Source organism: Pagrus major, chromosome 19 (genome assembly GCF_040436345.1).
Source record: "Pagrus major chromosome 19, Pma_NU_1.0".
NCBI classification, from domain to species: Eukaryota; Metazoa; Chordata; class Actinopteri; order Spariformes; family Sparidae; genus Pagrus; species Pagrus major.
The window spans coordinates 13,705,474-13,993,831 of NC_133233.1; the positions used below are offsets into that span (position 1 = coordinate 13,705,474).

Here is a 288,358-nt window from a genome sequence, read left to right on the forward strand (position 1 = left end):
AAAATCTATTCAAACATAATGGAAACAGCAATGTAAAGCTTAATAAAAAAAACGCTGAAACACACATTCGACATTCGAATAATTATTGTTGTTTTAACAATCTTAATTAAACATCTTTAATGAATGTGTTAAACAGCGGATGAAAATAGCCAAAAGATTATTGATTTACAGAACACAAACATATGTAAGTATGTTCCTCTCTTTTGTTGACAGGATTGGAATTAAAATGTTTCATACGTACTCTGCGCCATTTTAAATGCTGCAGCTAAGTAAGTAAGTGATGATTAAAATATGATTAATGCTTTTTAAATTACATTTATTTCTTTCCATTTTTGTAATTATTGTGACATAGAATGACAGAGGAAGGGCAAAGTACATTGATAACAGCCATTAAAGGGCAATTTGTCTATTGTGAAACCACAGACTTGTACTGCCATCTAGTGGTTACAAGAGGAAGTGGATGGATGGAGTGATGGGTGAACGGATGCATGGATGGATGGAGGATGGAGAAGTTATTTGACGGATGGATGACCAGAAAAGGGGATATAACTGTTTTCAAAGTAGGTCCACTTTTTGTTGATTTTAAACAATTTCTAAAATGATAAAAAAAACGTATATATGCCAAAAGGAAGTTCACTGCCCTAATCACTTAATTTAGGAAGTTCACACATTTTATCATCAGGTGAGTGAAGAGTAAATTGTGTTTAGAAGTGTCTCATAACCAGTAAGAGCCACATTTTTGGGTATTTATATACTTATAAAAATCTTTTGCACCAATACTTAAAGGTGCATTATGTAGTTTTGGGGAAGACATTTTAATCAGAATAGAAATATCTTCATTGACTGATTTTTATGCCCAATCAAACTGAATAAACAAACCTTAAAGGACAACACAATTTCATACTGTTTTACTTTGTTTATATTTGGCGGACCCTGCCACCTTTCTAGTTCAAACAGTGTTCTGGGGACCTTATTTTCCTCTGAGAACAGCTTGTTTATTCAGTTACGGAAAAAATATACATTCTTGAGTTTGTATCATTACCTCAACAATATTATAAATATTAAAATTCTGAGTTTGAATTTCTTCTCCGAAACTACATAGGGCCCCTTTAAAATAAAAAAAGTGAGAAAAGAAGAAAATGGGATCATTTTGAATACTACACCCTTAATCAACAAGTCAAATATGCAACTATATATATAAAGACAAAAAAAATGTCATATTCCTGCCCATCCTTTGCTCCTCCATCCCTCTATCTCTTCATCCTTCTCCCCCTCGTCGTCCTCCTCAGGTGGAGCGAGCGTCATACTGGTGTGTAATAGGGTGCTGTCAGTGTGGGCAGCGGCGAGGTGTGGGGAGGAGAGCGGTGCGTCTCAGATGAGATATGTGACTGGCATGCTAACACACAGTTTTATCAGAGGAAAAAGAAAGAGACAGGGCCCCCACATCTCTCCACTATAGGCCTTTGATTAAAGCTCCCTGGGTACACACGCATGCACACACTTCCAAAAAACACACATACAGGAGTGTACACACATGCACCTGCACAGATTATAAATAAATGGCAAGTTGGAGCACACACACACATACAGTATATATGCATACACACATCCTCCCGTTGTGGGTGGTGTTGTTTTGACCTAAGCCAGGTAGCTTGTCCATTATGGAGTTGATAGTAGGATTTGGCCATGTTGATTCTAGACAGCATCATCTCCTCTGCCATAAATAACCTGAGTGTTTTTTCTGAGTCACACAACAATATACAGAGAATAACAGCTCTTAGCTTTATCCCCCGGTCTCATCCACTGCACACAAACACTCACGCATACACATAAACCCCAAGAAAATGATTGTGTGTGGACAGACATGAACAAAATGACAGATTTAAAAGTACAGTTGGCCCCGGCACAGCTCAGTTTCACCTTAAATTATCGTTTTACATTCTAGTTTGGCCGCAGGGTTTGTCTCAAAGTGTGTTTTCTCACATGGACGACGGGGGAAACTAGTTTGATTTTAGATGAGCAGCATCACTTGCCAATGCAGTCTCAATAGCTTGCCAATAAAGCTTTGAATAGAAACTGTATACCCCTGACCAATGGAACTGTGGGGGAACATGATGACTTCCATGAAGGAAGTAATGGACAAACCACACTCAATATTCTTGCATGTGGGGAAACCATATTGAAATACATTCTGTCAATTTATCATCATCTGTCTGTCTATATTGTTTACCTTTCAGGATCAAATATGAAAAAAAATGTCTATATCCATTTTTTTCCCAAGCATTGTCCACTGAAATGATTTGTTGTGGCTACAGATTAATGTTTGATTGGGAGGAAATGTTCTCCTTTACCATCTCACACTTATTCCTCTTTAGAAAATGAATGAATGAATGCATACTCACTTCACATGGCGTTCTGATACATGCACAGCGTATACAATAAGTGGTCCATTTACATTTAGTACCCTGTTGTATTTTCTCTCTTGACAGCAGGAGGGTGCTACTGCGTCATCACATAATGGGACTTTTGTGAGTTGTTCACTGTGTGTACAACAATCTTAAAGATTTAGTTGATTTGAAAACATTATAATTTATGTGTAAAACCAAAGATAGGCTGTTATCTGAAAATCTACAAAGGTTGTTTATTTTCAAATCAATGATGAGGATCTTTAATTTTAAAAGTGTGTACTCACGTACTGCATTAAAGCACATGTGTATTTCAGTATATGGAGTGAAACTGAAATTCTCTATCAATCTCTGTCAATCACTTAACATGCTCAAATACTATGCAATTTAAAAGAATGTATAAAGGAAAAACAATTGCACATTATGAACTTATTGGGTAACATTTATGTTAACATGACTGTAATTGATTGCATCTGAGTATAAATTGTTGAATTTAATATGATCTGCGAAAAGATAAAGGTAATCAACGAACGGTTGGCCATCCATATTTCCAGTATTTTATGTTTTGATTAAGAAAGGGGCAGTTAATGTAAGTTTACCTTCTTCCTGCACCCGTTTTGTTCATGGAATGTAAGTGCGTTGGGTGAAAGTGTATTACGTGTCTTGTATAATTGTGTAACTGAAATGAGCAAAACAAACCAAATATTTAATCGACTCATTCCAAATGAAACACTTAAGAAATATTCAAGATTTCTTTTTAATCAAAGCAGAAGTGTACACATTATCAGCACAAACCAACATAAAAATACACAGATGATTCAAAAAATACATTGAATAAAGCGAGATCGTTTAAGATGAATTATCCAAATATTTGCTATTTGACTATTTACAGTAACTTATTAAAATATCAAACTTTTTCCACATTTCTTTTTGCATTTAACACAATGTCTTCACAATCTATTTAAGAATGATATTATTTTTATTTTCATGTTGATCATGGCCACAGACTATTGTACCTCGTTAAATTACATTTTAGCTGCTGACTACTATTAAGAACATTCATGTGCCGTGGTGTGAGTTACATGTATTCAAGGCCTTGTATTCAATACAAACCATCGAGTCTTCTTTTATTCACAAATCCAAAAATAGTCACTTCCTTTGTACACTCCGTATTGTATTAAAAAATCCTAAAAATCAGCAACATTTCTGAAGTTCTTTAGAAAACAATTACTGATCTTAGACCAGTTTACAGGTACATTAGGTCCTATTGATGCATACAAAACAGACAATCTAATTTCAGAGTTTCTCTATTTCCGTTGTCTCTGATATTTATCATGAGATGATATTTCATACATTTGCACATAATCACAAATCGACATTTGATGTTCCTTAGTGACAGACTTGCACATAAAGAACGAGAAGGACAGAGACCATTTTCTTCACTTAATGATGCCCAGTCAAGCAAGACATTAGTCCAAAAAATCTACAGCTGAACAAAGCAAAGGTTTAGATGGCATGTTTAAAAAAAAAAAATCTTAAATAAGACTGAATCGCCATAATGTTTAAGAGCTTGTGCCTTATTGGCATGAAATTGTTGTAAAACCTGAGCTGAAAAACAGTATATTAGTTTAAGGTGACCACAAAAATGCACAGCATGTTTTGTTAAACCCTTATTTTGGCATTTCGTTAGTTCAATTTGAAAGTGACATATTGAAGTTTTAAGTGCTGCACATTGCAGCTTTGATGAGCTCTTAGTTATTGCAACCCCACCGAGAGTCAGGGGGGGGGGAAGAAGCAGCAGGATAAAGTCTAACCGCAGACACTGAACAGGGATTGCTAATAACATAACTTGGATGATGAATATGAGACAAGGAAACTGATCCAGTGTCAGCTTCTTTGACACAGCGCAGAGAGAAGTCATGGATCTGTCTGTGAGGAAGGCGAGGGGCTGGCTGGAGGACAAAGAGGCTGGGGAAAGTGTTTGTACTTCTCTGGGGCAGCACCCTGAGGGGGCGATGGGATGGGAGTGTCTGGAGAGGCTGCAGGGACAAAGAGACATTTTATTTAGTCTTTCTTCAAATTGAAATGTTTTGTGTGGAAAAAAAAGTATATATATAGTCTGGAAAATGTATCCACAGTGGCCCACGGGAAATGTTATATCTGCAGCTGCTGCTTTATAGATAGAGTTCCCATCAATCTTGTGTGGCCATTAGGTGGTGTAATATAGCCAAATGCATTTTTTATTTTTAAATGAAAGCATACAATACAGCCAATATTCACCAATTCTTGTAAATGTTAACATTTTATGGTTTCTTTAATATTCAGGATGCCTATTTATTAGTTTAGTTTATGGTAAGTTAATGGAAACACATCTGGCACACAGTTTTGTGACATTTCAACAGAAGAGATAGATTGGACATGCACTTGCCTTTAACATTTCTTACGTGTTTGTGCCGGCCCGACTGAATGCAGTTTGTGTGATTGAATGCATGTCTCACAGTCGTGGAGTATGTGGCTCTTACCTATCAGTGGAGTGTGAGCAACAGGCATGGTGCTGATGACCAGTGTGTGTCCAGTCAAAGGGTCTTGGGCCAGCTGGGTGTGTGCTTGGTGGTGCAGGTGTGTTGGCTCTGACGTAAGGCCTTAACACATAACACATGGACTCAGTGATCAAGCCTATTTAACTCGACTCACGATCTAATATGTCACAAACACAAATAACATTTTGCAAAGATCACATAATTTCATTGTTTGGTTAGCTTGTTTTTTGGTTAAATATATACAGTTTGTCAGCATCGCTATCTTTTAACAGTTGCTTATTCACTTTACTAAATATATAATCATCATAACAATATTTGAATAGCAGTGTTTTTGTTGTGTTAGTTCAACATTGCAGGATGCTGAAAAGTGAAGCACACACAGCTCTTTCTGTACACAGTCTTCTAAGTCAGGGTGTCATATCCTGGAGTTGTTTTTAGCATGTAGGGTGAAAAATGGAAGACATATTTAGAGATGACTTAGTACTTTATTCTCATCTTGTGCTTGAGTTGACTGTCATGGCCCTGCTTAGAATATGTTTGATGCATTCTACCTTTAACTACAGACTCGCTTTTTTATACATATTTATATATGTTTGCACCGAGCGGCATCTCTTGTACCAAGTTGTCTATTTTGGCTTTGCCTAATATACTGTAAATGCAGAGTGATGCTTTCTTTCTGCAAAATCCAAAAAACTTTTTACCCATAGTATATATCCAGGAATACTTTTTCTGAATATGTAGCCGATACTTTTTTTTTACATTGCTTCATTCGTGTACAGGATCTCCACTGGAGCATTTGTTTGTCTTGCTGAAGGTCAACCTATTTTTCTGTCCACAGTTTTACAAGCACAGACGTGGGCCCGGTCTCACCTCCCAGCAGCATCTCGTGCAGCAGGTTGTCTATCTTGGCCAGGCCGCAGAGCTTAATGAACTGGAGCTGTTCGATCATCTGCCAGGTGATGCTCTGCAGGGTGGGCAGCAGTAGTAACAGCTCTCCAAAACGACCCCTGGAGTCATACTGACGGTCATTGATGTAGTCCTCCAGACTCATCTGGACCTGTACACACACAAGGCCAAGTCTCCATTGGTATAAGTTACCTTGCCCTTGTAAGTTCACTGATATGTTATATATTTGTGTAAAAATGCAAAATAGAATGCAAAGTATAATGAATATTGAAAGTAAGGCTGTTCTTTTTTATTGGAAATTATAATAGAGCATAATAGAAAAGAACTGCAGCTCTGCAATAAGCTACAAGGGTCAAATGCTCGACCTACCTGCAGACGCATGGCCTTGATCTTCGATGGGTCCCGTAAAGACTTTGCATCTGCAGATTAGGAGGCAAAGCGTGAAGTGGGGGGTGGATTGAAGAGGGTGGGGGGTGGTTGAAGGACAGGAGGGTGAAGAAAAAAAGAAGAAAGATCAGGGATGGGATTGAGGATATGAGAGGAATTGATGGAATGATTATGGTCAAACTGGGGCATGAAGGCAAAATGAGGGGATTTAGTGAAGGGAGAGTAAAGGGGGGCAGGTAACATAAGATGGGGGCAGGGATGATGGTCACACCAGGCATAGGAGACACTGGGATTGGGATCCAACTCTGAGGGGGAAATGTAACCAGGTGGGTGGGATTGGATGGGAAAAGAGGGATCTGGACAGAAACGATAATGGAAATGGGACAAGGTAATCATTAAGAATTATTTTACAGGCTAGATTTTCAATCTTTTTGCTGGTTTTATGCTCCAATCTTTTCTTGAAATATTAAACAAGAAATTTATGTAATTTAGTTATCTTTTAAAGGAGAGCTATTATGCTCATTTTCAGGTTCATAATTTTATTTTGCGTTGCTACTAGAATCCCTTACTCATCTTTTCATTTACTGTGACAAAAAGATGGAAATTTTAATTACAAATACAGACAATAGTTCTTGAATGAAGAGGCAAGAGCTGGAAAACAGGGCAAGCACTCATCCCCAGGAAGAGTAGAGAGATTTTTTTTTATTACCTGGGTCAAAGAAGACAATGGCCTTGAGCGCCGCATACTCGTTGTCGTCTATCTGAATATCCTGGAAGGGCTGGACCAGCTCGTCCAGCACTCGGTTGGCTACCCGACAGATCTCTGCTTCAGGACTGTTCCTGTGGATCACACAGCCATTACCTGCAGACACAGAGCGTATCAGTCAGCGGTTGTGTTGTAGGGAATCAACAGGAGGCTAGTGTGTCGGTGTGGAAGCGTGAAGGGAATAGTTTTATACTTTTAGCCTTGAGAGAAAGATAAGTTGGATCTTGTAGATTTTTTTCAGGCCTATTTAAGGGTTCCAGTCAAGGTTGTGGTGAAGAGGAGTGGGAGTATGTGTGCTTGCAGTGGACGGATGTGCCTACAGTACGATGTTGCTACATGCCCCAGTAATGAGTAATGCCGTTTACACGAGACACTTTTTGAAGTCACAAAGAAACACAAACCTTTAGTTAATCATTGTCAGCTAACACAACATTTGATCAGTCTTCGCACTTCAGCGCTGACTGCACCACATATAAATAAGATGCCATTCTGTCGGCCAGTTTGTACCTAAAAGCAGGAAGTCCTTGAATGGCATTGACCTTTTGGCGACCCCGAGCAAGAGGTGTTCACCTGCATGAGCCCTGAGCAAGCTCACCTGGAGACAAACACACACGCACAGTTAAACAAATAACAGTGAAGAATGCAACAATGCATCTCCCACACACATCACACAGGGGCCATAATGTACTAGTTGTTTACTATATTCACCTGTGAGTGCATTTGGTTGATTTAAGAGGATCTTTTTCTAACTGAAAGTGCTTTGACCGGGAAAAGCTCTTTGTTAGAGAAGCAAGCACACCCACACAAGCTTAGCACAAGCGATAAACAAGGACGGCAAAAGTACTCATGTCTGAAAGGTGTTGGTTTTAACTTCTAAACATGAGATAAAATATGCGAGAGAATGACGGTATGCAAGCAATAGCCTCATGCATCAGAGCCGTGTTACCTGGTCATCTAGTGGCAGTTCCCCAAAGGCAGGAATATATTTGGCCCATTCCACCAACACCAATAACTGTTGTCTCATAGAATCACAAACATCCCCGACAGAGCCTGACTTCTGCTCTGATATGTCTGAGATTCCAACTGGAGCAGTGATCTGGAGAGACACAGATAATGAGAGTTTTCTTGGTCATAATTCGTAGATTTCCTTGTGCTTTTATAATCAGCTCACATATAACCATCATAGGAAAATAAAGAAAAAACTGTCACCTGTTGGGACAGTGATTCTGCCTGGGCCAAAATAGTGATAGGCGGCAAGTCTTGGGAGTCAGGGATACTTCTTCGGGAGCTGATCCGATCTCTCTCGTTCTGTACAGCTTAAAAAGAACAGACTGTTACTGTGTGTGAAACAGAACGAGCAATAAAAAGGAACAGGAAGAAACTCCCGTTGTTTACTTATTGTAAAAATTAACTAACTTTCAAACAGGCATATGTCCAGTGGTCCTGCTAATATTCAAGTCCTAGTCCTCAAGAATTTGCTCAAGTTTGTCATCATAACTGTTGAGACAGGCACTGGGCCAGTTAATATTTAGGAAAATAACCATACAGGCTGGCATCAGCAAGAGGAGTCAAACGTTAACCAGTTGCGATCCAGAACAACATGTTTGAACAACACATGATTAGGTGTCGTAAAACTTTGTGCCAAGGTTATACCCCTCATAAATACACACACAGAGACTAAGTAATCACTTTTTTTATGGCTGAGCCAGTTTCAACCATCTTGAATTTGCTTACAGATTCTCTGACGACAGCTTTTACCCTCAGTGCCACTACTTAAGTCTATACCTTGTCTTCGTAGGGAAAAAAAAATCAACTACTGACAAACACACCATGACCATCAGGTAGTGTTTGTCCAAAAATACTCATGTAAACTTTAAGTGCAGTTCGAAATGTAAGAATACATTCATGATCATCAAGGTCAGGAGGGAGGTTTCCAAACCTTCTTTCTTCATGCCAGCCCTAAAGCATTTGTTGAGTCTGCAGAAACGACACTGGTTCCTCTTATCTTTATCCACAATGCACTGCCTGCTGAACCTGCATACAACGAACATAAAATGCTATAAGTAACTTAACATAGCATAATATGATGACAGTGTACTGTAACATAATGACATGATGAGTGGGCTAAAAAGTCAGTCATATGTTGGAGTTCTATTTAGATTTCTGCACATGATCAGAAAGATGCACAAGAGCATATTTATATAGCAAGTTTTTTTTCATCTGTATATGTTTTTACTGTCTGTACCTGCAGGTGTAGACATGGCTCTTGCGAATGGAGCGTCTGAAGAAGCCTTTGCAGCCGTCACAGCTGGAGGCTCCGTAGTGTTTCCCTGTGGCTTTGTCTCCGCAGATGGCACAATTAGAGCTGACTCCATCTGGACCGGGCAGGTTCTGCTCTGTCGGCATGCTGTCTGAAACACACGAAAACACTCCTGCAGGTAAATACACATATATGTGTGCAGTTTTGTAAAAAGTAGCCAAACATCATAATTGAGTAAAAGTTCATATATCATGGTAATTAATTACTTTGGTAAACATGAAACTAACCAATGTGAATGGTACTTGAGTCAAAGTCTTAAAGTATCTGATATTAGATGTAAGTGTCATTACCTTACCTTATCAACTTTATTAAGAATAATTATATTTACTTTTATGTACACAAAGGTTGACTAACCCTAATCCTAGCCTGACCCTTTTTTATAATCTGATCGTTGATAAAAAATAATTGATTCAAAAATGTGCTACTTTGACTCCAATGCAGAGCGCGATCTGCAAAGTGAGTAAAAATATGAAATAAATGTAGTGGAAAACAAAAACAGTTGAAAACTTTTTAAAAATTAGACAGAATTGTCAACAGAATGAGAAGAAATAACAGTTTTGACATTGCAAGGCCTGTGTACTGTGCTACAGAGATATCTACTGAAGTTAGCATTCTAACCAGCTAGCTTGTTCTGGTCCTGTGCCTAGATAACTGCAGCTCTACTTAGAAGCAGTTAGCGATTACTCCGGTGATATGCTGCCGCCTGTTTGTGTAAAGTAGCCTATGAATTCAACATGTAGTCAGTTCTTACATACTGCACCTTTAAAGGCACAATATCTGCCTCCAACATGTAGTGGACTGGAAGTATAAATTAGCAGGAAATGGGAGTACTCAAGTAAAATACAAGTGACTCAAAATTGAACTTGAGCAAATGTACTTAGTTACATTCCAACACTGCATATACACACAAGCTCACACATCTGTATTGTACATATATTGTTATAGACACAAATATACTCAACACAACTGTACAGTATTGCAAAGGTAGACCCACTCTACCTCCTGAGCCACATCCCCTTCAATGTGATTCTAGCATCTTACAACTGTAGTTAATGTAATCTGCGTATATTCCACAGTCTAACTGCAGGTTATGTGTACTGCGGTTTGTAACTGCAAAGTCATTTGTGCTGTGTTTGGTTTGCATATTATAGTCGATGCATCTGCAAAACATAAATCAGAATAAAGAACAAATGGAAGTTCAATCATCGGGCATTTAAAATGTTACTGTTGCTGTCTGTATTTTTACTCAATGTCATCAACATTCTCATAATCATCATGATCGTCACCATTATCAGTAGCAGCAGCAGTATCGTCATCATGATCAAAACCATAATCATCATCATTGTCTGCATAGTTATAGTCCTGTCGAACACAAGATCATAGCATGTGTATGTAAAACTCATCAGCACAGGAACATTGACACATACAAACCCCCCCCCCCCCCCCCCCCCCCCAAAAAAAAAAAAAAAAAACATCCAAGGCAAGATGAGTCAATGTTTGACTAACTTTCCGTCTACATGCTGAGGTGACATCAGTGTATCACTGAGCTGCATGCTCGCTCCTCAATAAAATGTCTTTACGATGCATACCTGCAATTCCTGCCCAATCAGTTTTATTAACGATATGATTTCGTGCTTTCACAACCTCGACCCAGCCCTGTTCTTTCCTTCATGACCAGTGAGGTACTCCATGTACATATTCATATACAAGCAACAAACAAGTAGAATTATGTTTCCACTGTCAGTGTAAACAACAACTGGAACCACGCACTATTGGCCAACATTAAAATGTCATGCTGATTCCCTATTCTGCAAATAGCAATTCATTTGCCTTCTGCTTGTCTCACTTCATCAGAATGTTTCTAACTCACTTCCTCAACCAGTTCTGAGGTAGATGTCTCATTCCAAACCTCCCTAACAGACACATCATGTCAATCAAGAGGCCACAGATTAAACAGATACACAATAACCACACAATTTCTTTGTTTCTATGCATCAGTGCTGAGAAAGATGGAGTGTGCATCTGTTTTACCTATCCACTGTCAACACGCATGCAAAAAAACAGATGTTTTCTACTTCAACCAGTGCTGTAAATCCTTTGTTTGTGTGTGCATGTGTGTGTAGGTGGCTACATGCACATGCACTTACCTCCTCCTCCATAGAGCACTTCTGCATTCTCAAAGCCCAGTGTGCTGTACGAGGGATCTAGGCCTTCACAGTAGTTGGCTACTTCCATGTCTAACAGAGATTTACTCTGAGGAGCAGGAGGATACTTCATTCCTGTCTGGGCTTGGTCTGCCTCACACCTTCTTCTCTTCTCTTCTCCCCCCAGTTCACTCTAGTTTTTCTCTTTCTCTATCTCTTTTTCTGCTGGTCTGTACTTCATCTAATTCTTACAGACATGGTAAGAGAGATCCCTAGCATAAAAGATCTATAATCCCATCTGATTGGGTTTGGAAGAAGGAGAGGGGTGGAGCTTTGGCTAAGACTTCTCACCTTATTGCACATTACTTATCTGTCCTTCTCCTTCACACTTATCACAGGGATGGATAGATAGCGGTGAAGGAGATATTTCCCTTCTCCCCCTCTGCCTCTTTTTTTCTTTTACACCTCTTCTTTTTAACAAGGAGACTGATCTCATCACCATTTGGAGGACAGTGTGCTTTTTATGTGCATGTTAGTGTATCTGCATGCATGACAAGGGGTTTATTCTTAAAGGCCGATGTGTTTATGAATGTGCGTGTGTGTGTGTGTGTGTGTGTGTGTGTGTGTGTGTGTGTGTGTGTGTGTGTGTGTGTGTGTGTGTGTGTGTGTGTGTGTGTGTGTGTCCTTCCCAGGCATCCTAATCTAATCAATAGTGGAGTAATAACACCACCACCTCAGCAGATATAATCTATAAAGACACAAAGTGAAGTGGAAAATACTGATAACTTCCACAAACACACTCCAATGCCCTGTTGATACAACATTATTCTACATATTTCTAAATTAACAGGGCATATACAGTAGCCTACTGTAAACAAACCTGTTATTATTTGTATTTTTGGTTAATTCGTGGAATATTTAAAGTGCCCTGTGCCACATTTTTGAATATCTTTTTTGTGCGTTTAATTTTAGTGTTATTGCTGAAGATGAATGAGATTTTTCAGACAGGGTGATACACTTATCTTTGTTCAATTCTTTTAAGAATAATGAGCCAATCTGCTGTGTAGGGGAAATATTTAAACCGCCTGAGGAGCAGCGTGAAGTAGTCGAACAAATTTAGAGCTCTCACACATTTAGCTCTCTGGTTTAGAAGCAGGCCAGATTTCCTGTGAAATGCACGTTGAAGAGAGGCAGGGGATGTCAGCGAAAAGTGAACAGTTGAGCAGTTGTCAGTGAGCCGCCTCCTCTTTCAGGGCAGGAATGCTGTAAACGCTCTATAAACCTGTTAAAATGTCCCAACCCTCCCATCTCACATGGAGAATTTCATTGCACTAAATCTTATTGTGTGGCTTAAAGGTAATCAGTTTGGAGCATTGTGTTAGAGAAGGCTGTAAATGATAAGAGGTTATATTGTGGGAGATTGGATGCCCTACATCAGTCATGAGTGGGCCAGTCAGAAAAGCACCTACAGTAAATTAGCAGGCATGGGGGTCATAATGTAAATCAGAATGCATATTATCACAGATTGCTTACTAGGCATGATGAGAAAGAGCAATTAGTAACCGGTCACAAGGTAATAACAGATATATTAAATAATGGGGGAGGCTGAAATAGAGGGGTGGAGAGACAGCAACAAAAGAAAGAGAGAAGGAAGAGAGAGAGAGAGAGAGAGAGAGAGAGAGAGAGAGAGAGAGAAGTGATAGCGAGATTACATTTTAACCAGGCAGTGAGGTAGGCCTCCTGACTCATCAGGTTTGTGGAGAGTGAATCTTTACAATCACAGAACACACGAAAGGACTGACACAAAGCACTGCAGCATGAGTGTACTTCATTAAACTACGGTTAGAAAGTATAAACCTGGTTTAAATGTATTAAGACAGATCTGTGAATACATAATGCATGTCGGTGCATACTTTTTTAAGAGGCTATCATGTGATAGAGACGGGTTTAAAGGTGCACTATGTAGTTTTGGAAATTCAGAAACTCAGAAAGGTAATATTTAGAATATGAATGAGGTAATAATACAAACTCAAAAATACTTATTATTTCCATCAGTGAATAAAAAAGCTGTTCTCAGAGGATAACAAGGTCCCCAGCTCACTGTTTGAAGCTAGAAAGGTGGCAGGGTCCACCAAATATAAACAAAGTAAAACAGTAAGAAATTGTGTTGTTCTTTAAGGACGGTTTATATATTCAGTTTATTTAGTCATGAAAACAAAGAGAGTTTGTTATTTTGTTTGTTTAAGATTTGATTGATGTTTAAGTTTGATTAAAATGTTGTCCCAAAAACTACATAGTGCACCTTTAACATACACAAAGAAAGCAAGACTTGTTGTACTTAGAGGCATGTACTCAGGTATAGTATCAGATTAAATCCAGTATTCATTAAAGACTGAATGTCATTTTAATCCATAGCTACTGGTTAAAACCAGGCAAGTGTTGAAAAGTAACTGTGTACATTACAGTTCTGAGGTACTTGTACTTGACTTAAGTATTTACCTTTTCTGCAACTTCATACTTCCACACCACTACAAATCAGAGGCAAATATTTAAATACTTACTCCATAACATTTGACAACCATAGTTACTTGTTACTTTGCAGATTTAGTTTAATAATGTCAAATATAATCACCAAATAAATTATTATGTATTATAATAGATTAAAACAACGTAATGTAACTTTTTACCTTAAAATAACAGCTTCAGAATGATTTTCACGGTACAGTGTCTTGTAATAGGGTGGACGGTGTCTCTGTCTCAGCCACTCAGACCCCCTATCACTTGTTTCTGCACTGTGTAACTCCAGTGAGAGGGTAGGATCACAGCATTACATACACGTTTACTTAAAGATACAAGTTTTCAACACATAACACTGTTATGATGTAATGAGTTTTGTTTGTAGTTAGCACCTACATTAACTGTGGGGGGCACCAGATCACACAAAGTGCCTATTTCTACATAATGTTGCTTTAAGATAAAACTCTACCCTGCAGATAAAATATATAAAGTAGTTATTTCAGCTTTACCAGCTACAGCATAAAAGCAATGAACACATTAATGCATCAGTAATTATAATCCATTTATATAATATATATCGTTCAAAAATGTTACCCTCCTGTTAAGTGCAAGGACAACAGGTGTAGGAATACGTTTCTGTTAGTGTAATGATGCTTTGATCTTTTGATTTATTTCCGTCTTGAATCCTTGACAAATCATACCATTATTTATTTGGATCAAGATACAACATTCTAAACACTGGAGTTAGTCAGCTTTGTTCACCACATATACCACGACTAAAACCTGTTTATTTATTATTATTTGGTGCAATCCTGCATCCCAGTAAATATAACAACATCTAAGAACTGTAGGGTAATATTTAAAATAATAAAAGCTGTTATGACTTCTTCAGCTGAAACCCAAGCAGGACATAATTCAGAAACATTGTGTCCGCCCAGCAACCAAAAGCTTTTTGAAGCCATAAAACCCAGTGCTAAGAGGCTATCTCTGTGTGAACTGGCCATAATACTGTCGCCTCTGTTTAGCTTAGAGGTTTTAATAGTCGCAGATGAGCAGCCAGCCAACTGACTCTAGTAAAACACTACTTCCTGATACCTGGCAATAGTAAATAAATAAAAAAATACACACAGTTCAGTTAAATATTATTTACTTTTAGAACTCTATGGAAGGATCAGCTTTTATTTTGACAGGGTAAACATCATTAGCAGCATTTTTGCTGGATCAGTTCTTAAACCAGTGCTATAACTTAAAAAGATCAGTTAAACTAGTCAACAACACTTAACAGCAGACTTAAAAAGTACATGAATGCCCAGCAAAAGACACAAACCCACTTATATCACCACCTAGTAAAAATTCTGGTCAATAACATTCACCCTTCAAAATGGAAATCATTTTATTGTTAAAGATGCCCATTTGTCTTCAAACTGTAAACACTATACACAGGGTGAACCCAGTCAGATGCACAATTTGAGTCAGTCAATACAACAACACACACTGCAGCCTTAAAATCCATCGACAAATCATCTGACAAAATTTCCCCATTGCAGTATTCACAAAGGTAAGTTTACTGTAAGGGCTGTTCTTAAGTTCTTTTAGATTGAATCATATTGTGTAAGTGTTTTTGTCATTGTGGCCACTTGATGCAAATCCAATGTTTGGCTGAGGCTTTGCCAAAGAATTAGATGCCTGGGGGTGAGGAATTTCCTACTACAGTGAATTACAAAAAATAAATCACTTTAAAGTATTTTTATTTGTACTTTCAATGATAGTATCCTATTCTTAGTGCATCTGAGGAGAAAAACACAATTCAACTTTATTACCACCTTCCTTCTTCGCAATATGTTGCTCTGTTACACTGCTCTTGTTACAGATTACGTGCTTGTACAGATGATACGGGTTATCACATGATCTTTACAGCACAGTATGCGTGACAAAGTGAGTCTATCTTATCTCTCAAAATGCTGTCGGACAGAGAGGCAAGAAAGCTATGTCATTAAGTACACTTGACAAAAAACAACACTCGGCCAACCACAAACTGTATATATCCCACAATGTAACAGTACACCAGCTCTGTTCACAGAATTTAAGTATGTGTGAACGGCAATTACCACCAAAATACAAAACCACGTGATTTAGCAGAACTTGTTATCAAACTTCCTCAAGAAACTACTGAAGGTAAGCTTCACTTCCTCCACAAAAGCAACACCATGCCGTAGAATTCTAACAGCTAATGTGGATATTTTGCATTTCAGTGACAAAACACTACACAGGAGGTGTTTGACTTACCTGTGTTTCTGTTTCTGTCTGGGATGTGCATTTATCCACGTGTGCCGTTGTACTCCGGCAGTGAGCAACCCCCTTCAGTGCAACATTGGTCTAAGTGACGCTAAGAAAATGGTAAAGGTGTTCAACGACATTAAAAGAGAAAGGTTGGAGAGCTGAGCAGCCTATAATTCATGGAGCGACACATTGGATGGCGCCACCATAGCCCTGTCATTAGATCGATTTACTAAACAAACTCAAAGTAGGGTGGGGATGTTAAACAGTAACCCAGCGCCATAAAAAACCAAAAGGAAAAGGATCACCAGGTGTGTGTGTTTGTGAGCATGTGTGTGTGTCAGCCAGGGCCTCTAACACCACCTCCGAGGGCAGAAGGTAAGACTTCCAAGAGGGTTGAGGTAATGTTTCACAAAATAATGGTGAAAAAGTAACAATTTTAGACATCTATTTCTCTACTCAACCGTGGAGCTGAACACTACAGCTATGTACACACATGTTGAGTGTTAGCAAACACAGTGAAATATATTTATTCTGCATTTCCACTCACATGTCTTTTACATGAAATCATAGTTTGAATGAAAAATGAGGGGACCTAAAGACCAATGGCACAATCTAGCATTACAGCCTGTGTAGTTTATACAAAAACCAGCAGATGGCAACAGTTCATTCATTTTGAGTTATAAGCAAAAGACAGTTTTGACAAGTCAAATTCAGTATTGTGATCAGTGGAAACACTATTTCTACCACTTTAGTCTGCCAGTTAGGACAAACCTTTAACAAGCACGGTTCAGTTCTAACATCAGATGCCCTTCTTCTCTCTTGCCCCATGTTTTGTCTCTCTCTCTGCACTTTTAATCATCATATTATTGCAATAATTCCCCCAAAAAATAACTTAAAAAAAAAAAAAAAGTAACACAGTTCAATGAATAACACAAAAAAGAAACTGCAGATGACACAACACCGGTAGGATTAATAGAGCAAACATTGCACATTTGACAGAACTTAGATAGGAGCTTTTGGCCAATCTGGTTTTGTTCCCATGGTCTGCCACCGCTCCCTTCCCAGCTGCCCCCCAACACCAGCAACAACCACCACCATTCATTTAAAAAAAAAGTACATCAGATGCTTTGTTTGCTGTCCCAGTTGAAAAGATTATGTACGGCTGTATAAGCCAACAGTCACAGTTATACAGCTGATACTAATGCATCACAACTGCTAAAGAGGGGAAGAGTTGGACTTCCTCCACGCACGAGGAACAAAAACTGAATACTAACGTAATGTCCTTTTTAATTTCTTCCCTTTTATAAGAGACTGCCATGCAAGACCTTTACACTCTGAATGCAACCTGATGGTGCTCAGATTTTGCGCTCTTTGACTCCTTTTCAGTAACTTTTTTAATTCAGTGCTTTAAGATGATTTCTTAATTCAATCTAATCGGTTTTAATAATTGTTATTATATGCTTTTGGATAGTTATGTCCTATCGTCCAACTCTATGAAGATGCACAAAAGCAATTTATAAAACAGTTTAGTAATTGAGTTACAAATTAAAGCACGTAAACGCTCTCACATACATCCTAACACAGCCAAGTCACCAGAATAAAATGTTGGGATTTTACATTTTGGCAAATCACGGATACATTTAAAATTTGTACATGTCATAAAGGTTAAACGTTAATATATTTGTCATTTTACAACACTAGGGTTGCAAAAAAAACTGAGTTTAGGTCCCTTTATGCTACATTAAAGAAACAAAAACAAAACAAACTATTTTAAACAGAGGAGTGGGATGATGAATTGGGGAGTCACACAGTCTGTAGAATGGAGCTGCTTCATAGTCTGGTGGTATGGCAGTGGATACTTCTGTATCTTTTGTCAGATGGCAACAGGGTGAACAGACCGTGGCTGGGGCTGGCATTTGCTTTCAGTATAGGCCCTAACCCTAACACACTATAGCCAGAACATGATCTTTTCCTAACCCTTACCAAGTGAATTTTGGGTTAACCTTACCGGACCATAATCACAGCGTTGTCGCAACATAAAGCTGAACCTAAAGACATGTAAAGTTGCAACATAAAGAAATGTAAAAATTAAATCCGTGGTGTGCAGAAACGTACATTGCCAACATATATTCCAGTGATTTGGGTTTCCTAACAGCTGTTTTCAAACAGCCTTTCCTGGCAAGCACATGTAGCAGGTTCTCCTCCCCAAGAAGGTGAGCATGTCCAAACAGTTAAAAGTGGTCAGGCTCAGAAACACTTCATTGACCATCTCCAATTCTTTAATGTGTTCTAAGTAATGCATCCGGAACAGGTGGTAGGGAATGAAGCAGACCACCATGATGAGGGCAAAGCACAGACTCTTCAGCTGAGCCCCAAAGTCCTGCTGAGAGGTGCATCCCTGGTGGTGCTTCCTGTACAAAATCCTCAGGACATTGGCTTGGAGGGCTGTCAGCACTATCGCCGCCACGATGATTACTGTGCTTACGATGTAGTTGATGACCTTGGCACCAGACTTTATGCTATCGCCAAACTCGAAGCACGTTTCTTGTGTATTTGTGTCATTAGGGGATCCAGTGTTGAAGCTCTTTGCTTCAGAGTCTCTGCCATAGGCAAAAGAGATGATGATAGGGACCGAGATGAGCACAACTATCCACACCGCAGCGCTGACAAGGAGTGCGTGAATTCTCCGGAAGGAGGTCCCCCGCTCAGCTTTGTGGTAGAACGATGACAGGCGCGTGATGAGGATGATCACATAGAAGATAAAAGACATATACATATGGATGTGGATCATGCCGCTGACCACTTTACACCACGCAGTGCCCAGGCTCCAGTCATTAGTGGCGTAATAGTAAATCCTGAATGGCACGGTGAGAAGGAAGACGAAGTGGGTGAAGATGAGGTTGAGTACAGCGATGGAGGTCAGGGATGTCTTGCTGGACTTCATGATGTGCATCATCAGGCTCAGGCTGATAGTACCGCTGAGCAGAACCACAGAGTAGATGACCACAAGGACATTGTCGCACTTAGTATCCCTCTGATGGGATTGTGTGCTTGGGGTTGCCGTGGAGTTCATCTTTGATAGGGAAAGAAAGGGAGGGAGGGCCACATCAGATAAGAGAGTAAAAATGGGAGAAATGGACAGACTGTTTTGAAGAATTTCTATGAAAATATGGAAGAAATACAACAAACTTGTCGTTAGTTGTATTTCTTCCATATTTCTTTCACCATTAGAGTCTTTTTGGGAGAAGTTTTTGCATCTGCTGAATGCAGATTTGCAGATTGTAAAGAACCTTGAGACAAATTAGTAAAACAATGTCAGTAAAAACTGGCTGATTGAACTGTTAGACACGACATCACATTATTACTTTTTTTCCTGCTTTTACTGACACAATATGTTGCTCATATTTGTTCACATAATCCAGGTCAAGAGTATGATTTCAGTCTGACATGCTGTCTTGCATAACATCAACTGGTTACAAGCAGGAAATAGAACTGAAAACAAACTAAAATAAAACATTACAGTATTTTAATGTCATGAATACAGATTACATATTAAAATTCATATAAAACATACAATTTAAAGTTGAATTATTACCAAGAGAACAATAATGCAAAGGAAGCTGCATCATAAAGACAGATTACTAGTAGACTTACCTTTTGGTTGTAAGGAGAACTGGCTGCCGAGTGATCTTGTGTGTGAAAAAGAGGCATTAAAGGACGCTTACGTCCTCTACATCAAACTGTTATGTTCTCACACCGTGCAGGCACGCATGGGAAAAGAAAGGTCTGTGTGTGTGTGTGTGTCCCTCGTTATGGCGTGCATGTGCGCATATGATGCATATATGTGTTTGTGTGTTCAAGTGCGACTGTGTGCCAACTTTGTGCGGAAGTTAAGGCTATGAAAATGAATTGTCTCTGTGTGTCTTGTCAGAAACCACTGTCCAGTTTTGCATACCGTGTGTGTGTGAGTTGTGTGTGTGTGTGTGTGTGTGTGTGTGTGTGTGTGTGTGTGTGTGTGTGTGTGTGTGTGTGTGTGTGTGCTCCACCAGAAGCAGGAGGTGACTGCACACATATATTAGCAAACCACAGAGCCAGTTGCTTCCTCCTTCTGGTCAACCCTCTATGTATGCCTCTTATTTTGTATTTGCATTATCCATCTAAATACAAACTCAGAATGCGATGTACTGTACGTAGAGTGAATGCATTATTGAACTGTTGATTAGGTGAGTAGAGGAAAGTGAAGTGAAGGAAAGTGAAGTGAAGGAAAGTTTGGTGCCTGAGCGCACATGTATTTATGCTTTGGTTTGCCATTAGAGATGACCTACATTTACCCCCTTTGTATTAGGCTAATAGAGAACTAAATAAGTACTGAAGCATGAAGTTTACTGTTGGGTTTGACACCAGCACATATCACAGCATCTGCAGAATACTGATAGATGCAGATGCGCTGCCAACACCTACAGCCACTTCTGCATTTTAGCTTAAAACCCAATAACCAAGTTAGCTATTTCTCATCTCGTCATAGATACAAATAAAATCAGTAACTCTGGTTTGTCCTATAGTTCCTAGAAACATTTTATATGCCAATTAAATCTTAAATCTTTTAAAACGTTACATCAAGATCAGTGAGATTGATACATCAAAGAAGACAACCAATGGCGGTACCGTACATCCAAGTATTGGCTAATTCAAAAAGAGAAGCACTGAAAGAGGATGTGGTAATGCAAGCTGTGATGTTGACATGTGTTCTTCTCACATTCTTATTCATATCTCAGCAAGCACTACCTTTTATGCAAGGCATCTAAAGTCCAGCTTGCAAGTGAAAGGTCCTTTGAGTCTGGAATGGAGGTGAAAATGTATAGACATATTATTTATTACCATGGTCAGAAAGCAGTAATCATCCTGACCACAAAGCAAGGTGGTACCATTTTCTTAAGGTATCAGTAATGGAGATATGAGTTTAGTCAGTACATGCAGCAAACATCAGCCTACTTTAAAGCAACACTAGGTAGTTTTTCGACCCTAAAATAATGATTCTAAACTCAGTTAAGTGGTAGAAAAATGGTTAATAGGATGAATGGTGACGTCTCTGCAGCCTGAGGGGGGTCGCGCCGGCAGAAACCGCACTGTGTAACTTCTCAAAGCGGGTAGGAACCTATCTGACGTAAAGGCGTCTAGTGCGCCCTGCTTTACGGCATACTTCACACGTGTATTTGTCAGCTACTTGGATTTTTCATAAACCAACGCCATGGCCGAGCCAGCTAAAGAAGCCAAGAAGGTATTGTCTGAGGAGGCGAAGAAAAGAAAAAGAGAAAGTGATAGAACACGAGCCCGGACACGGATAAATATTGGACCAGCTTAGCTTACACTCGGTGGCGCGAGCTGAGATAAGAAATGGGTTTCAAGACTGATGGCGACCCAGCCTTGATGCTACTGGATTTGTAAGTCATATATTACATATATACATATTTATTGTCTTACCGACTTTTAGTTTGAGTTGATTTGTTGTTCTGTGGTGTTCATTGGGGCTCTATTTGTCCACAGTTTATGACCGTAATAAAGCCGGGAGATAATCTAATGCTGTCTGTTTCGATAGCTTGCGCGTTTTCATGTATTGACTGTAAACGATGACTAACTTACTAAAACAATATGAACGTCTTGTCTTGAAAAGTTGCAGATTCCTTAGTTCATTGAGAATCAACGTAATTGTTGAACAGTGTGGTCGGGAGGTAACGTTAGGCTATTGTTGTTATCGGTAACGTTAGCATGCTACTTACTGTTGTCGTACCGAGCTGGTTGCAGTTATTACACCAAACACGTCAACTTGCGATTGTATTTAGTAACTCCCGAAAACATAGTTATATTTTCAGACGTTACTAAACACATTCACGCCCATGTGTCATGTTTTGGAAGTAACTTAGTCGATGCAATCGCTATAACCAACTCGGTATGAGAATAATTCTAGCATGCTAATGTGCTGTGCAGCCTATATGCTAACAAACTACCGACTGCTATTTCTGAATCTAGCTTGTTGTTGGCACTCGATTGAGGTTTTTTCAGACGATTGTGACCCACTGCCAGTCGAAGTTTTCCCCTCATGTTGTACGATGTAGGTTCTGCATTGCGGCAGGTTACTACAAACACTCTATTATTTTTTTAGTTATCAAAAACCTTGTCGGTGGACATGTTTCCAAACGAGGCTTCGTGATCGCCAGCTCCGTCAACAAATTCACGTGTATTCATTTTCCCCAGGGATGCTCATACAGCGACAGTATTTACGACACTGGTAACATAACTGCACTTCTCAACCAGCTGGGGGTAGTAATGAGTCCAAACTACCTAGTGTTGCTTTAATAACATATGTGGAATAACAATGTCACACATTAGAAAGGTTTTTTTTTTTGCTTTTATTTTGTTCCCTTTGCTCAGAGAAAACATACTAACCATAGCAGCACATTGTTACACATTCTTAGTTACAGAAATTTAGCAAAGGAGTTTTTCAAATGCAACCACAGTCCTAGTGCTGGCCACTGGGTACCCGTTTTTTCTAAGCCCAGGCCATGGCGATTTCCTGGTGTACAAACACAGCGCACAACAACTGCAATAGTACCTGGTTTAGTTCTGTTAATGCCCACTCCTTCAGTGTTATTGGTACATACGTAGTCACAATAAATAAAAAAACAAACATCCCTTTACGTTACGGATAAGTTTTAGGCAGCTTTACAGGAAATGCTGTCACATACCTAAAGGTGCACTATGTAGAGAGAGAGAGAAAGATCTTCATCGACTGAAATTAAATAAACAAACTCTCTTTGTTTTCATGACTGAATAAACTGAATAAACAAACTGACCTTAAAGGACAACGTAGTCTCATACTGTTTTACTTTGTCTATATTTGGCGGACCCTGCCACCTTTGTAGCTTCAAACAGTGTTCTGGGGACCTTATTTTCCTCTGAGAATTCAAGTAGCCTTAGTCAGTTCATCAATGATTAATGCAAACCAAATGCCATTGAAACAGAGACATGGTGTACAAAAGAATACAGTGCAAAAGTCTTGGGCCACTCTGGAAAATGTCCTATTAAAAGCATTCTTCGACGCAGTAAGAAAAGTCTTGATTACTTTTAAAAATGTATAACTTAAAAAATACTGAGCTCTCTTTCTGAGCAGTTGTTGTCAGAGCATGATTTTGATCTTTTAAACTTGTAGTAATTCTCTTTGGTAAACATTTTCACAGGTAATCATGTGTTAAATTCTTCAAGAAGTTCTGCGAGGAAAAATTAAAGCATCTGACTAATGAAGAAGTATAATTGGTACAAATTATCCCAGTGGTATGAGAGTTATGGACAGTGCTACACAGTAAATTGAGTCCTAAAACAAAACAAACAAACAAGAAAAAGTTAAATAAATATGAAAGATTTAGTTTGGAAACCAGTATGTGTGCACATGTTCATTTAGGGGAAGTGCATCTTGGTTCTCCTCCACAGGATGAGTCTTTGTGAGGTGAAGATGTGCGTTACGACACTGAGCAACATGAGGAAGATGGTCATCGACATCACAATCACATAATGGCTAATGCTGCAAGAGAGAAAGAAGCAAGTTCAGTGTGTTTATGTGTAAAAGTGTGCAATCGAAGTAAAGAAAAGGAGGCACAAGGAAGGAGGAGGGACTGTGTGTGTGTGCGTGCGTGCGTGCGTGCGTGCGTGCGTGCATGTGCGTGAGTCTAGTTATTAATTAAGATTTAAAAACCGTGTGTTTCCTAGTTAACTTACCTTGTGCCAATGTCTAACCAGCTGCCGTAGTCCTGCACCAGAAAGAAAAAGTGCTGAGGAGAGGAAAGAGTGGGTTAAAATTAATCATACAAGGGGAGAGAAGGAACATTCAGTGTATCTTTAACTTTATATTCAACCGGAACCTTTCAAATTAACAGGAAATGCCTTACCAGAGCCATCAAGTCAGAGATGACCAGGACAATGAGGAACAGACTGGAAAAGAAGAATAAGGAAAGCCTTACAAGCAAGATCATTTACATTCAATCATCCACAACTACACATATATGCTCAATGTCTAGTGCGTCAGTAGATTGACATCCTTTTCACACCCTCACTCACAGCCAGCCACAGAAAAAACACTTTATTTTGGTATCCGAGATGACTTGTGGTTGAAGACTTATGTCTAAGCAAATGGCTATATCATTGCAGCCTTCTGTTGGCAAAAGAGCTGATGCATTTGCTCTTGTATCTTATTTTAGCGAGGAATTACCTTCTTGATGAAAGCTGTGTTGCAACTTGGATGGTCTCAAATGTACACATCACTATTATGAATGGAATGATAACCTGTAAGAACAAAAGACGAGACAAGACATTTAAGATTTAATGACCAAGTCCATAGAAATACAGTTCATTGCCGATGTCTGTTATAAGTCATGATTGTATAGCAGTACGTGAAAAAGCAATGTAGGGAATTTGGGTTTAAAAGGCCAGCATGTCAAGAGGGCATGGTTGCAGAGAGTCAGCATACAAGAGGCAGAGGAGAAGCTGGTTAAAACGTATTCCCTGACAGATGTCTTAATAGATTGTGATTAGCCCTTCTATTGAAAAATATTTCTTAAAAGGGTAACTCCATCTTATCTTACACATTAAAGTGGGTTTACAAAAACACACTTTAAACTTTGTCCATAAATAACAGGAAATAACAGACTGCAATGCGAGACCAGTAGACTGCTTCTCACAACCTGGCACCTACATTACCCAATGTGTCAACTTAGCCACTGAGTGGCATCACTAGAGGCAATTTATCAGATGACATGCAACTCCCTCTCAAGCTACAAAAGGTGTTATATTACTTTTTTCCCCACATGTGCAGTTCTACTCCCCAAGACCTGTAAACACACTTTAATATGTAAAATTGGTGGAGTTACCCTTTAGACTGAAAGAAAGCTACGTGAGGGCAAAATACTGTGTACAGACACACAGCATATACCTTAAAAAAACAAATTGTTTAAATATGTTACCTTCCACATCATCAGGCCTCCCATGATGAAGGGGTTGAAGACGGTGAGGAAACAATAAACAGACGCTGGGTCGAAACTAGACAAAAGGAGAAACAGACAACTGAATTAAACACAATATTTAATCATTTACCTCACATAAAGTACAAAGGCATGCATTAAACAAGAAACTGGCTGGTCTAAACTGTATGCCTATGCAGAATTTCCCAGATCTCTTATTTCTGTCCTGTATTCAAATGATTTCTCGCTAACGATTAAAACACACACCAGACAGACACTTTACTCAGGCTGAACCATGTACAGCCACAGTCACCCGCACCCTCCTGCCACCTGTACCTAAACAAAACTTATACCACAAACACAACTTCCTGCCATTTAGACACAATCACACAGAGACAGACAAAGATGTACGTACCTGTTAATGGAAGCTATGTTCCCCGTCCCAAAGAAGGCTGTTATTATAAAAAATACCTGAAGAAAGTGTGCAGTCAAGGAAAGACCTGGGACAATGTGAAGCTTATCAGTTCATAATTTGTAAATAACAATTTGGTCTTTAAAATCTGGCCTGAATGACACCTGCAGACTCCACTGAGACTGAAGCACTGCCTCCAACTAACCGTTGGCAGTTAGGGTCTGTTTGTTGTGGTTAAGCTCATGTCACTGGTGCAAACACTCTCACAGGGATACAAAAAAGTAAGATCTTCTGATATCATCCAGCTTCAGCTGTCGGATCTTGGTGATGTCAATGTTTGCAGAGAAATCAATAGTGGAGAGCTGGAAAGAAACACACACACCGAAGCATGCCAATAGACATGGAGCGTAAGCCCATTCACACACATGATAACAATCAGTGAGTACTGAGACTTTATGTACATTATACTGAGCTTTATGTAAACCTACTTCACAGATTGCAGTATGTTATCATGAGCAGGGATTTCCTTGTTTGTTTTGTTCGAAAAAAATAGATATGTAACAAAAGATCACTTCAGATCAGATACGTAGATACTCCAAAAATAATTTTTATAAAATCTATACAAATATGTGAGAATGTGCTTGTGCAAGATGAAAAGGACTGTTGTTGTAGCAATTATTCATAAAAAAAAAAAATGTAAAAAACTCCACTTAGATATTCCAGCGCTTGTATGACATGGCAAGTAGTGATTTACTGTAGACACAGGCCTACAGTAAAAACACTTGTCAAACTTTTGAAGATTTGCATCTCATTTCCTGTGTGGCGCCTTAATCTAACTTTGGAAACACGCTTAATGGTTCTACCTCTTGTCTGCCAGAGACACCCTGCGCAAGCATGGCTTCCTGTTCAATGTTGATCCACACAAACATCAACCAAGACAACACTGGGGGGAACAAGGCCTCTGACCTGAGTAGGGGGGAAACACACGCATTAAAAATCCAAGTGTGCCGATGAAATTCTACACGAGAGATAATTTGAAGTGTTAGCTCAGCTGCATGATGTGTCTGTAGAGCTGCTAGATTAATCGATTATTTGTCAACTATTAAATTAAATCACCAACTCTTTTGATAATCGCTTAATCAGTTTGTGTAATTTCTTAAGAAATATGAATATGTTCTGGTTCTTTACCCCTCTATGGAAGTAAATTGAATATCTTTTGAGAACGTCATCTTGGACTGATAAACATTTTTCATCATTTTCTGACCAAACGACTAATTGATTAGGAGAGAAAATACTTGACTGATTAATTGACAATGAAAATAATTGTTAGCTGCAGCCCTATGTGAGTAAAATCCAGTCTTACCCAGTGCTGAGCAGCAGGTATGTGGCTGTGAGAGACAGGAAGATGCTGAGGAGTCGGTGGAAAAGACGTGTGGAGCTCAACAATGGAACCAGCATAGAAGATGCTGAGAAAAAAAGAAAAGACAGGAGAGGTGTGGGTCTTGGAACTAGAAAGTTATGTAGTATAGGATGTGAAATTTTCACCAAAACATTCTACTACATCCTAACCCCAAGTTAATGAGATGGGATATAGACATGCCTAATGTGATTATAATCTCCAGGGGAAGTTCTAAGAAATGAAAATGGAAAAATTCCAATAGTCTCGCAATCTCTCATCAGACCGACCTACCTAACGTGGTCCAGCTGACGATCTGATTAAGAAGGGGCAGGCCCTGTTTCTGCTGCAGGCTGGAGTGTGTGAGGGATGGCACGTACGCACACACCGCAACATGGAGCATCTGTTGAGTTTGACAGGTCAGAATTTATTTTTATAAAACACGATGACACAATAACACACACGCACACACAACAGGACATGCACTGTAGTTACCTGGGCGACAAACTGCTGTCTGTCACTAAAGTGCAGTGGTGCTCTCCGTCGTGATGACCACAGGTAACAGGCTGAAGTGAAGAGAGTGAGTAGACCGGCGCAGGTGCTGAGCAAACAAACATCACATGTTACTTTATTATTATAGACATGCTCATGGCATACAGCTTCATTTTTAACATGTATGTTGCATTACAGAAATTGTTAATTAGCCTTTGACTCCTCCATTAATGAAATTTCAAATCAGATTTTTGGAGAATACAGTCAATCATGAGGCTTTCTGGCTGGTTAGTTAAAGGGGAATTACACAGATTTTTACATATCTACATATCATATCTCAGTTTACTCAATGATAGAAAAAGGGGTCTCTCAAGGAAAAATGTTGTTAAAAACTGGTCTTATCATTGCAAAACGATGCAACCCGGTTCAATCTTATTTTATTTTACGTACATATATTATGTGATCTTGCATAAAGTTGCCACATTTTGATATACAATCACCGATATCATATGAATATTGTGACATGGTTTCCAACAACATTGACAATGATTTCTAGAAAAGCAAATTTACCCTTCAGAGATGAAGTTTAACATTTCCTCAACATAGAGTAATAATTGATTTCCTTGTAACTGACTGACCTGCATCTGAAAAGTGTTTTTCCATGGTGGGATGCTGTGGTAAACCTTTCCGATAAACATAAGCAAAAAGAGGAAGCACTCACACCAGATGTATGTTAGGCTCTCTGCCCACAACAGGCATCAGGGGGAAAGCAGCCAGACACAGACAGCCCAGAAACCAGCTCACTGATCGGAACTGCATGGGGACAGACACAATGAGTCCATATTAAGAAGATACTGTATGTGAAACAAACAAGGTGTTTATAGTACCTGATAGTAAACTGTTAAGCAGTGCCAAAACTACTGTTGGGGTTAAAAAATATTTACTTCTTACACAACTAATCACGTGTTTCATTTTTCTTTGTGCTTCAATATTTCGTCCAATCATTTTCTTTATATTATTGTTGTTATCCAAGAAATAAAAGACACGATAGGAAAAGACAATCGGGACAGGGGAGTCTATGTAGCATATAATATGTGACGTGTCAGAACTGGGAAGAATTAAATGTTTAATTGATAACCATTGATTTTATTTATTGGAATACTGTCTAAATAAAATAATAGGATAAATAAGGATAGAATAGGATAAATAAAAGAAAGGATTTGAAACAAAAAAAAATATTTTCTACCTACCTACCTACCTATTTGCTTAATTCTGTTTCATTATCTATTGATCAGTCAGTGGGACTCACAATCAGACTTGATTCTTGATTATAAACTGAATTGTCCATCTGGCAGCTAAAAATCCATCAGTCAAGATCTCTGTGAGCAGTGCTTCTGCGTTTACTCCACCTGGAATGCCCAAACTTCCTGGAGAAACTTCCTTTTCCATAATCCTTTCAGTTGTTGACATTCAAAATATTCAAAATATTCAAATACTTTTTCCTGGTGTGACTGCAGTAGCGATTCTCCGTGATGGGAGTTACCTTGGATTTGCCATAAAGTCCTGACAAGAAGGGCCAGAGAGAGAGGACGGCCAGGCCCACAGTCAGCATGGCGCGATGGAAGAAACTCACCACCTGGGGGCAGCAAAGGTAAACTGTGAGCCCTATAATGCACACTGTGAACAATCTGTAATATGTACTCTATGTGGAGGTCAGCTAAAGTAACACATTTGCCTCTCGTGGTACATTAGAAGACATTAAAGACACCTACCAGGAGCTCGATCCCCAACGCCACCAGCAAAAAATAGCCAAAACATTTCCACAGTGGCAGGGAGGGAGCTGAGCGAATCAAATCTGTCAGAGTTCCAGACCTAAAATTGATCATTAAAGAGCTTATTTGTCCTCCGATAAAAGAGAAAAAACAAAGACCATCCTTTTATCTATTTACAGAGGAGAAGCATGAATGGATCCAACACCACTTCAAAGGATCTAATTAACACCTTGCTGCAGCTGGTCTACGCGTGCATGAACAAGTATGTGTGAGGCAAATTACATCCAATTAAAGCTTCTACATTCAGATTTGTTTGATTTTTATATTCCTCTCATCCCTTTTTTTCTCAAATGTGTGTGTTACTCACTCTTTGAGGACAGAGTACCATACAGGGACAGGCAGCAGGCAGTAAATATAGTAGGTAACGGGGCTTCTTTGGATAAGCAGGAATACAGTGATCGCCGCTGTCACACACATGCACAGCCTCGCCAAGGTATGACTGGGAATCTGCACACACACATACAGGAGGAATACCAAGAATGTAACTTAACGAGACATTCGAGTTTCATAAACTTGTTTAGGTGGAGGGAATCTTTGAAGGTAAAGAAGGAGGGATTATAGTGCACACCCTGACCTGTTTGAGGAGGCTGGGGTGTCTGTCGAGGCTGGCATGAGTCTTGAGTATGACGAGGACTACATATGAGGTCCAGCCTACAAATCCCAGCACCACACTGCAACCCAGGAAGAACCTGTCATAGGTGTGGTAGTAGACCAGGCCCTCCAGAGCATGGGATATCAGAGACCGGCACAGAGAGATCTGACAGGAGACAGACGAGGGGGAGATGGGGAAAGTGGAAAGATGAGTAATAAGCAAGGAATGTAAAGTAACAAACAAGGAAACTTGGAAGGAAAGTGATCATTAAAAAACCCAACAATGCAGATAAAAGTTTGGTGATGTGGACAGCATTTACCACATTTTAGCTGGTTTCATTGAACTGTTTATTCACCCAGAAAATGTAATCCCAGGAACTACTTTTCAAAGAACTAGAAGGTTCATTCAGCCCACAAATGAGTCCACTGACGTATCAAAAAATGACCTAATTTTTCCATTAGTCTATAAACTAATCAACACTCCTTTCCTCTGTAACTCAATGTTGATGAGTCAAAGCGTAACAAAAAACAAACTGGTTTATGGCTGCAGATTTTGAAAAAAATGGCTGACATAAAATGCAACGTGTACTCAACCATTCAGGAAGAATCACATGCAAGCCCCGACCCCAAAGTTCCTACACTTTTGGAAAGTACTACCAGCTGCGACTTTTTAATTTAGACTCTTATTTACGGTGGAAACACAGAGTCCCTCCAAATGTTCCGAGTACAACACAGCATTGGCGTCAGGCATAACAGTGAACTTTCTATTGCAACATCTAATACACAAGATATTATACACCAGTTTATGTTACATAACCACGTTATGTGTTCTTGACTTTAATTCAAATGAGTTTATATACATATAAGCTGCAGACCATCTTTTCCCAAATACTCACAGCATCCCCATACTTCTCCAGCTGAATCAGTATTCTGGCCTTGTGGATGAATTCTGCTTGTTTTGACTCAGTCAGTAATCTGGGAAAACAGTGAGACAGCGCAATGAAGACAGAGTGCGTGAAATTGTATTTAAATGTGGTCTTAACCAAAACAGAGTGCGCCTCATTTGCCTTCATACTGACACAACCACAATGTTATTAACAATGCATTGGCCTGCTTCAGTTTTGCATTGGCCAGCAATAGAATGCCTCAGCAACTTCCACCTGGTTAATGTTCATACTGAAATTATCTCCAAGCCACAGACGTGACATGAATTCAGCATAACATGACTCCTTTCCAAACAATTTGTTTAACTGAACTCTGAACTGAACAAAGAAAAAGTCATCTTAAGATTCACATCACGTTTATTACAAGTCATGAACTCACTAATTGTACTTACTGATATGGGGTGAAGAGAAAAGACAAGGTTGTCTCCTTTTTCTGGGTCATTTTCACCTATAAAAAACAATTACTATAGATTTTTATAACTGAATTATTATATTACAAGACATGTGCAGGAATACAGTCATCTTTAAATAATTTAGAACTCGGTGACAACATGGTGTTTAAAGTTATCATGTTCAAGTAAATGTAATAAATCAAATTAATATAACTGGAGATACATCCGAACATATTAGCATAACTTCAACAATATTGCTACTAGTTTATAACTATTAATAAACGGCATATTTACCAAGTATCAACTATTAGGGTAATGATGAGTAATAGCAGAGCTGAATGCTTCTGTACCTTGAATTGCTCTAGTACTTGAATAGCATTAGCGTACATGCTCTCTGCCTTGAACTGCTCACTGTTATTAAGGTAGAGAAGAGGCAACAAACCCTGAAGAGACAGAAAAACACATTAACACATAAAACTTTGACAATGCAGCAAACACTTACATATGAGTTTGTAAGATAAAATATGTCTCTGGGCTTACAACAGAGTTGACAGGAATGGGCACACCAATGAGAGAAGCCATGAGGGGAGCGATGTCTCCCTAAGGTAAACAATATAAAAAAAGGCTTTACTACCTTTTCTTCTGTTATATGAAATGTACATTTTATGTGCAGTAGTATCAAAAAGTGTCATAGGCCTTACCTGATTGACATCAACTCTACGAAGGTGCTCCAGTTTCCAATCTGAGAGAGAATGTATGCCAATAAACATATAGTGTAAACATTAATAAAATAGAATATTCATGATTTTATTTATAATTAAATATAAAATGTTATTTAAAAAATAATGTATTTCGTAGGAGAACCTGGGTCTTAAACTGAAGCTAAAAAACCTGCTTGGAGATATTAGGGCAAACAGCACAAGTTCAGCACCTTGCAGGTACCCATCGTTGTATGGTTGGGGTTCAGTCACTCTGTGGGCACTTTGAACTCCGGCTCCCCACACCACTAATGGAGTGAGCGTCTCTGAGGGGTGGCCTGCACCGTGTGAACCTGGAGACACACAAGAATACACACACACACACATCAACAGATGATATCAAAGACTCCAGTGAATCCGTAACTGAAGAATATATTTTTTTCAGTTGTAGACAGTAAAAAGACAAATACACTAACAGTCTTACCCCAGTTTGTCATGCCATGATCAGAGGTAAACACATAGGCTGTTCTGCCATCATAACCAAAGAAGTCCTCTACTATAGACACCAGCTCAGCTACACCAGTGTCTACTAGAGCAATATTTTCCAGGTACTCCCTAAAAGACGACAAATACGAGATGAGTGAATGCTACTTTGAAAGAATAAAAAATTCCTTTAATTTTATGTTATGTGAAGTGAAATTCAATTTTATATGAATGGCAAAATAACAAGGACATTCTAATAACATGTCTCTTACTGTGACATTGGTCTGTGAGCATGTCCATTTGTGTCGATGCCCAGCAGATGCAGGAAGAAGACATTCTTATCCTCGAGCAGGCTCTCCCTCAGGCTGGAGTTAGACTTCGCTGACTGAAAGAATGACTAGTGGAGAGAGAACAACACACATAGTTGGATTTATTCAAGGTATCAATGAGCAAAGCTGCACCAATAACACCAATGGAGTCTCCTAGAATAACTTATAAAACATTTTTATGTCCTTATCGTGAGTTATTATCAAAAGATTCATAGCAACATTTATCATTACTAATGCCACTACCATACTTTGACTTGAGTGAACACCCAGCTGTCCAGCCTGGAGGCGTCTGTGGAGGCAAAGTCCTCCTCCTGTGCTGGGTATGTGTGTGTATACACATGGTCACCACTGGCACCTGGAAGAACCACAGCACGGAAGGGGGTTACATTACTTCATTTTAATTTTAAAGCAATGAGGAATAAAAGAAATGTCATGATAAATTATTAAACTTCTGTTATTTAAGTACATACACAACTTACTAAGCTTGAATTTCTTTCTTTCTTTAATTTTTTATACAGTCTTTATCTGTGACCTTTTGCTACTATTGATTAAGTTAGTGGCTCTCATTGTGTTGTTTGTGTGAGTGTGTGTGTATGTGTACCTTTGGCAAACATGGGCAGAATATCAGGGCTGCCCCAGCACCAGGTGTGTCTGCTCTCATTAAACACGGAGTCAAACTCTACAGGATTCTCCTTCCACCCTGATCGCACACACACAGAAAAAAAGGTCAATGCACTTGCTTGTCACACTTGTCACAAACAGACACAAATATCAGTCAACCAACATGCACAGATGCACACCTACCTTTGGCAACAGCGCTGACATCCTCATAGAAGCCGGCGATGAGAGCAACATGACCGGGACGAGACTCAGTGGGCACGCGTGTGTGTGACACGCCCCAGGTACCCCTCTGCTCTATCACACTCCTGATATCAGGAAACACACACAGACGTGCACACAGAAACCCCAGTTACTCAGGAGGAGGATGAAAAAGCATGAGAAAAGTCCCAGTATAAAGCACACATCAGTTTCCCAACCTCAAGTACGGGGCCCTGGATGAGCCGTTGGGCAGGAGTGTGAAGAGACTGTCTGCTCTGAGACCGTCGCCCACCACTAACACTAGTCTGGAGGCAGGGGGTGCCAGCGGTGTGACCTGGGGTGTCATGCCATGGACCAGTGGAGAGGTGAAGTAGATGTCAAAAATAGAGACGAAGAAGACCACATGGACTGTCAGCCCAAACAGGAAGAAGGTGATCATCCTCATTTTGAGTGTCAACACTGAGGCGGGTCTGCAGAGCAACCAGGGAGGGTGGCGATGGGGGAAGGAAGATATAAGAAGAGACCGTAATGAAGACAGAATAAATATCACTAAGGGAAATATGGACAGACTTAAAGTTATGCAGTCTAACATCCTAACTTTTCAGGGTTAGTAGGTTAGTTGAAATAGCAGCAGGCGTCATAAAGGTTTAGTGTAAAACAGAGCAGTTAAGCCAAAGTGTGTGTCATGTAAAGACTGCTTAAGAGCTGGGGTAATCCTTCTGCTCCCATATGCCTTCAACCTTTGTGCAGAAATAACGGCTTTAATGGTTAGATCTGTCCATTTCAGTGGTTCAGTTACCTATGGATGAGTAGTCAGTGAAGCTTGGTGACAAGATGCATCTATGGCCATGCAAAAAGTCTTACCTGCATGTAACGTCAGTGGAATCTGCCCATAAAAACGGGCGACGCTGTCTCTGTATGAATGAACGAGAGAGCAGAACTATCTAACTTTACTACCATTTCACCCATGCACCTGATTTATCTTCCGCTTTATACTCGTAGATGACAGTTATATATCCAGAGAACCCGGCAGAGGACGGCTGTGTTGCACAAAACAAGATCAACGTAATCTTTAAGTGCGTCCTTTTACAAAACCAACTGTCCCTCTGTCTAAGTAGATTAGTACAAGAAATACAGGTACCACGAGCACCCACTTCCTTGTTGTGAAGTGACGTTTGACGTCGACGCGTGTACTTTGCAGTTGAATTGTGGGTACCGTAGTTAAAATATTCATTTCCTAGCGAGCTTTTCTTTAAAAAAGCACCTCTCTCAAAACGCCTTTTAATGGAATTAAGTTCCTTTCGGTTCTCTATCAAATAGTATGTGTAACAGTGCAGCTTCACTGGAAATTATCATTTTCAGCTTGTGTTTCTTTGATAACACATTAGCTAGCATACGCTATCAGCTGTCAAATGTGCCCTGCCCAGTTTTCCTTTCTGTCTCGCCAGTACCCAATCATATTCTGTTATCCCATGAAAGAGGCGGGCTTTGGGGGATAACGTCTCTGACATTTGACCAATCACAGCTTCGCAATCGTTCCCCCTTATCAAAGCCACCTACCAAACCTTAGCTAGGAATCTATTCAGGAAGAAGCGGGTCTGATTAGCTTAGCTAGCTTAGATTGCTAAACATCTTTATAGTGCAAAAATGGCGTCGGTCAACCCGTTTAATCTCAGTGATTCTGAGGAAGAGGCTGAACGGCGCCCCAATGAAACAGTTGACACAGAGAGAAGCCCGAGTGACGGGGCGCCAGGGCCACCGCCGGGCAATCCTTTCTCTCCGCCTGCGGACGCCGAGCCTCCAACGCTCCTGCTGTCTAGCAACCGGACGAGCCCCAGCGGTGAGGGCATCTCGGTCTCGGTCGCGGCCACCTCCGCTATGGCAGGCAGCGCCGAGACACGAGTATCTGTGGATGTTATTGCTGCTCAGCTAATAAGGGACCAATACATCCTCACGGCCCTGGAGTTTCACACCGAACTGTTGGAAGCAGGCAGAGAGCTTCCGCGGCTGAGGGATTATTTCTCCAACCCTGGCAACTTCGAGCGACAGAGCGGCACTCCGCCTGCCAAAGACCAGGTACTCGGACCTGGAGGACCACTGAGTGAGTATGCTCCCGGGGTTAGTCACGTAGCTAGCTGTCAGCTGGCTCTGTCTTTAATGGTGCATCATATTAAGTTAGCCGTGTAGCTAGCTAACGTTAGCTTAAAACATTGGATTTAGAAGCTAATCGATCATGAGATATCCGCTTCCTGCACCTGCTCTCCCGGTCTAGGGCCCGCAGCCAGCAAGCGGGTTTTGTGGGTCAGCTGTGTTTGGTGGCATACAGACTAAAGCATCAGAGGAGTCTGAATAGGGTGAGCTATACCACTATCCAGTTGGATGAGATGGATGCTTGTGTTATTATGACAGACCTGTGGTCTAATGATATTGTCTTGTGTAACTGAGCACTGTAGGAAAATACACCTTCCTCTTTCCTGTTGGCCAAAGAGAGGTCAGAGGTCAGGATCAGCAGACAAGGCGAACAGGAGAAGAAGAGATGGCTCCTATAACCTGCTTTTGCAATGCTGTATTTTACAATGTCATGCCAATTAAGTAATCTTGAATTGGTTGAGAAAGCTATAATTGGTTGCAATTTAGTGTCTTGCTAAAGAAGATTGAGCAAGGCATTACAGACCCGAACTGGGATTAAACCTACATCATCTTGTTTATGAGGACTGTGCCTTATTAGTGGTTTTGTTGCTCTGCACCTGTTGTTTCTACCAGGCCAGGGGAGATAAGATATTACTTTTGTTTACGGGTCAGGGTGCACATCTGTATCGCCCTCATCCACATACATACAGGACCTCTTGTATGGAACAACCTGCAGCATTACATGGTGGCTGAAAAGTCTGGAGCCATAAACAAATGCAAATGCAAATGGTAACCATGGTGACAGCCCAAGCCACAAATAAAAAGAGCCTGCCATAGAGCAGCAGGAGTAGTATTACCATAAATTCTACCTCAACCGTGGCAAAGCATGGGAGGGTTTACATTGAATGGAATATGAGTGGCAAAAATCTTTTCTTGTGGCCCTATTGAACTGAGGTGAAGGGAGCAAATTTATTCACACTTTACACAGACCCATAAGGCACCGTAAAGCTTCCTCTGGTCTAAAAGCAGCAAATTGGATACGATGAAAGAGAGCTAGAATAGGGAAAATGTACCATGAGGATATTTTGACCCACCATGGAGGATTGAGCTCTTCAGAGCCTTGTATGTGACTCGAAAGTGATAACGTGTAATATAAAATGCCCTTGTCTGCACATTTTTTAAATTGGATCCTCTAAATGACTCTGAGGTTTTAATAGACATGACTCAGCTTGGTATTCTCCACTACAGTGATTGGATTGTCAAAGTATATTTATCTTAGATCCAGGAGAGAAAGGATAGCAACGATGTCAGTGACACACCCACCCTATCTTTTGAACAGTCAGAGACATGCAAGCAGGAAGCCCCTGAGGCTGTGAATTGAACTGAGTAAAACCTACATCCCTTGTTCAGTCCCCCATCTCCCCCCCCACCCCCCCCACCCCCCCCACCCCCACCTGCCACCAAAAAATGAAGAATTTGGTATTTTATCATGTTTTACCAAGCAGATGCTCTATGCATCTCGTCGATAATCCAAGTGCCATATCGCACCAGTGGATGTGATTTGCTACTCGTGCTGTAGTTTCAAATTAAGAGAATTCACATTGCTTTCAGTATCTGCTAGATATGGCTCTGGCACGTGCTGTCAGAATCAAGGCAGAGTGGGTTGTGTTTCCTGTCACAGATTTTAGCAGCCGTGCAGCCGGGTCATTTTAGTCATTCATTCGCAGCTTTGCTCCTCATCAATTCCGGGTTTCAAATAAGTGTTTTAGTTTACAAATGACTCAGGGTGTTCAATATGTCATGACAGTGGCATTGCAATTGTAATTTGAACAGATTTGTTTTTTCTGATCAGAAGATTTCCTTTCCCTATTTTAGATATTGTAGAAATGGACAATAATGTATAACTATGACTGAAACTAGTCTGAGGCTAGCTTTAGCAGATAGTAGATGGCAGCTAGTCAGATTCGCTGGAACCCTTGCCTGTCAGAATGAAACCACACCCTCTACAATTAAATACTCAGGTAGACTGACTCTTTATACATAGACCAAAGCAGTAACAATAAAATGTTAGCTATGTGTTGCAAAGGTCTGCTGGTTGCATTATCATACCAACCCTCAAAAGGTTTGGAGCATGGTAACAGGATGAATGTTTTATGATGATGCATGACAGGACATGACAGCTCCCCTGTTGTGACACTGACAGGAAGGTCATGGAGAAACAGTAATATCTGACTTAGCAGCTGATGATGAGAGTAAATGTAATTAAAAATATGAAAGCCTTAACTCCTGATAAGTCAAATCTACCATATGCAGATGGGCAAAATATGAAGCAGTTGACGGGAGATGACAAGAGAGAAAGCGATGGACTCAGCCTGGGGCAATGTCTCTTTTCTTTCCAGCATAATCTGATAGCCATGACCTCATGTGATCACTGGAATGATCTTTTTCCTCATGTTTGCAGGACAAAAGATAGAGTTAAGTATTTGTTGAGGAGGGTGATCAGATGTCTGCTGTCTTCTGTTGTTGACAGAGCAGCTGGCCCTTTAAGCTGCCAATTTCCAATATAATTGTTCAAACAGTGACAACACATTCAGTTGGCTACCTTACTGTTAACAGTGTGATTATTAAGGACTGTACACTGTTAACACCCTAACACCCATGTGCTGTAGTGCTATAAACAATGCTTTAATATAATTTAATACAATTGTTCTCATTAATGTGATCATTATAAATACACAACTGGTGGCTGTTAGCTGGAAGCTGTTAATTGCAGTGAGCGTTTGCATGGATAATGGCTGTGCTACAAGCAGCATCATATTTGCAGCTGTTGCTCTGTGCCATATGACACAGCAAGGCATCTCTCACCAGCTTGCTAATTTGCAGAAAGGAAGCATGAATGAGCCCCTCTCTCTGCCTATCATTGGCTTGTCAGGTATAGTTATTTGGCCATATGATGCGAGGAGCTTTTAAGGTAGCATGGAAGTCACTTAAATTGCCAAGCACGAGGTTGACAGTAAGCTGCCACATTTAAAGAGTTTGTGTGGTTTGCACACATAATACAGGATAAGTGCTTATCATCTCAGGACAACAATCTGAAAGTTAATGTGTAGTTGTAGGCATCTGCTACTTCAAAGCAGCTTCACATGAGAAATTCTAGGTTAGTTTGTTTGTCACCACTATTCATGTGCTCTCTTGTTACAAATTTGAAAATTTGGCACAAAGGCAATCCAGGTCAACCACACACCACATCCCTTACTATACAACATTTACGTTTTTAACACCATTCGACTTTATACGATCAAAATTCAGACATAGTCATTGTCGGGCTGTCCAAACAATCCTACTGTAGCTGGCCCCCAACCTGACTTTTTTTCCTACTTTATAATGTCAATCCATCCTTTCCTCTGTCTGGGGCAGGGAGTTGGTATTGTGTGAGAAGGAGTTTAATGATATTGTCGGAGTGTTGGCGAAGCTCCGTGTAGTTCTGGACCGGCTCCGACTGGGTGCCCGGTCATAACTCCCTGCCTTTCATTAACCTCTGTGTTTGTGCGTGTCTTCATGGATACAGGTGGTTCCACAGTATGTGTGTGTATGTGCATGTGTATATTTCTTAGCAGTGGGCCAACCCAGGACATTGGCTATTATTGTGTGGAACCCTTTCACATTTTTGAATTTGAAACTGAATAAGCATAATGAATATTTTCCATAGATTCTATTATTAATGTTTAGTCACACCAATTTATTACCCATCTACAATTACCTTCATGCATGACATTCATATTTGCAGATATAGATAACAGCCTAGTTCAGTTACACATAGGATATGTGTGATTTTGAATTATACCCATGTTCTGCATTATACAAAGTCTCATTCATTTTTACTTTTTAATATATTTTCATAATTGGGATATTGTGAGACGCGTGCATTCGTGCATCCTTTATGATTCGTGCCCCATTGTTTCATCCCATTTATATTCTCTTAATAGTTGACAGTCTTGCCAAAACATTCCGCCCATTAAAATGATAGCTTGTTCGCGACCTCCTCCTGGCAATCAATCCTGTCTTGTCTGTATTTGTATCAGCTCCTTTTAAACATATCTCTTTGTTCTCAGACTAAACTCTTGCTTCGCTCCCTGTCTCTTGTTAATTTTGCTTTGTTTTGCTACTTGCAAAAGCAGAAAAACTATCCGTCATCATGGTGGTCTTCATTTTCCCTTTTCCCTAAAAAGCTCCCGTTGGCCTCCCAATTGTTTTTGTAAAATTTGTATTTCCATTAAAAACTACCCGAGAGACAATGAGGCTTGATTAATTCAGCAAATAAAGGCCCATTTGGCTTACTGAAGCGTGTCTTGTAAATGTAAGATGGTGACACTCATGCACTCAAGAGCATAGAAAGACACTGTGCATACCCAGCAGCAGGAGTGCAGGGAAGAGGTGTCAGATCGATCACAGTCCAGACAAAACACGCCACAGGCACACAGGCTGAAGGTCAGCCAGGAAGTAATACTTGTTTTTTTTTAAGCAAATTAGACACACACACAAAAGACATCTGTGCATGCACACTCACATGCATGCAAACACATGCACAATAATCCACTGATTCACCAAATAGATTGCAACCACTGACAGCAAACATCCTCACACATGATCAGGAAGTAAGCACAGTTAGAAGCATTCTCCGCAGGAAAGGGGGTTAACGTGATGTCAGCATGACAGAACAATGACACACACCGTTTTACGGTCTATTGTAATATCTAAAGCATTACACACACTCACACACACACTGAAGACAGAGATACTCTTTTGAATTGTTTTGTGTAACCTAAAAGCCAGAGGTCTCGACCTCCAGTGTGTGTCTTTACATAAGGTTAAATACTAAATTAAATACTCACATTCTGCACCAACAATGATTTTATTCTCATCTTAATTACTCACACTCACTGCTCTTTAGCTCTGCAAAGCAAAGCATGCCATGGTCTTAAAGCTAGCCTACACGCCACATTTGGCTTGACCTTCCACTGTATCTGGATATCAGAGAATAAATAGGCCAATCTTGCGCTTGTGTTGCAGTGGAGGAAAACTAACACCATTGGCTAAGCTACGAGGCCAGCCTAGCTCAGTGAAATAGGAGTACAGGTATGCTTATGTATCAGCTTTATCTGTCGTTTGGGTGAACAATACTTTTGGCGTCGCTGTACTCCGATGTATGCCTGTTTGTTTGGAGGTGTTTGTCTGGAAATGGGTGTTTCCATGAAGCAAAGTTAACATTTTGTGATTGATTTGTTTTCCTCCATGTGCAGTGACTCATATGTTTCTTGGCTGAAGTGTAACCTTCCCACACAGGCTTTTAAAGGTCTCTGCTTTTAGCTGAATTTAATAAAGTTTCCATGTGTTTTGTAGAAGTGTGGCCTAGTGTTGACTCAGCATCCTTTTGCTCAAGCCAGTTGTCAGCATGTGTCCAGCCTTTAGCAAAGTACTTGATCCCTACCGCAGCGGGCCTACTGTTGCACAGATGACCTTGTCCTTATAAAGCAACATTTTTCGAGGATCAGTCACATTTTTGAGCACCGTGAGCAGCTTGACAGCAGACAGACCAGCTGTGCGGTTAAGTGATTGTATACTTGTCTCACCGTTGTCTCCATCTCTGTCTCTGTTCAGATCGAGCAGGAAGCATCAGCACCTTGGACTCTCTGGACTTTGCCCGTTACTCAGATGACGGCAACCGAGAGTCGGACGAGCGGGTGGCAGGTAAGATGAACCATACTGTCTGGGCGGATAGCAAGAGAATCCAGCTTACCTTGGCGAAATAAAAGATCCAGAGAATAGACAGTGACATAATCGGAGGGTGGCGTAGAAACAAAGGGAATAACACCTTACTGCTGCATCACAGACGGTGTAATAGTGATCTCTGTGAAATCCATGTCACTACAAAATTAAAATGTTTTAATTCTGATGTTGTCACAGTGGCACCGCTGTCCAAAAGCTGCTTTCATAGTGATGATAAAATAATGAGCAAAAAGTGTCACACAGTTTTCACACTGTCATACGTGCTGTTTCGTTGCCATAGAGTTTTTAAACCATCCAGGTAGAAATGAAGTCAATTAACAGAATACGTATTTCAACCGCTTCCCTGCCTCCTCCCACCAACTGTCACATTGTCGAGTCAGTCTGTGGTTATTTTTGGTAATAGGACCTGTCTCAGCATTGTTTGAAATCACACACCCCCCCTCCCCCCTGCGGCTCTGTCGTGACACACCATTAGATAGTTTGAGCCAAGCACATTAACAGTCGAGTGTGACGTCGGCGGCACCTCATCACAGAACGCTGGTTTTAAGAGCAGTTGCTCCGTTACAAGTAACTCTGTTGGTTCTCAGATGTTGTGCGAGGAGTGTTTTTTACGCTGCTGACTAAAGGGAAAGAAACAGATGAATAAGACTTTACTGCAGAGGGGACAGTGCTGTCATGAAGGGATCATTTATATTATTATGTTACCTTAATCTGCCTCCTGTTTTCATCTTTCTATTTAGTAATCGCCAACATGAAAAAACTTTTTAGCCCTGGACACTATGCATATTACAGTGGTTAACATTATTCATTACCAGCTTTCTGTAGTCATCCACCCATTTGGTCGGTAAGTGTTGAAAAACAACGACGACTGAAAAGTCCCAATCCATAACTGTCAGATGGACACATTGTATGCTTTTTCATTTGTTTCCCTCTGTACTGTAAATGACTGCTAAGCATGAGAATAAGGGTATTTTCCTTTATGATAAAAGCAATGTTGACATGTCATAAATTATAAATATCTAAAGGGTCTAAATGGGGAATTCTAATATTTTTAAACCAAAACCTGTTTACATATTTTGGTGTGTATATAATTCTTCCTTACCAAAAGCTTTGGGATTGGTCCAGTAGATCGCCTCAGCTTGCTCATCGTTCGGGGCTTTTGTCAGACATACTGTACATTAATGCATAGTAAGGGCGCATTGAAAACCATGCAGCAGAGATGTTGGTTCAGTGCTCCAAACTACAAATTCTGCATCTTTTTTATTTAAATGACTATTATTCACACACAGCCCACTCTGCCAAATTGGCACCTTCCCCCTCCTCTCTCCCCTCTTCTTCACCCACCCCCACTCTCATCCCCCCGCCCGTCCTGATGCCTGCCCCCAGCTGTCTGACTCTGGGTTTTCTGGCTTTCTCCTGACGTTGATCAAACCCCAGTGAACTATACTGGACAAGTCACTCCATCCAGACTAGCTTTTTGCTTTTTTTTTTTTTATTTTTTTTTTTTTAAATCTCCCCGTTATTCAGTTTTCCATTTTGTTGCGCTTGCATCCTGTGCACTCTCAATCTGCTGGAAAGATTGGAGATGATGGAGCGAGAGTGAGTGGATTTGGCCCAAAAAAATGAGTTGATGAAATTACCTTTTGCAGAAATATTAATATTCTTAAGTAGTGGAAACTGGAAATTGACAACAGCATTACGGGAAATTATAGAATGTTGCTTGCAATTAATATTGAAGCGACTTTTACCTGCCTTTTGCATTTCCCATGCTGGTATATCAAGTTCTTTAAATAAAACAGAATGAACCACAGTCCTCAATATTAGACGACAGCTTATGGGGTCAACAGGAACAGATCGGATGACAGATTTTCAGTGCACAGCTATGCAACATAGTTTTCCTGCTCCATCGCTTCTTACTTTTTTGCGTGTGTTTTTTTTTTCTCTCTATCTAACGTGTTTAAGAATCTGTGTGTTCTTTTTCTTTATTCAGTGTTAGTTTAGCCTTTGAAATATTAATGTACGAATCAACATTTGAACCCCAAATGTCTGCTGCTTCTGATTATATAAGACGTCAGAAACAGCTTGCTTAGTTATTCTGAATTGTGTTTTTTTCATGAAAACATGTCTAAAACTGTAACCTACCTTGTTCTGAATGACATTGTTGTACATAGTGTAATGGGCTAAACTATTCAGAGGTAAAAACCTGAGCAGTGGCTGTCCTTTGAGTGGCTTGAAACCAGATGATTGAATTGCTTGTTAGTAAGTCATTTGCCTGGAAAAAATCCTTTGTCAGACAGCTCCTAGATTAACAAGGCTACATTTCAGTAGCTTGTATAGATTTGCTCACCAAAGCTACAAATGAAGTAAATTTTTTAAATCAGTGCTATTAATGGGAGGAAAATGAGGGCAGGAAATCCTACCATTGAGTACCAAGTGTCTCAATGCATTACACACACTTGTCATCCAGCCGGCTTTACCATGATCCTCTGCTGCATGTGTTCCTTAGACCCATGATTTGCATGCATCCTTTTTTGTTGTTTTGTTTTATGACTCTTACGATCTTTCGTGTGGTCGTTTTGTTTTTCATGCCCATCTTTGTTTTGTTTGTTTGTTCCCTGTCTTTGGTTGTATGCACTTCCTGTGTGTGCGTGTGTGTGTGTGTTGTCACTTCCTGTCCAGTGCTGGAGTTTGAGCTACGGAAAGCAAAGGAGACCATTCAGGCTCTGCGCGCCAACTTGACTCAGGCAGCAGGTGTGGCGTACTTTTAACTTCTTCTCCACCTGAACCCTCTTTTGTTACAGCTTTTCTGTCTTTTTTTCCCTAAGAGAATTCCTCTAGATGATTAAAGCTCAGCGCCATTTTAAACTCATCTAATATCTTCTCAATTTCTCAGAGAGCGAAGTGCCCTCTCAGGAGAGAAAAAACTTCAAGTCAAGTCCTGAAATTCAGGTGGGGAATCTTTTAAGTGTTTGAAATGAAAAGATATGTGAAATTCTTCCCTCTTCTCAAATGAGTCGAGAGATTAGATGTGTTCCTTTAAACCCCCTGTGATGTTATCACTGCTCGGCCTTGAGTGAATCATTTCACAGCTTCTCTTTGCTCTCTACCTCAGGAGCCTATACGCCCACTGGAGAAAAGAGCCTTAAACTTCCTTGTGAATGAATATTTATTGAAAAATGAATACAAACTCTCATCCATCACCTTCTCTGATGAAAATGATGATCAGGTAAAGATTTTTCTGTGCTGGCACATGTTTTAAAGAATGTCTTAAAGGAATGAACCTTTTTTATCATTTATTTCTGCCTGCTTTTTAATGCAAAGTCTTTTTATCACTAAGGCAGAATAGGAGGTGTCAGACTTGTATGCATGAGGGTACTCATGCATACAAGTCTAAGAGCACTGGTAGGGTCATGTGACCATAAATAAATTCAACAACTCAGATCAGCTGTCCTGTTCTGAGCTTGCATTGTGTTCTGCTTAATCTATGCAGAGAACACCCCCATTACTGCCACACATTAGTATTGTCTTTTTTTGTTTCCAGGACTTTGAGTTGTGGGATGATGTCGGCCTCAACATCCCAAAACCCCCTGACCTGTTGCAGCTCTACAGGAACTGTGGCACCCCCCTCCCTTCTCCTCGGGACACAGCTGATGTGTCAGTAGAGGTGGATTTTGGCGATCTTCCCGGAAACTGCATCGCCCAAGATCCCCCGAAGAAGCCTGACCTCTCACAACAGGTTTGTGTGTGGGTGTGTATGTACATCTATGGGTGTAATTCATCAATGTACAGGTCCTCATCAGCTGTACCTTGAATCTAGGTTGGATTTCTCGCTTTATCTTGAGCATTAAATGAAGTACTGTAGGTCTGCAGAGATGTCCTGGCCTACAAATCTCATTCTCCAGTTGTAGGAAAACATGCTTGTTTGGTAAATCATCCTGATTTTAATAGCTTTTTTTATTGAGATGTACAAATGATCAAATGATCATCACTAATCAAGAATCATATCACATTGTAATATCTGTCAAAATAATCACAATGTGATTTTTTTTTTTTCTCCATATCGTGCAACCCTACTTTTGACTGCATCAAAAGCTATGTGATCAGAAAATTGGATATTCCATTATGAGAGAAATGCAGTCCTTCTTATTTATTTGCATGAGTTATAGTTTCTTAGTAGACAGAGACTAGCTAAAAAGAAAATGCATTCACACATGCTTTTAAGTGAAGGTCAGTTGCTTTTAACTCATCATCCCATTAATAGTGGAGGTGGTCTACAGAACTACAATGATGGTGATGATAAAAATGTAAATTTCCACCTCTACTTTCACATCGTTTCATAAAAAGGGATGTGGAAATGAATGTGGACAAGCTTTCAGTGAGGTCCAAGATATCAACCAAGACTTTTGAACTTTTGGAGCATCTATCTTGAGCTGAGGTAATAAAGTGTCTGTATAATCGTTTTTTCCATCTATAGCAGCAGACAGAAGTTGTCCAAGAGTTGGAGTACCAGATAAGCCTCCTCAACAATGAGAAGCAGAGCCTAGCTGAGCAGATCAAGAAACTGCAGAGGTGAGTGCATGTTTGTGCTCATATATCAGCTGGATGTAGGAATCTATTTATAGCCTGTATTATAATAATGTATATTCTGATTAACAAGTGAATAAGTCAGTATGTAAGACTGGCTGAGAAACTGCCTGCAATGTGGTGCTATATATTATTTATCATATGACCACTGTTGGTATGCTATGATGCTGAAACTATTCCATCTATTCATAGCAGTTACAAGCCTTTACAATAAGAACATTCACCAGGAGACCTGACAAGCATTCATGAAAGTCTAAAAATGTTTCCAGCACTTCAGTCTGCATTATTACCATAACTGTGACCAGAACAGGCCACGAGGTAGAACCAGTATGGAAAGCCAGCTGTTGCATAAAATTACAGAGGAAACTCTGCTTTGATGCATTAGTGAAACTTCTTTTCCTTCCATGTGGAATCTTTAATTGCTACCATCGAGATGTAGACAAATTTACTTTACCACAATCCAAAATTGTTGAGCCATTTTACTGAAGTGTTCCAACAGTACTGATGGTTTGGAGAAGGCTACGTCACTTTAGTATTTTCTGAACGCGTCATCTCCGGTCTCCCCTTTCCCCACCTCGCAGTGAGATTCAGACACTGAAGAGGACTGTCTCCTCCCCACCTCCGGCCACTTTGGACCTGGGCTCCCAGAATGCATCCAACCCCTCCTCCTCCTGCTCCACCACCAACATTTCCTCCACTGACCCTCTCTCTGTGGTATGTGGTCGGTGTCAATATGTAACACACAATTTGTAATTTGTACCGTGTTTTTAGTACTAGTGTCCTGCAATAAAAAAAAAGTGATCCTTTAGGATCATTTAAATTCTTCTAGTGTATATGCAGGTTTCCTGATGTAGTTTTACAGAAGCCATTAAGCCTATAGACTTAATCTAGTCTTCCTCTCAGCCTCCTACAGATAACGGCAAGTATCTGGACATTCGAGGGGGTTCAGAGCCTGAAACAGACCTGGACCCACCCGCTACTCAGAACACATCACATCCCCACCTTCAGTCCCACAACAAGCTTAAGAGTCGGCCTCCCGTCCAGTTTGATCAACCAAACAGGTGAGTGGAAACAGAGACGTGCAGAAAACCTGAATAAATGTAAACTTTCAACTATCAAAACTATCCTAAAAAAATTTGTTTATGCATTGTGCATAGAAAGATATAAATGGACACTAGAAAAAATGATAATTGTTGTGTTAACAATGCTGCATTTATCTGTAAGTAACTTGAATAAGCTCATCTCAGTAGTACTGAAAGTAGCCACTAGATGGAGGTAGTTACCAGTCTATGGGCAACACAACACACCATATTAGGCGAATTACTGCCCTCTTGTGTCAAAATGTAAGTAACTTAATTTCCTCAGAGCATGAAGCGGTCCTTGTGGGAAGTGAACCTTTGACTTTTGACCATGTATAAACACTTCTTACCACCATCCCACCCATGTTGCTTAGTGCACCTACAACTAATAAATGATCTGGTCAATGGAATGCTGTGTTTCCAATATACCCTCATATAAATTTAGATACATTTGCACTTCCAGAAATCAAGTGGCCCATACAGTAAGGCATCATCTGTTTTTGAGCTGGGGCCAGTGCTGCTGTAATGTCCTATAGTCAAACACCATCTATCTTTAGATTTTTTTTTTTTCTTCATTTACTGAAATACACAGCAGTGACATGGGAGAGTGGCAGCACTAAGCTCTCTGGCAGGCTGGCCCGGTCCAGGCCTCAATCATTCAGTGGTCGGGCGATCTCCAGTTGTGGTGCACAGATTAAGCGGTCCAGACTGAAGTGACTGTTTTTGGTCTCTTGTTGTTTGTGGTGTCACAGGAAGTTATCTCCGGCCTTCCTGCAAGCCCTGCTGTCCTTCTGCAGAATGTGCTCCGACAGCCGCCTGGGAGCAGAGGTCAGCGCACATGCTCTATCATGAAGACATAGTAAAAGCTTTACCTTCATGATAACATGAACAATGATAATGTCTCTGATTTCAGGTGTCACGCATAGCAGACAGCGAGGAGAGTGTGATGCTGATGCTGGGCCGCTGCCTCCCTCACATCGTCCCTAATGTCCTCCTTGCTAAACGAGAGGTAACCCCTCTTCTGCTGCTCCTCCTGTTCATCTGCCTCTCCTCACTGTATCCCTCTAATGATTGTCGTCATAATCACAGGCTTCTTCTCTTAGTGTCCAAATAGATACACACACAGCAGCAAGGCGGAGCAGGGTGAACATTTGGGAAGAGATGCGGAGGACACAGTCATCTACAACTAAACTCTGTCCTTACTGACGGGCAGTGAACAGATTCTAAACAACCTGGTTAAATCTGCTATGTGCAGCATAATCGCTTGTCAGCGTGTTTAATCATGAAACTAAAAATGTATGTCGAGATAATGTCAGTATAACATTTTATGCAATGAATGTAGTTGATTTCCATGATCCTTATGAAAAAGTGGATAGTCAAAATCTATCGTGAGATATAGGCTAGATATAAGATTATGATATAATATGTAACATATCCATATTAAAAAGTTGTGTGCTGACATTATCCAAAAATGTTTCCGTTCAAACCCAGAGAAATCTTATTCAGGTTAACGGTGCGTTTAATTTCGTCACCTGTCATTGGTGTCATCTCCCATTTCCCCCTTCTAGTCAGGAAACACCAGACGATACTAAAGAGAGTGAGGAAGGAAGTCATTTAACTAGCTAACTAGCCACTCTATTGTTTACTATTGTCTGAATTGCGTGATGGAACACTATTATTTATATTCATCAACACCGGTGCCAATTTACAAAAAGGAGACAACAACTCCCATGATCCTATGCTACTTCACAACGTCATCTGTTGTTAGTGTTTTGATTCAGAGACCCCATAGTGGCAGAAATTACATACTGTGCTTTTTAGCCTAATGTACTAAAGATGCACATAGCAACTTTATCCTTGTTGTCCTTTGTCAGCCAGTCAAGATGTATGAATTAAGAGCTCATTAAGAGTTTTGCAGTGCTAAACATACAGTAGTCTTCTAATACCAAGCTGACGTGTGTCTATCTATTGATTGGAAATTCCACCTTCTTTGTCTGATGGCATTTGTTGTCACCAGTGTTCATCGTCTTTTGTCCCCCACGCAGTCACGTTTGCTGTCCTTTTTTGCCTTCACTGGTTTTATTTTTTATTCTTCTCTTTTCGTCTCACTCATTCTCTCACTCTCATGCATGCCTCTCTTCTAGAGAATGGTTGCACATCTTTGCCAGGTGAGTCTTTCACGCACTCATCTGCATGGTTCTCACATGACCTGTAGACCAAAAAGTATATTACTATTGCCCAGCTCCTGTTGGCTACAACTGCTGCCATATAAGGTCTGACTTGCTAGAATTATTATTATTTTTTGATTAGCAGTAACTCTGACATCAGAGGATAGTGCTAATTCTTAAGATATCTTGCATTGTTATGAAAGTAAATACAAAAATAGGTTTGTAGCCAAACTATGTATGCAGTAATGGCCTAGGTTATGCAGTTTTAGCCTGAGATGGGTCATGTACTGTGTATATTTACTCTTTTCTCATTGGTTCCTTGTCTGTTTTATTTGCTGCAGCTCTTGAGTTACTTTACATTAATCTGATAACGTTTTCTAGAAGCTTATTTAAAAGTAGTTTTATGCTTTATTCTTATGACTAAATAAATGTTTTTTTAACTTATGATGTCTGCAGCAAGAACCTAATGTAGATCTGCTTTCTTCCCAAAACTGTTGAGGGAAATGTTTGCTTTTGTTTTCCCAAGTCGAATGTTAATTTCTCCTGAGGAGATAAGGGAAAGAGATGTTTTTTCATTGGTTTAGGCATTAACAAGGTATTAATACTTGCAAGCTGCAATGCATACACCTGCACAGGTGTCCTATCTACACATAACTGCTTGCATGCAATTTGTGTCTGTGTGTGTCTTCATGTGTACGCCTGAATTTTGCACACAGATTGTTGAACTTGATAAAACACAGAATGGAGTTTTTGAAAGAGGTAAGTCTGGTTGGAGTAGTTCTCAGTCAGGCTGCTTTGCATATCATTATGGTGATGTTATTCTAATAAAGTCACCACAGTTCTGGAGAACTCAATCTCTTTGCAAGATCAAGATAAACAAGCTGAGAGGAGGTGAGGGTGAAGAATTATAACTGAGGCTCTGGGTCCTTCTTAAGCTGTGTGGACTTTGCACTAGTCCGTTAAGTTCACCGAGCATGACACTGTGTACACACACAGCTGCTCACACCTCCATCTTGCATCTCGAAGCGTTCTAACTGCCACAACCCTGGAGACACACCTTGTTGTTTGAAAGTGACACCCACTTAAGAACAAAAAGCGTTTGATGGTGAAATGATGCATCGAAACTCTGCCTGCCACCTGGCTGTATTATCAGAGACTGTAAATCATTAAACATTATGTTTTTCGTCAATATACAGCGCTGTACTTAATGTGCTGTGCATTTGTTTTATAGCTCTGCATTACTTGAATTTTACTTTTTTTCTGAGATAAAGGCTTAATTTTTGGTAATTTGCTTCAGAACTATTTCCCTTATTCCATTTAATATACAGTAAACGGTTTGTCTAGTTATTTCCAAGAAGCGGTGTCACTACAAAGAGAGTAAATACATGCTTTAATCAATGACTTCCTTTTTCTGCTGGCCAGATTAACTGCTCTTTAACGAACTACTGGCAAACAAACGCTGAAAGTTTTGTCAGGACTGTTTCAAGAGAAAGGATGAAAAGTTAAGGTGTGACTCAAATAACGGCATAAAAACAAAAGGAAAAAGGATCGAAAGGAATAGATCTCTGGTGGAGGGAGGCTTATGCAGCAAGTCAAACCACCAGTCCAAAACCAAGAAGACTCTTCATTTATTATCATAAATGACAGAAAAAAGCTTGAAAAATGACTTAAACCATTAATCGATAATCAAAATAGTTGGTAATTTATTTCCTTCAATTGGTTAATTGTCACAGCTTTAATTTGGATGCAGCTTCTTGCACCTAGTGGTCCTTGGCCTGCAATTTTACAGTAGCTCTGCTCTTTGAAGTAAATCATCTGGCCCCCTGGCCTCTGGGTCCCGGCGTCGTGCTGTCCACTCTACCTGCCCACAATGTTTATCCAGGACTGGTCAGATGTTTAACCTCCTGAAGGAGTCTTCACATCAGAAACACAGGAGTTCACACAGAAATAGAACAGCGTCAGCATGGCTTCTGGCTTTTCTGATGTGTTCTGTTTATGAATTCCTTTATGTGCTTTATCAGGCCAATGCTGCTTAGTCTCCAAAAATGTCTCTTGTGAGGATATATGGTATTTTCAAAAGCCAGGGCAGAAGATTATTGAATTTGACGGTTAAATTGGGCTGAATTTAGTTAATTCGAAGGTTTTTGCAGCATTTTGACGCTTGAACTGTTTTCACCCATACTGAACTCTTCATGTAACCGCTTAAAATGGCCCTCTGATTCTTAAATGCCATAATTTTTACTTTTTAAAAGATAGCCAACATGGCACTGACTTCAGAGGGTTTGTCCAGCGTCGTGCGAGTGACTCATCACAGCCTATCTTTACCCAAGTGTCTCTGTCAGGTCCATGTGTCCATCCAGCGTTGGGGTTTTGCTTGTTCTTCCAGCTCTTGGCAGGAACATATGATATCTTCCTGGAAAAAAAAGCAGAGTTTGTTTGAAAAAAAAACATATTTTTAACTCTGTATGCACTCTCTAATTTGGGTGTGTGTGGCGGGAATTTAGGGCTGACCACAATTTGGCCATGGAGGCCCTGTATCAAGGGCAGCTGAGCTCTCTCCTCTCTGGCTGGAAGGTCTATAAACTCTGTGTGAACTCTGGGATAGAGCTGCGTTGTAGTAGGGGAACTAGTGCAGTAGGTATATGTGTGTGCGTCTATATGCAGCTGTCTCTGGGTGTATGCATGCACTATTTTTCTCCAGTATGTGGTTCTAATTGTATGTGTGTAACTCCAAAGCCAAATGAGTCAAGGTATGACACCAATGAGGTATTGAAGGTAAGCATTTTCCACCGGTGTTGACAGACTCCTGTTGGTTTCAAAGTTGACCCCCCTTTGTTTCCTCTCCATGTGACTTTCCCATTTTCTCTCCTCTTTTTAATAAACACCTTCTCCCCCTTTCCTATCCCCTGTTCTTCATAGACTCTCAGGCCTGCTTGACTGCTACCAACCTCTCCCTGTGTGTTTCAACCTCACCCTCCTTTTGCAGAGTCATCTGAACTGATGCCTCTTCTCTCTGTCTTTTCTTTCTTTGTTTTCTCCTTCAGGAGTTGATCCCACTCATATTGTGCACCGCCTGCCTTCACCCAGAGCCTAAAGAGAGAGACCAGCTCCTCCACATCCTCTTTAATCTAATCAAGAGACCGGATGATGAGCAGAGGTGTGTATGGATTTTTCAGGGCAGATAGCAATTGTTGGGATTAAGGTGACCAATAACAGATATTTTGAACTGATATACATTTGCAGTAAAAGTGTTTTGAATATTCAGTGATGGAATGTAACTAAGTACTGTAGTTAAACGGTATCCAATTTCTCAATTTTACACATTGAAGTGTGTCTACATGAACGTAGTACTACTGCTTATGTGAAAAAGTTGTATGAAGCCTTTTATGGCTCCAGAGGAAGCTGCATGTAATCTAATAAATTGCCTCCAGTGATGTCACTCACCAGCTAAATTGCATTGTGGGTAATGTGTGCCAGGTTTTGAAAAGGAGAAGAATGCATGGAGTAAAACTGGGGTATATCTTCATCTGTTGTATCAATATTATATATTGTTATAGATGCGCAATGCTAAACTAGTGGACTGCTTTTCAAAACCTGGTACCTACATTACCCATGATGCCACTTAGCCACTGAGTGACATTACTGGAGGAAACTTATGAGATAACCTGCATCTTCCTCTGGAGCCACAAAAAAATAACTTTAGTTACTAGTTACTTCGTAGATTCAGATTCAGATTACTTACTGGTGATAAGCTATTACTTGAAATGTGACTAACCAATCGGATAGTGTTGTGGGCGGGACATTTAGTGAGACAGCAGAGAGAGATAGTCAGCTGCATCAGATCCAAAGTAATGCTGTTTCAGATTAATTTATTTTAGCGGCAATCTGACTTTTAAACACATATTTCAATGATTTAACAAAATGCTAACTACCAGATCTGTTAATCCAGCATTGTGTTCTTCTACATCTGTGTGTGTGTTTCCAAAGACAAATGATCTTGACGGGATGTGTCGCGTTTGCGAGGCACGTGGGCCCCACGCGTGTCGAGGCTGAACTACTTCCTCAGTGCTGGGAACAGGTACGGTGCACACTCTGCAGGTGGCCTTTGTTATTGAATATACTGTCACTGATTCTCTATGTTAATACAAACAGTGCTTCGCCTACTCTTGTTTGTTTTTTTTCCCATAAGGCGTCTGTTCTATTTCAGTAAAAGGCTAGAGAAATAGTATCAACCGTGTCTGTTTTTGTTGTTTTCACTTTCTCTCTTGTGTATGTAAAAAGAAAAATAACATCTGTTCTGCAAGAAACACTCAAAGCTCTAATGCACAAAATTTCCGTCCAACGATTTATAAGTGTCCCTGAATTAAAGGTGATATCAGTTTTGTTTTCATTGCCACCTGTTTCACCGCATGCAACACATTTATGGCAACAACAGCTGCCAGCAGTTTGGAGGCTGAGAATCTGACAGAGAGACCAGTAGCGGTTTCCACAGGGTCAGCATGTTGACGATACATGCCTTGTTTTTGTTCCACAGTGGCTGCCCTCCAGTCTACTTCTCGCCTCCTTTCAACTTCTGTTCCATGTGTTTCTTCCAACACTAATTCTCCTCTAAATGTTGTTTTCCTCTTCTGCAGATTAACCACAAATATCCAGAGAGACGATTGTTAGTGGCAGAGTCCTGTGGAGCCTTAGCACCATACCTGCCTGTAAGAACATATTGTTCACACAAAATTAAAAACGGATTTATGTAGAGGTATAAAATATGAATGAGTTCTCCGTCTGTCCCGCTTTCTGCGTCTGCAGAAGGAGATCCGGAGCTCCTTGGTGTTGTCCATGTTGCAGCAGATGCTCGCTGAGGACAAGGCTGACATGGTCAGAGAGGCTGTGGTCAAGAGTCTGGGTATTATCATGGGTTACATAGATGACCCTGATAAGTACTCCCAGGTATGTGTTATACAGCTAACAGATGTGGTATCTGTTTCTAATTATTATTTTTAGTCAGTTTCCTCCTGCTGTCGTGGCTAAATCTCCATGCTCCTCTTTTGTCAATCTTTGTGACTTTGTGTGCTTCTTCCAGGGTTTTGAGCTGATGCTGCTGTCACTCAGTGACCCATCAGAGCGGGTGGTCAGTGCAGTCCACCAGGTCTTCATTCCCGCCTTTGCTGCCTGGACCACAGAGCTGGGCACCCTGCAAACTGCACTAATCCCTTCTCTGTTGGCACGTATAGAGAAACTACTTATGGTAAGTGCATGTTTACATGTTTGTCTTGTCTACTTTGAAAGCTTTTTAAAAGCTAAAAGTAGAAAGAAGAAAAGGAAAACAAAAAGGAGAATTGAAATACAATACAGTTACATGTGCTGTAACTTAATTAATGAGCCTAAAACCCGAGAACCTCGCTCATCCTTTCCCGATTGTAAAAATTGAGTTTGTTGAGCTAAGGACATTCAAATGGTCAGTAAGTTTGAGGAACATAATATTTGTGAATTTGTAAATGTGTGAAAATATATCAACATGCAATGTGAATATATAACAGAAAATGGTTGTTATTGTAAGGAAAACTGTCCCCTGTGTCTACAGCAAGGAGAACATGGTCTGGATGAACACAAGCTACACGTGTTCCTGTCGGCCCTGCAGTCTCTCATCCCTCCTCTGTTTGCTGTGGTGCTGCAGAACGCACCCTTCACCAGCAGAGCCAAACTCCACGGAGACATACCTGCAATAGAGGGTAGGACAACTATACACAAACACAGAAGTCACAAGCAGAAGTAGTTATTCTTAAACCAGAACATTTCCTGAGTTTCTATTCTGTTCCTTTGCGTCCGGTTCTGCAGTGACCCGGTTCCCAAGGCCAGCTTCTCCCCTCCAGGATGTGGCGACCATCATCGGCAGCAGAGAGATGCTGAGTGCCCTGCTGCTACTCTACGACCACCAGCTAGAGCATGAAGGGACCACCGGCTGGGAGAGTCTGCTATGGGTGGTCAACCAACTGTGAGAAATGCAGCAAGCACGCACAATTACACACACAACAGAGCTTTTTACATGGTACCAGAAGTGCATGCACGGACAATCCCACATACACTGATTATCTGTCTGCTCTGTCTCTAGCCTCCCTCAGCTCATAGAGATCGTGGGTCGTATCAATGTGACGTCGTCGACCTGCGTGCACGAGTTCTCTCGCTTCTTCTGGAGGTTCTGTCGCACCTTCGGCAAGATTTTTACCAACACTAAGGTAAAACCATCTCACTCATCAAAATAACCGTCACCGTCTGTAACAATTTGTCAGATATAATGCAAGTGCTAACTACAAACAAAATTCATTATGTCATAACATTGTCATGTCTTGAACACTTGAATCTTGAAGTAAACATGTATGTAACGCTGTGATCCTACCCTCTCACAAGTTACACAGTGCAGAAACAAGTGATAGGGGGTTGGAGTGGCTGAGACACCATTCAGCCTATTACAAGACACTGTACCATCAAAATGATTACAAAGCTGTTATTTTAAGCCAATAATGTTGCTTTAATAGGAGTTAATCCTAAGTCCAAAAGCAGTGGTCGTAACCAATATATTTATATTATATTTTCATCAAAATTCCATCCAAGGTATTGAGCTCTGTACGTAAAATAGTATTTCCCACTAAATGTCAGTGATATTTATGAATGTAGTGATTTTCTTTATCCTCATGACCTTTTCAGGTTAAACCACAGTTCCAAGAGATCCTCCGACTGTCTGAAGAAAACGTCGGTGAGTGCAGATAAAAGCTTCACACGCACATATGTCCATTTGATGTAAGATTTTCTCAGCTCTGAATGTTGGTGGGTGAAGTTCAGACGCAGACTCTGTTGATGTAAACAAGCTATTTGCAGTCAGTAATGGGTGTTCCCCTCGCTCTCTTTTTTTTTTATTCCGGACATGTTTCTGTAGTTAAAAGAAGTGCTTGGTCTCAGCTGGCTGCCAAGTGATTTAGCTTTGGTATTGTGGCATTTATGAAATGTGTTTTGTATTGAGTTTGTGTTTAGGTTGTTGTGACCTTGTAATGCAACGGTCCGTTCACTAGATTTTTGTAAGACCGCAATGCATGTATGCTGTGGACACACTGTTACAGACACAGTCATGAAATGCCTAGCACAATATATAGACTATACCTCACACCATTATGTCCTGTCACATTTTTGGCCCCTAATCCCCCTGTTTTATTGTGTTATTATTTTTTCTGATTGATTGGGCAAAACATGGCATGTCCATTACAGCTGTTGTAGTGTTTAATAGCAGACAATTAAAGCCGGAGATGAGAGGCAGAAGCATCAATAAACTATATTGCAATGCGGCCACAAGAAAGAAACGTTTTGGCTTGATGCAGAAAAATATAAAAACAATTTTTGAAATTTTAATAGCTGCTATTGGATTTTTGATGTTTTCTTTTTGTTTTTCTTATTTTGTTCTGGTTTCATTCCTTTCTTAGATGTTTCAGCAGGGAACGACATTCTCACCAAAGCCACAGTCCCAATCTACGCCACTGGAGTGCTGACTTGTTACAACCAGGTAAATTAATACCAGACCACAGCCAAGTATTGGGTGACTTGAAAACACCTTAAGAAAGCACTGATTCGTCCTAAGAGTCAGAATCATACCTCATGGTGCATTTTGGTGTGTTACACAATAAATCTAAAGAATGTAAATAAGTAAATGATGTCCTATATGTATATATGTGTGTGTATATATATATGTAGATGACATTTTGAGCTCCTATTTTGTTGTCTATGTTACGGTATGTAGAGTAACCCACATTACATTTGTGGTTACTGTTCTTTGTCATGAGGGAAAATCCACTCCAAAACACATCAAGCTGCCACTTGTTTTTGTTTTGATTTTAGTTTCAGAAAATGACATGAGCACTTGCAACACAATGGACAGCACATGCTTCATTTTGTCTTACCTTTCATCACAACATGTCAATCAAACATGCTCAGAGCAATGTTGAAAATGACAAAAGATGTCTGCTGTCCCAAAATACTACGAATCAAAAATGATCTTTAGAAATGTGCACACACTTACATGTATTAAAATATGTTTTTTAAGCTATTTTTTTTTTACTGACATAACATTCTATGATATCGTTATAGGACGAGGATCGCAAGTTGTTGGTGGGTTTCCTGGAGGATGTTATGACAACCCTGTCTTTGTCCCATGCACCTCTTGACAGCCTGAAGGCCTCCTTTGTGGAGCTAGGGTGAGACACACACACACACTCTCCCACATTACTAACAGTCGACTATTATGCTACACTGACCAAGTGTGGACCATTGTTTCTAATTAGACACAGTTACAACAATGGCAAAACAAGATTGATTGATTTTAAATTATGGATTATTTATAGATAATAATATCACGCCATGCGGTAAGTTCTGATCACTCACACATGTGCAGGCCCCTTTCTTGGCTACAATTAAAATTAATTCGCCAGAGGGTTTAAGCCATGATTATAAATTGATTTAAACTTGGACAAACAGTGGACCTCCAAAGTATCCTAAGTCTAATTGATTTGCAGTGCTATTGCATTGTTACGCGTGTCAAAACATTATCCGACAGTTTGAAAGTCAGTTGTTTGTTGACACAGTCATCATAATATTGCCCAGTATTTATGTTATGCTCTCTCTGCAGCGCCAACCCTGTGTACCATGAATTGTTGTTGACTGTTCTGTGGTATGGGGTCGTCCATACATCTGCACTGGTGCGGTGTACTGCTGCACGGATGTTTGAGGTATGGAACACACACACAAACACACACACACACACGGTATGAACTAATCATGGATGTTTAGAGTTAAATTCCACGAAAATATGTCATTTTTTATATAATTTTTCCTGTTCCATTTCAGCAAAACATAAGAAAAATGACTGAATGAATGATACTAGTAGAATACAACATGGCTGCACAATTGAGGATAAATTGGTGATCCATATTAATTTGTGATCATATAATTATCCCGTAAAGCATCTTAATTTCATGATAGACAATACATCCTAAATGAAATTGTACATACTGTACAAAATATGTGCAATTAAATAAATGAATTGTGCAGTCCTACATTATAGATACTACAGTATTTACTGTATGTTTACCTATTTGCTATACATGTGCTAGCTCTGCTTGCTATTGCTGCTGTTTAACATGCATTTCATATTTAGCTACTCTGTTTATGAGTCTGAATAAGGAATACTGTAACTTATCAGTGCCCTGGTTCCAACTGTATGGGGAGACCTTCCTAGAGTTAACATCAGACCTTTCGCTGTGCACTGATCTCAGGCGGACTATGTAAATATCTGCTGCATGTCAGAGAAAGGCTAAAGTCAGCGACCTGAAAGTATAGTGAGAAAACTTTAAACCTGTTCCTTTTCAGTGTTATTGGAAAGTATAATTCAATTAGAAATGTTTTCTCATGAATTTATGAATATATATTTATATATGTTTTACTTTCTTTAGTTTTTCAGGATTTTTGGAAATATAATACTGCTATTATTTTTAATGGGAGATGACTGTTTCCTTGTGACTTTATTCCACTGATTTTCCATTTTGAAGCCAGGTTCCCAAAGCAAAGGTCCTGGCCCTAATGAGAAACAACCATAACAAATCACATCTCTATGTTCTTAGAGATGTGTGCACACTTAAAGGTCAGATGTTGGGATGAGGATCTAGGTATAGCAGTAGAACCGGGCCTATGTTGATCAAACATTGGGGGAGGAGGAGTGGTAGGCGGTTTTCATGTCCCCCCCCCCCCTGTTTTGTGAAGTTCCCCAGCACACCCCACTGTCACCATTCCATAGTGATTAGCTGTTCACCATTGTCAAAACTGTGGGTTGAAGTGTTGTCATCTACCACAGATCCCAGATCAGATCAATTTACTGTCGACAGTTGAAACGAATGGAAGAGTAATCTGACCTGGAGACTGTGGAAAGAGCCCACAGCTTTATGCTCACCATACTGTAAAAGTATTTGTGCAGTTTAGCTATGTTGGCTTTGCCATTTCTCTGCATACCTGCGTGTGCATGTGCGTGTGTTTGCGTGTGTGTGATTGTGTGTATGTGTGTTTGTGTACACACTTGCTTGATACATGCAGTGCCGTTCCGTGCCTTGCAGCTATGGTTCTTGTCATTGTATATCACTTTCTTCCTATCTTTTTTGTGTTTGTTTTTTCTTTTTCCCTCCCCTTTTCTGTTTTGCTTCTTTTGTTTGTTTTTTTCCTTTCTCTCTATCTATTGGCGGTGTTGCTCGCTCTTGTCCCACTGCCCCGCCCACTTCTGTGACATCACGGCTGGCTCTGTCCAATCCGATCAGCTGCTGGTGAAGGGGGTGAATGAGACGCTGGTAGCTCAGAGAGTGGTGCCGGCTCTCATCACACTGTCCTCCGACCCTGAAATGTAAGTGGAACAACAACAACAAACAATAAACCGCGCCGCGTCTCTCTCCCCCCTTCTCTCTGCCGCCGGAGAACTATCACACTGAAACAAGTCTGTGCCTGCCAGGAGCAAATTCAGCACAAAACAAATTCTCAGAACCATATCTTCATTGATCAATCAGTTAATTCATTTGGTATCAATTCAATTATGCACTTTCAGATTTTTTTCTGTTACTCCTCCTGGCATAATTTTCTGTGTGGAGTTGCTCCTGTTCAGGTTTAGGCTGGGCCATGAGGTAGTTCATCAGCATCACCACTGTTAACATTAACACCCTGCATGTTGGCATCATCAATCTGCAACACTATCCCACGCCAGCTCTCGTCACCTCATCAGTCGACAACACTAACCCGTCCAGATTTGTTCGTGTGCATTGCTGCATGCAGCAATAGCACAATCCCTGCATGATCATCTGTAACCCGTTCCCTCCTCCTCTTCCTCCCCACCCCACTCAGTTTTAAGCAGGGTCCCTCCTCCTGACCGACCCATCAGCTTGTGGTTGGTTGTCTTCTTCACCCCGTCTTTCTCGGTTTTATCCTGTCACTCTATTTTTCTCTCTTTCTCTTTGGTATCATTCCCTTCTATCTTCCATCTTTGCCTCTTTCTTTCACCTCTCTGCTCCTACCCTCTATTTTTCCCTCCCCTCCTCCTGTCTCCTCCCACCCCGCCTCTCCCTCTCTCTCATCCTGCTGTGTGGTGGGTTTGCAGTTGGTTCTCCGAGGCATGAGTGAAGCATTAGTTGATCGCCGGGCGGCTCCGGCCCTTATAACTCTGTGCAGTGGGCCTGAATTGTGAGTCAATCGACACACGAAAACCTCTCTGTAAACATTGTCATTTTTGTGGGCTGCATCCTCACAGTGTGAGTCTTCTGGGCTTGAATGGGCACAAAAAATTTTGTGACTGTCCACTGATCTGGAGCCAAAGTGATTTATTTAAATTCTTTTTAACATTCGAAGTTCAATGAATACTAAAATCTCCCCTGGAACCATCTTGTGGCATACGATTGTCCTTTTCATCACGGTATAAACGGGGGACAATCCTCTTAGCCATGCTTTGATAATTATTCACAGATCAGACCTCCTACACGTAAAAGATTTCAGTGTACATCTGGCCTTCATGTCTGTGATTAGAGAAGATGATGGGAAATTAGTGCCGACACTGTTGGTATGCAGCCCTTTTCATTTCATCACTCTGGTTTGAAATACCATGCTAATGGGTACACACAAATTCAACATATATTGATTTCAAAATTGTAACGTATGTTCATTACTTTTTGGAAAATAAATCAATCTTTTGGCATGATATCTTTCACATATTTTGCTGTGTCCATAATCAGCACACTGTAAAGTCAAACTTAAATATATAATGACAAACTGTTTTTTACTCCACCAATTCCAAGATGGCCCATGTGTATCTTTTGGTCTTTCCTGCTCCTACTGACACTGGAATGATTATCTAACATCACCCTAACAGCACCAAATGAATCCTGCTTGTGGCAATATATTACAATCACTCATTATTGTTAGATAATTTTATTATGAATTATGTTTGTTTTTTGTTTTTTTTAATGATGAATTTTGCAATTAAATGATCTTGTTTTAAAACGTAGTAGTGACCTTTATCTCCCCCTTTATCTTCAGGATTTCTAGCTTTTACTGTTACTGTTAGCTCAAGAATGATATAAATACATTAAGTTAAGACATTAAGACATTGATTATAGATGTTATATTGCATATGCCCTGTCAGATATAAACTTACTAGATCAGCAAAGCAGTTAGACGTGGGGTGTTTAAAATAAAGCCCAACTTGCAGCGGTGAGTAAAATATTGACGGTTCGCTTTGACAGTTCATTTTGGTTAAATTTCACAGTCTCTGGTCATGTCATGATTTAGGCATTATGCATCTTAAATTGCCAGTCCATGACGGTAGAGACCACCTCATCAGTCATCACTGTGGTTACTAGCGTGTCATTTCTATGCAATTACTTTATTGGATAAACACTAGAACATGTGTTAGCCACAGTAGTCCTACTTCTTTGTGGTTTTAGCATGAATGTTTACTCTGCATTAGAGATTCCATTGTGGTAATTTCAAAAGTCAATATTTAAAACGGTTGATAGCGTTGTTTGAAAAATCTGAAAATGGGATTAAATAAGAAACCTGATGGGTGACTTCTTACTAATGACATAACCTGAGGCCACGATTCAAGAGATCATATTTAATAAATATTTGCAGATAATATTTGACTCATTCTGATTCTGGCATGAAGAAATTGGAGAACACCTGAAGTGAGAGTGATGCAGTGACTATAAATGGTAAAACTGTTGTCTTGCTCTCCTGCTGCTTTTAGCTCAGTGAGGATATCCACTATCCCTGCCTTTGGTACCATCATGGAGACTGTAACACAAAAAGAGGTAACTGCCAGACTGCACACATGCCTGAAATGCAGACATTGAATGTAATTATTAGATTATTTTTTTTACAAATCATCATTAAACATGTATAAATATACTTTGTCTGTGTCTGTGTGTGTGTGTGTGTGTGTGTGTGTGTGTGTGTGTGTGTGTGTGTGTGTGTGTGTGTGTGTGTGTGTGTGTGTGTGTGTGTGTGTGTGTGTGTGTGTGTGTAGCTGCTGGAGCGTGTAAAAATGCAGCTGGCATCGTTCCTGGAAGATCCTCAGTACCAAGACCAGCACTCGTTGCACATGGAGATCATCAGGACATTTGGAAGGGTCGGACCGAATGCAGAGCCACGCTTTAGAGATGAGTGTACGTAGAGGACACAAATATCGAACGCATTAAAAAACATACCACAAAATCATGTAGAAAAATGTCCAATAGTGAACCAGGGCTTAAGTTCTTGCTCTTCCTCTCATGTGCCCTTCAAGTGCTTTAACTTTTTTTTGCGTTTTTCAACTCCTCTAGTTGTGTTGCCACACCTTCACAAGCTGGCGCTGGGGAACAACAGCCAGGCGGTGGAAAGCAAGAGGATTGACATCGCCACCCAGCTGTTTGAGGCATACAGTGCCCTCTCCTGCTGCTGTATCCTTCCATGTGTCACACTTAGTGGTCAGGGCAAGCTGGGCCATATACTGGATAGTTTGGATTTACCTCATTTAAGAGGACTATAACTACTTCCACTGAACGTGTTACAGTTAGATAACCTTGTGGAACTTGAGGGAAAACGAGTGTGCACACAATTTCCCAGAGGTCAGCTCACTCATATGTTTTTAACTACTTTACCATATGTATTTCCAAAGGATTTACTAGAAAGCTTTGTCAAGGTTGGCTCAGGTCCAGGGTTAGTTGTTGTAACACTGAGTCACCGGGAAGGCTGTTAGAATAACCGGTCAAATGCTAGCTGCACTGGTTACATGTGCCCCTGAATTTGCCTGTTTGACTGTGTGGTACGTATCAGCTTGGCCCCAGTGCCGGAGTGTGTGGTTCAGTGTGTGTGTTGGCACAGTTTGCCTGTCATTTGGCAGGAGGAGAAAGGGAAAATAAGCTGCCTCCATTTCTGGGTTCGAGGTAATTACAGGGTTGGTTAGGCAAAGGAAAGGATGAGAGAGGGAGAAAGAGCGTGAGAGAAGGAGCGGACTGAACATCAGCTCCAATCGTCTAACAGTTTCCAGGAGAGGGCTCACGTTTACATTACCTCTCCTCTGTGTGTTTCATCCTTCTCTCCTGTGATTCTTACGCTTCGTACTATTTTTCCTTTTTCACATTGTTTTTCTCTCTCTTTTCTCTGTTTCTCCTCTGTCAACCTCACCGCACCCGGGTCCAACACACACACACACACACACACGTAGAGGACAGCTGGTCTGAGGTTCATTCCTGTGGATCTTTGTCAGGCTGTGATTTCACAGTGCAGTAGCGTCCAGGAGGTATAGCCCTAACCTCAGAGGCTCTACCTCCCACTTCACTTCTTTCTCTTGTAATCAGTTTGACGAGCTTTGAAATTGCACATTCCCAACTCCACAAATATAGATTCGTGGACTGTGTCGCATATAGCCCCGCTGGCTGTGACAGGTGGACAAAGTACTCTTGTACTGAAAATGTAGGTTTGTGTCAACCTGCTTCAGTTCCTTATAGCAATACTGTTATTTGTAGAATGTTTGTACAGTGAAAAGAAAATATTCAGAAAAAGCAACGTTTTGACATTTTGAATAATCTTGAAGTAAACTCCACCCATCTGGTAATTCCTGGAAGCACTATTCAAATAGTATCTGTAGCTTCTGGGCCTTGAAACATGTATCAGGTAGTGAAAAACAAGATGATCCAGATAGATATGGCAGCTCCAGAAAAAATGAATAATAATAATTGGTATTTTTTCTGACAGGGGCCATCAGCAGTTTAGCTTTGTTAAGCTATATTCAGCTGTTCAGATAAACAGGGTTTTGTGGGGGTTATTTTCACCCACATTTGGCTTTATGAGACCTGTATAGAAACATGGATAGTGCAAAGGTGGTATAGTGATTACCTCTGTATGAATGATGAAACATTAATGAATGGCGCTACATTAGAACAACTAGATTTTTGGGGTTTGTTTGTGGCTCCATGCCAGTGATTGCCTAGCAATGTGTCATTATTTTGAACACGCTTTCTCAGGAACATCTGTAGGGAATATCTCCAAATTTGGCTCAAATGTCCAATTGGACTCAAGGATGAGCTGATTAGAAATTGGGGGTCAAAGGTCAAGATCACTGTGACCCCACGAAACACGCTTTTGAGCATAACCCAAAAGTTAATATGCTAATTATGACAACATTTCACACGTGTGTCATAGGGTAAAATGATAAAGTGATGACATTTTATCTCCAAAAGGTCAACTTCACTGTCACAGCGTAATAATGTAATGCAAAAACACTTTGGCCATTATTCAACGCCATAACTCAGGACCAGAAGGAGAGGTTGTGACCATGTTTCGCATTTTTTCAGATACTGAATTGGTGCCACAATAATCTTGGGTGCTCACCTTAAAACTGTGGTGATTGTGATTGTGAGTGTGAAGCATCCACATTTTAGAGTTTGTAGCTTCTTCGTGTTCTATTAGAATCAGCTTCATCAAGCTCATTGGTCGTGCTGATATGAAGCTTCAGCTGATCTGTACTCCTCAGTAAAAAATAGTCAGCAAAGAACTACACTTAATATCCTCTTATTCAATTCCTTCAAAGTCTTCACGTATATTGTATGAGTAAGGACAGACATGAATATAAACTTTACTGGTGCACAGAGCCATACGACTGGAAGGCAGTCTTTCTATTTTTCAGTTTTTCATTCCAGTCCTTAACTTCCTGTGCAGTCATTTCTGAGGAGGTGATGGTCAACCACTTCCTGCCTGGCCTCAGGTGCCTCCGCGCCGACATGGAACAACTCTCCCCTGAGCACGAGGTCAGGAGACACACAGACATGCACTCACACTCAGGAGGGGGAGGGGGGGGGTGAGGGGGGGGCGGTTTCATTCATATATTCAGACACCGGCTGCATATAGTATCTTGCCTGCATGCTTGTGTAGTGATAGAGCGGTCTGACTCTTGACCTCTTTCTCAGACACACTCATACACGCACCTCCACCATGTTTATTTGTGTCTCAGAATCTCACGTGATGTATTTCATGTGAGCATTTTCCAAAGGTGACTAACGAGCGGCTGACATCCGCTCTGTCTGTAAGGCCTACATACCAGAAGACAGGAATTATTTTCCAAACTGGAACTTTCATGTATTAAAACATACAAATACCGCAAGGTCGTTATTTTATCATGTTGGGACAGAATTAGTTCCACGCCACCTGTTTTGTATCATTCTAGTTGTCATAAGCATGCTGTTTTAATAGTATGTATAGATGACATTGCATTCCTTAAAGAAATCTTTTAGTAAGTTGTAATATTCAGTTGCTTTTTTATGATAAAGACCTTTTTTGTAAATGCAACATGTCAGATTAATCCTTCTCTGTCACATTCTCCACAGGTTATTCTGAGTTCCATGATCAAGGAGTGTGAAATCAAGGTGGAAAACAGAGGCATGGCAGATGCACAAGGGTGAGAGCAAAAGCACAGTAAAACAGTCCCATTCACAGCATCACTTCTTCTGAAATGAATTGCAAAATATTCTTTTTTTATTACATGAGACGCTGCAACAGCAACAAGCGGTATTTAAGGAAAATTTGCAGGAAGAAGAAATAGGCCTACTGTGAGGAGAGGGGTCACTTAACAGCATTGGGACTGGGCCCGTTTTGTGGCTTTATTCCCCGTGGGTAGAGGAGAACATGTAAGAGTGTTGGAACCACACTCATTATGTGGGTATCTTCACAGAGAGAGAGAGCAGAAAATGAGAGGAGTTGTTTTGTTACCGCTCAGAGAGCTGGGACAGCGGCCATACTGTGGGTGTCTTTTAAGAAATGTTTCTCCCATCTTGTTAACATGTGTTTGGGGCTCATTAAAAAGAGAAGTGTGTTTATATGGATGTAAGAAGTGTGTATATGTCTGCTTCGTTCTATGCACATATACTCAGTTTTGGGTGTGTCCCCCCCCCAAAAAACCCTCAGCTGAACTCTGAGGTTAAATTCTCTGTTTGTGCCGAAAGATCTTTGGTTCCTCAGTCATTTAGGTCAGTCGAGTCTTTCTTTGACTTCTCTTACTGTAATTGATAACTTGGATCGTTATTTTCACAGCATGTATCTGCTGAGGGGTTTTGGCCCTGTAGAATGTACATTTTACTCTCTTCCCCCTTCTTTGATTGATTATTTACTTCCCGGTATGAAATAATCTGGAAACCCATGATGTTCTGCGGCTGTCGCAGCTCAGCGAGCAGTCTGTCAGAGCGACTTTCTGAAGTGGCATCATATAACTTTGGTGTAATTATATGTTGCTCTGCATCATTGAGTCTGATGTTAAAGTTTCGATACTCCAGTGTACTACATTTCACATGTGCATGCCCATCTCTATTCATAATTAGAAATGTTTTCATAATACCAGAATTTTAAATTTTTGATATTATTAAACTTTTTCACTGGCCATACATGAGCCGATCTTAACCTGACATGAAAAATGAGACCTTCCCCCTCTCTCTCGGTTGCCTATAAATGCTTGTAGACGATTTGTCTATGTTGTTTAATGCTGCTTGACTGTGGATTTCTTTGTCAAGACTTGCTAACATAAACTAGGGACCGGCTTCCAGCACAACACAGAAGCTCCGCAGAGCCCCTTTAAACAAATAGCTTGTTGTTGTTGTGAGATGATTAGGACAAAGTCAAACCAAGTTTGGATACACATAACGTAATGTTGTTTAACCACAGCTGTTGAGCTTTACAAGGGTAGGTAATCTGAACTAACTGATGCGCAAGCTAGCCAGCTAAAACGTTAGCTGTGCTCTGAGGTAAAAAGCTTGCTATCTTAACATCACAGAAGCTGGTTTAGGAGAAACTTTCTAAGCTAATCAGCAGCATCATAAGCCACTTGGGTTTTGATTAAAGGGTAACTCCACCAATTTTACATATTAAATATTAAAGTGTGTTTACAGGTACTACTACATATGTGAAAAAAGTAGTATAAAGTCTTGTGTAGCACCAGAGGAAGCTGCATGTAAATCGGAAAAATGTCACTCAGTGGCTAATTTGCATTGTGGGTAATGTCGGCGCCAGGTTTTGAAAAGCAGTCGACTGGTCTAGCATTGCACTCCTGATAAATGATGATCAAAATGAATACAGCAGAACCAGAGATATCATCTTTTTTTCCCCCACACATTCTTCTTTCTTTTCAAAACCTGGCGCCTACATTACTCACAATGCAAGTGACATCACTTGAGGCAGTTTATCAGATCACATGCAGCTTCCCCTTGCTTCACAAAAGACTTTACAATACTTTATTCACATATGTAGTTGTATTCCCCAAAACCTGTAAACACCGTTACCCTTTAATGACAATAACTGTGCACTTGTATTAACAGATCTGTAAGTGCCTTTGTTGTTACCATTCTGAAGCACCTTTTGCAAATCTTTTGCCTTTCTTTCTGCATATGCCTCACTCCACCTATTTTCTTTGTCAACTCATGTTAGTTCTGAATAAGTCTATCTTGTTTCTTGAGTAACAGTGACACATCGCTGGCTGACGTCTACTAGTGCTGCTTGCTTGTATTCTGCCTCCAGTCACAAGGTGGGCTAGCTGCTGGAGAGAATACCATAAGAAATCAGTGCATCTTTGGGTTGAAAATCTGATTGTAGATCTTTTATTTTTAATAGCTTCAGTACTTTGGATACTGTCAAATGTATAATAAACCAAGATCACATTGTTTTAAACAGGTGGCATCGGAAAAAGTATCAAAGTATCAATACTTTAGACAACCTTAATACAAAATGAGCTTTCCCATACATGTTGTATGAGTTTGCAGGAAAGTTGAGGTCTTCATACCACAAGGCATCATTCAACTGAGTGAGCTCCCTGATATCCGTTGACTTTAGTTTGGTGTTGCGATACGATGTTTGTCCTTCTGTTGAGCAATGCAGCAGCTTGGCAGAATGTTGTAACTGCTCCTCTGTGTCAGTCTGAATCCCAGCTAACTCAAAAGAGGAACTTATGGAGCCGTTAGACTGTAAAAATCAGGAGGGGGTGGGTTGGCAAACAGCATTTCCCCTCTTGTAAAGCCTAACATAAGCTGGACAATAGATAATGGAGGATTGTAGAGGTTTTTTTTTCTGTTCTTACCTGCTTTTGTTTGCATCTTGTCTTGTCAGTCCATGATGGCCAAATCCAACCACAACATCCTGTTTCTTTCATTTTCTCTGTAGCTCCATGTCCATCGCCTCCAGTTTGGTGGGTGAGGATGCCAAGACCAAGTTCCTGAGCAAGATGGGTCAGCTAACCACCTCTGGCGCGATGCTGGCCAACGTCTTCCAGAGAAAGAAGTGAATCACAGACACTGACTGATCGACCACCGCGACTAACTGATGGGTCCCCCTGCTGTCTTTGGGAGCATTTCATTATACAGGGAAAGGCATTGATTCAGCTTAAAGTAGAAGAAAACCAAGTGCATTGTTGATTCAATTTCAAAGAAATGGAGGTTTGCTGAAGGTTGTGTTGATTTCAGATCTCCAGTGCAGCAGGACTCCATGCACTTTAAAGGTGAACAGCAATGTTTTTTTGCAGTGGAAGCTGAGGTTTTCCCCCTCTGCTTATCTCCTTAATCATGATGAGAGCGTTGTGGAGGACTAGGGATTTGCTTTTATGAATCAGTGTTGTTAACATTGTCATTTCAGAAAGAGGGCATAGAGTGGTGAAGCCGAAACTGGACAGTATTGAGATTCACCCGAAGTGATAACAAGGGACTTGCTTTCTGGAAATTTCTGGACTTGAAAGTATCACAGAATTTAATTCAATTTCAGTGCAGTACTTCTCGTATCAGAAGAGCTTCACACTTCTAAAGAAACAAAAACTCTGAGCACGGCCTGCTGGATTTTTATTTACAATTTTAAACGCCATTACGGAGGGAAGAGTTGTGCGACGAACAGATGCTTTGTGTTGCATTTGTTCTTGAGTAATCGTCCTGAACGACAACAAAATGGCTCTGTTAAGAATGCCTTGTACGGTGTGTCCGTACGGCGCAGAAGTATCGCCTACTTGAAGCTATGAAAAAGAATTGTCTTGCCTTTATTTCTTCAAAGTCTGTCTCTGGTTTTTGTTTTGATAACTTCTATTTTATAACTTATTTATGTCTTAATGAAGAAAAAACCAACCTTATTCGAACTTCCAAAGAAATTTGCACTTCACTTTATTGTTTTGTTCTTTATTATATATATATATATATTTGTTTTAATTCAGAGTCTTATACATAATGAAAATGATCACTACTGGTAATGGATTTTTTTGTTTATCTGTTTGGCGATGTGTAGTTGAAGAGAACACTGGTCATAATTATTCCCTCTCTGTCCGTTGCATCTTGTCTCTGTGTTGCAGTGTCTCTTATAATTGTACTTTTTTTTTCTAAAGTGGGTATTTGGTTCTATTTTTATGTTGTTGTTCTTTTTCAATATGCTCTATGAGAAACGGTAAATAACTGTATCATACACTGAACTGACGAGGATGGTACTCATTATGTATATTTGAAATTGGTGTCATGGTGTAATAAAAGATGGAGTTGTGTACTTAAATGTGCTGGTGGAGGCCTCGCTGAATGTCTTGCGCGTTTTCAGAAGTTATGGCTCCAAGTGTCGACAGGTGTTGGAGGCTGTAAAACAGAGTCATTTCGCAGACAAACACACTCCTCGCGTCCAACCCTTTGATGTGCTCTATTGTCTGCCGGGTACAGCAAACCAAAGTCCATCTTACGGGACATTCCTAACAACTGACCCCAAATAAATACATGCAAGTAAAAGCTCAGATCTGCCGTCAAGATTGCGCTATCTCTTAATCCATGCTATTCAGGGCAAGACTTTAACAGCACAATATATCTTGGTGGCAAGAACATGTGGTTGCAATTTCAATCTTGACAATAACACACGGTTTTTGCACATGTCTGACTGACCTTTAGTGTGATCCTGTACATGTATATGTGTTGAAGGTAGAAATGGGTCAGGCTGGCCCGTAGCGCTGCACTCATTCAGTGGTTGAACATTGCATGAGTTAACACCCCTTGATAAAGAACAGCATTTGCATATTCAGGCTAATATTCAACCACCTTACTGATAAATTGCCAGGTGGTCAAATAATAATACAAGACAGAGGTGGAGCTAGTGTCTGTAGATATGTGTGTGTGTGTGTGTGTGTGTGAAGACAGATGCCTGTTATGTGATTTGCATTCATACGGAGTAGCTTTTGTTCTTTGTGCATCCAACTTGTTGGCTTTTCAGCATAGGTTTTGTGTCACCATGGTAATATGAGTACGTGTGTGTGTGTGTGTGTGTGTGTGTGTGTTTTCCTGAAAAGTCTCTGTCCAGGCAGAAATGGCGTCAGCGGGCAGCCCTAGCTCACATTGGTGACTCACAGATCACATCTGTTTCCAAAGCAAGCAGGAGCAGCACACATCCAACCCTGAAACCACCGGAACATGGTGGCTAAGCCTTAATGTTGTTATTCCACTCTGTTCTCAGTGTATGTGACTGCCATGTGCGTGTTTTTCAGCCCTGCATACTTTTCGGGGGAGACCGTGCCGAACCCTTGAAGCTTCCTCCAAAACCGTGGTACCAAAAACAGGCTGTGGCTGCTTTCTCTCTAAATGGAAACCAATCGGCAGCTTATGGCGTGCGTGTGCATTTTTGTGCATTTGAGCTATCTGGAATGGGTCTCCTCCGTGAACTCTGACTTGTTTTATGTGATGCTAAGCAACATAACCCACATGCTCACGGAGCTACACAGTGCGCTCTGACCCAGGTCACTCCAAGTGTGATGCTTGTAGAGCAGCATGGCTTCTGCCTGCAGTGCATCTACATTTTTACACATTAAAACCAGCGACATTTTAACTTCTGTGTTTGAAGTGAGGCCCAACAGGGGCTCCTCTCTCTGTGTTTCCTGTTTAGATTTGTTGTTAGGGGCTGGCCTCGGTGTGAATATTTTGGGTGCGATCAGAGTCAAGCTGAGGTTTTTGATTGCTAAAAGAGTCCAATCTGGCTCTTTATTGCTACTGTGCGAGCTGCAGAGGCCCCGCCGCAAAACAGCTTCTCTCAGCATGTTTTTACTGGAAGAGGGGGAGAGGGAGGACAGAGCCCATTACCTCCACTGACTTAGCTTAAAACCCTCATTATGTTTCCTCTTTCTCCCACCATAAAACTGTACTACTTTAAAAGTTCTTTATGTCTACTCACCTCGATTGAACATCAGCCACTGTTGATTTTAGTCAGAATTTATGGATATGCATCATAATCCACGCTGAAAAATCTTAAAGGTCTCCTCAACACATGATTTAAGACGCCTATTAAAGACTTTACTTTGACTAATGATTTATTTCTCCCTCCATGTATTTGAATACGCAAATATTTTTAATTTCACTCATTAAACTGCTGGACACTAAGATGTCTCCTACCCCACCATCCATCCTGTCTGGAGGAGCACTGGAGGCTTCAAGTTGCCACATCACACCTGCTGAATATTGTGCCAAGACAGAGAAGCTGGAAGGGACTTAAAGAAGTAGGAAGTGTCATTACATCACGGAATCACGCTTTGGTGCCAGCTGTATTGAAGTCAATGGGAGATGCAGCGAGAAACACGCTAAAACCCAACGTATCGACTTCTTTGGACTGCTGATGAAGAAATGAAGAATTTTTTTTAGGTTCCTTGAGTAGTTGTGATGTCACAAATCATGCTTGTAGGCCTTTAAAAATCAAATTTTAACGAGCACACAAACTTTCCACTTTCAGCAGCTCAATGTGAAAACAACCTTCTCGTGTCAAACCCCACACATATAATTCTACACGGTGACGCTCAAACACTCAACGGTAGGAACAAGAAGAAGACATTTTTGCCTGGAGGGGGGGCAACAATGAGTGCTGCACATAAACACAATGTTGTCTCATTTTTCTTTTTTCCCATCGAGGAATAATTGCATCTCTTTTTTTTCCATTGTTCAACTCTCCTCTGTCGTGCCAATCCGCCCTGTTTTATCCATCCTTGGCCTACACATGCAACTTAATATTTGCATAACTGTCACCTTGAAGAGAACATATTCTCCTCTCGCAGACCTTCCCTCTGATGACTTGCCAAGGTAGGCTGGGTCCATGCAAATTCAGAGGGAAACACACCCAGTACTTTTTCTCTGACTTTCTATCTGCCTTGGCAGCAGAGAAGGGCTGTTTCCTGGAGGCAATCTCTTTTACTGTTTCAAATACATGCCTTTTGTAGACTGCAGGAATGGCCCTGGCAGTTCCAGGACCCACGCTCCAGGAACTAGGCTAGGGCCGCCCACTCACCTCCATGATGAAATGCAGGAAGGCATATCTATGAAAGTGACCACATACTTTGCTTCCAGTGTGAGAGGTCAGATAATTGAATCCATCTCTGTCATGAGGTCATGACTCATCTTGTTTGGATAATCACATGAAAATTCTACTCGACAAACTGTCTGGTTATCACAGAAACATGTTGTGACAGCACACCTCTAATTCCCATTTATAAATCTTCATATTGCCTCACAGACAGGCACACTTTAACTGTCTGAGACACTCATTCATTCAGAGAGGAGGGGGGGGGATCAGAGCAGAGGAGGCAGGAGAGAGAGGTGGGATGAACTTTTTTCTCCACACATGACAACGTGGTAGAGTTCCCTCCCTCCCTCCCTCCCTCCCTCCTTCAGTCAGTCAGTCAGTTTTTACAAGCTGTTGCATGCAGCCCTCTCCACAACGCGTGGGTGAAAGCAGAAGGAAGATGAGAGGAGAAGAGAGGTGGGGAACTGCAGCTGCCTAACCCGGGAATGAAGGCGCAAGAATGCGCTGTGAGACGGTGTGGAGGAACCGCCACAGTTACGCACACAAGAAGAAGTGATTCTCGGTGTTAAGAGTCTTGGCTAAGACAGAAAAGTTTGCCTCAGAAGTAGACTTCACTAAGCTGCAGAGATGAGACCGAACTTTTCTACAAGTTGGATAGTCCGAGGCTGGATAACGTGCGTCCTCGTCGGCTTTTACGCACAGGTAAAACACACATCTGGTGTTAAAACGAGGGTTAAAAATGTACTGATACAATCAATTTAAAAGTCAAACGAGTTGATGATTACTTTGTGATGCTTTGTCAACGGTGCACTACGTTTTAAGGGCTGTCATTGGCAATTTAAAACACTGAGACAGAGAGTCAGGATGGTTTGTTTTTCTTGAGTTGTTGGACAAGAAGATATGTAACTAAAAACCAGAATAAGTGTCATCACATCGGATGATTTGTATGCACGGGTCAGAGAGGAAAGAGAGGGAGGGGTTGCATTTCTTCGCCCGGACACTGACTGGAAACAGTTGTGTTTGGGTCGAGTCCACCTCCCCTGTTCTGACCGCAAAAACGCCGCTGGCAGCTGGATGCAGCTTCTCCCCTCACCAGCGTTCTCTCCTGATTCCAGAGGGGACCGGCGCGGGCCAAACGGCTCATCAGGAAGCTCATTAGCTGCGCCAGAGGAGAGGTTTCCAAAGTGAGGAGCAGGGGGTGCTGCAGGGAGTCGGACTAAAAAAATAAAAGTGTGATTGTTCCATGCTTTACTGTTACTATCACATAAGGCTGTATGTAGTTAAGTACATGCATGACTTTTTTGTGGGAACTTTTTTTTGTGCCAGTGGCATAAATCAAAGACACTGATAAAATCATTATAATAACTACTCTCAGCTGATCCTCTGCCACAGTTTCACTCAAGGAACAAAAAGTGAATGGCCCCTATCATGTTGTCCATGTTTGTTGTTTAGTCCAAGCAGCTAACTCTGTCCAGGTGAGTAGTTTATAAGCTGTGGTTGTAGTGGTGGGACTGCTGGGCACCAGTGATCTATCACTGCCTGTTGCCTGCATTACCGTAAACCAGCATCGTTATGACTTTGACTGGAACAGACGCTCTTTCTTTCTTTCTTCCCTGTTTTTCTTCTCTGCCTCTCCAAAATATGTTGCTATGAGATAATGCTGAGGGAGGGCACTGCATCATGTTGAGATCCAGAGTGGTAATGGCACAGAAGGGGGGAAAAAATAAAAAATGTTTTTCTCAAGTCACATTTGTTTCATGCCTGGAAAACGAGTCACCACGTTGAAGGAAAACAGAAAGTTTTCATGTACGTTTTAAGGTGACACTGCAAACCTTTGGCTTTGGTTTTGTTCTCACCGTGGTCTTGCCATCACTGACTCACAATATCCCGAAAGAATTCCCCTTCATTTTCTTGGTTTTCAACCGCTTCATCCAATCTCTTCCAAATTCATTTCAAACTGTCTGTGCGACATTGTGCAATACAAGATTACTTCAAGATGTTGAGAGCATAAAAAAGTCAGGATGTCATGAACAGGGCTTTGGTGGATTAATTTACTTGCCTCCCCTCATAGCTTCTGAACTTGTTATTGGTCCGCTTCTCTTGCCATCCATGCATTCATGCAGCTGTATCTGTCTGTTATTCACCCATCCATCCACCTACTGTCGGATCAGTGTTGTGTCTACCTCAGTTTGAGCAACAACAGGACATTGCTTCAGGGCTTGCAGATCCAAATTTAATTTGACTGCACAGACAACAGAGACATTATCTTGATAGATGAAGCATGAAGCCATGTATGATTAGATTATGATTGTTTTAAGGCCTTTAGTACGTCTCTAACATACCTCTCTGGCTCAGTTAAAAACAATTAGCACAGATAAGAGATGTCTCAGGACTTCTTTTGCAACCTTTTTGCAGTATCTGCTTTCCTCTGGCATTGAGTCGACTTTCATAGTTTGCAATTGTTTTTGTTCACAGACTGTTGGCTGTCTTTGCTGATTTCCCAGCTCTTCTTCCTCTTTAAGCCACTCTTCCTGTTCCAATTCTAAAATATGTCAGTTCATGTGCACCAGCGGATTTCTTTCCCTGGAAAAACTTACAGCGCTTGTCATTTGATACCAAGTTTGTATTGACTGATAGCGAGAATATCACAATCCCTTTTTTGTAAGATAAGACATTTGGAAAGCTTGCAAATATATGCAAACTGTGTTTTATCTTACTCAAGTTTTTAGTTGCTCATGTGGTTAAAGTTGTGAAAGCACTTATCAGGGAGTGTAATTTTGACAGTTCAAAATGTCCAGATTTGTGCAGGTGTCACTTCAAAGCATTTGGATTTATGGCTTTTAAAGAATTAATCACAGGTGCAAACACTGTACAGAGGTTGGATTGTGCTTTTATAGCACCTTATCACGGATGGCTGAAACCTCTGGAGGCCTAAAAGTCACACCGTGCTTCTCTTGGCTCTGTGCCGGCGGCTGCTGCGGCCGTTATGCAAATTCTCTAGCTTTCTGACAGCAAATGGAATGCACTCTGCCCACACTCACCCTACCAGTAAAGGATTTGTAAAAGGTAAACAAAACCTCTCAGGAAAAGGTGATAATAAAAAAAGGGGGAGCGGTTACTGAATATCACTGGAGCAACAGGAAACTTTATGCCCCTTTTGTCTCCTTTCTCAATTCAATCCATCTGACTATGCCCACACTTCCCTCTCCATTTTCTCTCGAACAGAAGTGTTCATATGAATCCATACAGCAGATAAAGTTAGTTTTGAGGTTGGATGTTCTGACTCGACCGTTATGATAACCTATAATCATATAGGGTGGATCAGCTCTTTTCCTCTTCCTCATATATTTAGTGAGTCAAAACATACTGCCTCACGTTAACTGAGACCCAATGTTTAGATGTGGCGGTAACAAAAATACAATTCCCAGCATTCCTTTGGCTTCCTGCGCACTCTGGCCCAGTTGTCCAGATTGACCGCCACTGGCTCTACAGCTGTGCCTCCACATCTATCTCTAACTACAGTTTGAACTTCTTAGCATGGGAACCTTTCCTACTTCTGCCGCTCCTGTCTGCTGCAGCACATGGTCCTCGTTAGCACTGCGGTGCATGCTATGAGAGCTGTGCATCATTATCCCTCTGGTTAGATTATAAAACAAAGACTGGCTGATGTGTGAGGGGCTGAGTAGAGCTAATTAAATGCTTGGCAGTGTTCATGTTGTAGCCTGAGGCTGGGCAGACACTGAGACTTAACAGAGTTTAAAACGTGGAGGTGTGAGAAAGAAAACAACATGGGAGAAGAGGAGAGGATGTGAAAGACAATAAAAGAGTTATGTGCTGTTATTTTTTTTGTAGAGCCCGACCAATTTTGGGGCCAGTACAGATATTAGGAAGTAAAAAACACTTCTAATATTGATAGGTTATATTTTCATATCGCCACATATCAGACAACGTATACACCAATATATCTGTGGTAGGCCAAAATCGACCAGTAACATCAGTCGGGCTCTATTTTTTTAATTTAAACTAATATTACTGTGCATATTTTTAATCTTATGCCAAGAAAAACAAGAATTCAACGGTTCCTCCAGGTATGTATTTTGGTGAGAAACGGTATTTAAAACAGGAAACCAAAAATTTAAAATATCTGTTGTGAGTTACAGTCAGACAGATGCACTACAGAACAGAAAAGACAGCTGCTGTTAATGAGTACACTGACGTCCAGGATGGATTGGTCACATTTCTTGTAAATGGGCTTGTGCAACAGCATCTTTAATGTAGAAATCACAGCTTTTAGATTTCAACTGTCAGAAGGGCTGAATGACAAAAAGTGGGTGGTTGGTCCGAGGTCAGAGTGCAGGCAGGCCTATAGGTTGTATTTTTCTACATTTATATATAGACACTGTGGCTTTGGCACAGTTTCTGTCATAACAGCCAGATTCTCTAATTCAGCAATGTGGCGAGGAGTTTACCAGCCCCTAATTTGGGGTGGCTGGAGGGTGTGTTCAGTATGTATATATGTGTGTGTGTGTGTGTGTGTGTGTGTGTGTGTGTGTGTGTGTGTGTGTGTGTGTGTGTGTGTGTGTGTGTGTGTGTGTGAGAGTGTGTGTGTGTGTGAGAGAGAGAGAGAGAGAGAGAGAGAGAGAGAGAGAGAGAGAGAGAGAGAGAGAGAGAGGCTTACCTTTGAGGCCTTTTTACTAGAGTTCCCAGTATTTTATAGTTTAAAACACACGCAGATGTTTCATGGTTCACCTCCATGTTTCCTTCTAACGAGAGCTCTGAGGATCCGTGCTAATGCTATGGACTAAAGAAGACCTTTAGAGATGAACTTGGTATTTATCTCATCGCTCACATTTTATTCTCATCAGTTATTGACTGATGATTATCACTCGTGGGGACCAGGAGACTATCTGCAGCAAGGGTTTATACATTTCAAGCTAACTGGAGTTGCACCAGTTCAACTTGGTTCTTCTTACGTAACTGGGTACCATTCAGGTTTGGTTTACTGGTTTGGAGACTGTACAGTCCAGTGCTGTGGTCAGGTGCTTCTGAGAGTGCGGAAAGATTTCCTGGGCATGTCTTGGAAAAGTTTTAATCATCCTCTTCCTCTCATTACTCATCTCAAAATATCACATGTGGATTTGAAAGATAAAGTAAAGAAGGATTGCCATAGAAAACCGACATTCATTAGGGAAAGTTGTAAAGCACTGGTGGAAAATGGATGTTATTGATCAAGGAAGTCTTAATAGAACTCAGTTTAGAAAGAGTGATACTTCTTTTGGCATATTATCTCTTAAATTTGTGTTGTACAACTGACTCGTTCACACAAAATAACAGCAAACTAATTTTATCTCTATCTCTCTATTTCTTAGAATGTGGTCTCCAAATCTCTCCCATGTGATGAAACACATTACGAAATAAACTCCAGATGCTGCAAAAAGTGTGAACCAGGTAATAAAACACACACACACACACACACACACACACACACACACACACACACACACACAGTGACACACACTTATACACCAGAAAGCGGTGTGAACATATTGCATGTTTGGTTTACTCAATGAAAGCAGCATGAATAGATTTCCATTCACGAAGATCCTAAATCAAAAGAAGGATGTTTAAAAAGGGAACATTTGGCTTATAATGGTTCAGAAATACACAACCACACATATACACGCACAATTTACTGTGACATTTGATCCACTAGAAATATCCACTTTGTTAAAAGAGGAAAAGGACTCTAATTTAGTCAATTTCCTTCTTCTTTTCTCTTTTTCCATTAGGTTCTTAGTGGTTACTGTGATTATGCACGGGTTGTTAAATCCATCTGTCTTTCTTCTTACCCCTCCCTCTCTCTCTCTCCCTTTCTATTCTGTTAGGCTTCCGTGTGTATACTCACTGCACTGATTCCCATCCGACTAAATGTATCAAATGTAGTCGTGGTGAATACCAGCCCGGCTGGACTGAAGAGATGCGCTGTATCCAGCAGAAGTTCTGTGACCCAGGTGAGTACCCGGAGCTCGAACAAGGACTTCAAAATCCTGAATAAACATTTAAAGGTTTAGCTACTTATGGCTTAACAATGTAAGTGTTTAAATATGAGATTTTCAATCCCTGTTTACCTACAATGGAGAACAAATACCAAAGATCTTTTAATATAAAGCTCTGTAGTACAACAATAACATACTGCATCAACGATTACCAAGATTAAAGGAGACATCCTGCAGCACTGTGTTCCCCCTCCATCCAAAACACTCTGTTTTAGCTCCTGTCTCTTTAAGGCTCGTCTCCTGAATACCCAGCCTGCTCTGATTGGTCAGCTCACACATGCCTGAGACAGCACCGCTAACAACAACAGAGCAGCTGTGCAAAATCAATTCTTACGAGCGAACCGAGCGCTAGGCATAAATTATTCAAATGTGTGACATGGTGAGGTAGTGTGATGTCACAAAGTCACTTAATTAAAGACTACTGACGAGGCGTTTCAGGAGAAGTGTTTTCTGTGGGAGAGAGCAGCTTCGGTTGGTACGGACTTTGATCTTTTTAACTTTCAAGGTCAAGAACAAGAACCTATAAAACACTGAGGGAAATAAAAAATAAAATGAAAAAGCATAATAGGTCTCCTTGAAGACAACACCTCTGATACAGTCTCAGCGAAAGTTAAACCAGAGTGGTTTGGAAAAGTATTTTATTGTCATGCTTTTGTATTGATTTTGGACTTTTCATTCGAACAAAGCTCTGATCATGACAAAAATGTTTCTGTGTCTCATTTTGAGGAAGGGAAGTGTCTTCCAGGAAAATGTCTCACAGACTGAAAATATGAAAATGTAATTGCATCAATTTGCATTATTATAAGGATAACTCAAATTCTTTGTAACAAAGCCAATTCCTAACTCTACACAAGCCGCAACACAGATAGAGATTCAGCCTGTGGGTTGGGGTTTTAGATGCACCACACATTATCATTCCTTTCAATGATTTGGATCGACCTCTGCATTGAAATGCTCATCGCTCTGACCTGCAGGGAAGGGTTTTATGCCAAGGCCTGAAAACCCAGTGGCAGAGGAGCCGTGCCGCTGTGATGCCGGCCTCCAGTGCTATCCCATCAACTGTGAGTTCTGTGAGAGGATACCCACCTGCAGTGCTGGATATGGACTGGAGATGGACCCTGGTGAGACATACTAGAGTAAAATAAAAATTAAACAATTACAGCGGAGTGTCACTTACATACAAACTACAATGGATGTTGTTAATTGCAGATTCTACCAATGGAAGGAAGATCTGTGTTGAATGTAAGAAAGGCTTCTTCTCTGCGGTCAACAGTGCTGGACAATGCAAACCATGGACTAAGTAAGTGTACATATGAAGACACGCAAGGTTGTTAGCCTGGAATCTTTTAATGTTGTGAGGAGGGAAATGGGTGGTTTGGATAGTTGTTCTCCACCACACCACCAGCCAGCTGTCATGAGTAATACTCACACCACTTCCCCTGAAACCCGGACCAGACACCAGCCTCCACTGCTGGCCGGATCTGTAATGATGATGATGACGATGGAGAGACAGAGAGAGAATTTTGTTTTCCTCGACCATCTGTCTGTCCTTCGTCATTGCAGGTCCATCTGTAAAGTGGGGCGGGTTGGTTGGTAAATTATAGAGAAAGAGAAATAAATAAAAAATAAAACATGCAGTGTGTCAACGTGTACAGATATTCCTCTTTACTCTGTGTTTCTGTGATTTCATCTTCTAGTTGTAAGGCTGAGGGCAGGAGTGAAACACAGCCCGGCAGCGCTCAGGCTGATGCAGTGTGTGGACCATCTGTCTCACCTGGTAAGACACAGCATGGACACATTCACTGCAGGCCACACAAAGCCAATTTAAAGTAGCGGCTGGTGGTCTGATTTATTGTATCTTTGCAAGATATTTGTAATTTTTTTATATCATTAGGCGACATTTATGACTTACAGTAGATGTAGAGTAGAAAAGTAAGCTCTGAACTCCTCTTTCTTACAGGTCCAGCACCCTCCTGGGTTATAGTTTCAGTGCTGTCAGTCATCACCGTTCTGTGTCTCCTCATCCTGCTCCTCTTCTGCTACAAGGACAAACTGAAATTACTCTCTGGTAGGTCTCACAGTCAGCGTGCAAGTCCAAGGCAACATGCACACCACTTATTTTATATCGTTTTGGTGTTTTTGGGAATCAAAACTACTGTAATTATGCTTTTGCAATGCATGGTGGGTAATTATTTTGAATATTACCGTAAGCTGTTGTGAATTTGAATTTTAGCTCAATCTGAAGCAACCATAAAAAAAGTTAAAACTGTAATTAGGGTACAGCGCTATACAGTCATTTAGCAGGAAAAAAACTGTAGTTTTACACAAGGGTTCACATGCTAACATGCTAAAAGGCTAACAGGTCTACAAGGGGTCCAACAAGGTACACATGCTAACAACAAGCAAACATTGTGCACAGGCTAACATGGTATACAGGCTAACATGCTAACATACTAACAAAAGGACTAACAGGCCTACAAGTGGTCCAACAAGTTATACATGCTGACAAGCTAACTGTAAATTTACTGTAAGTATGTATATTTATAACAATTACAGAAGCTTATGACAGTATTGTAATTTAGTTTTACATCAAAGTACTGTAGAAACACTATATATTCCTGTGATTTCCATCTTTATTACTGTGACATAGATAATTACAATATACTACTGTGAATTTACCGCCACTATTAGCCAGTAATTTACTGCAAAATTACAGTAATGATTTTTACAGTGAGGTTCCTTATGAATGTCGACATTTCGGTCTCAAAGTCCTTTTTTAAGACATGAAAAATAAGTGATAGTATTGATAGTATTCAAAGTGTTTACCTGCCTCCTTGTCAATAAGACTTCTGCTCCTGAATTTATTCAGTATTAAGGTACAATAAATTGTTTTTTTTCTAGTGAATCTGCGGTCCTGTGTCCAGAATCTGAAGAGAACTAGGATACAACAGGTAAAGTGCGATTTAAGTGAAAAAGCAATGCAAATACACTAGAAGTAATCCCATAAACCTACTAGATTGATCATGAAATATATGATAGGTTGAAAACATTTGAGCAAATGCTGCCCTTGAGAAATAACAGTTATCGTGTCTTTGTTTCTGCCATTTTAGGAGACCCTGGCCCCTCTTTACCACAGTGGAGCCGGAGGAGGAGGTCCTGGAGGCCCCAAATGTACACCGTGTGAAACGAGTAAACTCATCTGTCAAGCACCACACAGTCCAGCTGATGAGACCACATGTACCTTCCCCATCACTGTTCCCGATGTCAAGGTGTCGCTGCCCCTCACAGATGAAGAAGGGACAAAGGGGAAGACACAGATGGAGGCTCAGAGTGAAGGGTCTGGAGAACCTGAGGAGGTGTCAGAAGATGAAGAGGTCGCGAGTGTGTCTCCTCTTTTGGCAGGTTCTTGTGTGTGCATCATTCCCGTCCGCGAGCCCCTGGAAGTAGGGGAGAATGAGGACTGTAGCCAGGCAGTCAGCCCCGGGACTCCAGGAACCTGCTCGTGTGGAGGGCTTGATGGAGATGAAAGTGGCAAAGAGGAGAAAAGTGAGAGTGTAAGGTCAGACAATGGTGGAGAAAAGGGGAATGGAAATCGAGACAGGATGGTTTCGTCCAAGTGTGAGACAGGTGTTACATCACTTGTCTCTCTTTCTCCTCCACTCCTCCACACCTCCGCTGCAATCCCTCCATCAAGTCCACATCCTGAACTCTGCCTGCCGTTGTCTCAGGCTCAGGTGAGGCCGGAGTTCAAACCTCACCTGACTGACAGGCCACTGGTAAAACAGGAGGAATTATACAGGCTGACGAGCACAGACTCCACCTCAACAGATAATAGTACAACCTTCACGATGACCTCGGTTAGTCCCTTGATGACTTCCTCATCTGTTGAAGATCTCTACCGGGACAAGCCGGCTGAGGCCTCGAGCCCGGAGCAAGGCCAGGGACTTTCCTGGGGGGACAGCAAGGGAAACAAGCTCTCTTCTGTGGAGTCAGGGCTGGAGTGCACACCTGAGAGCCTCCATAGTCAGCTGGCTGAACCAACTCTTACCTCAGGTAGATGAAAACGTAAAAACTCCATGAATTTTAAGATAATTTGTATCGAAGACCATTTCTGCCAGAAAAAAGGATGAAAACGAGGAAATCCAAAAATACTTGTGACAATATTATTTAAAGGTATGAAATGGGAAGTCAAAATTGTGAGATAATGAGTCAGAATTATGACTTTTAAACTTCAAAGAATGACACACAAGGTTTTACCATAGATAGTCACCTTAGTATGACTCGCTAAAAGTCAAAATTACGAGATACAAAGTAAAACTATATATAATAATGATAATGATAATAATTACGGAAGCCCTAAAGGGCCATGCATTCATACATTTTATTTCCTCCGTTTTCCCGTGATAACGAGTTAATTTCATTTGTTTTCTCGAGATCTCAAGTTATTATCTCGAAATAACAACTGCCGTTTTTCCCGAGATAACAAAACTTTGTTTTCCCGAGATAACGATATAATTAATTCGAGATCTCGAGATAATGATTGTGATATGATAGGCCTGAGATTATGGAGACGCCCGGGACCTCGTAGCTGGTCAGCTATGCAGTTAACAACGACATCAGGCTCACTTAGATTGCGCCGCCGATATAGCTGAAGCCTTCAAACCGTCTTTTTAGATCACGTACACTAATGTGTATATTATCTGTAATAGCAAGGCATAATGCTATTTCAGCCTGTGTCAGGCCTTGATTGAAAAGATATGCGATGTGGTGATCGATATGCTCCTGCTCCTCTGACATTGCTACACGGAATGATGTTTCCTGCAATGATTTAATATACTACACTATTGTTTTGTTTTCTCAAGATCTCGAATTAATTATATCGTTATCTCGGGAAAACAAAGTTTCGTTATCTCGAGATCTCGAGAAAATTATCCCATTATCTCGGGAAAACAGCAGTTGTTATTTCGAGATAATAACTCGAGATCTCGAGATAACAAATGAAATTAACTCGTTATCGCAGGAAAACTGAGGAAATAAAATGTATGAATGCATGGCCCTTTAGGGCTTCCGTAAATAATAATAATTATAATAATAATACATTTTTTGACCTCAAGTCATACTTCAAAGTTTTTAAATTTGTCTCACTATCTCAAAATTACGACATAATTTTTCATAATGTCGACTTACAAATCAATATTTTTTTATTATTATTTTATTTTGAAGTTATGACACCTATGATATACGTTTGTTTTTCATTTTGTTTTTGTTTTTCATTTAAAAATAAAAAGTCTGACTTATTGTATATTTATTTTTACTTGGAAAGTCCACCTCATCAGTCCGATTCATCATCTCATAATTTTCACGTTGTATTACCATCATTGTTTTATATTTTTACGATCACAGAACTTTTCCTCTCCATTCATTTGATCTTCCATACATCTGTGGATAGATTCCCAGAGGGTATTTATTGCTGTCTTGGGGCAATACAAAAAATTGCTATGGAGCTGGATATTTCCTGAATCTTTGGTATGACCACTCAACAGTGTCAATTAAAGCTGAATGCACAGCGGTAGTGTGCTACAGGGATAATGGCTCATTACAGAGACTGTGGGAGCACAGTTGTCTTTGCCAGGTGGATTCTGTGTTCTTTGTTTGTGTAGGCAGTCACCACTGTATTGCCACAGGGTCAGAGCCATACGCGATTTGATGGACTACATAGCAGCATTCCCTTTCCGCAAAATAGGTGGGACTAGCCACCAAGAATAACAGAATGAAATATATGTTGGTTTTAATGGAAAGTTTTACTGCCACATGGTTCAACTTCTATTGTTCTCACCAGGAACTTAACACACTGCCAAAGAGAAAAATCTCCGGGAAACGTATTTATTGTGACCCAAACAATGAGCGGTTATGGTGAGTTATAAAAGCAGTATTATCAGAACAGTCTGAGCGGGACAGTGGTTAGCTCAAACTGGGGTATTATTAGGTGAACAAAACTTCTGACACAGGATTGGTTTCAGCATAAGAATAAGAAGTTTGGGTGATTGTTTCCAAGAAATATGTTTTTATTAAAGCCAGAATTGATAGCTGGAGCCCAAATTTTAGGGGGACCACACAGGGAGCAGGAATAAGATACGTGAGTGTTTGAGGAGCTAGTGAACCACCAGAACCGCACTCTAACATAGTGTTGTGTGTTTGTGTGTCAGTGTGAACTGTGCCATCTACAAAGCTCCTGTTTACCCAGAGTTCCAAAGGGTTGCGCAAAGTGACCACAGCTTTAACTGAAGCAAGATGTGCGCGGCTTGAGTAATACTTTTATAACCCTGCCCACCCAACAAAAACACACACACACACGCACACAAACTTGTGAGGCACATTTTTTTTTACTCTCACTGATGACTGGGTACTTTAATTGCACGCCTGCCAGCCTGACACGAACAACATTTCCCATCATGCAGTAATGACAGGGGTTCCCGCACTTGCTATTTATAGGTCAAGCGAGGGTCAGAGGTTTCACCTGTCCACCTGAAATATTTTTAAACCTAAGGTCTCGCACTGAAGCTGTCTAGCATCACGGTAATCCGTTGGCCACTGCAACAGTTTGTTCAAGTAATGACCCTGATATATTTTTCCGGTCAAGGAATTAAAACCCGGCAGCAGTCCAGGTAAAACAAGCACAAGAACTGTGCACAATTGTGGTTTTCAGCTTTAGTCTTCGGTTCAAAACCCCTGTCAGTGGACTGTATTGCTGCAATTGTTTGGGCATCCAGAAAAATCAGCTCAGTATTAAGAAAGGATAAACAGAAGAACCCAAGCAGATTCCATCGAGCTTTGTTTTCAAAGTTGCGGTGAAATGACATACTTGCAAGCTAGACCTCTCAGACTGGTATTCCGGGAAAAGGCTCTCAGCTGGGGAACACAGAGACACACTCTCTGGGAGTGTATGATTGTGTTTGTCTGTCCTTGCAACTTTATAGGGCTATTTGTGCTTTTCACTGTATGTGTGTATGTGTAGGAGTAAAAGTGTCTGCTAGAGCCTGTTTGCTTACACTTACTGTGATCGTGTGCGTGTGCGCGCACACATGTGTGAATAGATGAAGCATGAGCTGTGAGTCACGGAGGGTCGGCCGGTCCTGTCTGCTGGAAAGTCAGACAGGAGGCTGGGTAAAATAGGAACCAGAGGCTTAATGTGGTGAATAGTGGCTTACAGAAGAACAACAGACATTTTTCTTTCATACACGAACAATACATGGATGAAATAATTCTGATGTAGATTTCACATTGTAGATGTACAAGATAAACCATGGAAAGTTCTCCTTTGGTTAGAAAGAGTTGAACAACACTTTTTTAGCATTTATTCAGCCACGACTGTAAAACCGTAAACCCTGACAAATGGCTTGTTTTCAGAGGTCTTGAGTTTCTCACGCTAAAAAGTGCTGGACACTGAAACAAATAAGGCAGAGAGGATATGATATGGCGGTCTATGTAGCTGCGGCCTCTCTGTGGTCTTTCTGCAAGGTCATTACACCCACTGTCCATTTGTCATCTGAGGTTAGCCAAGATATAGTCCCCTCTCTTCACTTGCATCATGGATAGAGGAAGCTCTATTTGCGTGTGTGTAGGGGGAAATTTTGAGGCAGTGTCTCAAACAACCATGCAATATATGTTTATATACATATTTCAACACATTTTACAATGAGGTGTCACTGCACTTGTCATTTCCTGGTTGGAAATGTTGATCCATTTGTCACACCAGCCCACTTGTGGCTAAAAGTGTAGGCATTCTAAGAAAAATGTACATACCAGGTAAATTGTAACCATAAATGGCGTCCCATTTCTTTCCTTGTTGCCACTCATGTGACCTTTCTTTAACTTATCACAATCTTTTCCTTTCAGGTCAGGTGTCCGGGAACCACAACACCACCTTCATCTCTAGCGGTCAGGTGATGAACTTCAGCGGCGATGTCATCGTCGTCTACGTCAGCCAGACGTCTTTAGGCAGCGACGGGACAGGCCAGGACGACGCCTTCGGGAGCCCCGTCCAGGAAGAGGCCAACGAGACAGCCCCGTTTTTCCAGAGCTGCCCGAGGTCTCAAGGGGACTCCGTTTCCCACAGCACCTTGCAAGACGAGACACTGCCAGTCCAGGAAGTGATGGAGAAGCGGCCGCTGCGCAAGTGAAAAGCAACCGATGGCTGTTTATCTGTCAGTGCAATGATCATCTCCATCAGTTAGACGTCACAAAAATGCCCTCTGATCATATCTGTCGTTTTTTTTCTCCACCTGATATATCTTGGCTCCCAATGAAATCACAAATAACAAGAAAATAAAACACATTTTGTCTTCCATACCAGCGTTCCATGAACAATGAAAGGAAGGTTTTTAACTTAATGATGGAATGTAATCTTTCCTATTTTATACATTAGTTACTGAATCTTGTCTCAGGCATCTCTTAAGTGCCTTTTCTTCATTTTCCAGTGGAACGCTGCTGGCTTTTTTGAATGGAAACTCCCTTCATTCCAGACAGTGATGGGGAATTTTGTTGGGAATTGGATGTGGAACGAGAGTTCAGACTGGACGAACTTCATGTTTTTACTATTGTATTAAAACTGCAGCCAGGTATCGATCGAATCTCCCACCATCCATCATTGAATAGTCTGGGTTAATTCTGTACTATCCTGGTTTTTAATCCTTAATTGGACATTTGGATGATTTCATGAGCTCCCTTGCACAACAAAACATCCACTGTGTGGAAATAATTGTGTTTGCTCTCTCAGCTTCAAGCCAAAGTAAATATTTCTATGGTAGAAAAGTTAATCGATTTGCTACATTAAAATCTGGCAGGGTAAATTCAAAGTTTGTTAAAAAATAAAACAATTGTGATGAATTTTAAACATTTCACTGAGTGAATTTCCCTTTCTTGTGGCTTTCAGGGTTTAACAAAAGCTATTTTACAAGGGAGACAATCAGTTTGGGTACGATGCTTGTTTATTCTGTATGTAGACTTTTTTATTCTCTTCTCATTGCACCACGAGTGCAGTTTGTGTCTAAGAAAAAATGCTGTGCATTTGATAAGCTATTTTAATACTGGTTTGTGTTGTTCCACGATGTTTTAATGTGCAAGCCTTAATGAAGAAAGGTTAAATGTCAGCCTGTTTATATTTAGTTTTAATTAATTTTCACAAAGTAGATTGTTTACGTATTGTTTCAGAAGATGCATATGTGATCAATGTTTGTATATATTTCAAAAGGAGCTTGATCTTTCTGTGACAATAAGAATGAATATTCTCTTTGTGTCTTCTCTCAGTTGATTTGTGGATGTGTTGAGCGGAGCCATTAACAGCAGGCAAACACTCACACTCAAGGAGTTAAAAGGGACTGTTCAATTACAACCTCATATGTATGCAGCCTTTCAATAACTATGTACATATCAATCACACAATTGCAATGAATGACTGAAAGAATATTTTGATTAAAATTAAATATGTTTTGCATCTAATCCTTTCAGGGATGGCTGCCATCCTGCATTCTGTGGTTTCTCTATGTCAACTCCGCTATTCTGGGATCGACAAATTACAATGAACTAGTCATTTATCTCCCCAAGATGATCTATAATCTTTGTGAAGCAATGCTAATTACACATGTGGCAAGGCCGCTTTGTCTTGGTCCCTGTGTTGACAGACAGACAGACAGACAGGCAGCCTTTCATCAGGCCTGGGGATGGCGAGCAGCTGTGAGGAGAAACTAATCTAGCAGTCAGACCAGCTAGCGTCACAGCGAGACCACATGAGAGGAGCTGGCAGCACTCATTTAGGCCTGGTTTGGGTCAGCAGGAGTATGTTTATAAATGTGTGTGTGTGTGTGTGTGCATGTGTGTAAGTGTGCATCTTGTCTCAGCTTATTTTATGGTTGTTTGGGAAAACAGGAAGTTATGACTGGCTTTCACATGGTTTACATGAGACTTGGCTGGCCGGGCCAACACAGAACCTGACTGTAGATTGAAATGATTTCGCCCCCCCCCCAACCTTCCACGTGTGACAAAACAGTCTCTCCATTGACTGACGATATGTAGGAAGTTGTGACAGTGCACCCCCTAGTGGTCACTGTACCTGAGGATGGCATTTAAAGACAAGGCATGGCTCTGTTGGTCACATTTTTTATAAGTGGGGCGTTAAAACAAGCTGATGCAAACATATGACCCATTTACCACCACACACTCAATTTTTAAAGGTGCACTATGCAGTTTTGGCAAAGAAATTTTAATCAGACAAACTCTCTTTGTTTACAAACTGACCTTAAAGAACAACGCAGTTCATATTGTTTCACTTTATTGATATTTGGCGGACCCTGCCACCTTTCTAGCTTCAAACAGTGTTCTGGGGACCTGAGTTTGTATTATCACCTCATTAATATTGTAAATATCAAAATTCTGACTTTTAATTTCTTCTCCAAGACTACATAGTGCCCCTTTAAATGATAATAAAATAAAAGGAAAGGAGAGGAGGGGAGTCATTATCACCCCGATCTACAGTTAGGATAACAGTCTTACATGGAGCGAGGTGACAGCTGAGACCTTCCTGTGGAAAGCACCAGAAAATCCACATCGGTGAAATGCTGAAATTACAGTAAGCTCACCTGTGGATCCAGCTTCTCGATTTCACCCGCAGCGACTCTTTTGCACCGACACTTATATATAAGATTAGTTAGATTTTCCCAATAGTCATTTTTTTCTTCATCAGATGCAGTGTCTAGTTACCTCACAGATAATGACTCTGCATGCAGGACATATGAGGAGCTTAGAAATATGATGAATTGCTTAAAATAATTAGAGTAATGTAATGTCCCTTTAAACCTTAAAATGCTGCTTAAAGGTTAAAGGGGCAAATTCAAACTCAGAATTCTAATATTTACAATATTAATGAGGTAATGACTGAATTAACTTTTTCCATAACTGAATAAACAAGCTGTTCTCTGAGGGAAATAAGGTCCCCAGAACACTGCTTGAAGCTGGAAAGGTGGCAGGGTCCGCCACATATAAACAAAGTAAAACAAATTGTGTTGTCCGTCATTGTCAGTTTGTTTATTCAGTTTATTCAGTTGTAAAAACAAAGAGAGTTTGTTTATTTAGTTTGTTTCTGCATAAAAAAATCAGTCAATGAAGATCTAAAAATGTCTTCCCCAAAACTTCACGGTGCACCTTTAATGTATCGACATAAGAAACGAGACACCGATGATTCTCATAATGGTAATTTTGGGGAAGAGGACGGAAAAGCTAGATAAAAAAAGAAAAAAAAAACTGGTGTAAGATACAGTCTGCTCAGTCAATAGTCAGGGTAAATTAAGACAAATAGACAAATAGCTCTCTGTTACTCGGGCTTATGAAGCAGTTCCCTTTTTGAAATTCTGTCCGATGGATTAGTTACAATAACCTTGAACAGAGGAGGGATTTGTATCTAATTATGACTTCCAAGTGCTCTGGAATCATTTCACAAGAAAATCTCTCCATCTGGGTCATTTGTTTGGAGTCTTGAGACATCGGTGGTGAAATAAGGAGCTACTCAAACTTTAGGATATTACAATTTTTGTCATAAAGTAAAGAAATGCAAGCACTCAGGTAAGAAATTCCCTGCATAGAATATCACTGGCTGTAAAAAAAAAAAGAGAAGATAAAAGTAGAATCACCTCTTTTGAAAAATGTTTTTTAACTAGTTCAGTGGAATTTTAGCTGACCGTATTTAAGCCGATGTTGTTTTATCCACCCTGAATTGGATGGAGGTTGTTGCTTCATCTCAGTTTAGACAAACCCTGAAATGTTGAGTGCTTTTTCCAAGTCAGTTCAAAGCCTGTGACGTTTAACTTAACATTTTGATGACTGTGGTTCCTGGCATTCACTGTTTTGCCTCAGGTGGTAAACCTCACCCACCTTGTAATTTAGTTATAGTAAGGTTAAACAAACATGTCACACAAACAGTCATTTATTCCCTTTATTTTTCTTGCAAAGTTTTTTTTTTTTTCTTCCTGTTGACAGTGAAAACTCAATTCCGAGATCCACCTTAATCATTTACAGTATCATCTTCATACCTCACTCTTCAGGTCTCTGTTTCTCCCCAAGTGGTCCTCAGACCTGCATCTGGACGGGAAGACAGCTATAGTAACAGGGGCCAACGTTGGAATAGGCAAAGAGACGGCTAAAGATCTGGCCGGCAGAGGCAAGCAAACAGAGCTAAAGAGAGTTAAATGATGACTTATAGACTCTTTGTATTTTTTTAAATATTCATTCTTGCTCTGGGGCTCAGAGTGCCTGGGTGGAAAACATTTTAAGCTGCAAGAATAACAACTCTAATGAGGTGGCTCAAATATTAAACTGCTGAAATACAAATGTTTAAGCTCAGCAGCACCTTACCTTGCTCAAATTTCAACATGAATCCACATGCACACACACAGTCACCACTAAGAGGTATCAAATTTCCGTAGGCGCACGGGTGATTTTGGCGTGCAGAGACATGGCGAAGGGAGAGCAGGCTGCTCGTGACATCATGAGGGAGGTGAGGGGAGCCAAGGTAGTCGCCAGGCAACTGGATCTGGCTGACACCAAATCGATCTGCCATTTCGCTGAGAATATCTACAACAGTGGGTTGCACGCACACACACACACACACACATATACAGTGTACATTTTTCATGAGGACTGTTATGCAGGTAACATATTTTGTCTTGCAGCTGAGAAGGCTCTTCACTACCTGGTCAACAATGCAGGTGTGGCTATGTGCCCGTATGGAACAACAGTGGATGGATATGAGATGCAGTTTGGAGTCAATCACTTGGGTACGAGATTAAAATATCCAGGAAATACACCAGTTTTGGGGGAGATTGTCCCTGTGTTTAGTTGATTGAATTCTGTGGGCCATGTAATGATTAAAATGAATTTGCAGTTGCCCTCACTACTTTTCATTTCATGGAACATTAGCATGCAACAAATTATCGAGCAGCTGTTTTTTAGTGCCTCTGCTCTCATTGAGCAAATCTCTAGAGCCTTTGTGTTTTTATTAATATATTTCCTTTTGTGTCTCATTTCCTCCTGCTCTAAACTCCCATGTCTTTCCTTCTACTTCCACCCGCTCTCTCCCCCTCCAGGTCATTTCTTCCTGACCTTTCTGTTACTGGACTTGCTGAAGCACTCGGCCCCATCCCGGGTCATCAACTTGTCATCGATGGCTCACGCCCTGGGCAAGATCCAGTTTGATGACCTGAGCAGTGAGAAAGACTACCACCCCATCCGGGCCTACGCGCAAAGCAAGCTGGCCAACATCCTGTTTACCAGAGAGCTGGCCAAAAGGACTGAGGGTAGGGTGTCTGTGTGTGTGTGTGTGTTCATTTACGACACAGTCTATGCATCATGTACTGTATGTTTGTCTTTATGTCTCTTTCTGTGCCTCTTTGTCTCACTCTCTGTGCGTACAAAATCGATCTGCATCTCTTGCCAGTGTGAGAGTCTCATGCCTGAACCACAACTGCTCTGGGCAAGAAGCAGAGCAAGGAGAAACATGTTGGTCGAAAACACTTGACGAATGAATCATTGCTCCACGGATCACACCTTGTTTGCCGTTCTCACCATTAAGATAATTATGTGTCAAGGTTTTATCACGTTGTACCAAACTCTATATGAACTGTGTGCCTATGTAAAAGTTAGGGATGATTGTGCCATGGATCCTGAAAGTGATCTGATGTGTTTTGCATTCTGTAACCAGTGTTTGACTCGAATTAGGTTGCTTTCATGGGTTTTCTTTCTATCAGACTGAACAAAACAATATTAGAAGACAAAATCCGACCTATTTTGAGCGGTTCACATACGCAACTCATTTGAGAGAAAGGTCTGTCCCTAAATACTGTACATCCCTTTGCCTACAGTTCTAGGTGTGATGGCTTACTCTGTGGACCCTGGCTTTGTGAACACTGAAATAACAAGGCACCTGATGCGCCCTATTGGGGAGCTTGTCAAGACCTTCGGTTTTCTGATCAAGAGCCCAGCAGAGGGAGCCCACACCAGCATCTACTGCATCGTCACTCCTGAGAACCAGATGCTCACCGGAGGATACTACAAGTCAGTTTGAAGTGCTGTTGAAGTCTCACAATCAGCTTAAAACTAAAAGACGACTACAGTGTTGCATGTGCAAAAGAACTAACTACTCCATCTTTTTTTTTTTCCCTTACAGGGATTGTGCCATTGCAACGACCTCCAGGGCAGGTCAGGACGACGGCAGCGCCTTAAAGCTGTGGGCTGTGAGCTGCCGCCTGCTCGGCATCCGCTGGAGATAAACGTACACACTTAAACAGGCTCTCCTACACGTGCTATTAAGCCATATTCATGAGCACTACAAATATTATGCTGCTATGTTTAGTGAATGCTTACAATGTCATGTATGTGATAGATTAAAAAAAGTATGTCAATAGGATAAGAATACAATCTACTTGTTGTAGCGTTTGGCTGGTAAAACTCAAGTTTCATGAAATCTGACTTGCAAAAAGGTTGCAGAAAGAAATGGTAATAGATGCAGCTAATAAAATGATCACTGATCTTCCAAACTGCTGATTGTTCTCGTGTGTTTTATTTTTTGATTCACTGAAAAAGCAAGCTGGCATAATCAGCATGAGAGTATTTAAATTGCATTTTCTAATCTTCAGGAAATATATGGCAAGAGTATGTTTTTTGGTAACACTTGGTGCACAAAGGCACAAATCATATACTTAAGTAAAGCTAAGCTAATGCATGACTCATGATGATTAGCTGAATAGCTTCATATTTTTATGTTCTGCTTTCAGAGAGGCTGAGCAAATACACGAGTCTGAAATAATATCTGGAATCCTGCTAATTGGGTTGAATATTAACAGTGTTGTAAAAAGTATCCAAAAGTCTTACTTGAGTAAAAGTAAAGATATCGTGTTAAAATATTACTTTCGTAAAAGTGAAAGCCACCTACATGAATGACACTTAAGTAAAAGTCTCAAGTATCTGATATTAAATGTCCTCAAGTATCAAAAGTACATATAAAAGTAGATTATACTGTATACTATGGGTCGACAGGTTATTGGCCTGGCTGATTTTCAGCATTCGTCAGATTATTGGAATCAGTGTTTTTTATTTATCTGACTGCTGATTACAAAGTAACTAGTAACTAAAGTTATCAAATAAATGTATGTAGCAAGTAAAAAGTACAAAGGTGAGCATAAAGTAGCAGAATATAGAAATACTCGAGTAAAGTAGGCCTACAAGTTCCTCACAATTGTCCTTAAGTGGAGTACTTGAGTAAGTGTACTTAGTTACATCTCATCGCTTACTATAAATACATATCTGAAGAAACTGTGAATTAGCATTTCTTAACTGATGATCTATTGAGTGGAATTCACAACACCTCCTGCATTCATTCATGCACTGAATCATGAGTTCAGCATGACCCTGTGTTTTTCACTCTACAGCTTATTTTGAAGATCCTCCTGACAGGGTGGTTCTGGCAACCTGCTGAAATTTGGACTGGGAGGACCTCAAGTGGCCAGGAAGCAATGTTACAGTATTACCCTGATTCAAGCATGGTGATTATATCACAGCATGATCAAGCACTGCTACTGATGCTGGTAATAATCTGCTACTCCTCTTGTAAGCAGGCTAATTAAACCTTTCACTTCATGTGTACTGTTTCATATCATGCTTTGCATTTCTTACCTCCCACTTGAGTGTCTCCGACAGCAGGAGGCAGCAGGGGAGCAGCCCTCAGAGACTCTGGGAACTTGTGAATCAATTATGCGTCAGCTCGCTCCTGATTGGCCCAGCCGGGATATTGTGATGACAAACGCGGCGGGGTGGGGAAGACATGACAAGCACGAAATCCACTGATGAACTAACTGTTGGCAGGATCGAAGGAGGTGAATTCACTGCTTGCTAAAGTGTGTGGTCACTGTGTTCCTGAGGTGGAGATATCTGACTCTTGGGGGGAGAATGTCCTGCAGGTAAGGCATGAAAACACACACACACACACACACAAGCGGTGGGAAAACGGCAAAGGTTAGGCTGCTGGCTCTGTTAATAACAAGGAATGTTCGAAATGTTTAGGGGGGTGATCACAGCAGGCCCCCCAGATTTGGCAGCAAATCTGTGTAAAAAATGTGTGAGCTGTGTCGATTCAGACCGTTTCTCTTTCCTTGTAGATTTTTAGTTAAGTGGAGTAAATGGAAGAACAGTTGGATTAAGCTGCTGTGAATGTAACAGTGAGTTTAATAGGGAATATGAATACAGTTAATCTATTATATGCACAGGATACAACCATCACTGATGTGTCCTGAAAGGTAACAGATATGTCTTCAATGTGTCTATAAAATTGATGATCCATTTTTCCAAATTTCTTCACTTTTGTGGAAAATTCCTCAAAGGATCACAATGTTCCTGACTTCATGTGTATAAATTGACTTAAGATGTTCCTGGCAGTGAAAGCAGTGGTGATTGGAAATACAGCACTATTCGTGATTTTCTCTCTCCTTTTATTGATGCTTTAATTGTGGTGTGTGTGTTGTTCAGGAGTGTGTGCTGTAACCGCTGGTCATGTGAGGAGAGGTTGGATGGGAAAACGGTCATCATCACCGGAGCCAACACCGGTATTGGAAAAGAAACGGCCAGGGACCTGGCAAGAAGAGGTACCGCTCAGGCTTGTCTGTCTTCTCTCGCCTCTGTATCTATTTCTGTCTCAGCCACATCGACGTGTCTCTGACCAGTGTTCTCACTTTCTTTCTTTCTTTCATTTTCACTCACTTCTAAACTCTACACATTCCCCCGGAGTTAAGTACCTCTAATGAGTGGGTATTAATAGTGATCTTTAAATGTGGCCTCAGAATTAGAATCAGGTTTAATCCTACTTGTTTTGCTTTTCAGTGTGCTTGTAGAGTACGCTTTGGTAGGAATATCACACTTGTATAACCTCGACAAAGCTTAACCTCTTAACATTATCCAAAACCAAGACAAACGGCTGATGGAAAAGAGAGATATGAGGCTATGTTGACCATAAGAGCATCTTGTTTCACACTTTCCAGCTGTCCAAGTGAGGGATAAGTGGCAGTGATGGAAGACAGGCTAGGCATCAGGGGGACAGAGGGAGCATTGTGAGGGTCTGCTCCCCTCGAGAGCCAGACAGGCAACAAAGAGAGATGGGAGGGTGCACCCAGCAGTGCACACACACACAGACAACACACACACACACACACACACACACACACACACACACACACAGTGAGAGTGAGTAACATGAAAACTGGTCCTGCATATGTGATTCAGTTTGTTCATTCGTCTGCGCCTGAAATGCCCAGCATGGCATCTACCTCCGCTTTTTTGAAAAAGTGCCTTTGTGTCACACATGTCAAAAAATGTGCCTTCTTAATCGAAGGGCGATCCAAGAATCTTATTTTTCTCCAACAGATTTTTTTTTTTGTAATAAAATAAATATGAATACAGAAGAATGGAAAAAAAAGGCAGCACAAGAAGAATTATCGCTGCCAGGTGGCCACAATAATACTGTGTTCCTTGCTTCCGGAGAATTCACCGTCAGATTACTGTATCACCTTTCAGTAAATGGGATTATGTAATAACATGATGACAACCTGATTAGATTTGGAAGGATTCATAACAGAAGCTGGTTCCTTGGGGCTTTGTATCGGGAAAACCAAACTGAATCTCAACCTTTTTAATCATTCGGTTATAACATTCACTTGTAGGAGCGTTTCCCATGCTGACAAAGTGAAATGTCACTCATCCATGTCAAGAGACAAAAGCGTGTTTGAAAAATTGAAATAGGGGAGTCTGAATATACAGAATGTGATCAGACTCTGCTTAAGTCATTGCTTTGCCCATATATGTATACTGACATTATTTGTGGATGCACAACACTGTCTAGTCATCTGCTGGATAATCTTTAACTTGACTCAGTGTAACCTTCCATTTGCACTGTTTGTTTGCCATTTTATTTAAGTGAGTGAGCTTCAAGGGAAACGGGAGAACAATTGGGTTTTCCCACATGGGAACAGCAGGGGAGAAACAAAGACACTGTGATGGGATGCAGACGCTACGCTCCAACTGATTAATGGCTCTCCTCTTTCATAATTGCTGGGCACAGCAGTGCGTGTGTGTGTGTGTATGTGTGCGTGTGTGTGGTGGGGGGAGTCGTCTGCCTATTTGTTGTTTGTCTGGGCACGCGTGCACGTTTGCGTACATGACCATGGGTGTGTGAGAGAGAGAGTGTGTGTATGTACGTGTCCTCAAAGCCCCTTTTCCGGGCTCATTAAGGGGAATGCATGGTGGTTTGCGTCAGAGGCGAATGAGAATGACACAGTTGAGAGGGTCTTGTGTTCATGTGAGCGCAGCGGTTGGCTAAATGAGATGGGGAACGAGACTTTAGAGAACATTAGAGAAGGATCAAAAGCACACAGACATTTCGACACTTCGTCTTAATTGACGTAGGTGGCTTTGTACGTCTGCAAACGAGCAAAACTTTTGTAGCTTTGAATTTGGAAACTTTGAAGGATTCAAACCTCCTGTGTGTACAGTATGTTCCTTGATGTATAATTCTCTATAATGGCTGTTTGTTGTCTTTGTCCTGTGAATTTTTTATGAAGTGCATAAGATTTACTTTAAAGCCTCCACTAAAACAAAGGGAGTTCACAGTGCACGTCCATCATTGCATTCTCTATACTCGCTTATTCTTACTCTAGCGAGCACACATTAACAAACTTCACCTGAGCTGTGTGTCTTCAGAATGTAGGAGAAAGATTAGCGTGAAACAGGGGGAAATATGACATAATCACGATTCTTCGGCCCTTGTTTTTCAGGAGCACGCATCGTGATGGCGTGCAGGGACTTGGAGAGGGCAGAGGAGGCACGGACGGAAATTTTGGAAGACACAGGAAATGAGAACCTGGTCATCAGGAAACTGGATCTATCTGACACCAAGTCCATCAGAGCGTTTGCCGAACTCATCAACAAAGGTAGAACCATCACTGTATACACCTATCAGCCACAACAATAAAAGGACTAACAGGTGAGGTGGTTAACATTGATCATCTCGTTAAAATGCAATGTTCTGCTGCAACACAACACAACGCGAAAACTGCTCAGGAATGACACTGAGAAATGTGACAAAGAGGTCAAGGCGTCACTTTGGCCTCCAAAGTCCCCAGATCCCAATCCAATCAACCATCCATGGGATGTGCAAGATCAAATCCCTACCTTCCAACCCACAGGAATTAAAGGCTCGCTGCACATGCCGTGCTGCCAGACACCACATGACACCCCCGGAGTCCCTTGGTCCATGCCTCGACGGGTCAGAGCCAAGTCCGATCCACGTTGAGGCCTTCATTGATCAGACTTGTTTCGGCACGTCCCACGGATGCTCGATCGGATTGGGATCTGAGGAATTTGGAGGCCAGGGTTTTTGCAGTGTGGCAGGGTGCATTACCTTGCTGTGATTGCCATTGCCCTAAGGTGGTATGCTTGGTCTGCAACGGTGTTTGGGTGGGTGGTGCGTGTCAAGCTGCATTTCAATGCCAGGACCCAAGGTTTCCCAGAACATTGTAGCGTTATAAGATGATCAATGCTATTTACCTCACCCATTAGTCCTTTTAATGTCTTGGCTGATCAGTGTATATCTTCACTTATTGTACACAAACTCCCTTTCAATATGTTCCTGAAACAGTGATAGTTACCTTAATGGGGCAGTTTTGGTCAGGAGGCAGTGTGGGTTTTCCATTAGTCGTACAGTTGGGTGTTCAATCCTTGGCACTTCCTGTCCACGTCTCTGAGCTAAACACTGCAGACACAGAAATCCAAATTTTCTTTTTTAATTATTAACACTCCTTTATCTTTTCGTGTTTGTGTGGGATGTTCTTTTCAGAGGAGAAGCAAGTGAATATCCTCATAAACAATGCCGGCATCATGATGTGTCCCTACTCGAAGACTGTTGACGGCTTTGAAATGCAGCTGGGAGTCAATCATTTGGGTGAGTCATACTGGGAGTCGTAGTCTACCTTGATTTGATGTTTCATGTTCACACACATTTTTCAAGAATCTGACAGGCAGTCATAAAATGCAGTGAAGTGGCTTAGTTGGCTGTGATGTTTGTCAGTGAGATAAATAATAGAGGGACTTCAAAGTGTTTTTTTGGACTGCCTCGTCTTGGTAATTGATGTGACACAAACAGATGGCAGTCATATATTTGTGTGATTTAATAACACAATTGCATATTGATAAGGAGGATTTTCGTACTAATAAATGTAAAAATATGTTTTTTTCCACATTAGGTGGTGTCACAAGTGTACAGCACATGTACAACTAAGATGAGCCACAGTTACTGTCAGTGTTTTCCCTTTGTTGGACCATGGTTTCCTTCCAAATGATCTATTCCTCAGTGGTATTTTTGCCACAGGCTGACAGAGAGAAGAACATTCTGTGCTCGAACTCGGTTGCCCACGCACACGCACATGCGAATCCTGTATGCGGGCATGCACATATACATGAATACACACCTCCACATTTGCAAAAACATCCTTTACATGTATGTATGTACTTTAAATAGCGATAAACTCGGGTTAGGTCAACAGTAAAGCAGGAAATAGAGAACAATAGTGAGGAAAGCGAAGATACTCAAACAACAGCACAGATAGCATCGGGTCATGGTGATGTCTCACAGAGTTATCTTTGCAGCAGCTCCAACTGTCACAATGCTCTCTGTAAAGTCCTTTGTGAAAAGTAGCTTATATTGGGTGTTTTATGAGTTGTCTGTCCACATTGTGTTTTTGCCTGGCAGTATAGCTGTCACACTCGTTCCCTTAAATTTAATTGGACGACAACAGAATTAGCGTTTGGCTATGAGAGATAGTATGAAGTATGAATTACAAAGAGACCAAATGTTTCATTGTCCTATTCCTCTTTGTACCCCTTCATTAGATGCACCAACGTATTTCTCCTCCGCTTCATCGCGTGGAGAATTTATATTCTACTACATTCAGTAAAAAGGTTTTAAAGGGACCGTTCACCCCAAAATCAAAAATACATATTTTCCCTAACTTTAATGCTATCTAGATTGTTTTGGTGTGAGTTGCAAAGTTTTGGAGATATCAGTCAGGGAGTGTCTGCATTCTCTCGACAATAATGAAACACTCAAAAAATACATTTTAAAAACTCAACCACAGTGTCTCTACAGAAATCATGACCGAGTTACTCAAGATAATCCACAGACCTTGTTGTGAGAGAGCACCTTGAGGTGTTGAAATCCATCACAGTGAGGTAATGACACTGACAATGTGTGTCCCATAACTTTCCCCAGGTCACTTCCTGTTAACTTACCTGCTGCTTGACCTCATCAAACGTTCAGCTCCTGCCCGTATCGTCGTCGTGGCATCGGTGGCGCACACCTGGACCGGGCTTCGACTGGATGACATCAACAGTGAGAGGAGTTACGATCCCATGAAGGCCTATGGACAGAGCAAACTAGCTAATGTCCTCTTTGCACGCTCGCTTGCCAAACGGTTACAAGGTGAGGTGAGATGGTGATGGACATGTTTTCAAGTCCACACTTGCTTGCGTCAGTGTTGGTCATTATTTAATTGTCTTTTCTCCCTCTGAAGAAGCACGGCAATTACTTACAAATTAGATTTTCACTGGAAGTTTGCCATTTTGTAGTCTCAGTCCATTGTTCTTTTTGTTCCTCTGCTTAATGGCCAAGAACTGAAAGAAATTACTTTAATAGACAACCCTACAGTCTAAGGGTTGATGGCCTGTATCTGGAGAAAAGCTATCAAAACCCTGTCCATCCATTTAACTCAGAAACAACCAGAAGAATTGAAAGGAAAGAACAAAATGAAAATTAAATTAACATTTTTTTAATTTCCCTTTTCTCAGTCACTCATGCAGCTACTGTTTGAAGAAGAAGCATATTTTCACAGAAATATGTCTAATTGTATATAAAGTCATACATCAATACACAGTATGTTTGACTGAATATGTTTTGCAGGCACAGGGGTGAGTGTCTTCTCTCTGCACCCGGGGGTGGTGCAGTCTGACCTGTGGAGGCACCAGCACCAGTGTATCCAGGTGGCTGTGAAGATCTTTAGGATTTTCACCAAGACAACAGTGGAGGGAGCACAGACCACCATCTACTGTGCTGTGGAGCCACAGCTGGATAGCCAGAGTGGAGGCTACTTCAGGTAATCAACAACTGGTTATACAAGACTTCATGCTGCTCAGTATTACTACCTGCTGACTAACAAAAGGCTATAAACGGAATGGAGTTGAAGGTTAACTATTTTTATTCTCAGCACAGTGTGTAATGGCCATTCTCTGTCCTCATGTGTGCTTTAGCGACTGCGCCGCTACAAGGTGCTCAAGGGCTGCTTCTGACGACGACTCAGCCCAAAAACTGTGGGAGATCAGCTGCAACTTGCTCGGCATCACCTGGCAGTGAAGAGCGACAAATAACCTGCGCAGCGAAAGGATTTATAGAGGCATTGATGTTGCTGTTACTGTTGTGAAAAAAGATGTATTTTATTAATCAAAATACAGTGTAGTCCAAATGTCACCTGATCGCAACCAAGAGCTGCTTTATTTTATGAATTATCTAATCGAACACTGCATTTTAGTGAGATTGTATTTTAAAAGATTTAACAAAAGATTGTGTTAAAGAGAAACTGTCTTTTAAACTGTATTTTTGCTAACTGATGTGGGCATTTTAGTCAGTTTTGTATCTCGTGTTCAGATGCTGTTCTGTCTTGTTATCTTGTAAAGACGTTAGCTACTGGAATTTTATTTGGCACTTATGAAGGCAGCCTCCCAACACCCCTCATGACAGTGACATTTGAACGAATTACTGTACTTCAGTGCACACGCAGCATTATGGTTGACAGTTAAAGCATTATAATGAGGTCCTGTCTGCTTTTGGCAGCACTTAAAGTATCACAGTGTACATTTATTGAACAGTACAACATGAGCCACTGGTCTGCTTTTGTTGTATCATTGAACTGTTTCATTGTACAGCCTTCTGTCATGCAAACTTCAGTTTCAGATGACTTACTGTTCTTATATTTAACCTACATTAGGAATGTAATCACAGTATGGTTACAATGTGTCAGCATGCTAAGGCTTTAGAAATGTTTTTGAAGTGGGATTCTGTTAATGTGACAAAATGTACATAATGTAAAAATTAAACCTGTTGGACTGGAAAACATAGTGCAAAGTGCTGCTTGTTTGTGACTTTAACATAAAAGCTACTGTGTATTCATTCTGAGTGGATTCACTACATCTAACTATTTTCCAAGTTGACGTTTCAGATGCAGTAACGTGACACTTGGTTGATTTTTTGGGAGTTAAAAGAGATTAGGTAAGTTTAGTGTAATAACAATGACTGAATTTAGGGTCTTAAAGTCTTACCCAGTGCCACCCAAACATGAGTGAATTTCAGTGTGACTTACTCTATGGTCCCAATAATGAATGAAAAATGGTGAGTAGAAAATAGTGGACCGCAGCACAGTTACCAGACATGAGTATTAGTGTAAGTGTGGCAGTGGCACCACAGAAGCAGTATAATAGAGAACAAAGATCAAGAGAAAATGCCAGGATTCTATTTAGAAACTAAATCTAAATCACATGAGGGAGCATTTAAGACTAAAGGAATGTAACATGAGTAAGAGGAGTGGCTACGAGGAGTCCGGGACCAGTGTTCCCTCAAAGCATTGTATTATTATACACACTCACCAAATAATATCCCAGCAGTCAGCTGTCCTGTTTCCAGAAATGTACTGGAAACTGTTCTTTATTCTAATAACCTGACAATAAAATATTCCTCCTTGCTTCACTAAATTGAATTACATTATACTGTATGTTATTAAAGAAAAGAGTGAGTGTGGATTTTTACTTTTTTTAATGATATTTTTTTACCAAATACAAAAAAGGGAATACTTTTTTGCTTTTACTTTTGAATTGTCATCCCCTATATCACCACTGATACCACAGTTGCCCTGCTGTGACACAAATAAACAGTAGAATGAGCTGTTTGGTTTGCAGTAGCTCAGTCCACAGGCACTTGGCTTGGGGACCGGAGGGTGGCCGGTTCTCAACCAATGAGGGTAGCAACTACCTTGTCGCTCTCACCAAACCCCTTGCTCTAACACCTCTTGATGAATGCATGTGTATAGGTCCACTTTGTGTACCTGTGTACGTAAAAGAAATTACGACGGGGAAAAAAAACAGAATTTCCCTGAAAAGGAATTTTTAAAGTATGTCTTTGTCCTAGTAACATATATTCATTTCTAAGAACAAGAAGAGAAAACAAAGTACCAAATGATTTATTTTGTTTATATTGTATTTACTGTATTTAATCATTTGATAGAGACAGAGCAAGGTAATGAACATCAGTATAAAAAAATACACAATGTTAACATGCTGGATTAAGCAAGAATGCTTATTTACATCCATAGTCCTTCAGGAGGTAACAGAAATAGTAACATTACAAGATGAAAAAAACACATTAATCAATGTCCATTTAAAAGTTTGAGATTCGTTTTAAACATGGGGTATGTAGGGCACTCCCTTATTGCAAGTTGTAGGTAGGATTAAATTACATAGTATAATCTTGATTATTAAACTATGAGATTACACTGAGAAAGTCACAGTAAATAGGATAGTGTTTGCCTTCAGTAGAAATATAATAATATGTGGGAGAATTAAACAGAGGTAAACAGTCAGTAATCTTTTTAGTGTTAAAAATAATTCAGGTTTTGAGTGATTTCTTATTATGCAGCTTAACTAAAAGGAGTCGAAATAAAGCCAGATATAATTAAGGAAGTGAGTTAAATGGGGTTAACCTAAGCTACTATCTGTTTAACCTCCTCACCTGTAGGTGGCGGTGTGGGCAATAATTCAAACTCAAGTAAAAAATGGAAAGAACATCATGCGCATGCGCGTCTAAAGTCTACGTCAGCTCTTCTTCACTAACAAGCTGCCTGAAAGCTACGTGGCCCTCACTCGCTCCTCCGACTGTCCTCTCGTCTGACACGACAGAACCAGGTAAGACACACGCTATTATATTAAACATTACTGTATTTATGTTACATGTGTATAACCCATTAACGGGTGTAAGGCTTTTTTGACTTTTATGTGTTTTATTCAGTCTATTATTTTAGCTAACCTAAGGTTTCATCGACTTCACAGCTTTTCTTACGATAGCGTTAGCTAGCTAGCAAGGATGAGTTTACAAACACAAATGACTTCAAAACAAGGTTAATATTGACAGCGACACTCGTCTTTAATAACACAACTTGACATTTGATGTAAACATAGATTGAGTCAAGTATATTAACGATTTTATAGCTATGGGAGTCGTGAAAGGGTCAGGCTGCTGAAGTCAACGTCAGCACTGAAGCAGTCCAAGCTTCACCACTGATGATGTTTTTGATTCCGTCCGCAGCCTAAGCACCATGGATCAGGTAATGCAGTTTGTTGAGCCCAGCCGGCAGTTCGTCAAAGACTCCATAAGGCTCGTAAAGAGGTGCACAAAACCCGACAGAAAAGGTAGGTTCACACTGTAACTTCCATTTGGCCCAGTCTGTGTTGTGCTCGTAGCTGCGACTGACCTTCTCAGTCCAGCTAAACCCATTTCGCAGAGGCCTGAAATGAGCGATTTTCTTTAATGAGATCATTAGATTTCTGTGTTTTTACACTCATGTTTGCCTTCTTACAGAATTCCAGAAGATTGCCATGGCCACAGCGATCGGGTTTGCCATCATGGGTTTCATCGGTTTCTTCGTCAAACTCATCCACATCCCCATCAACAACATCATTGTGTAAGTAGTGGCCACATATGACTTGTATACATGGTAAACTGTATCATGCAATTGGTCTGATTGGTATTTAAAATCATTTTACAGTTAATGATACCGAAATGTACTCAAGTAGTAATGGCTAAATATTTAAAAGGAACAGTGAAGAAGTGGCCCAAGAGAAGGGGGTTGTCTTGATTAGATGTTTCCCTGCTCTGTCCAGGAAAGTACTGTCTAAACCCTTTCTCCCCGTGTCTCACTGATATCACTGATGACTCCTCAGAGAGAGTTTATCACCTACTTCTTTTTCCTGATCAACTGATCTATTGTCTCTATCTACTCACTGCTTGATAAGTCAAATGCAGGAATTCACTTAAAGGTATTATAATGTCTATAGATCTCTGGTGCCTAATGACATGTTTAATCAGTAATTTACTCTTGATATAAAACAAAATCCCATTCTTTGTATTCTCATGTAAGTGTAGTCTAGCACTGGTCTAAAAAGGAAACTTTATTTTTTAAATACCACTTTACCAGAGCTGGAAGAGGCTCTTTTATCATTTAGATCTCGTGATTGAGTACCTTAATTGTTTTGTTTATATTAATTGTTTTATAAATAGCTTCCCAAAAACCTTGATCCCAAAATGGCAGTATTTATTGAGCCTTCAATTATGTGTTGTGTTATTGTTAAACCCCTGCATTAACGTTTTGCCGACCAAAATGTTAAAACTCTCACCCAGTATTAGGTGTCAAGCAGTCTCTCGTTGACCAGAAAGCACAGACATTTAATAATGACCAAAGTCTTTTAACAAGCTTGTAATTAACATGAGAAACATTAACCGTTCTAAAAAATCCCTGATGAGGGACTGATTAATTTTACTTCATAAATGGTACCATAGCTTTAAGGTACAAAAGTTATTTACCTTTACCACATTTCTTAATAGGCGTTAATACAATGATTATAGTAATTATCATTCGCGTCATGTTTTATCATTACACATAAGATTAGGGGAGAAAAAAACACTCAGACTCATGGTTTTTTATTTTTGTGCACAGTAGGATGTTACATTCAAATGCCATTTTCATCATAGCCAGAATATACAGTATTCCAAAGTGCAGAAGTTGGATTGTCTGTTTTTGAAAGAAAATTGGAAAAACTTTGCAACTAATGTACACAATCATTGTATTTTTTTTGGAGTTGATTTCCTAAAGCAGTGATTCATTTGTTTGCTTGGTCATCACACGTATTGATATTTCTGTTTCGAATGTACCATTTGGACTTTTCCACTCACTAACACTGCCTTTTTTGTTTTTCTTCTAGGGGTGGTTAAATCCTTGTCAAGCAAAACAACAAACTACAACATCCGGGGACAGGAGATGGGCAAGAGGACAAGCGTGATTGGGCTGGTGTGTTTGGGGGACTGAAGGGATGACATTTTTACATTCTGTGCACAACATTTCTATTTCTGTGTAAATAAAACAAATGGAAACCCGTAGATTGATTTGTCCTGTCTATTCACACAGCCTTACTATCACTACAGCATGTAAATGGCTCAGGAGTACTGTATTGAACTCAAGTATCAAGAGGCACATAACACCCAACTTCATAGAACTTACTGTAGAAGTTAATATGGCGGCTACAGGAGGGCAGTGGAACAGGTGCACTGATGTCAAACGCACATACTGTAGGCTGTGATGTAAAACAGCTTACTGCACACACTAACAGGAATATGTGCAGCAGGTATGTTGAATGGTGGAGGTGTCTGTAATTCTCTGCAACAAGCCCTCATTTAAGTTCATATGTAAAAAGCAACCAGTTATTGGTTTGGAGTAAGGCTTAGATTCTATGCATATAAGGTGCATATACAGAAAAGGAGATTAAGTTCTATGTAGTTCATTTTGAATTTAACCCTGTACAGCGAGCAAGCACATGCAAAAATGAGCGAGTGTTAAAAATACAGTTGATAAAAAAATATTCTTGGCAAGGATGGTCACTAAGAAAAACATCTTAAAAAAAACTTAAAATAGTAATCACTTGATTTGGTCAGTTGTGAATTTTCAAATGTTCCTGCCGTATTCACAAAGTCTCCATCGTTATATTACTCTTTGAACACTTAGGTGAGATTTTTGGCCATGTATCATCTAAAAAAAATAAAACCAGCTTGTCATAGCTGTACAAAAGTAGTGACATCTGATTTCTTCTGTGTCATTCCTTATCATTAAGTATCCCCATGGACCAGAGCAGAGGTTGGTCTGTTGTCACGGTTACAGGCTTCCTTGGCTCTCCGGGGGCAACGGGTTCATAGGTGTTGGAGGTGCTCACTAGCTTCCCAAACTGCAGGACCTGGTTATCTGGACAGAGGAGACAAGACATGTAATTAAATGCAGCAGTAATGAGGGCCTACTGAGTGATATTACATGTAATGGCTACTTTAAATAGTCTGGTTCAATTATTCAATGAGTACAAGTAGATGATTAGTTTCCAGCGTGACTAGTGCCGTCTGTACTTTGTGCTGTTTGACTATTAATAATGAAACTGTGTGTTGAGGGCTTGTTAGAGAGTCTACATCAGTTTGTGCCCCTGAATACATGAAGCGAGGCGGTCCATGTGACTTTGCTTCCAGGCCAAACAGAGGTTGCAGCCAAAAACCACACACATTCACAAAGGCTATTATGCTAAAGCCACTGAGCGTACTCTCCACTTTGAGGTTTACTGAAGTGCTAACAAATCCTCTCAAAGGGAACCCTTCAGCTGCCACTAACAGGAAAGGTGACCACTGAGGTGTACGAGTCACTTGAGGCTTTTTGTTTGGCATCCTTTAGAATGACAACAAACAGGGAGTGAAGGAGAATTAACTCTTCAAGGAGATAGCCTTTTAAGAGAGGAAATAATTGAGTCCAGATTCAAGATTTCAACCATCAACCGTATGATAACTGATATTGTAATTTGCCCTGGACATTTCTACTATCAAGCCCTATTAGTCTGCACTCATAATTGTGCACTATGTTTAACAAATTCAAAAGCACCCAAGTGATTTATTGAACCAAACCATTTCGACCTGAAAGGGCACCTGGCCAATACTGACATCAAGTGGTCAAATGAGGAAGCTCAGTAGTATCTGTAGTGAATGGAGCATCAGAATCAACCAGTGACTCCCACTGGTTGATTCTGTGCGAGTGGTGAGACTCAAGTCACAAATCAACTTATCAGGAAGTTCAGGCTTTATATCTGTACAAACTGGTGAAGATAAACCTCGAAACAACTTCACAAATTAGGCTGTAACACTCAGGAAGGTTTGAATTTAGTCATGCACAATAATGACTGACTCTTTAAGGAAAATATCAAACCAGCCACCGTGCTTCAGGCCCAAATGTCAGAAATAAGACTTTGCGTGTCACTTTTTCCATTAACAGTTACATTTATTCACGCAACATTTGCTCTCAATAAGCTGAGCTGACAAACGCCCTGAGAGTGGAGCTGTTGGATCGTGCCTAATGTGAAAAGGGCAAACTCACCTCAGGAGATTTGCACCTGGGGCTCTCTATTATTCATTCACGATTATCTTGTCACTAAGTTTCCTTAAATCTGCAGCAAAAGTTAAAACATTTCGGAATGACTTCTAAGGCTATGGGTCAGGTCAAACATTTTGCAGGAAGTTTTCACCTTTTTATATCTTCTTTTTAGTCTCTATACCTCAACTGACTGAACCCTGGCTGCTGTGAGCACTGACTCCATCTTGATCTAATTATCTGGTTTGCGTTCTTGGTGTCAGTGGGCCATGAGCAGTGTTTGAAAGTGAGTTTGAGGATTAGTGCTCTGAGTGGCACAAACCGCAGTTGTAACCAGGTGGGCTGGATGAGGTTTTGCTTCTACCTGTCAATCATTTCCACCCCATTAATAACTCTTTTACGTTCATTTGTTGGAACAGCGTTGCCATCTGCTCTTCTAATTATAATGTGACCGGATGGATGACTTTAAAAGGGACATTGTAATATTTTACACAGTCAGACGACATGGATAGAAGAGCATGCACTTACTACCATGTTACTGATCAAGTTAATCTGACTGTTGTTGCAGTGCAGTTAAGTTTGACATGTTATTTAGTTAGGTAACAAAATTAAACTGTACTAAACAATTATAGGACAGGTGAACCCTACAATCAACGTTATTGGGCAGCAGAAAAAGTCTCCAATTTACCATAATAAATGCAATGATTTTAGTTTTGCACCATATTCTTTCAGGATATAATAATAAAAATACTTCAAAACAGAAAAAGAAGAAAAAGGTAATCCAGGCACTTCAAATATAAGAAAATGTCACAAATGAAGAAAGTAATATATAAAAAACAACCTTTATAAAAGTGGCTAAGTCATTAAAAAGCCAACATGTTTTGATCGCTAGGTCTTTGTCAGAGCCCTGCACTATAGCCAGGCTTTCTTTGTGTGAGCTGGCTCGACAAAACCTACAGCCTCAGTCAGAGATAACAGGTACCACGACGGTGGTTATCAACTTGCTTTGGTAACTCAGGCTTTCTTCTTCAGGCTCTGTGCGTGTTCCCATAAAGTTGTGTTTGGTACATCATTTGACTTTTCTTCTGCACAAAATGCAAGGAAACGACTACTTCTGATTAAAAATATTACAAAAAAGTAACACTGTTGCTGCAAATAAGGCAGGAAGGCTATCAGAACATTACTCATTGTGTAAATTTGCAAACAGTATTTATTTTACCACCCAGAGTCCTCTTAGTGCCTACGGTTTATTTCTATGTGACAGCTGCACATTAAACAGTAAACTTGATACAGAATATTTAAAGATTATACCCAAGAATTACATTGTGGTCTGACACTGTCATCTAATAAAGGACATGCAGTATTTACTTAGTTACGGCCAAATCAAAGTTACATTTTCTTTATTATCTGTGATGAATACCAATTGACTATAATCATTTTTTAAATCTGCATTCTATTAGCTGTAATGTCGCCTACCAGCATATTTCAGTAAATCAGGACAGAAAACATTCATATGCAAATAAAGGTCACAGGCCAGTGATTGATAAAAGAATACTTTTAATATTCTGCTATTTTATAGAAGGCTTCTTTTATAGCCAGCCTGGATAAATGGGAACACTACAAACCCATTCAGCTGTTCAGTGAGAGCAAGAACAACCTCCCAAATGGAATAAAACAATACTTAGATTTTCTGCAGCACTGATAGTAACGCGATACATACAGTACAGTAGCCTTAGTGCTACTGTAATTGCATGGCTTCATTCAGTGGCATTAATGTAACGTTAAAGCTCAACAAGTATGCATGTATAAAGTGTTCCCTCAGCTGAAAATAAGCATGGTGCTTCTCAAGCGGAACCTCTGAACATAACCTGGTCCTGACCAGGTAATGTCTGCATCTTCAGTTACCATGGTGATCTAGCCAGGTCGAAAGAGGGCCACCTTCGCGACACTGAAAACTGGCTTTAGGCTTAACATACCTCTCTAACCCACCATTCCTGCTTTGTAGTACACCCCTCAGGGCACCAACACTGCTGTGGACCCACCCTGTATTAGCAACAGCCAATGGGATGCAATGACATGACCCAGATAATAACATGACAGGTGAAACAAATTGAAAATAATGAAACAAAATATTATTATTTTGTTGATGTAGCGGTTGCCAGAGGGCCTGCACTGCCTTCTTGTTTTAAGGTCCCGTTTATTTTTTGCATTTTCCAGGAGCACCTGACACATTTTTGATCCACGTTGCATCACATAGAGCAACCGGTCAGCTCTTTTCCTCACACATTAGAGTTACTTTATACACACTTTGAATCAGATCTCCAATGCACTGGTTGAACAAAAGTTTAAAGTAATCATTAAACCGCAAGTCCAGGCACATTTGAATGGACAATTTTCCTCCAGTCTCAGAAGATTGGGTGTCAAGGCAAATGTGGTGCATCATTAGTGTTAAATAGATTAGTCCATTTTTTTGTGGGCTATATAAATGTTGATGAAATGAGATCTAATATTCTGCGCTCAGACCAATGACTCAAAGGTCTTAAAAATGCAACACGACTTCACTGTAGAGAGGTATTCTAAAAGTAGTGCAGATTTTATTCTCCTGTGAAGAATAGGGAGACTAATTAATCATTCAACCAGTCTGAGTAAACACTGCACCTCAAACACCGCACAGTATGTTGCACGCTATTAACCCAAACCAACAACTGATAATTGCATTGCTTCAAAATCTTTTAGAAGAGACAAAACACAGAAGGCATTAAAAAATAAGGATTGTATGAATATGCTAAAATAATTGTGGGGCAATCACTTCATACAAAGGCAAAAATGAACACAAAGGAAAGAAGACAGGAGAGAATGGAGCAAATCATTTGTCCACAGGCGCCTGCACGCACATCAAACACGGACAAAAAATAAAAACCTATTCTGCATCAAAGACTGCCACACAAGCATGGTATTAGACCAGCATGACTCAGAACAGGGAGAAAATAAGCTGTATGTGAAGTTGGGGTACTTAATAATTGAGTGAGCACAGTCACTATGCTATGGGTGTACGAGAATAATGTCCGGCTGTGTTAAAGTGCTGGCCTGAAGTATTCACTCTGCAGGGTAATGTGTTTCTGCCGGGTTCACACCAGCGGCGCCACAAGGGTTACTGAAAGGCTGGAAAAATAGAAGGAACTCGAGGCAGATTTTGTAGCGCTGTGTGTGAGTGGGCATGTATACGTTTATAGTAGGTATGCACAATGTACATCGGCTTGATAAATGATTGGCCCCATACTGGGGAATGTATTATATAAGCCAATGAATAGAGCCACTAATATGAAGCCAAATTGCTTTCATTGACTTAACAAGCGCAGAATGCACACACTCCAATACAGTGGGTGGCGGTATGCACCTGGGTAGAGTCATGCAATGTAGAGTAGAGAACCAAACATGTCGTTGCCAGTGTGGACTGATTTTTACGGTTTCAGAAGAAGAAAACATGATTGAAATTTGCAGTACTTGTTCTGCAAGGTATCCAACAGGAGGGAGAAAGTCTACCAGTTTTAACACAACAAATCTTATTAGAGATGTGGTATATTAAATCATCCATCTTTGCTCACTACATCTGAGCCTTTCTTACCCTCAGGTGTGAATAAACTACAGGTCATGAACATAAAAATGCAAAATTATCAGTTAACTTATCAGTATCAGCCAGGGGACACAGTATTAATTGTAATCAGTTGAAAAAAAAAATCGTTTTGTGCATCCCTACTTTATAGCTCTCTCTGGGAGGATCAAAAAGTCCGCAAAGGCAAATGTAAGAGTAAACATGTTTGTGTGGATTCTCATTAAAAATGTGAATTTTTAAGAACATGAAAACCAATTCTCTCAATCAGCTTCTTCTTATGAGCAATACCGCCGTACATTAATATGCAAATTTCTGCCAAAGTTGGAACAGATTTTTTAAGTTCTGCTTTCCTCTGTCCTCTCCTCACTGCTTCAAAGCAACTGGGCTCCAGTCAGAAAAAAAGGTGATGTCTGTACACTGGGGCTGCAACTACAGATGATTTCTTATCATCGATTAAGCGGCCGACAATGTAAAAAATTGTGAAAAATACCCATCACAATTTCCCAGAGCCCAAAGGGACATCTTTAAAGCGCTTTTGCCCAATCAAACAGTTCTAAACCCAAAGACTCATTTACTTTCATAAATGACAAAGAAAAGCAGCAAATCAGCATTTGAGAAGCCTGAACCAGCAAATGTTTTTGCTTGAAAAATGACCGATGACTGACTGAAATGATTATTAGTTGCAGATTACTTTATAATATCTAATAATAATAATAATAATAATAATAATAATAATAATAGTAAGAATAATAATAATAATAATAATAATAATAATAATAATAATCGTGTACACAAATCGGAATTTAGCAATATTTTCATCAAAATGTGATAACAGTTGATTTTAAGGGGTTTAAGGTTTGGAATGTGGTTACAATACACTCAATATCCCAAATATTCAGTAATTATAATAATGTAATTCTATAATTGAAAAAAGCATATAGCTACTAGCTTTTTTAAATGCATCATTTCAGCTGTGTGCCACAAATATTAGGTTCTGGAGCAGGCTGCCAAGGCTAAATGTATCATAAGATTTCCACCTCAGCACACTGTGATTACATCACAGTCATAAAGAAGGGAACTTTCTTTACGATTTCTTTAAATTGTGGATGTTTTCATGGGTACAACGTAATTGCTGCTGTTATTAAGAAAACCACCACCAGGGGCAGCAGAGCACTACAATAGGAAGCATTAGGAGGCATCATGCTCAACAGGAGGGAATAGTGGCACCTACATTTACTAAGACACATTATCTCTGTCTGCCTCCCTCACACATCCATTTACAAACTTGCACACACATACGCACACACTTGCAGACACACACATATAAACTTGTGGAGAGACACACACACAGCTCTTTACCAAGCACAAAAGGCTTTCAGATGGCTTCATTAGTAATCCCCTCCTCAAAGCTGATACCGATCAATAACGGCCCCCGTTGCAGAGGGGACCGAAATGAGCGTCGCACCCTCCAGTGATAACAATGGAGATGTTTGCTGCCTGTAATTGCATTTCCAGCGCCACAGCCGAAAGGGCCCGTCAGCTGTAAGTAGACCGTATTTACACAACAAATTACCCAGGAGAGAGGGTGGGCGAGGAGAGGAGAGACTAGCAGACACTCACAGTGCAGTGGACAGGTAGAGAGGGGAATTATGGGTGTTAGGGGGCATTTGGGAAAGGGAGAGAGGATAGTGGCTGCTCTATTTTTGCCTCTTGATGTTTGTTTTTTTTTTAAAAATAGGTTCTCGAATGACATGTTAAAGGTGCTTCGGGAAGCCTTTTTTAAACACCGAAGCATTAGTGTCAAATTATGTTTGTGATGTATTAGTGCACTGTAATCACAAATGGGGCCACAGTCAAGATAACTGGTCTCCATCTAAAGCTTCCATTTAGTTGAGAAAATAAGTTTATTTCTCTTGCAAAGGTTATATTGATCTATAAACCTGTGTTTCACATTGCTTTCCTGTACAGGTGTCAATTTTCTAATTTCACTTATCACTTGTAATGAAGGATAATTGTTAATTGACAGGAAAATGTCGCAGATCACACCTTTAAAATAACACTGAGCTACGCACTGTGATCCCAGGTACTCCAACACGAGCGAAAAGATAATTTTCTTTTTCCCATTACATCTGAATGTGTTCAGTGTCAAACACGTGTCCCCCTTTTAACACGACTTGTCATCGAGAGGCAAATTGAACTCATTCATTCAGATGGTGGATCCTCCACTCCTTTAGACCAGTGTGCTATCAAATTTCATCACGCTTCACAGTTCGAGAGAGAAAATCATTTTCTATAAATCATGTTTGTTCAATACTGAGCTGTCCAATTACTAAAATGAGGTGAATGTATGACTGCCTTTTGCACAAATTCGGCTGTTCTATTGCCTCCCTCAGAAAGAAACTGATCGCTGAAATAAACAGACTGTACTGAATCTATGCTTGTTTAAGGCAAGACAGGAGAGTAATAAGAGAACAATATCTGAGATAGTCTGATCAAAGGCCTGTTTCACCTTAAATCCACCAAACAATCTTGGGGAATATATGCTTAATCTTTCATGAACCCGAAATGAATTCATTATAAGCTCATACTTATCTGTGGTTTGCAGATGGATAAGGCCGAGACTACAGATAATGTACAATTTATATTATTCAGCCAAGTTATATCTAACTTTAACAGTACACAAGATAGTCTTCATTACTTACTTAACATTAATTCCCCAAATTGTTTTAGTCTGGAACCTCTCAGTTCCTTTTTGATTTCTTAGGGGCATTATCAGGCACAGAGCAAAATGGTATTAGATAGACATACAATCAATCAGAGCAATGAAGTGTATGACATAATGCTAAGTGACACTTGGAAATTGGGGCAGTGCTTGGCCTCTTTCTGAGCAGGTAAGAAAAGGTGACCTGGTCACAAACTCAAATTACAGCTGAACAGTACACTAAAATGTGTTTCTGAAAACATTTTAGGCAAGAAATAGGCAATGCAGTGACAGAATCCTGATTCATCTTTGTTCAGCACTGCCTAGTTTGACAGTTTGATCTGAGTTTTGTGAGCCTGCTTGGACCTGACGACTAGATGCACCCAGAGCCCTTGAGTAGAGAAAGTCGTGACTACAGAGGTTCAAAATGCTGATCATCACGAGATTCACAGAGACCTCAGATAGTTCCAGTAAATTTTGGTGGGCAATTTGGATATGTGAATTTATACAGACAGAGCAGCGATTTTTGTTAATGAGTAGTCAATAAATGCATAAATGCTCTTCTGCTAAAACTCTGCAAGTACTAGCGGCTTAACTTCTGGGAACTATTGAGATGCTCCACGATCTGCCACTGCTGTGAAATAATGGTCCACTGGAGGGAAAGGATATGACACGACTCTCTCTACTCAAGGGCTCTGGATGCACATTACAACCAATCAGAGAAGCAAAATCTGTGACGTATGACTTTTCAAATGTGGACCAGTGACGCCCCCCTATCATTCACCATATCACCATAGTAGATAAATGGTTGTGTTTGGCTGGTCACAAACCAGGATGGAGTAAAATCTGTCTGACTGGGAAGATGGCCAGATGTATCTGCCAATGTGAACAAAATATTAGCTTGCAGATTAATCTGCTTTCCAGGTTACTGATTTCTACTTCTTCTTTTTAGGGGGGACAACAGTTTACTGGTTGAACCATTCAGAAGCAAAACTACAACAGGGTCTCTTAGAGTTTTGTTTGTACAGTTGATTCAAATACTTTGGAAAGTGAAAATGATCACACTCCATGGACAAAAAAAACTGATATTATATAAAATGTTCAAGTACTTCCAATTTGAGTTGAGGTAATGAACTGCAGCAAACAATGACATGAGATTTTGTATATCAATGAGCTGAAAACTATGGCTGTTTTGTTCCAGATACCATGCACTGTGCATATTATATCAGCCTGTGATTTCAATATACAGCAGTGTCCTTCATTTTCTCTACCTGACACTCTCCTTATATTTAAGGCTATTTATTGGCCATGACATGAGCCAAGCCTTGCACCAGCACTGTTAGCACCATCTGCTGTGCAATGATAGCCGCTTCCATTAAATGTTTATGATGGCACCGCTGGGTTTGTCTAAGAGTGTGAGGTGACAAACACTGTTCCAGCGTAAGTTGACCTTCAGATAAGAAAACCCGGCTCTACTGGGAACGTGGTATCAGTCAGTCGAGAGACAAACAGACAGGAGTGCAAATTATACATTTTGATATTAGAGGGCGATTGCAAGGATATGTCATTGTTCATGTGTTTTTCTAAATGGAGGAGAGGAGTAGATAAATTGATAGGGTTGATGTGTTTGTGAAAATTAATATCCTGTCATGAATACTTGAGTTTACTGTGTGTGTGTGTGCATGCCTGTGTGTGTGTGTTTGTCTACACATAATATTGTAGCTAATGCATATTTGGTCCAAACTCATGTCTGTGTATGTGTGCACTCCTCCTCTGCCTCCTTGCTGGTCCAGCTCCACCGGGGGTACTAGCAGCCGTTCACATCAGGCTGCTCTTCATTCCCCCTCTGCCCCCCGTGTGTGATGTGCACAGCGTCAAAAATCTACAGATCCATAAATAAAACCATAAAACAGCAGTTTTCCCTCCCACTGCCACACTGCACTGCTACAGAATACATACACTTTTCATTTCCCCTCTCTAGGACCTTGGTGAGTGGGACGAAGGAGAGAGGGAGGAAATGAGAAGGAAGAAAGAAGAGTTAGAGAGGGAAGGGCGGGTTTGAAGGGCAGAGAATGGCAGCGTCATTATGTAGAAAGGTGAAGCAGAGGGAGAGAGTGAGAGAGAACGTGTAGAATGTGTAGAAAGGGATATGAAAGAAAAAGCAAAACAGAGAGATAAAAGGGGAATAGATTAATTTCTTTAGACTGAATCCCTGAAAGAACAAGACAAAAACACAAGGTGAGAGGTATTGGCAGAAAAACACAGGCAGCAAAAGAAGGAACGAGATATGAAAAGAAAAGGAGAAGGTCAGGGTGCGTGTTTGCATCACGAGAAACAGAAGGAAAAGGAGAGATCTTACAGTGAAGATGTCTGCCTCTGGCAGGGACACTGGGTAAGACCTCACTGAACCAAGTTTGTCAGACATATCTATTTGTGTGACTACAAGATAAAGTACATTTCTTTACCCACCTTTGAAAACAATCCTTTCCAGTATTTAGAACGCAGTCTGAATACTGAAATCTCAGGCCGCACACACGACTAAAGGCTTCAGCTGCGGTGCTTTATCTCTGCAGCTAAGGCAAAACTTTAAAGGCAGTCCCATCAACATATTCCTGGATTTATTGTTTCTGAATTTATATCAATATGTTTTTTATCCCGCTGTTTCACAGCTACAGAAAATAAATCTGAATGCCTTGTGTATTTTTCTAATAAGGCTGCTGTTTGTTCTTGGAGAGTTTGAACCAGACATCACAGTAAAAAACCTCACTTAAAACGCAACACAAGGAAAATCCCTGCTGCTTTAGTCAATAGAGTATGTATTAGTAATGTCTTTGCAAAGCATGTTTTCCACTTAAATCAAAGAGGCCAGTGGGGAGGCTGTCTATGACCAATTTTCATCGTTGCCTTCACGCGTAGGTCAAAGATCAGGGCCAGTTACAGAAACGTGCCCATGAAGCACGAAAGGTGCTTTAAGGTCTTATTTAACATCATATATGTGACCGACAACGAGTACTGGCTAATGAGGCTACACGCCACTCATACTGCATGTCTGAATCATCAAAATATTGTGCATCTGTATCCTCATGTTCAGAGTGTAACTAAAAATATGGAACATGTTGTGAAGTCCTGATTTAAACACGATCTCATTTGCATGCCGATGTGTTTGTGAAGGCTTACATTTCATAAACAGCATGCTCTCATTAACAGTGAGGGCAAGCTTTCTAATCTTGCCCAAAGTTTACTTTTAATTAAGATTTCTCAATTGCTTCGGCTCTCTGAGAGACTTCACTGCCGAAATCCATCTGTGTTCACGTGTTTGTTTTTTATCAAACTCTGCACCTGTGTTGGATTTGTACGTGTGTGTGTCTGCGAGTCTTATGTCGCACTAGTTTAAGGGCGGATGTGTGCATTCACACACATTCGCTGGCGCCTTGAAATGTTATGCATCTCCCTGTGTCTTTGTGCAGCACTGGGAGAATGAGTATAGAAACCCCATCTGGTGGGTCATTTGAAGGTCTTTTACCATTCTGATGACATTTTACACACTGTGAGTGCAATTACGTGTGTAGTAAGTGTGGTATTTGGTTGGGCTGGAGAAGTGAGAGGGAAAGAAAATGTATGTGGATACATGAATCTACAGATGGAAATGTGTGTGTGTCTGTTTGTCTTAGACTTGAACTAACATGCACATTCTGTTTGCTTGTGTCAGATTGTGTGTTTTAGGAGTGGATCATAGTGATAAAATCTTTTATGATGGTTTATGTAATTTTAGATCGTGATCAGATATGATATAGAACATCTTCTGAAATTAGAAACCACATATAGAGAACCGCAAAATGGACAGGAGGTTAGCTTAAATGACGGCAACGCTTACAGCGGATTTAGTTTTCATCTAGCATTGACAACTTAACAAACTCCATCTACTGGAGAAGATCAAGTGATATAATCAAGAACATCTACTAAAAGAGCCAAAGCCACTAAAAAGCTACTATATAACTTATAATGCAAATATGATGCCAAAACAGCTAGATTCACTGTTCATTTTCAGATCAAACCTAATTTTTGACTGAAATATTTATAGTCTACAAGAGTCAATCAATGTATTTGCATTCTGTTATTGCTTCTTTATATCGTAGATTGCAGTGTTATGTTACACAAGCGGATGTTTCTGCGTCAAGTCTGATTTTCCTCCATTTTGATCATGTATCTACTGTGATTATGTACCCAATTTACCTGTCTTACCTGTTTTGCTTTTTTGTCACACTTTTTCACCAATTCAAAGAAAGTGATTATATATTGGGTTCTGAGTGTTGCCAGAAGAAGGATGACCTACACTCAATACTCCACCTGAACAAATCCAGTATGGACTGGAGCTGCTGCAGTTGCTCGGCTATAATGTGACACTTTCGTAAGACGGGCTGTGTATTACCATGTCTGTCTTAGTGCATATTACCATGTCGGAAAAGACTGTCTGTCTTTAGTTTTCTTTAATTTAACAATATGAGGGATGAATCATCTCTAAGCCAACAGATATAAAACACAACGCTGCTCTTCTCTTGTATTTATGCTTTTATTTTCCTTGAGCATTGCCATTGTCACATGCAAATCAAACTCTGGTTCATTCATTATGTGCCACCTAGTTGCTGCCCTAGGCATGTTTGCTCCCCCAGTATTCAATAAATGTGGTATTTGAAACAGAACTCTCAGCCTGGCTTTTAAAATCTAATATAAACCAAAAATTTAATGAATATCTCAAAATTTGGAGAGATATTTCTAGATATTGCAAAAACAAAATCCCAGACCAAATTTTCTGCCCAAGTGTGCACCTGTGTATGTTTCAGTTAGGTCTTGTATGTGTGTATGAGTGTCTGATGCTCGATGGGGTAGCGCGTGGATGCATGAGACTGATGATACTGAAGTTACAAGGAACGGGGCTGGAATCTGTGCTGTGGAGTACTAGCAGCTCATTTGCATATCAAGCTGAATGGAAACCTTACAGAGGAAAACCTCCTCACCCGCTCTGTCATCAGTGGGCTGACAGCCATTGTTCTTCGTCCACAGAAGTTTCTCTCGCTTTTTGTCACATGTATAACACACACACACACACACACTCTCCCACACACTTATATTTATCTGCATACCCATACAACACAAACAAGAGCACAATGAAGCAAATGCACACGCACACATAAGCGCCAACTAATACAAAACACAAGCATTCAAAGGAAAAGATACATTCATAACCACCCACCCGCCCACACACACTTTGCGGGCAAGAGATGGTTTGTGGATGACAGCTATTCAAATTTGTTGTTCATTATGATCCACGCTAAGCCGAAAACATCATGACCAAGCAGGTTTTAACAGACACAATCACACACACACTCACACACACCGTGCCAGAAGCCATAACTCAGACTGTGTTGCTGCAGGATGAAGGCTTTTTAATATTAAGCTGTCAGATGGGAGAGGGCTGAGTCACAATGAAATGACTAAGGAGGTTTTCTCCATGCCAGCACATAACACACACACACACACGCTTGGACACACACATACACGAGAGTAGTCCTGTCAGTCACAGATGGAGACCTATTGTCTCACTGACCTTCATAACCATAATCATCCATAACCGCTTTGCTTTCTACTCGTTAGAATAAAGTTTTGTGGTGATTTAAAAAATCTTTAAAATGCACACTGGAAGGAATTTCATCCGCTGACAATAGCACTTGACCCCCATCCACTTCTGGAAGATAATAAATGGCAGCCAATGAGAAGCAAAGTGACAAAGGGCTGTTTAGACACAAAGAGCAAAGCCTGAGGCACGTGTTGGTCATTTAAACTGCAGCTGCCATAGTTCTGACTGAGCTCAACATTGAATTTCAAAGCCACTGGAGAGATGATTTTGTGTGTGAGAGTTCAGATTGTTTATTTCATCAGGGATGATGATATGTAATATGTCAGCAGTGGCCTCTGGCCTCGACTCAAGACAAAGGCTGAGCTCCAAGTATAGGTCACAAACATAATTTGGATATCATACACATGGTAATCCTCTCTATAACAGCTGAAATAGTGCAAAAAAATTGGATTCAGGACTTGCTCAACTTTGGGAATTCACTTATAGCATGGGTTGATTTAGTTCAAGGAGACAGCAGTAGTATTGATGGACTGTCAAAGATCTTAAGATTGTCCTGACTTCTAATATAAAATTTGCGCTGAACATACACAGGCCATAAAAGCTATGGAAGACAGCTGTCCTCAAAGACATCGCCTAATGCCAGAGGAAACAAATTTAATGTGTCAGCCGTTTAAACTGAGTACAATATGTTTGATTTAAAACATTCAGTCATCTTCTCAAAGCTACCCAGTCTTTTTCATAACTTCCATTCACAATGCAAGTGTCTGTTTAACTTGAGTACTTATGAAAATGAAGATATCAGGGTTTTACAAACCCTTTTAACGACTGCAAAGGAATGTTTTATCTCCCAAAAGGCCTCCATGTCAGTAATCTAAATGCCCTGCAATAACTATGCAAAGGCAATATCCATAAAAGCAAAGGAAAGGAAAAGAAACTAAGAAATAACCTTCTAAAAGTTCAAATGACCAATAAAAAGTTACAAAGTTATAAAAGTTATAAAGTATATAAAATGTATCTATATGACACAGCAGGTTTTAAGTGTTGCAAACCATCCCACATTTTGTAAAAACGATATAAAACTTTTTATTTCATATAAATATTTCTATTCAAATTGAATAGTTCCATAAAAATATGGCCTGTGCACATGCATCAGATATGATTCCCTTTTCACCCACTGACACCAGCTTCCCTCCCATGTACAGGAGCATCATCACACTGGGAACTTGACCCCATGTTTGTGATTGTGTCCTGCTGTATGAATTCATGAGTGTATTTCCTCAAAATAGACCCCCTCCAATGCCCTTCCTGAATAAAACACTAAAAGTGGTATGACAAAGTTTGTTCATGAATACATTATTTTAGTCACTGGACAACTGCCTTCAAACACATGCAGGCTAAACATGGATCAATATTTTTTGAGCCAAAGCCTTATAAATGCTTACTAAACCTACATGGGAACCCCTTCCTCTCCATCAGTCGCCCACTCTTTCCCCAAAATCTGACCTCAGCATGGAGGCTCAGTTTGTATTCATGTGAAAGGATTGAATCTTCAAACCTTCAAAGAGTCAATATAATCATAGCTTTATGTAGGGCAGTTTCAGACAACATTATAAGGCAGTTAAATCTGTTGAATTATAAATAACAGTGGGCTTTAATGGGTTAAATATATAAAAAATTATGAGCTGCTCATTACACTTCATCTTTAATGTGTGTTTGGCATACGGATAAGGCTTCTAATTGTTTGCAAGAGGTAATAGAGGAAATTTGCTGTGTGCTTAGTGCACCTATGGGTGCTTGTGTCCGGTTCTCCGGATGCCTCAAGGGAAAAAACAATGCATGTATTTGTAGCAGAGATTGATGAAAGGAATATTGACCTTGGCTTCATGAGTTTGCTACAGTTGTTTTTTATGGTAACCAAATAGGGATGAAAACTCTGAAAATAATTCAGATTATTAGCATCCCAACTACAGTTCTTCACTTCATTTCATTTAAAATGCAATATCAATGTATGTATGAGGCTTGCTGAGCTGAATATATCTCCAGCTCTGCAAGATTTAATGCCCAACACTGTTAAACATTACAATCAGTGTAAGTAGATCCAGAGGGTAAAGCGAACTCCAACCTCCTAACAATTGTAGGCATGAATGTGGTTGAACATGCACACATAGGCACAGTTTGATGTCAAGGTTGCTGTGCTGTAACTGAGCATGTCAGTGGTTTCCAGTGGGTAGTTCCTCTCCTCTTTTCATGGCTTTGGAGACTCAATGGCGTCCCTTTATGTCAGATTAGTGTTACAGTGGTTATTTGCTGTGGGCGGTCTACTACCACTCATTTTCTGCAGGGTAGAGCAAGGGCAATGGAAAGCACGACAGCAAAGAAAATGAGCAGGGAAAAGTAGAGGTTAGCGCTACTTAATGCAAATAAAATTGGCAGGGGTCTTAAAGTGTTACTGCAGGCAAGACCAATCAAGAATCAGGGCCTTGCCAACAAGAGCTTGGTGTGGGTTTATGTGTCCAGGCATGACTAATCATGAGTGCAAAGAACTCGCCCTTATTTTTGCATTTTCATTGGTATCAGCAACCCAGTGAGCTTCTCCAGTAAAGGATAGAGCCTGACCGATACTGGATTTTTGGGGTCAATGCCAACACCAATATAAGGGAGTAAAGAAATTCTGATATTGATATATTGGTCTTCTTATATACACAGAATATCTGTATAAACACACATTTATTTGCACTGATCCCTCAAATGTGGTTATCAAACACAAAAAGATATGTACATAGGAATGCATAAATTATCAGCACAATATGGGGAAATTTAAATTATCTGCTACTTATCGGTATCAGTGAAATTCTAGTCAATAGATAGAACCAATAATATGAAGCCAAATTGGTTTAATTGACTTAACAAGTGTAGAATTTACAAAGTCGGACACAGTAGGTAGCTCTTTGCAGTTAAAAGTAGTTTTGGAATATACCAATAAACATAAAGAAGAAAGGGAAAAGGGACGAAGAAAAAGAAGTGCAGCCTGTGGAGAGTCAAACACGTTGCCGGTTAAGACTTTTAAGAGGAAGACAACACATTTGACATTCAAAAAACATGTTCAGGAAGGGGTCAGAGAGGAGGCAAAGGTCTATGAATTTTAACACAACAAAATTTATTAAAGCAATGGGATATCAAATTATACATTCTTGCTCTTAGCCTTTCTCTTCCTCTGGTGTGCATAAACTACAGGTTAGGAACTGTTTTTTTGAGTACAAAAATGTGAAATTATTCTTTATCATATTGGTATCGGTCATGAGAAGCAGGTAATTATTTATTATCTGTATCAACCGAAGCAAAAGTCCATATCGTGCATCCCTCTGCGTACATAATTAAGGCAGGATATTTTACAGCTTAACAATAAACTTTACTGTCTAAAATTACCTTTTGAGCCCTGAAGCAATAAACTTGGGAATAAAATGGTTATAAAATCACCCTTAGCGTCCTTCTGCTTAAAACAGTAACTGGGATAGGCTAATATCAGTTGCAGTCTATCAGTCTATCAGTCTGCCTGTCGTAAAAGAAAGAATGGTCTTTGCTTGAATCTCCCATTGCTTCTGCTACAAATATTTTAAGCTTGTAAGAAAGTACAACATTTTGCAGGACTTTGCCATTTATTTTGGTACTAAATAAAGACCATATTCAATGAGATACAAAATTATGCTCACCACCATCACTGTCTACCATCTTAAACTCCAGACTAAAGCAGTAAAGGACTGCACTTCCACCTTTGCATATACAACTAACACCATTAAAAACAGCCTGAGGGTGAGTGCCAAAGACCTTAAAAGCTTCATCTTTTAAAGGTTTTCACACTTTGTTTCAACCTCTCCAGAGAACTTAGCTCTGATGTGTGCATATAAGTTGAACAAAGTCAGATCTCTCTGCAGCAAATCAAACTCACGCAGGCTGTGGTACATTTTGAAGTCTGTATTCAAATGTGTAATGTTAGCTGTAACCCAATTCTTGAAGCATTTGAATAACAGTTATAAATCTTTGGGCTGAATCCTTTGCATGTGAACAAGCAAGTTAAGCTAAAAACAAACATCAGGAAAGCCTCCACAGATGGTCGCTGTATTAATTTGTCCTAAGAAGGAACAGCTGTGCGGCATGACATTTAGAATAAGGACAATTTGAGCAAACAAAACTAGAGACTAATGGAGCAAACATACATGACTACAATAGAGCAGCAAATCAGGAGACGTAAAAAAATAGAGAGAGAGAGAGAGGAATACGTTTAAAGAGTAATTATGTAGAATTAAAAAGACTAATTATTAAAAAGGCTGCTGGAGTAAAAGAGTGAGACTATGGTCCCTATGGAAACTGTTAAATTATCAAATGAAATCATTGTTTGCCTCAAGGTATACTATGTAGGATTAGTCGGTTGCGGTTTGTAAACTACAGATGCCTTCAGTTCTCATTCTCTATTTTAGGTACAGAAAATAAGAAAATACAGGCAAAGGGCAGGGTAGATACAGGCATAGTCACACACTTCTAATGGGTCATAAGTGACAATTGAGAGGAATTATTTTGTACGAGTCCAGACTATTTTCTTCTTCTTCTTCTACCTTTAAAAGGTATGACAGTTGAATCCATAAGACATAAGAATGAAACAAGGTCCCAGGGCCAACCCACTGAGCAGGCTGACCAGCAGAGAGGTTGAGAGTAACCACTGTTCTCTTAACTTAGAGCCTGCACTCTGAGGTAATGCTGTTCTGTCTGAACTATGATTTCCTGTTCAAAAACAAGAAGCAGCCAATTGTAGGGGAGTGGTGAGTGTCTCACTCCCCAGCTCAAGGTATACATCACTGGACAAGGGCCAGGAACAGAAACCCTGAAGCATGTCCTACTCTCAGGCAGATGTAACAAGATACTGCTACCACAGTGAGACCAGGACAGGAGGAGCAGCATCAATGAGAAAAACTACTCTTAATCACAAGTAATCATCTCATTTGTCTTAATTGTCTCATTTGAAAGAAGGTGGATGCCAATCTTCTCATCTAACTCTCAGCAAGAGAGCAATTAAGGGCACTTCCCAAACTGTCAAACTAATTACTGCAATAGAACAACTTATACTCATATAATATAATCCTTTTGAAATATCTGTGACAATACAAAAACCCCATGGTTGTGGGGGGCTGGAAGAAAGCTTCTTTATTTAGGTTACAGTACATCCTTAATAACCACATGCTAATCTTTTTGTTACTTGAGAAATCCTGTGATCACTAAGTCCTGTCAAAGCTAAGCAGTGCCACACCAATCTTAAACCCTGGCCAAGAGCAAGTTGCATAGCATGAATTAAGCCTTTTAGTGAAAAAAAAAAAAAAGCACTGCTTCTGTCTGAAATATAGGATTAATAAAAGTCTCAACAGTGAGCGGGTAAATAGTAACTAGTAGGAAGTTGGGGACAAGTGAAACTAGAAGCAATAAATATACTGAATGAAGCAGGTTCTTGGCCAATGTACTGTCAAGCATAAACTGAATCCCACCTAGCCTGTCCGCTGTAAAATCTCACCCATCTTCAAAAAACCTTACCTATGCTGTCTTCTGTGATCTGATATCAAATAATTGGAACAATTTAAGTGAGCACAGAGAGGACAATCAGTTGTGGGAATCAGGGAACAAGAACTTTTTGTACTAACGGAGAAAATAATAACTTATTAGAAATTGACTACATTACAGCTGTGCTAGTATGTAGCTGTCTGTATGTGTGTGCACGTGCACACAAGCTGCTGCTAAAAGCTCCCATGCACTTCCGTACACTTTCCATAATCCTCCATTTCCTGCTGTATGTCAGCATCCTTAAACATCAAATAAACGAGACGCCTGCCATGTCTCTTCCTTTCCCTCTCATATGTCATCTCATCACAATCGTTTTTCATCCAGCTCTCAGTTCTTTCCCAAAATCCATCTTTCCCCTCCTTGCATTTCTTTTTTACCGACTCAGTCGCTGCCATCCTGTTGACCTTTCCCTTTCTCCCTATTCTCAATTCATCTAACTAAACCATTTTGCGTGTTGCACGTGTGAACAAAATTTGGCGATGCAACGTCCTTGACCATATAAAGAATCACTAAGCTCTAGTGAATTAGATTTGGCACCTTGCATGTTAAAAAAATCTCTTGCTACAATTCTTTTTAACAGGAGGAAGGTTGTGTTAACTTTAATCACCATATGTATATACAGTGAATATGTATACAGTAAATCCTCAAGTAGTTGTGATTTTTTTCCATCAACTGCAGATACCACGATATCATCCCCTTTCATCGAGGCTTTTACTGTGAAACATTTGCAGGAAGTATTGAGCTTTATTGATATTAATTTAACTTTAATTTATTAAAAAATGTTAAGTTTACTGTATTTTGTTGAGTTGAGCACCTGCGTATATTTGAGAATAAACATCAGAAAAGTCTGTTCATGTCATGTTAGATGGATAGATACATAGTAAGACGTACTGTATTCAACCTCAGGGCTTTTCCTGATTAGACTTGTTTATATCCCACAACTGTTCAGAGGAATTGAAGGTGCCATTTGTAAGAAAAGTTGATTTTTGAGTCTCATTCCCAACTTGTCAAATGATGACACTCTGGGATTGTAGGAGGGGTCAGCTGCGATGCCAAAGCATCAGTTTTTGATGAGTTGGGAGACCCACAGTGCCATTATTTGACGAGTTAGGAACGGCACTCAAAAATCAACTTTTCTTACAAATAGCAAATTTAAATCTGCATAATAATCTAAATCTAAATTACCTTATCAGCTTGGCCCACTCAATTTTTCTCACGCACTGAATGCAAGTAATACACAGACACCTCTTTAGAAGAAATGATATGGCCAAGTATTATATATGTACATCCAGTATTTGCATGTAATTATGCATGGGCTGCCTTTGAGCTTGTGTTTTCATGTGTGTGTTTCCGTCTACCCCTGGCTGGATGACAAAAAAGTAGAGATATTCTGGAGACAACTCTGTCTACTTATCACATTTAAGTGGAAGGGTGGGTTGTACAACGGTGTGTGTGCAATGTGACATATTAAATGACTTTTAAAAATCATTCGTGGGAAATGATATCATTAAGGGAAATCGCCCTGAGCTACTTTCTAAATTCAACAACCCATCTTAAAATACACACATATGCATGAATGCAAGTTCAGTCATGCATGGACACACAGACACAAGCAATAAAACGATAATATACTAGATTCGCACACACAAAGACAGTATTTACTGACAAATTCCTAGGGGGATTGTACAACTGATGATTGAGAATTAATGTCACATACAGAAGGTGATAAGTAGCTCAGCTGTCACAGTATTTAATAATAAGAGCGAAGAGATAGTGGAGTGTGAGAGAGGATGAGAATGTGAGCAAATTGGAAGGTAAAGGGAAGAACAAAGTAAAAAAGCACAGTGTGAATAATTGCAGCTTAGTATGTGAGTGAGAGAAGTGTTACATATGCCAGATTCATGTCGCCTCGCTGACGTCCATTCAGTTTCTCCAGCCAGCAGTCTCATTAGCACATTACATTAATGACACAATACACAGCCTACACTGCCCTCCTGTATGGCTATTAGCACATAAGAAACATAGTACATTTCCCTCCTACATTGTTACCTTTACTACACTGCAGTCACTTCATTATTTAGTAGTACACTCCCCTCCTTTAGTATCATTACCGCAGTGCAGTCCTTTCATTAGACAGCAGTCTCAACAAAGACTCTCTTGAGCAACGGTCATCCAGCAGCTTTCACCACTGCTTCCATGTTGCATGCTGCCCTTCCTTCCTATCTTTTTTTCTCCCTCACTGCCCAACAGGCTGGAGGCTCTGAAGAGCTTGCTATACAAAGCCTGTGCATTCAACCCCTACAGCAGGTGCTGGGTGACTGCAAATCAATATCACAACAGTTTTATATATTCAACTTGACAATGATGAAATTCACAAGTTTGAAATTATTGTTTATGTAAGTACATTTGTAGCTTCTGGGAAGCCACAGTACAAGTGTGTATAAAAAATCTGCTTATAGAATCATGTTTTAAGTACGCATAAGCATTAAGGCATTAATGCTCATCTGATGAATCCTTTGTGAGATATAGAATTTACACAAAAAGAAAGAAAATAAAACTGAAGTTTGGGTGTCATAGTTTGCACTGGAAATCATCAATACCATCAACTCTTACTTACTTTCCAGCCATTATTTTTCTATGCCATTATTTGCAAATTGCCTGCAGAAGTTTCTGAGCAGATTGCTCCTTCCATGACCTTCAGGAGTTGACTGTGCTGCCAGCAGTAGCTCCTTTCTACATGTACCATGGGCCATCGACCCCTGTGCTCCAAGGTTCCAGTATAGCTCACACTCTGGTGTATCTGCCAGGCCCTCATGTCTCAAAGGGTCATTTAAACAAAACGAAAACAGCTAATTTTACCAACTGGAATCTAGCCATGTACTTTCTTGAGGTTTTGAGATATCCGCTGTTAAACTTCTGCCGTTAATTCAATACAAGGTTTTTCTAAGTAAGGTATAGTTCACAAAGTAAAATTTTAAAATAGAGATACTGAAGTTCACAATTTTTGTGTTAACATAAATAATAACAAGATCATTTCACTGAGTTTTGTTGCGGTTTGAGATCATAAAGACAAGAAAATATGCAAATCTACAGTCCAGTCTCTGGTGTTTCACAGTTTCTCTAACCTAGGTGTGAAAAGTACACATGGTGCCTTCATTTTGAAAGTGTAATCAGATGTTGCATATTTATAATTGCTAACTTCATTTGGAATGAGAACGGGTTGTTTTCACAGGAAGACAAAACCAAAATCGACAGTGACACTGTGGACCAGCGGGACTATTACCCGGTTTGGGGCGTTAACGGGTTGGTGGATGTAAAATGTGTTGTTGGACTTTGGTTATAACTATTTGACTCGATGTGATGTACATTAATTTGAGTTTTCAATCGTATAATTTTAAATATCTCAATATATAACCACATGAACCATCAATACCAAGATCATTTTTTATTCTATCAAGCCTTTTCTGTCTCAAAAACCAAGCTTTTTCCATTTTATTCCAAAACCAACAATTTCACACTGTTCAAGAGAAAATAGGAATGTTAGAAACTCGGGACTTTGACAAAAACTCAGAAAGACAAACTGTATCTTCTCACAGCAAGCTCTAGCTCAGCTCTGTGGGCACATATATGCGCTGCGCCTCATCTAATTTCACAACAAACTAAATTATTGATCAACTAACATAAAAAAATTAACACGTGATATAATTAACTTGGGCCAAGGGTGTTTCAGCTCATCCTGCACACTTCCCTGGAGTACGACAACCAGAAAAAAATGAAGTTTGTTCAATAACTGGCTACTCATCTCAAATGTACGCTCTGGATCAAAACAGTATGAATCATTACACAATTTTATTCTTTAAAGCAAAAGTTAAAACAAGCTCTGGATGCAAGCAAAAAGTCTCCTTTGGGCCAGCAAGGCTTTAATGGCTGACAGCCCAAAACTCTTTCTTTAAAGAAAGATCATATATTTTTCATCACAGACCGGCTTTGAACCCAAGTGTGGCGGATCATTTCAATGAACTTCTGAAGAGTTCTCAGTGTCACCCGAGAGTGATGCCAGAGCACAGAGCTGATTTGGGCCCCTGAGGAAGTTGAACTGAGAACCCTATGCAGACACGGATTTAAACAGTAAAAACAACTGCACAAATTAGTGAAAGATGGTATTACATGATGCACTGTTACTATATGAACACTCATACATGCTGCACTCAAAAATATGAAAAAATAAATATATTCCTAATTTTTGTTTCATATTCTGGTCCTTCCTCCCAACCCCAACGGGAAATCATTACTTCCAGCCTTCTAAATATGCATGTGATTAATTAGGCATCTTGTTATCACTGGCTAATCTGCATAGGACTCTCATGTATAAAGTCCCTCTCATTACCATTCAGAAGGCCATCTCACAGGTGTGCTGAGTAAATATACAACACACAGTAGCTGATCAAAAAGCACACACACATAAAGCAAGTTAATAAACAGGGTGAAAGGCACACACACAGTCACTACTCAAACAAGCCTACAGACATGTTTAAAAAAGCACAGACCCACAAACGTGGTCACTCAAGTGTATAGACTTCCAGAAACATACACATACGCACACACAACCATTGAGAGTGGACACCCACCACGAAGCAGACACATTATGCAACCCCCCTGACAGAAGGTCCAGGTTCCCCTCGTTCTGGTGGCAGTTTGGTCTGTGACAACTCATTAAGAACACAGCTGGCCATAAGGCTTAGAGTGGGCTAAGACCACAGGGGTCCTCAGTTGGGTGTCTGATTAGATTTTCACACAATATTCAAGAATATAAAAAGCTCATTGTGGTATATATGTCTTCAATATATGCAACTTATTTAAACCGCAGCTTCATTTGACGGAAGCAAATTTTGCATCTGTACTTAACTGTATCTTATTATGCATGCTGAAAATTCATGGGAAGTTGTTCTCACAGAGAATGCAAATTTAAGTTTGCAGTGTTGGCAGCTGACAGTTATGGGTGGGGATGGGAGTTTTCTTAGCACTTGGTTTTAAATTCCCCCTCTGAGATCAGCAGAGTGTCTTCAAGAATTTCCTCCCACATATAGACCTGTGTTTCAGTTCTACATATCTCCACCAACCTTCCGAAAAAGTATCTTTTCTCATAGGTCCAAACAAAATTCTTGAGCAGTCCACACCTGTTGTGTAAGTCATATGAAAGAAATTTGGAGTTTAAAAATGATACAGAAATAAAAAGAACCAAATAAATTAAACCATAATATCCTTGAACATCTAGTATTCAACAGGCTGAAACCATAACTTTACAAGGACGCTGAGAAGGAAAGTTTTTCGGATAAGATATTGAAAATGTGATTTGACAAGGCCTGATGTTGTCCTCCATTCCCCTCACTACACATCAATTTCTTGTTACATTTACAGCATCATTGTCTAAATTACAATCAAGAAACTTCTCTTTTTAAAAAGAGACATGTTTTTTTCTTTTTTTGAGAAAACATAAAGGAAAGATGAACTTTGATGCTTAATTTGTATGTGGTAATTTTACAGGAGCAGAGATAGGGTCTTTTTTTTACAAAGCCTACATATGTAGAGTAAAGTAACAATGGAAGTTTAAGACTAATTATTTGCCGTGGAGCATCACACAGATGCTAACAATGAATAAAGGGGACTCACCCAGGTTCCATTTGAGTCCAGTGGTGATTGTTTGGCAGGGTCCACCTACTGGAATGAGACCACACCAGTCCCCCTCCAGGCCTGTGTTCACTCCCAGTCTGTGGCTGCCCTGTTGACACACAGTGTGAGTGCGAAAATGAGTATAATGAGTATTTGTGTGTGTGTGTGTGTGTGTGTGTGTGTGTGTAAGAGACGATGACAGGTGGAAACAATGAGATAGAAAAAATTAAAAGGAAAACAAATGTGGAGCACGACTTCTTAAACTTTTCCAGCCCCAAATGAGAAAACTGAGCTTCTCCGCCCAGGGAACACGGCTCATTAAAATAAATTATTGCTCCTGTCAATGCTGCAACCCATTTTCAGCTCCAACCCACACTTAAAAAGGATACCTTGCCAATTTGAATTATACTCTATTTTACTGTGTGTCACAGTGAGTCAAAAGAATTTTGCACTGGCTACCGATTACTGTATGAACAAGCAGCTTTTCACTTCAACAGTACAGCCACTGGTTGCACTCTCATGAATTCTTAACTGGGAGTCGACAGGCAGTGTTTCCTATAGCATATTTTATTAGCTCAGAAAAACAGTATCAATAGAGGACATTTGACAGTGTTAAGGAGTCTGAGGGACATATGAAGAAATGGTTTTGAGATACAGTGAAGTCTTTTCATAAAGTGCGCTACAAAAAAAAAAAAAATGAGCAAAATTTCAAAATGTCTAAGTATCCCTTTGGGAAACCAGGGCTGGAAGATAAAAAAAAGCAAGAACCAGACAGTGTGGGTGCAAGGTAGTGTCAGGCTCTCCAGGTTGAATAATGACTTTGCTATGAATGCACTGGTTATAATGAAGTCTTATCCTGGAATGTAAAAAGGTCAAAACAGAGTTTCTCTCATTCACAGCGTATAAAAACAAAGATACAAAGAAACATCGACACCTCATTTTAGCATGTATATGTGTATTTGGTAAAGAAACGTTGCATCTGGAGGAAACTAAAAATCTCTGAAATTTGTTGATTTTGTTTCATAAACACTTTGAAAATCTGCAGGCTTGAGCGCCACATATGCTCAAAGTGTCACACACCTCATAAATAAAAAGACAAAAAGCGTTGACGGCTAGAACTTAGATCGACATCTAAAAAGGATCAAACAGATGCAGACAAAGACAGCAAAGGCATTCACATTAAATTAGGAGTTTGAAATCTTGAAAGTGTGACATGTTTAAAGCACAGTTTCCTTTGCCTGGCTTCCTGGAGCTGCATACCCAGAGGGCAGGAATCATGGGAAAATTCTAAGCTTTGGAGCGATTTGTGTTTAGGAAACAACCCTGAGGTTGTTTTCTATACATGAACAAACTCTCTTTGTGTAAGTGTGTCAGAGAGACAGTGTATGAAGAACAGAGAGAAAGGAAAACAAATGCATGTGCACATGCACATATGCAGGAGAGTCTGTAGGCAGTGTAAGAATGTACCTTTTTCTGGTTGTAGAACTAGTTACTAACAGTTCTAGCTACTTTTTTAGCTGGGACATGGAGAAGAAAACGAATGAAGATTGAACTCCTATGGGGAAACTTTATTTTTTAAAAGTTGCCTGGTGACTGCATATATGTTACAGTATATAATGTTATACATTTTTGTTTAAATTTTGCCACATTCCCTTTGTGTTAAGACTACAACAACTGCTGGTGGATCTGACTTCCACTTGCGATACTGGAATCAAAACAACCCTAACGCTAATGTCAGAATGCTGACGATGACAATGCTAACAGACTTATTGAAGCAGGTGTAATATTTTAAATGTTCATCAACTTACTTTAAAATACTATGTATTTAACAGAGAGAGAGAGAGAGAAAGTATTAATAACACAATTAGGCATATACAGTGTATATAATAATATTGCCATGACTTTTCATTTGGCTTTAATATTAATATCAAAAGGCCATTGTTATCAATTGTCATTGGGTTTCTATGTAGAACCAGGTCAGCTCTTTACCTCATGTATTTATTCATTTCTTATTTGAATGCCATATTGTTGCTAACTTGCTCCAGCCCAGCAGAAGTTGGAATGAGTTAACATACCTCAGCTATCGCACTTTATCATTTAAATCAGCTCTTGTCTGACAAGTTTCACTCCTCAAAAGGGCATCACCAAAACAAGCTTGTACATTTGACCTAGAGTGTGCGCTTTTCTAGAATGATTTATAGCACGGATTGGGCTGACACAGCACTGTGCCTTTCCTATCCCACGACACAGAGAGCAGGTTCTCGCAAGTATCCTTAGGTGTTGGGATACTAACTTGAGTAAATGTGGCTCTGCTTGGCCCTTGGACCCAGACTCAATAGAGCAAATGACAAATGAGAAAAAACAACAAAACAGATGAACTCAGTGCAACTTTTTTCTATAGATCCAAATTGAGTAAATTTAGCCTTACCTTGGGACATTGACTGATTAAAACATCTTCCTGTCGTGTAGGGACTAAACAAGCCTGCAGCCCTTGCAATGTCCCTACCCTTGATTTAATAAAAGACATGAGAATTATGCAAAAGCCCTGAGCCAGCTATAGAAAGCACAAGACTTCTGCATATTTCCCAAAGATAGCATAATAACACTTTGACACCTCATCTGGGAAACAAAAGCTAAAACAACAGACGCAATCCTGATTAAGTCAGAGCATATCTGTTACTTAGGCTTTCACTGATTTATTCTGGAAAGAAGAAGCAAGTCTCACTTATTTTCTAAAATGTGCATGTTTAACAGGACACTGCATTTATACTTGTCAAATTTGCAAAACGGACATGACTGGCAATTTACCTCTGGTTTTAGTTTCTTGTCTGTTTGTGCACAGTACATCAACAACCCTCTATGTATTGATTGTACCACCAAATCCCAAAGCTAAGCACGTAACAAAGCTTTGATTGCATGGAATACGGGCGGTGAGGATATTTGGCAAAAGTTGTAAACACTTCAATTACAGATGTAACTTGAACAAATAGCACTGGGTCTTTCGAAGGTTGCGTTCACCTTCATGTACAGGCGTCTGCGTTCATCAGTCGCTAGCGAATTGGAGCTGCGTTGACAAACGAGCTTAATTTACCCTCACTGAAGTAAGATTAATTGGAGGTGTCGAGGTATGAAGCAGCAAATGACAACGCGCCTTTGGAATAATGACAAGAGGTAGGGAGGGAGTGCATGAGAGAAAGGTTTACTTAACGTATTACAAGGTGTCATCAAGAAGTGCGACAGTTAGTTGTTTGTCCTGAAGATCCAGCAAATAAACAACACAGGGGGGAAAAGAAAGAGGCAGAGAAAAAAAAGAACAGTGTGTCCCAAATGACGGCAACTCGGCCCACTTGTAAACTCAATCAACTGAGGAGCATGAGAAAGTGGCTGGCATTGAGGAAAAACAATTTGGGAGTATCAAAAGAGACTCTCTCTCTCTCATGTACAACAGCAAATTGGGGCACCAAAAGAGTGTGTGTGTGTGTGTGTGTGTGGGTGCGTGCGTGCGTGTGCGGGGGTTCTTGAAGTGATTACTTAACAAAGAAACAAAGTGTTCAACACTCCAATCAAGGTGGAAGCAGAGCAAGGAAAAGAACATTTTTGAGAGAGAGAACAGAAAATGAAGAGACGGACAGGAAGAGGGGAGACTAGAGGGGGTAGAGGATATTAGAGCAGGGTGTTATTCAGTGTGGTGAAAATATACTGCAGGTCTTGTCTTCAAATACAGATATACACATAATAAATGCACCTTGAGCTTCATCAAAAGTGCACTTAAAAGACATGCAAAAACCGATTTACAAGTGTTATGACCTCCCTTTTTAGTGGTATTTTACACCTGTGAAAATGAATGGAAAAGGACAGAATCATTGAATGGGTGTTTGTCTATGCACACAATGTGAAGGCTAAGTACTGTGTGTTTAAAGTACACTCACGGGTCTGAGTAGGTATGCCAGGTTAGCCTCCTGTATGATCAACAGGGGGAGTCGTGTCATGGACAGAGCATGGTAGAGGGTCTCAATAGATGCCATGGTCTGGTCAAATCTGCCCCCAAGACCACCCAGTGTCACTATGGCATCCACCTGGAAAGACAAAGAATTTAAGTGTTTAAAACATTTTGCCAGTATCAATCAGGATAAGGATATATTTAGAAAAATCAAGAATGAGGAGGTAAACCATTAAACATATCGTTTTTGTACTGTTTTCTATTGAGTACATGTCAAAAAGGATAAGCAAATGATCACATTCTGTTTAATTTACGTTTTACACAAGAGCCTTCTATACAGTAAATGAAATGCAATGAAATTATTTGCTCAGAATAGACTGCATATTTTATGTGTAACATTTGGTGAAGATTGGATGAAATTTTGAGAGACACATTTTCAGATATGAGTAAATAAAGCAGGTAAAGAGCTTGTTTAGTAGTTTTTAAAGATGTCCTGCAAACTAATCCCTCAAAAAGACCAAAACTAATATTGTTTGTGTAGTCAAAGCCAGATATATCTTATTCCTCTGCGCCATAGACGTCCGTTGTTGTCTATTAACTATTAAGAATGCAACAGTGAACCACAGTTTCACTGGGTGGCTTGTTCCTTTATTTTCCATAACATGAGGTCAGAATGTAATGAGAGACGGACTAATACTTTGCTGGCGTTGGTCTTTTTATGGGATTTGTTGAAAATAACAAAAATATAGAATACCACCAGCCTTAACATTAAACAAAGAAAGAAAAACAAACAAACAAGCACATTAACAAATGCCACAGGGACAAGTAAACATTAAAGGAAAGAAACAGCAAGGACACGGAGCTTCGAGGGAAAAATGAGATGGAGAAGAGATAAACAATCAGCGGTAGATCAAAGAATGAATATGGGCTATTACAATGACGGTAAACAACAGTCTCTTGATTTAAGAGGTGAACAAGTTAACACCAAATCAAGAAAGCTAAGTGGATTACTTAAACTTATACAATTTCCTGCAACCTCAGTGCTAGAATAAGGTCCTTCTTAACTTTAGGCCAGCAGTTCACTTAAGTACAATATTTACAGCTCTCAGCAGTTATATCCTTACACAGAGTCCCTGAGCAGTCAAGCACCACTGCTGACAGCCTTAAAACCCAGCAGAGTCTAGAGGGCAGAGGCGCTGTCAGAGGGTGACGACTGACAGTCAATCACATATCACTTCAGTGTTTTCACCTTAAACACATACTGCAAATAATAAACAATCAGAACGGAAGAGGTTAAATTGTTTTCTATTACCTTCGCTGAGGTTGTCTGTTATTGCCTGGCTGTATCTAAACATTATTAAGATAGACAGTAGCAGCCAATAAAGTACAATCACGTAAAGTTTACTAACTACATTTCAAACTTTGAGAAATTGCTGCTCTTACACCTACATCTACAAATCAGCCAGATCATATTTATCACATTCATCTGCAACGATAACAGTATTGTGAGTGTTTTTTTCTGTAAGTTTATGTGAATGCATTAACCCTTTTAGTAAATAACATCACAGCAAACCCACTACGCCACTGTGAAATAAGTTTCCATTTCCCCTTTACTATTTCAATAAGCTGCCTTTGGTTCAATGTATTCAACGTTTCCCAAAAGCTGAACGAGCTCAGATCAAATTTGTGCAGTAGCTCTTTACTGTACATAACCTGAGAGGACTGTTTACCGAACTAAATGTATTACAACTTCCTGCATCAGGCTATGGAGTTAAAACTTAACCACTGCTGAGATTGAGGGTTATTATAACATCTGGCTGACGCCCCCACATGCAGAGACATCGCCGAAACTGTAAACAACAGCACTTGGTAAACAAACTCCCCTCTGCGAGACTGAGAGACAGCAAAAGAGAGAGAGGTTATGAAATAGAAAAATTATAATCTTTGAGTCAAATACTTCCCTTTGATTAATAAAAATGACTAAATAATAACCAAATCTGAAACCCACTGCATTAACCTACGAAGAGAACATCCATGTGTTACTCCAAACAGATGGGAACAAAAACATTTTTTACCTTAACCTGGTCTTACAGAAAAAGACTAGGGTTACTCTATCTTGTTTTTTACTTAGTGTCAACACATCCCACGAAAACACCAAAACCAAAAGGGATTAGTATGTTTCTCAAAACCTTACAACTTGTTGTGGTGTCTGTGGGTCATGAGTAAGCTCATTTACCCCCACAAAACATGCAAATCTTTTAAAACAGATTTCAAATACCCACATTAAAAAAGGCTCAATAATTTCCCAATTTCCCGTTTTAGAAATCATAACTCAAACCGGAGTAAATAGTGCATTTAATGGGGACAATTCTTAGCCACAGATTAATACACAATTGATGACCTTAGGGGTGTTTAAATGGAAGTTTAAACTTAAAATGAATTGACTTGTCTAAAGGTAAGATAACACTCACAAAACACTCAAAATTGAGCACAATCTATAGGTGTAAACATTGTCAAAAAATATTACGTATATTATGCGAGCCTTTTGAAATTGTTAATCCCATTTTTCAATAACTAAAATGTACTATAAATGCCACTAAAAACAGTGGCACCTTGTGCATTATCAACATCACACATTATCCTACAAAACATGACAACAACTATGAACATTTCATTTGCCTCAGAGACTTGTCATATCAGTGCAAATTATGTCAATACGCAATTTAAATGTGTAACGACTAGTATCTGGTGCCGACTTGCGAGGGTAGCTATGTTTAATTAACCAGTCATCTAATTGTGCACATCCTATCCCTACCCTAGTTCGTAGTCAGAGTGACAGTACCAGGGCTGTGTCACCCAGTGTAATGGTGTGACTCATTGATACTGTATGTTCTTAATTGTTTTTGGATAATGAAAGTATGTCACAGAGAAATCGCTCTATTCATGTAAGTTTTCAAAAAATTGAAAACATATTTTCAAAATGAATATTTCAAAAATTAGGATACAGATAGTCTATATGTGTGTATAATCTTTTATCTACAACAGGCCTTGCCCCTTTTGTCCATCCATCAAACCGTCTTCCAAATTCACCTCTGATGTCCTCACTGTTCTTATTGCTTACTAAGGACACATTTTTTATACCCAAGAATGCCAGGACAGGAACAAAGCTGCTGCCAGAAGGAGGAATAAGAGAGGTGTGGAGGGATCAAACCAACAGAGAACAGTATCAGTGAAGAGTATCAGTTAGTTCCAGAGGGCAGAAAAGCTCAAAGAAAGTAAAGAATGGTGAAAGAGAACAAGGAGCAACGACTAGAGGTGTATTGTGTTTGAGCGTCCAATGACACAGTAGCTTGCTCAATCTTCCGCTTTCCATCACACTGCTGTTGTGTCCGCTACGCATATCAAACTCTCTATATCAGTCTGGATTTTCATTTGTTCCCATTTCATGTTTGTTTACTAAAAACAAAAAAACAAGCAGGGCAAGGAGAATCTCACGACTGAATGAATAAAACTCAACAAGCTGGCTCAACAGATCCGGCCGTACTCTCTCCTGATTGGCTGGGGGAGTCAGAGCGATTCGGAGATCAACACAAAACACTCACATCCATTTATTGGGGATGATGAACAGATAAGCAGAGAAAGAGAGAAGAAAATGAAAACGGTAATGCTGCTTATGCTTGAAACAGTGAAGCAAGGAGAGAGACGCTAACTAGGACAGAGGTGTGAGAATATAGACAGACGATCAGACACAAACCACATGTTGGGGTACACACACATGCACAAACACACACTTCAACAAGTACATAGACAAACAGATGTACACAGGTACCAAATGCTCACGCACAAACTAGCCTTTTACAAACACCTGCACAAAGTAGACATATACACACAAAGGCACATTTTCAACTGTAGGCACACTGTGATGTAAACACACAAATACACACGCATTTATAAATATATGTATATGCGTACACACAAACAAAAATCATTCTCATCCACACACCATAATCCTCTGATACCATTCTTTGGGATTTCACCCAACATAATATGAGATAAATTCTCTAAATCGAGCGCTAAGCTGTGAGGAGGAAAACATTCAGGGGCTAATATGGTGAATCTTAAACAGCCCAAACAGGAGAACAACGCTCAGTAATCTGCAAATCACTCTGCAATGATTTCATCCATGTGTTAATTCATTTAAACAGGCTAAGTGGTTGGAAATTAATGAAGGTGAGCAAAAGAGAAAATGACAAGATGCGATATGAAATCATGAGAAAAGCTCTGCTTTTCTGTAAGCTACTCCTATTCACAAAGTGCTGAAGGGAACAAAAGTTCAAATAAGAGTCATCGTCCGTGAAGAAAAGCGGAAAAATCCTGGTAAACAAACAAAAAAAGTCATCATCAGCAACTCTTACAGAATGTCAGAAAAAACTGATTGCCGGGCTCCTATCTCTCTTTGGCAGACAGACGGACAAACACTAGTTAAAAGGCAGAGTAAATATTAGCTAGGCCAACAAAAAAAAGGCCCATGGAAGGAAAGGACAAAAGTATATGTTCCCTTAAAGCCAGACACCAAAAAACAAAGTGAAAATGCACAATGTGACAACACATGTGCATTCTGTATGAGATGAAGTGCATTTTTGTGTGGCTGCAAGCATCTTCTCTGTGGTGTTTCATCAGCCTCAAGATTTGAAGTGATTGGGGCACTCGTCAGTGATTGGAGCAACACTTGGCATGCTGCTAAAAAAGGCTAATATTAGATAAAATAGAGATAGAAAAACGGGGAAAGGGGAAAGAGAGACAGAAAGAAGACAGGTACACTAATAAATATACACATACATAGATAAATGGACAAAATATCATTCTCCATGATATTAAGAAATGTTATTTGTTGAAATTCTTGGAATTAGAGATAATATACTGTTTGTTGTATTCCATATTTTTCCCATCGTGTGATGTACATTCTGTGCAATTCAGCTGACATTTTGTGAGTCAGAATGGAAATGGAGTCAATCTCTGGATCAGATCACTGTGTGTCTGGGCTCTGCAGCAGCTGGCTGAGCACGGGGCTTCGCTCTGGCTGGCAGCTCATTTCAGAGTTTTGGGTATCAGGTTGTTAGGAGATGCTTTACACTTTGACAAAGATCACAACAAGAGTGAGGTATTTCATTTTACATCAGCGCAAAACCACAATTACACTTGAATACTATATGTAGGTGTAAACGTGGCTGATGTTATTCCAATGATATTTTTCAACACTCTTGAAACACTTCAGGGAATGTTGAGTAAACATGCATGTTTTTTTCCAGCAGCACCATTTCATATTCATACACCCACACATGCCCGCACCTCAGATCTGCCCACAGCCAACCACAGTCCAATATTATTGACCTCTCAACAGCTTATGTTAAGTACCTGAGGACTGAGCGCCTTGCTTAGGGGCACTAAACTCTCAGAGGCTGGAGAGAAGAGCTGTACTTTTTTTTTTTTACTCATTTTACCCAGTGCTATAACTACAGTACGCCAGTATTGTATTGTTTTCATAAGAACAATGTCTTTATTCAAACTATTTTTGACAGAAAGTCACTGGTCCAGACCAAGGAAGATAAAGCATATAGCATATCAAATAGCACATTAAACAAAAAACATATAATGTGTTAATTAGTGAAGCAGATTTTGATCCCTCTAGACAGATCCAGGCTAGCTTGGCTAATCGTTTCTTGGTCCATTGCTGCAGCACCTCTATTCACCCTCTGTCTGAACGCTCTGTTTTAGTGCCCAGTCTTCTCTGATTGGTCAGCTCTCACAGTGTTTCTACATCATGCCAGCATTTTTGCAACCACAGCCCTGAGGGTGTTGGCTGTATAGTTGTGACATCAAAACCTTGTGGAAGTCGTGACAGCTCGCTTGAAGGTACAGTATCTGACTTCTCCATGGATTCAGCATTTTTATACTTTCACAGTATTTATAGAGCACCTAAACCTGCTGTAAATCAAAAAGAATGCGAAGTGTCACTTTTAAATATGGGACTTTAGCAGGAAAAATGTCAGACTTTCAGTGTGTTATGTGCAGTGGATGTTTACCTGCAACTGTCGTCTCTCAATTTCCTCCACCATGATTGCAAGACACTTGGTGAAGTCTGTGAGGTCCTGTTTGGCTGTTTCTATCAGCTTGCACCCCTACGCAAAAAAGAAAAATGGAGACGCACACACAGGCAACAAAACATAATCAGATAGATGTACACACACGCAGAGGGCAAAACAAAAACCAAGGCAGAGATAAGGGATAGGGGGATAACAGAGCACAGAAAAACAGAAAGAGATAGAGAGATGGAGAGAGGTATAAATCAGTGTTTGAGTCTTGTCTGGCTGTCTGTGGGCTGTGTTGCTGAATAATGCAGAGGCTCCAGTCAGTGGCCCTAAACTACAGCATCCAGGTAAACAACCATGCTCTCTCCCTCTGTCTCCTTCTCTATCCACACACTGTCACTTTCCTCCCAAAGTACACCAACTTCCCTAACACACACACACACACACACACACACACACACACACACACACACACACACACACACACACACACTGCAGTCAGTTCACACAAACTTGTTCGCTGTGCTCTGTTTGATCCCATCCATCCTCCCTCCCCTCCCCTACCCCCCTCTTCTCTCACCCCTCTATCCCTGCCTCTCCTCCCATCTCTCCCTCCCTTGCGATGCTTTTCTTTTCTCTCCTTTCCATTTATGCAGAATTATTCACCGTTTCCGACAAATCTCTGAGGGAACGCCTCAAACTTTCCCATTGTTCTGCTCCTAAAGCATTACCATAAAAGTCTGTTCTCTCTCATGGAAAAAACGGTTTCGCTCATTTTTTTAGGCAACCTGTGTGATACTTGTGAAAAAAAGTACTAATATTACAGGCAGCTTCAGAGAGAGAGGGGAGAAGGGTGAGAGAGAAAAGGAGGGTGTCACAGCTAAAGGCAACCCATATCTGTGTATGTGAGTGTTTGTGTGTGATCATGTTTGTGTGGTTGTGCGTGTGCATTGTGAAGTATTGGATCTGCTTTTTAAACTGTGTGCATCTGTGGGGCTCTGATCACAGTAACACACAGCTAAACACAGCAAAAGATTACACGGGCACTGCACTTTTTTCTCTAAGGTGTGTGTGTTTATGTGAAACTTACTGTGTATTTATTATTTATTGAACCAAGCTTCATCTCTCAAGTGTTCTGGTTTGACATTTTGCTTGTTATAAACAACGGGTAGTCCATTTCATAGGAGAATTTGCATTTTATTTTTCTGACCTTGGATACTTTAGTCTAAATATGCCGTATGAACAAGTTTCATGGACAGCTAGGGAGGAAGGACTATGACGTAGGATGTCATCAGGGGACTCTGGAGAAGCATCGTCTTATGTCTAGACTATGTTTATATGTACTGTATTTATGGTAATACATTTACATCTTATTTCAAAATGTTTCTCAAGTAAACAACCAGAACTTGACCAAAAATGCAGACTCCTGTTCACTACCCCATGCAATACCCCAGTAAAATGTGTATTCTTTTATATTTGACACGATTTAATTACCCATCTGCAGGTCCTTAAAATACATTTTGTATTTTTTGTTTGTATGCACCTTGTGACCCATTTACATGAAGAAATGTCTTCTTGCAATGGAAGCAAATTAATCAAAGTGTGACTTTCAACTCTCAGATCATCTGGTTCTTTTTAATAATTTTTAGAGGGCTGAAAGGGTGTACGCACAGTATTTCAATATGAATAAAGCAAATAGAAAAAAAAAAAAATAGTTTTGTACAAACTATTTCTACATGGGCATTCATCTCATGACCCCTGATCAAACACACAGAGGTTTTCCCAACAATTGCATTGATCTTTAGCTGTGGGTTAAATGCAAAGCAGCGCCTCCTGCCAGGCTGTGTTAACACTCCCAACAAGCTCCACCATTACATCTATTATGCTGAGGTTAAAGACGATTACTGTGAGGTTAAGAGCCAGTAATGACATTTAGGCTATTAGCAGCCCAATATGCAACAAGAGTTGTTTTGTATGATAAAGGGATGTGGTTTTTGTTAAAAGTAAAAACATTTTTTTTTTTTAAAAAGTATCCAGTTTGCCTGATCCTGGGTGATCAGAAAGTGAAATATACCTGTAAAATGTCACTCTGACCACCTCCAGAAGTGGCTTTTGATGACTGGGTCTAAATCTGGAGAGCACTGACAGCTGAAGGGATGTCAGACCACACAGTTGTACCCACTTTGATGATTCAGTCTGCATGTTCGTGTCACTGTAGTTGGAACTCCTGTAGAGTCTTGAGCATAAAAGGCGGTTTGACCCTTGTCAAGTTTGGATATTCTTTTATCCATTCATCCAGACAGCGTGACATTAACTCTATGACAATGCAACACCTGTTTTTTCAAACTCACTTGATGGTTAAAATCATGTCAAATGCACACTTTCTGCCTTTTGGGGGTCTTTCAATCACAAAAATGAAAACAAAATGTTCACAGATGTATTTAAATTGAATTCACGTTATATTTAGTCATGGTCACGACTTCCTTCGTCACTCCCTAACCTATCATCTGATGTTTCCTTGGAAGTTAGAGCCACAAGTGACGAAATGAAACGCACCCTTTAGCTTGAATTAATTTATGGATTTCTCTGAGGATAATGTCATAACTTAACAAAATATACAACTAAGGTCTAGTTGTTTTTAGACATAGTAGTGCAACAAATGTCACCTAGGGTTAAATTTCCTGAATGCAGTGACAGTATTCGGGATCATATCTGCATCATGATCATGGAATATATTAAATGGACACAGAAGTTCAAAAAAATACTCCATTTCCTATGTTACCGACTATCCCTTATCTTAACTGTCTGATATATTCACTGCTTTTGTCCCTTATTAGCTCTTTAAAGCATTGAGCCCAGCAATACCAGTTCAACTGATTGTCAAGGCTGTGCAATTAGAGTAACAGAGAAGACACATAAGAATAAGATAAGCAAAGTTTGGATTTGACAGGCTGGCCACAGTTTTTGCTATATTGCATTCCTTAAGTTGAATATCCCAGGAATTAATAAGAAATGGAGATGATTTATGTGCACTTATCCACAAGTCCTGTACACAATCAATGGTTTACTTCTTTTCTGTCTCCACACAATGTGCAGCTATAGTGAACATAAAGCAGCAACTTTCAAATGTAACTGTAAGCTTTAAGATGGTAGTGAATTCAAACTGATGTCTAACTGCTCTGCAGTGTGGTGGCACTTTGCATCAGATGGGAAAGGTCTCATCTCAGAGGAATCCATGTTGGATATGTCAGCGTCTAGCTGAAGTTATGTCAAGGTGGTTAAGGGGTCCAGTTTCAAGCTAAGAATAGCGTGAAGTTCTTTAGTCCAAACTTTCAAGTTATGCCTGTCTGAAGTCCTATTACTTTTTATGTATGTGTCTCTGTGTGTACACCTGTAGCTCTGAGAGTGTGTGCAAGTTGTGCTCCACTCACCTTGCCTGAAAAGAAAGCTTTGACCTCCGCAGTAATGGAATCAAAATCCCCGCTGATATAGTCAGGGAGGAAGCTGGATGTAAAGGATAGAAAGAGAGGATGAGTGACAGAGGGAGAGGGTTACGATTGCGAGAAAGACAGAGAGACAGAGAGCGTTAGGCAGAGATAGAAGAGAGGAGGAGAGAGGGGACATCGGGGGCATGTGTCAGCTCTTTGATCTGTGCAGCGAGGGAGAAGAGTGACGCCGCCGGGGGAAAGACGAAGAGACATGGAGACTGACAGGGTGATTCTCTGTGGCACTGATGCTGCCCCTCTTACTCACATACACACGCACACACACACGGCTGACTGCAGAGATACACAGATTGATGTGAAAACACACAAACAAATGTACACAGCAGCAGATTTACAAGCAAATCAGATACGTTTGATACATACATCCAACTCAAACACATAAACACAACAGAGTAATGATAGGACTGGAAGCAAATTTAATCCTAAATCACTGTCTCTCTCCCTCACACACACACGCACACAGAGAAACACAGAAACAGGAACAAACAGAGCATAATGTACCTGGTGTTCATCGGATATTGACCTGTTCCATTACACTGACTGACTACATTCTCCATTAGAGCTCAGTATTGGTTTAATTACTTCAGGTCATAGTGCAAATTGATGTTTTGAAACATGCGCTCAATCGATGCAGTATATGGTAAGAGCAAATGGTGAAAAAAGGTAGTACAAATAATCCATGTGTATATTTTTGGAATGGGTTTACATATGCAGACTACTGATATGGGTTCGAGCAGAAAATGAATTCAAAACAAAGTAGATCTGTGTGCTCCTACACTGAAATTTTTTAAATAAACTCTAATATTGACAGTTACTATCAACTGATAACCATATTCTGATACTACAAGACAATATCATAAAGTATACAAAGTCAAACTGTTTCTTGCTGATTTTCCATGCCCCGTCTTGTGTCTTCCACTCAAGTTCAAACATGTTTAAAAAAAAAAGGGAAAATTGGTAGAAAACATAAAATGTGTGCTGATTGTGGACCACAGTTAGATGTTCGTTAGTTGTCAGATGTTCAAATAGAAAATACATTCCCTATATTCTTTAAAGGTAATAAGTGCCGAAATTATAGCATAGTATCAATGTTGACAGTTGACAGTATTTTGCATGCATGAAATAAATGAATACTGACTTTCATCTTAACAGGAACATGTGTGCTGGAGGATGTTAATGAACCTGGACAGCTGGGTTTGAAATCTTGCTGTTACTGTAAGTATAACTGATTATGAAATAGAGAAAACATTTCAACAGCAATGTATTGGCATAAAAATTAATTAAATCAGCCCTACATTCCCCAATGGTTTGTGACTCACACAACCCAGAATTGAACAGCTAGAATGATCACGAAATGAACGACTACAAAGTATTAGTTGTTAGCTTGAAAACCCTTGCAGAAATAACATTACTACAAGCAATTAAGAGGATTACAACTGAAAATTAAACTGGGCACAAGGTTTGGGAATATATTTGCATGCAGGCTTTGCATTCTGAATATAAATTTCATGAAGTATTTCACTCATTCAAATACAACTGTGTTTCGAGGCAACCTGCACTCACAGGGTGTAGGAATTAACAAGGTCTGTTGTAGATATCGGTGAAAACAGCAAAAAATCTACAGGCCACTACTGAGTAGAACATTCCTGTCAGAGAGAGAAAGATAGCTCTCTGTTTATTCCCTGTGTGTGTGTGTTTATGTGTAAGGTGCAGGACCACGCAGGGATGCAGTAGCCACTATCTAGAGGCATTAACAGGTCTGACATTACGATTTCATGGTTGGTTGGGTGATGTGTTTGTTTGTGTGTGTGTGTGTGTGTGTGTGTGTGTGTGTGTGTGTGCGTGTGTGTGCGTGTGTGTGCGCTCCCCAGCAAGAGGCGAGAACGATGTTCCGGTCGGCTGAAGAAAGAGATACAGAGGGATTATTCCCTCCCTCCCTCCTCAGCGTTCCCATTTACACCAACAAGATACAGCAAGACAAACAGAACAGCAATTGTATGCAATCTGCTGCCACACACACACACACTAACACACACACACACACACACACCTACCACAAGCAAGCATAAAGACAATGAAACAAAACCCTACCTGAGCTGGGGAAAAAATGTGAACTAGGAAAAAACTTGCCTCATCCACACAAATACATTACATTCATAGGCACTGAAATGTGCACGCACGCACACTCACATACACACACTAACAAAAGGCACAAAAATCTGCAAATAAGAAGGTATACACAAGCAGGTGAACACTCCCCCCCCCTTTAATACAGCACGCCACAATTGCATCTCCATTCAGAAATAACCTTCATGTGACAGATGGGACGAGACGTGACACTGGGCCTGATCAGAGCTTTACACATACACACACAAGTGCACACACACATCCCATTGTGACCTGTATGCGTGACTCCATCGGCTGATAGTAATTGACCAGGCGAGATTCTAAATTTTGTATTTGTGTCTGTGTGCATGAGTGTAAATGCTGTTGCGTATGTGTGTGTGTGTGTTTGTGTGTCCGTGTGTTGGTTGTCTGACAGTCTTCACTTCCACATTAATATTAACTGACACTTTAATTTGGATGGGAAATAGAGCATTTTACCGCCAGTTTGTCTGAGTATCAGGCGGCGCGGATGGCTGTGTGACCTTTGCCTGTTTGTGTCTGTATGTGTGTGTGTGTGTGTTTGTCTATCAGCCTGCTTGTGTGTGCCTCTCTCTGCATCCTCTTTGCCTGCTTTTTCCTCCTCTCCTAGGCAACACACACCTCTCCTTCCCACGCTGCCTTCTCCTTTACGCTCCCTTCCAATCTTATGTCATTTCTGCTCCGCAATACTTACTTTTCTGTGTAATTAAGGCAACTTCCTTCCATCTGAAACACATTATTTTCCTTTATTTTCTTAATGTTGATTTTTGACTTGTTTCCATCATTACTACTAAATATTGTTTTGTTTATATATTCTCCCCCTTTCTCGTATCTTTCATCATCTCCTGAATGAAAGCATGATGAACACTCTTCTCACTTATCTTGTCTTGTCATCAATTGAAGAGATGCGGCCTGGATTACTCCCTCTCATTCCTCCCGTCTCCCAATCAGAGGAAGAGAGCCGGTGAAGGGGTGGAGGAATTATTTTGGATGATATCATCAACGACCCACATACTTAAATGAGCCAAAGCAAAGCACTTTGAGACGTTCAGCTCTCTGACTCATATGAACACTAATGTGAACTGTACACACAAGAGCCAAACAGACTCACATACAAACTTTGGACATATGAACAGTGATTTTTGCTTAGATCTCCATTCAGCATCAACTTTTGTAAGTGTGTTTGGACGTGACGCAAAGTGAAGTGATGGTGTGAATAAATCACGTCAAGTGACAATTCCGTGAGTTGAAAATGTTGAACTCAAGCAAAGTTTTCGCATGCCTATCAGCAGTGACATTCACACTGATGTCCGGACACTGAACATGAGCAATGGAGGAGAGGATAATAATCACTAATTGTAGCCGTTTGTGGACACCCAGAGCTGTATGATCTACTCACACATCTACTCATACCGAGACAGGACAAATAAGGAGCTGCCGTGGAGGGAAGTGACCAAGAAAGTAAGACTACGTGGTGAGTTTTGGAAATACGTCTCAGTACAGCATAGCTCTGATCAACTCCATTCAGGGAACAAGCTTTTTAAAACTGTCCGACAGAATTGACAAAGCATGAATTCAGGCTTTTTACAAGGCAGCATTATGATGTTGTTATTTCGGTGTCTTTCTGATCCATTTATTGCAGTCAGATCACAGAGAAATCTCTTCGTTTTGGGTTCATACCGATGGGGTTTGCAGTTATTTGTATTTGCGTTACTGGTGACGCAAATAGCTTCTTCACGTTTGGTCTGAATGTGGCATTATGGAAGAAGGTTAGAGGCAGTTCTTGCTGATCCGAACAGATGATGCTCATTAAATTCTTTCAATAACAGAAAGTGAAGAGGACAATTGGGAGAAAACGACGAATGTGTGCTCGTTAAAGGACCACACTCCTTTCATACAACAAGAAACAACATACGTTCAAACTTCATTAATGCAAATTTCAAACACATCCATATTTCAAAAGTGGAGAAGTAATAAGCCTTGACAATATAGCATGTATCACTGCATTTTGCATGTAATTAACGTATGTTACCACTCATCTTTATGGGAACATGTGTGCTTGAGGATGTAAATGAACCTGGACAGCTGGGTTTGAAAGTGTGTTGTTTGTTTACTTAGGGCCACTGTTCATGCACATTATTTGTATTACTGATTATGAAATAAAGAAGAGAAAATCAAAATGCATTTTACTGGCAAAAAGTTAATTCACAGTCCTACTTTCCCCCATGGTTTTTGACTCACACAACCCAGAATTGAACAGGCACAGTGATCACAAATTGAACTAATACAGAATATTAGCCGTTAACTACATAAATCTGGTAGAAATACCATGATAATACAAGCAATTAAGGGGATTACAACTGAAAATTAAACTGGGAAGAAGGTTTGGGAATATATGTGCAAGCCAGCTTTGCATTATGAATATGTATGTGTTTCATTCATCCAAATACACTCGTGTTTTGAGGCAACATGCATTCCCAAGGTGTAGGAATTAACAAGGTCTGTTGCAGATATCGGTGAAAACAGCCAAAAATCTACAGGCCACCACTGACAAGAACATTCCTGTCAGAGAGAGAAAGCAATATCTCTCTGTTTATGCAGTCTGTAAGTGTATGTAAGGAGCAGTATTTTCTAAGCTGTTAGTTTGTAGATATGGTTTACATGTCTGGTTTCATAATAAAGCAGTACTGCAAAGTTGGCATGAAGAACAACCAATCAGTGCTAACAGAGATCTTATTATCCCACTGCAACAAAGACTCTAATAAGCAAGACCTCGGGGCACAGGAGTGTGAGCTTACCTGCATGCTGAAGTACAAGTGTCTCTAACATTCTCATGTTCATCTGTATAGAAACCATTAAAAACACTTGTTTACCCATGGTTGGATGTATGATAATGTATTTGTGTGCCTGTAGTACCTGGATTTGTTCATCCAACAGTGATCTAGTGATTCGTGATCCAACACTGTCTTATCTAAAAGTTAATCAGCTCAATGCCTGTAGGATGTCTGACTAATAACCAGACATGGTCATAATTGAACAGACTTCTCATCCCCAAAACACACATACACCCTTACTTTATTAACTCTCAGAATTATTACTAGGGCCAGGAGGTGTACTAGAGAGAAAGCAGGAGGTAATTGTAATTTTAATTGACTTTAATTATTACAATTTTAATACAATAAACTTAACAAAAACTAATGACAGCACAACACACATAATGTGATAACAAAACTACAAAGCCGTCACATTAAAAGGTACAACATATTTCCCCATGCTCATCAACTCAACTCAGCATGTCAATTTCCAACACAGAGTGGGGGGAGTTCTTTGTCTATCATCGACAAAGTCTACATGGAGTGTTAATAGCATAGCACTGAAGTCCTGAGAGGCAAGTGAGAAATAAATAATCTGTGGATCTATTTTCAAAATCTAATGTAAGTGGTTTTCTGAGTTTATGAAAGAAAAAGAAAAATGTCTTCCCAGGATTATCACTCCTTAACTTTTTCATCAGTGAAACTGGTGAATCAAATCAAACCAAATCAATTTAATTTATACAGCCCAAAATCACAATCACATTGCCTCAGTGGGATTAACAATCTGTACAGTGAAGGACACCTTCTGTCCTAAGTCCCTTGATTCAAAAAGTTTTCTTTTATTTGTTTCCCTTTTTTTTTTTTTGTTTTTGCAATAATTGTTTCGGCCACAAGAAGATCCCACTGCTTTTCTTTGTAAGAGCCGCCTTATTCTGACTCTTATTTGCCTACCCTGTTATTCTCATCCTAATCAGAACCACTCTCGCTCCTCATATATTTTATAGACTTCGGAACAATCTCCAGCCTTATCTATAGGGACAAAATGAAGTATGTTAAGCAAAATCATGATCTTTTCCTTTCCTGACCAACTGGTTTTGTGCCTAAATCTAACCAGACCATACGCACAGTGTTAAAATGATATTAAACAAAAAATGTAACCTCAAGAAATGTAAAGTTGCAACATAAATAAATGTTAAGTTTCAGTATATCCGTGGTTTGCAAACAAATTTATTCACACGCCAACATTTATCCTGGTAATTGGGTTGTTAGGAAACATTATTTTTTTCATCACTTGCCTCTCAAAGCTTCTATTGAATAGAAAGTTTAGTGAGACAAAAACTTGGTCTAAAAATAGAAGGAAAAGAATTAAGAAATTTAGTTTGGCTATGACCTTGACAAAAATGATATGATAGTATAGACCAAATTAAAATCAGTAATAGCAGCTAATTACTTTAAGAACTGTAGTTTCTGCACACAGAAGAGACCTACTGCAGTAACATTACATATTAAACAAATTATACTATGATAGTATAATTTGTTTGATAGTGATAGTATCACAAAAAGAAATTTATGTTGAATGTAAATGAAAAACTTACTAACAGCACTGAAAGAAATTAGGAGGAAGAGCCATTAGTTGCCAGTCGTCAGCTGGTCCATGAATCTCTCAAACCCCTTGCCTTGTTTAATTTGCAGTGTAATCTCTGGTATTGTTGGCCTGTGATCTTGGTTTTTAGATCACGCAATAATTGATACCCTAACAGTTCAACAGTTCCCAGGCTGTGCAACTTTGATTACAGCATATTTGAAAGGAGCATCAAATGGACCATATAAAGATTAAAATACATATCTTGCTAAAGTATTTTAAACAGATATCAACATAACAGCCTTAGAAATCTTTGCTGACCAAATTTGCACATCAAGTCAACTCACATGGGCTCCTGACCACAATGCTTAGAGTTACTGACCTTATAATCATACTATAATCCTCACACATAGATATTGGCCTGTCTGGTGAGGGTTAAGAATAAAACCTGTGAGATGTGGATAAGAAATTTATGTAATGACAGAAAAATAGAAAGAGAGACTGTCAGAGATATCGCTTTGTCACTAAGTCTTATAAGTAGTCTAACTCTTGACAACTTCATTTGCTGAGGCTGACAGCATTATCTTTTTCTCCAAACCAAAATGCATACACTATGCTGACTATCACTATGCTCTGAATTTCTCTTCCATATATACACATGCTTAGTCAAATACTGTCACATTCGCAGTCTGCATCTTACTCACGCGCACACACACACACACACACACACACACACGCGCACCTGCAAATTTTAGAAACCGTGCCTGTGTACATTCACCTCCTCCCACATTCAGTCGTGTTTCTCTCCTTGTTCATCCATCTCTTGACTTCTTATTCTCTCAGAGGATTTGATAAAATGCACAAATTAGAGGAAATTGATTTTTCATTTAGAAATTGCGAAAATACAAGGTTACATTCACAGGAGAGTCAAGAGGTCTCAGCTGCGACAAAAGAGTCGGAGCCCCCATGGAAGCAATTTTACTGCAAGGTTGGTATATCATAATCATTTTGCAATTCATTTTATGAGGTGAAAGCTTTTATACTGCTGACGGCTGCTCAGTGGCTTAAACTTGAAATGCTTTGCATATCAGTTTGTTAGTGTTGTTTTAGCTCCTTGCGTTCCTTCATTCTTATGGACAGAATTAAATTATTTACTGATAATGATGCTTATTGCACAAGCTATAGACCAGCTGCAGTCTACAACTGTATGTAGACAGGGCAGTGGTGTGTGTCTAATGAAGAAACAGCTGGTGCAATGGGCTTACACAAACTGCTGTCATTGTCTTTATTAGCAGCTAAACATAGCCTGATCTATTCTAGATTAGTACAGCTTTCAAATTCACAACAGCCTTGTTGAGACCCACATTCACCTGGTCTATCCTGGTACTGTGTCCCAGCATTAAGTGGATATGATTTTTTGGCTATTTCTTGCATGAAACTCTGCTTTCGGTTGAGTCATTAGTGCCTGACTCCGCTTGTTTACCAATCTCAAACTAAAGGCCTGTAATTAAATGTGCAGTACACCGATCACCCACAATGTGACAACCACTGACAGGTGAAGTGAATAACATTTATCAGTTTGTTACAATGCTTCTGGGAAACCTTGGGTCCCATACCCCCAAACACCATTGCATATCAAGTACAACCACTTATGGTAACAGCATTCCTCAATGGCAGTGCCCCCCAGGCAAGACAATGCACCCTGCCACACAGCAAAAACTGCTTAGGAATGGTCCAAGAGACGAGACATAAGCCTCAAGACGTTGACGTAGCCTCCTACTTCTCCAGATCCCAATCTGATCAAGTACGCATGGAACGTGCCAGACCAAGTCCTATCAATGGAGGCCCAGCCTCACAACCCTCAGCACTCAAAGGATTCACAGCCAAAGCCCTGATGCCAGACACTACAGGACAACCCCAGAGGTCCTGGGGCCAATGCTTCAATGGGTCAGAGCCAAGTCCAATACATGGTGAGGCTTCCACGGAACGTACTTGGTCAGACATGTCCCATGGGTGCTTGATCGTATTGGGATCTGGGGAATTTGTAGGCCAGGTTGATGCCTTGAGCTTTTTATTCCAATCCTCTGGCCATTCCTGAGCAGTTTTTTGGTGTGGAAGGGCACCTTGTCCTGCTGGGGGGCCATTGTCATTGGGGAGTGCCTTTGCCATATGGGGTCTACTAAGTCTGGAACAGTGTTTGGGTGAGTGCTGTGTTGTCAAGTAACATTCACATGGCATCCATCAGTTCCAGGACCCAAGGTTTTCCAGCAGAATATTGAATTGTATCAAGACGGTAAATGTTATTTACTTCACCTGTAGGTGGTTTTAAATGTAGTGGCTGACCGATGTATTTGTCTTCATATGAATGCAATCAATGATGAATACAAAGGCTATCGCAATTTCCATTCGAAGTTGCAAATTGACTGAAACAAGCTTTAAATTTTGATCATCGAAAGCAAATGCAGGCTCAGCAATTCTCCCGGTATGTTTTTTCCTCTCTCCATTCTAGCCAACCTGCGTGCCTCTGGCCCATATCCTAAGAAAAAAAAACAGAAACACTTTAAAGACAACACAGCTTAGCTTACTTGCCACCTGCGGCTGTGCTTTTCAACATGACACAACGGCCACTGCCAGAGTGGGAAATGACATCTGTTGTGGGAAAACAACAGATCGAACTGGAAAATCCTCCTGCTTCACTGAAGTCAACTAGCAGCAACATTCTGCAATTCCCATTGGTTATGTCACGGACAAACTACAGTTTGTAAGCTATACTACATATATAGTACACACTGTTAACACACATGCTACAAACACACGCTGTGAGGAAACTCAGGCTTTAGTGAAGTACCCTTCTGCCATTCAGTGACTCTTTCTGTTTGTGTTTAACAGATTGTTTGAAAAAAGTAATTGTTGTGACATTTTAAGTAAATGATTTACATTTCACCAAATGGCCTTAGCATGGTATGTTAAAAATAAACATAAGTTGGTCTTATCACACTTGATACCATGTACTTGGCTTATAATTTTCTATAAAAATTCAAAAAGGTAAATGACAGTTGTCAGGGCATAAAACCAATGATCTGTTGAGCTTTACAAATCAAGAATCAATACTCTAACGTATAAATGGCATGGATGTCAGTGCTGGAAAAAGAAAATTTAGAACAAAAACTGAATCGAATCGTGAATTAGAAGTCACATCACATTGTGGATTTGGACATCAGGATTTTGTGTGAAAACACAAATATGAAATGTTTGTCTTCTACCAACCCATAAAGTGAAGTCGAATCATTGTCACTTGACTCACCATGAGAGGCAGAAAGCCTTAGCTTGACGCGCCTTTCATCCCTAATGACTGCCATTAAGGTTGTTTTGACAGAAAATTACGTGGCACCTTTCTTTTAACTGTGAGAGGCCGTCTGCCCACTCTGTTCTTGTGGCAGAGCAGGAGGCTGTAGACGCTGACCTGAAACTTTATTATTCTCATTATTTTCTGATGGAAATACACAGTCAAAGGCAGACGTGGACAAATGCACACACACAACACCTCACTTATTGAGGCCGTTGGGGCTTGCCATCATTTAAATGTCAAAGAAATTGTTGAAAGAATTTTGCTTTTTCCTTTAAAATGATACCTCAGACACTGTTTCCCTCCAGGCAAATCAAATGCCTTGATTTCATGAACAAAGTGACATAACTTACAACTTCAGCAGCTCAACTGCATTAAATGTGGTCAAAGTGTTTTCAGCGCATAGACTCTGGAGCACTTTAGCTGGCTTCCCTTTTTCAAAACTGGATCTTAAAAGCTGACGTGTTCCCCTGCAGTGAGGCAGCAAAATCTGTCAGCATTACTTGCAGTAGTTTAGGGATGGGGATGAGGGGTTATCCTTTCATGAGTCTGTTGATGTGTGAGCTACTGTACAGTTAAGATGTTGGACCTCTTGGCAGGATCAGCTCTGCTTGTATCTGACAAACCAAATAGTCCACTTAAGATATTTTGAGATTAAGTTTTTCACTGTGATATCAGGGCCTGAAAAAAAAAAACCCCAAAAACGCCCCAGCAATGGTCTTAAGATGTGCACCCACACAAAAACACAGAAACTGGCAAATTCCCAACACACACAGAGTTCCACACACAAGGAGAGCTCTGCTTAGCTTCATTTATTTATCACAAAATCTGTTTGTATTTATTGTTATTTTTTCTTTTCTTTTTCTGCATCTCTCTTACGTATACCTCCCTCTACTTGATTAAATGCTGCCGCTGTTGTCTGTGTTGCAAGCACTCATAAAACTTGGCTATGATTGATTATTTGCATCTCCCTATCCCTTCCTCCCCTTCCTCTACCTCTCTGTACTCCATTAGTTATGGTAATGTTAGGTTAAATACATCTTAACTTGCTGGTGATTGATTTACACATCTCCACCCATAAACACTGCTTTCATTTTTGCCTCTACTCCCCTCGTTATTTTCTCCCCAGTTGCCACCTTCTCTGTATAATGTCTAACTTTTTGGGACAGAGTTAAGTTTGTGTAGGATGCGGTCTGCCTAAAAGGGAGGCCTAGCTGTCAGCTTCACTGTGCAGGCTGCTGACAGAGCTCGGACTGAAGGGTCAGAAGATGAATCTGCCGTGTCACACAAACAGACAGAAATATGAGCAATGCCTCTTCCAACATCTAATATGCTCAAACTCACTTTTTGAGACAGAGATACATGACTAGTTATACTTTGAAGTTGTAAACAAAAAAGGAAGTAAAACAATACATGTACATGCCCGTTCAGACACATGTATGTTTGTCCTTCTCTAATAGTGAGGACATTTAACCAACAAAAGCTGTCATTCTTAGTACTTGCTTATAATCTTGGTTCTAACCACAACTGTGTCATTCCCACTGTGTCATTCCCATTTAGAAGCAAAAATAACAAAACTTTGGCTTCGGTTACACATTTACTGGGGTAATCTGAGTCATCACTGCAGTGTGAAATTAAATTGTTCTACCTCTTCCAGTTTATAATTTTGATTGGTTGAGATTGTGTATCCTCAAAATAATACTTGTAATGCTGAACTAAAAGTATCATTTTGTTTTTGTTTTATATCTTCATGTCCTTGTTTGATGTAATTTGCTTATTTAGCTTGATTTGTATTTTAAGTTTTAAGTTACTTGTTTCTTTTGTATGAAAATTTCTTTGTTGTTTGTTTTAACTTTTTTTTAAATCTTGTTTTAAGACTGCTGGTTGTTCTTTTATGTGAAACTTTTAATGCTACTGTCTTGGCCAGGAATCCCTTGTAAAAGAAATTTTGAATCTCAGTGGGAATATATCTGGTAAAAAAAAAAAAAGGTTTGATATAAAATAAATAAAATGCTTCTTGGGTATGGACAATAAAGCACCAAATATTGACTTTCTCTTGTATTATTTGTTTAACTTTAAACACCAATAAACATCATTAAAATGGGATGATGGGATGGATGTTATTGCCTATATTTCAAATGACACAGGGACATTGAAAAACAAAGCACTAGAAGACAAAAAGACAATGTTTTAATAAAAATAGCGTTATCTAGGAGAATTCTGTGAGTAGAGGTCATGTTTCTCTGCCTCACAATTTTTGTCCTGTTTTCAGGAAAAAATGACCTGCTGCTTTGGTGCCAGCCCTGCTTTTTGTAACTTATATAACTAAAGTCAAAGTAAGTAAAAAGCAAGTGAAAGTTACCAGTGATGGTATTTTCTGTAGCTAAGCAACCAACTACAGTGTATACCATCTGCTTCCTGTTCATACCACCATACCCATGACCAATATACATGCATGGGCATGTAATTTACATTTTTAGGTGCGTAAATATGGATGGAGATTATTTCTGAAATGGTGCTAAAACTCTTGTCTAAACGGAGATTGTTTTTGCATTAAAACCCTGTTTTCAAAAATGCCTTGTTTGGACTAGGCTTCAGTTGTAAAAACATTAGGGATTTCAGCTTTCAAGGAATGTCCTAACCTCAAGGACTAGAATAAGTTTGCACAGTGAGAAAGTGAGACTAAATGACATCACTTTGGAAAAATGTCCTCACCTCAGCTGTCTACAACTTAAAATGGCTGTTGGGGCGGCAGAATTGCAAGACCATTCACATCGACAAACACAGACACGCATAACATCACATTTGCACCCTGACAAAAATACACATTCCTGCTCACACTCTGGGTGTTAATGTGAAAGCCTCAACACTTCAGGGACACAGAGAACCCCAGATCCATCTCTGTCCTGACAGCAGTCCTCCATTAGCCATACACACAAAAAATGTGGATGTGGAATGCACACATATAGTACTTTGTCAGGAGCACACACAACTCTGATACATAAACAGGGTCAATTTTCTCCCCTGAAACACACACGCAACCAATACTGCTGCTGCAACACAAACAGTGTGCACTTTTCCAATTTTATCATCTTTCTCTCAAACATAACCACACAACTAGGAAGACATATATGTGAAGGCACAAATCACCTAATGCAAATGTGAACACGAGGCAGACTCACCTATCTCTTACTCCAGCAGTGATATTATAAAGGTGAGTGGCAGCTCCATCAGCACATGCCTTCAAGAGAGCTGCAGAAAGTCAGACAGAGAGACACTTGTAACTGAAGGCAATTAGTTTTAAATGAATGGCATATTCACTGACACATTTATGCCTTTTGAAATATAACCAAGACACTGTTGCCACTTGGGTTAGGGGGTTAGTGTGGTTGTGTTCAATTTACTTCAGGATGTTTTGGTTCTTAAGTTGTATGTTACTAACTACTGTATGTCAACCATCTAAGTCTCATCGTAACTGGTGGCTTAGCTGATGTAATAGTCTCCACACACTTACCAACATGTTTTCTCCCTCTTTCCAGAGACTGACTCAGTTCCACAGGAGTGGCATACAAACAAGAATGGCACATACTAATAACACCTGCCGTTAGATATGACATATTTGACATAATGTTAAACAAGAAATGAAGAAATGTGACCGGCCAAGTTGTACGAGGATTTTCAAAGAGACTATTCTCAGATATGGCCTTGTGTACTGAGGTGAGCTCTTCGTAGGAGCCATCTTTCCAGTGCTACTCCTTATAATTACTGCATGCTCTCCCTTTATCCTAAGGTGCGGTTTACTTTCAAAGAGTGTCCAAGGTTTCTGTGAGTACGCCTACTGCTTCTGTAGCCTGCTGGCTTTGGTCACCAAACAAAGTAATTCACTGACTCATTTTACGAGACACTATGGGCAGTTTTTGCTGCTTTTTACAACTGTCAGAGCATTGGGTGCAGAGGAAGAAATTTATAGAAAAAAGAAAAACAAACACAGCACTAGCTTGGACACGAACATGGCATTTTTTGTTCAAGCAATAAACTTAGGTAGAACTTGAGTAGAAAAACATTGAAAACATAACAAACAGCACACTCAGACATGTAAAGTCTCTCAAAATTTGTTTTGACCAGTTAAAGACAAAGTAAGTAAAGTAGCACATATCTTCTCTGATTTTAAAAATAGACAAATGAGGCGGTTATTTGCTTTTCTTAAAACGGTGTGCAACTTGCACTAAAATGGATGCAAACTATTTGCAAATGTATGCTCTTTCATGGCCTCTATTCTATTCAAATTGAACAGGCAACCTATTTTTTAAGAGCCCTCTCCTGTTTGGGGCTGTTGTGGTGCACACAGGGGGGAAAACTTCAAAGAATTAGATGTAGTTTCCTTTTTTTTAACCTTGTTTAAAACTAAGTAACTCCTGCATGACAGAGACGAGCGACTTCAGTCTTGTCGGCTTTCCTTCTCCAAATGTGTCCATTCCTTGAACCCATTATTGAGTGTAGGCATGCCTGTGTGTATGTACTTGTTTTTGTTACAAAAAAAATACAGAGACCTAGTTTGAGGAAGAATCTCTAGTCACAGCTTTCTATTACATATGTGATCTGGTTTACTAAATCAGTCAGTTGCCATTTTTTTCACTTTGTCTTTGCTCATACTGATTTTGACCTTGTGCTGCCTTCTAAACAGCCTGACTTCATAGCATCATGGATTTCAGGCTGGCTATCTTGTAAAAACTGTAATAGTCAGAACCCTGTGAAAGGTGGGCACATATTGCTGATTAGTCTACATCAAAAACGGGGAAAGAGGATAAGTCACAAAAATCCTGACACAACATGCCAAACACAGGCAAACCTAAACCTCATTAGTCCAGCAACTTTCGCTGCAACACATCCTGCACTACACTGAGTATATGTGCAGGCAAGCACACATAGCTGGTAGTTTACTTCATAACTTGAACAGCATATTTCTACTGTATCATCTGAATGCTTGCTGCTGTCAGAGGTACCCTGAGAAATTTTCTTGTTAACATACAAAAGTTATGCTTACATTCATTGTTTCCCACCAAAACACACTGTGTATCCTTGAGGTCAACCAAACATGTTTAAAAGCCATGCACACCTAGGGCCGACCCACAAAGGTGATTTTAATTCTGTTGCCTCATTAGGCCTCGTCTCTTGTCAGTGTGTGACTTCTCCCTCAGTCTCCCGTTAGCTTTGGTGCACCTGTTAGGGTGGGACCTTTACACTTTTTTATAAACCTTTCTTACAGCAGAAATTTTGACATGTTGTAGCAGGAAGTGACTTGTCTGAGAAGGTTACCAGGCATGAGACCACTGTTTGTGGCCACTTCAGCCTAAAACCAGGTATTTTTTCCATCTGCCACCAAAAACCTGGGTATTGTAACATGATCTTTTGACCCTAAAAAAGTCACTTTTGTGCCTAATCTAACCAGACCATAAACACAGTGCTATCACAGAATAAAATAGAAAACTGAAGATAAAGACACACACATTTGCAACATATCTGTTGTAGGAACTCGTCTCTGTGTTCCTTTCTCTCTGATGCTGAGGCCCTGTTTTCCTTATCAACTCTGTTTTTAAGTTTGAAGCAACTCTACAGGAAGAGGGGCGCCATCTTATCGCCTGGCAGAGAGGACAGTGTTTTTCTTGGTTGTAAATACTTCGTATGAAGACACTTTTAATTAATTTACAACCCAAAGCCTTTGGATGAACCTCCTCTCCCTTGCAAGCACACATATCCTCTTTCACAGGTCATGGGGAGGCCTCTGTGAAGTTTACCAGGAGGGACGAACAACTGGCCATCAGAAGGTGTCAATACAGAGTCTTTATATATGTAAATTAACTCACATCAAATGTTTTTTTCTTTCTTTGTTTTAGAGTATCTCTCTCTTTACCTGTGTCTCTCTCCTCACCTCTAACTTCTAAAGCACACATTAGCTTTTAAGAGAACACTGGAAACCTTCTGACTTGTTCTATGCAAACACTTCCAAGTCTGAATTTATGACCCGTCTGGATGCAATCTGGATCACATTCCACACCAAATGGTCTCTGTGTTCCTCCAGATTTCAGACCATTTCTAATTAACCATTAAGTCAGGATCTCATTCTCTTAATTCCAACAGATTAAGGGTCAGTAAGAGAAGCTCATAAAACTGATCTTTCTCCCGTTTCTCTGTGATGAAATTTGGCTAAAATCAAATTTAATGTTTAATTGTGTCATGTGTTTGGTGGAACCACAATGCCCTCCAGTGGTGAGTCCGGGTACAAAGAAATTAAACTTTCAAGATATCTATGTTTTAATATGTTTTCCTGATTAAAAGTCTGTAATATGTTTCTTCATTTACAGGTATTAGAACTATAAGAAATGCTTATATATGTGGTCAGATTCTATCAGTTCTACTGTATCTTTAAGTGTTTTCATGTTTGATCCAGTGTTAATTTCTTTTATTCGTTCAGCGAATTTAATCAGGTCATATTATTTCATTAAGTCCATTTATTTTGCCATGGTAAGGTCCTGAGAAAGGTGAAGCACGATCGCGAAACATTAAATCGGTTTAATTTAATTCAAGTTTCGTAAGTGTAGACGATTGATATGATACACAGTGATAACCGTCAGCCCGCCCTTAGGAACCGCCTGCTGGTATGGACTACAAATACCAAGAGACAACTGCTCACTCGCTCTCTTGCTGTAACCTCTTTTTGTAACTCTCTTCTCTAAATTTTTCTTCACTTCACTTTTAAACCCTTACTTTTTGTATTTTTGCGACACGCTCTTAGGCAGAAATCTCCGCACAATTGACCACGTGCGATTTTTACCTCAATACCCTAATTTGAGGACGCACTGACTCTAAGTGCTTTCGTTTCGTTTTGTTAAGTATCAGTATTTTACTCAGTAGAAGTTAATTTGACTTAATTCGTCTTGTTTTGAGTAATAACTGAGGACTCGCCCGGCCAGCGTTATTCTCTAGTTATTTTCGTCAAGAAAGTTGAATTAGTTCGATCAAAAGTTCAGAGCCATCACTCCATGCAAGAAGAAGACCTTTAATCCGACCACCAGCGTTAATAACATTGTGCAGTAATTGCCTGCATCAACAAACCGTGTGAACGGTTTGCAACGAACAGACATTTTGCCAAGCCGACCGGCCTGCCTTCAACGCTCACGAGCGGTGCCATCCCGCTGGGCAGCGGACCGGGACTTCCTGCCGAGTACTGGACAGACGGCGCTCTCCCTCCGACACCGGGACGAGAGAAACCCACTCCAAGCCGCAGACGCTCTGCGACATCCCTCCGGCCAGCGGACCGGCACCTCAAGCCGAGGTCAAGCTATCAGCTCCGGAGAGGTCCAAAGTGGTGAACATCTCCCAGTCTTCAGGCAAAGTAGGCTAAACACCCACGCACACTGCTGGAGTCACACGCATGTTCTTGAGTTGGTGATGTCTCTTTTCTTTTGATTCATAGTAATCTTTAATTAATAAGAAATCCGGTTAGGGTCTCGTTAGTGTCAAAATTACTATAGTAATCTTTGAATGCTTCCCAGACTCGCGACTTTACCATCCGCTCATCTCCATCCATTCATTACCATGATCATTTAGTCTCTACATTTTATGTTATCAATATTGTTTGTTTGAATCATCCTTTCATTTATTCACCTTGATTTATTTAGTAAATAAACATATTTAACCGTACGTCGTTGTCTGTGCAGGCTTGTTTTAATGTGGAGAACCGATGGATATGTGTAGAATTCACTACTTCATGTGTGAGATTGAATTAAATTGTTCTGAAATTGATTAGAATTGATACAAGTTAACCTTGTTTAGTCGAATTTGATTAATTACCTCCGGATTATTCAAATAGACAAAATAACGGAGGTGGTGCCCCATTAACGAGTGTTTATTATTAGTGTATCTCCTACACTGTGGTTTGCCGAATGGTACATTCTGGTGATTGAGTTGCAGAAAAACATTACTTGACAGCGCTACTAGTGGTCAAAAACTCCAACAAGGTACTTACAACTAGTGGAAATTTTCTTCAGGAATATCAATATTCAGTTTTCAGTACAACAACACCGATAGTTCGCATGTGACTACTTTCCTCGCACTTCAGGGCAAAAACTGATTTGCGCACATCACAGCATTTCGAAAATATCAAAATTCACACGTCTGTTCTCCAAAGGGTACCTTGTAGTAACAAATCCAGGTCAGGAGTTTTTAAAATTAGCATAACTGCAACCTCCACAGCCATGATTTCAATACACACAACTCTGAACACATTTCTTCACCATGACCTCTAAAATATGTGCAACATGCCACAATGTCCCACCTACATACTGCAAATTAACAAGCACACGCAGACTCACACATACGCTATGGTAGACTTGATAGAGTTAAATGTTGAATCCTTTTCCGAGGACGGAATTCTTCACAATCTAACCATTGCCTTGGGCGCTTAAAAAGGAAGAGAATGCAGATGCATTTGCATTGATGTAAATAAGACACTTATACTCAAGGTAGTGCTTTTATTCTTAACCCCCACCACCTGCTGTCGATGTTTCACATCAAGAATGGAATGGAATGGAAATGACTCATTATCTCTGACAGAGTGCAAAGGCTGAGAAACTTTTCAAATGAAAACTTTTCGAAAAACAGAGAAACTCTTCTTCTAGCCTCGTGATGACAGACTGTAAAGCTATCAGTCATTATCTGTTTATGAGTATCTACACACACACACACACACACAGAATTGCTGTGTTTTAGAACAGTTACTTCTTTCTGTCAATCATTTCCTCAGCTCTGTTTGCATGGTATGCCATTAAAACGCACACAGACACATTTCAGAGAGGTATGATCTCATTCTAGTGTGGCTTTTGACAATTTTTTGACTGTTATAACAATCTTTTGAAATAATCTATTTACAATTTTATAATTTGACCATAATTTGAGTTTCCTGACCATAATTTTGCCTTACATTAGGGGTGGGCAGTATTTTGGTTTCATTATCGTTAGCGGTGTCACATTCAGCCACAAAATGGATTTACCGTCATAAATGTTTTAGTTTATCAAAAATAATGTACTTTACTGTGGCTGCGATAAAGCACAGCTAGAGGGATAAATAAGTACTCATAGAACTAAAGTTACATCCATTTACTACTTGCTAATGCCGAATTTGATAACACAAATATGTGAAAGGTAAACAGAGCATCCCAATTTCCCACCATCCAAGGAAGTGAAGGCCACTTTATCTGTGATTGAAATGTCCTCACAACAACTGCAAAACTCTTACAGGTAGATAGAATCACGTTTGACTGGATCCCTTTTATTATTGTAATTGCATGATCTGATACTGCCACCGCAAAAAGCAAAAAAAAAAAACCTTAGGTTTGACCTAAAAAAATTTTTTAGGTCATATTGCAGACTCTACTTTATAGCCATCTCATACACGGTAATGTATCAAAATTGCCCGTCAATTAACCACTGCAAAATCTTTTGAAGGAGATTCTCCTTGCAAATGCTTGTTATGATAAGCTGAAGATCCCTTCCATTCCTCTATGCTGATCTGGTAAATATCATTTACCAGTTAAAGCCTCATTTAACATTACTTTGCACTGCTAGTTTTTTTTTTTTACAATTCGGTTTCTTTATACGGTTATCCCCCAGAGAAAGAGGTAAAGTGTGACCTGCTGCCTTGTCTGAAAAGAACAGTGCCTCCACGAAGATCAGAAGAAATTATTACAGCTTTTTCAAATGTATTAGCCTTATTAAGCCTGAGGAAAAATGAGCAGTGACAAATCAGACAGTTGTTTAAACCGTCATCTAGTAACTACATTGATAATGAGATGACATGCAGGATGTGCCTGATTCTGCTCAGCAGGTCATTAATTCATAGATTACTATGTTTGTGTGCTTCGGAGCAATTATGGGTGCCCTGTGGAGTTTTCTTGTAAACAAAATTTTTACTATCAGTGTTTCTTTTCTAAAAACATTTTTTATGTCCTTGTTGTCTAACATGTTAAATGTTTTTGACTTCTTCATTAAACATTTGCAAGGGAATACTATTTATTTTTAAAATCCTGCATTGTTTACATTCACGTTTAGCGCTAGCAGTCTTCTTCACTGCCTTTGCGCTTCAATCAATACGCTTCTCTGCGTGTTACTACCACCACCACCATCAGTGGAATAGCATCAAACTTGTGCACAATACAAACAAAAAGGAGAAACACATAAAAACATTTCTCCGTAACACTATCATTGGTTAGGAACAGCATAAGGTAGTTGTAATCAAAGCAGCACGTTGCAATGATAGGGAAAGAATAAGTAATATAAGTTGAGAAACTAACCCAGTAACAGTCAGATTCTTATTTGTAGGGCTGTCCCAAATAACATTTTTGGGGCTTCAGTGAGAATTACCCACAAACACTCGAAGCGTTGACAATGGGGGAGGGAGAAGGGGTCATTTTTTTACCTTGCATTCGTTATTTACCTATATCAACCACTGTCCCTGCTTCGAATGTTTAAAAGTCGACTTGACGAGCCTGCGAGTGTTGACCAGCTGTGAGCATTGTGGGCCGCTTGTCACAGCCACATGCTCGTGTGACCGCATTTGTGCACACAGAGCAGAAATGCTCTTACAGTACCCACATGAATGGTAGGGGCAGTGTAAGGCCAGTATAGGGATGTGAGTCAGGGGTCAGTAAGTACAGTACATCAGCAACAGTAGGGACCACAACAAGACAACAAGCTAATGTGTGCCATTTAACCAGTTCTCTGAAGGAGATACTATACTTTGTCTGCTTTGTATATATCAGGAATTTATTTTATATTTTATATCCCTTTTCATTAAATTGTCACAGCAAAGCACTTTATTCCCTGTATTAAGGTTGATGTCCTTGAGTGTGCAAATATACATTTTTTAGCTTCAACTGTCTGTCGTTTAAAGGTTGCTGTTCTTTACACAACTTCCAAAGATTCAGATAAAACAGGTCAAGCTTATTTAAAAGTTTGTTTTTATTGAAAGAGAAACTTTCTTAAACGTCTGTGGGGGCGTCATTCTTTCTGTATCTATCATCATTTAATTTGTCTTTATCACAGTTAATGACAAAAGTGGGTAAACTTAACTTGAAAGAGATTATCTCTCCATCTGCACTCCATCCACAGGCAGTGAAGATAGAATTACTTTCATCCGCCCAATGAATTGCTGTCTGTTTGCAGTACAAGTGCCACAATTGTGTATGCAACAGCCAAACCAACTCCATCTTCTCTTTCTCTTTAGAGCATTTGAGTTTAAAGAACAAGCCCGGCAGAGAAGACTAATTCTGAATCCGGACGGTTATATGATGTGAGCTGAGCGAGGACAGAGGAGGCAGTCGGGGGAGATGACCTTGTAAATTAACCAGCCATAATAATCCCTCCCTGCAGGCTTCAGTACCAACTCTTCCTGTCACTCACCCTGCTGTATGACAGATACATATGGTGGGCAGGAGATAATGCACATCCACACACTACTAAACCTGCCATTTCAGCACTTGCTTTTTCATCTATCTTGCTGTTGAGTTTGATGCAGAAAAGATGTATGTTCACATTCATGTAGACACACACACACACAGACACACACACACACACACACACACACACACACAGACACACACACACACACAGAGCTGTGGGATATATTCTATAGCACCCCTGTATTGATGAGGTTAGTGGTGAGGATTAATGCCTGTCAGGTTGGAGCTTTGGCGCCGTACAGGAGAGGGCAAACGGTCACAGAGAGCGGTGAAAAGATTATTATCCTTATTATGATGCCTTGACGCCCTCCCTTCATCTATCAGTCCACCTCTACCCTTCCATCTGTCACCCTGTCGGCAGATCCACGCTGCTCTCTACACCTTGCCTGAAATTTGATTGATTCCCTGCACAAACATCTCATTTTCTTTCTCTCTAGCTCCACTGTTACTCTTTATTCCTCCACTTTATCCTTCTCTTTGTTATTCTCAGTCACACAATTTCACCGGCTCTTCCACTCGTTCTCCTTTCTTTCCCAATGACAGTCTTGAATTATTCGCTTTTCAGCTGTGTTTTGATCTCTCTCATCAATCCTTGCTAATAGCTCCACATACCTATTTACTACATCTGACACCTGTGCTTAAATGCAGAAGTGCAGGAAGTGCATATGTTCACACCAGCACATTGCAGCCGCATCCCCCAACCAGCCTTGATTACAAGGCTGACACTTGACTGGCTGATGGGTGATGTTCATAAACTTCAACTTCAGCAAGCTGCTCCTCATCAACAGATGATGAAACGAAGCAGTTGAAGTAAACACCGGCCTGTGTTTTGTCTTGTTGAGAGTTGTCTTCACTGATTACTTTATTGACTTGCTTGTTTGTGTGGTTACAAAGTGAGGGATCTGTAAGTAAATGAGTGACTGACTGAGTGAGTGGGTGACTGATGGCCTAGATGACTGAGAGGGTGCATGAGTGAGATAAGCAGCTTGATCCCACTTCACAACATCACACTCGGCACCTGTAAATGAGTTTCCCTTTGATCAGTGTTGCGCTTTCCAGCCTCTATCGCTCCTTTGCTCCCCCACTGCTCTACCTCTCCCACAGGTGATGAGGGGGGCCCAGGGGTAGCACATCAGAGAACCTGAGACTGCTGCATGCATGTATGTGTGTGTGTGTGAGTGTGTGCAGATGTCTGTATATGTAAAGGTGGGGACCTGGCTACGATGCCTCCAGGTGAACAACCATCTGGAGAGTGACAACAGCTCAGACACTTACATCAGCTTATCCCACAAACAACATTAAAAATACATGGCATATTAAGTGAGGAATGATAAAATTACTACAAGCGTGTTTACCATCACACTGCGGGAGATCTGAGATCTGCCATTCACGCACCATCATCATCCCGTCAAAGCTTCTTCAAGTCCCATGTGCGCTGCTGCCAACTGATCAAGAAAGCTTCCCGATTTCTGACATTCACACCACAGCACTGCCTTTGGCACTTAAGAAACCACCCAAAGTCTGAAACTTTTTTTATAAGTTTGACTTATCTAAGAGGGAAGAAATGCCCAAATCTGTCATAAGACACTATCGAGCTACATCATACTGTCAAAGTACATCTGAAATCTGCATCTTTATTACAGTGGTTGCAAAAAGGGGGCAGTCGGTTGGTTTGATTATATGATGCAATGCTTGCTTCATGACTCTTGTTCCTGTATGACTGGCAATCTCAATAAAACAATCAGGACAAGGATATGCAATAGGCCCACAATGCATTTGTGTAAAATGTAATCCCTGCAGTGTAACCACATCATTCACCCTTTGCTGGTCTGGTCACAGTTTGAATTTGAAAATAGGATATTAAACTAAAAAATATCACTCTCCAAATACTGTTGAGGGTTGGTTATATTCAACAGGGCGTAAAGTGTAATATCTCTCCATGCTAGAAGCAAACGGACAATTTAGGCTGAGTATTGAAAAACGCTCTTCAATTTAGACATTGTTTGCACTGAAAAATTACAAGTGGGTGTTCAAATGCATTTCAAATCATATAACAACTGCAATTTACTGAAGAAAAAAAACAGACAATGTGATTTTTGATAGTATTGAGCAGATCTATAAAAAACTTAACCCATTCCCTTTTCATTTAACAGCATCGAAATACTTTTGATGAATGTTTAACAGGATTTTTCTTTCTTTAAACTCTATATTTTCATTCTTATCACCAAATAAACTAGGCAACCTTTGGTGTGAAATCAGATCAGGAAATTGTCTAATGCCAATGTTTTAGCTTAGTTGATAAGAATATCAAAGCAGTATTCATTCAAATTCAATCTGATGTGGTTTTAATCAGAAGTTTGACTTCAAAGTCACTGTGTTTACTAACCCTTCTTCCCTGATTGCATAAGTATGTGTATCACATTTTTCATTAATTAGTGTTCTTACTTTTTTTCTGTTGTCGTTTCATCTTTAAAACTGTTGAGAACCAGTGATCCAGGCCACTTCTCTCCACTTTTTCCTTAATAAAAATGACTAATGCCAAACAAATTCAGCACTGTTTCGTTCTACGAGTAATTCTGTTTATGATCAGTTCACCAGATTTAAAAGAAAAACGTAGGATACAGGTTGAGATGACACTGTCTGGTTTAACGGCTCAAAGTCAGCTTTGCATATTTAATATATCACAGCCAAGTAGCACCAATGCTATGCATCAACACATCTCATAAGCAACACCCCAGGGAGTCTGGAGCTCTACTTCCCTCCACATTTTTCCTCTTTTAACGATGAGTCTTTTGTGCATGTTTTTGAATTCTCTGAATATCTGTTTGGCTTTTACTCTGATAAAGGGCCTTGTAGTATTCATGAAGAAGAAGAAAAATCACATCGATTTTATATCCTCTTATTACCAGCTACAAAGAAGTGGCTGCAATCTAGTTCCTTGGTTCATAAACTGCCAGCAAACTTGTGACCATCAGTTTGATGATGTGAAAGTGACTGAGCACAGTTCTTCACATCAATCACCAAATTGCCCTTGGGCATGACTGTTACTCCAAAATTGCTGAAGTGGAGCCATTCAGTGAGCTTGTATTACGCAACAAGTACTGTATGTTTGAATATGAAGGTATAGTCCTGTGTCCTTTTCTGTCTTTTCCACTGAATACTGTATTCTTTTCAAACTAAACGTACAGTTGTAGTCAAAAGTTTACATACATTCGTAAAGAACATGTATATCATGGCAGTCTTGAGTTTCAATGATTTCTACAGCACTCATTTTTCTGAGATGAAAGTGGAACACATATTACTTTGTCACAAAAAAAAATCATGAAGTTTGGCTCAATAATGAATTTAGTATAGGTCTTCTGAAAATGTGACTGTTTATATTAAGTGGACACTTAATGCCATTGCTTGTGTTCACATAATTTACCAACCCATTATCTATAGTGAATGCATACACACTTTAATGAGTCTGAATGGATGCGACATCCTTATTAACATGAGACTTTGCAGTTGCTATAACAGTGCTTTCAATAGGATTGAATGTCTGTAATAAACACAAATTGTACAGTAAAGTGTATGTGCTGTGAAAGCTAACAACCTATGAAGATAATGAATGAAATACAGACCTTTTAAGTTACAATATAGCTCTTATGCCATCACATAAATTTTAGGGTTTGTCTGTGAAGCTAAATGACCCCCTTTTAGCTCGTCATGGAAATGCTTGTTGCTTGTGTCAGAAATTCTACTGAAATTTCTCATACAAAAATTGTTTTGCCATTTAAATGGTGCAATGATGCAAAAAAAGAAGAAAAAATTGTGTCTCCGGGGCAACAAGATCATGCTGCACATTTAGCCTACGAAAGCACTGGAGGTGTATTATTATCTTTGTTTGGACTATAATCATTGTTCAAGTCATACAGCCTGGAGTTATTAAAAAAATAAAATAAAAAAAAAATCACCCCTGCAGAAAGGCACATCATTTCCTGCCCAAAAAAAAGATGCCATCTTTAACTTCATTAAAACACATCTCACAGGAAATGTGGGCAGAGGGCAGGGATGGGGCATTTTTAATGACATGGAAGCAATTAAGATTTTGCACAGTGGAGGCTATGTAGACTAGAGAGCACAGTCAAAAAAAACAAGAGGGGATGCTCAGTGCAAACCAATGAAGACTGCACCTAATGTGATATAATATAAAGGGGACTTGTTTGATCTGTGTTACAGATGTGTGAGATTCTGTATACCTTTACTCCAGAGGATGTTTAGGTAGTCCTTATCCAGAGGCTGGTTCAGAATGATCAGACAGATCCTCTGCTTGCCTGCAAAAGATGATACAGTGGAGGGGAGAAGGGAAAGGTATGAATCATACACAATCAGATAAAGACACAGACAGACGGATGATGGTGCACAATCACCACACAAACCACATCACTATTCGCATGTTAAAAAATACCTTTCAAAATACAGATTGGAGGCTGTTGTTCGTGGGACAGAATGTGCTAAATAAGGAACAAAATTAAAACAATGGTGTGATAATGAAGTCATTATTATGCTCCACACGGAGACAGCAAAATAAGAGGGAGGATGAAAAACCAACCAAAACATGTCTAGATGTCGAATCGCGGTTTTTGTGAAAGTTCAGAATGTTTTCCCTCTTGATCCAATTAAGCTGTGAGTGGTTTGTTTGCAACAGGGGAAGATAACAAAACATAACCAATGTATACATAATGTGTATCCAAATTAGGCAACAATTTCCCTCCGGACAGTAACTCTCCTCATCCAGGGTCACAAATGTCAAAGTTTGAGTCGTTTTTGTTTCAAAAAGAACTCTCACACATTTCTCATCGATACTTGTTTGATTACTTTGACCTTGGTGACACACCATCTGTAACTACACGACAACAGAGGGAACCCTTTCCAAAACAGCACAAATGAAAGTTACCTGCCAACCTATAGCTTCTCTCTTTTCTCTGAGTGTACCTCAATGCTTCTCTGTCAAAGTCTCAGCCCCTGGGTGCATCATTTCACAAATCTATTTCCTCCCTCACTCCCCCCATCCATCTTGCTTTAAACTTTTCTTTTGCTCTGCTGCTAATGCAGATCCCCTGACTAATAGTCAAGAATTGTCATTTTTCTATCTGTAGAAGATGAAAAAAAATAATGGAAAACTCTGCATTCACCGACAAAGTACAAACAGAGCTCCTAGAAAAGCCTTAATGGACCAAATACTCAAGCTTTCTCTCTCCTCTCTTCCCTCCACCTTCACACACATTTCATTACTCATTTATCTTTTCTCTTAAGTCTTCACTTATGGACAATTTCAGACATTTTCAAAGTTGTTGCCTTTTGTAGCAAAGCCTAACTGTCATATTCAAGCTTAATCAACACTGTGTGAACACAATGTCGTTTTCCCTCTCTTCTAACCTGTATTTTCAGAAGACCGAAACATGGCGCATTTAGCAAAGCTTATATCTTTCCCAATGCACCTTTCCTAATACATCATAAAGGCAGTGGGGGGCCAGAGAAAGCAACGGTGAAGAAGAAAGAATAAGAATATACTTCAGGCTTCATGAAATTCTCACTGCAAAATGTGCATCACCTTGAGTCCTGAAATTAAAAAAAAAAAAAAAAAAAATCTTTTTTGGATTTATATCCTCAAGAGAGGGCATTTTGGCTTGGCTGTGAGTGTGGAGGATAAAAAAAAATGTCCTTTAGGTTTGTGACTTTGTTGTAGCATCGGCTTGATGTTGTTAAAAAGTTCAAATCACTGGAAGGTCATATCCAATACGAAAAGTCAACCCCAGCAGAGTATGGTAAAAGGAAGAGGAAGGTAAGTGAGGACAAAGAGGAGACACTAAAGAGGAGGAAAAGAAAGGAGGACACAGGAAGGGGTAGAGGAGGAGGAGGAGGAGAAAGAGGAGGAGGAGCAGGTTTGTCAGTCTTGTCTCTTAATTGGCTGGAGGTGTACAGAGAACAAAAGACAAACTCAACCAGCCGTGACTTTTCAGATAACCCAACGTCACACAAACACTCATCTCCCCACGCACACACACACAAGGAAGGTGCACAGCCTTTTGTGCGTTCCGTTCAAAGAAATGTCACCTTGAGATTCTTTTAAAAGTACCAGACAGCATAAATACCACAACACACACGCACACAAAATCCAAGCACACAACTTAGTACATAGACATTCCAGGAATAGGCATTTATAATTAAAATAGCAAAATTTAAAAGGCTAACCATGCACACTTGGGATTTTAAAATGCAGACATCCAGGGGCTATGTTTATATTCTCCAATGAGAGTCTAGATAAGCATTTCCTGCAAGAGATTAAACTAAAGAAGCCATAAAAATATACTCTAAATTTATATAATGGAGGGAGGGAGGGTTTAACTACAGTTGGGAGCAAGATTTTAAAAGTGTATGAGACAGGGAATCTCAAACACATTTTTACCTTTGACAGCAAGTGACAGATTCATCCACTAAATTAAATTATCAGGAGGATGTGTGTTTGTGTGTGTTTGTGCGTGTTTGTGCTCTGATCTGTTCTGTTCTGCAACCGTTTGGCGGATTATTTGAACACCCTGAGAAATCCTTAGAATAAATCTCAGATTTCTACAGTGAGCAAACCCAAGAGTGCAGCCTGTAATGCTTAGCTAACGTGTTTGAGTAAACATTTGTTTCAATGGATGCTTCACAACTGCTGATAGCATCCTATCAGGAGTGAGTGTCTCTTGACTGATGTTGGCCTTTGTGTGCTATTGATTTTAGAGCTGTACAAGCATAGAAAATCAACATTGCTTCTGTGTTCCTGATCTGCATAGATCACAAACATGTGCGAGAATGTCAAGAATAATCAAACATATGTACATACAGAACAACAATTACAGTGGCTGTGGTAGTTTAACGAGAGTATTAATGGATCAATAGAGACAGAGAAGAAGAGAGAAGCAAAGGCAATGGGAGAGAAGAGAGCAATGTAAAATAACACAAACTATACTATTATAAATATATGGTATACTTGATAAATGATGATATGATATGAAATATCAAAATCGTTGGACTAAATGATTACTGTAGTTGCTCAATCAGGTTGTACAAGGACTTGTAGTATGCTCCCTTTCAGAAACTTTTTTTTCTTTAATTAATTTAGCTTAGTGTTTGCTCTTCATCAGATACAGAAGGAGAAACCTGACAAAGAGCCAACCTGGGCTCAAGATAGGCTGAAAATCGTTTTTGAAAGTGAGCATTCTACAGTGCTGAGAGTCCTTCTGACACAGATACAACCCCAATTCCACAAAAAGTTTTTTGCAAAGGAAAAGTGTTTACCGACAACGGTTTTATGAAGTATATATTTACAAAAGTCAATGAAGCATATGAGGTAGAACATTAAATATATTGTCTTTGTACTGTTTTCACTGGAGTATATGTCAATGTATATTTATGTTTTCACAGCATCCCAACATTTTTCGGAATCAGGGTTGCTGTACCTACTTTTTGGACTCAGCACCTGGATATAAAAAGATCAGCCCTGTTATGTTCAAGTTTGTCTATACAAAAGAACAGATTGTGCTCAGATGGGAACCAAATGCAATCTGAATCACCATATGCAGTTCAGACTTGGGCAGTCTGCAGTCACAGAAGATCACAGGAAGATCATTATTGATTAATCTGCTGATTATTTTCACTGTTAATCAATAAATTGCTTGGTCTGACATGTCAGAAAATTTTGAAAAACTCTCAGCACAGTTTCTCAGAGCCCAAAGTGACATATTCAAATTGCTTCTTTTGTCTAACCAACAGTCCAATACCCAAAGACACTTCATTTATTTAATAAATTACAAAGAAAAGCAGAAAATCCTTCCATTTAAGAAGCTGGAACCTTCAAATTTTTTTCCATTTTTGCTTATTGCAAAGTCATTGCTTTATTCGCTAATCTTCATCAAAAAAGTTGATGATAAACAGTTATTTTCTCTTGTTATTGACAAAACAACTAATTATTGCAGCTCTAATTTTTATCAGTGTTCGTATCAAGTTGTGTTTTTATTTTTGTCATTTAAATAATCTTAATTTTAAAAAGTAGTTACAATTAATCATTTCGTCATACCTTCATTTTCCATGAGAATTCCATGCTCATTTCAAATTACCTCAACAACCCTAATAACCAATTCTTGGCATAGCACCTTGCATTCTTTGGCCCATGTTTTTGTATTTTTCAGATTCTACTCTGTAAATGGGTAAACATAGACAACAAGAGGTCAAGTCGGGTATTTCTTTTTTAACTAGAGTGCGGGTCAGTAAAAGATTCATCAGCAATCCCAACAATGTAAGGTTGAAGGAAAGTGGCTGCACCAAACTCCAACATTTAAATAACTCCAGGAATGCAACAACACAGATTGCTAAGATATATTACAGAGAAGATTTTTCAAGGACTTCAGATTCCTCTGTATCTTGTCAGCACACGGTATGCTTAATGTCTCTTCATGAACCAGGCCCATCTGTGATCGCTGTATGCCGAGGAATCCAGGAAGGATGAGAGAGGCAAAAATTGACACTGCTGAGCTTTCTGGGGGCATCATGCTTGTTTATCACTCCTAAGCTCTCTATTTATATCTTTCTGTGGGTGGACAATATTTCTATCCAGTGTCAAAGTCCCACACGACAATTCAATGTGGACAGAGTGTATCTGCTGCTACTCAACCAATGACAGACCCCTTTATTTTAACTTACAAGCTTGTAGAGCAGGAATATGTTTCATGTAAATCACAAAATTAGCTCTTTAAATTAGTTGGAAATAACAAATGTTACTGCAGGTGTAATACTAGACAGGCGTAAAAGATGGAGGGAGCTACATGTGCCTGCTGTCTCCTCTACAGGCCAAACTGTTGTACGATCCCGTTGACCTTTGCAGCTCTGTGTAAAAGCTGCCCTTTGGCTCAGATCAGCTCTCCTTCCTCCACACTCACACACACCACCTGGGAGCTCACATAAGCCTTGACCTGACAGTAGTGGCTAAAGGCAGCTATAACCAGCTTCCTCCTCAGGTTTGGAGAGCAGTCAGTGCTCACCATCTGGAGAGTTTGTTTTTTTACAGAGCATCGACAGATACAGAACATCTTGCAACAAAATGAGAGAATAAATGCAATGTAATAATGTAATAAATGTGCATGGGGATTTTCTTGTCAAATGTCAGATTAAACCTGGGTTTCTAGTACTGTGATTGAACAAAGTGAATTTATATGATGACAGGGAGCAAGATTATTTATTTTTAGAGATATTCCAATAAATCTTCAAAATCCTCAAAGTGTGTGTTTTTCTCAAAAAGCAAACACATCAAGGCCTCCTTCAGTAAAGATTCATTATGTACGCAGCCTAACAAAAGAAGACACAGCGAAGTGCATCTCATACATATACACATTGTTGTCATGAAAGTGCCAGTGATTTGTTTTTGAGTTTTAATTCCCTCAAGACAGTTTGTGTGTTAGAGCGAGGGGGAGCAGCAGAGAGAGGAAGACAAGTGTGACAGTGACGTGAGTAAGAGATGTGTTTTGATCAGACGCATACAAATTTGTCTGTGATTGCGTGTCCCACACACAGATGTGACTTGTGTGGGTGTACACACCATATGTGTCTATGCATGAACTTGCCTATTTGATTGATTGTGTGCATGTGTGTTTGTGTCAAGGGAATGTGTGTTTGAAAGACGGTACCTGAGGGCAGCAGGCAGTCCAAAGGCGTCAACTCTTCATCCATGGCCTGGTTCCACAGGAGCCCCGTCTTCAGTCAGCCGACTCACCTGGAACTGAAGAGAGGAGGACAGACACTGTTGCTACTCTTCTCACTTTTATTTATTTTTTTTATTTCTTCCTTTCATTCTTTTGTTTTTAACCTATCAAAGAAAGTCACTTCACTTTCCAACTTGCCTCTAATCAAAGTTTATCACCAGTCTCCCTCTGGGCTAATTATTCCCCCTGAAACAAGCAAACTGAATACAATCTCTAACATGCACATGTGAGCATGATGACACTAAGGCTGGTTGACTGGGTAACTCAAGACACAATAGTGACACTAGGGCTGCAGCTAAAAATATATTGGCTGTTGTTTAAAACAACATTATGTAACTCTTTTTATCTTAAAATAACAGCTTCTCAATCATTTTGATGATACAGTGTGTCTTGTATTAGGGTGAATAGTGTCTCTGTCACAGTCACTCCGCCCTCCTATCGCTTGTCTCTGCACTGTGTAACTTTTAAGTTCTCAAGACATAACACTGTTATGACTTAATGAGTTTTGTTCGAAGTTAGACCCTTCATTCTATCTGACAAATTGTTACAGACCTGGGATTTGTATTTATGACAGTGTTGTTGCACTTAAAAACTGTGGGGGGCGTCAAATGCTGATTTCTACACAATGTTGCTTTTATGTTTACATACTAGGGCTGGGCAATATGGTATAAAATAATAGTGTGATATAATATTAGGGTATATTGCAATACACAACATAGAGCTCAATATTTTGAAATCTCTTAAAAAAGCACTTCATACATGCTAGGACTGGGCGAAAACAATCAAATAATATGATATCTTTGACCAGATACCTCGATAGGGATATTGAGACAATGAGTATTTGTACCTTCACAAAATATTAACACAATGAGATTTCTGATAAATAATCATCAGCAATGTGGATATAATGACTAAGTGGGTAAAGGCAAGTATGAAAGCAAGAAGAACAGTCTGGTAAGCACATCACTGTAATGCAGTCATTAAAACCAGGAAAGGACAACATGTATGCCATATCACAATATAAGGATTTCCAAAATCTAGGACGATATATAGTCTGGCATATACTTCCCAGACCTTGTGCACAATATTTTCTTGATTAGCCATTTGGTTTATAAAATTGCTGTAAATGTAACTTAAAATGGTGAGAGTCCTTGGTGACCTCCTTAAACTTCTTGTTTTATTAAACCAGCAGTCCAAACCCCAAACGTATTCACTTTATAATGATATTGCATTGGAAAAGGGTGTAAATACTCACACTGCAGAAGCTGGAACCACAGAGTGTTTGGCTTTTTTTTTTTTATCAAAAAAGTGACTCATATGATTCATTGATTATTAAAATGGTTGCAGATTGATAATCTGTCAATCAACTTATGATGAATCGACAGATGGTTGCCAATATAATACACAGGGAAATAATAATATCAACACACAGGCACTTTTGTACAGTCATCACTCTATCTGCTGAAAGGGAAACAAATCTGTAAAGCAGCAAATGTTGTCTTGAAAGTAATTAGATGTAATGAAAATAAAAATTCATTAATCAGTTGACAGAAAATCAATCAGTGACTATTTTGAAAAAGTGATTCATATAGTTTCATTAATCTATCACTAAAGTTTTATCAGTTAGGTCTCAAGTCAAAATACCTACTGTAATATTTGCTGGTTCCAGCTTTTCCAATGTGTGGTTTTAGCTTTTCTTTGCCACAAATGATAAAAAAAATTGAATATCTTTGTGATTTGGACTTGAAACAGCAGGCGAATGGAAGCAACATTTTGACCTCTGCAAAATTCGAATTGTTATGATTTATTGAAGAAAATGACTGGCAGATTATTAAAAAAATGAAAATAATCAATTGCTGCAGCCCTAAACCTTCTTTTTAGTGAGCAGGAATCTATCATACAATGAGTCACTGCATTATAAAGAGCTTCAAGTTTGACTCAGTTTTATGGATAACTGAGATTAAACAGTAACAAAATGTTTCAGAATGAAAACTAAAGATACACTTAGCAATGCTGTGTATCATTTTCTGCAGACTAAGTCTAACAGTAAACCTGAAATTAAAATTGCTAAAAAAATAATATCTGAAATAAACTGTAAACGACCGTTCTACATTTAGAAATCCTTCTTATGCATATCAGTCTCAACCTAAACTTTTCAAGCCATCCTTTAGTCAAAACTGCACAAAACAACAAATATCATGTACCATATCTAGCAACACTCGCTTTGCTCACCTTTCAGCTGGACAATCCAGCTGACAGAATAAAGCAAAAACTAAGACTGAAACAGAAAGCACTGTTCACAGCGGTCACAACAATAACTCCACCTTAGCTGAACTTTGACAATGATCCTTCCTCCCTTCTGCCTGCAGACATACTGTATGTGCAGGACAATGCCAATCATTACCTTACGCATACTAACCCAGTGGACTATATTCATTTAAAAATAAATAAATGAACTTTAGATGCCATAAAGTGGAATTATGTAATCTTTATATTGCCTTCACCTCTTCTCTGAATGCACATTTCCACAACCCTGATATAAATAAAATGAACTGATTATTATTTAATTATAACTTAACAGTAAATCACTAAGATGTGATGCCATGGGTATCAACAACGCTGTCAAATCTCACCTAATGGATGAGTACAGCCCCCTGATGAATATGCAAAATGTAATGCTACTGGGCTGGTTTTACTATAACTACTACCAGTGGCTGGTGTTTTGCCTCCGGGATGTATCCGTTCTCACAAATACCTGACCACACTTTGAGCTGTGTTTAAACGAAAGCAGCTGACCCATAAGCTCCTTTTCGGGGTAACCGAGCCGTTTTGGCAACAGGGCTTGTGAGAGGTGGACTTCTTACCGGTGGCTTCTCATTCACTTCCTCAACACTTGAACGCAGCTAATGTAGGAGGAGACGGCGGAGCGATGAACCAGGCTGCCTCCCGTTGTTCACAGATAAAAACCGTACTGACAAAAACAACATATATGGCGACAGTATGTTTCACTGCGAGTAAAGCGACATCACACGTTAAAGCCGTCACTGCTGTATTATGTAAATATTTAACGAAAACTCACGGCATGAAGCGTCTTCCGCCATTGATAGTGTAAACAGTCGAAGAGAGAGAGTAGGGAGCGCCCTGCAGGGGAGAGGAGTGGCGGGAATTTGTTACGGGGACACCTAGAGGCCAAAAGTGGAAACGCGTTTGCTTTGTAAATTGCTCTAAAGCAGAGAATTCTCAAAGGCAGCCCCAGAGGTTTGTTTTAAGGAGACTCTAGGGTTCTCCACTAAATTGAGAAATAGTTTAATTTCACTCCCAGGTTCATTCTGTGGAAATGATTGTAATACGAGAGAGACTACTGCAATCAATGCTTTCACTCTTCAGAGTAACCATCATCATGTGCCCCATTACAACGTGGATATTAAACAGATGTCCAATTTAATGTCAATTAACAAAACAACAACTTAATTCTATCAGTACAATAAATCTCATAAAACAGGGCCCGCTGTCCTAATGTGGTTATATTTGGGAGCATATGTGAGCCTTAAAATTTTTTAAATGTCACGAAGCCTCTCAAATTTGTTGTGTTTAAATTGATGTATCAAATATTAATATATACTCATCTACTAATACTCTACTTTATCAATGAGTTGGAGTAATTCTCACTAATTTCTTAAATTAATGTATATTCTTTCTTTAGGTATAATGATTGACTGTGACTGCTGCTAATCACTGGAGCCAAAATGTAGTATTTACCTAATTAAGTGACCAATTCATGGACTAATTCCTATGATATTTAGGACATGAATGAAAAAAATGTTACAGAAAAAGAAAAAAGACAAAAAATGACTGGTACTGAGATTAAACTACTGATTTTTGGGTTATCTAATGGTCCACAATCAATTATTTATCTCTCTCTCACACACACAAGCACACTCACACTCACTTCACTTCCTGCAAACAACAACTGGACCCACCAAAAATGCAGCCACATAAAAGAAATATCACACATACTGGACAATCACACACAAGCAAACAACATCAAGAGCACACACACACACACACACACACACACACACACACACACATACATACACACACACACACACACACACACACACACACACAAGCAGTGGACTGATGGCATATGCTTCTGATATCTTGAGACAGCAGTCGAACCAGTGTAAAGTGAGAAACCGAATCTCTCTCAAGGTGAATCCACTCCGGAGGCTCGTTAAAGCAAACGCTCCCTCATCAATCAGCACTTTTCCTGTCTTCCAGACAGTCTGCTCACGGGAGGAAACCATGCACACACTCAACACACCGTGTTGCACAGGCATGTGTACACTACACACAAATGAGCACACATGCTATGCTGCATGGGAAGTCATTCCCTTCTGTGGGCATGCATTATAAATACATCTATGAATAAATTCCAGACTGAGTGCATTCTTCAGGATTCTTGGCAGCACTTTTTTACAAGGCCACACTACCTGAATGTTTGATCAGATCTGTCTTCTCTCTGCATCTATCTAACCAGCTCACCTTTCCTCGTCCATCAATCTTTCCAATATTTACTGTTTTCCTTTCTTCCTCTTTTGGCACTTTTCTGTCTTTTGTAGAACAACATCTTGTCTTTCTGTTACTCTTACTCTCCCCTCATTTCATGGGTGCAGCACTCTTCCCTTCACTTTTTTATTACTGGGGGGAAGTTCAAGGGTTTGTAAGGAAAAGATGGTCAGTGATGCAGTGAAGATGGAGACAATACAGCCACATTCTTGTAACAGGGAGGTTTATTAGATGGCCTAACACGAAACATGAGATTGATATTCATGTGGAATATTTAACCATTTAAACCTCACAGACTCTGCTTGTGCACTGCTCAAACCGACAGACATTTATATTGAATTCTATTGGAGGTCCCAAAGTCACCAATTATAACACCACAGGATGAATTTTGAGCAGATGTTCATGAAGTGATGCATATAACATCTAGAATATTTCCATTTGATGAAATGTTTGCATCCATATTAAAACGAAAACGTGAAATATTCATTGTTTGAATATTTCACAGAGTGTAAACATAATGAAGCTTAAATGTAGAACTGAAATGAGCAGACACAGACTATGTATGTGATGCTGTCAGTAAGAGTGGAATAACACTTGAACCTACAACTTAAAGGAATAATTTGACATTTAGGGGACAAGGCCTTATTCGCTAGCTGATAGCACTCTTATATTTGCCTGTGACATATGAAGCTACAGCCAGTTAGCTTAGGCAAGACAAAGCAAGTTTATATAGCACCATTTGGACACAAGGCAATTCAAAGTGCCTTACAGAAACATAGAATACTATGTCAGTTCTGTCCAACAATATCACTAATTCACAAGCATTCACATACACTTTTTAAAATACTTTTCTTTTTTTTACATTTTCACATACATTTTCAACTTTTGTGGCATTTTTGCTTTTTTGCTTTCCTGACATATTCAACATATCAGTATGAGTGGTATCATCTACCTGAAGCAACGAAGCATATTTCCAAAAATGTCTAACTCTTCCTTTAAAATAAGTATAACATTACGACAATAGCTGTAAAACAACAAACAAACAAAATAAATAAATAAATTTAAAAAAACATTACCATGGCTGTGTAAAAGTCCATTAGTTAATATGTACCGTCCCCTGTTTTCCACATCTCCTCATGATTTCTCTACAAGTCTGACTGAAAGGTCCATCAGTCAAAATAAAGAGACAACTGAATCACATTTAACGCACAGCAGGAACATTTCTCAAAGCTGGCAGAGGGCTGAACCATAGAAAAATATCATTCCAAGAAGTGAACCTCTGCCAGACATTCATTTGCAATCTTTCTTTCTACTGTGCAAGGTAATAATAGAATTGTATCAAAATCTCTTGCCAATTGCTTTTTAATTATCCCTTTGCAGAACATTGTGGTTGGTCTCCAGGTTTTGGCTATCTATCTTGTGCAGCTAATTACCTTCGCTATTTGACACATCAGAACCAGGGGGCGGTTGCCAATTTCTCACCTGCAGGAAATGATGAAGTGATGTCGGGCGCAAATACCAATGTTAGCTGCTCAGGCTCAGAAAACCATGCTTGGCCATTTTTTCTTAAATTATCACCTGCCCACAGAGAGGCTCTAGTGAAAACTGTTGCTGTGTACATTTTCTATTTCATTTTCTGCTCAAGGTCACACCGCAGAGAAGTGAGTGTGTTCGTCTCGAGTTCAATTTAATATCTCTTATCAGTGGATACACAGGTCACATTATTACCCCCCTCACCCCTGGCAGAATACACCTGTTATTGTGACGGATAATAAAACAAAAAAAGGGAGACACTAACTGACATGCAAATTCAGACTCTCTCTCCCTTTATATACTCTCTCTACCTCTAACACTCCCTATCATTACCTTTACTCCTTTCTGTCATTTCTGTTTCACCTGTTCCTTTTTCCCCACTAATGCTCTCTCTCTCTCTCTCTCTCTCTCTGTCTCGCCTTTATTCCTTTTTATCTGTCTTGCCTTTCCTGCTACCCGCTCCCTTTTATCTCTTCTTTTTTGCTTTCAGCTTTTTACACTCCCTCATTTTGCCTGTCTACTCTTTCCCATCATGCTCTTGGATTCTTTTATTCCTGCATTTTTATTTTGCTTATAATGATTTATTTCGATGTTTGATAAAGGTGGATAGCAGCTCAAACAAGCCAGCTACAGTTACTCAGGGGATCTTACAGCTCTGCTCAGTCTGGGGTCAAGTCCATACACAGTAGTTGCAGGGGGTATGTGCGGCTGAATTAGGGCTAAGTAGGCCATTTTTCTTTTTTATCTGCCAGTAATGATGACCCATTTTTTGCTAGGAATGAACAAGACACAAGGGCAATAGAGGACAGCCTCTTTTTCCACTTGTTTTTGAGTCTCCTGCCATGGTCAAGTAGGGTAAGAAACAACATATTGCAATATCCTGCTTGGATTAGGATTTCTCTCTCACACAAATGGGCCTCAGTAGAAAGAGACAAGACTTAAATGACTCCAGGTATACATCAGCTCTGAGAACAAAGAGGGCATATTCCAGGTGTTGGGATCCAGGTTGGATCCTGACACCTGGATCCAGGTTGTCGAAGTGGGCCGGCTGGTGATTATCAACAACTTGGCAGCCTTTCCCCCTGTGGCATAACCGTGCTGTATTTAATTCCCCCCAGAGCAGAGGCTTCCTGTCATATATCCAGGGGAAACTGGTCTGATTTCTTTTTGGGCACGATATCATTGCCTAAGGGCTGGTGTCCCTCACCTGCCTGTCCAAAAGTAGGGATAAAGAGCGACCTTGAGGCACCATTCCAGCAGCTCATGAACTTATATCTGTTGAGGATGTGCTCTTAGAGAGGAGTAGGGCTGGCAGCTTAGTCGTTTCCCTCCCCCCCACACATAAAGCCAAAATGAGCACTACAGGTTATTAATCACTCGTGCCTCTGATTCTACACATCTGTCCTGAGGGCTTGGCTCCTGCTGAGGTATACATTAGTGGACGGTGTAATGTGGGGGTTTAAAGTGAATGGATGGGGTTGTAGTACAAACCTGTCATCCCAAAAATGAATATCTCCACTTGTGTGTGTGCTACAACCCTAAGGGAGATTCCTGTGAGGGCTGGTATCACAAAGTTGGAGCGCAACCTCTGTTACCTATTGGTAGAAAAACAGAGCTGGACAGGACTGACCTCCTAGAAAGTGCCAGAGGGGTTCACAGGGGAGCTGCTGGTGGCCCTGCCAGTTTGCTGTGAGGGATGGTGCAGATGGTGCTGGGTGATGCCACGGGGGAGGAGATTTCTCAGCTCCCTGTGGCACCAAGAGAAACTGGGGTTTGGCAGGGGGATAGAGGCAACATTTCAATGATGTGTGCATGGGTTATTTTTGACAGACACAAAGAGAGGGGCATGCACACAGCATGTGTTAACGTCAGAAAGACGATAAATTGTCAGAGCAGTGAATATTTCCAATAAGAAAGTTGAATAATTCTGACAGAATAGCTCTAGATTTTAAAATATTTAGCTATCTTTTGCTATCTGAATATTCAAATTCCCATTTCCATAACTGAAAATTTTGTGAAATTTGAACAACACTTTAACAGCTTGCCAAGACCACCGGTGGCGGGAGGGCACCGCCTCTCCTTTAGAGGTCAAGAAACCTGCAGATGGCTGTAATTTAAGAAAATAACTGGAAGAAAATTGCCTGCAGGCAAGTGTGTGCTTTAGCTGGCTTAGTAAGAGACGGAAACTTTGGGTAGGTGTCAAAAGGCGTATGTACTGCATTCTTTATGGAAAAAAGACCATTGCGTTTCATTGAATTCTTTGTTTCGCAGCCAAGTTAGCCACTCAGGCGATGCACAAGATGAGGATGAGTGGTCACATACTGGGCACTTCTGAAAGAGATGTTCTCAGCATGCCTGAGGGCGAGGAGAATTTATTGTTTTTACTCTCGAAATGATATTGTCAAGGGGGTGATATGTTTTGGGGCCCATGAAAGGAGGAAGAGGTCCAACTGTTTGCATTTCATTATCAGTAATGCCTGGCGATGTGGGTTTCTGGAGTCCGTCTCAGTTTTGTGGTTGATTCTGCTATTTTTGTAAGCTTGTGTTCGCGTGCGTAACAGGATTGAGTCAGAGCTGGAAAATCAAAATCAAATATATTATATCGTATATCATATTTTCAATACTTGACTCAAATAAGGCAACATCAATGTGCTGTGCTTTACCTTTATGACAGTGTAATGATATTTTCAGTATGACTATTGATGCTTTCTATTTAATCTAAAGTAGATGAGCAGGATCTTGCAGCTGACTGAAAATCATAATCAGAAAATATTATAAATGTAATAATGCCATCTCATAACATGTAAATCGATAAGTGATAAAGAAATGTAAGATATATCTTGTATATTTTGAGTTGTGACACACTTTGTTTGTTTTACTGTCTTGTTAGATCATTAAAAGCCATCAGTTTGTAGCTCTGTGTATGCTCTCTCTTTCTCCCTTCCAACTTCATTCTGTCCTCAAAACACAATTGATCTTTCTCTCCCTCCGTGCCCAGTCTCTCGGGTTCTGCTCTGTCTAAACACGCAGACCAACAGAAACTCTGACAATGAATCAATCAGTTTAATGAATGAAGTGTCTTCTGACTCTCCACTGCCACTCCTCTGAAGGACTATTTGCAGGACCTCTCCCACTCTAATGTTTTGTCTTTGTTTTCTCTTTCTATTCTATTTATTTTTCAACCTTCTCTTGTCCTCTTGACGAGACTGACAATCTAAAATGACCTCAACCAAATTTAATGTCTGAGACTTCCTTCGTATCATTTAATTCTCTTGGCTCCTTCCACCTGCCCTTGGTGTTGGTTAAAATATTGACTCATACTTAATATCTACTTTGAGAATCTCTGATCTCTGATTGGCCAAAGGTTCAGTAGGTACACGTGTGAGTTGCTTGGAAAACATACTGTTTAACAAATGTAATGTAGTGAGTTTTCATAATTGGTGATTATTATAAAGAATATTACTGATAAAGGGAATAAAGTGATCACTAACCAGACTGTAAAAAAGAAGTAAACATATCCATTTGCGGACCCAACTATACCTGTAACCTGCATTATTCCTAAAGGCCAGCAGGAGGCAACTCCACTGGTTGCAAAAAAAAAGTCAGATTGTATGTAAGCTTATGCCAAAATGACCCTACTTCTCGCTTGAGTTATTACCTCAGTAAACAGTTTCCTGATGAGGTCATGGTCCCAGTCTTCTTCGATACAGCATGATGTTCATTTAGTGAATAATGGTCCCAAATATGAAATTGACTTAGAGCTTTGGCTCTGGCTGTCTTGTGTCAATAACACGGCAACCTGTCAATAGGGATAGAGGCGTAGCGATGCGTATCCAAGCCACTGTGTACATTTAAATAGCTGTGAATTTGTTTTTGGGTGTTTTCTGTCACTTTGTCTCAAAACTTAGACCCTTTCACAGTCAATCAATTAAAACAAAACAGCGTACATTAAAACACAAAATGGTCAAATTATGTAAATATTCAGTAATATTGATAGTACATTGCACAGGGATCTACCCATTACTCCTCCCAAGCTCCACCCTCTGGTCCAAATATTGTAACTTGCAGCCATAAAAACAAGATGACGACTACCAAATAGCCAAACCTGATGCTTCAAAACAGTAGTCCACAAACTGTGACATCATGGTGGCTGCATCCACTTCTTTTATAAATTCTACATCACTAACTCACAATTGTTTATTGTCTTAGAAGGCCGATTTTTAATTCATTTTATTCAGGACCAAGCCAGCTCTAGCTGTGGTGCTCATGTGGCTCTTTGAAATGACTTGATGTTGCATGTCAGTTTATGATCATTACACTAATTTTCTTAGCTCCTACGCCCCTTGAGTGGCGTGTAATTGCCTAGGAGTGAGTCACATTGGCTCCCGCATTATCAGCAAATCAAAAGCAGGATCAAATGAAACTGTGACAACAACTCTCCTGACACAGTGCTGATGGCCTCCAGGGAGGGGTATTTGTGATTCCCATGTTTGTCTTACCTTCACTGCTCTCTTTCATGGGTGAAGGGAACAGAAAAGATGCTTATTCCCCTTTTTTAGTCACACTGAAAGGAGGATTGTAATCTCAGGAGAGGGTTTTTCTGGGGTTATTTGTGTGCGTGTGTGAGTGTGTGTGTGAGCACTCCCTGTGGGATGTTCTTTATACAGTTAGAGAAAAAGACCAGTGCGTTACATTTTGCTTACCTTTCAGACCTCCCAACAAAGCAGCTGCATGGTGAATTTACTGTTCAGGGAACAAAGAGAAGAGGAATCTGAATTCTATGTTTATAAGAAATTCAGAGTAATGAGAAAAGGGAGACACACAGCACGATATAGCTTCGACCCATCAACCTTTGGTCGACGGTGTTATTCAGATCATCCTGCTGAGACTATCATTTCTTCCCTGCCACATCTCCATTCTGGTTTGGTTCTGGGTTACATTGTACTTACTCAAATACAGTAACTGAGTTCCTTTTGGAAGGGAAACTGATTTTCTGTACCAGTATGATTTCACTAAAGCCAACCCAGTCACTGTCGCTCTTTAGGAAGCCTTAAGTAAAAGTAATTGATAGATTTTTGAATGGTTCCAGGTTTGGATTTTATTTCAGAACACTGGACGCACCGATGCCAGTGAGTGTGTTCACCAAAATTCAGAAAATCCTACTTTTTTATAGGCTTTTATTAACTGATAGAAGTATTTCTGAGTGTATATTCTTCGCTGCACAGTCACACTTTCTACCCAGCCTTACCAAGAAGCTGCTAAGTCTAAATACAGAAGAGACTTTTACTTTTGGAAGTGGAGTGGAGAAGATGAGGGTCGAGTGCTTTGCCCAAGGCCACTCTTTAAATGACACATTTTTTTCATATAGGATAAAGAAATACTTCTCCTCTTCGCCTGTCCACATTTTCACACCTTGTCCAGGGATTCGAACTGGTAATCTTGTGGACCCGAGCTCTGGTCTCTAATCTTCTGGTTAGTGCTGCCCAAATTTATGTGGAAAAAGTATCAGGGTAAAGAGGGAAAGAACCTGTGAAATCCTCTCGCCTCAGCAACAGGGAGAACTTGTGACAGAACGGCAATGTAATAACTTTGCTCTTCATAAAATATATCCCAAGGCCATGGCTTAAATCTTCGATCAGTCTGTGCTCACACAGATAGAGTTTTTAGCTCAGCAAGGTGGAGAGTTTGTAGCTTAGTTTGGGAGGTGCCTGTAATTACGTGGGTTTGAATCTTGGCCATAAATCAGCATCCCTTCCAAATTGCTGTTTACCTAAACTCCAACTCTGTCTGAAAAAATATTATATTAATATTATATTGGATGTGGCTTCACAGCAAAATGAAAAATAGTATCAGAGTAAGAAGCCAAGAGCAAGAGAGACACTTTTTTGTGCCTGAAATATGAAGTTGCCATTTGAGAAAAGCTGCTTCTGATGCTGGCAAAGCTTTGTTTTGACTGACGAGTACAGAGGAAAATGCTTCTGAGATCAGACATTTAGGTTAGTTTAGAGCTACGCAAGCAAGTCGCTTATTAAATAACTGTTTGTGTCTCAGTCACTCACACACTCACATAATATATGCTGTATTATAACAAACATCTAATTTTTAAAAATCCCTTTCCACCCTTAATTCATTTAGTGAATAAACAGTGGAACCAAACAGCTGTCTGCTCACACGCTCTCTTCTGCACACACTCACAAATACTTCTGTCTTAAATCTGCCATTGTTTCAGAAGGATAATAAGGTTATTGCCTCTTCCACTTCATAAATAGGAACTCTGGATTAAGCCAGCGCTCGGTGATGACATCATTATCAAGCGCAGAGGATTATTTGGGGTTTAGTAAACGTGTTCACGATGTTTATTCAAAGTGCGTTCTCACCTTGAGAGTCTCTTGTCTCCATCAGTCGGGGAAGGTGTGATTTGTTCCTGGTTCTGGTTGGAGTCACATCAGTGAGAAAACAAGGGGCGTGTGGAGGAACAAAAATTTTTGATTACTTTAGGCGATCTGTCTTTTGCATCACTGCATCGGCTATTCAAATCATGAAAGGATTTTTGTCAACATTTTGCAACCCTGTTTTCATCAATGCTCTAAGTTGGTGTTGCCATCTCAGGTTATGACTGTATTTACTGTTCTTTAATTTTGTCTGCTCTTTCTATTTAGTTTGGGTCCAGAGGTTTTGTTGGAGAAGCAAAGATGGGGTAAGAGTTTGGAGTTGGAAAATTTAGTAAGAGGGTATGTCACTAAATCAAGCAAGTATCAGGGGAAGCATACAGGCAAACAGATTTGATGGAGGCACTGATTGCCCTTCCAGGTGACCAAAACATGATATAGTGCCCTCTAATGTGCCCTTCAGGTGGACAAAAGGGGTTTAAGTGCCCTCTAGGGTACCCTCCCAGTTCACTATAAATGTCACACGACTTTCTGCACCCCACCACGTACAGCTGGTGCCCCCTTTTTTTTTCCGCCCCTGGCCCTCAAACATCCTGAGTCCGCCACTGGATGGAGGAACTGGAAAGTGGAAAGAAAAGACACAAGATCTTTGATTAAGTTCCTGTTGTACACTTTTTTAGTCCTAAACTTTAAACTAGACAAGTTGGCCTTTGATATTGCTTCATTAAAAACAAAGTTAAGAACATCAGACTTTCAAAACTGCTTTGATAACATTATCTTGTTAGTAAATACATTTCCCAAGATTTGTGTTTTTTGTTATAAATTTCCAATTTTTAATCTTGTTTTTGTTTAATTAGATTTGTCAAGCAATGTTGTGCTGCAGGCAGTGTATCATAGCTTTTCTTCATTGTCCAGAATATACATTGGGGATAATGTGCGATTACAATTTCACATCAGTACCAGGAGGCTTTCAATTGACCATGCAGGCCAGGGAGATTAGCTCTATTTAAATAGTTTTACAGTCACATTTATGATCTTTTATCCATCTACGGTTTATTATATATTTCACAATCTTCTCTTTTATACTGAGAATGTTTAATTTTTGCTTTTAATAAGATTTTAAAATACAGCTCATCTTAGACAGCAAAGAGTCTGATGGATTGAAGAGAAGGGAAGGGAAGGAACAACCAGGCAGGAAGGAAAAAAAATTAAGAGAGGAAGGAAAGGAAGGAGGGAGGAAAAAAGATTTCTTTTGTCAGACACAGAGTAGAATAGATTACCCTGCTAGAGCTGCTTGTTGGGGCTAGATTTAACCTACAAGCAATCTTCCTGGAGAGTGTCTGTCTTTGTGTGTGTGTGTGTGTGTGTGTGTGTGTGTGTGTGTGTGTTGTACTCTGCTCTGCAGTCTCTTGGGGCAGCTCTTTTATCCCTCAGCACAACACAGTCTCTGCTCTCCATCTTTTTCTTTTTCTCTCTTGTACGCTTTCTATCTCAAGAATGCAAAAAACACACACTTAGACACACATTCACTCCACTTCTCGAGTTCTCACGTTACACTTTCTCACACACAAGCTCTGTTTCTCTCGTGCAGATGCAGTGCATTTGGCGGTGTAAGGCCTCAGCGGTCATGCATTGTGTTTTGATCGCTTAATGTGAATTTCCCCTAAAGAAAATCTAATTTAGCTTCAACCCACAAATGTTCTTTTAACACGGCTGAAGGAATCAGCGAACACTTTCTGTATTAACCAGAAACATGCTTTTGAACTGGGTCAGTATTGGGTTTTCAGCTTTTATTTTTTGCAGGCAAACAGACTTTGCTTGTATTTGGTTTGTATGATTTCTCCAACACAGGGTAGTATTGCAATACAATGATAGGGCTCATTATTGTAGTTTTATAAAAATCCACACATCTATTGGTGTTAAGCCTAAATATTTGATAAATAAGTGAAAATTTAATAATAATAATAATAATAATAATAATAATAATGATAAATTAGACTTACATTAGATAATTCAAATGCAACTCGCAGTGTCAGTGCTCGGCAGTTTAACTGTTAAAGGAAAAGTGCTAGTGACAAAATCGATACTAGTCTCATGTCTATACAGTAAGCCAATTAGCTTAGCTCACACCAAGACTGGAAACAGGGACGGAAACATCTGGCTTGGCTCTGATCAAATGCACCTACTCAAATCTCTAAATCTTAAAATGACAAACTAGGAAGAATATTTTTCTGAGCTGCTCTCACCAATAACACTGTGTTGGCTACATGTTTACATATGGTTAGCAGTATTTTCTTAGCTGTAAACCCAATTATGCTAGGATGTGTTGGGAAACTGTGCTGCATCTGGAGTAATTGGGCTATTTTTCTGTGAGAATCAATGGAAACTGAGCCAATCATAATATGACCTATGCTCCAGCTTGGAGGTTAGCATTATATTCATTTATTCGTTTGTTTGTTTATTTATTAACCTGTTCTTCTCAGCTGTGCTTAAGGTTAATGTGATATGTGGATTTTTATTAACTTTACTGAACGCTGTATTAAGCTTTCAATTAATTTTCCTATGACTTTGTCTACCCACCCCTGATGTATAATTCTTCATTCACATGAGAATTATGAGAAGTGACAGCGTCAAATTGTTTTTCTTTTGATTGTAGAATCAGATATAAAAAGAAAAGATATAACGGGTATAATAATATATAAAGCTTTTATGGCCAGGGGCATTCTTTTTGAGTTATTAGTAAGATATGTCAAACTGTGTGGTAAGCATATTTATTTTCAAGCACTTTCTTCATGTTTATTAAAAAAAGGGGAATAAAAACACAATTAGTTGTTTCCATATGTTGAATAACAGTTCCGAGCTTGTTTCATGATTTTGCCCTGAAGGTATTTATAACAGCATCACGCACACTTGTTTTCTCTCCGGTAGTACACCAGATGTTTTTGTTTATGTCGTTGGTATATGATAGTTAGGAAAACAATGATGCAAGAAAATGTTTGACTGACTGGTTGGCTGATTGACTGGGAGGCTGGCAGGCTTTTGGTTTTCTAATTCACAAGGTACTGGAGCTGCTGACTGACTGGCTTGCAGCTTTGTTGGCTGGCAGATTGGTTGTCTTGATTGACAGACTTGCCTGCGTTGCTGACTGGCTGACTGCTGAGGTGACGCACTGGCGGCTGAAGAATTACAATGCTCTGTACCAGGAGAGCACTCAATCAATAGCTATCGAGGATGCGTAAATAAACAGCAGCTTTAAGTGTATTTTCACAAGTATGGATTGCTTTTTGCTCTTGAGCCCTGTTGTATCTATGATATTAATTAAACAAAACACATTATAGGGGTAGTAATGATTTTTAGTGAAAAGAGGCTGGAGGAGAAAATGTTGTTGCAGTGTTAAAGCAAAGCACTTGGCAGGGATCAGACACAAAACTGAGCTCAAGCACCCAGAGCTTTTATTCTACTACTATCCCAACTAAAGGGTTCTTTAGCAGTTCTTTGAGGGTTGCTACAACAGGCTATGAGACGTGTTGGTAAGATAACAACTAAAGTGACACTAACAAATATTTGTCTTTAGAAATGAACAAAGTTGAACTTAAAGTTAAAAATAGACAACTTAACTTTCCCCTTCTCTAGTGTTTCCCTGTGGTATTACTGCCGCTGTCAGAAAGACATCTTTCGCAGCCTGGCTACTGTCCAAAGCACAAAACAATCGTAAGAATTCCAATTTGACCTATAGCAGTACCAATCTCAGTGCTATGAAAAGGCAGAGTAAAACACTTGGTTGTACTTACTGATCTAGTAGAATGCCTCTTTTAAACCACTTTAAGTCCAGGTGATAAGAAGAAACAGGTCTCAGCAGGAGAGCACCAGCACTGCCTGTCCGTTCATTCTTGTTTGACCTCAGTTTCTACCACTCTCCCTCTTTCCGCCTTCTTTTCCTTCTCCATCAGCAAGGTTCTTTTTCTTTTGCATTGTAGAGTTTCAACAGTTATTCCAGTGTGCCATCGTTATGTGGGGAAAGCCACCAGAGAAAACACTGCCTCGTCCTGTTTCGGCCGTGCAATGGCAGACACGTTTCTTTTGGGCCAAAATTCAACCTTGATTTTTCTGGGAAATATCCAGCCTGGTGGCAGATCAAAAAGCTTAGTGAAAGCGAAGCTTACAGGGAACCAATTTATACGGGAATGGTGTCATTCCCCTGCAGCCATTACTGTGCGTAATCAATTTTTACTTCAGAATGATAAGTTATTGCAAAAAAAGGTCTCTATTGTGAGTTTAAAATGGACAGTAAGATGCAGGATGGCTTCCTGTTGAAGGATTTCTTTTTCCACTCCACCAGCTGTGCACTGAGGCTCTGGTCGGAGCAGCCATGAGGTATTATCATTAGGAGGACAACATTTTCACAACATTCCAATTATTTTTTGTTGCTGACTTTAGGCCAAACATTTCACTAATAGCAAGCATTATTAATACCAGCAGGCTGCAGTATATTATCCTCATAAGGGCAGTGCATGCCATGTTAAGCTTCGCCTGTCGTACCTGGTGCCTTCTCTAACTATTTGGGGCTAGAAATTTTGCCATAACCTTTGTGCTCTCTTCATCCTTTGTTCTCTCTATATCCTGGCTTTTCTTCTTCAGCCTCTGACTTTTGGTGAGGCATTTGGACTCAGTTTGACTTAAGTCTGCTTTACATTAGCAGCATTTGTTCTGCACATCAGACTGGCCAAGTGTTGACTGAACCATTTCGCAATAACAGCCGGGGGTGAAGTATGAGATGACACGTTATATTTCACATGTATTGTCAGTGATCTGTGTCAGTAAGTAATTGTTGTACTTGATCCCATTTAAGGGTCAGCCATAGACCTTCGCATAGGCCTCCCTGGGCCTTGGGCCGGGGTCATCTGGACCCTTGATGGCAGGGCTGGCGCTGGTGATGTATTTTTATCTGTCAGTGTGCAGTGTATTGTAAGGAGTGCTCTCAAATGATCAGTTGTACTTGTCTAAAAACCAATACCAAAGTTTTAGGAAATCATTTCCTTTCAGGCTGTTTTTTCACCCTTTTTCTGCATTGTCATAAATTTGAAGATATTTGCCAGAGTCCTGGATGAGATGGCAGAGAGGGTCATTGCCAGTATTTATGAAGGAAGGTGACATTAATAATGTCTTCATAACAGCTACTGCTGCTTTTGTCATTTTTGCTGTTCGCCAGTGGAAAATTATGACACCTCTTCTCTTTTTCTGACCTTGAGATGTATAATCAAGGCAGATCAAGTCTTCTACAAAGACAACTGACCTGATGTTATAGGATTTGCATCTTGGACCTGCCATGCAGTTGGATGATTGACTGGCTGTTTTGCAAACTAGCTGGCGGCCCGAGGCATGCTTTGTGACGAACAGATGCTTCATCATTACAGGGAACATATTGATCAAATGTAGGAGTCAGTTTTTCTTTCCAGACCTGGATGCCAAGAGTCAAGAACTTTACCCAACCTCTCCCTTCTGTTAGAGGGAGTCGATAAACATGTCAGAATCCACAGAAACGTATCTTGTGAAAGAGACCATTTTCATTTATTTTTCTTCTTTTTTGCAGAAAAGAAGAGGACCTATGTGGGAGGTTTGGCAGGATGACCACACCGAGTCATCGCTGTCTTGCTCTCATGTGGTCAATAAAGATTATTGAAGGCTTCTGGAGTGGAACATTTTGGCCTTATCATCTAAAATTCCTCAGCTAGCCCGCCTGTAAGTCTGCCTGCCAGCCATCACCATTATCGATTCTTTCCAGTTAAGGAGGAAGGCAGCAGCACAGGCTAATATGAGTAAGTGAAGGAGAGCGAATCTCTGTCTTTTTGTTTTAGTGTGCACACAAGCCAGGGTAGAGAGTAGGGAAAAAGAAACAAGAGTGAGATTCCATGGGTTCAATTCAAAAGAGCAATGTCTCTGCGTGTGAGGCTATATCAGTTTAGTCTCTCTGCAATTGTACGGTGTGCTCATTGCCTACTGCTGAGATATTGACTCCCCACGGACTCACGTGCAAAATGATCATTTCCACGCAACCGGATAATTTACTTGGAGGTTTTTGCATCTGTGCAAGGCAAACTTGAGATGCATCATCGTCATTGCCCAAGAGGGAAAGTAGTGTAAGATCATTAGAATATAGGGAAGATGAAAGATAACAACACAGAGTGATTGCTCTCTCCTGCCTCAATATATTGAGAGAAAATATGCAAGTGTAGAAGAAAAAATATGCAATATACAAGTATTATTTGCAGAGTTCAAAGCATGAGGCATTGCCACTGTCACAAAGTGCTATACTTATGCAAGAATTGGGAAAACATTTAAAAATATATAATATTGAGAACAGTTTATTGATGCCCTTCTCGCTGGGTTTTTTTTTTTTTTTCACACACAGTGAAATATTTCAGTCACACAGAGCGAAAATTGGCCTCATAACACATGCGTGGCATATTGAGAGCGCTCAGGAGATAACAGGTGCCAGATCTGCATATATCAGATGTAAAAGAGAGAAGTGAAAGACAGCTAAACTGGAAAATAAGCAAGTCGGGAAGAAAACGGCGACAACAAGTCTTGATAAGGTGATATTCAGCAGACAGTGTGAAGGTGATCCAGGGGATAACGGTCTCGGCTGATGTGGGAAGTCTCCCCCGGAGCGCGCAGTTCCTTCACCCTGGAAACAAATCATGTCACAGGGAACCTCTAATGCCAATCTTAATGAGATGTCCCATCCTCGAGAATGAACCGGTACACCTTGCTGCAAAAGAGAGAGTCAGAGGGATTTTTGTCTCAGCAGAAGAAGTATTAGTTTCTGCAGGAAAAAAAGACCCTGGCAGGTTACAGCAACATGGAGTGTGTCACAAATACAATACCTGACCCGCGGTATGAATGTTCTCTTGTTTGTTTGCTTCCTACACCCAAGTCTGTGCATTCGACTGAAACAGCTGGAATTGTGGTTTTTTCAGTCCTGGCAATTTTTACCCAATCCTCCAGAGCCCAGAGCATTCATTCACTGAAACAATGCTTTTCTTTTTTGATTCTGATAGATGTTGCTCTCTGTAAAGTTTTCAGCTGCCATACTCCGTTAGTGTCAAGGTGCACCAATTTGGACATTGTTTTACAGGTCTTTCAGGGCAATTATTGAGCCGGACGTTCAGAAATAACGAACTGTAGGCTGTAAGCTCAGTGTGTGTCAGCTTCCTTTGACCTCTTTCATTAAGGAGCCATTTTTGACCACAGTCATGCTGGTAGCCACATGTCCTCTGGGAGGTGGACCAATCTAGATACACACAGGACAGTGCTCAGGTTAAAAAAAGAAAAAAAAAATGCCCAGCAGTGTTGCAGTTCTTTGCTCCCTCAAACCATCCCGACACCTTCCATCAAATTCTGTCCAAAGGCACATAAATCTTATTTTGTTCATTCCCTCACTCACACAATCCAGAGTCTCGGGGGTGTGAAGACTGTATTAAAGATCTCCCTGCCGTCATCTACACTGATTGAGGTGGGTTAAACAGGTGAAATTAAAAGGGGATCACAGCTTTCACCTGGATTTAGCCGATAAGTCTGTTTCAGGCAGAGAAAAGAGAGCATTTTTATTAGTTTGTACATTAACACAGTGAAATTAAATGTGAATATGCAATGCAATCAACGATGAGAAAACCGACAATAAGTATCTTGAAGTTCTGTATAGAAGCTACATTTCCTTTGCTCACAAATTCTGCCATTCAGACGTCAAACCCGTCATGTCTGCAGAAAACACAACTGTTTAATCTGTTTGGTCTAAATTATCTGAATCCACATACTGTATACTGTGAATATTGCTGAACACAGACAACTGTATATAACCTCAGATTCACTTTGTGAAAACATCCAATTTTGTGTTCATGCATGTGTAAATATTGATTCGACTGATGTCATGGATCAGGATTTTTTGCGAAAAACCAGCCTTCTTTTCTGATAAAGAGTCGTCAGTTGTATGAAAAAAGAGAAGATGACTGGTTGCTCCGCTTAACACAGTGTAGGCAAAAAATCTGTCGGGTGCTCTTGGAAATCGGGAGAAAAGGGTGTTTCCAAGGGCAATTCAGGCCCTCCGAAAAAGAAAATATCCAAAAAACATGGGAGGAAATAAAATAAAAAGCCTTTATTGTTGTAGCATTAAAAGGGCAATCATTAAAAGAGCCATCATGTTTTGACCATCTGGTCATTATCAAGGCTCCAAATGAAACAATGCATGGGGCCCGACCTAGAAAGTAGCCACAACCACTAGGAGGCATTAACGCAACCCAGATAATGACATACCAGGTGAAAGAAATACAAGTCAATGAAGCAATGAAATAGCAAGAGATGAGATGACACAAAAGGTTTACATGCTTTCAACATCCATAGATATCCATATACGTACATACAATAATAACTCAACGACGACTCAACTGAACGTCCATCACAGCATCGCTCTGGGAAAGGAGAGAAAACTTAGAGTGTCCACCCGTGTGTAATGTTTCCATCACAGCGGATCGGCGCTGAAGCCGATAAGTGCCCATGACTACTGCAGTTATTTGACTCAGAATGAATGCTAGCTGTTAGTGGGTTTGTGTCCAGTGTGAAAGAGGTGCAGTATATAGGGACTGTTAAAAAAAAAAGATAAATAGATGATGACATGTGGACAGAGGCAAGCCACCATGTAGTCCTTAATAAGCCCTTTGTTGGAGTCAACAGATGTGAGAAGTGGAGCCAGAGGCATGTTATAGACTTAGTTCGTTACACCCTAATCCATATGGACAATCCCAAGCTTAAAAACCTTCACTTCTCAGACACTACAAAGCCATATATTTGCAAAACAGTATTGCTGCTCTTAGTGTGCACCCTAATGTGACAACCCTGCCTCTGCCAGTGCGTGTACGCTCAAGTTATACAAATCATGAATGCAAATCCATAGGCACACACATAGTGCAAGCCCACACATTTAACCAGAAACACCAATAAATTCCCTCGCACACATACCCCCACGCAGTGAGGGCACTTGCAAAGCCAGCAGAGTAATCATCGGACTGACAGTAAAAAGACGAGGACCTACTGTGAAAACAGCTTTGCCGAAATAACCCCCCGACACGCACACACTCCCGCACATATGCTCATGCACACACAAACACGATGCTCCAAACATGAATCTCAAACATTGCAGCTCATGATTTGAAGGTTAAACCGGTAATAGCAGTGTTTTACGGACTTAGAGCTGCTGCTTTAAGCACTTTAAATTCCTTGTAATAGCAAAAAACAATTTCTCTTTTCAATACAAGCTTATACCTAATTCAAATCGCTTTGCTTGGGGGCATTCAATGACAATACAGCAACTCGGCATCAATCACACAGTTGCTTCACACCTATGCCTAAAGCAGAGAGACAAATGGATACTATACCCATACCCTCCTACATCTTGAGCATATGTCCAATATGGTTCATGACTCATATGCATTATTTTTTTTGTTTTTACATTTTGCTCAATGGACCCAGCTCTCCGGGGGATTTTGTGCGACAATAAATTGATTTTAATACAGAGAAAAAAACCAAAGGCGACCACAGGCGTTTTTGCAAATTGTTAAATCACAAACAGAATGGATGGTTTAAGTTTGAAGCCCACAATGCATGCACAAAGAGCCCGTGGATGGGCTGGTTAAACAGAATGAAATTAGACAGAGGCTGGGTACTTTTAAAATCCCATCTGGGACTCAGTCAAGCAGTCATGACACCAAATTAGCATTTACGGCGAGGAGCAATTACTGAGAGAAAAGCTAACTGCGCTCAGCGTTCTGCAACTGTACCTGCCTTTAAAACCTGGGACACTGTCTCTTTCCGCCACACACACAGACCCTATGCACACACTTACCTACTCCCTCACACGATCTCTCTCTCTCTCTCTCTCTCTCTCTCTCTCTCACACACACACACACACACAAACACACACACGCACACAGACACACTTACACACACACTTACACGTTTGTTCTTTTGCTCTTTGACTCCTCTTTTCTCGCTATCAGATACGCACAATTTCTAATTTATCACCACTTTCCTCATATGCACACATGCACACACCCGTGATCCCGCTCTGACACCAGTTTTACGAGCTGTTCAACCGAAAGCAAAGCAAGATATGGAAGGAGGAGAGGGGAGGCGGGGTGGGAGGAATTAGAGTGAATAAGTGGCAAACGAGTAGACGTGGGGAGAAAATTCATTTTATGCATTATGCGCTAAGCCAAGGCTACTCATCCACGGGTTTTCTCTTTGGTCCCTTATGCATTTGGAACAATATAGGGTCACCCTCCCATAGACACTAAGCCCCTGAATCTCTCTCCATGTCCCTCGCCGCCTTTGTCTGTCCGCTGCTGAGACAGCATGTAGCCCTCCACTAGGAAATGGCAGGGTATTAAAAAGTATTAAGAAAGAGTCAGAGTGGGAATTGGATAAGAAATGAAAGTTTACATACAGCACAGCTATCTTTGAGGCTTTTCACTGAGCGAGGGATTAGTGGGAGTGGGGATCACAGACGTAGACATGTATCAAAATTCTTAGATATAGTGGAATCACTTTTACGATGATCTAAAATTAAGATAATTGTGCCTGAAAGGGATTTACTCAACTTTACCTAAATAACCCCCAGTTTTTTACGTAACTGCAATTTACAGAGATGTTCAAATTTGTACTTGTCATTCACATCATATTGACATTTGTAAAATGGCTGTCATATCACGATTGGAAGGGATGGTAGGAGACAACTGCCAAGCAAGAAACCACAGTTCAAGATTATGTTTCAACATTTGTAAGCATGAAACTACTGGATATATTTAACAAGACACTGGCACATTTCCAGCCATGTTTTTGGTGACAAAAGTGGATCATTTTGACGAGACGCTGGCACATTTCCAGCAGCCCATTCCCCTAGAATTTCTGCAAATCAGTGATATGTTCACATTTCTACACATTTCACATTTCTACCTACCAAACTGACATTTGAGAAGGCAGTGTCTCCAGCTGTATTTGTGGTGAACGAAACAGGAACTTTAAGCTTTAACATGATTTCTTCCTAAGTGGTTTTTCCTGACTAAACCTAACCAAAGCATAAGCACAACGTTGTCACAAATTCGGTTGATTTAATTTGCTCAAATTAAATTTATCGAAGTGAGCAAGACTGAAAATGTTTTAACAAACTGTCATTACTTGAAGTTGAATTTACAGTAAAAGCCTCTTATCATTTCAAAGCAGAGGAGAGAGAAAGTGCAGCAGCCACTAAGGTCTATTATGAACTCGACATTACAGAAGAAGAGTGGAATGCGGACTCATATCATCAGTGCCACATGCCAAACGCTCTCAAACAAACTCATATGCACATAGATTATTCTCCCATACATTTATCATCAAAAAGGTTACTTTTGCAGCTGCCCCAGCAGTAATGAATTCAAAGTGTTTCTAATCAGGGGCAGATAACATGACCTGAGCTGTGATTAGCACCTGCTCAGCCACGAGTTGCCTCCTCCCACCGCTGACCACTGACTCTCTCCATTAACGACACCTGTGTTTGCTGTGTTTACAAGGGCAAGATCTGGTGAGTTCGGTCATTTACATGCTATTCACACCTTTAGCTTTTGCATATATATGAGCCCATTTCCTTGCCTCGGCCCTCAATGAGTGCTCTTAGGCAGAGTTATGACTCGCCTCAATGAATGGCAATTGGCACGGCTCGGATCTAAAATCAAGAGTCGGCCGGGTGGAAGTGGAGCGATGAAGAAGTTTGCCAGTAAAGTTTAGACAGGAGTAATCACGCCTGTATGTCAATAGATTTATATGATTTGTTATTCAAGTAAATATTAGGTTTAATATCTTTTGATTCACAAATACACCTTTAAAAGGGTCACAACTAATTGGATTTTTGTGTCTAAACCTAACAAGAACATAAGCACAGCATTGTCACAAAATAATATATAAAGGAGAGCCCATAGTCCGCACCAACAGGAGCTCCTCTCTCCTGCTCCTGAAGTGCCTGAAACACCTCCTCAGTAGTCCCGCCTTTAATTCCCTAACTTTGTGACATCACACATCACCATGTCCTATATTTGCATAATTTCTGCCTTTATCCATGGTAGAAGTGAAGCTAACTGGAGACTGAAAATAGGACAGAGCTGACTGGAGACACTGTGAGCGGTGCTGGCTCAGACATGTGTGAGCTGACCAATCAAAGCAGGCTGGTTATTCATGAGGGGGGGCTTTAAAGAGACAGGAGCTAACACAGACCATGTCAGACAGAGGGGGAATACAATGCTGCTCCTTTAACATAGAAATGTAAAGAATTGTAAAATGCCAACATTTATTGCCATGATTGGGTTGGTTTCAGACTGTTGGAGGAGATAACAGCACCTGGGGATATCCCCCATATTGAGAACATTAACCACACAATGAAAGAAATAGGGAGTATTAGTTTAAAACAACAGTGCTACAGTAACCACACTGCTTCTGCTGCTGCAGTCATACTGATCCATCACTGAACAAGGGGACACCAGAAGTTTCAGTGTCCTCTTGGTTTGTTTTGGAATATATTTAACACAAGCAATGCTCTGATCCTGCAGACTAAAAGGATGATGAAAACTCAAAAAACATACTCCTCAGTTCCAACAAGTTCAGCCTCTTCAAACTTTTCAGTTCAGACAGAAATCTGGCAGGGACAGATGCATCATCAGCTTTGTACAGCAAACAGACGCTCGTCTTTGGAAAAACAATTACAAACAAACATTGCTGCGCCCTACATCCAGACTTAAATTCACTCTTTCAGCACTCAAGGACTCTATCACCTTCAAAGATACTTCACCAGTGGAAATGTATTCATGGTGAGTCCCTGATGGTCTGTGTATAACGGCAGGCTTTTTGCACCCCTTGCCTGCTCTCACCCTTTGATATCAGAACGGCACATATTACTCAGGCATCCATTCAGATCATGATTGCCTTTCTTTTAGCTGTTAACACTCTTAAAGGTGAGGAGCTTCTCTGTATGTCAGACAGAGTTTCTACAGCTCTATTGTTCCCTCTCCCTGAGGTGCTTTCTTATTCACAGATTTTATTAGCGGAAATGTCTTTTAATTTTCTACAAATTCACATATGACTCTATATCAACTCGACAGCTCAAGCACCTTTACAGAAATGTGCTCTCTTTCTTTCCTGCTGCAAATCCTAGCCTCTGCAAGAACTCCAGTAATAACACTCCCCTGACCCCAGTCCCTGTCTGGCCAGGATCCCAGTGTGACCACCAGTGACCTTTTAAACCCCACTTTGCCACGACGCGATTCAGGAGATTTACAACATCTGTCAAATCCAGCCTTTTCTCACCAGGGATTCTGCTCAAGTCCTTGTCCGAGCCCTAGTCATTTCCTGACTAGACCCCCTGTTGGCTTTGCTCCCTGTGCACTTCTGTCTGCGCTGTGCAATTCACCCATTACACCACCTCTCTAAATTCTTCCAAGTCACCTTAGTGCTGACAACAATATGAAGGATCCGGCAGGAAGTGTACCCCCTGCCTCCAGGCAATGGCTCAACCTTATATTCCAGCGTTGCACTCTGTAGTTAATAGGTGCTCAACATTCTCTTCCCTGTGGCGACCCGCTATCACTGCGCTGTCTGGACTTTTCGCCCTCCTGGGCTCTCAGTGGTGAAATGATCCTTCTGTCAGCTGCAAGACAGCAGAATCACTCCTTATCATCTATTGTATAATGCAAACTTCAGGCTACACCTTACCCCAGACTAAGTCGGGCTTTCCTTTTACTTTCTCTTTTTCCTTTTCTGCTCTTTGGCTGAAAATGAACTGAAATAAACCCTTAGCAACTGTCTTTACCCTGCTCCTGAAGCACAGTACTGCCAGTTTTGTCGCCCTTTGACCTCTGACATTGCCAGACTATTGCCAGAGCTCCTTGTCAGCGCTGACCCTGGCCAGTAAAGGGGCTAGCAATCAGCTTGAAACTGTAAATACAGTATGACCGCATGTGGACATCCTGCCCAACCACTAAACACAGCAACCCAGTCGGCAGAATTAATGCTGGCATTGTGCATTTCTGCAAACCATGGACATGTTGAAACTTACTGTGTTTAAACTTATTATTTTAGAGTCTCACTCCCAACTTGTCAAATACTGAAGCTTTGGGATTGTAGGTCAGGTTGCCCGCCATCCCAAAGCATCAGTATTTGAAGAGTTGGGAAAATCAAGTTGACCAAGACCTTAAATGCTTCTTTCCCTTTCATTTTTCAATTTTATGTGGTGACAAGATTGTACAGTCTGGTTAGGTTTACGGTTAGAAAAAGGGTTCGATAGCGTCCTGAAATCTAATAATAGTAATAAATAATTTTGTTGCCACAGAGATGGCTAGAAACATTCCAGTATCTTGCTAAAAATACCTCGTTTTGTCACCAAAAATAAGGCTCAACAGTCGCAAAAATTATCCAGTTTTCTCAGTTGAAACGGTAACCGAAGTGAGGTCTCGAAGTGGCAGATAGAAGGGGCTCGCCCATGATATATTATTTTACAGCCACTTCATATGCATAGAATGTGTAGGTCAGAGTGTGTGTCGTCAGAATGATGCAGTATGTATATATAATGTATATTTATGAGCATGATAGTCTGCCAGTCAAACCTCTGCATATGCAAGCACCAATACTTAACAGTGACTGGAAGGTAAGTCATGACAGTAATGTTGTTTGAAAATCTGTGTTTGACTGTCAGATGAGAAATGTTCCTCTCCTGCATTTCATGCAATTGTTTCACTCCACAGTAAAGGCTGCAGGACAGCTTATTTCCCAAATGTTAACCAGGATTAGGTTATGAACCCCAGGAAGTGTGTATTTGCCTCTGCGGCTGTGTGCAGTTGCTCATGCCACAGGAGAATCAGACAGAGTTAAATAAGAGAAGGCATTCACATCCATCCCAGTCGCTTCCCATCGCTGGAGATGACAGGCAAAATGCTGACACCACCCTCCGCTCAAATTGAATTTGAGATATAATATATTCCTGTATTAATATGAGTGGTAAATCATGTGGGAATAACACACACTCGCTCACGTTTGTGCTCTCTCTATCTCTCTTTCTGTTTGCCTGGATCAGTGGGCGGATGAATGGATGGACGGAGAGGTTAAATGCGATTTGATACAAATCTTGCTTTCTCACTGTTCTCACACGCAGACAGTTAAACATCAGTACTCAGAGAAACATACAACAAACTCTGTCTGAAAGCCCATCTCCTTCATACACTACAGCTTCTCCCTCCCTGGCTTGGCCTGTCTAATGGTCCTAGTTCCCCATTTAGACCTGGACAAAAAGCAAAACCTTGCATTCTGGAAGTTGATTACTTCCGGTGGCCAGCTGTCTGCTGAACATACTTGCTTTTTTGCAGAGAGTTAAATGAGAAGACTGATGCCATTTTCGTGTCTAAATATGTAGCAACCAGTTGACTGACAACGGACAAGTAAGTGGTCCTGATCTAAGAATTGTCTTGAATATAACCCTGCCTCCATCGAGCTGCTAAAGTTTAATGCTAAATCTTAAAATAGAGCAGTGTGCCACAGATACTCAAACACCTTAGCACTAACTACTTTGGCACTTTAATTCTTAGTTTCTTCTCTAAGCTGTCGGGTTGTCAAATGCACTTTGGAATGTCTCTTTAACGTGAAGCAACAGACTGCAGCACTGCGTTGAAGACAAATTTCAACTGTAGAACAACAACATATATTCCACTCTACTAAAACTGAGATTAGTCGTTTTTTTAAGTGGCGCGCCGATTGATTCGCAAATATCGATACTTCCAATCCCAAACGTTCCGGTTCTAGGATAAATTTTCAGAATAAAAGAGTGATATCGAAACGCAGCAGTTCGGGCTGTTTTATCATCAACAGGGACACAGTAGCAAGTAACTACACTATCACCAGGATGTAGTCTGAATAACATACGGTTGATAGGTACTACTTGTCCTTGTGCCTCTCATGGTCAAACGCAAACTCCGGCTCCATGAATGCAAAAAGGTGCCACTGATTTACAATGGCGCTTTTGCAGTTCTCAGAACAACTTCAGTGCTGTATGTGATGTGTGTGGGAGACCTGTGAACAAACCCTGTTAAGCATCTAAGATTTAATTACAGTACAGAATACGATTAGCTCATGCAGTGGCAGTGTGAAGACGAGAGGAAAGTTCTTTGGCACTGGCAAAGAGCTTGCCGTCATTTTTAAAATTACAGAATCCTGCTTCATTAACTAATTCATATTTTTACTTTTTTTTTGTTTGTTTTTGCACTTCACTTTTAGTACAGATTGAAGAATTAGATGAATAGCCTTTTCTATAGGTGCTGAGAGTTAGACTTTGGAGATTTAATGTGGATGGAGCCATTCTAGCTGTTTACCTCCGTTGACAGTCTTTGTGCTAAGTTAAGCCAGCTAGCGACGGCAGTAGCTCCATATTTAGAGTACAAACATGAAGAATGTATTCTTATCTAACTCTCGGCAAGAAAGCAGATACGAAAAAAAAAGTGAAACTTTTTATTTAATTCTGTGCCTTTAAGACAAAAACATTGCAGAAAGATAAAACCAAGACACTGTCGTGAACTAGTTTGTTTTATATGCCTGGAATATGAGAAAGAAAATTCATGACTATATTGAAACTGGCCTTGTAATGTTTTAACATTGCTTTGAATTGGTGTTTTTTGTGTTAATTGCTTAAGAAGAATAGAAGGCAAAAAAAAAAAAAAAAAAAAAAATTAAAAAAATAGGGAGAGGAGGCTCCATCTGCAAAACAAAATCCAACCTGTGCCAACAGCGCCGGGCACACTGCAAAGACAATGGCCCATCACAGCCCCTGATGGCCAACTGTCAGCTTGGTGTGTGAGAGCTCTAACAGCTGAACAACAGCAAAACCAGCCTTGAGCTGATAATACCTTGTCTGCTGTGCCATCAGTCAAATTGACACCCCAGAGTTTGACTTCCTTATTTGTTCAGAATTAAACCATTCATCACGATTCCCATACGCCACAAAAAGCCAGAAATAATTGAGAGAAAAATATGGAAAAGGGGGGAAAAAAAGCATGACACAATCGAGGCTTTTCCATTTGGCTTTTGTTTTTATGTACCTTCCATGTTCAACAGAAAATCGGTAAACCCTGGGAGCTTAATAGCCACATAATGTGTTAAAATTCTTAAATCAATTCATTTGACAGCACATATTTATGTTCTCTACTTCTCGAGCGACACTCGGGATGCAGAATGAAAATGACCCCTTTCAGTAATGTGTCGGATTTTAATTCTTACCTCCTGGCAATTGTTTTTTCCTTCCTTCACATTGGCAGTGAATCAATCATATACACAAATACTAAACGCACACACACACTCACACAAAATGCAGGGAGGAATTTGAATAAAATCAACTGCTCATACATACAAACCCCCGAGCTAATGCCCCTCACTCTCTCTGGTGCTGAATCTTCTCTGTGTTGTGATAATTACTGTAGGCAGGCCGTGTAGTTTAGCAGAGACAGGCAGAAATGTGATGTGGCCTGCAGTCTTACCTGGCATTCATTCCTCTCAATAGAGCTTATGGAGACATTAGGCAGAAGTCATTAACTACAGCAGAGACAAGGAGAGATGGGGAGGAAATCCAGCTCACTCAGTTGAACGTGCGAAATAAAAAAGGCAGTGGTGCATGAGGGAGTGTGTGTTTCGGTGTGTGTAGACGTCCCCGCGTGCTTCCATAAACTGTACAGTAAGCCTTTGTGTTTGTGTGTGCGTGCTATAGAGAAACAGAAAATGACTTTATGCTCGCATCAGTGTGTCTGCATCGGTAATTTGCATCCATGACTCAAACCCTAAACGCCATAAGCTGTATTTTGTTTGTGTTGGGATGCAACGCAGAACAGAGATGCTGTCAGTGATGAGATCCAGTGTGAGTGATGCGAGTCGTGTGAATTCACTTTATTCGTCTGCGCACAGAGCAACAGACACTAGATACAGTAGCACGCTCGCAACACACACACACAAACTGAGATTCCCATTAAAACATCTGCCCTCATGCAGACTGACGGCAGTTTGCACTTGAACATGCCACATTCAGTCTTTAAAATAAAAATAGAGATAGTTAAGTCTCTGCAAATGTCAACATGTGCCAAATATCATTTGCATTCGCTTTCATATTCAAAACCTGTTCTCCCATGATGCAGTTAAAGGAGAAAGACATAAACAACATCTTGCAGCATATGACAGAGAGATCTATGCGCCTGTGTTCACTGTAACCTGTTTTGATGCATGTATTTCATTAAACTCACACGGACCTATTAGTGATTTGCACTATTATAAATGATTTATAGCCACAGGGGTGGAATAAAAACACCCAGTGGTGCTATCGTTCAAAAAGTGTCTTCACTTTCCATCTCTCTTCTGCATCATTTTTCCATATTTTAAGCCTGACTTGGCCTTATTCTAAAATAGTTGAAGTATTGGTTAGTGAAATGGTTTTGTATGTCTGTGTGAGCATGAGCGAGTGTGTGTGTGTGCGTGCATATGTCTACCGATACAAAATGAGCGAGACTTAAGAAGCATTTATCATGATTAGTCTTTCATCAGTGGACCAGAAGAGGCCTTTAATATCACTGACAGTCATCCCCTGCTTTTTCCATCTTCATTTCTTATCCCACTCTTCCTTGATTCACTCAGCTCGGCTTTCCAGAGGCTGTTTCCATCAAAGAAGCTCGATAATCAGCAACCACCCCCCCAACCCCCCCCATCCCTTTAACCATCTCCTCCGGCCTAAAAGAGCACTCATTAGCTTGACCTTGCTTGTTGTCGAGGCGTAGGGGTGAGGCAGTGTTATCCATATGTGGCATTGTAGACTCAGCTGAGCAAGCTAACACGATACGATGATTGACTGAGCATTTCTCTCTCTGAACCATCAGGTTGGGAAAACACTGCACAGTACACTGTACTCTGAAGCCCAGCAGAATAAAGCATAGCTGCCATTTTCGCCTTGCTTTCTGTAATAAAACGGTGAGGGTTTGAGGAAACTTAATGGCGACCGAATTCTGTTGTTTGAGTGTAGCCTGTTTCATTTTTTTCCCACCAAAATTGATAATCTTACATCACACCATCCAGTCACAGTGACTACAGCATTATTCCGCTTTTATATGTTTAGGCACTGGCAGCACTTAGTTAAGGTTAGGGAAAGGTCATGGTCTGTTATATTAGATAAAAGGTCAGCTGTGACCTGAGACATAAGATTTTTCATTTAACATTTCACCAAAGTCACAGTCTTTCCATAACCTAAGCCCAATTTGCACAGGAATGGTATTACCAGGGGACCGCATGTGATTGGGAAATAACCCCCCTCCATTATTGTTTCGTGTGTTGCATTCACATGGGATACACTCTGTATTATACTCAAATTTAAATACATTATCTCCTGGATATGATGTCAAGGCATCAACATAACATCAATGTTCCAGAAGCTCCTAACCTACCATCAATACTCATTTTACACATCAATCTAGTCGATCTCACAGCACAGCTGTTGACTGTTGTCTAACATTATAACATTATATGACTCACGATCAAATTTTGTACTTGTTTAGTTGTTTGACAACTGAAAACAGATGCTTAACAACCCCAAATTACAAATCATCAGAGAAGCTTTGTCAGCTGTACAAATATATCCATCAGTAGAAAAAGGTTGCATCTCATATTTTTTTTCATTATTTCTTTCTTCAGAATTAATAAATATATCTTTGAGCTTCATTTTCAGTTGCTCATCTAATCAATTACCGCTCACTTACTGCTTTAGTATCACTAATTAGGATCAAGTAATGAGCAGGTCAGGTCATTGTTGAAAAATAAGTGCTGTTAGTAAAATCTTGGGTCAAGCAGTACATGAAATATAAATGGCAAGATACTGTAATTGCCTTATTATGTGATATTGAAATAACCAGATAAAAGGCTTTTATTTCCAAGACAGAAGTCAGAAAATGACCTCCTCTAGGGTATCAAGGAAGCTCGTCTACTATTTATCACCACATCACTGGTTAAGATAAGCTCAAGTGACAGGACAGAGCCACATAAAGCCTGGGTCCCTCACCACATACTGTAGTTCTCAGGAGCAGCTGTAGCTACCAGCATTGAGCCCTTCATGTGGCTTTTAACTACACAGTTATCTGTCTAGTTCACTTTTGATCTCCGGCGAGACAAAGGGGTGGCAGAGAAATGCTAGACAGTCATTTCTTACCTTTCTTGGAGGGCTGAGAAAATCAAGTGCGGTGTTAAATCTGATCCTGTCAGTGCAGTTGACGGCTAGAGGGGACTCTGTAAGAGGCTTTATTTCTGCTCTGGATCTGTCTTTAAAAGCTAAAGGGAAGATAGAGAAAGTCTTTGGGAGCTCACAGTCTGAGAGAAATTCCTTTTTTCTGTTGTGTATAAAAAGAAACATCAGTTCTTGTTTGACTTTACTTTTATGGTGTTTGGATTACGACTACAAAAGGAACGGCACACACCTGCTGCATGGAGTGTGTGAACAACCCAAATGCATGCATACACACAGATGTGCACAATCAACAACAGGCACACATATGGTGTGTTTTTTCATGCTTCCTTTGATCCTTCTGCTATCCTCGCTTTCATCAGATCAGATCAGATTCGCTTTTATTATCCGTTCAATGAGGAGTCATGAATACACAGTAAAATGTGTCGAAAGTTGGCCGACTTTCCTATGAAAACCCATGACAAAGCGCTTAGCAGGTGACACCATTCTCTAGCTCTGGCCTAAAGCACTTTTAAGCTGCCTTTAACACCCACAGTACACTCAGCCAAGCAAAAAGCGGATGTTGGCAGCATGGCCTGGGCTTATCTTTACCTTGTATCTGCTCAGGTTAAAGGGGCACTGTGTAGGAGAAGAAATTCAAACTCAAACTCAAGTTGAAAATTGATATTAATATATTAATGAGGTAATAATACAAACTCAGAAATATTTATTTTTCCACAACTGAATAAACAAGCTGTTCTCAGCTAAATGAGGTCCCCAGAACTGTGTTTGAAGCTGGAAAGGTGGTAGGGTCCGCCAAATCTGGTAGAGTATAACAGTATGAAATTTAGTTAAGCAGAAAATTCTCAGTGGACTGAATGGGCACCATATCTGGGTTCACTATCTAGTTCTATTTTCAAATCTAGGTCGCAATATCACCAGCTAACAGCATGCTTAACAACTACAACCAGCTAACACCATGTCAAGTTAGCCAGCATGCTCAACCCACCAAGCACCAGGCAAATAGTAATCACCCTCAGCTACCTCATCTCAGGAGGCGACTCAGCATACACTATCGTCCACATCCCTTCAGCCTGCCAATTTGTCAGGCTAACTAGCATGCCACCTTGCTTCCCTGCTTGGTGGTGGCACGGTGGTCACTGGTGTGGGTGTTTGTGTGTGTATCTCGAGCCTCACGAGGGGGAGCCGTTACAGGCCAGGTGACAGATTGTCCAGACAATTGCTTTTAACAAGCTGGAGGGAAAGTAGGACAAAAAATACTAATGTTTCGCCTCACAGATCCATTCCACCTCAATACATATTTTCTTTCGCTCTCTATAATTCATAAGTGGACGTGTCGTCCTCACACATCTCACATACGTGTACGCACACACTAATCGTACTTCTACGCATGGTAGCACACATGGAGAAGCAGCAGGCAGCGTGAATGCATCAAATGTTTCGAAATTATGTGTGTCTGCATGTGTGATTGAGTGTCTCGTCTGTTTGACTGTGTGCTGTCTGCCTGTTTATTTGTTCTAAGATCCCCAGGCCAATGTGACCAGCTTAAGTCTTAGCGGAGTGTGGTAAGTGCAGCATAAGATTAGTCGGCGCAGGACAACTAATCAATTAGAAACCAAGTGGATTTATTCCTCGCTCCCAGCTGCACGCACTTTGGTCGGAAGAGGGGTGTGTCAGTCAAAGAATTAACTAAAAGTGTGTGTTTAAAGAGAAAAGAGAAGAAAGTAAGAAAGACAGATGGAGAGAGGAAGAAGTGCAGCCTCCTGTAACAGGTAGACTGTGAGGAGGGCTGGGAGAGTATTTTCTCTTGTTTGTTCTACCTGGCAAAACAGGAAAATTAGATATTGACTGCGGAATAATGTTTTTCATTTCGACAAAAGCAGAGGCATGCCAGCAGTGAATAAGCTGCTACCTTAAACATTTACCAAACACACATACGGACAAACCAGGCAAAAGACAGGTAAGATCATTTATAAGATGTGAGATCAGGTTTAAGCAAATATTGACATCTACTTATTGTAGCGTGCATGGTTGTCTCAATTAATACTTTAAAGGTTAAAGGTATATCCTGCATATACAAATATCGCTCACTATGTTGTTATAATAAATACAATTCCCTTTTGACCGAAGAAAGATTTTTCCAGTAGGCCTTAGCTTTTATAATACAATCAGTACAGCGCTGAATACGTGCATAATAGGTGTGTTACAAAAGCATTTGATCTCAAATTGCATGTAATAATGTTCCGAAGAGAGTAAAATATTCTTTTCATTTCATGTATTCATATATTTCTGAGTTTTGAACACAGTCACATAATAATAGCAGAACAGTGGCTTCAGCAGTGACAGCAATGGGGCTCATTCAGAGAAGCAGTATGGAGGGGAAAAAAACGTAAGATAGCTTGTATTAGAATGCCAATAAAAACTGAAACCCATGGTGGAGCTCATTTGGGCAATTATTAAAAGGCATAATTTGAGCTGCAATTATCCTTTCCCGCTCTTTGCTAGCGCTTGACAATCTGAAAATGGAACTCGTTCACCGAGGCGGCAATTATCAGGAAGTTATTCTTAGTGCCAAGAAAGAGCAAATTCGATCTGCTGTTGCTGGGAGATTTGCCGTAATAAAGGTGGTGCGGCAGTAGCCGCATTGCAAGTTTTTGTTATTCATTTTAGCCGATGATTTACAGACAAAGCAAGTGAAATGTTATCTTTGAACCGTCCAGCATGAGATCGTTTGTCAAGTCTCTGGAGTTGGTTGTTGACCGTCTGGCTTCCGATGAAGTAATTCAAACTAGGCTTGCTACCTGGGGAGAAATAAAATGTGTAATTGTGTCTACAGTCTCTAAATGATGAGTCTGTTGCGACAAAGGAGAAGAGAAGGCGACTCACAGCAACCCTCACAGGCCAGTTTAAGTGGAAAATATTAGCGAAACCTCACAATCTCAGTGGAGGGTAGTTTTTTTTAATTTATTTTTTTAACCACAAATGTTGACTTCCTCCTTGTATTTATCAACTTTATCAAAACCAAGAAAAACACAGTGAGACTTATTTTACCCAATAAACGATAACACAATTGCTTTCTCTCACAATTTAAAAGAGAAAAATCTGCTGTCACTATTCTCAAATTAAATAAAGAAAGTCAAATGTAGTCTACCTTTGCTGAAAAAACATTTGTGTTCCATCCAGCCAAGCAATGCTCATGCAAATTCTCAGGCAAGAGTGCGTTGGATGCTAAGATACATTTAAATATTCATTTGTTTACACACCTTAGTATTTGCTAACCTCTTCTTATCTCCTCCTGTTCTTTGTCTGCCTCCGCCACCCTCCTCCGCTCTCTCCTGCTCCCTCTCTGCCCCTGGTGTGCACTGTTTCAGTGAGGGCAAAGTATCAATCCATGCATAGTAAATGATTAAAGAGTTTTGCTACAAAAGGATTATCATTTCTATCCCTCCTGCACGAGTAACTTTGATCGTGTCACATAAATTGTCTCACACACAGAGCACAAACATTCAGGCTTCTGAAATGCACAGAGCAGGGTGTGCACATGTATAGATCTGTGGAGATCGCTGCACTGCTGGTCAAAAATGTAAGTGTGTGTTTGTGACTTTGTGTGTGTGTGTGTGTGTGTGTGTGTTTGTGTGCATACGTGGATGCGACAGGATCAAAGGTACTTGTGCAGAAGGGATAGAAATGATAATCCTTGGGTAACAAAACTCTCTAATCATTTATGCATGGATTAAAACTTTTCCTCTCCTCTAATGTTGCATCTCACAGAAAGAGACAGAGAGACAGAGCCCTGACATTATTAATATATGGATTAAGCACAGTAGCTTCCACAGCTGCAAACGCTGCTGAGAAGATAACCAACTTCAAAGACCAAAAGAAATCCTCAAATGGTAGCGGCATAGGTTCCTGTTTAATTTAACTTTAAATTCAGGAGAGATTGTCAGCTACATGGAGCTTTAAGATGTGTAATAAGGCACATGCAATTTAGTGCGGGAGTTTAAATTCAAATTCACATTATTATTTTCAGAGCATGGATGTACACGTGGCCAACATGCAGAGTCTTCAGTTACTTTTTCACTTGATAAGTTAACTTGACATGAAATGCAACACTTTTATTTGTCTTCTAAACAACATTTGCATTGACATTTTCAGGGTTATTGCAAATAAATCTACTTAATACCACATCTTCTGTGCTCAATCTGTTCTTCTGCTTTATTGCAAATCAGCAGGCATATGAGCACCTTTGGTGAGCAACAGTAATTTCCCCAAACCTGATTTCAGCTGATCTACAATGAGAGACAATATCTGCCCATACGCACAAGGATCATTACACTGTGTGTGAGTGAGTGTGTGTATACATGTGTTTATTTTGAAAACTGAAAGATATGTTTTTCTGAAACTGCTTCGAACTGCTAAATGTGGAGAGTCTGAAATTCGCATACCTGCTCAAAACCATCCATGCACAAATCAGTAATCCCCCCCTTTTTTTTTTAACAGAGATGAGAGCTTTACAACATTAAAGACAACACATTTCATCAACTTGGCTTATTTTTAATTTGTGAGAAAATACCTAATAATTACACCAATTATCATCCCATTGTGACTGATATAACTATTTTTTTTATCTTAACTGAGGCTGCAACCATTTCAATGTTATTAATCAAGGAGCCATACAATACAGAACTGATTGCTTCATTCAAAGATGATGTTAGTGTAGAGTGTAGTGTAGAGTGTCAGACTAACACTTCAATCTCTTGTCAGAGTAGGTCACTCGATCACCTGTTAGGTGTTGATTCTTTTAAGAGTGCATGGAACTGTCTGAGGAGTGTATGACTCACATTTAAAGGAGACATGCTATGCTCATTTTCAGGTTCATAATTTTATTTTGGGTTACAACTAGAATATGTTTACATGCTTTAATGCTCAAAAAACACATCAGTTTTCTCATACGCTCCAGTGCTGCTGCACTGTATTCCCCCCCTCTGTCTGAAACACTCTGTTTTGGCTCCTGTCTCTTTAAGGACCACCCCTCTCGAATACCCAGTCTGCTCTGATTGGTCAGCTCACACGTGCCTGACACAGCACTGCTTACAACAACAGAGCAGCTGTGTTAAACCAGTACTTACGTGCCAAACTAGCTACTAGGCATTCATTATGCAAATGTGAGACTCCATGATGTCACTAAGTTACAGAGCTAAAGTCAAGAATACTGACGAGGCATTTCAGGACCAGTGTTTTCTGTGGGAGAAAGGAGCTTCCGTTGGTATAGACTTTTACATTCATACGAACATTAATAAAATACGGAATGAAAGGAAAAAAACAAAAAAACAACAGGTCTCTTTTAAACAAGAGTTTACAGCCATGCTAGTGGCTCTTTGAGGTTGTACTATGCCAATGTTGTTGAGATGAATACCGACCGAATTTCAAGGCAATCAATCCAATTCAAGACATCCATTAAAAAAAAGCAAATGTCACCCCCCTGGTGGCACTGAAAAGTCAGGGGATCAACAAAGTCACTCATTCATTATCTAAAAAACATGAATATCTGGACCAAATTCAATCACAATCCAAAAATTGAGAGAGGTTAAATATGGACCAAAGTGGTGGGCTGACCATGTGTTTTTATCAATCATGATGTTAAAAGCTCAGCAGGGGCTCATTTGCAACAAGCTTGCACCATCATTAGTCCAAAAATGTTTGTCTTCTTTCCCTTTGAGAGCGCTGCAATCTCCACTGAGACAATGTTCGTTTGCTCTCAGTAGCAGCAGAAGAGGAAGGCAAGGGGAGCCTTATTAAAGAAATATAAAGAACAAGGAGAGAAGACTGAATCTCAATATTGGAGAGAAGAGTTCAGAGTGGCGGATAGGGTGCACAGGGGGGAGAGCCGAGGTGTGTAAAGCCGATAAAAAATACTGTGCTGACTCAACAGCCAAAAGTGTTCAGCCCCAAACTCTGACACTCACAGTATACACCTGCACACACACTGTCATTATGCTCACTGTCCTTGCATTCTCATTTACAGAAAACCTTTCACAGCACATCTGTAAGAACACAACTCTGAAACCTACGTTTTCTCTTTCAATAAATACTTTAATAGACATCTTTTGTCATATATCATTGGCTGATATATACACAAATGATTTTATTGTTAAAGCAGAAATTGATATGTTTCTAACATGCACTTGGTATTTTCTCTGTCGATGCATTTGTAAAACTGTGATAAAGCCATTGTAACATAATGTTCGAAGAGAAAAATGGTTGTGCTGTACCTCGCTGTGTTTTTGTATTGTGTTTGTCTGGAACATGAGATTAGTGAATGAATGGGGGTGTGATGAATTGCAGACATGTTGCTCACCTTGTGACGAATGTCATCAACAATGGCTAAGCCATCAATCCAGCTGTGGTATTGAACCACAGTTGGATTGTTGGCTTAGCCATTGTTGAGCAACAGCACACAAATACTTTTTTGGTTTACCTGGTTCTGTTGCCACAAACTAGAAATTGTTGCATTAAAAATACCAAGTTTTGGCTGCAAACTGTCCCGACGTCTCATCAAGTATATCCAGTGGTTTCGTGCTTACAAATGTTGAAACGTTATTATAGCAGCAAAAGCACAGACAACAAGACAAGACAACACCCACCCCCCCTAGCCACAGTATGCTCACCCTGCTGCCATCTGGCAAAAGAAACAGTAGTATCCGTTGGCTTACTACAGAGCAGCTTCTTTCCTCAGGCTGTGGGACTCCTGAACCCATTTTTAGCGCTCCACCAATTCTGACTTTATTTTTGTATTAATTAGTCTGTATAGTTTTTGTTTTCTGTGTGTAGATTGCACAGAGAAATGCCATCATACAATCTTGCAGAATGACCAAGAAATCACAAGAAAAGCCATATGTGGGTTTGTATCATTTTCACGTTAGTTCACACACGGAAAAAGCCGGTCACATGTGAAACTATGAAGTGAAGTGTGATTTTCACTTGTGAGAAGACACATTCCACATCTGACATTTTCAAGTGTTGGCATCTGACGTCAGGGCTGAAGGGCTTTTTTTTCATACTTTACTAAAATAACCTGAAGCCAGTGGGTGTCTGGAGGAAGAGTCATCAACTTAATGTATTGTTTGCTGTGGAAATGTTTGCTAATGTTATATATGTGTGTTCTGTATATGGGCTAAAACATGCTCCATGATGTGGTAAGTTGTGCATTACAAAAAAAACAATGTGAACACTTGCCTTGACAATCATCCCCATGTGTCCCATATATGCTGCCGGTCTGATAAAACAAAGGAACCTATCCAGAAACACCAACAAAATCCTGGTATCAAGGCTGATAGCTATTACCTGGGTGTCTCTGGTAGGACTCTTGAGGGGCCTTTATATGGAGAGTTTACAGTATAATGGTTTGTAGGCTAGTGAGGCATGTCTGTTAGAACAGTTGGAAGGGGTATTCTTGCATTCACACCTCCCTGAACAGAGATTACATGCTGTAACCAAGGAGCTATTCCTAATTTTAATTTGGCCATGTACTGACCTGGTTGAGCCAGTGATTAGTTTATAATTATCCAGGAACAGGACGGAACACCAGCATCAGCAGGTTGGATTTTACTGTGGGTCTTCATGGTGGGATTTTATTGAACCTTATCAACATTTGGGTAAAAAAAAAAAATGTGTCCCAGGGCAGGATGAAGGGAAAAACTATGATGTAATGTAGTTTGCTCATTTTCAAGGAATATTTATCTGAACTTTGACATTTTTCTACTAATCTTTTCAGCCACTATGTCCGGACAGTTAGTCTGTGAGTCACATGTTAATGGAGCAATTTCATGTGTTAGTCCCTTGACATTTGTCTTTCCTTGTCTTGGCTTTCTTCATTTGATCCTAAAGGTTAAATTGTTACTTTTTAAAAACTTACTTGAATTGGAATGATCAAGGAGAAACATGATTTCGGATCAAATTGGCTTAAACAGTAAAGTTTGATCTTTAAATATTGTTCAGCAATATCTTCCTGTACACTTCCAATTCACATTTGAGAGTTTTCTTCATATTTTTAAATGTGGCATCTGTGTATTGGTGGCAAACAGCCCTGTGCCTTCTTGTGCATGTGCGTATATGATCTGTGTGTGTATGTGTGTGTTTCTGTGAGTGAGCAGATGTGCATGTGTCTTGAGAGGGGTCCCCTATGGCTCTGAGGCTTAAATGAAAAACAGATGTCTCCAGTTGGAGAGAGAATGAGGAAAATGCAGGCTGTCAAACACAATTAATAATAACAAGAAAACACACACACACACACCCACAATCACCAGTGAAAATGCACAAGCTTTCCCTCTTTCATCATTAAAAGGAAACCGTGACTGAATTCATTTTGTAACATTGCCGTGCTGACTGGATGACCGTACTTGGATAAGCTATACAAATCCACCAGAATCACTCCGTCATACCGTATGTAAAAAGCTTGTGGAGAAGTTAATTTGGATGAACGCCGCAGGTACATAGAGGAAGTAGCTCCAAGGGTAAACCAAGGAGAAAAGAGAGTTCCTCTCTATCATGCTTTTCCTTTGTGACTTTTAAGGCTGATGAACATTTCACTGCCTCCATCTGCCCATCCATCCTTTGTTTGCTGCCTTGCTCACAGCTGATTGCAATCTGAATACATAATGGCATCTATCCATTCAACACAGAAATTAACCAAAAATAACAACAGGAAATTAATGCATTCATGTATACAAAATTAGCATATCATGGTTATGATGAAGTTGATCCCACTGTGCTGCATGGATGTGTGTTTAACAGTTGATCCATGGTTTGGAAAGATCTGTAAGACAAACTTTGGTCTGGACTCGGATTAACTAATCAGTTAGTTTACTTGTGCTCACTTGTTTCTGTTGTCATCATTGCTTGTTTTTATTTAGTGTATCACTAAGCCATCAACAATGGGTGGCAGTGCTGCTGGCTGCCATACCCGGATCATTAGCTCATTAGATCATTAGACTTAGCCACTGGCATCCAGTACTGGTGAGCCAAAAAACTGAGTTTTTATGCTGCAGTGGGTTTTTGTCAAATTCTGTTGCAGATGCCAGGAGAGACGGTGACAACGTGCGTAACAGATTAATTGTGAAAGATGCGTAAACCCGGAGAAACAAGCGGTTCTACTATGAACACAAGGGCAGCTCTTTAAAGAGACTAATCAAACTTTTTATGCTAACAGTGGATCACATGACTACTTGTATGTGAAAGGGGGTTGTTTGTAGTGACAAACCCACAGAGAATTATCACCTGATGCAGTTCCCCTCAGCTCCATGGACCATTTCACCATCTTTCATCTCATTGTTTTGATATTTCAGCATGTGTTTTTTGCTCCACTCTGACTGCTCTCATCATTGATGTTTTCAACCACAGCAGGCAGCTGTTTTCAGTGAAAAACTTCTAAAATAAATCGCTGTATGATACCTGTCCTTCACCAAAAGGCAACAAACACAGTGGAGCATTTAGCTGCTGAAAAGCCAGACATTTCCATCAGGAATTGGTGGAGAATCAAAGCTAAGAGTGAGTGGACTTTAATTAATCAAGTGGCCTGAAACATGACTTCAAATCAATGATAATGTTGCTTCATATTAGCTGGATGTGTAACTAGGCAACTTGCTAACAACCTAGCATATCAACTTAAAAATATTTCAGTATTGTTGTTGTTTAAAAAAAAGTCCAAAAAAGTCAGTCAATGCAGGTTTAAGTGTTTCTAGTAGGACAAGGCTTTATGGCCTTTAAATGATTTGGAAATATTTGGGAATCTCCTCAAAAGCACTTCATAAATACTAGGATTAGGCAACAAAATAATTATCACATCAGCTATAATAAACATTTTCTTTAATTCATTCACTTGTCTCACTTGAAATTCTTAACTATTTGGGCGTCTTGTTAATTCAGCAAACATTATACATGCAAGTCTTTCTTTGTTTAAAAAACATTGTGTCCGCTTGTCCCAGTGATGTGCGAAACGCATGTCAAGACGCATGTTAATGCCAGGTGTTAACTGACGGGCTTCGAGCTTGTGACCGGATCACTCAGGACAGATGCTAACACCAGGTCTGAATTCCCTGAAGCATCTGTGATTTAACTGAGGTCGACCTCTCACAGACCTCAGCACTCACTAGAGGCTCTGTTTCCCTCTCTTCTCTTTCCCCTCCAGCTCCAGTCAACATTATAGTGAATAAACATCCAACAAATGGTGTCACCTCCCCGGATCGCTGTTGCAGTCAGGTTGATAAACAGGAGTGAAGGTGAATCCACTTTTCAATTCCAAAATTTACAAAGTAATCTCTGAGCTTTCCTTCTTTTGGTAAATGGTAAAAATCTGATATGACTCTGGGTGTTTATTCCTCCAGAAGGTCTGGCTGTTTTTCTCTCATGTATTTTTATCAGTTCATTTTCACATTTCTGTACTTTTTTGCTCTCTCCCACTCCCTGTTTACCTTTTATCCATTTTCTCCCCCAACTCCTGCTTCTCACTTACAAAAACAGCTCAGACAAAAGAGGAATACACAGGTGAGATGTTAGAGAATATTTCTCCTCTGTGATAATTCTCTGCCAGATCTATGATGCATCCTTGGATTTTTTGTTCCCCCTCTCTTATTCAATAGGTAAGATCTGGCACCAGATCAAGTTGTTTGAGGAAAATCATACTCCTGTCTACCTGTCTGTGCACGTGTGTGTGTATGTATGTGGAAGTGTGTGTGAGTGTGTGCGTGTTGTGTATAAGCATGCACACCTGCCTTTGGGTAGTGCTGTGCGTCTGTGTGTGTCTTATTTTCCTGCAATGTGTGCTTCCTTCTGATAGGGTTTCCAGTCGTCTGTAACGGCTGAAATTGTATTTGCTAATGGAGCCATTTTGGGACAAGCAGGCTCAGACAGAAACAGAGCTATCTGACCCAAGATAACACCTTTGTTTGTTGGCATTTCTTCCTATTGCTGCACGTAATTCATCAGGCATTTGGACTGTGTTATTTATTCTCAATTAAACTCACATAGCGTAGAAATTCAGTTCACTTACACTGCATCTTGGTTTGCCTCTAAGATTAATTTTCAGTCATAACCTGAGATCCCTTGAGCAAGGCATTTAATGCTCCCATTGCTCCAGCAGTGCTGTTCAGTAACAAACAATAAAGAAATTATTTTCCCCTTGGTTTGAATGTGTGCTAACGTGAATACAAAACAGGGCAATGCTGAGCAACAACATACGAGCAGTGAAACTTTTCCGTGGATAAACACAGGATGAAAAAAGCAAATGGGTACATGTTGGGCGGGTTCATCCTGTAAGAGCCCCCTGTCCTAATTACTAATGCCAATCTCGGTACACAGATAATGGTATTTATTCTCATGGGGCATAATGATGGCTCATCGGTTCGTCGGTTCAGTGCAGTTGCCATAAAAAAACATTACCACCTGCCATTAAATTGCAAGCAAGTGACATCTGCAGGCACATCTGGAGTTGAAAAGCAGTTTGGTATCAACACAGCATCATTGCATTACGCAACATTGAGTTACCACCTACACTCAGTCCAATTGGGTGAATGGGGAAAGCTGTTCTAAAATGAGAAGTCAACAGCCTGAAAAAGCAACACCTTGCACAGTAATTGATGGTATAAAATTCAAACAAAATGGTGTTTTGTTGACTAACAAACTGCTTGTCCCTACAGTCTTTATTCGACAACATTACATCTGTAAAACAGATGTTAGAAATGTTCATTACTGATTGTGTGGAGGACTGAATGATGACCTTTGGGTATTGAGTTTTTAAAACTGCCTACAAATCAAGCTTTCAAAGACACTTTTATAAATAATTTTCCTCAACAGATGAGAAAACGTTAGAGGGAAATGAGATATTTATTTGCGCTGGAAGCTAAGTATAATTTTGCAAATACATAACATTTAATATTTTATCATACACCCATATAATCATCTATATATACAGTGTGGTGTAGTTTTCCGCAGCAGCTCATCCAATCCCTCCAGTTTTACCCCTTAGAGGCAAAAGGCCCCTGGCATTTATATTAATAAAAATAGTAGAACATGACTGTGAAATTATCTTGGTCTCCCAGTTTCCTGATTATTATGGTGTTATTGCCAATCATATATATAGTGGAATGGATTGTCCTCTCACCTCTACAGTAATTGAAAAGGTCTCTATCTTTCCTCAGCCCTGGTCATTTTCCCATTAGCCCCACACTCTGCACTGAAATGAGTCATCAGGCTTCCCAATTGGAATTACCTGGGACAAGACATTACCATCATTGGTGAAAATATTACACCGTCATAGTTTTAATAATAAAATAGTGTGTGGGCGAGGCGGTGGTGGTGGTGGTGAGAGAGGGGTGATAATGATATTGAAAGGTATGGTATGAGGTGAGTTTGAGTTCATGGCTGAAATAATGAGGGTGTTAGGTGAATTAATATTTTTGAGGATGAGAATACATGAATGTGAAAGGTAGTTCTTATGAATTCCTATCAACCAAATCTATGCATATTTTAAAATGTGAGATGGCTTGGCTAATTCTCCAAGGAAAATATTGCCGTAATATTGAGGAGACTCGGGTGCCCATTACATTTTTTTATGCTATTGAGTGATGTGGCCATTATTAAATGTAATTGTGAAAGTTACACTCCCTCAAAGGGTTCAAGCTTAAGTTCAGTGGACTGAGTATTATAACATATGAAAAGGGAAAAGCATTATGCAGCAAAAACACAGGCAGGATCAGATCATTTTGCTGCGCCTTTTTATTTTTTAAGAACTCAATTCAAATCTCCTCTTAGAGTGCAGAAAAAGAGCAGACAGAAACAATATTGAATTTATTTTATCTCAGGAGCATATTTTGTTCATTTTACAGTCATTCTCTGTCAAGGAAAAGCCCATCAATGGATAACATAACTCTTTTGTGTTTAAACCTGCATTTATTGACCTCAACACTACAGTTAAAAACAGAAAAGGTTATAAATTATTCAATTATGCATCACTGTTGTTGAAATTGCCTAGTAGGGTCAATGCGATGTGAAAAAAAAATGGAGCAATACAGTAAGTAGTGTATGCATTATGTATTCAATGGAAAATGGGCCGCACTGGACAGATTTGGCAGGAGGATGTGAGGAGAGAGAAGAAGTGTGTGTGTGTTTGGAGGTGGGGCTGGTGGGGTACAGGAAGGAGTGGGAGCAGGGTATGGGATTTTAGACTTGAGGACTGCAGCAGCACAAGGGCAAAAGGGCAGCTGTACATATTTGGAAGTAGCCAGCAGTCAGCCAATCATCACGGATTAGGAGGCATCATGACCTTCAGCCTTCAACGAGAAGACACACACACACACACACACACACACACACACACACACACACACACACACACACACACACACACACACACACACACACACACACACACACACACACACACACACACACACACACACACACACACACACACGTTGAGAGTAAGGACAAGCTGGTAAAGAAAGCCTTGGATTTGCCACCATAAATCCAGCTTATGGACGAATGGCCACCACAAACAGAGAAAATGCCTTCACAGCAAAATCACAAATGCTGAGGGCTAGAAAGAGCAAGAGTGCCTGTTTTGAACTTTGCGGGAGAGAGCGATAAAGACTGGAACATTTAGAGGCCAGGCATTTCAAAGAAGAAATTAAATAAATGTGGTGCATGAGAGAGACCCTGAGTTTTCCTGCCTACTTACTTTGGGGCTACCTGGTTAGGAAGCACGCCATGGCCTCTCCTCTCCAGGTCTGGTTCTACCTAATCATTATGTTTAAAGGGATGGCAAACCCTGCAGACATTTAAACAAGACCAGGGATCTACAACCATACAAATACACAGCATGCTAATGTTTAGCAGGTACTGTATAATGTTTACCATCTTCACCATTTTAGTTTAGTGTGTTAGCCACATGGAAACCCACTGTGACGTCAGTGTTTTGAAGCCTCGAGTCTGGCATTACACCATCTTTATTTTTTGAGCCAGAAGAAACCTTATTGGACAAGAAGGAAGAGCTGGGGAGGATATCCCTAAAAGATCAGACTAAGAACCCAATGACATGCTGTTGTAGGCAGCATTGTCCTCAAGTATGCCCTGCTTTATCCTCTATTTTACTCTAAATTGGATAATAATTTACTGAATGAACATTGTGCTTTTGTAATAAACAGAAGTATTGTGAAAATTAGAATTCTGGCCTAATAAAGGCACTAACTGAAAGCTAAGGGATCACTAAAGTTACTACAACTTATCCTGACGGAGTCATTAATGTGCATACCAGGTTTTAATGGCAATTCAACCAGTAGTTCTGGAGATATTTCACTCAAAACCAAGTGTCAATCTCACAGTGATAGAAGAGGAAGTCAGGGTTTTGAACCAATCCACAAAGTAGATGTTGAGCCATTTCTCAGGATCAGTGAAAACTTTGACCTGCTGGTGGTGCTATAGGGAAAGTCTGGGGATCACCATTACCATTCAAACTCTGGATGGATATCTGTACCAAATTTCATGTCAGTCCCTTATTAGTTGCCAAGACATTCAACCAAGAAACAGAAATGTCATCCTCTTTGCATTTTATCCCATAGTTGTTGAGAGTTTTTTTAGTCGCTACCAAAGAAGTTGACCAACGTAGCATGTACTGGTAGACAGGTAGTGTCATTTGCATCCTGTGGGACGGTTTCTTAAAGTAAACTTTCTGCCCTCTCTCAGTTATCCTATAGTTGATGTAATTTCATGAATTTTCCTTCCTCGTCACTGTATCGTTTTAGAGAGCACATTGACTAAGGGACATCCTCATTCAAATCTGATGGCCATCAACCTGCTAATCCCATTTTGATTAGCCATCTCTTAGTGCCTTGGCCACACCTGCTCAGACACGCACCACCACCCCGCCCCCTCGTTAGGAGGAGAGCGTTCCATCATTAACGAGACGCCCAATAACCACAGTGACCTGGTAACACATTCCCAAAACATTCCATCAGTCAGTAGAGCATGTGCATAAGATCGTTAACGGAATGCTCATTAATTACAAAGCGATGGGATTGGCTGGGTTTGGGGTCGCTGTGGCACTTGAGATGATAAAGGATATGGCTAATGTGATCAGTCATTAGCATTTAGCAGTAAGCAACTGAGATGAAACATGCTTTATAATCATCTCACGGCATGAGAGGGTGAAGTGAGTAGAACAAGGTGATGTAAATATGCAGAGTTATGTAGGTGGAAAATATTTGAAGGAGAAGGATGGGAGCAAGAAGTTAGAGGAGATCACAAGGAGAAAACCTAAAGCAGGGAAGGAAAGGAGGAAGGAGGGAAAGTTAATGAGCTCAACAGCTTTATTATTCCTGCTCCTTGCAGACTTTAATATTCTTTACAGGTCTCTGGCTCAAGCAGTTGTCCTTTTTTTATCACATACTGAAAATGCAATTAGTGTTTTCAATTTTCCAGGCCCTTCTTCTCCACTCAGTCATAAAGCGAGACCAGGTAATGTTCCAAAATTGTTGCTTCATGAACATAATTGGATGACTGCTTTCACATTTTAAAAAAAATAATAACACGCGTCACTTTAATATAAATTATAAGATCGGAATCTATTACTTTGAGCTGAGTGGAACAAAAATTTTTACAGTATGCTCAATTGGCATCCCAAACCAGACAAAACCAGTTAATTAAACTATATGGGTCAACATTGGTATTCAAGGAAATGTTTGTAATTCATCCACAAAGAGCTACTGGATGAGTGGTGCCATGCGATTGTTCCGACAGCCCATCATTATGAAACCCCAAAATGTAGAGCGAAAACCCATTTGTCCGACAGCCGGCCTTCTGAAAACATTACCCCGAAGGCCTGTTCTGAAATTTCAAACCAATTTATATACGTAACTTAAATGATGCAACAAACTTATATTATATATTATACTTATTCTAAACCAAACAGTGATCTTTTCCTTTACCTAACCAAGTAGTTTTGGTGCCTGTTCCTAATTAAACTGACTGTTTCACTGTGGCTGTGTCTCAATTCAGGGGCTGCATCCTTCGAAAGCCGCATCCACCGTTGTTAAATGGGACGGTCTAGCCTTTGGAGCATTTCCTGGTTGCGTCACCAGATGTTCCCGCCCCTTACCCTTACGTCACGATTTCTGCCGCCCAGGCCCATGAAAGTGACGATCTACACCACTTGATGTCGCCATTTTCCTTCTTTCTTTCTTCTTTTTTGGGTGCGCAAAGGATCTTGGGATATGGGAGGCCGTGAAGGATAGTAGCGGTGCATCCTCCGAAAAGAGGGAAAAGAAGGCTGCATTTGTGGGGTGCATTTGGAGGAGCCTTCGAATTGGGACAGCCTTTGCACAGCGTTGTGACATAATTGGCCTTCAAATGCGCCCTTTGAGGGATGCAGCCCCTGAATTGAGACACAGCCAATGTTTACCACATGCTCATATGGTTACCATTAAAGTCACCTGACTTTGGCAATATCCTTTCGCACCTAACTTTGTCCTTTCCTGCATCTTCAAATAAGTTTAAGGGCAAAGAAAGGGCTTTAAGTCCAAAGGGACAATTTTTTTTGGACAATTGGGGTTTCTGAATAATGGGTGCATTGCACAAGTTGCGCATAAGCATTTGATGAGGAACTTCCTCAATCTGTCTGTTTTCAGAAGTCTGCTCTGCTTCCAAGAACAGCTTCCAAAGTACACCTCATTTTGGTGAATACATCTATTGCGCTTTTGTTATGTCTGCATAATCGGATGATTCAGTCACAATTTATCCTCAGTGCAATCAGTCTGTCATTGTCAGTTCAGCTTATCAAAAGCAAAACAGACCAAAATATGATTGGCAGGGGGAAAAGATGGAAATGATTCAGGAGATGGAGAAAAATTATAACCTTGCCACCTACACACCTATATGGAGTCTTCCGGCCGTGACTGTATCAGTTGATGCCTCTTTCTTTTGTTGTCTGCTTTTTTCCCCCCCAGAGTCTGTGGTTGGCCTTCTTGTAGCCTTCAGTGAGATTAGCTGCACCTGTAAAGGAAAATATAAAAGCTCACTCACTAGATGACTCTCACTCTTCCAGCCTACCTATCCTGCCTGAAGGGTGAGCATCTAGGCCATTTTTGTCTGTGTTTTGTTCTTCTGCTTGCTGGATACACTCACCACTGCGCACAAGCCTGTCCAGCCATGCACCTGACACCTACCAAATGGGAAGTTAAAAGCAGAAGAGTGGTTAAAGAAAAGTCTGCCTCCTCCTTGAGTCACCCTTTAAATAAAGGGTAAAGACTGGTAGTGTCTGGCATGTCCCCAATCACCCTTGTTCTTCATGACAGTACCTGTGAGATTTTTCTAGGTGCAAACTCCTTGAAAATTACTGTGACCGCACTACTAATCCGAGGCCTTTGTCTTGAAATCACGCCATGTCTGTCAAGACACTCAATGAGGCTGACTTGTGAAAAGTTGTAGGTCTTAAAGAAACAGTCTTACTTCCTTACAAATTGCATTAGAAAACCGCAAGCTGGTGTGGATGGGAGTAATACTGAATGTTTGTATAGACCCTCAGACCCAAGTAATATGTTTCTTTAACTGTTTGGAAGAGGGAGTTATTGTGTTTAGATACTGATTTATGATACTTGCTTTACTTAGATTGTATGTCATTACTGTAATGCCACACATTACACCAGTCGCGTTATTCAATCTTCAGCCTTGTAGATGTAATTTTATTATAATCTTTCTGCATCACAAAAAAGGAAGGCTTAAAATTGGATCATTTTGGTTCCTAAGCAACTCTGTCATTTTGTTTCAAGTTATCGTATATGTGCTACACTGATGCCAAACATTAAGGATTATACATTATACATTTTTGATTCAAGCATTTTTTTTAAGACAAATCACCTAATTTCTACATTTGTCTACAGAAACAATAAGATTGCGTTGCTGATAAGAGTGAATATATTGTCAACTTCTGATGAGTTGTAAGCAACAACTAAGTAATCAAGACAAAATAACTGTAGCCTACAGTGATGCTGAAGTGTAAACAAAAACCCATCATAGGCATTAGCAATATCCATACTACTAACACTATCCGTGCTGTAGAGTGTGCGGTGTATAATCACATGAAAGGATGCAGCCCACACACAAACATAATCATTCCTGTAATGAGATAAAACATCAACTTGATTGGACCAAAATGCCATTCATTCTACCAGCACAGAGCCTAGTCTAATCCCGTTTTTCTTTGTTTCTTTAATGTTTTTTTGCACACATAATGCACAGATACACATGGATCCAGTAGTACCAGCACCCAAAAAAAAAGGAAGAATCAGTCAATAAATAAGAAGCTTAAAAAACAAATCCTTCTTTTAACATCAGCCAAATCTCCTATAACAGTTTTACAGTGGTAATTATTTTCAAGGGGAAAGCCACAATATGTTCTCAGTTATTGTTGACTTGGCATCTCCTAAAATATTCATAGCAAATAATGTATGGTTAGGCGACACCTAAAGGTAGGTTAGGGTTTAAGTCACTATAGGGCTTTTCAACCTGCATATTCTTATACATATCAGATACATTCTTAACCCAGGGTTAACCCAAGCCCAGGGCTACAGTATATGATTCACACTGTATTTCTCTTAGCCCTGGGTTAAAGGTCCATTTGGAACATGCAAATTATGTTAACCTTCTAGATTGATGTGTGACTACTTTGTGTCCCTTTGCCGCGTTTCACACTGGCACCTTTTAGCGCCACATTTAGTCAATTTTCAGGGAAAAACTCCACAAACTCAGGGCTAACCCTGCTTCAGGGCAGGGCCAGAAAGCCCTAGGCAGAAGTCAAGGTTAACCCACTTTGAAAAGTGCGAGGGCTGCACCAACCTGAAAGCTTTCTTAGCCTGTGTCTAACAGCTCTCTTAGCCTGGAGCTAAGATGGTTCTTAGAATACTTTTAGCACTGGGCTAAGTGCAGTGTGAATGCGTGTGTTTTTTTTTTGCTAAGAGCATCTTTGATATTATTCTGATGGTATGAGTCTATGTTAAAAAAAGACCATCCCAGTGAAATTTGGAAAATCTGTGCAGTCTGTGTCTTTCAGCCCCAATTTTGCCTAAAAAAGTAATTACTAATGAAGAATAGTTGCATACTGTATAAATGATATTTGTAGAGACCAGGTTGAATTAAAACTAATGCATAGCCCTTGTGAACGCGTTTGAGACATGAAAAATGCCATCGTGTCCTCTTGTTATACTGTAGCACTGAGGTTACAGTGAAATATGTGAAGAGCATTCAAAGTGTTCAACAACTCCGCAAAAATTCACACTCATACTGCAAATTTTTATCCAGCATGTGCCAGAGACTGCCTCTGAATGTGAAGAACATTCATTTGAGTTGAGAGACGGAAACCCATTGAGAGTGTGGGAGCAGAGTTGAGAGGACAACCAGGAATGAATAGCAGACGTGTGAACTGAAGAGATAAGGTATCTGATCTCTATCAGTTGTATTACTCCTTGCTCTCTTCCTCTGGCCCTCGCCGATTCCTTTAGGCTCATTTAGTTAATTAAGGCCATGAAATGTTTCAGAAACCAATTATGCAGTGACATTATTAAAAAGACCACCTTTCCTTGTAAGTGCAGATTGTGTCTGTCTCTTGTCTTCCAAGAGAAAAGAAACTTGTCTGACCTAAGCGGCTGCTGAAATAGGGTTTGGATTTATACAGTGAAATGCAGCATCAGCTACTTTTACTTCCCTTTGTCTATTTTCCTTTTGACGTCACCTGTGGATCCACATTATCATTCATCACAATATTACTTGAGAAACTCTGACGTGGCAGTGACGGACCTCGACATTCTTTGCAACAGGATTTTCTATTAGGGATAAGAAGAGTCTGACATCAGATTACAGACAATGCATGCCACTGATAGGATCTGCTGTTAATTTGGGGTAGTAGATGGCAGGTTGAAACCATGAAGATTTTTAAGAAATACTCCAAACACTGCTGAGACTTAAAGGGGAATCCATCCTTAATATTATGCGTAGTTAAGGATGTGGGCAATAAAGTTTATTAGTCTGGTTGCAGTACAGGGGCATTTTATGTCCTCTGCATGATATCGGTGACTCCAACCATTACAATTTAGTTTATGGTTTTTACACCCAAATGTTGCCCTTTGTCTTTAACTAAAAGGGTCTATGGTCAATATCACAGCAGAGGTTTTTCTATGCAAAGCACTGAAACATTATTGTATTTAAGAGAATATCTGTGTATATCATACCTTACCCTACTGATAAAATGTGAATATGTACAGTGTTGTATGTGCAGTAGGATTGACAATCTCAATCTGCATCACAATTTTCTATTGAAAGATTATGTCTTGATGCAAAAAAGTTCATCAGAAACTTCTCCACGTGAAAATTGCCCGAAACAATATTGTAAGATATTTTCTTACAGCTGAACCAATCGGACGTAGACGTGTGTGTTGCATTTATCTTCTAAAGAGGCAACTTCTTGAGTTGTGGTGTGGATGGCTAAGCGAGCATAAAATATTAATGCTTCTGTTTATTTTAATTATGGATCATAAGAAATATACTATGTTTTAAAAGTAGCAAGTAATAACACTGAGACATGGACATATTCCATTAGTGGCTGGAGATTCCTTCAACATCCATGTACAATGAGCACTTATGTTCACGATCCTACTTATTTGCTCCACAGCGAAAAAACAACAAATGTACCAAGACTGAAATGATGAGGGGAATCTGCTCATGCTCATCAACATATTGCATAAATCACAGTGATTTGTACAACATGCATAGTGATTTGTAATGCAGTGTTATGATATGTCTGAAGGCAGAGAAGCAAGGAGAGTTTCACAGAAGTGCAGATGTTGATTTTTCTACTGCTATTTTGAGAATATGCAAATAATCCCTGGAACGATTGACACCAAAGGTCGTTAATTAACATAAGTCAATTCCACTGTGCTTCCTTTGGGAGTGAACTGTAGCAGTGTTCTACCTTCTCTCTCAGTACACGTACAGAGCAAATAAAAGGCAGTCACTTGCGGTATACAGCAAATGCAATAAATTGAGAATAAAAGGGCTGAAATATTTTACTTTTAATTATAGCTCTCAAATGCCCCCCCCCCCACACACACGGTAAGTGGCTGTAAAGCATTTCCATCCTAATAACCAGTTTGCTTATAGACCATTCTCACAGCACACATTTTGACTTGTCAGAACAGGAAAAGCACAGGTGAATTCACAACATTATTGATGGCTGCGTGCCATTTAGCTAAGCTGGTTCCAGGGCTCTGGTATTGTGCATGCTCACTCACTGACATGGCTTACTGGGACACTTAATGGAATGGAGTCCTCGTCAACGTTAATGGTCACAGATGTGCTTTTCCTGCTTTGACAATTGAAAATGTCTGCTGACTGCTGTGAAAAGGGTCTATTGTGCATGCTCACTCACTGACATGGCTTACTGAGACACTTTATAGAATGGAGCCATCATTAACGTTATTGGACACACTTGTGCTTTACCTGCTTTGACAAGTCAAAATGTCTGCTGTGTAAATGGTCTACTGATAATAGTCCGTTCAGTTTTTCACCGGCTCCCCCTGTTCAGGGTCATGGAGAACTGGAGACTTTCCAAGTAGTGAGAGAGGTGGGGGAAAGCTCTATATGGTTCACCTGACTATATGAAAAATGGAAAGTAACAAGCACCTCTGTTCTAGGACCATTATCGTGAGTGACTGCCAATGCACCTTCCATCTCTGTGCGAGGTGACATATTTCCACCACCACAATTTTTTTCTTACACTCAGTTGACACTGAAATTGATCAACAAATCGTTTACAGAGGGGGCATGTATACTAATTTTACACTCAGACTCTCTTGCTCTCACCGTCTAGTCTTATTCTTCTATCATGCTTTTGATCCGCATACTGTTGTCATGAATGGGTGCATGAGTCAATAGGATTGAGGGCCCAATAAGGCAGAAAAAGTCGAAAAAAAAGGGGACTTCACTAAACCAATGTTCAAATGAACAGGCTTACAGTCAGGCATGAGAAGGCAGTCAAAAGACACAAACAAATCCAGAGGGGCAATCAAGGCAACAGGCAGAAAATCTGGCACAGGTGCAGATGGCTGAAACAAGATTTCATACTGACAAGATGAAAAACTGTCCAAAGGAAAGGGCTGGTGAGTTGGGTATATTCACTCCAAGGACAGATGAGATCATGGGATACAGGTGTGTTAGCAGGTAGGAATGATTTGGGAATGTGAACAGGTGTGGGAATATCTCTGATGTGAGAGTCAGCTGACCAGGATTTGTGAGAAAGTCTGAGGGCATCTGGTGGACAGGTAAGGAGTGGCAGATCTGGAAAGTTCCTCAGAATCGCATATGACTTAAGTGAGAAGAGCCTAGAGGCACACAACACAACACAACACACAGCTGAATGCAGTCAGTTCATGTTTTCTCTGGGGACTGGACAGTCATTCCATAAATATAGCCAGATATAACGGAAAAATACAGTGGGCTCATATCAAATGTGATGAACAGAAGCTGTGAAGTAACTGCTCTGAATGTCACAGTTTAAATGATACAGATCACCTGAAATATGTGAAACCATTACATTTGAACACATCTCTTCCATATAAAAACAAATACATGTGTATATTTACTCTCTGTTTTCTTTCCTTGCTCCTGTTAAGTGCAATTTATGCCCTTGTGTGGGTGGATGGGTGATTTGGGGTGTTAAGTGCCATCGTTTGGCCTGTTTTTATGTTTGTTCATAGGTTGAAACAACTACATATCAAAAAATGGTAGACTTCTCATTTGCAGTTGGTAGCTGTCTGTCTGTACCAATGCTTTAAAGTTTGTTTAATAAACAAATACATGTGCGCATTGGGCCAGACAGCTGACGAAGCTAATCAGAGCTAATGGGGAAATGAGTGAGCAGGGAAAGTAAAAGTAAAGTAAAGAAAATCACAGAAGAAGAAAAATCATAGAAGAAAAAAAAAAAAAAAATCATAGAAGAAGAATACTCACACCACAGGCTGTTTGTTCCCTCATTACCGTCCAGGTTGCCAGGTGCACAAGAAGAGACAGAAAGAAGAGCAGGAAATAACGCGCAATTTACAGGTATAGTCATACTGTTAGTTGACTTATTCACCTGTTTTCAGGTTAGACAAGTAAGAGAAGCTAATGCTAATGTTATGTTAGCCAACACATCTGCTAAAAACTCTTACTATTAGCATAAGTGCTAACAGCCTTTTCTAGCTAAGCCTAGTGGCGCTACAGTATCTTTCCAAGCTTCGGTACCAGCTCTGAACTCTCTAAAAGAGAGTCCAGGTCGTTTGGAGGTTTACCACTAGGGACTATTTATGTTTTTCGAAAGCTTAACTAACTACCACGAAACGCAAACACAGTGTTTACCACTGTTAACAGACGACACTGGTAATGTAAGCAGGTCTAATTTATGACATCTGTCGTGGCGGACATTTAACTTGTCAAACACAGGTGTAACTAATCACGTTAATTACAGCTGCGTTCAGGTGCGCCAGGTAGAGCTCTAGTATTGTGAACGCCGCCACACTGACGTCGCTTATAGGCATATCTAAATGAAAAGGAGCCTGAATTAATGTTATTAGTTACCCCTGTGCTTTTGCTGATGTGACAAGTCAAAACGCTCGCGGTGGGGAGCCTGAATACAAGCCAGCCAGATGTAACAGCTGAAAGACATAGATATCACGTTGTCCTCAAGGTCCTGACAGTCTGATCTATGTTTACTAAAGGTGTTAATTGCATACTGAGGGCATGGCAACAGTTTTTTTTTTTAAATGAAGATATGTCTTCTGCCAACTCTGGTCTGCTAAAAAGTGTTTAGTGCTGAACAGCCATTGTCTGATTGAGAGATAAGGTCTGGTTTATCTATGCTGAAGTGTTTAAAGAGCTTTTTTACTACATCTTGTCCTTCCTAAGAGAGCCTAAGAACTTTTTCTTTTAATAGCAAAGTTTTTATAAAAGTCAATAGACAGATACGGGCCAAACTGACTAGGCTATGCAGTTTTATTGCAAATTGGAGCTCTCATACTGTATTTTGTGTCAGTAGAAGGTATAATAATCCTTAAATCTAGACAACTCTATGTACGATGTGAATTTTTAATTATATTGCATTATATGTTTATGATTATTTTCAGTTAGATTCGCCCAGTGAAATTGAAGTACATTCACAGCACCTCAGTCTGCTGCAAGTAAGCTATTTTGATTTCATATTATTGCTGTACTTACAGTGTGTTATGGCTCAGCAAAATATATAGTGATCACGTTCGATTAGATATTCTGCACAAAGCAGACTCATGGTAAAACACATGAACAAGTGAAGCGACTCATGTTTCTATTCTAGAAACTGAAGTGTGGGTATGAATTTGAGGAGTGCTGTGTCAGGTGTTTGGTGAAAAATAGTTTGTGATCACTTGGTCAATGATCACTAGACTGGCACTCAGTAGAGAGCATACCTCAGCAAAGGTAAGTAAGGTAAGTCCCCTTTTAATTCAATCAAGCCTAATCCAATATCAAACGTGGTAGCCCTGTATCACTCTAAATTTTTAACCACCCATATCTGCTTAACCCTAACCTGATTTTTAGTCCCTAAGAAATGAATGAGAATGTTGAAAATCACCTTATCTTGCAATGTTAAAGAGAGTGAGAAACTCCTAATTACTGTGTCTATGGGCAGGTCAAGGAGCAAGGTAACATCTTCTGATACTACTACTGCACTTAAGTCTGCAGATGTCCTCTCAAGAGCAACACCATCTATGGTCTCTGCATACTTCGGACCATCCGTTAAGGTAAGGACATGGCTAGCGGGCAAAAAACTTGCTCAGTAAAACCAAAAATGTGAAATGTTTGCACTTCTTACCCTTTCCTCAAAACCACCAATTGACATTATGGCGCTACTTCATCAGGGTTCATGCTGGGCTTGGTGTATTGTGTGAGGGTAAGTGTGAATGTGAAGTTGATTCAGTGTTAAGGTATTAACTTATTGGTGGGAAAGGGGAATATATGAAGCCTTCTGTATGTTCACACCTACATATTTAAATTGCATTTAAAATTATGTGTTATGTTTAGGCATGCCAGTATTTGAAGTTAAATGTACTACAAGGAATTAGGGGTCAACCACTATGTTTTTTTCGGGGCCAATATGGATGATTAGTTATCAAGGAGACAGATAACTGATATTTGGAACCAATATACATTTACAGTAAATGTTTGTGTCAAAATGTAGAATTTGAGATACCACAAACCCCAATCACAAAGCTTAGCTAAGATGCCTTTCAGCATTTGTTTAATTAAAATTGTTTTATGAAAAATCAAAGTACATTCCAGAATGATATACTACTGGATTGTACTTACTATTGCATTAATATGTTCATCACTTTAATGTTGCAACAGGTTTAGGGTGAGCCCATATTAAATTCTTTTACACGGATCAGACAAGTCATACAATTAAAACAATTTCTTATGGCGAGAGTTTAGAATGAATTGAGCGGTGTCACAGCCTGAGGAAAGAAGCAGCTCTATAGTCTGGTGGTACAGTACAACACTAAAACAGAGTTTACTTTGTTTCACCATTGTCATATTACAGATATTAATATTACACTGCCAAAAATACATTACCTCAGTGTCATGCATTCTGTAAATGGTTGTGTTTAAAAGAGAAAAATAGTAATTAAAATATGCTTCCTCATTCTTTCACTTGTTTTCTAAACAGTGCATACGCGCACAGAGGCGCTGGTGCTCTTTCTGCTTTTGTCCACAGATTTGTAACAACAAATGAAAACGTAGCTGTTTTGAAGTTGTTGTTGATATCATGAAGCACATTGTTAATGATGGTATTATTTGTGAGAGACTGTAAGCAAAATCTGTCAAAACCCTGAACTATTTTAAAAATAACCCCACGTTTGCTTGCTCTGAGATATTGCCAGACCTATTTAAAGTTTTATGTGTGAGCTTTCTCTGACCTAAAGAGGAGCTTTTTTCTCTAGGAGTGCTATGTTTGTACCATTTCACTTGACTGTGTGACATTCCCTGTGATTTAAACATGGCAGTATTCAGTGTGTACAGTTTATTGTTCGTGATCTGCCATTCAATGCACAAGAGATGGTCACTTAGACAAAACATTTAGACAAAACATTTGCCCATGGCACTTCAGAAAAGTAGAGCCCTGTGTCATGCATAGGAAACTCTTCCCTTCCCCTTTTATTGTCAGTAGGATAGTTTCCTCCTTAACTTGAGATGCCTGAGACAAATTAAACTCGTACACCAAATAAAACGGGTAGTTTTATCCCACTGTGAAATTGAGTTTGCCACAATAACTCAATAATAGTGGTTCCTGATGAAATTTTGGAGGAAGGTTTCTTGGGTTTCTTTTTTTACTTTCTCCACAGCGGTGAATCACTCTATAGACAACTCGTGAATTCCTCCCTGGGGTAGCAATTTGGCCGCATCTGTCTCTAGCCCTCCAATTTTGTTGGGTATCTCAACAATGAATTCCCTTTCTACCTTAGACCACATCGTTTATCCAATCATTGCCTCTCCAGTGTATATTTAATAGAGTCCAGTGTATGGACTTTATTGAGAGTCTACTTTATTGTGCTGAGTCAGGGTCTGTAATAATGCACGTTATCATCACAGTAATTTCCTCTCATAGAACAGACCACAGCTCCTTATCTAAGTCTTGTTCAGGTCTACATAAGAAAACTGTATAATCCAACTTACACGAAGGCGGTCCCTTTTCTAATGCTCCCTCAAACACTATGTGAAATCTCCTCATAGCCTTATTTTGTCTGTCCTACAGTAGATAGATAACAGCAGGGAGGCAGCCAGGACAACTGTCTGAAAATCACTCCTTTCTCACAAGCGCTTTACTTAACAAAACAGCCGTCCTCTGGAGATTCATCACTGCTGTCATCAACTTTTTTTTTGTTCAAAATCTATGGACCATCAGTCATCACTCTTTTTTTATGAGATGAATGATGGCTGTAAATTACAATGCATGACATATTGACAAACCCATTTGCAGTCCTTGTGGAGAAAGAGGACTGTCATACAGAGAAAGGCATGGTGAATGGGTGGACGGAGTAATCAACAAGCAGAGGAGGGAGACACAGGGAAAACAAGAGAAACAGACAACAAGAAAAAGAGGAAAAGGGAGAGAGAAGAAAAATACAGAAGCTCATTCTTTGACATATCGCTGACCACAGAAAAGAAGTCATACTTGATAATGTGGCTCAATGGATGGCAATTTCAGTCTTTCAGTTACGTGGTCCATGGCTTTTGTCCAGGCTGAGATACTGTATCTTAACCACAATTGGATAGACTGAAATTGAAATTCTGTACAATCATTCATGGTCTCCAGGTGATGAATTCTGCTGACTTTGGTAATCTCCTGACTTTTTCACTAGCACCACCATGACGTTGACTTTTGTGTTTTTTGAAAGAAATGTCTCAACAACTATTGGATAGATTACTTGAAATTTGGTCCAGACATTTTGGTCCCCACCATGATGTAATTTAATAACTTTTAATGAAATTCTCATCAACTCAGCTGTACCTTTTTATAGAATGCTAAAATGTTAAACTAAGACATTGAACATTATAAGCATGATAACATCGGGAACATTTTAAGAGTGCTAATGTAGTATTTAGCTTAAACTGGCTATTGACAACTTTTTTGCTTTGACTTATCTTTATGAAGAAAATGTTGAGAGCTCAATGTATGTCAAAAAGCAATCCGGTCTTTGTGACAAGGCTGCCACCAAGGGTGAAAGCTTGGGTGGGATAAGTTGAAAAGTTGCCTCTTTTTCACTTTAAATACCGCTACCACTGTGGCTAAGTACAGCCTTACTGAGCTGCTAGTGTTGCTGTAACGTCTTAAGATGGTTTGATACTTGGGATTCATGTCATAGATTTGTATGCCGTTGGCCGCGCTTTGTGGCCGCTGTAACCCTAATATGCAGCATCGACAGTACGGTAAGTGCATTAAGCATCCAGGTCTGAAAAGTGAAACCACTGCGGCAATGTCTTGAAAACCTGCATTCTTTTAAATGGCCAGCAGGAGGTGACTCCACTAGTTGCAAAAGCAGTCTAATTGGATGGAAGATTATGATAAGATGACCCCACTTCTCAATGGATTTATTACCTCAGTAATCAGTTTCCTAATGAGTTTATGGTCTCAATCGCTAGTTTCGAGTCGTCTTCAACACAGCATGATTGCATTTTGTAAAAGCATAGAAATGCATATCCTCCCTAGCTCCATGATCTCATCCAAATCAGGCCACATCTGGCTCCAAAAAACAAGATGGTGACATCTATAATGCCAAACTCAAGGCTCTGAGACTATGGTCCACAAATCAATGAGTGGCGTTGCGATGGCTCCATCCAGTATTTATTATACTTCCTATGGTATGAAGTTACATTTTTAGCTGCACGTCATGTATGGAGTAGCCTTTGGTATATTTTTGGAGCATACGCACAGCTTTCTTTATGGTGTGACCATTAAGTGTAGAAGTATAATAACTTTTGTTTTGTTGTTTCACCTGTTTAGATGAAGTCATTGTAGCACTTTTATAAATAAGTTGAACAAAAAGTACTATCACATCATGATATTACTTTTACAGTAAGTGAAACCACAGTATATTCTCAGAAGCTTAAGCCAACACCTAATCAGCATAATTATGTATCTTCATATTTTTCATTTAAGACAAATTCTAGTGTAGCAGAAATAGAAATACTGTTTACTGTTGATCCCTGATGAAGACATTCCTTCTCTTTGTACATTGGTGACTGTCAGTCTCATAAAATGTTATTGCCACTGATGGAGCTGTCTGTTATGAATTTTCCATTTTCATTCTCCATTTTCTTCATTTAGAAAAATGATCTCCGCAGTAATGATGATCACAGATTATGTTCTGGACAGATGACAATGAGTGAGACATGACTGCGACATGATAGTAACAAATGCAGACAGCCAGATATGGAAAGCAATTTGTCATTATGTGAACATGTCCTTTCATTAGCTTCTAAAGGATATTTCTAGATTTTTTCCTTTCATGTAGAAAAAAACCCCACCACTACAAATGAATCACCATCTTTTCAGTGGAAAGTAAACACCCTGATGTGTTCAGTACTTGAGACTTTTTCATGCTGAAAGAATAAAACCAAAAGAAATTTTGAGAGTTCTGAAGCAGAATTAGACAAAGGCATACACGTGCTTGCAGGAGCTCAGCTGTCACTCAGTCACTCAGTCACATCAAGTCTTTAAATTTGAGCTAATGTCTTCTAGAGATGCTCAGCCATACACACTGGGCCAAAAGAAGAACCAAAAAAAGACACTTCAGAATTCTTTTCTTGCACACAGAATTTCTGTCACATTCAACAACAACCTTAGAGCTAAATAACAATTGTATCGTCTTTATATCAAAGATGTAAGTCATTGACTGGTTAAAACCAAATCCAGCTCTGATCCCTTTAAAATTGAGAAAATAACTGTTGTGCTCCACAAACAGTTAAGCTTTTGCAATCTGGAGGCAATAAAAACTGATATATCCAATTCTAGTTAATGCACATAATCACTGACAGATGTCTCAGTACTGAGGATATATTTTTCAATAAAAGTGTAATTTGTGAAAAGACTTTTAATTTTTTTCATTGTGGCATCTCATACACGAACTCTCATGTTCTCCACAACCCTGTAACTCACCAGAACAAGTTGAGATACTCTCTAAGTAAACGTGTAAGAGAAGTAATTTCACATTTTACATTTAACGATGTATTCATTAAGCCTATCTCTGACATGTTTATTGTGGCAAAGACTGATTTGGAAGTTGAATTGCACACTACAAGACAGTTCGGAGTTGCTTTACCCCGTCTTTCCACGAAAACGGGTAAGAAACGAGAGATAACGACGTCAAGACAAAGAGAGTGACTGTTGGTCGTGTGAAATATTTGTTCAAGGTTTTGATGTGGGGGAAGGAAACAAATGCACGAGGAAAAAGGCCACCACCACCGAGTAAAGGAGGGGGGCACTGTCTGGCTACAAGACATGAAGAGGGAGAGAGAGCGACACAGAAAGACTGAGATAAGTTCAGCACCACGGACAGCGCACCACAGCGCTGGAGAGGAGAAATCAGTTCAGTGGATTTGAGCTGCGCACAGTCATGCCACCTTGAACTACTGGAGCCTGTACTGCACACTACAGTCGCACCAAGTCATTCTCGTCCAGTGCAGGTGGAGACCCGGTTGTTTTTTTGTTTTGTTTTTATTCGGGAATCGCTAAGTAAGGACGCGAGACAGCTGCAGAGAGAAGTGCGTTGCGTTTGCAAAGGCAGGGCAGCCTGTGTGCCGGCGCGATCCTTACATCATCTCTTTATTGGAGGGAGAGGGAGAGAGAGAGAGAGGGAGAGAGAGAGAGCAGACATAGGAAGAGAAAGAGAGAGAGTGAGTGAGTGAGCGAGAGTGTGTGTGAGCGAGAGAGTGAGTCCGTGCAGCCAGGCTCCTCTTCGCCAGTCCTCAACTGCGAAGCGAGTCTGACGGACCGACTGGCTTTACCCTCACCTCGCTGTTTTTTTCCTGAGTGTTTCCTCTCCCGCTCCCGTTGCTGCTGCGTCCACACCGGCCGTGAAGATGCACCGGCACCGTCCTGCCCAGGGATTGGCGTTGTTATTGCCGGTCGCTTTGTGGATTTGCAGCCATGTCAACGCTGTGCACGGAGCTTTGCCAACAACCCGTAAGTTGTTTTTTCTTAATTTTTTGGAAGTGTCTCCCCGCGCTGAACGGGTGAGTCCACATTTGGGTGGGAAGCAGACCGAGCCTGCCCATGGAGCACAACAGCAGAGGCAGAGACGGTGCGTGTACCGGTGGGGCTGCAGGTATCCCCCACGGTGGTGCCAGCTGGGGCTTTCTGGAGCTTAAGAGCCAGGCTGCTCATGGGAAAGGGAGAGGGAGCGGGCTTGACTTTTGAGTGTAGACCTACACGTGTTAACTCTTCAGGATCTCTGTTCCACTGATTTTAGCGCCCTGGATTTTATGTCCGTTTGGTGATTTTGATCGCGGGTTTTTAGGGCTTCTAGAAAGTGCTGGAGTACTGAATGACATTTCCGTGTATCAGTTGTGGTTTAATGTTTTTTGTTCAGTCTCGACCCCTGGGCAAAGTGCATTCTGAACAGCTTAAAACCATAGCCTATCACAAGTGTTATTATGTTATGTATGGCTATTTCCAGCTCTTATCGGATTAGTTTGGATTGCGCTGCATATGCCCAAAAGAAATCCACACAGAGGTTTTGATGAATCTCCACATTTTCAGGATGGAGTTATGGTCTAATAAACTTTGTGTAAACTCGGAGTCTTCACTGCCAGAGACCCAGAGGCACATAACGATTTCTAATTTTGAGTCGATTGCCTTTGCACTCTCATTTAGGTTGTTGTAGAGGTTTCTATGCAATTTGACTTTGATTAGTCTCGACTCTATAACCAGATCTGGACTTATCATATTCAATTTTACTTTCCAGCAAACAGTCACTTGAACACTTAGGAACAACTTACAGTAGATGCCTCAGCTGATCATACATTTCGTAAATACAAAGGATGGATCTATTTTGAACACTTGGAAAACCCAAGAATGATCTTTTTTTGGCTTATCAACTTTAGTATCATATAGTATAACGTATTTTTACACATTCCCTGACATTACACACTTGTATTCTCATCGACACATTCAAAGGGATTTAGAGTGTTCATAGGCTTATTATACGTAGGCTACTTATTTCTTTCTCCTGGTATTTCCCATGTTTTATTTACATCTACCATCTGCCTGATATTTGTTGGCTTTATGAGACCTATCTGTCTTAAAAAGACCAGTTAGTTTTGGTTCTGTATTTTCCTGGAATCATCCACACTGGGTTCGACGTCTTCCCGATGTTGCTGACGGTGACTGAGCCGGTGTGACTGATTCCCCCGGTGATCGCCAGGGCTTCTCGGGTCCCGGATGAATGTGTCCGGGGACGCGCCTCATTAATCATCCCTTCCGACAGACAACAACAGAGAAGCGCCACAGCGAGCCGCTCGCGCGTGCGTGTGCATGTCAGTGAGTGTTAGAGAAGAGAAAAGAGAGAAGGAGAGTTAGAGGAGATGGGCAGTGCGTTTTTCTTTTACAAAGCTGTTGCTCATAGAGCGACCTCACGGAAAATAGGTGTCATAAAGGGACCAGTTTATTTTAAAAAAATGTATTGATCCCTCTATGGAAATCCTCATTCCTCTGGCTCCTGTCAATTGGCACTTGTGACTGGGTCAGCTTCAGTGTCCCTGGAGCAAGAAAAGAGTCAGTGTCTTGTTGAAGGGGAACCTTGGCTGAGGACTTGTGCAAGGTTGTTGATTCTTTCAAACTCTAGCTAAATGACTTCTTATCATATAGATGTTCTTCAATAAATGTTTGCTCTTTTAAATTCCAAGTTACAACCAAAATGATAAGACCCACAACTATTTCAGATATATAAAGATAGGATATCATCACTGTCTGTCACTGTAATTAAGTATTAATTAAATTCTTCCATAAATTTGGGGTAAAATGTGTTTTTTTATATACCATATACTGATGTATTATATACCACAACATGTATGTATCATTCACTTCATCACTCTATAGCTGTCTGTAACATATTGATAGACGTATGTTGCAAGACAAACGTCTTACATCTTACATCTGTAAGACAACATTACGACACAACAGGAATATCCAAGTGTGGATCAGAATTTGGAAGACAGGAGGCAAGTGTGTGTGTGTGTGTGTGTGTGTGTGTGTGTGTGTGTGTGTGTGTGTGTGTGTGTGTGTGTCAGAGAGAGATAGAGAGAGACAGAGAGAGTCATATAAGCAGCATGTTGAATCGGACAAGCAGTCCCACTGCTGAGCTTAAATCTGAGTGTTGACTTTATCCCTCCGTGGACTAGATGTGAAACACTCCGGGGAACAGACAGTGTCATTGTGACCAATGGTCTGAGGCATGGAGTAAAAAAGATTAACATTTTCATTCTACCGGGGAAAACACACTCGCACACTAAAAGTCAATGAGCTGGTTGACCCACCGACTGTGTGGAGTCTCCCAATGGCACTCTGAAAATGCTTCTGTGAGGAACCAGCGTAGGGACGCTGAGAATTACAATTACAATTGTTGCTTACAATTCTTTTTTAATGCCATTATCTTGAGATCACAAGATAATTATTTTGTGATCACAAGATATGAACACTTGCTTTCTTGAGATAAAGGATTGATTTTTCTCTTTACCTTGAGAAAATAAAAGCCCAACGACATGATTCATCGTGAGAAAACTGATGACTTCATAAGACTCACAAGAGTGGATCATGACATACACAGGCTGCTCTGTGAGGTGGGTTTGGGAGTTTCAAGGAGTTTCATATGAACATATTTGTTCTAAGAATGTTTTCCCTAGTAATTTAATGTGAGGGTATTTACATTATGATTGATTATTCTAAGGGATGGGATTACAGTACATACACTTGTCAACTTAAAGCAGATATGTTACTGTCCAGTAGGCTTCAATCAAAAGAATTCTTGTTGGCATAGCGGAACTGGAGAGGACACTACCTACATTGGTGGGTGTTTGAATGGTGTAGTATAGCAGGACTGATGTACAGTCTGAGGTGTTGATCAATAATGTGTACTTATTATGTGTACTAGTTGATCTGACATTTTTTATCTTGAATCAGTTGCTACAGTTGTTTATACGCCATCTATGCATGCTAGCATGGCACTCCTGATCTCTGATAGAGAGATATTTAAATAAGTATAAACAGGAAACAACCTTTTGTTTTCTCATGATCGCAGATTTATTATCTCCTTTTCTCAAGATAACAATACTCATTTTCTCAAGATGGCAAAATAATGAACTCGTAATCCCGAGATAACAGCATTAAAAAAATTCAAGCTTCCGTACCAATAAAGGAATGAGCGATTTATACATGTTTTGTTCCATATGGATTTGTGTGCTTTTGCATGTTCTTTCATATGTTCACACATGTATGGTTCAACAAATGCTTGTTTGTTGAACAGTAATCCAGGGATTTTCTCCTATGCAAGCCTGAGGAGTCAGTTTTATGGTGCATTACAGTACAACTTCACATTTATTGCGGTCTGACAAAATTAAGCGAACGCACAATGAATGCACATGAGAACATTGAGAAATACAAACTTGCAAAGGCGCACAGTGTGTTTAAAGGTGCATTTTTTCATCTTCTTTCCATAGCCATTTAATTTATCAATTGCCGTATTTGCAACTGACTGATGTCTGCAAGGCCCCTCAGGGACATTAAAGCTTTACTCTACAGCTATTCATACAACTGAAATAATGTACATTTCATTTTACCCTCGTTGTACTTGAGCTGTACACATAAGTACAGTATGTAAATTAGCATTTGGACATTCATTTTTTAATTCAATTCAAGTCAACATGTTTCTCTGATTCAGATAGTTCACAAAATAACCTAGCTCATTAGTGTTTTTAATGTGTGACATACTGTGTAAGTGTATTTTGTATGCACAGATATTTATATTTGTTAACAGTTTACTTCAACCCCTTTTTTTCAAACAAAACAAATATTTCCTTTAATCAGCCTTGAACTCCTCTACTTTACACTGTTGCTATTCATCACTCCCTGTGTAAAGGGCAGGGTTTACATTTTAACACTCTCAGTACCAGTGTGTGAAAAGGAAAGGATGTGCTTTTTAAGTCACTGTTAGTGACACCATGGGTGGCTAAATGGGAGGCCCCTAGAGCCTGTCTGATATAGAATCAGATTAGCCTTTTCTTATCTCATTAAGCATGCCAGACCATTTGACATAGACATCAGTCTGGTTGCACCTTCAGGGCCGCAAAGGGCAAGACAGGCTTTCCTGGTATTCAACATGATTTGTTGTATGCCACGTGAAAAAAAAAAATAGTAGTTGCATCTTGTTGCCAACACAAACATTCTTAGTTGAGTAAGAGGCATCAACAGATCTTCCCATTATATTTGATTGGGGCCTGAATAAGGGAAACCCATTTGCCTATAGCTTCTGTATGGAATTTGAAGATTTGACAAGTTGTGGCTGTACTAAAGCAAACAAGATAATAATGTGGGATAAACTCACAGTCCTACCACAGTAACATTTGTTAAAGCAGTCTTATTCATTGCTAATGGCTTTAAATGAGTCACTGATATTGTTGTCATCAGCCATTGTGGGAAAATGTCAATGAGATATACTATAATTTAAAAATACTCTCCAACAAATTAAGGTAAACCTGATGGCCTGTGTTTTGACTTTGTGTGTGTGTGTGTGTGCTTGTGTGTCCGATGGCTCCCAGTAGGAGGTGGTAATAATAGGATTAGGGCTAGAAGAAGCAGACTGGTTTGACAGCGATTAGATCAGCTCAATACTTGGTGTTTAGTGTTGTTTGGCCCCTATGTATTTATATGTGTGCATCTTCCCATGTGTGTTTTGGGCATGTGTGTGTGTGTGTGTCCACGTTGGTGGATTTATCAGCCATCGAGTCAAGTGAGTCAGAGCTAGGAAACAAGGTGCAGTTGTTAATTGCACTGCAATTTTTCTCTTCCACCCTGTCCTCCTCAGTCAAAGTTGCTTTCTTGCTCCTGCTTCTTTTTTTAATCTATTGGCTCCTTTGCACTCCCTCTTTTTTCAATAAATCTCCCTCAGCCTCTTTTCCCCATTCTCCTTATAGCGTTTCCTTGCTCGTCTTGCCTGTCTTTTTGCCTCTTTTACAAAAAATCCATTAAAAAAACCTTTCATGCCCTGCTCTCTTTTTTCAGCTGTCTCATCACTAACTGCCCCTGATGATTCCTCTTGCTCCCTCCTACTCCTACTCCCCCTTAGCCCTCTGATTCTCTTATCATTTGATTCTGTATTTTTTCCTTCTCTTGTCTACTGCCCTTTTTCTCATCTTTAATTCTTTCTATCCCTGCTTGGCTCTCCTCAGTGGTTTTATCATCTGGCCACAATCACTTCCCTCCCTCCTGTATTTTTTCATCTTCTTTCTTCATCCAACCAGTCTCTGCTCACAATCTGTCCCCTTCTCGTTCCGCTCCTGATTACAAATATGTTTGATAAAAAAAAGTCCCCACTAGCCACTTTTCGACCGAGTAATGTGATGCGTCTGCTTGTGCATGCTCATGCAAACTTTCAAAGCAGCACCTACTCTGTATGTGTGTGAGTGTGTATGTGTGTGACCACTGCAACAACCAAACTGTCATGGCTCACAGCCAAACAGAGACAGCCACACTGCAGTCTCCTCTTCAGTCTCATACAACTCTTAAATTTCACTTGCCCCATCAGCATATGAATATTTTAGCTCACTTAACATGAATTCATAACAGTACTTTTGAGACAAAATGCTTGACCTACAAGTCACCGCGTTCCCAAAAAGCACTTTATTTTCATAGCACAAGGAATCGGAATTTCTTCATTTCACCGCAGCCCATAATAAGGGATATGATTTGGCTTGAAAAGAATATCTTCACTTGCATCATAAGACATTATGCTGTTATGACAAAGAACTGAATAGCCTTCTCGCTTGCACATTTCATATAAATGTTCAAACATGGACAAAGTAATATATCACTAAAAACATTCATATTCACATGCTTGCATAGATGCTTTTTGTTCATTTACTTAATGTCATAGATCTCAAGAATAATGAAAATCTACTCTCAGAACACCATGACTGTTTTCTTTTTTATCTATTCCCTCTCAACTTTATACTTAGACTGCTGTATTGGTCTCCTTGAAGAATTGAAATTTCTCTCTTGGAAGTGAATCCTACTGCAAGGCTATCTGTGTTTCATCATGGGAGCAAGGCCGAGTGATACAAATGTACACTGACAAGTCATGCAGCATAATTCCCCTAACAATGTCAGTAACGTAACACGCGCACACACTCCCACACACACACACAGAGGCCCGCACCATGCAGACACACAGCTTTACCTCTGTCCTCCTTTTCCCTGCTCAGTCTCTCACATGCACACACACATGCGCACGCACGCACACACACACACACACACACACACACACACACACTAATGCTGACTTCACATGCATTAATTGAAAACTGAACCCATAATGGGGACCGTAGTGCAGGTGCGTAATGGGGTAATTCTGCATCTAAAGTTGCATGCTTCTCTGTATGAGACTGTAAGTATGTGTGCGCATGGGCATGTTCGAATTATGGGATCTGAAAGTTATTCTAGTGGAATGTGTTCTCATTAGAACCCGTCAGAATCTGTCCACCTCATTAGACAAGGGTCTCTGAGATGGAGAGTGGGCTGGCACTATAGAAGAAGGAAGAGAGGACATTTAGAGAAGGAAGCGGCATTTATCAGAAAAGAGAGAAGGATGAGGAGAGACAGCTCGAGGAAAGATGGTCAGGAGGCGAGGTTTTCTCTGACATCTTGTCATTCAATATTACCGTTGTTATTATAATCTGTAGCTGCATCGGAGCACAGCCGTTGTATTAGTCGGAGAATGGACCTTGCCATGTCACTTAATACTGCACTTCCCTTTGGTGATACCTGGCTGTTTTACAACTTGATTGATCATATACAATATTCATAATTGCTTTGCAGTCAATTTGAATATCCACTTAAAATTTGCTTATTGTACATCATCATTATCATCATCATAATCATCATCATCATCATCATCATCATCATCATCACCATCATCAATTTCAATTTGTCTCTATAGGATCTACGGTATGAACACAGTGTCAGGGGATAAAACAGCTGATTAAACTAAAAGCCAAAATAAAATGAAACCAAATCAAATCTGAATAACAGTGAACAAATATAAGTTATAAAAGTGGGGGACAGCAAATTAAAACCATAATGATTTGTGTGTTTTTTTTCTTGTTCAAAGAAGGTTCTAACCTGGAGTATATATGGTGACACTCTGCTAACCTGAGTTCATCTTGAGCTGTAACTTGGGGCTAGACCTAGCTGAGCCTTAGAAGACTAGCCTTGCAAAGCCAGCAGAACTCTCAGGAGCTTAGTCTTTGCTACACGATTATGGTTTAGAAATCTACAGGGAGTTATTTGAAGTGGGCAGGTGAACCTGCCCCATCAGCAGACTATGTAAAGAGGTTTAGATGATGATGTGACTTTCCAGCCTTTGAAACTACTGAACCTTAAAATGAAGCTTCATAACTGCAATGCTGTCTGTCTGTCTGTCTGTTTTTTTTTTCTCTCTCTTCAGATTCACTTATAAACCAGTTTTACTGGATAATCATGAGTCATGAGTGCCCTTTTTAAAAAGGAGATATGAGATTTGAAAGTTGTTGCTCATTGTATCTGCTGGAAACCTAGCTGGGGTTACTCAGCTAGGTTTCCAGCAGATACAGCAGATCTGTATTGAATTCTGAACTACTTAAGAAAACTATACAGAATGAGGTTGAAATCTTGTTTGTTTTAGCCTTAAATTTACCACTTAATTCACTAAGAGGGAAGCCAATAGATAGGGTACAACAACTGACCTGGATTACTCTTGGAGGAATGCCAGAATTGAGCTGCACTGGGGCACTGGAGGTGTTAGAAAGAGCAGTGAAAAGCAGTGTAAGTGAACCTGACCCAAATCATCAGTGTCAAAACAACAGTGTCAAAAACGGCACAAAGTAAATATGGGCCATCACCTCTGTCAGCAGTATGGAGAAGGTTTAGACACACTGACCAGAGCAGTATTATTACTGTTTATTCTAGTTAATCGTGCATCAAAGATGACTGAGCCCTCACTGGCATCCCACCCATTTTTACTGCTAACCATGGTCGATGTAGCTGGCCAATCAGCAGCCAGGGACTGAATCCAAGGTGCTGTCAGGTGGGAAAACATACCTAGTCAGGTGCCTCATTCAAAAGTGTTATAAAATTACTAATTAATGCACAAGTTTGTTCATGTAAAATATACTAGAGGCACCATATTAATTGGTAGAATAATAAAATCAATGTATTATTGTTTGTTTTAATTCTCATTGATGGAAGTGTAGCATTTATTGAACATTTTCAGCATGTTTTAATTACAGTGGTGTGTTATTGCGTAATTACACATTGCTGTTTTTAAAAACACAGCCTCTCATAATTCATTGATTAATTTCACCCTCCTGAATTCCTGAGTGGGTATGCAGTATGAGTTGTCTTCACGTTGAGTTGAGCACATGGAGGCAAAAAACACCTCAGTGGTCTCTCTGGGATTGCGCTCCAGACCTTTTTTGAATTTTTTTTTTTATCTTGTGTCTTTGTGTTCGTTTCAAATCCAACTTGGTTGTTCACCAGTTAACATCCTACTGGTAATTAACTCGTGCACCATTATCAATGAAATCTAATACTTTCGTAATTATTATTTTGACCTTTGAGCTAATCTAGCATGATTGATGTAGGTTCTGACTTGGAAAGCAAGAGTGATCCATAGTAACATGCCAAGTATATTAAAAGGTCAAGGGAAAATAACCTTTATAGGGGTTTCCACAAGCCATACAATCATTAGCCTTTCTTAGCGTTAGCCTAGTCATAAAAAAAACATGTGATGATCAGAACTGCAAAGAGGTGTAACTGTGTCATTCTGTCAACGTTAAATGACACTGTACCGCTGTACTATTCAGTTTGCCCACTGCTCTGCATAAATGGTTATCTTCAACTCAGGTCACAATTTTAGTCATTGAGAAAAACAAACATTTGATTTTGCTTTGCTATGAGTGTGATATTAGATATCAAATAATTTATGTGCCACAAATATAAAAGCAAATGCAAAAGGTGAGGACACCAATGAGAGCCTAAATGAGTTTCTTATACTGTATATTGCCTGAAAACATGCATTATTTAGTCATAGTGAGTACATTACATAGTGCGCACAGTGATTTAATGAGACTTTGAGCTAATTACCTTCACTAATTAGTTATTGGTCATTTGAAAATAATGATCATACATTACTAAGTCATTAGCCAAGAGCCAAGAGAAGCAGCATAACACTGTAATATTTAGTTATAAAATATATAAACTTTTGTTTTTGCTTGTCGCTCTTCGAGTTTAACCTATATTCTGCAATATTAACCCTTTGATCTGCACATGCCTGATGGAGTAGCATGATGAATCCGGGGATTACACATTAAAAACTACAGCAAACATCTGTTCAACTGTCTCAGTTATGCACACACACACACACACACACACACACACACACACACACACACACACACACACACACACACACACACACACACACACACACACACAGAGCAATACTGTCCTTATAAGCCTCACCATGTCTGTATTTCATGCTTCATACTTTTGTCATTCTGTACAGTAGGTAGCACATTCAAAATGTGTGTATATGTGTGTGAGAGAGCAAGTTTGTCTGTTTGTTGGACCGTGCATGTGTGTGCATGTGCGTATGCACAAGTCCCCTTCTGTCATAATGGATGTTGGAAATCTAGCCACCAGCTCATGTGGAAGAGTACTGTGGAAAAGGGCATTGTGCCGCAGCTAAGACAAATGTTGTTATTACTCTCAGCCTTTGCATTCAATTTGTTTTTTAAGCCGCTTGAATACCCCATTTACAGCCCAAGATTAAGTGAATTAATCTTTGGGCTACTACCATTCAGGAAACACGCCTCCTTTTTCTCTTTAGACTCAAAGGAAAAACACAGAGACAGAATGGGAGCATACTGTAGCCAGCCAGTCACTTGGAAAACATATCCTTTGTATTTCTCTGTGTGTGTATCTCTATTTTGGTATAGTGAAGCTACAGTATACCTGTGCATGTCTTGACTGGGTGCAAGACTTGGTCATTGTGTGTGTGTGTGTGTGTGTGTGTGTGTGTGTGTGTGTGTGTCTCACTGGGGTGCATCTATGACTGTTTATGGAAAGAAAAGGTAGAGAGAAAATAAAGAGGAGAAGAACTGTAACAGGGAAGGTAAACAGGCATTGTCTGCCTTATTTAATGCGAGCAACGTTTCTGCTGAAATCACACCAGTGCTTCCAGTTGACTTGGCTTAGTGAGAAACAAGTCTCATAGTGTGTGTGTGTATGTGTGTCAATGTATGTTTGGATCTGATGGTCTCTGCTGTTTATGGATAGATCATTGTTCATTGTGTCCCCTGGGTGTGCTTCAGTGAACGTGTGTGTGTGCGTGTGTGTGTGTGCGTGTGTGTGCAAGGAAGTGAATGTGAGTGTGCAAAAAGATGTGTTTTGCATTGTGCGGTTGTATGCATTGTGTGCACATGATCTCATGGAGTGTGTGTGTACAGTATGTTTGTGTGTAAATTTGGCCCAACCAGGAAGAAACAGTGGTTAAAGTGCACAATAATTGGGATGTCAGACAGGCTAAGTCTCTAGTAGGGTTGGAACAACCTCTAGCAGGATTGCCACAAACACTAGGGTTCACACAACAGTGTGTGTGTGTGTGTCTTTATGTATTTTTGTCACCAATCCCAATCCGTGTCCTTTATTAAGCTTTGATATCTGCCGATATGCCGAATAGTTATTCTGAATTTAACTAAATGTTGATTAAATATGTGTCTGACACATTGAAATAACTGATTTAGCCATCTAAATTCAGTCCACCTTATTTTTCAAGAGCTTATGGTCCAACTACTGTTGGCCCTGATTCAGAACTATTAAGCTGAAAAGCTTTTATTATTGATATTATTTGAATGAAAGTTTAACTGTAAGAATAAGTAATGTTATCCACTAGAGAGAAAACCTGCGTCTTGTCTTGTCTTGTCTTGTCTTGTCTTGTCTTGTCTTTTCTTGACCTGTGCGAGTGTAAAGTGGTGTTACCGAGTGATCAGTCTTTTATCTCAGAAATAATCTTTGGCAGAGTATAGAAACCAGCTTGCTCAGAACCCACAAACCAACAACAGCCAAGTTTAAATTTGGCCTGCCATCAAGTTACTCATGGAATCAATGTTAATTAGCCACAGCTGATATGACCTGCCACCACCACCTTTCCACTTTAACAAATTACAAAGTTTGTTGTTTGTCTTTGCTGGCTAGAAATTAGAAACTGCTACTTGAATGTTCCGTACACAACATTTTGCTTTAATAGATTTGTTGCCATCAGAGCTTAGTAAATCTGTGAGAGCAGTTTGCAACCAAATCATTTTTCACATTCACTGTAATTTTCACTTGCATATACACTGAAATACTACACTGTTGGCTGTCATTAAAAAGAGCAGTGCTGCAACACTGGCAGGCTGATAAATCAATGACAAGGCCCAGATGAGTTCCGTTGGGAAAGGATCACATTTTGACCGGCTTCATTGTAGCCAGTATGGATCCATTAAAATATGACCGCCACAACCTTAATAAAGATCCTTAGGATCCACTCTAATAATGTTGTTTGTATGCCTCTGCTTATATGCACATGCAGTACATGTGCAGAAAAGCAGTATGTACATATTTTGTAGTGCAAACCACCTGCTTTGATACATCTCTGAGTGTGTGTTTGTTTACAGCATAGGCTAGGTGTGTGTGTAGGTGTGGACACTTGTGTGGTAAAAATTGCTTTGTGTGTGTACAAGATGGAGAAAAAGAGAGAGTTGAGGCTAGATGTGGATGTGGTCCATTAGCTCTAGTTCAAGGTGCTGTTCCAGTGTAAGCTAAGATTAGTCAGACAGGGGTCACTGCATCCTCTTTATACCTTTCTTTCACCTGCCTTCTCTCTGCCTTCTTCTATATTTTTCTCCCACTGTGACTTTCTTTGAATTTTTCTCCTCCTGGTTCTCATCTGTCTTTGTCTATGTGCTTGTCAGACTGTTTTATTCACTCAGGTTGCCTCTTACTCTTACTCACTATATTTTTCTCTCTATTTAATGCCACCATGTTTCTGTCTCTTTTTGAGTTGCTTCCCCATTCATGTCTTGGTCATCTGACTTTCCCTATCCATTTTGTCTATCCTTATCTTACAGTCTGTACCCAGTATGATTCACTTCTCAATCAAGATATCTAGATTATCATATCTAAACAACACTGGCACAACAATTAAATCTACTTGACAAAGCAGCAAGCATAGGTTTGCTGACCATGGCACTGATTCTGGGCCCACAGCCCATTTCACTTTAAGTACAAACGTGGAAGCTGCTTAATGTTAGTAATGTGTTTTGCAACATCAAGATGAAATAAGGCAAGGGAAAGCCAAGTTTATTTGTACAGTACATTTCATTCACAAAGGCAAATTAGAGTGCTTTAAAACCCTTTATGGGGCAAGTAACCATATTTAGTCACTTCCACACACATTCAAAATGCCCTCCCCCTGCATCCATTTGGAATTCTAGAGTCATGTGGCTTTCTCTCAGCCAATCAGGGGAGATCAAACTATCTGACAGATAGTGACATCATGGAATCTGACCAATCAGGAGTGGCCTGGAGCAATTCAAACACAGCTATCTTGCAGAAATCATAAATATTGCTTTTTTGAACCTGGCTCCTCCTACAGCTTTGGCAATAACGTCATAACTAAACATGGTAAGTTGATGTAACTCACAAATTATTTGGTTGAATAGTTGTGTTAAAGATAGAGATTGTTGTTGTTTGCATAGCATTTCTAAAAATTAGCTTAATGTTTGGCTGAAAAGTAAAGGCACCATATTTGATCATATGCCCCGTTCACCTAAGACTAGCATGAGTGGCACAAGTGTCCATTTTTAGACATATGCCTTATGGATGTATGTTTTTATTATAGTTAAAGTGGCAAAAAGCGAAATCGTTTCACCGCTAGGTTTGCTTTTGTGCACTGCCTGTAGACCAAAACAAAGTGTGTCATGAGCCACACCTCCCTCTACCTCTGCTCCACCATTAGCTCCACCATTAGCATCAAACAGTGTCTGTTACCCGCTAATGGTGTTAGCAGACAGTTTAGTTAGTCATGTATTTAAAATATGACGGCAGTAAATAGCTTTCCTGCAAGGGCCAAGGGCTCCAAGAGGAGCTCTTGGTATTGTGTTTTTATATTTTCTATGTCAATACTCTTTTTTTCCAGTAGATCTAGATTACACTGTTACTGTTTTCCTTAAGAAATAACTCAGAGTTGGCTTAATATTGACTTAAAAGCATATTCCTTTTGTAGCTGTCTGCTCGTCTCTTTTATGGGAAGAGGGATACTGTTGTCGTTCCCATAAACCCTGCCATCAGTGATGATGAGAGCTCAGATGAAGAAGACAACGATGTGGCAGATCCTGACTTCCTTCCACCCACCCATAACCTGGACATTGATGGCCCTTCTGCCAAAAGGAAGTGCCTGCGGCCTTCTGTGGAGGTGCTTGTAGATGAGGACCTAGATGAAAATGAGGACCTGGAGGAAAATGATGGCAATCAAGAGCCGGCACCAACAGCCAAGAGGCCCACCAACAAAAGGAAGCCAGAACCCCGGCGAACCCTTTGGAAGAAGGTTGACCTGGACAACCCACCCCTGCCAGAATATCAGCACATTCCCCCTGTCTTCATCGAAAGTCCATTTGATTATTTCAGCAGGTACTTCAGTCGCGAAGTAATCTCGCACATAACATATCAGACCAATTTATATGCAACCCAGATGGACATCAACACCACCTTTGCCACCACTGAAGATGAAATGATGAACTTTGTGGCTATACTCATCTACATGGGGATTGCTGAGCTGCCCTCCGTTGATGACTACTGGTCAATGGAGACCAGGGTCCCACAAGTTGCTAGCTTGATGTCATCAAAGCGGTTCAAGTTATTGAAGAGGGTTGTCCACTTCAATAACAATGCTCAGATCCCTGGTAACAATGACCGCTTCTTCAAAGTCCGGCCATTGTTCAACTATCTGGTTACTGCCTTCAGAAGAGAGCCAGAGACCCCCAAGCAGTCTGTTGATGAGGTGATGGTTGCCTACAAAGGCAAGACTGCTGGCAACCTGAGGCAGTACATAAAATCCAAGCCAGACAAATGGGGCTTTAAATTATTTGCCAGGGCTTCTCAGGATGGCTTCATTCACGACTTCATCCTATACCAAGGGCAGACTACACTTGAGGCCCACGGTGTCCCACTGACACCTGAACAACAAGTCATGAGTGTCACCAGCCAGATAGTCTCCGTCTTGACCAGCACCATGTCCTCCTCCAGCCCAAAAACCATCTTTGCAGACAATTTCTTTAGTGGCCTAGAGATCGTGCGATACCTCAAGAGCAAGAACATCCGGTACACAGGAACAGCCAGGGACAACAGGACTGGCAATGCTCCACTCAGGCCCATCAAAGAGATGGAGAAGAAGGCCGTCCCTCGTGGTACCTGCGACTACACCACCAGTGATGATGGGATCCTGATTGTCAGATGGAAAGACAACAAGGTTGTCACTCTGATGTCCACAGACATGGGTGTAGAGCCTAGGTCCTCAGTCTACAGGTACTGCAATGACACTAAGATAAAGGAGCAAGTGAGCTGCCCATTTCTCATCAAGAGCTATAATGCAAATATGGGAGGGATTGATAAGAGTGACATGCTGGTCCACCTCTACCGCACTCCCTTGAGAGCCAAGAGATGGTACATGCGGCTCTTTGCATACGCCATTGATGTCAGCCTCACTAATGCCTGGATAATGTATAGGCGTGACAGCAAGGCTCTTGGTGTGAATGATGGCCTGTCACTGAAGAACTTCAGGATTCAGGTGTTCAAGACGGCCAGTAGCTCAAAGTCGATGACATCTCGTCCCCGCAGGAGCTCAGCACCACTGCCAGGCAGCTCCAGCACCTCTGCTGATATCCCCAAGCCTATCCGGGGACACCGCAGTCACGTGCCGGACTACTCTGTGCGGTTTGATGTGTCACTGTGCCATGCCCCTGTCTACACCAACTGCCGCCAGACCTGCAAGCAATGCAGCAGGAAGGGGAACATCATGAGGTCAAACCTTGTCTGCAGGGTCTGCCAGGTCCACCTGTGCCTCAATGCTGAGCGCAACTGCTTTGTCAAGTACCATGAAGCAGTTGCCTAAGTGACTCAACTGGACTGAACTGGACTTGACACAAGAGAAGAAATGTTCCTAAATGAAAAGTTCATTGTGTAATGTTCCTAAATGGTCTATGACAATGGCCAGTATTAGTACCTCAGGAGAAAAAATGTTCTTACAGTTTTTATACATGCACTTTTTTAAAAACAAAAAAAAATGTGTTTTGTTTTTTACCATGATCCTCGTGACTGCTGATATTTTATTTGTTGTGTAGAATTATTTTGTATTCATGATTTATCTAATTTTTCTCTGATCAATTATACATTTTGTTTCACATATTATTTATTTACAATTTCTATGACAATTTTATTATTTAATTTTTATTATTTATTTACTTTTCATTTGGCAATATTTTGACTGTTACTGTTGTAACAAGTGGGCTTGTTATCAGCTCAAAAAACGGTTCCTAACTGAATGTTATGTGTATGTGTATTTGTTGAATATGTGTTTTTCTTGTATGACAGTCAAGCCAGCATCAGTACCTCAAGACAGATGTCTCTAAATAAATGTTCCTTGAAGTTTGTGTGTGTTTTTCTCATATTTTTTTTAAAATTCACTCTCTGTAATTTTTTTTACCATCGACAGGCAAGTGCTCATATATGGTAACTTCATTGACCTTGATTTGCAATGCAAAGGTGAAAAATATTGATAACATTATTTTTTTTAAAAATGTCCTGTAACATCCCCATTAGCTTTCTAAGGTTAAAATTTAGAATTTCCAAAGATTTCAATGAGTGCCCTATAAAGGGTTAAATAATATATTAGCAACATTAAAAAGAAAGAACGACATAAAAACCATTAAATGCAAAGAAGAAAATAACACACAATAACAGATACACCAGAAAATAGGAACAAATTAAGTCACAGTATTTCTCCTCTATTTAAAGGCTGCATTATTCAGATACATGATGATAGAACACATCCTCATACCTACTGAATAGGTCGACTGTCAGCGTCTCCCCAAACGTCAATATTACCGTTCCCAAAACAACATGACCTTCATTGTCTGTCACAGTTTGGTTAGGTTTCAGCAAGAAAGGTACTTGGTTAGGGTAAGGAAAACATCATCATTTGGGTTAAAATGACTTGTTAACTTCTGTTACAAATGTACTAAAGTTACCTAAGACATTTACGTAATGTTATGTACGCCACTTAACTTCACTACGTTATGTTAAAAAAACTTCTGACTTCTGGTTTCACACTGACGGAAACTGAATTAAAATTTTCTACTTTCGAACAACTATGATGGAGCTCAGGATTTATCAAGATGATGGCTGCTTCATTCCAATATATTTCACTTTATGTTTGTGTGACCTTTTGGATGTGTAGAAGAACACAGAACATTAATAAACCATAGATCCTGACTTATCTTGTTGAAGTGTCGTGAGATTTAAAGTTAAGCTGCTGTGCCCTGTGCACATAGGTCTCCCTGAATGGAGACTTATTGTTTCTGCTGCTGGGGGATTGCTGCAGGTAATGTAATTAATATTTTCCTCATTAAAGATTTATTTTACCCACCCACGCCCCATCCACTATTAATCAGAATAATAATTTTTATGACCTGGTTTTTGCACGATCCGCATCAATATTAGACACTAGCCTTAACCGTCCTTAGTTAAATATCGGTGCATTGCTCATATGCAGGCAAATTAAGTTGTTGATAGGACAAAGGAACTATGGAACTAGGAACTATGGCCAGAGAAGAAAAAAGGAAAGGATTTGGGTTCCTTTAAAATATTTTGTATTTTGAAACTGGGATAGTAAACGTGTTTGTCCCTTCTTATACAAAACCTGAACAAATAATGATATGATCAAAGGGAGACTTTAGTTTCCTGTTTTCCAACTCAACAGCACAATGCCTTGACACCCTTCCATTTAAGAAACCAAAAAGTCCCAAACAAAAGGAAATAACAAGACGAAGAACTTCATGTGAATTTAGCCTCAGTAGTATTCACATACAATAATATATATTTCTTTTCTGCCACCATCCCTCCACCTTCACACAGTACAGTCAGTTAATATGCTCTTCAGCAATAATTCCAGTTAATCCTGCCCTTTGTGGAAAGAGGTCAAATTACTAATTAATATATGCTGTGTGAGTTTATTAACAATGAGCTCAATTTAGAGCTGCGGGAAGTACCACAAAGACAATATTAAAGACAGCAGCACAGTTGTAGATGGAGTTAGGTCAATCCTTTAGCAGCTCAGTTGATTAATTTGGAATTTCATTAAATCCCCATTAAACTGTTGGTTAATGAGTGCCCGCCAATGAAAATCACGGAATGCCTCACATTTCCAAATCATGATCCCAAATGAAAATATTTGAGATTAGTTTTAATATCATTACTTAATAAATGCCCGTTCCGTCTGCTGGCATCTCTATCAGTTATCTAGAGATGAAATGATGGTGGCCAACATGAGGGGGATTACTGCATGGCTGATCACAGATCAGTTTCAGCTCTTTAATCTGTGTCTGGGACGAACAGAGATGCTGACTGACTACAGGGCAGAGCAACACACACACACACACACACACACACACACACACACACTCATACTCACACTCATACACGCACACACACACACACACACACACACACACACACACACACACACACACACACAGGCAGGCAGGCAGACAGGAAATATCAAATCTGATTTATAGATTTATCTACTCAGCCAGCACCCTACCATGCTCCTGTATATCAGCAGCTTGAGTGATGGATAGAATATGTAAGCATTCTTGTTCCTGTGTGCACGATCTGAGTATGAATGGGCCAGTGAGTGTGTGTACGTGTGTGCTTGCATGTGCCCATGCCCATGTATGTTTTTGTTGTGTGGGGAATGCACAATTATAAGCTACATCCATTCAAACATTCACATACAACCACGTGCATAGTGCAGCAGAGGTCTTCCTTGCTTTTTTTTACTAAGGAGGCAGAAACGTCTGCTATCGATTGACTGTGAGAGCAGAGCAGAGGCGAATGCTCTTTGGCAATCTTTGAAGGACACAGTGCAAAGTGCTGCCCTAAAAGCTCAGTGTGGGGTCTGGTTCTTTGGCTGGATGTGAAGCTGAAGTATTCTGTACATCCAGGTGTGGAGTCAAGTCCTTACATATAATTCCTTGCGGTCAGCAGTATAGGCAGTCGGCTTTGCAGGCAGATGGCTCTGGTCAGTTAGCAAAAATGCTTTATGTTGTATTTTTTTTCACTTGTTGGTTTATTTTTAGAATAGGTTCACATGTTTTTCTTTATTATGTGACATTGAACAAACGCCTTCATTGTGAAAGAAAAATTGAGACTGAGTTCTCAAGTCTGTTTTGTTGTGCTTCAGTAGCTTTATTGTTGAATCAGTTTTCAGATCAAATTTTAGTTAAAATGTGAACATTTTGTTGGCTTTGCAAATGCATAAGAACGTGGGATTAAACTGAACCTAACATTATTTGGAAGATTAAGTAAACTCAAAGAGTCAATTACATAAAGGTGAATAAAGATGGACAACTCAATGTAAAAGACTGGAAAAGTTGTTCCTGGTAGAGAGGAACACAGGACAAGGGCAGTGGAAGTGTTGTGTTTAGTCAGCAGAGTGTGTGAGCCAGCTAATGGGCAGACAGGCCACATACTCTCCCTGAATAGGATCCAAAACCATTAGCAACTCGTCCACTTCAAAGGGTGATAATGGGTGGTCCTGTGAAACCACCCTAATGTACAGTGTGTGCATGTGTGTGTGTCTTATCTACCTCTGTGCATGCTTATTGCGGGCTTGTTTGTGCACGTGAGGTTCAGAACGTAAATCCCCTGAGTTGTGTTTAGTTCCATCACCTGTTAATCCAGTGTGATCGGATTTCTGCAAAACTTATAACAATCTTATGAGCCTCAGCTGTATTTGGTGTTTTGTGCCAGTTAGCAAATGTAAGCATGCTGGACTGTTATGGCATCTGCACACATTAAGTGTTTCAGCTGCATTTTTCAATTCTCGGTCCAAAGCACCTTTGAAAGAACAGAATCAATCCAGCTGTCTTCACAGGCCATGTCACAGCTCAACGCAACCCCAAGTGTATTTTTATGCTTGAAGTTTGTCTTTGTGCATCACTACAATTGGGCTTTGAGCATTCCCAAAACACTGTTGATCTACACGCAACACTGTCTGAACATGTCATCTGTCCACACAGATTTAGAAATGAAGCTGCTGCTGCTGCTGCTAATGTGCTGCTTATGCTACGCCTTCTATATAGACATGGTGTTAGTCTTTATAGTAAGAATACAATGATGTTAGAGACCTTTCACTTTTGCACTTGTGCATTATGTAAGCATTTTATGTAAAGTGCAGAACATTTGTCTAATCTCAGCCTATTGGATGTGCAGTATGTTTATTTGCATTGTCAGCAAGGTGGTAGCTCTTTTTATTCTATTCTTATATTAATTCCATGCTCCTGAATAAGCAGTTCAGTAGGCTAAAACAGTGTTTAGCAATGCTGGCTCATTGTGCAACTTGGTCTGTGTCATCTTTTTGTTGTAACTGCCAGATTTCTTAAATGCCATGTAACCACTTCATCACAAAGGGTCACTGTCCATTGTGCCCTGTAAAGCTTGCATTGAACCCAATGGTCTCAATGCTCAAGCGGCATTTGCTGGATCACAAAAACAAGCAAATCTGCCCATACAGTATCTTCACCCTGCCCCATGTCTTTATTCTTCATTCCTTTGTACCCATCTTGCTTCTTTTAAAGCTTTCAACTGTCTTGTTTGCTATTTGACAGCCTCGTGAAAGAGCTGAAATCATTAGTCAGACTGTCTGTAATCAATTTTTCATATAGCCAATTGCACGGTGTGTGACCAACAGCAGCCTATCCACAAGAACTTATCTAAGAGCACCAACATATGAAACAGGGTTCTCTGTGCATCTTCCAGCAATATGCAGCTAAATCAGCACCAGCATGTGCTCTGCTGTGGCTACATTCAGCATTTTAGAGTCTCAGTCTACTTACACTTATCTAATGTTTTTATCTAGACTGACTTATAAGTACAACACCGTAATCACAGCAAGACTACAGTGGGCATTAGAATAGTTCTGAAGTGCACTTCCCCTTTCCAGCAACAGCTCTCATGGTGCTCTTGAGCAAGGCACTTAACCCCCAAGTTCTTCAATAGATCCATTCAGTGGCCACCAGACTGACTGTACTGACCAGCTGTCAAATGTATGTGTGTTACACTCTGTATCACTGCAACTGCTTCTCCAGATTGTTAATGCAGATGTGTTCAGCCACCATGCATGGAGCATTAGAGCATTACACTAAAATACAGCCCATTTTCAATTTGTGTTTTAAGATGTTTTTGTTACACAACCGAGCAACTGTTTAATTACGCTACTTGTTTTGGCCCTTCACTATATTGTATATATTGTATATACTAATTCCTCAACCGCATAGGTGCTTTGGCATAAATCGCACAAAGACACATGAGCCAAATGAATGCATGATGTCCAAACTGCTAACTGTTTAGAAATGGCCCACAAACCAAATGAATCGGCAAACAGTGTAACACATCACATATATATACATATTAAAAAAAGGGTAAAGTAATATTTTTCTCTGGCTTTGATAGTCTTCACTGTTGAGTAAAAAATGCTCAGGAAAATATCATCCCACTCTTTCATTGACAACCAGTTATTTGTACTATTTTAATGGGCTATCTTGTAATTCTGCATGCAAGCTTTATCTACATTTTTTGGAACATATTTATTTTGAAAAGATTTTGTCTTACCATGGACCATAAGTGATGTCAATTAGAGCTAGAAGGCAAGTGTATTCAAGAAATAAATGTTGTTGTTAAAATCACCATACTTATCAATCAATTTGCGGAAATGTTTAATTGTCGGCTCACAAATTTTTGCTGTTGTTTCAGATATTCTAAAAACAGTGATTACATGTGCCGTCTGACAGTTTCCAGTCATCATGAACTTTAGGTTTTGATGTACAAGCACAATTTATTGCTAACACTTTTGCAGTGAGGTTTTTATTTTTGTTTTTCCATTGTGCTGTAGATAATTTTACTCAGGGAAAGGACTTGAGTACTTATCCCACCACTGAGCCAGTAGAATTATCGCTGAACTGTCTGTGAGAAACATTCCACTGATAAGAGTCTGCTTTGTTTGGGGCCAAAGTGGGAATTGCTGTACTTGATTCACCACCAAAACATGTTTTAAACATAAAGTATGCTACTAAAGAACAGATCACAGGAGCTACATAATGCAACAAAAATGCTTGTGATTGTGGTGCACTTGACAAAGACTTATTCAGAGAATACCCAAGAGGGGACATCTGAATGTGTACTGTACAGCAGTGATAAATGAAATACAGCCGACAGTGTGCCAACACTACAGTATTTACAGTATATGAGTGTTTGTGGGAATGACAACTTGTCTTCTTTCCTTCTTGTCATCCTCCAGGTATTAAAAAACAAGAAAGCAATTAATTAAATGCAGAACCAACATCTGATTAATCAACCAAGTTAAATGTACTTTCATAATCTCTGGATTTGTGGGATAACTTATACTGTATGGTTTTTAGATGGGAACTGATTAGTCAACATCGAGGGGTTTTCCATTGGCACTTTTGGCTGTGCTGAGTCAAACCATGCTATGTTAACTTGTGTCTCCATTTCTAGTTTAAGTGCACTGAGTATTGCTGAACCTCTAGATGGACCATCTCTAAAGACGGGTCTTACAAGCGGTTTGAAGTGATGTCAGATGAGCTTTGTCATCATTCATGGAGGAATAGTAGCTTCATCTTTCTCTTCAATATCCATTTCATGAACCAGTCTGTTTCTCAAGCAAAAATCAGGAGATGCCAAGCAAAATTACAATAACAACCTCAGAAAGATCCATGATGATAAACAGCACTTAGGAGGGCACTTTTAAACATCATTGACTCAGGACAAGCGCATCATCAGTTAAAGACACACCTTCAAGTGGGTAGCCCTGTTGTGATGGAGATGCAAATCCCCACCATGCCAGGCTGACACGCAGAGTCAAATGGAGTCAAGCCAAGCCAGCACTTGTGTATGGAAAAGGGCTAATGATAGTATCATGCGAGGGGAACTTGATGAAGGTCATATGTCAAAGTTTAATAGGCATTGGAAGGCACTTTAATTCAACAGTGTGTTTCGGGAAAGTGCCTTCTTCAGTTGTTTTTGCACGTTTGGTCTTTTTGTACTTGAACTGCTGGTGAAATAGACAAAACAAAGCATTAATAGGTACACTAAATGTCGGACCAAATGTCATGCCTAAGCTCCTGAGTTAATGTTGGTCACAAATAAATCACAAAAAAAAATCACATGACCTCAATATGCGACAGTGGTAAAATAGATTAAGTCCCAGGGCATACTTGGCTCTGAACAAAGCGTATTTGAGGAGTAGAAAAAAAAAATAGAAGCTGTAGTTGTCCCAAGCCCTTCAGCTGGAACTGCATGTACCCACTGGCCAAGATTGATTCTTCTCTCCAGTGTCTCCTCAACTCATCTGCACTACTTTCTCAAGAAAGAAATTATACCAAGGAGTGTGGAAAGCACATGCTTATTTCAAAGAAAGCTACAGAGTAGAATCCTGAGGGTATTTTTGTTTGTGAGAGATATGACGCAATAATATTAAATGCTTTTCTTGACTTCAATATTTTCAATATTGACTATTTTAGTGTTCTCCAAAGTAGTGACCTTTGAGGCCTTAATTGAAAGACACATTCTACTAGCTACCACATGAAGATTTCTTTTTTGTTGTTTTTTTGTTTTGTTATAGTGGGAATACAGCTTGTTTAAAACAACATTAGCTTAAAAAAAGAATCAATATATGCTGCAGTATCTGAGGTCACTGTTTTTCCCAACAGTATTACTTTGGAATAGAACATTGTTTAAGGGCCCCATATTAACAAGGCTTGAAATTAAATCTTCTGTTTTGCATAGTTGTATGTGCCTCGATCCAGTTGTTTGTGTTTCACTGTTGAATGCATAACATGCTGTGCATTGTGTGCAGAATGTTATATGCATATATGGTGGAGTGAAAAAAATGCATTCAAACAACCATGTGTTTGTAATTGTTTTGCTGAATTGCTGAAATGTGATAACTATTTAAACTGTGTGTTCTAAGTGCAAATGGTTCCTTTACCTTAGAATTCACCTGAGGATGCATTTTCAACATTCTCTATGGACACAACAAAGGCATTTATCTGAAAACAAGGTATACTATTACTTTTTGGAAGTTGTTACTATCCAACAGTAACATATACCTCCACATTTTAGCAAGTGAGAGGAAATGTATTTATGTCAAGGCAGGTTTGCATTGTGATGGCCCTTACTGTATTCCCTCTGGTGGTGTGACGGTAAGCTATGCTCTAATAAGGCTCTAAGCTGGTTACAATTTGCCTTGCATCAGAGGCTGGAAAAGAAGTAGTAATTTTGCTACACTTAAGCTGGAATCAGTGACAGGCTTGTCAAGCTCTGTCAAGCATTTGTAATCATCATCTGAAGAGATTCAGCCAGTATTATTATTAAAAACAGTACAGTCCTGATATCTAGATAAATCCTACTAAATTTACAATGAGGATATTGTAGGTTTGTGATTACAGCAGTCAAACCGTGTCATTTTAAGAACATAGACACTGTCATTAATGTTTCCAGGAAATGACTATGGCTGTTGGTATGTAGTTTATAGTAATATATTGTATTAAAGTAAGAAGAAACATGTGTTTGTTGTTTTAATGGTTCTTCTATCTGAAGTTACGACAACATCCGCCCATTATTATCTTATTATCACAGAGCTGCAATGTGAAGTGCTACAAAACAACCTGCTTAGAGTCAAATATGAGTTAAAACAAAAATGACTCATGCCAACTAGGTTGCAAAACACATGCATAGATTGTCTCTGTTCAACCTGTTTGAATGACTACCCACCATTTCAAGTGCAGCATAACAGCTGTAGGTCTGCCTCTCGACAAAAGAGTACTCCTCTTGACAACCCTGAAAGAATGGCCTGCTAGACAAATGCACTAAAATCCAAGTACCTCTACAGCGTCAAAAATGAAATCCTTTCACCTCCTTCTCAAATCAAGGTAAAAATAAAATCTCTCACAAACAAAAATACCCTCAGGATTCTACTCTGTAGCATTCTTTGAAAGAAGCATGGGCAATCCACACTCTTTGGTATCATTTCTTTATTGAGAAAGTAGTGCAGATGAGTAGAGGAGACACTGGAGAGAAGAATCAGTCTTGGCCAGTGGGTACATGTGGTTCCAGCGGTAAGGATCGTAACAACTACACCTTCTAATTTCTTTTTCTACTGTTCAAAGTAAGTTTTGTCCATAGCCAAGTATGCCCAGGGCCTTCTCCCCACCCCTGTGAGAGCTGTGAATGAGATTTTATATGGCTGTAAATATTGATGCCTTGAGAACGGCACAGGATAGCAAAACAGCTGCAACCTGCTATACTGGAGGAATGATCAAGGATGTTTGAAGTCCTGCAGAGCTTTCACCATGTGATGAGAATTTCTTTGTTATATGCAGAATGTAGTGTGTGTGGTGGGTTTGTGAAAGTGAGAGTGTGTCTGTGTGTGACGTGCTTTTGTGGTGTATAAACTCGTAGAAAGTAACTTCTTCCAGACTCCCATTAATAACAAACAGGTGGCTGCAGGTAGCACACTTGTGTTTGTTAAATAATGTACCAAGTCGGCTAATTATGAATAATATATCAATAGCAACCCCGTTGTTCGCCTCACTTTCCTTCACCTTACAATGATTAAAATGCCCTCCGCCGATCACTCCTCCCTTTCACTTAACCCTTTCAGTATGTCTTTTTCTGACATTCCCTTCTTCTCTTTTGCTCTAACACCACAGTTCCTCTCTAGCTACATAATAAGCAGTGTATTCATAATCTTCATCTGAGAAAGTATCAAAAGCTTTATAATTAAAGTTTTGATATAAGATTTTGTAAGCATCATTACCGTTATCATTGCAATCATCATTTTATTAACTGCCCTTGTCACTGAGCAAAAAACCTTCACATCCCTCAGAGCTGCTTTGACTGTTTCTTCTTTAAATCCTCTTCAAACTTTTCTTTTGTGAAAGCAACCCACTCACCGCTGCTCAATGCGGTCTCTCTCCTCTGTACCCTCACCACATGCAACTCTTTTTTCTTTTCTCTAATTTCTCCTTGATTCCTCTGCTCTGTTATTCTTCTTTTAACCTCCTCTTCTTTTCTTTGTCAACTGCCACGGTGAGAAGAACAAAACACACATAAAAACATTCACTTGTGATCTCTTGCATTTGCATGCAGGCACATACAAACCCCACCCCCACCTCTCCCACACATACACACATACACACACACACACACTCTCTCACACAGACAGACATACACACATACATACGCACACAAAACATGTGCAGGCAGACCAGCTTCAGTTTTAGCATGTGGTAACAAGGGACTACAGGAGTGGAGCTGAAAACAAGGTGAATGAAAGAATATCAGGAAGATCTTCAGCTGAAGTAGAGACAGTTCTGAAAACCTCCTGGAAAATGAGTGACAGCTCTCACACATACACACACATTCAGGACATAGACCTCAAACGTTTTATTTTTGCACTTCCAAGCCCCCTTACATACATTATTTATTGTGCAAGTTTTAATAGTTAACAATATTTCATAACAAATATGACATTCTATAGATAAAGAAAGATTGAAAAAGCTGACAACAATATGGGTTAAAGTGGAAAAAGAGTGAGACTGAGAGACAGATTGAGAGCACGAAAAAGAGAGACTGACATACAATGAAAGGAGAAATGGTTGCAGAGAGACGGAAAAGATGGTCGCAGAAACAGGGAGGCAGCCTAGGAAAAGACAAGGAGAAAGTATTTTAGTGAAGAATGTGGCTACCTGGATCCCAAAAGGAGTAAAATATATTGTCTTTCTCTCTGTGTTTTCACTGTTATGTCCCATTGGACTCCCAAACTTACTTCAAGGGCTGTAATAGGTTGAAGATATAGTTCACTAGACTGTCGTTTCTTTTCATTGAAAAATATTTGCATTTTTTAAAGGGCCACATTTTAGACAGATTTAATGTCCCTATGCACCCAGCAGTTGTTTCCTAATGCAAAAAGAAGCTGACTACCATAAACAAGGTCTCTTGTGCTGTGCACAGATAAGACATCTCTCAGAAATAGAAGTGATGAGAAAAATATTGAAACAACAGAAATTTCATCTTGATTATTGTGTCATTGGTTTGTTTAATCTGATCTTCACTTGTTATTTAAACACAGTGTGTGACAAACCTTTGAATGTTTAAAAGAAACAAAGTCCAATTATTCCAGTAAGGACTGAAATTGTTAGGCTTGATGGATAGGGTAACCCACCTTCACATTGCGATACTATTATGTTCACATTAGTGTTTTGTATCGATAACTGTTAATACTAAACCTACAAAACAGAAATAGTAGATGGAACACACTCTTTTACCCATCCCTTCACCAAACTGAAAAAGAAATCTCATACTTCACCTTGCCTCTTGTTGGAAGAAATATTGGCCCACATTACATCAGTTTTGTTTTGAGGAAAGATACTAAAGGAGACTCAGATGTCACGAATAAAGCTTCTATACATTCAACAACGCAGCATGTACTGTGTTTGAAGCCCCCAGCTATTAATCATTCCCTTTCCTTCCTTCTCTGCAGGCTTTCTAACGAGCTAGTGCTAAAAGTGCTTGTTCTTGTTTGTGTGTGTTTTATTGAGATTTCTGGAATTCATGTGTTTATCTGTCTACATCTTTCCACATCAGTTTGTCTTCCTATTTGTGTACATGTGTATATGTGTGGTTTTTGTCATGCGATTGTGCACTTATTTGCATTTAGGCATTGCGTGTTGGCATTTTGGGTTGTATTCTCATCTTATTGCTTGTTAGAACAAATTGAGGGTGTGATGCTGTCAAGCGTGGACACAATTTTCAGCGGTGTAATCAAGAGTAGATCGATTTTATTCAAATAAAGCCAGAGGTTGCTGTGAGCCAAATTCACGCCTGAAGGGCTTCAAAATAATGAAGCAGAGCACATGAGCAGAGAGGGAGAGGTGTGTTGTGGTTTTGTGTGTTTTGGGAACTGAAGTCTGACTGTAGCTTCCTTAGAACAAAAGATCAAGGGGACAAACTCTGTAGTGCCTCAAGTGGTGATATCTGCTTACTGAGTGATCCGCTACAACAAAACAGAAGTCATTATTTTGTATGATCTTACATGGCGTAGTAGCACCTCTGACATGTAATTATCCTTATAAAGATATCACCTCAAAACATGTACTCTGCTTTGTTTAAAACACTTAAATTACATACATTGGTTTTGTTTGTGATTTGGCACCAAAACAGCTGTGAACAGCTGTACACTTTCATCTGTTATGATAACATTACTTATGATAAAAAACTAGCGAGGGGTCAACTTTGCTAACACAGCCAAACATCAAGTAAGTGCAACACCACAAGACATAGCAACCCAGCTTTTTATTGCGCAAAGGCAAAATACTTTGTAGCTCTTTCCCTCAATGTCCTCATTGGTCTCTTTGCGTCTGTAAGTAGTCAGTGGTGTTTGATTTAGTGCCGTAAAACCTTACACACTTTTTGCTGGAGATCATACCCGCTAACCAAAGTTGCATAGTGCAGGAACAGGCTATCAGGGCACAGAGTGGGAATGACAGAGGCGCCATCCTACTTATTACAATCTAAATGATTTTGACGCTGATATTTTAAGGTAAAATAGTTACTTATGATTGCTTCAAAGATTGTGAATAACACACCACCAGTGGTGGAAAGTAATTTGTAATGAAGTACTGAAGTATTTCCCTTTTTTTGCAACTATTCCAATCCAATTCAATGCTGCAATGTTATACTATTTGTTCTCCACTACACTAATTTAATACCTTTTAGATAATAGTTACCTTGCAAATTCAAAATAAATAAAACACAAAAATCAACAAATAAATTATGCATTGTTGTTGTCTCTGAAGATAAGACTTTATTAATCCTGGGTGGAAATTCATAAGCTACCATGCAGTGTAGAAAGTAGTTAAAGTTAGCTCCACCTTTCACAGCCGGAACACATTAATGTATCAATAATTATAACCTGACGATAAATGATTCTGAAATGTGTCATTCTGCATAATGACTGCTTTTTACTTGTGTTACTTTAAGTTTATTCTGATACTATGCTTTTGTACTTTTACTTAAATAAAATTTGAACGCGTGACTTGTAATGGAGTATTTCAGCACTGTGGTTTTGCTATTATTACTTAAGTAAATGATCTGAAGTACTTCTTCACCACTGCACATCACTGATAGCACTGACATATTGTTTCTACACACAGATCATGAGCAGCTTGTTTTACATCTCATTTCATTATATGTCCGTACATGCAAGTTTAAGATTCAAGATCTTCATACTGTTTCACTGAAACTGAAACAGTTTTTTTTTCTTCTATTATAGTATATAAAGTTATATGTTGTTTGGCTTGTTCTAATAAGCAGTAAGCTTGTTCCACTGTATTTGTTTTCCTATTTCCTGTTGAGCAGTTAGCGATGTGAAATAATTGAAATTTCATAAATCCCAGAAGCAATAGTTGATATATTTTGTTTCATGGAAGAAAGCATGTAAACCACTAGACCTGAATTGTGTTTTGTTCTTGAAAATCCCAATTATTTATTTCCAGAGGGATTTTGGACTACACTCGTGTTTTGATAACAAGCTGTGTCTGCTAATTATGTTTTGTCTGATTGCTATATTTGGCCGCTTTGTTCATTTCCACCAGCATCATTCACACTGTACCTCAAAACTGTAAAGTACTCTAGTGAAATACTTTTTGCTTTTAGTTTTTATTATTGACTTTATTCCACTTGAAATAAATGCTTCTAAAGTTTCAGCTAGAGTGCTTCTCGGTATGTGTTGTTGCTGTAAGACTGAGTGCAGTATTTAATTGGATGGATGGGTAGTGGCAGGAGAAACACATGATGCCTCCAGCTGGCTCATCAATAGTTTGTAGAGTCCCAGAACCACTCTCAGTGCTAAAAAAAGAGGACCACCCTGAACCTGCCTAACTGGCGACATCACCGCGTAATTTTCAAACTCACTTCTGCTGACGTTTGCTACATGCTAGGGGGGAAGAGTGTTAGACTCCAGAAATGTTGCAACAGGTGTTTTAGTAACAAAACCACACCGTATTGCACATTTAAACAGTTCATTGTTTTCTCTGTAGAACTAAATATTAGTAACAGCTATCTTGTTTATAGTATGCTTGTTTTATTGGTCTTCGCTCGTATGGTTGTGTCCCTCCCTTCACAGTAGTGAAGAGAGTATTTCACTTAATCCAACTACAAACAGCTGATGTTAATGACGATAAATCCAAAGTCTGTGGTGTGAGGCTTTCACCAAAGACTTTCAAAAAGTGTCTGCATTATTCAAATTCTGAAATTGTAGAACATGTGTGCAGCCCTTTGTAGCCCATCTCTTTCTTCCTTCATCCTCTTTTTCCCATAATCCATTTTTGATGCGATCTTGTTTCCTTGATTTCTGGTATCTCATCATGTCTGTGTGCATAACTTTAATAAAATTTCCGTCTTCCTCCAGTCACTGTTGTCAGAGTTGTAAGCCCAAAATCTCTTCACAGCTTCAAAGGGTGTCTGTGTCTGTGAACCCATAAAGGCCTGTCTAAACCCAGGCTTTATCACTTTCTCTTCATGTCTGTCGACCCCCCTTTCCCTGCTTCCTTTAGTGCTGGTCTTCTCACTCTCTTTAAACACACTTTTCTCTCCGTCAGCTTGGCTTTTCAACGTGACCACCTCACCTGCCTGCCACCCTGTTATTTTCATTACATTTCTGTGTGTGTCACCTAGTCTATCAATTCATGCATTTATCCATTTCCCAAATCCTCAATTCTCTTTTCTCTTCTCTCAGACCGTGATCTGTCTAAACCTATATGTATGTGAACCGTTGCCATGGCACTCAGACTGTCAGGACAAAGTTGATGGGCAGAGAGATACTTTTACGTGTGTGTGTGTGTGTGTGTGTGTGTGTGTGTGTGTGTGTGTGTGTGTGTGTGTGTTGCTAAGATGATTGGGTGAGTGCAGAGCAGGGTGAGTGCTGATTGAAGCTCGGAATAACATTAAGGCAAACCTTTCTTTTCTCTGTCTCTGTCTCCTTCGCCCCCCTTTGCATTCTGTCACTCATTGGCTGCCTCATCTGTCTCATCACTTAGACCCTGTCTCTGTATCTTCCTCTCTATTTGTCTGACTCCCTTTACATTGTCTTTCTTCCAAACTCACCTTATCTATCTTTTAACTGACTTTTGCATTTCCTATCTTTTATAATGCACATTTATTCTATTATGTTTATTTTTTCATGGAAATTTGCAAAGAAAACTGCATAAATGTACATATAGAAACGTGCACAGATGCAGATAAACACACACATTATGGACTTTTATCATCATTCACATTACTAAAAATAAATTGGAAGGTAAGCAAAGCTGTTGATTGAATTCAGACATATTAAAAACACAATTCTGTGCCTGTGTGTGTGTGTGTGTGTGTGTGTGTGTGTGTGTGTGTGTGTGTGTCTGTCTGTCTGTCTGTCTGTCTGTCTGTCTGTCTGTCTGTCTGTGACTTGATGTGTCTGCTTGGTTAACTGTATCTATGACCGCATAATGTGTTGGTGCCTGTGTATGGGCCTATGAGTATGAGCAATTATTTTCTTTGTGCTTGTGACAAATTGAAAGCAAATGCAGAGTTATTGCCAGTAGCTTTGGTGGTGTGTTCCTCCTCTGAATACTGGACCCTGTTATTAGCAGAACCGTCTCTTGTTAGTCATTCTATTCCTTTTGGAGAATTTCATAACTGAGGCTGATATTATTTCTTCGCTGTCAGTTTACATCATGCTTATTTCTTTTAACCTTTTTGCTGGAGATATGACTTCTCACATCCATGAATAGATACACACATAGAAGAGAACAAAAAGCCTATAGTTTCAAACTAGCTCCAATGTCAAATATTTTTCAATTGGCTATGGCTCGTACCTTTGTTGTTCTTCCAGCCTGACACAACCATTATTGGGACAAAGAGATTTCCAAATCATGGATATGATCTCACTCCTCCTTGTGGTATTATTATTATTATTATTATTATTATTATTATTATTATTATTATTATTATTATTATTATTATTATCAAGTTATGCAGGAAAATATGCATTTGTGCAAATAAGTACAGAAGAAAAACATATTTCATCAATAACCTTCTCTATCTTTGAGTGGAAAGAAAATAGTTATAATGTGACACATCTCTTAAACAGAATTTTCACATACATTTTTACATTTACATACAGATTTTTTTTAAATTTTTTTTTTACTGCAAGCACTGTATTGTATGCACAATTGCACACCATCAGTAATCTTGTCCGAACTTTGACATTTTAAACTTTAACATTTGAAGTTCCCTCTCATCTCTTCTATTTTTCTAACCTTTCCTCTCATCTCTCGTCTCACCTCTTATTCTCCTTCTCCCTTCTCTTGCGCCCACTTGCTCTCCTCTCCCCTCCAGTGTTTTTTCTTGAGCTCACAGCTGATTTCCTAGGAGGATACAAGACCTCCACTTTTGCACGCCTCTCCTTTTTGTACCCTCTCTTTGTGAACTTTGTGATAGGGACTCAGCTGCAAAAGAAGACTAAATAGTTAAGAGGTTGAACATTCTTAATATTTGAGAAAAGGGTGCATATCTCTTTTCATGTGAATGTACTTGTGTTTGGTGATTCTTCTGTGTGTGTAAGTGCATATGTGTTCCCCTACATACTGTGTTACTAATGAAAAGGGTGGTGCAGAGTCCAGTTCTGAACCCTGACTGTAGTCACTCCAAGCTAAATGGACTCCCGTTGTTAACAGGTTTCTAGTGTTGTTGGAAGGCTCATGTAACAGGGGTCAGACAGAGAGCGCACCACTCTTACTCTTACTTTGTCTCTTGTCACCCTGTTTCTACCTCCCTCGCTTTCTGCTACTTTTGTTTTTTCCAACTATACCTTTTATCTCTCTCTTCTCCTTTCACTCTTTTGTTCTGTCTGTCCTATCTTCATCTGATGTTCTCTCTGACAAACTACAGAATGTACTGTATATTTAGTTTTCTTGTGCTTGTTTATAGATTAGGGAATTAAACTCGTCAGTAAAGAGCAACATGTTTATTGTTAGTTGTGTCATACAGACTTGCTGAGATGGATAGATGGATAGATGGATAGATGATAGATGGGAAGATGGATAGATGGATAGATAGACACACAGATGGATGCATAATTATAGGCTGTTGATGGTGCAGGATTGTGTGTCAGTACGATGTGGTCAGCTTTAAAACACAGTAGCTATCCTCAGAATGACCTACTGAACGGCCGGATTAAGCCCATCATCTGCATTCGGTCTGGATTTAAGTCCCCTGGCCTAAACACACACACACCCATACACACACATACTCACACATCCGCACAGAGCCAGCTGTCATCCCCTCCCCCACATATCATTTGTAGCCACAAAATCAAAATTGATAGACGGGGTTAAGCTGTGTAAAAAATCACCATTCATGAGTGGTCATTTGGTTTGTATTTTAGCATAATACACGAGTCAGAGGGTTAATGGTGGCTAAGGCATCATCTTGCACAATATTCAATATTCAAGTGATGCTGTAGCTGAGTCCTGCAATGCAAATCAGTCCAAATTATAAAACAAAATCATTGTAACAGAGGGAAACTAAATGCAGACAATATTAATTGCCCCTAAAAAGCAATCTGTGTAAGAGCTAGTTGTCATTTCAGTTAAACTGGGGCACATTTAAGTATATTTAGTGCCCTGGAAAAAACATGCAAAGGCAGGATGATGATCAAATATTTGGTAATGTCTCAAATCATTTTCTTTACCTGGGAATGGCAAAAGAGCATAGACTGATTTTGATGATTTTTTTTTTAACAACAGAAACTCATTTAAATTTAAATTTGGTAAAAAATAAATAAATAAAAAAAAATAACAGTTAGAATTATAATGTTATCAAAATGGAAAAGGACACAGAAGCCTAAACCACTCTTGTACCATTATCCTTAATTCCAGTGTACGACCATGTTAATGAATAAGACAGCACATGTCATCATGACTGTCATGCCCTGAGTAATGATTGCATGGTGTTAATTTGTCTGACCAAAAGTTTTAGAAAATAAATCCAAGCTTTTTTTGGCATCATTATATTTTTTTTCATAAGACACAACTTGTGCTTAAATTTGGCCCCAAGCATAAAATCCATACACGAGAGCCTTTTTTAAATGAGGCCGACTGTCATCATTGGGAGACGTAATTGGGGGCACGACACATGCAAAGTGCAGGTTTGTGCAAGACATCTCAATCATAAGAACAAGCTTCAGGGAGCTTATTCTCATTCTCATGATGCAGCGTGCATTAGCACGTATATGGATATTCTAACAGAAACCATGGAAGTATCCATTCTAACTCTGTTTTCAGTTTTACTTTGTAGTCACACGTGGCATATGTGTTTTACATTTGCATATGTGTGCAGATTGCATGGATGTCTGAATGTGTAACAGTCATGTAAGCAACGCAGCAGGCATATGACAGTGGCCTTCCTTTGAATGCTGTTCTGACACACGAGTGTTTCTGAACAGCAAAACTGTGTTTGGTGGTGCGGTGAAACCGCTCCTGATGTTCCATATCAAAGGGAAGGCTGGCACACATGCTGTTTCCTGTCACAAAGTAGTGCTGGCGTGGGAGACATGCCAACAGGAGGAAGGAGGTGGAAAAGAAACACACTTTGTTTTATGCTATTTACTTGGAGAGAAACCAGATTTCATGGCTGGAAAACACTGTACGTAGATTTTTTCAATGAAAAGATGAGTCTGTGTTTATGCACACTGTCCCTATGTTTATAAAAGAGTGTGTGCATACCCAGAGTACAATTAGTGTTTTTAAATGTTTGCTGCTCTTTACCTCTATCTCCACAAATACACAAAAAGTAGATGTAGGATGGAGGGACTTTAACACCCACATCTACTGGGTTACTCCACTGTGCCATGAACCTGCCAGAGAGTGGAGAGTGGGATTAGTGTTGCATGATTGCTTGCTCTCTGCACAAACACACTCATCAACAAACTTACTCATTTCCAATCAAATCTTATTTGAAAGTCATGCAGTAATGAGAATAGTATATGTATAGTTCCGTATCTTAGAATTAGAAAGAAAGAAGAGGATGACCAGCGGTGGACTCATTTCACATGAACTAAAGCTCCACAGTTATCACTTGCAAACCTTTTGGATGGACTATATAAAAGGTGATGCATATGGGCACAACCCACAAGCAAGCTTCTTGTCACCTCCCCCATCCCCCGCCCCCTTTAAGAAGTAATTTTGGACGATGCACATTGACTTATTCAGGTTGACCGCCACCACAGGTTTTACCCACATCACTGTTTCCATCTTAAAGCGATATTATTCATTCCCACACCCTCTCTTTAGCTGTCCACCCTTCTATGCCCTCCATCTTTTGAGCCACCCACAGCCCTACTCTAATCCCCCAGCAGGCCCACTCTCCCTGGGACAGGATTAGAGACCTCTCTCCTACACTCAGCGAGGCTCGGGGCTATTTCTTTGTGTGCGTGTGTGTGTGGGTGCACGCATGTGTCCTTGCGTCAGTGTGTTTTGCAGGTGTATGTGTGCAGATGCCCACAAGAAAGAAATGGACAATGAGCAAGAGCTACAAGGAGGTAGAAGTGGATGGGACAGAAAGACACAAAAGGGGGAGAGAGAAAGAGAGAGGTAGAGGTGCAGAGGTATAAATCACCGGAGCACAGTGTGTCAGACGAAGGACAAAAACTTCTCCTGCAGCTCTCTGGGGCACAGTCTGAGGGAGCCCGATGAGAGGGACGCAAGGGTGGAGATATGATGAGTCAGAGGAGTAGAGAAGTGGGGAAGGTATAGTGTAGTGTCACATGGAAGAACAGTCATAAGTTGTCATGTTAAAACAACAATTTGAAATTTAATCTTGCCCCCACACTCCTGTGTGCAAACAAACGCAAGGTCTAAACCTGGAGAAACTTGAGTCCTTTTTGTTTTTAATCTAATAAGTAATTGCATCTTTGTCCGTCAAACAATCAGAATGATTTGGCTGCCCTGAGCCGAGGTAGTTGAGTTTAAAATTAAGAGTCAAGGTTTTTCTCTGATAAATGTCCAAGTAATACAATTACAATCCTGCTATTGCTGATGAGACCTGCCAGTGATTATTGTCAGCTCAGCCAGCACAGATCACCTCTTGTCAACCTAAAAGTGAGAAGCATCTTACATATCAGTTGTGGGATTTTAAATACAATTTTGGTTGACAGAGTTCAGGTTATGACTGTCTGTGACTTGTGTTGCAGGCAAGACAGGAGATGAGAGAAATAGTGATTGAAGAGAGAATCAATATGCTAGACAGCGGATCAGAATAGACAGTGAAACTACTGGTTGTAATCCTGACTTGCTAAACAAACTGTGCGAGAGTATTGTCATGTTCTAAGTTGGTAATATTTCTGACATTTTAGGTCTCTCACATCAGAACATTCTGATGCAACAAAGAGGTGTTTTGAGCAATAGCTTATCACTTCCCAGAGTGTCGGTACTGAGGTTCAAGCATTCGTTTGTTCTTTTGCTTTTGAGGCTGCGAGACATTTATTTGTTATATATCCAGTCACTACAGTCATACTATTTATGCTTCTTTTACACTTCTGTTGCAATGTCTTATATCTATACCTCACACTACTTTTTCTGAAAGGTGAAGCGATGAATCATCTCTGCTGTTGCAGTCACATTGGTTGCTTTTGCTCTATAGCACCATTGCCCCTGTTTACATTGTGCTAACTGTCTAAAGACAGCACTTTCCTCTTATCACGAGAAGTGGAGCCCAGTTCTTCATCATGAGAGCAAAAATTTGCATTTATCTTTACCATTAACAAATGAATGGATACCAGGAAATATCTCCTGACAGACTACCACACAAACTATTTATTCTCTTAGATTTTATTAACCATTCTCTGTAGTTTAAAAGCAACCCCTTTACTAACTTGAACACCTTAAAAACAGCTACACACTGTGATGTACCTTACAGTAATTCCTTGTTGTAGTTCCCCAGCAGCCTGTTGTGTTGTAAATTTACAGGGGCTTGGCACAAAAACACAAGATAACATCACTGGAAATACTGGCACTTTTTGTGAAGGACAGCCTCACAGTTTGCATTTCATCTCAAGTGAGCAATGATGTATCAAAAGAGAAAGATTTACCATAAACTGCAACAGTTTGAGTTGGGCTTAGACAAGCACAAACGAGTAGTCACAGAGAGGAATTTGCCTTTCCGTATAAGTGTACATTTGCATGCATATGCTGATAGCAGTCAAGGCTTGTGCATTTGCTTTGAGAGAGCCTGGCTGCAGCTCACATCTGACTCTTCATGTATGTATGTACAGTATATGTTTACATGCTGATGAATGTTACCGTGTGCTTGTCAAGAGTTACTGAGGGGAAAATCTTGAAACATGACATGACATGACAATCTGCCCTTCATGACTGTGAAGCACAGCATTATTTATTCTCTGGGCATGTGTACGTACACAGTCTATCCCACAGTCTATCCTCACCATGTTTTTCCCCCACCCACTGTCTCCATTAAGTCCACTGTATCTCCTTTTACCTTTCTCATTACTGCACTACTCTCTTCCATGCTCTTTCTCTCACTCACTGTCTCTGTTCGTCTTTCCTACTCCATGTGAAGCCACACAACCTGAGACACGACCTGAGTCAGCAGTCTTTGCTCCCTCTGAGTGGAACTCTCGTGATGTGCCTCATGCTGTTGGATCTGTTACAGGAAGTGAATCATGCTGGTCAATAAGCAGTCCTGACTTATCATGTATCATGTTTCAAATGATGTTGTAAACACTAACCTGGCTCTGTCTTGTTTTATTTCTTAAAACAGTATTTGTCTCTGTGTTTGAAGTTCTCTTTTTACCTCACTGACATAATGGCAGTCACAAATGCAGATTTCATGGATACAATAATACACTTTGGGATTATCACAATCACGCACGCACGCCCACACACACACACACACACACACACACACACACACACACACACACATACACACACACACACATATTCCCAGATTTCTGCACGCCCTGTGGAGAACACAGGTGCCACTGTTGCAGTCCAACTGTGTGTTGTAATAGCCTCCTGTTCCACTTCACTAGCCAGAATCCTGATCAAGTCATTTTAGAAAGTGACACACATTATGTGAACAGTTATGAGCTGCTGCAGATTCATTATCAAGTATTGCTTTTGGTGCTTTGAACATCAGTTCGTGCAGAAAATAAATTTCCTGGATACTTTTAAAATAGAGAAACTTGACTCATTATTGCCAAGAGTAATATAAACATGTAGTTTCATGTCTTACATGCCTGCTTTACTGCTGCCATATCTGCCCCAAGAGGTTTCATTCTGAATTATGGATGGTATATTATTCAGTGTTTACTTGCTAGGATGTGTGTGTGTGTGTGTGTGTGTGTGTGTGTGTGTGTATACATATATATACAGGCATGTATATATATATACTGTATGTGTATATATATATATATATATACACTGTATATATATATATATATATACACTGTATATATATATATATACACTGTATATATATATATATATATATATATATATATATATATATATATATACTGTATATATATATATATACATATATATATACTGTATATATATATATATACATATATATATACTGTATATATATATATATACATATATATATACTGTATATATATATATATATATATATACTGTATATATATATATATATATATATATACATATATATATACTGTATATATATTATATTGTGGTCTGAGTGCTTCAACATATATGGGTTAATAATTGAATGCTTTTATTTATTTATTTTTACACCAAACCTTACCTCTTGTTCAGCTGGCAGGAGTATTTCCTCTCTGACAGCCAAGTTGGGTCAAGCCTGTCTTTCTGTGCTTGCCGGTGTGTATAACTGTGTCAGTGCATGGGGCAGGGCTCACTTCCCTCCCCTCTGCAGTGGAGGTGCTGCAAGTGTCCTCACCACTGGTTCCAGGTTCAGGTTCGGTTGCGGTAGGTTGGGTGACGGCATTTGGAGTTGTGACGCGATTTAAAAAAGCCGATATGTTTTGCCTGCTTTTCCCTCTGGGGGCCAACGTTCGCTCATTTCGGTTCAAGTGTTGCACTGAGCGTACGTCTTCAGCTCATGTAACTGACACATGCAGCCCCCCAAATGAATGGTAGGGGAAACACTGTTATGTATTAGTCGACATAGTGCAACATTGCTGCGGTGATTTTGACGATAGAAATGTCGTTGTTATGTGGATGTTATTTTTAGTAAAGAGCCCATAGTTACCGCAAAGGAAGAACAAGGCCATTTTCCATGTCTCTGCTGCCAGTTATTATACCTCTCAACCTGTGTCTTCAACATAATTTTTGTTTTGCTCAGAGAAAAAAAACTGTAGACCAGAATAGCCATACTAATGAAAGAAGGAATGACTGACACGATTTTTACATATAAAATAGAGTGTAGAGGGGTATTTGGAAAATATCATTGCTACTTTCATCTTTCTGGTTTCCCTTTTGTCTCTCTTTGTGTGGGCAGACCTGTACAGGTGAACTGGGGGGTTGGGAGGTTGTGAAAGAAGATCGATCGAACAGTCTGTACTGTGTCTCTAGGGCCTGACTGCATGCTTCAACAACCAGGATAATGTATGATCTGGTTCCTCCCTTTTACACGTATGCACGCATACTCAGTGCACATGCATGCATATGCACAGTCCACACTTACACTGTAGACAGAGTCTGCATGAGAATGAAGACCAAAAGCTGTATGATTAAGAATTAATCACAATTATAATAAAAACTGGAGCAGATCCCTGATTGTGCTTGGCTATTATAGTGCAAGTGCTGTGAATTTTCAACACGTGTCTGCAAATTTTGTGTGTGTGTGCACAAACCCTTATTATCTACTCACCAACAGAATGTTTAATTGGGCATGGCAAATGTCGAAATGACCCATTTGACCCGAGTCCAGCCCACGCTGCACAGTGTCACAGTTCAGAGTTCAACTGTCTGGACGAGGAGCTTTGAACCTCAGAGGCTGGTGTACAAAAGGCCATAAGGTTTTCACCCCAGAATGGGAAATGGGCTGAATATAAAAGAGGGGTTGATTTGAAAATAAACATTTCACACGGAGGCAGAGAGGGTAGCTGTTAGAGAGGGTGAATGGACAGAAAAAGAGGAGCAACCAATTGCCAGAATAGATGTTGGCAGTGTACGTTTCTGCAAACTGAGGATATGTTGAAACTTCGTTTGATATGCTAAAAATATGTTGTGGCAATTCTGTGCTTATGGTCTTGTAAGGTTACGCACAAAAAACAGAGCCACTCCTCACTTATATACACTGACATTGACTGCCCCATAGCTCTTGCCGGCCAGCTGGGAGATGTGTGTTAGCAGCTAGTATGCTACATTCAACAAGCTTAGTTTTGAGAATAGATACATAAATAAACAACTGTTTGAAATGCAACAATCATATAAACATAAAATCTATTTTAAGGCAAATTATGTATCGCTGGTACAGGCAAAGTAATGTGAAAACTATTCCCTAGTCTAAACCATCACCAACCCTTGGAAATTAACTTTCGATCCACCTAGAGGTCCTGGCCTCCAGGTTGTGAATCAATGGTTTGATAGTAGTGGTTTAGTGGTTAAAACTGGTAGTGCCTACAGAATGCAAATAGATTGAATTATCTGTCTTTCTTTTTCTTTTTACTGCATAGATATGTTATTTTTCTTTCACAACATGTAAATGGCTTTCCCATTAGCATAATAATTGCCTCTTACACACAAACTGAATCAGCAGGTTATAATGTTAACCCATGGATATAGGATGAAAATGAATGATGATAATACAGTACAAATAATGAAGAGTAGGACATTAAACAACAAAGGTACTTGATATGTTCATCATATTGCATTATATGTTTAAGCCTACAGCAAAATACCGAGACACATCATTATTTTAAGGCCCACTTTTTTGGTTGGTCAGCTGAGCCGATTCTGCTGCTGGGAGTCAAACTTGCAAGCCACTTTTGATGTAATATGAGGATATGCAAAGAGACAGGGAGGGCAGGAGATGGACACATGGAGCAGATGGAAAACAGCATGAGAGAAGGACAGGGGGAGAGATGTTTGTGGCGTCATGTCAATATGTAAAATATTAGTAGTAGTGCCTTGGAGCTAGATTAGACATTAACTCTGATCTCCATGTGTAAACACATCAGCATTGAGATTTGCCTTGAACTAGGACAGTCTCACTGCGCAGGAGGTACTTTGTTGCTGTCACTGAACATCTTGTGGGCATGTTTATGTGTGTGTGCGTGGACTTGAAAGGACACACATGGTACAGTTTGTTTTTGTGAACACAGTTTGTTGTATTTTATATTTTGTTCAATTAAAATTCTACTGTGCATGATAACGCACATAAACACGCACACGCACACACACACACACACACACACACACACACACACACACACACACACACACACACACACAAATACAGTGTTGCTGCCATTATAAAAGGTTGGCAGTGTGTGCACAGTGCGTTACTGTTGATCTATCTCCTAACACCAACAGAGCTATTTTATAAATTTTAAATGTCAGTAGCTACATTTGTTCCTTCATTTATTAAATCACTTATTTTCCTTTGTTTCCGTTGTTTTAACCTCTTTTCTCTTTGGAGCATAAGTGGGAAGTGTTGGTGGGCTTCTCATTAAAGTAATGGGACTAGAGATAAATACACATTGAAGGTGGAAAGGAAGGAAAGGATAAGCAAAGGAGAAAACGGTAAAGAGGAAGCAAACTGGGAAAACCTGGAGGCCATCTAAAGGCAAGCACAGGCAACATTTGTAGTGAGTAATAATGACTTAGCAGAAATCCGGATTTATAGCATATGAGAAAATCGATGTTTGTAGCAGAATGTCTGTGAGAAGCAAGATTATGATGGAAAAATACTTCAGGTGACAATTGCCAGAAATAAAATTGCCCAATCTGCTGGAAAGGCAATTAAACAGAGCCCCAGCACTGCCAAAGAGTTGTTGGATGCAGGCAGATAGAAAAGTGAGTATTATGTTGTTTAATACGTTACCATAAAGGTGTTAGCTGGTTCTAATTTGCAGTTAGCTAGACTTGACAAGAAGCTAACTTTAAAACGGGTGTGTATAAACATTAGTGTTACTTTACAACTCATACTGTATTTGGACGATACGGTTGTTGGGTTCAGTGTGGTGGATGTAATACAGACCTGGCAACTAAAATCTGATGTTAAAGATCTAAGTAAGTGCTGTACAGATATTGAGTCATGTTGACAAATATCTTTTCTGGTTAAAAACCTGGGGGAAAATGTTGTTATTGTTGCATCCCTAGTCCAATGATAATACCTTAAAACGTTGTGGCAGTAGCAACGACAGTGACCAAGATGGAGAAGTAAAAGTTCTCCAGAGGCAAAAGATGAGAGACAGATGTAAGGACTCAACTAGTGGATGAGGCTGAAAATGAACCATGAACTCCCACTGATATAAAGGTTAAGATGTGAACTATGGACGTAATTTGAGCAGGAGGCCTGTTTGCATGTAGCTTCAATCTGAAGTGGGTGACTCTCTGCTCCGTTTGGCACCGGGCTCACAGAGAGCTAAGCTGCATCAATGGCAAGCGGATCATCTTATTTGATTGTGCTCTGCAATGACACTGACACAGACAGAAAGACAGTGATACATAGAAAAAAAGGGAAGTAGAGACATGGTGTGTGGGAGGAGAGAAGACAACAGAAAGACAGAAGTGAAAGAAAAAACACAGCAGCAGAAAGATAACAAAGCAAAGGATTGAGGAGGAAAATATATATGAGAGAAACACTTCTTGAATAAATCCCCCTAACCTGGAGGTGTTTATATGGGGATGATTTAGATCTTGGCTTAGGAGAGCAGAGCTTTGTCAACAAGAACTACTACAGTCACCTCATATCTTCTCTTGCTCTCCGCTCAGTATTTCTTTTTCTCCATGTTTATTCCTCTCTCCAGCTCTTTAATTCATATGCGCCCCCTGCCTTTTCCTGCCTCCTTACACTGCCGTGCATGCACCTGAATGCAAACTGCTGCTGTATGTAAAGTGAAAATATGACTCTATGCAGGATGTCTGCATACATTCCCATTCTCTCACTCTTTCTCTCTGCATCTCTCGCTCCTTCTCTCATTTCTAAACAGATTTACACAAAGCAGTTTTCCAAATTAAATGGAGTAAATATGTGTAAATATTTGATTTTCAAATGTGTATGTTGCTTCTCCTGAAACTATAGCGAGCTCAGATTTACATTAGACTGCATCTTGCAGCTTTGTTCGATGTGTTTAACTTTAGTTTTGGATGTCTGTGTGGATATACATACCAGCATTTCATAACATTTCTATTAACCATATGGTTGCATGATATTAACCATACCATACAACCATAACAGTTCTATCAAAATAAATGAGGCATGACATCTGTTTAAGCTGCATATGTGTGCAATACATAAGCTCCCAGGATAAGCACATGGCTGATTGACAATTTTGCTTTAGTGGCAACAGTCATAGTGCCGGTCATGTGACATGCTTGGGCCCAAAAAAACCTCTTTCCCTTCACAACGAGTGCAAAGCAAAATGGTACATATTCAGAAATGTCTTTTTGTATTAACAAACAACTTTAAATGAATTGGATACGATGTCAACTTGGCACACAGAAAGTTCTCTTTTTGTAGTACCTCCACCTGAGTGCCAAAAACACTGTTTTCATTCTTTATGACTGAGATCCTTTTCTTTTAAGGGATTATATTCTTTTTAATGGTTAGTTTAAAATCAACTGTACCAGCTAGTTTCTTACCCTAAAGACTTGGACAAGAAAGAAAGATGTTTTCCTTTGTTTCCCACTTAATAATGTCACTGTTTCTACGTTCAGCCTCCCTGCAGCAGCTATTTTTCATCCCCCAACTACTACACAGAATGGTTTAATTCAAGATTCAACACATGTTGCGAGTGAAAACTGCCCATAAATCCAACTATTTATAGTCTACCAAGCCAAGATGAAGCCTGCAAATTGCTGAAAAACTGTGTGAAGTTTTATCACAGTGACACTATTTCCTTCAGTCTATTTTTCCTTTGAATATCAGGCTGAAAATGTCCTGTATGTATGGGGCAGCAGCTGTTTAATTCAATATGGTCCCCCTATTCAAGGACCTCTGAAGAAATTGTGTTATTTTTTCTTTTTCTTTTCCCCACTGGGTTGCTCCTGCACAGATTTCTTTTGTGCTTCCAAACTCTGCAACAAGGAAAAGAAAGGACAGTGATTTTTGAGGATCTTATTTAATATGACTCATAGCTTTATCTACAACCAGTCATACACACAAGCCTTCAAGTGAGCACATACACCCACGCACATTCCCACTGGATTCTCATGGGCTGATTGTCACTGTAGCGGAAATCAGAAAGCCATTCAAATGGAGGGCCCTGCTGACTTAGCTTTTACGTGACGCACCGTGTATTGGGAAATTGGCAGATAATGCATACTGTGTGTGTGTATGTGAGTGTGTTTGTGTGTTTTTGTGTTTTTGTGAAGTGAAGTGAAGGGAAACAAGTGAAAGACGCACAAGACATAAAAGCAGAGAGACAGAAAGTTAGGAAAGATGAATAGATGCTATAAAGCTGGAAGAAGATGCAGAAAAGATTTCTTCCTATTTTTCCTTGATTGAAGCACAATGTGACTGTCACTTCAAGGGACTTGTATTGTCAGTTAGAGCAAGATATATATTCTGGTTGCACTCGACTACTTGGTATGGCAACCAACACACTGATGCATCAACAAGTCCAAAAATAATCTGCTTTTTCCAGCTGGATTGCCTCTTTGTTGCACTGTCCTTCCCTAACCTTTACAAGTCTCTCTTTTGTGATATTTCAACATGTTTTTCTTTGTTGGCTACAGATTTAGTTTCATATTCCCCAGGGTCTGCCCATTTCCTCACCTCCTCCTCCTCCTCCCCTCCATTTTCCCTTCAGTTTTTCTTGAGCTGTCTTTTGTTTTTAGTGGTTATTTGCTACAGCAGCTGTGTACTTTATACTTTTATATCTTGTGTGTGCATGTGTGTGTGTGTGTGTGTGATGTTTTCACTGTATACGTCTCTGCATACTAGTGTGGTTGCGTGTGTGTGATTCATTCAGTCTGTGCCAAATGTCAGTCTCTGAGAGAGCAGCTGCTGAGTTAAATGCTAATTTGAGCAAACGTTTGACATTGGCTTCATGACAGCACATGTGTAGGTGTGCAGCGTACATCGACATACACATAAGTTGGAATATGAAATGGATAGGTGTATAGATATAGATATAGATGACTAAATTGGATTAATGTTTGCTTGTTTTCATATGTGACTGAATTAGTTTTGCCAGCTTTGCTAAGCCCTGAGGCCTGCATGTTGGTGATGAGCAGAAGAGAGAGATGGGGACACAAGAGAGCACAGGAGAATGACAAGAATGAACACACTTGGATCTTAAATATGACAAAATCCCCAGCTGTTCAGGAGAATAAGTTTCCCTCACTCTGTGCAGCTCACTGTAAAGGTTTGAACAACTTGTCACATTGCTTTCATTGGATAATCATGATTTTCCCCTCCAGTATCACCACATAGCGCGCTGCTTTGGACTCTGACACTGATCTTGTGCTGGCGTGCTCTAACGCCTCAGGTTTCTTTTGCAGTGCAATAAAGACTGATGAGAAGCCTTTGGGAGGTAACACTCCACTGAAATTACAGAGAATGCCTTGCTGTTGGCAGGCTGATGTTAGATACAGCTACAGCAGTGAAAGACATAACCAACAGCATCCCAGGCTACCATTATATTACTTAATAGCGCAGAACAGTTTGATACAGCAGCAACAGTAGAAGAAGATGTAATAGTAGCAGTAGTTGTATGTACTTGTAGTTTACTGTAATAAGCATCAAACTTTACATTGATGAAACTTTGAGAACATGTTGAAAGGGCTCTTGTATATACGCTGATTGCATGTAAATGACAGAAAGTTATGTCACATTTGCACAAAGATATTAAGCATTTAGGACACTGAATATCTAGCAGAAAATAAAATATAACAACTTAGAATGCAGTTTTAATAACAGAGCTGCATTTGCTTTATTGAATTGGCAGCCAGATTTGTTGTTGTGCCTTCCTGTATATCGCCCGTCCTTCTGTGGTAAGCAGTTAAAAATGTGCGGTGTGTGAACTGTGTGAATGAGAGAGTGTAGAAATGGTCAACATCCTATAAGCTGACAATACATGAAGGTCATTTTGTGCTCCAGAGTAATATCAGCATACATACTGTACTTGTACTGTACAAGTCATTGCAATGTGCTTCAGTACTTTTAGACATTTTCTCAAGTGTTTCATCTCTGATTACTTCACTTTATTCTGAATTGAAACATTAGACTGTTACATTTTTGTATTGTAGATTGAAGATTTTTACTTCATTTAAAGCTGGAGTTTGTTGAATATGTGAAAAACGCATGAGACTGGGATGGAAACAACTGCGCTCCCCCCTCCCCTCCCTGTTTCGACTCCGTAGCTCCACACTGTTCTCGTGGACGCGCGCCACTGTAGCGCTTGGAATATTCACGTCGGAACTTTTCTGTCTTACACTTGCCATGGCCGAATTACAGGTAAGAAAGTACTTTACCTTTCTCTCGTGAACAAATTGAACATATGAACAAACAAACATTACTTTTGCATTGTTTAGAAGAGCGATAGAGACCAACAACAATTATTTCTTGCTAACGTCTCAGCATGACATAGCCTACATGTCTGGCACTAATAAAGCTACGATATTTGTCATACTGACGTGATACTTATACAGCATAATCTAATGACAACAGCAACACTTATATATCACGGGAAAGGGGTGTGAATGCTAAGACTAATAAAACAACGTATAACGCTAAAGTAAACAATTACCCCCACATGCACGGACTATCGGAGACAACCACTTTATTCAGACACTTCTTTCTTTTCACCTTAACCTGAAAATAAATAATAACTGTCACATCCATATTTACACGACACACGTCCTCTGTATGTTGTGTATATATAACGGTATTGACAATACATTTGACATTGACTTTGGCTCTGACTTGCTTGTAGCTGTCGTGAGCCTTTGGCTACGGTTAGCATAAAGCTAATCAACTCACAACATTACTCGTCAATTGTGACCACAAACCGCCTGCTTTATTAGATTCACGGTCATTTCAACTACACAGCCAATTACTACCACACATTTAGATTATTAGCTACGTAAAACTTACATTTGAGGCTCACCTGTTCAGGAGAAGAACAGCAAGCTTAGAATCCAACTTCAGCCCGATGCTATCGCGAAGCTCTCTCCACCTCGGATATGCTTGTCCAATGTTTACACGCGATTTATTCCGTCTATTGTCACTGTCTCTCTTAGACTCTCGTTTCTCTACATCGGTCATCCTTTTTTTGGCTTGCTTAGCCGTGTACGCTTTTGTTGGTAATGCCGGGATAGCGGCTTTTCCTGCTGGGACGTCTGCCATTGCACCTTCACGAAACGTGAATGCGCATCGACTTTGGTCGAGCAACCAATAGGAATGCCCAAAACAGCTTGCTCTGTAAAATGAACTGTGATTAGCTGAACACTGCCGTCACGGCACTGATTTTTTAAAGCCTGAATACAGAGCCAAGAGGAGACACAGAAGTCCAGTGTTCTGTCATAACACTATGAATTACAATATGCTGATAGGCTATTATTGATTTTTGACCAAATGACGCCAGAAATAACTTACACACTCCAGCTTTAAAGGTAACTCAAGGGATTAAAAGACATGGTGTAATATGTTCGTTAATAGGACGAATCAAACAAAAGTTCATTAATTCATTAAATTTACTTTTTACTGAGAAGTGACTTCCACTTTTACTGGAGTCATTTCCAAGCAACGCATCTACACTTTGACATCATAATCCATTTAAGTCTCTTAAACCACTGCTGGTAGTAGTACTGAAGTAGCAGTAGTGGCGGAAGGAGTCATACTGTATATAATGAGATGAGATATTAGTGATTATGCCATCAGAAGACTCCTTAATAGCTTTTTAAAGTAGTGAAATATGTGAGGTCTGTTGCATACAGTTGTGTGTCCCAGCATGAAGGCTGAGGAGTGCAGTGAAATTCAGTGAATGGCTATCATCAGCAGTCCAATTTAAGATCTGACGGTGAAGTCAGCAGGGAAGGATCACCACACTGTGAGCCTTGTGGGAGAGAGAGGGTGAGGAATAGACCAGAGAGGGGTGAGGCTTTGTTACGTTGGTACAATGGAAGATCAGTTTAAAGTGAGGAAATGAGAGAGGCGAGGAAAACAGAAGGAAATAGAGACAGATTTGGAGAGGGGAAGGGGGTGAGAGGGCGGTGATGAAAGGCCATTCAGTAGGTGTTGGATGGTGGACAGAGTGAAAAACAGGTGAGACCCGCACTTACGAGAGGACAATGGAGAGCTACTTTGAAGAGAAAGAGAGGTAAAGATGCTCAGTGAAGAGGGGCCATTGAAGTCTGCTCTTTGAACCCAGAGAGTGCTTTTGCCTTTGGTCCTTCATGATTCTCTGCCGTGTGTGTTTCTGTGTATACGTGTGTGTATTTGCTGGTGGTGGGGTTCTTTTTCGTTGCTGCCAGATATACTCTTTCTTTGCCTGCTCATGCTTTGCTGAAAGTCAAGGCATTGTAAACAATGTTTGTTAGGAGGCTACATTTATTTTTGCCTCCTAACAAACATTGTTTATTGTGATGCACCGAGGCGACTTTCGCTTTTCTATATTTGTGACTATTTTAATTAGATTTACCACAAGATTTTTTTTTTGCATTTATTATTTTTAACAGTTAAAAAATAAGTGGGAATGGCTGTTGATTTACCAGTTTATCGAACTAAAATTACAATACAATGAATGAATAATTGCAAAAAATAAATCATGGTTATAGGAAGGTAAGTAATGCAATGGGAAAAAAAATTCTAAACACAAATTAAGTTGAGGGAAGTTATTATTCCAGGGTATAGATTATGTGTTTGTAATAGCCAATGATTAATATGCATGGATG

The 288,358-nt window shown here is 40.0% G+C and overlaps 10 protein-coding genes and 2 long non-coding RNA genes across 20 annotated transcripts in view; 7 read left to right on the forward strand and 5 right to left on the reverse strand.

The window, feature by feature from the left end:
- Positions 1-3,143: 3,143 nt before the first annotated feature.
- hnf4g (hepatocyte nuclear factor 4, gamma) lies at positions 3,144-16,620 on the reverse strand. 2 transcript variants are annotated; one of them, XM_073488658.1, is made up of 11 exons: positions 16,272-16,620; positions 9,250-9,415; positions 8,944-9,038; positions 8,214-8,320; positions 7,951-8,100; positions 7,512-7,599; positions 6,948-7,100; positions 6,221-6,270; positions 5,816-6,002; positions 4,928-5,047; positions 3,144-4,444 (listed from the first exon to the last, which is right to left on the reverse strand). In XM_073488658.1, the coding sequence occupies exons 1-11, from the start codon at positions 16,300-16,302 to the stop codon at positions 4,323-4,325; spliced, it is 1,269 nt and encodes a 422-aa protein (XP_073344759.1). In that variant the 5' UTR covers positions 16,303-16,620; the 3' UTR covers positions 3,144-4,322. The 2 variants fall into 2 exon arrangements, with proteins under 2 accessions (XP_073344759.1, XP_073344760.1); XM_073488659.1 differs by lacking the exon at positions 16,272-16,620 and adding an exon at positions 11,472-11,731.
- LOC141014750 (uncharacterized) lies at positions 16,581-29,653 on the forward strand. The gene is made up of 4 exons (XR_012180514.1): positions 16,581-16,640; positions 27,366-27,500; positions 29,091-29,224; positions 29,525-29,653. It is a non-coding gene; the product is annotated as an uncharacterized lncRNA (long non-coding RNA).
- Positions 17,722-20,063, reverse strand: gpr141 (G protein-coupled receptor 141). Its single transcript, XM_073488634.1, has 2 exons — positions 19,920-20,063; positions 17,722-19,338 (listed from the first exon to the last, which is right to left on the reverse strand). The coding sequence occupies exons 1-2, from the start codon at positions 19,974-19,976 to the stop codon at positions 18,427-18,429; spliced, it is 969 nt and encodes a 322-aa protein (XP_073344735.1). The 5' UTR covers positions 19,977-20,063; the 3' UTR covers positions 17,722-18,426.
- pign (phosphatidylinositol glycan anchor biosynthesis, class N) lies at positions 22,667-35,088 on the reverse strand. 2 transcript variants are annotated; one of them, XM_073488657.1, is made up of 29 exons: positions 34,526-35,088; positions 33,880-34,131; positions 33,647-33,768; positions 33,444-33,542; positions 33,091-33,197; positions 32,786-32,910; positions 32,515-32,645; positions 32,264-32,383; positions 32,034-32,074; positions 31,873-31,932; positions 31,683-31,775; positions 31,333-31,388; positions 30,893-30,971; positions 29,980-30,162; positions 29,713-29,852; positions 29,346-29,445; positions 29,117-29,209; positions 28,295-28,386; positions 27,577-27,682; positions 27,376-27,484; positions 27,049-27,151; positions 26,549-26,651; positions 25,961-26,047; positions 25,689-25,744; positions 25,277-25,352; positions 24,526-24,599; positions 24,206-24,248; positions 24,036-24,088; positions 22,667-23,841 (listed from the first exon to the last, which is right to left on the reverse strand). In XM_073488657.1, exons 2-29 carry the CDS (start codon positions 34,104-34,106, stop codon positions 23,718-23,720), a joined length of 2,802 nt encoding a protein of 933 aa, XP_073344758.1. In that variant the 5' UTR covers positions 34,107-34,131; positions 34,526-35,088; the 3' UTR covers positions 22,667-23,717. The 2 variants fall into 2 exon arrangements, with proteins under 2 accessions (XP_073344758.1, XP_073344757.1); XM_073488656.1 differs by lacking the exon at positions 34,526-35,088 and having other exon boundaries at positions 33,880-34,502.
- A 189-nt stretch (positions 35,089-35,277) lies between these two features.
- Positions 35,278-70,007, forward strand: relch (RAB11 binding and LisH domain, coiled-coil and HEAT repeat containing). Of its 5 annotated transcripts, none has more exons than XM_073488650.1 (31): positions 35,278-35,762; positions 41,450-41,539; positions 44,258-44,329; positions 44,472-44,527; positions 44,691-44,804; positions 45,120-45,314; positions 46,053-46,147; positions 46,744-46,876; positions 47,066-47,223; positions 47,994-48,069; positions 48,155-48,250; positions 49,386-49,409; positions 52,454-52,566; positions 53,397-53,487; positions 54,044-54,115; positions 54,213-54,353; positions 54,487-54,651; positions 54,988-55,135; positions 55,242-55,398; positions 55,516-55,639; positions 56,109-56,157; positions 56,876-56,955; positions 57,537-57,643; positions 58,075-58,174; positions 59,750-59,832; positions 62,218-62,281; positions 62,497-62,635; positions 62,792-62,908; positions 65,169-65,257; positions 65,834-65,904; positions 68,649-70,007. In XM_073488650.1, the coding sequence occupies exons 1-31, from the start codon at positions 35,309-35,311 to the stop codon at positions 68,767-68,769; spliced, it is 3,594 nt and encodes a 1,197-aa protein (XP_073344751.1). In that variant the 5' UTR covers positions 35,278-35,308; the 3' UTR covers positions 68,770-70,007. The 5 variants fall into 5 exon arrangements, with proteins under 5 accessions (XP_073344751.1, XP_073344752.1, XP_073344753.1 ...); XM_073488651.1 differs by lacking the exon at positions 59,750-59,832 and adding an exon at positions 60,577-60,659; XM_073488652.1 differs by having other exon boundaries at positions 46,056-46,147.
- A 3,151-nt stretch (positions 70,008-73,158) lies between these two features.
- On the forward strand, positions 73,159-87,176 carry tnfrsf11a (tumor necrosis factor receptor superfamily, member 11a, NFKB activator). Its single transcript, XM_073488539.1, has 10 exons — positions 73,159-73,475; positions 78,143-78,221; positions 78,659-78,784; positions 79,804-79,950; positions 80,039-80,129; positions 80,527-80,606; positions 80,790-80,897; positions 81,731-81,780; positions 81,940-82,882; positions 86,726-87,176. The coding sequence occupies exons 1-10, from the start codon at positions 73,401-73,403 to the stop codon at positions 87,007-87,009; spliced, it is 1,983 nt and encodes a 660-aa protein (XP_073344640.1). The 5' UTR covers positions 73,159-73,400; the 3' UTR covers positions 87,010-87,176.
- Positions 87,177-90,428: 3,252 nt separating this feature from the next.
- LOC141014505 (retinol dehydrogenase 11) lies at positions 90,429-93,144 on the forward strand. The gene is made up of 7 exons (XM_073488324.1): positions 90,429-90,442; positions 90,922-91,037; positions 91,303-91,458; positions 91,549-91,653; positions 91,963-92,172; positions 92,737-92,929; positions 93,042-93,144. The coding sequence occupies exons 1-7, from the start codon at positions 90,429-90,431 to the stop codon at positions 93,142-93,144; spliced, it is 897 nt and encodes a 298-aa protein (XP_073344425.1).
- Positions 93,145-94,744: 1,600 nt separating this feature from the next.
- LOC141014504 (retinol dehydrogenase 12) lies at positions 94,745-102,049 on the forward strand. Its single transcript, XM_073488323.1, has 7 exons — positions 94,745-94,830; positions 95,396-95,511; positions 97,693-97,848; positions 98,754-98,858; positions 100,185-100,394; positions 100,872-101,064; positions 101,219-102,049. The coding sequence occupies exons 1-7, from the start codon at positions 94,820-94,822 to the stop codon at positions 101,319-101,321; spliced, it is 894 nt and encodes a 297-aa protein (XP_073344424.1). The 5' UTR covers positions 94,745-94,819; the 3' UTR covers positions 101,322-102,049.
- A 1,781-nt stretch (positions 102,050-103,830) lies between these two features.
- sec61g (SEC61 translocon subunit gamma) lies at positions 103,831-106,166 on the forward strand. The gene is made up of 4 exons (XM_073488306.1): positions 103,831-103,918; positions 104,319-104,422; positions 104,592-104,694; positions 105,992-106,166. The coding sequence occupies exons 2-4, from the start codon at positions 104,329-104,331 to the stop codon at positions 105,999-106,001; spliced, it is 207 nt and encodes a 68-aa protein (XP_073344407.1). The 5' UTR covers positions 103,831-103,918; positions 104,319-104,328; the 3' UTR covers positions 106,002-106,166.
- On the reverse strand, positions 105,695-179,264 carry tpk1 (thiamin pyrophosphokinase 1). 3 transcript variants are annotated; one of them, XM_073488304.1, is made up of 9 exons: positions 179,202-179,264; positions 176,048-176,139; positions 170,582-170,656; positions 158,007-158,076; positions 144,864-144,936; positions 141,427-141,522; positions 135,333-135,479; positions 131,404-131,512; positions 105,695-107,022 (listed from the first exon to the last, which is right to left on the reverse strand). In XM_073488304.1, the coding sequence occupies exons 2-9, from the start codon at positions 176,088-176,090 to the stop codon at positions 106,877-106,879; spliced, it is 759 nt and encodes a 252-aa protein (XP_073344405.1). In that variant the 5' UTR covers positions 176,091-176,139; positions 179,202-179,264; the 3' UTR covers positions 105,695-106,876. The 3 variants fall into 3 exon arrangements, with proteins under 3 accessions (XP_073344405.1, XP_073344404.1, XP_073344406.1); XM_073488303.1 differs by lacking the exon at positions 179,202-179,264 and adding an exon at positions 178,987-179,159; XM_073488305.1 differs by lacking the exon at positions 179,202-179,264 and adding an exon at positions 178,756-178,770.
- A 42,726-nt stretch (positions 179,265-221,990) lies between these two features.
- LOC141014200 (uncharacterized) lies at positions 221,991-232,349 on the reverse strand. Its single transcript, XR_012180474.1, has 3 exons — positions 231,986-232,349; positions 225,859-225,979; positions 221,991-222,264 (listed from the first exon to the last, which is right to left on the reverse strand). It is a non-coding gene; the product is annotated as an uncharacterized lncRNA (long non-coding RNA).
- Positions 232,350-239,042: 6,693 nt separating this feature from the next.
- Positions 239,043-288,358, forward strand: part of cntnap2a (contactin associated protein 2a) — a 329,832-nt gene continuing 280,516 nt past the window's right edge. Inside the window, exons 1-2 of the mRNA XM_073488060.1 lie at positions 239,043-239,134; positions 239,575-239,726. Of these exons, the coding sequence (XP_073344161.1) occupies positions 239,043-239,134; positions 239,575-239,726 (244 nt within the window). The remainder of the gene's footprint in view (positions 239,135-239,574; positions 239,727-288,358) is intronic.

Bases quoted from the DNA above. Each gene is read 5' to 3' on its own strand.
- tpk1 (XM_073488304.1), bottom strand. From the start codon at position 176,090: ATGGATGAAGAGTTGACGCCTTTGGACTGCCTGCTGCCCTCAG. The intron at 144,937-158,006 runs GTGAGTCTGCCT...CTTTACATCCAG, and splicing joins ACTGCTGGAGTAAGAGATAG to CTTCCTCCCTGACTATATCA. The intron at 131,513-135,332 runs GTGAGTGTACTT...GTGTGTCAACAG, and splicing joins TGGCATACCTACTCAGACCC to GGCAGCCACAGACTGGGAGT.
- sec61g (XM_073488306.1), top strand. From the start codon at position 104,329: ATGGATCAGGTAATGCAGTTTGTTGAGCCCAGCCGGCAGTTCGTCAAA. The intron at 104,423-104,591 runs GTAGGTTCACAC...GCCTTCTTACAG, and splicing joins CACAAAACCCGACAGAAAAG to AATTCCAGAAGATTGCCATG.
- LOC141014504 (XM_073488323.1), top strand. The intron at 95,512-97,692 runs GTACCGCTCAGG...CTTGTTTTTCAG, and splicing joins CAGGGACCTGGCAAGAAGAG to GAGCACGCATCGTGATGGCG. The intron at 100,395-100,871 runs GTGAGGTGAGAT...TATGTTTTGCAG, and splicing joins GCTTGCCAAACGGTTACAAG to GCACAGGGGTGAGTGTCTTC.
- LOC141014505 (XM_073488324.1), top strand. The intron at 91,459-91,548 runs GTGGGTTGCACG...TTTGTCTTGCAG, and splicing joins CGCTGAGAATATCTACAACA to CTGAGAAGGCTCTTCACTAC. The intron at 92,930-93,041 runs GTCAGTTTGAAG...TTTCCCTTACAG, and splicing joins CTCACCGGAGGATACTACAA to GGATTGTGCCATTGCAACGA.
- tnfrsf11a (XM_073488539.1), top strand. From the start codon at position 73,401: ATGAGACCGAACTTTTCTACAAGTTGGATAGTCCGAGGCTGGATAACG. The intron at 73,476-78,142 runs GTAAAACACACA...TCTATTTCTTAG, and splicing joins TCGTCGGCTTTTACGCACAG to AATGTGGTCTCCAAATCTCT. The intron at 80,898-81,730 runs GTAGGTCTCACA...TTTTTTTTCTAG, and splicing joins CAAACTGAAATTACTCTCTG to TGAATCTGCGGTCCTGTGTC.
- gpr141 (XM_073488634.1), bottom strand. From the start codon at position 19,976: ATGCCTCTTTTTCACACACAAGATCACTCGGCAGCCAGTTCTCCTTAC. The intron at 19,339-19,919 runs GTAAGTCTACTA...TCCCTATCAAAG, and splicing joins GTTCTCCTTACAACCAAAAG to ATGAACTCCACGGCAACCCC.
- hnf4g (XM_073488659.1), bottom strand. From the start codon at position 11,601: ATGAAGTATCCTCCTGCTCCTCAGAGTAAATCTCTGTTAGACATGGAA. The intron at 8,101-8,213 runs GTGACAGTTTTT...GTGTCTCTCCAG, and splicing joins CAGAATCACTGTCCCAACAG to ATCACTGCTCCAGTTGGAAT. The intron at 6,003-6,220 runs GTAGGTCGAGCA...GTGTGTGTACAG, and splicing joins TCAAGGCCATGCGTCTGCAG to GTCCAGATGAGTCTGGAGGA.
- pign (XM_073488656.1), bottom strand. From the start codon at position 34,253: ATGTTAGACTGCATAACTTTAAGTCTGTCCATATTTCCCTTAGTGATA. The intron at 31,776-31,872 runs GTAAGCCCAGAG...CTGTCTCTTCAG, and splicing joins CCATTCCTGTCAACTCTGTT to GGTTTGTTGCCTCTTCTCTA. The intron at 25,353-25,688 runs GTACGTACATCT...CCTTTTGTCTAG, and splicing joins AACATAGCTTCCATTAACAG to TTTCGACCCAGCGTCTGTTT.
- relch (XM_073488650.1), top strand. From the start codon at position 35,309: ATGGCGTCGGTCAACCCGTTTAATCTCAGTGATTCTGAGGAAGAGGCT. The intron at 46,148-46,743 runs GTGAGTGCATGT...CCCACCTCGCAG, and splicing joins CAGATCAAGAAACTGCAGAG to TGAGATTCAGACACTGAAGA. The intron at 54,652-54,987 runs GTAAGTGCATGT...CTGTGTCTACAG, and splicing joins GTATAGAGAAACTACTTATG to CAAGGAGAACATGGTCTGGA.